Source organism: Colletes latitarsis, chromosome 4 (assembly GCF_051014445.1).
Source record: "Colletes latitarsis isolate SP2378_abdomen chromosome 4, iyColLati1, whole genome shotgun sequence".
Taxonomy (NCBI): Eukaryota; Metazoa; Arthropoda; class Insecta; order Hymenoptera; family Colletidae; genus Colletes; species Colletes latitarsis.
The window spans coordinates 24,949,100-25,237,457 of NC_135137.1; the positions used below are offsets into that span (position 1 = coordinate 24,949,100).

The window sequence follows — 288,358 nt, forward strand, 5'->3', positions numbered from 1 at the left end:
CTTTTGATGGTTACCGACATCGTGCCGATCGACTCGTCGGCATGCCATTCGGCTTTTCAAGCCATGCTATCCGAGACGATGCAAGTCTTTAGAGTGTTTGGCTTTGCCGAGAAGTACTTAGGGTGCCGATCGGCCGTGCTAGATGACAAATGCCGACACAGTGGAGACACAATTTTCGGCAGTGCCGAACGGCAAAAGCCGACTCAGTAGGGACGCGGCTCTATGTACTGCAGCGACTGACGTACCGAATGTTCCTGATTTGTTTCTATCGTATAAACAAATCGAGCTCTTTATCTCCACTCTAAGTTTATACTTTCGGCTTGGAATAGTCACTTTAAAGAGTACCTCTAGAGAGTTAAGAAGTCGAGAGAAAGAACGTTTTAATTTATAATATTAGCATTTTTATATTAGTTTTTTAGTGTTTTTAGTTATACTTAGCATACTCAACGATGGTGGAAATGTTGAAGGATAACGTACATACAAAGTTATTAATTAATTCTTGTCATTAAAATTAGTGATAAGTAGAAATTAAAAGCAATCATTTATGACGTCTGGAATAATTCATAATTTCTCATATTAATTGTAGGATTGATATCTCTACAATCTCAAGAAAAACTGATTAAAGACTGGATCGGTCCGGCGCAAGCAAATAATATAATCACACAGGATTTATTTTAACCAACAACTCACAATTCGCGTTGATCTGACTGCTTTGTGTCTCAATAATTATGGCTCTATAGCAAGGAATGATGCCATATAGTAGGTCGTTGAATTTGTCTCAACAAACGCTATCATATTATTAATAAAAAAATATATAGTTCCATTTAAAAAAATTAGCTTAATCTTAAAAACTCCCTCACCTATACAAAAATTATTTATACCACATAATTTGTCCCTTTAAATAAAACAACTTTTGTAAGAATACTTTTTTTGATACCTTCAATACCTTATCAGATATTCCACCATTCGCACTTAAACGTAACATCCTGCATTTTGAACCATTGCTTGATAGAAATAAAAGTTTAGCAAAGCAAATTCAAGAGCAAAAGCTGTATATCTGGATAAAAAAGGCTTCATCTAAGATCCAAATTCAAAAATTTCAATATTATACCACATGAGAGCAAAAGAACTTTAAATGCTTTGCTGTATAAATTATACATGTTATAAATGCTATTATAAATTATTTGCTGATAATATCGTTAACGTAAAAGTACAAATATTTTTGATCTCAGAGATAAACTTTAATGTAGATTAGTAGTTAGGTTAAGAGCAAAGTAATAGTTCATGTATTAAAAATAAGTTAATGAAATTCATTAAGCATAAGACAAGATTAAGACCTGTATTATCGCATGTAAGACAGTTAATTATGCTCTGACAATCGACGATCGCGTTCGATCGTGCTCAGATAGTAAGCACAAGTTGCATTAGTATAAATAGGAGAGTGAATGAGAATGAGTCGATGTATGTATGAGTCTATGTAAATAAGGAATGAATATGTGTATAGTAATTGGTTTAAAATTTAGTAAAGAAAATACTAATATGTAAATATGTAGTGATTTCTTTTGATGTACGTACCTTGCTCTTTACCTCCTAAACTATAATCTTTTACTTACATGGTTCACACATAGCCACCACTTTTTCGATTTTTACATCTCCTTCATATATTTGTAAATTCTTCAGATATTACCCAGTTTTGCTATTGCTGTCAGAAATAAAAGTTGTGAATCGCATACCATACTCTTCTGATCTTTGCCATGTTTGTACTGCTGCATACATTTCCATTGCATTAGATAAAGCTATATGATTTTTTTGGCAAACGTACTTGTGGCCTTCCATTCGGATCGAAAATTCCGAAAAATTTTCACCTTATCGCACTCTGTTGGTATTTGTGCATCTCTGACAATATTTAAGATGACTGCATAGTCAAGAATATGTCTAGTTCGTAAGTCAGTTACGCAAACTAATCCATATTTTGACGTATGACCTCGAGTGAGCCAAGATCCATCATAACTGACAGATATTTCAGTAGAAGTAGTAATATTCCTATACAAGCTGTTATATATTTTCTTTACTATCTGACGTATTCTTTATACATTTTCTGAACAAGTTTTGATGGAAGAATATTTTAAAGCTATGATATATTTTCGATACATTCATTGGGAAATGCATTTTACATTCATAATCGTATTAATCTTTTCTATAACTGAATATTCCTCACCAATAGAATTTACAAATGCTATATAAATATTAAAATTGATATCATAAACTGAAATGTTCATTTGTTTATTATAAACTATAAAAGAACTGAATGTAGAATTTTGCACATTTTCCAAGCCACTTTTTTCTGAAAACTTGAACTTCAAAACAATTTTGTGAACCATTCGTTACATCTTTTCCCATAATTATATTTCTAAGAACATTTGATCACATTCAGCACAATTTATACGTGAATAAGAGTGTTCAGATTTGAAATAGCAATAACTGCATATTGAACTTCTACCGAAGCACAAGAATATGTAAATATCATAGTTTGATAATGATTGCAACCTCGTATTCATGTTCGAATTTTGAGGAACAAACATTGCATCATCAAGAGGATTGTCTCGCATATCACTAGAATTTTGTGAAACGAAATTGTCATTGCTGTCCGTTTTAGTTTATTATTTCTCGCAATAATATTGCTATCATTTCATTTATCTCATACGATTTATTTCTTTATTCTTCTTTAATCTACACATTTTCAGAATCAAACAGTTTCTATAGAAATTATAGAAGTACACTTCATTCGCTAAAAGATCTCCTATAAACTGAAATTATACGCAGCCATACGCTTAATATACGTTACATTGATGTTCATATATTATGCTTATAATTACGTTGTATAGATCAAAGTCAGACAGTGGAGTCGACAAAGTATTTTCATATCTAACGTATATCACGTATTATCATATACGGTTATATTATACATAGTACAGTCAATTAATGTTTAGATTAAAATAACTCAAACGAAAATGAAGTTTTCACGTTGAAAGTTTTACTGTGATTACATTTATGAAATTGAAGTAAATTGTGTACGGATCTTTTATTCCGATGATTTTTTTAAAAAATACATAATTTTTTATTGTAAAAAAATGAAAGTTAGAAACTTAATTTCTACATCATTCGATTCAGTATAATAGGTGTTATATAAATATATATTTTCAAAATTTTATGTGGAAAATTACTAGTATTTGGTTTTCAGTTGAATGCCTGGCTCCTCCTTAAATATTATTAAACAAAAAATTATTATTATTTAGTTTTAAATGAATTCCAAAACCACGTAAGTCCAATCATTTTTGTTAATATTTATCTTTATGTATTGTTTTAGTAAATAATATAGAGAAAATGTAAGCTAAGAGGTACATAACTATTTAAGTTGGAGATTAATGATTAAGCATGAACACATTGAAAGGTATGTAAAAAATTTTCTTTTATTATAGGCGTCTATGGGAAGGCGAAGTTTGAAAAATAATGTAATAGTCCATATGACTTATTCTGGCAGTGCGATCAGGGGCATCCGTTGCATCGTATGATATTCAGGTGAGTCGGTATTCCGCCCAAATCCGCTAATTATCTCTACCTATTGTCCATTGACAATGAAACTCTGTTCTTAATTAAATTCTATTTGTAAAAGTACGTAAGGTCTCGCTACCGTTGTTCCACGCAGGCATTCAGTTAATGATCTTGCACGTTGCTTTAACGAAAGCCGTAATGATACCGGCGCCAGCGTGGTTCGGTAAAACAGCGTAATAGAGAAAACGTCGAAGGTGTAGCGAAAGAGAAAGAAGCAGTCTCGCGCCCCACCAAACAAGTCGGTGGCGTGAGCGATCCGCGCGTGCGCACTTGGCGCACGCCTTTAAAGCTTCGTACCGCCAAAACGCATTCCCATGAGTCAGTCGTGTACAGCTGGTCGCGTAGGACGGACTGTGTGAAACGGGTACATCGACTGGTCAGTAATTTAAACGTTTACTGTGCAACGAAACGTGCGTGTGACGCGTTTATTACTTTCTGTGATTCTTTAGAAGAGACTGTCACTTTGGATCGACAATTATTCGGGGTGAAAGAACAGCCGATTATTAGTGTGAAAGACTTTGATAAACTTTAGAAATGAGAAATCTTGTGGAGAAACAGCTGTCCTGGCTTGCCCTGCTTGTGACTACATTCTACTCTCGTGAGTAATTTTATTTTGGTTTAATATCCTTGTTCTCGCAAAATTCACCATTTTCCGCGTGGGTGTTAAAGAATTTGAATAGAACTTCCTCGTATATCGGTAAAACAAAATTTGAATTTCATAACACGAAGTGTATTCTAAGAGTAAGGATGCGCATTAAAAAAATTAACTCTGCACTGTTTAGTATTACATATAATTGATACTTGATGTGTTGGAAACAATTTTCTTGGAACACAGTGATTTTTAGAAGTTAAATTTCCGCTTTTAAATACATCGTTTGTAATGATAGACAAGCGTTGATTAGCGGCTTAAAGTTCTATCTTTAGCTATTTTTAGTTTATTTTTGACATGTTTTGTAGTTGTGTTTTTAATCGTTTCATGAGTGCGGATGAAATATCTCGCTATATTCCTCTAATCGTTTATATATCGTTATGATCTAAATTTCTTGTTACTACGATGTCTGTTATGCGACGGAATGAACGAAATATCTCGCGTGTCTTTCATTAGAATGCGAAGTGTCTCATTCGTAAAATATTTCGTCATAAGTGCAGGAGTGTCAGGAATGATACATAAAGGATACATTATATTTTTATAAATTAACTTTTTTATTTTTATTGTATATGAAACAATTGAAAACATGGTGTTATACATAATGTTACATTACAATTTTGACAAATGTTTGTTGTACCATTTAATTGTTTTACGTATAAATATGAATGCAAAATTTAACCTTCATAATCTGTGCCACCCATATATTTAGTGTACTCTATTGTAATACAATTGGGTTCTTTTATATATTCTTTGTCACCAAGTAGAGTGTATGCATTGTAGAAAGAATTGATATTACTAGTTTGAAACTACCATAATAAAAGTTTGATAATAGGTTGTATTTTATGAGTTTCATTAATAATTGTTTTAGTTTTGGCATCAATATTTATATCATTGAAATGTAGGAATTGTAGTGTACGGAAAAATTACTTTCTTGAAATTAGTTTTTTTATGAATTGCAAATTGTGCATAGGATTAGTGCTCTAATATAAAGATAATTACGGCAAACGAATTATACCCATATATTGAAGAATAGCGACACAAAAATATACGTATTGCTGAGTGTATAAAATTTCGGTCACGTTCATATTTATTACTTTTTGCCACAATGATATTCACAAGTTCTTGATCGAAAAAATATTGGAAAATGGAAAAAAGGCTACTGTTTACCGATAAGTCTGATTTTTCTCTGCTCTCTGCGATTGTTCTGTGTAATTTAAAATGCGTGATTCAAACGTAGTAGTTGTAGATATTTTCCACCGTTTTTCTTTGAAACATTTATTCTATATTCTAGACGATGAAACGTCATTAGCCACTTCTGTATTAGTATTAATATCACTGTTGGTGCGTTGGTTAATATCGTCAAACCGCGATTGCTATAGATACGAAATGCTGCTTCAAAATTGTTGTCAGAAATGAAATAAATCATCCGATAAGTGACATTCATTTGTAAATACTGAAGAATGAAAGCATAAACACTAACGCGGAGTGAGATATCTCGTCCAAAGTTGCGGAAGGGTTAATAACTATGGGTCTCATAAGATAACTAATCTTTGTGAATTCGTAAATCTGTTTACATTTTCTGTGGCATCTCGATGACTAGCCATGAAGTGACCTACATATCATTCGTCTTCTTTTCATTCAATGATACGTATCTTGAGCTTCAGTTTGTAATACGTAAACAATCCAGTTTAGTAGTTAAAACGTCGGACGATTATCGTATATCACGATTTCAATACATGTGTATATCAATAACGTATGTATGTATTGCGTCCGCGACAGTTTCTTCTCGATTATTTCAAAATAACAGAATTCTTAAAAATAATATAACCAACGCTAGTTTTAATCTCGCGTTTAATTCATTAGTTAATCGAATCACAAGATGCACTTGCAACGAATTGTAATCAATTCCACGCTATGTTACAAAATTAGGCGGTATTTGAATGGACTATGATTATTTTTATAATTAATCACAAAACGTAATGATGAAAATTAGGATTAAAATTAGTATGACAACGTTGTTATTTTACATATTCATCATACATGTCTGTAATTTTAAATATAGGATTTGGCAATGATTTATATAAACTGTAAATCTATAGGATTTTCAACAGGTTTCCATACAAACTTCATAATTGTAATCGTTAACGTATTTAATAGTTAAAGATAAGACGAAAACGTTATTAACTATTTACTTGCAAATATGAAATAAATTTTGATTGGGAAAAGATTTTTCGAATAAATGCTTATTAAAATAAATCTCATAAAAGAAAAATGTATATAGATTATTATATTATATATGTACATAATTATTCTGATTCATTTTGTCAGATGAATTGTTTTAAAAGCAAATTATATTTCTGTTTCTAATTCATAATTCATTAGTTTTTGTTTTATAATTGATTTATTTCTCGATTTACTTATTTAATAAATATATGTTTTTTAAGAAAATTTTGAGTACCATTATTAACTTACAATGATTTAATCATAATAAAAAATATAATCATTTTGTTATTAATGAGTTAATTATGTATAATAATTAAATTTGCGACTAAATTTGTTTGATTACTTATATTATTACTGCTAAACATTAATCAGATTGCATATTTTCTAAAACTGATGCGTTGCATTCATTTATTAGTGTTGAAGGCCCTTTGAAACATTATTAGAAACAATAGATTTCATAGTTAAACGAATTTTCGTTGCAGACAAATAATTAATTGTGTTTAGAAATTCTAGAATAGTCGTTCGAGAACAGGAACGTGCGATCAGTAGATTTTCTTGCGTCGCGATACTAAAATAGTGCGATGCTTACCACGTGGCTGAGTCTCTCCGTTACATCGTACGAGATGACGTTGCGGTCGTTGATTGGTCGACAAGATGGGCGTGCGCCTGGCCTTACCTTCCAACGTATAGCGATGGGACTGACCCGAGGCTTGAAATATTTGAACAATTCATTGTTAGGCGTATTTCACAGAACAAAACGGAGAAATACAATCACGCGTTGTTGATAGTAGGTTGTAAAAATTTTGTGAAATTTGTTATGCAAAGTATTAAACTGTAATTTGCAATACGCGGATTTAAAATATGAACTGCAATATTATTTTTTTGTCAAAACGATAAAATTTAATTTTATGATCATATAAACTTTAATTAAATTTGATAGGGTATCGTAGATCCGTCGTAAATTATAACGTAATGTATATTTCTGCAACATCAGTATCATTGGACATGTATTATCTTATCGATGTATGAATTAACATTGAATTCAAAATAATGGAATTAATCTTCATACTATAAATAAAAAGATTACTTAATATGATCTCTGATATTATAGTAACCCATTGCGATTTCATTTCAAAATTAGCTGCACACAATATTTCACAGTCGTTCTCATTTTAAGTCTATTCCGAGTAAATATTTTAAAATGTTATCAAAAAAGTATCTATATCGAAATAGAAACTAAACATAAACTAAATAATTATTATTATTTTTAAATATTATCACGTGAACGGGTGTATTTACAAATAATTTCTATTTATTAACTAAAATTGTTGATGTATACCGGGGAGAACAACAAGTTATCACGTTACCGATGATCGATTTCTAACAAAGCAAATATTTTTCCATTATTTTTTTTATAACAAATCTGTAAAAACTAGTTGTGTAAGGGATAGCATCGCCCATTGTTTCCAACACAACCATGTGCTTTGAATTGATACAGACGTTCTAATAGGAAGTAAACAAAAATATAAATTGGATTGCAAAAGGTTAACTGTAGCAATTTATTCTAATCAGACTCAGTTCCGTCGCTATTGGTTTAGACGAGCTCACGGACGAAATAGCGCGTCAAGGATTTCTTGAATTCGCAACGAAAGAGGGTTAGTAGTGCATTTAGGGGTATGGAGGGGAGCAACTGCAACTGTTTCTGCATTACAAATATTTATTTTTTACCATTAAAATTTTGTTATTTGTAACAAGATAATAACATTTTTTTTATTATATTTAACAATAATGCGTAAATCTTTTATGTTGTGTTCTGAACTTAGATATTAATCTTACTATCAATATGCATCAATTGTGGTTTTAAAGTAATAATATGGTCTATAGACAATCTGTTTACAACTATTCTACAATTTTTCATCAGAATGACTACAGCTGGACCTTTATGTTTATTAAAATTTTTCTTCCAATTTAAATCCTGTTATTAGTGGTTATCAATGATTCTATCATATAAATATTGTCAAAAGTTTAATATAAATATAATTATATAGGGTTAAATTTATTTTTATCTGCGGAAATGCACATTGTTCCACTATTCTTTTTCTTCCAAAACTGTATTTCGAGAACTGGTTGGAACCAGCAGTTTTTATCGATAATATTATAAATTTATTATAAAATGATTTAATATAGAGTGCTAAAATAATTCAAGCATACCTAAGTGTCAGAATATTTTTGTTGCCGTATTTAATATTGAAATTAAAAATTAAAGGCAAATAAGACTTGAAAATTAAAAATGTGCATACTGTGTACGTTTTATTTCATGTATCAATATTAAATGAACGTCTTCGTTTCCTATCTTCTCTAACAGTTTCATAAAGTGTTGCAAAGTGTTATGACGTATTCGTCTCCGTCAATATTTAGTTCCACATCCCTTGCTAAATTTCTGGGTGCGTTATTAAAGAGGGTTGCATTCAAGTTTCAAAAACATACACGGGTTCTTTTCCTCTGACGGCCGTTCTCTCATGAGGAGAGCCGGTTTCTTGCGGCGCATTCCACCGGGTTTAAGTTCTCCTTTCGTAACCGGCTACGTAGGTACGCGCGCAGCTAAGATAGACGGACGTCCGGTCATCATTCTCTTTCTCCTTCCGCAGGGACTCGCTATTCGTGGAATGCGAAATGGCATCACGCGATTTTCAGACTCATTTCTCTCACAGCGCTTGCTCTTCCATGATACGCGTATGTACTCCGATGACGATGTTCACAGTGTGCTGTAACCCAGTGTTTCTCAACTGCGGGCTACGCACCCCTGAGGATGCCTGAACATGTTGAATGAACGTGTTCTAAGAATAGACTAAGAAGCACATTATAAGCGGAATTAAAACACATCGCCAATGACAAAAGCATTGAAAACTAAAATTTAAAATTAAACAGCTTAAAAACTTGCAATTACTGAAATTGTTTTTCATAGTATATTCATTAAGATTATTTTTTATTTTTAATAGATTTACCACTTTTTATTCTACTTTTGTTAAAAATCAGTTAATTTTATTGTTTTTTTTTGCTTTGTTTATTATTATAATGAAGTAGACTTACTTGTAAACCAAGTAATACGCAATTCATAATATTATTCAAAGAAAGTAATTAATTCATTATTTATATCTAAATAAACTGGCATAAGAAATGTGAATCTGATGATTTGTATTTTTATTTTGGTGAATTGCTTTTATAAGTAATGTATTAATTCAAATTAAGTATAAATTAAGTAGATTACAGTAAAAAATATGAAATCCTTTAAATTAAATTACAATTTTTCAAATATAAATAAATGTTTGTAAAATCAGTTTTAAAATACAGTTAGGAGCATAACTGAATCAATAAAAGAGTTTCTATGAAAAATGGTAATTTACTTATGTATTTTGCATTAGATTTTGGAAAGACTATGATTTATATTAATTAACGTTTATTGCACTTTAATAAATGTTGAATAATTTTATTATATCCTGTTTAATTTGTTTGTAATAGAATTTTGCTTATGACTTAATTTTGCCTCACTTTTTAGTACACAAATAATGGGTTCATTTGATACTATTACAATGATTGTTTGCATTCATTGTAATAGTGATCTCGTAGAAGCGTACTAGTAAGTGTTCACTAAAGTGTCGTAGAGAACACATTTTAATTAGAGTATTCGTCACCATGACGTTAATTGTATGTATATTGTATTCGAAGGATAATTTTCTTGTTAAAAAAAGGATTTTGGGCTTGAACAATGTCTAAAAAGTGTGTAATATCTCGATTATACGTTACAAAAGATAAGAAGAAAATATCTTGACGATATTCCTGGGTTCTCTATAGCAGTTCTTAACCTGAGTTTACTTACATCTCAAGGAGATTATACGGGGTGTTAAACAAAAAGTGTTCCAAGATTTTAAGGACTTATAGTATTCAGTGCAAGGAGTAAAAAATGTCTGATTAACAGAGGTTCAAACGTCAATCCTTTCGACGAAAAACCGATTTTTAGTATCTAAGAATATTAAGAATTTGTCTTCATTGATCGACATACATACACCTGCAAGTATTTATTTTGAATCTCGTATTGTTTGACACGCATTTTTTATTCGTTCATGTAATTATTCTACATTATTTATGGGAGATGAACATTTATGGAACAATCTTGAACGTACTTCTGAATCAGTTTATTTATTTACATTTAATGCTTCGCAGAGAAAATTACTAAAGTTATCGATTATTCTTAAATGCTAACAGTCGATTTTTCGTCGAAAGGATTGACTTTTGGACCTATGTTGATTCGATATTTTCTACTCCTTTCGCTGAGTATTATAAGTCCTTAAAGTTTTGAAACACTTTTTTTTAAACACCTTGTAGAGAGATTTATGGGACCCGCTAATTTGTATAGGGAATTATTAAATATACATATAATGTTCGCGCTACTTAAATAGCGATGAACCTTTTTGTTTCGACAACCAACAATTGTTATTTGTCAATTGTATTACATAATCCGTTGCAATAAATACAACAATTTATACAGAGTGTTCGGTCACTCGTGAGAAAAATTTTAATGGGAGATTCTAAAGGCCAAAATAAGATGAAAATCAAAAATATCAATTTTTTGACTAAGGCTACATTAAAAAGTTATTAAAATATTAAATTAAAAAATTTCAAATCATTCTGAAAAAAATTATTTTTGGTTGTGGGGTTCAATTACAATTATTTTTGGGGAATACACATACCTCTGAAGTCCTACCTACTTTCAAGAAAAAAATTCGACTAGGTACTGAAATTTTTAGACGAAATTAAAAAATTTCAGATCATACCAACAAAAATTATATTTAGCTACAAAGGTCAATTACAAGCATTTTTGGTGAATAAACATACCCCGAATTTCTACGTACTTTCGAGAAAAAAATTCGAGAAGGTGTAAAATTTTTCGACAAAATTACAAAATTTCAAATCGTTCTGGAAAAATTATTTTCGGTTGCGGGGGTCGTTTTTGGTGAGTAGTCTTACCCCCGAAATCCTATCCACATTTTAGAAAAAAATTCAGTACGGACGGAACTTTAAACGTTAATAACTTTTTAACGGAGCATCCATCAACAAATTAGCATTCTTGATTTTCGTCTTATTTTGGCCTCTAGAATTTTCCATTAAAATTTTTCCCAGGAGTGGCCAAACACTCTATATAGTTAAACATAAACAATAACAATATATTTTTGTTATATACATCATAATTAAAAGTATTAATTTTAATTTTGAAGCCACTATTATGTCTCGTATCGAGGAATTACGAGCTTTCTTAGCTAAGTTGTAACCATTGTTCTATAGGGCAATCTCAGATACTGACAAAAAAAAGATAGCAACAATGGTAGCAGTATTATTAGAAAACTATGTAGTACGACCAACTCTTTAAAAAACCAGTTTTAAATCAATTGGGAAGAATAAAAATCCCATATCATCGAAACAAAAGGTTAATTTGGCTTTTACAAAAAAATATAGATATTAGAAGTGTATTATTTGATCAGATGAAACAAAAATGAATAGATTTCTATGTGGGACATAAGTGGTAATGGATTTGTAAAGAAGCTACTATTAAAAAATGGTACCTAAAAACCTGATTTTGAAGAAAGATCCATTGTAGTGGCGCGCAGAATCCGAGAGATTAGGTCGGAATTTTTCGTTGACGCTTGCGAATTCAGAATAAATTAATGATCCCGGATAACGGAGTAAAGAAGTTTAAGAGTGTTGTTGGTTTAACTTATTTATTCTACAAGTTATTAATAAAGAGTGCTAAATTGTGTTACACGAGTTGCCGCGCGAATAGTGATTTCATTCTAGTTGTACGACAACTGTCTAGGTAGGCTCTGAGGCCTTATTCTCTCTTCTAAGCAGCCCTTAGAACGATGTCTTTGGAAGGGGGTACGTATGGCATCGGAGTGGAAACGTCACTGAAGGATGTTGGAGAAAGTTACCGTTTTCGCAGGTAATATTTTGGTTCGAAATTCGAAGGTTCATGTTAGGGCTGTGTGCTGTCATGCAGCAGATGTTAGAATCTTGGTTTTCCACGCGGTCGAAGGATTTTTGCCCTACCATAAACCTTATCTAACAATGAGTCAAAGCGACAGGCTGTTACAGCGTTCAACAGGTCCCTTATGCTCCAGGGTTGTATTAAGGTGTATGATTTTTTTTATCTTATATCTTACAAAAAGGAAGGATGTATCAATACATGCATAAAGAAATTTTAAACACAAAATTGTAAAAATGTATGGAGAATATACCAATTGAATAATATAACATCATCTTTCAACAGTGTAGGGACCCCAAATACCTATATGCCAAAAGGCGTGTAAGATTGGTTGAAATCACGATCAGATTTTAATAATGAAAGATCTATGCGCAATACTAAAACCCGACATATTGCGTAACTGAAAATTTGTATAATTTACTAAACCACACCCCCTGTTTTAACATTTCAAATGTTTGTTAATCGAAAACTATAATGCAAGGGTTACAGGAAAATCATACGTACATTATACGTGGCATGATTAATAATTAAACATATGTATGTTTTTTATATTTTGCAAAAATATATTTTAATTTTAGTTTGACACATCTCTTTTTGCATCTCTTTCAAAATAATTTTGTCCGGTGTCAATCCATCCACATTTTGTTTTAATTTTAATGAATGTATTATTGTAGAATCTATGTAGTAAAAAAAGTTGTAAAAAGTCATTATTTGTAGCGACAGAAAGACCGTGGCTTCGAAGAACACAGCGGCTACAAAGGTTGCTAAAAAACTGCATACAATCGAAACCGCGCGTACTTTGAGAGACTCTTTATGAAAAAGATCTCTTCTATTCGAGTAAAATTTGTATTCCCACGATACAACTACATTATTAATACGAAACGATTAACTACATTACTAATACAATGACAAAACTTTTTAATGTATTTTTAATGAAACTTTTTTTAACATGTTCCTTATCGATAGATAGATTTATTTCAGCTTATAGTGTTAGGAGATGGACTCGATTTTACATTAAATATGTCCTATGTCTCTCAGTCATCATTCATTTCGTTAATAGAAAATATATATTATGTAATATAATGAGATATAACTATTTTATTTACATTTTTCAATTTTGTTGGTTCTTTGTTGTTGCAATTGGTTTTTATGTATTTGTACAATTTATTATCCTCTGTTCTAGCCTATTCTCTTTATATTTTTACATGTATAATCACTCCACACGCACTCACGCATGTACTCATTCATCCACACACGTATTCTTGTTTTTATTTGCATTCGTTCTTTCCTTTTTCTCGTCTTATTGCACTATCTTACACCACTGCTTTATACATTATTATTCAGTTAAGTTCTTTTCTTTTCTTTACCCATCTCACTTTCCTAATATTTGTTATCATTTTCCTGACTCCCGCATCTGACCTTTGTTTTTACTTTTTGCATCATCTTTTTGTCTTGAATCTGTAGATACATAGATAGTTGCGTATGGGGTTCTATTTCACTATCGTTGCTAGAAAACTTCTCTGATTTTCTCTTAAAATGTAGTTCAACGCTATTTTTAAAACGTTGATATTTTTAAATTGTTTACCCATTAATAAGCATGGAGATTGTTGTATACGCTCCATTTCTTATCTTTAGTTATTAAGTGGTTTAGGGAAGGTTCAGTTTTATTATATGCTAACAAAAATATTTATGCAGTCAAGTTCAAACACGGTTAAGAAAATTTGATTCTGTACACCATTGTGGATCCCATACTTTGAGCTTTGACACAATATCTATTTGTTTCAAATTTGTACGAATGTTGGTATGTTTAAAATTTCGGAAGTCCCCTAAATTGACAAATTTTGTTTGTTTTCTACGAAACAAAAAATTTTATTTTCGTCAAATTAAGAATATTGAACGGCATTTATTATGGGACGAGTAATGTAATAGATTATTTTACAATTGAGGAGAGGACGAAGTCGGATCATCAGCCACAGTGTGTGGGAATTAGAGTGTTTCATAAGGAGATCGAAAAGAAAAGAGAGAAAACAGAGAAAGAAGTAATACCTAAGGTGGAGCGAGGAAAGTATACAGACATATACTGTGATAAGCTGGAGAGAACCAAGCGTAGAATCGGGGAAGTAGTGGAAGGGAGAAGGGAATGAGGAGATAGAGAAGTGGCTAAGCTAGTAGATAAGGAAAAAAACATGCTAAAAGCAGAATAAAGCCAAATGTTATGCCAAAGATTATATGAAAACTAAAGATATGTATTAGACATTATTTAGAAGTAATTTACAGTAAGAAGATAGTAGACACGTTAGGGAATGAATGTTTGTATGACTGACAATGAATTAAGGAAAAAAGTGTAAATCAAGTTCATCGCTTGGCCGTAAGGCTGAAATTAAAATAAAATTTCGAAATAAATAATTTTTTATATATGATTTGTTCTATTCAAGGGAACTTCTAATGCCATTTATAACTCATTCTTTCAAAACTTTACTTCAACTCACAACTTTAAATATTGTGACTGCGGACTATAGCGATGTCACTGGCCTGGCCTGGGGTTTCCGGGTGTTCGCGGGCCATACTTTGAGAAACACTATTACAAACAATAGTAATACTTGTACAAATTATTATTTGTTTAGTACTCTGAATAACTTTTATAGAAATAATCAGCTAAAGAGAAAATTTATCAAACATAAAAATACACAGTTTTTATAACTAGATATTAGAAAATATATTATTTCTTACAAAGTCCCTATAAATGTTTCGGCAACATACTTTGTGCAAAAATATCGTAAGTGTACAATGGTATTTCAGTCTGATGATCAAGCCATCTCTTGATTTTGATTCGAACTCGCGATAATGAGAGAGAACAGAAGTATTGATTTTGAAAGTTGCGTTTCTGTGTGCGTAGAACACATGTTTCAGTTGCATTCGTTATGTTGGATATACTGTTTAAACTGATAACTAGTAAAGTACTTTCTTAAGGAAAGAAAAGATAGTAGCTATATACAGATTCTTTGATAGTATTCTATTATGGATTCCGTCTATTATATAGTCCTTATTTGCTCGTTGTGCGAAAATGAAACTGCAACTGCAATCAACGCGACGTGACACATAGCAAGTCTGCCGCCACCAAAACATTAGAATCTTATTTCATACAAGGACTAATCACACGTTATTTACAATAAACAAAATATTTATTCATAGAAACGCACACGCTATTGTTTAGCGATCAGTACTCGAATTTTCTCAAATTTTTGTTGCATATTTATTTGTATTTTGCAAAAAAGATATTTAACATTGTATCGTTTTAATTTGCTGCTTAAGATAACCACATCACTACACATATTAATTACCTTGCGATGATTACATTTTTGATTATAAACGGTTTGTTGTGTTTTTATTTGTGTTTCGTATATTTCATTTTCTATCTATAGTATTCCATACTAGGGGTGATCGGGTACTCGAGATTTTGGATTCGGGTCTGGTCAGGAATGTTATTTAGAATCGTGTCGGGATGTGGAAATATTCGGGTACCTGAAATCGAAAGTTATTATTCTTCCAAATTTTGAATTTTATAACATATCGCGACAAATGAAACAGACCATGCTTGGTGGAAATTTGTAAAATCTATAGAGAGACAATTAGATATAGAAATCTAGTCAGAAAGAAACATTTATTTATTTTAAATTTAAATACCGAAATATTTCAAATTTTTAAGCTCTTGATTCGGTTTCGGGTACCTGACTCGACTCGATCAATACCCGACTAAACCCGATACTCAGGTACCCGACATTTCAGGTACCGTTTATTTCTATTGGATCTACTTTCTGCGTATGTTTTTGTTCATGTTGTACTTGTTGCAGCTCAACTTCTGCATTTTCTTTTTTATCGTCATCACATTATAAGGACACTAATTGTAAGGGTTTGTCTTAAAGTAGCAATTAAATTATTTATGTAGTTAATATTTTTGGATGTTTGCTTTATTTAACTTATTGCTTTATTAATCTTAGGTACCAAGATATTAGGTTTATTGCATCGTTAACGAAGCAGTAGAATCTTTTCACGTCTTTCTTGTTTGCAATCGGAAAGATTCAGATAATGTTTTGCTTCATATATTTTTCCGGTCTTAAATTTTCATACACCGGACATTCTTTCATAATATGTTCGACTGCTTCCAACTCCTTGTTATTGCATAAGATGCATAGTTTTTCTTCGTTTATTATTTGCGTTGTGCCGTTCTTGTTTTTTACATTCCATTATTTCCTTTCTACCACTCTTAATTGAGTTATTATTTTTTTTAATTTTATAGGAAATAGTCTTCTAAGGTATTCCACGATCAGGTTCTCTTTTCCTCTTATTAAGAGTCAATAAGACATCTAACGAATAAGTTAGAACTGTAGATTGATGCTTTTATTCTTTTCATGTTCTTCTCTAATAAAGATTGTTCTATTATTTTTATGATTATTTCGCGATTCCCATCTAGGGTCATTTTTGTGGGGGTAATTGTAAGGTTTGACTTACTTTTATATAATGATATACGTTGTTTGAGTGGAGGAAGCAGTTTGGATCGTTTTCAGGACGGCTGAGAAAACTGGCCACCCGTCGAGAGAAAAGAACTGGGTATCTTCCAGGCCGTCTGAGAAACCCCGAGCAGCATCACTTGGTTTCCCCGATTCGATAAGAGAGAACGGTTGAGAAAGCCGGCCCTTTATCGGGCATGGGAAACGCGGGTTGACTGTTTCATTATTATCTTGTAATATATTCGGGAGAGTACGGTTGAAAAAAACCGGACGCCCATTAGTGATTTTAAATGTATTGTCAATGATTCGTTGCTAGCTACCGCAAGTAAGGCATAATTGAGACAAAATAAAATCTCTCTGTCCTTAAAACCATATTACCACAATATTTTTTCCTACAAAACTTCTTTTATAATTAATTTCAATATTATGCAGGATCATATGGTGCATTGCTGTAACAAGACAGTTGTGTTTAATGGAAGGCATTTTACTTCGATAACGAGGGTCGTTCACTAAATTCTTAAAAAAAGATAGAAAAACAAATTATTTTAGGTAATTTTTTTTTATTTTTCAACATAATCTCCTTTCAGCTCTATACACTTTTCCAAGCGTTTCTCCAACTTTTTTAAGCCATCTAAAAAGTAAGATTTCGGAAGGTCCTCAAAATAGGTACCTGTTTGTTTTTCGACGCGAACTGTTGTCCGCCGAGCCATTTTTTAAAATTTGGAAATAAAAAAAAGTCACTGGGGACCAAATCCGGTGAATACGGTGGATGTTGTAATAATTCGAACTTTAATTCCATGATTTTGGCCATCAAAACTGCACAGGTGTGCACCCGTGCATTGTCTTGATGGAAGAGAATCTTTTTCTTTTTCAAATGAGGACGTTTTTTTTTTTATTTCTTCGCTCAACCGGTGCAATAACGACGCATAATACTCTCAAGTTATTGTTTCTTCTTTTTCCAAGTAATCGGTGTAGATGATTCCGCGTGTATCCCAAAAAACTGTGGCCACCTTGCCGGTCGATTTTACCGTCTTCGCCTTCTTCGGAGCCCGTTCGCCTTCAAAAACTCACTGTTTTGACTGTTCCTTTGTCTCTGAAGTGTAGTGGTGTATCCACGTTTCGTCCACAGTTATTTATCAACGCAGAAACTCGTTAGGATTGTGACGAAAAAGCGCCAAACCAGCCTCAGAGTCGTCCACTCGATAGCGTTTATTCTCCACTGAGAGCAAACGCGGCACCCATCTTGCTGAGATTTTTTTCATACCCAACTTTTCGTGCAAAATTGAAAACACTATAACTCAAAACCATATCGTGAATTTTGTCAATCATTTCGGGAGTAGTCATTTCCACTGGACGTCCCGAACGACGTTCACCATTTATGGATGTACGGCCACGTTTAAACTCATTTACCCAATTGTAAATACAGTAGTGCCTACATAAATGACCAAGCTCGGGACCGGCCTTAGTCATTTATGTGGGCATGTTTAGTTCTCAGAATGCAACGGAGATAAGGAAAGAGGATAAGCGCGAGTGAGATACAGTAGCTGGCGCCCAAAACCATATACAGGGTGTTCGGCCACCCCTGGGAAAAATTTTAATGGTGGATTCTAGAGGCCAAAATAAGACGAAAATCAAGAATATCAATTTCTTGATTGAGGCTTCGTTAAAAAGTTATTAAAGAATTTCAAATCATTCTGAAAAAATTATTTTTTGTTGCAGAGGTCAATTACAATAATTTTTGGTGAATACACATACCCCCGAAATCCTACCCACTTTTGAGAAAAAAATTCGAGTAGGTATTGAAATTTTTCGGTGAAATTAAAAAATTTATAATCGTTCTGGAAAAAATATTTTCAATTGCAGAGGTTAATTATAAGCATTTTTGGTCAAAAGACATACCCCCAAAATTCTACGCAATTTCGAGAAAAAAATTCGAGTAAGTGCTGAAAGTTTTGGGTGAAAAAACAGAATTTCGAATAGTCTTGGAAAAATTATTTTTAGTTGCAGGGGTCAATTACAATCATTTTTAGTGAATAGACATACCCCAAAAATCCTGCGCACTTTCGAGAAAAAAAAATTCAGTACGGCCGGAACTTTAAACATTAATAACTTCTTAATGAAGCCTTCATCAACAAATTGGTATTCTTGATTTTCGCCTTATTTTGGCCTCTAGAATCTGTCATTAAAATTTTTCCTAGGGGTGGCCGAACACAAGTGTTTAATCACCGCTCAAAACAAACTTTTCTCCATTTTTCTCAATAAGCAAAAGTTTCTTGCTTCAATGAGCAATAAAAATGAAATCGTGCGGTGGATATAACTGAGAATTTGACAGCTGTTTAGTGAGTCATAATGCTTACTGAAAACGAAAGTTTTCGATGCTACGAGTACCAGCTCTTGGATTTTCTAAGGACTTATTGAACGACCCTCGTATCTTGACTTCTTAACGTAGGGTAGCATGCTGCGTTATTGCCCAGTAAAACAGTACGAATAGGAAGGTTTTGTTGTATTAATTATAAGTCAAAATCATCTAAAAAATCTATAATTACAAAGTTACAATTATATATATAATTTAGAAAGTTTGATTTCTCAGAGTACGAATTCTTTCAGGTAATTCAAATTTCTGGCATCCTGATTTCTGATTATCTACTATATGTCCTGTTATACTTATACGTTAATATCCTTTACATCTTTTATGAATAATATTAATTTAGTGAGTACTGTATATTTATTATACAATTGATGCATTAATTTTAATCGGTATTGATGAAATCGGTGCTTGGATAAATGGTGTCGTTAATATTGTCTGATTTGCCTTCTAAAAGTTTTAATTAGTGTTAAAAAAACATGTGGTTACATCTCATGTTCGCTAACGTGCACTGTTATCGGTCTACTAGTATTAGTAACAAGACATGATTCTATTCTTGTATGCTCTATCTGTCATCTACGATCAGAAATTGTGACATATAATTCAATGACGAATGAATAAGTTAATGACGAAAATGATGAGGAAGATCACGTTAGCTAAAAAGTTCATTAATTCTCGATACACTTTCTTGGTGTTATCGCTTAGGTGGCACTTTGATTACCAACGTATCATACGCTCTTTCATATCGTATTCAATTTTCTTTTAACCAACGAATAGGCTCGTGCATCGCGATATGCGTGCGTTTGTGACCAGTTGTTTTTATTAATATAATATGATTAAAGAATTGCTCTCTGTCTCAAATTGCCAAACAAAAATGGACATGGACTAATCATAGAGAACGAGAAACAGATCAGAGAATGTTTTGATTAACGTTTCGGCCAAAGATGTTAGGTCTTTTTAGAAGAAAATTTAAAATATTTTAAATTATTAAGTTATATTTTGTTCTGAAGAGAATAGTTTTGGTAAAACATTATGAGAAACTATTTAATGAACATTCTCTGAATCAGTTAAACTTCATAGGTACAGCTGTTTAATCATATAAAACACTATATTTCTACCTTTATCAATTTTAGGTAAAAGACAACAGTCCATTTAATCAAATTTTACGATTAATATATCGTTCTTTAATAATGCAAATTTTAAAATGTTTATCTCGAAAACTCAAATTTGTTAAGTTGTCAAGAAACGGAACTCAGTGAGTTAATTCAGTGACATTCGATAAGTTTGTTAACTTTTTGCAGCATGGTATTTTGGAGTACCTAGAAAATATTGTATCTATTCAACATCAGTGGTTAGCTTTTTTTTCGGTAGATGTGCAATTTGTTTAGGTACTTTTTGTACCATCTCGCCCAGAAGTTCCGTTTAATTTTCTGGAGATGTTGCCAGACAAACAATTTGTTAGAAGGTGTTTCTATGAAATAAAATTCAGGAGAAGTGTTTAGTGGACTACCAATTAAAAAACGATCGGTAGTCAATGTTGAGTGGTGTAAAGATTGGATTAAGAGGGCTGTGAGTTCAGAATAACCTCAGTTTCGACAATAAACGTATTAAATTGCTGGAATGGAAGTAATTTGTTCCTTATAACTCATCGCAGATGGTGTTTAGAAGATTTTATAGCAGCTTTCTCTAAGTTTCTGAAGTGTGGTGAAAATGGTGGGACGGAGCTTACTTTGATCTCTTTGGTACACACGTAGTTGTTGATCTTCTGCAGATGTTCATTTGACTTGAACAGATGATGAATTTCTTGTAGCTCGTTGTTGCATCGCACAACATTTTCCTTGTCAAGAAATGAATCGTCGTGTCACTGACGAGCTCTAAGTGTTCTGCTTTAGCTGCGTCACACATAAATAGGGCTACGTATACTTTGACTCGGTTCCTGTTGCGGTGTTTTCCTTGGTGAAGAAGGGACTGCAGTAGTCGTTGCCTACGTTTTCATTAGGTTTTCCTACCAAAGCTCTGAGGGGGCCGAAAGCTGGAACCTTTGGAGATCAACAGCAGTGACAATCCCTAACTGGATTGTTACAACCAATTTCCTCAAACTATAAGTTCCTTCGAAGGTCATAGTCTCAAAGGGGATTAACGATTGAGGAGAGGCTAGAGATTCTGGTGAGCTGCTAAGAGAGGAAATGGCTAACAGGGCTGGGATCTCAAGAGCTCCGCAGGGAATTGGAGGTGTGGGAGCACAAGCATACCTAACAATGGGAGGAGGCGGCGGGAGATATAGTTTCCGCTCCGATCTCTGTTAACTTCCGCTTCTCATTTCTCGCACCATGCCAGAAATGATGGTTGACGTTTGGGTCACTTCATTTGTAAACTCTGTTATTTTCTTTTGATGGGTTTCTTTCTCTTGAACAAGCGATGCATAAGAAGCAGCTATGGAGTCAACCGTAGTCTGGATCTTCTATAAGATTTGAGGCGCAATTTGACTGTTGCCGCGTGTGTTGTTGGCAACTGCCAGCTGCCAATTCTCGTCGTAGAATTAATGGCTGGCTAATTCACTGAACAACATGACTGTTATTTTACGTGAGTGCAATTCGATACGTTATCGAAATACACGCTTCTCTCAACGTTTTGGGAAGACATGTTCGTCTTCTCGGCGCAGAAGTTAATCGGTTGAATTATTTCTGCGTGCGTTTAAGAAAAGAACCGAAGTTGGGACCGCAATCGCGACGTCTCGAACCGAAATCGGCCGTAGCGATAACCGAAGTGTTTGCACCGAAGTAATGGAAAATTCGTTAACACCCCAAATCGCGATTGGCTAGTGGTGGAGGGAAATGCAGCCATTGAGGTTTTTTAAATGTTTAATGAAAATTGACAAAGTGTCTCGCCGGGGGTCGCGATTTATGAGCGCGTTGTTACCGCGAGTCGACGAGTGGAAATGGGCCATGTAGCCCAAAGTCTTCGATTGGACCACTCACCGACGAAGGTACAGACCGATTTATTCGGAGCGGTACAAATGCAAACTGGAAGCGCGTTCCGAGGCACCTTCTGGTTGGCAAATGTTTTCCACGTGAAGGAGAAATTTTGAGGGATACGACGGTCGATTCTGTTTCTAAAAATTAAACAATAGCCAACCACAGCGGTCGGAAAGGCAGCCACTTCGCCCCGGGTATTATATGTTCTGAAGGACCGAACACTGACTTTGAGTAATAATTACAGAATGTGATTTTCAAAAACTCGATCCTATGGAATTTCTGCTTGTTTCAGCCTTAACCAACAAGAGAGCGAGCACTTCAATGATTGAGTCCTTTGTAATATCTTCACTAAGTAGATAGTTAAAATAGTCATCGGGTGTATCGACATTTAGATTCGTGTGAGGGGAGGGGCTGTCCAAGCGGCGTCTTCCTTGTTGACGAGATGTCATCCCCTTGGGTTAATTGGAGAAGCCATTTGTTCTGGTCAGTGACCAGTACAGTAGCCCTCTTTTCCCTTAATATTAATAAAACGTTAGAGTGGACATGTAGAGGGTTGTTGAACAACTCCTATATAGTCAAGGATTTTAGAGTTTTTTAAGGGTAGATGATGTTCATCGTTCATTATCTATCAGCTCTTCTGATAAAATATTAAGTTCAAAGGAATAATAATCCACAGAGTCTAGGTAGGTGATGTCTGGAACAGAGCCACATGGCTGAGTATTGGTTAATATTCCTGTTATCGAATCGAGCTTATCGCCGACGCCTAGATGAGACATTTTGGATCTTTATCAATTGATTAATTCTGAATAACAGGAGTTATTGGATATAATCCTTCCTGCGTGTTCGTAGTGGTGTCCTTCGTCACCTGACAGCTGCTGGAGATCATGAATGGCCAGAAATGGAGCACAAGATAATCCGAAGGTGACTGTGTTGTTGAGCTCGTACGTCGTAATGTCACTGTTTGAATTTGTTGAAACAATACGCTGGAATTGTCCGCCTTCTTCGCGAACCAGGAAAATTGTTGATACATTTCCTCTATATCTCTAGTAAATTCATAGTTACGCAACCGAAGTCGTAAAATATGCGAATGGGATTTATTAAGTAAAACTCCTAAGTCGATTTTAGCCGAAAACCACACAGAGCTTGGTCGTCACTCTGGTCTCGTGATGGGGTAAAAAGAGGTCGGTGTTTTCCGTCGAGACTTTTGCTTCACGCATGTGTCCTAAATCCAGATATACCTGCATGATTGTCATGTATTGCTCCTTGACGATAGGATCTTGCTTGAACCGGCGTTATAAAGCATTGAACCGTTTCAAAGCTCTGGCACGTGAGTTGCTCTGACGCTCCTTACCTTGATTGAAAAGAAATGCCACAACGTATCTTCCAATAGCATCTCGTTTTACGTGCTGCTAGAAATATTCCTCGCAGGCTTTTTCAGTAACTATGATCAGTACATTCTTCATGGGTCCATTCCTGACTGGCGATATACTGAACCGTTTTCATCCATGCTTTCTAAACAAATTACACAAATGGTATCATTATTGTTGTTCCTCGATATTTATGTTCTGGCGTTTTTATTTATTTGTGTTTTCTTATTTTTCTTTTTCTTTTCTAATTGTAAGTTTTTCTTTCTTTTTTTAAATTTTATTTTATTTTCTTCTTCTTTGATAATTAATTTATAAGGAGCTAAAGTAAGTATTTCACTTCTTTCTGCTTTCTTTTTCCTGAATTCGTATCTCTATGTTGCAGCGTCTGATACAGGACTTAATTTAAGAATTGCAAAATCGAATTCAGCAGTAGAACTAGTAGATGGTCGGGAGTTTATTATTTCTTGAGCAGTTTCTCTCATCGTTAACATCAGTTCCTGTAACCCTAGATAACAAAGAAGTTTCGATCGTTAGATTAGTTAAATTTGCTTGACGTGTAATTTATTCTATAGGAATATTCTTCACTTCTGAGGGTAAGAAATCAAGATTCAAGATATATTTTTGTACAAAGAATAAGTCCCTGTGCATTTAAACCCGGAAACAGGTATATCCAATCCAGCAGTTTTTAAGGAAAGCATCACGAACCAGGCCTACAATATCATAGTCTGTTATTTATGCTCCTGCGTTTCATCTTATTCAAACATTACATTGCTAATGAAAAGTATCTTTAAACGGCTACGTTAATGCCCTACCCAGTGGTTACAGTTTGTGGATTATATGTATTGGTAGACTAATTAGCTGAATGTTATTATTTTTGCAAGAAGTAATAACATCTAATGTTTTATGGCTATTGTTACTAACTAGAATAAGAAGCACAGGAGATTCCTTCAATAAACAAACAAACTTTTTAAAATATTGCAACCACTGGAAGAAAAAGTTACTATTCATTCAACCCTTTAGTTGAACAGTACCTTTACTGTCTGTAGAAACATTTAACATTAACCGTTCGTTCATCTTTTGTCTAAAAAAAATGACGGTATAAGGCATCCATTAGCACTCATACAAAATAAAATGGTAATATTTCTACCTCTCTCACCCAAAATAAGTTTCCTTACTTAACGTGTGGATTTCATAAACAACACTTTTTGGTGCTTATGAACGCAACTGATCCCAGTTTTATCATAGTTGCACATATTAGAAACAGAAAAATAAGTCCTTCATGAGTCCTTCAAGATTAGTGAAGAAATGATGCACTTATTGCATGTTAAAATCTACAGTTCGCTTCAAATTTATGATTCAGCCTTTCTTAAAGATATGTTAAGTTGTTTAGCTAAGAAATAATAACAAAAATGTTTTTCACTAGTTCTTTTCTGCATGTTAATTCGATAGGTGAGTTTTAATTCTGTTGATAATTGAGTTTTATACCTTAATGTAAAAGTTTTATTCAATCTACCTAATTTAGGCTGTAATGTGATTTTTTGTACCTGTTTTACAAATTTTATTTTGTCAAATGAAGTACTTCTTGGAATTCTATATCTACGAAATGCTCCTCCCAAAATAATTTTTTGTTCACAATTTTGTTAAGTGCAGTGTTCAAAGTCTCAGGGTCTCACTAACATTTTTTCTATTACCCATGTCTTCCTTTCTATTATTCATCATTGTTTTTGAACACTAAAGCGAAATGATAAATATTAATAAAATTACAAACATAAAATAGAGAACTTAAATGAGTAACTTTCCAGAATGTATAATAATATTATTCACGTACTTCTAGCCACTGTAGTTTACTATACACAATATTTGTAACTTCACACGATTTAACGTCTTTAGCATTTAGCAGAACAATTAATCAAATCACAATTTCCTTATCTTTTATTAAGTCTACCACATTATCGAGATCAATGTATTTTGCACGTTTTTGAGTAAATCTTGTAGTTGCTAAATGTAATATGTTACCTTCTACGAAAAAATGTGTAAAATTTGCTTTATTATTAATCCACCATCCTATAGTTGTCTCGTTTATACTATAAAGTAATCTCTACATGTATATTTTTGTTTTGTAACCATTGTTTTGAAATCTTGGATACCTCTTATATTAACAATATAAAATTTGTAAGTTTACTGAAAATCTAAAGTCCCCACCACTAATTATTTACTACTAACGATGAGCTATCATCCTCACCTCACCATGTATTGGAAATGTGTAACATATGAATTTCACGTAACACAGTAATCAATAATTGAGAGTGCATTGAGCGAGCAAGTACTGTACAACAACTTCGAAGATCAAAGAAAACGGTCAATCAGTTAAAAAATAACGAATATGCAAGACTTTTTATCTCCACTTTACTTGGTAACTTGAAATTACGTTTTGAAATCTTTATATTCCGAATGTATTTCAATTTCCTTGAATTTGATTCACTCTGTAGGTCTTTACTATACCGATAGTCTGCCTGAAGGGAACTTATAAATATGAATTTTATTATAATGGCAAAAAAGAAGCAAAAACAAACTACACCCAGTACACTCTCAGACACCTTCGTCATCAGATGTCTCGCGCAACTCCCTGCTAATTTATTAACTCTTCGCGGTTGAGGATTTTTTTAACCGTATTTCTCGCTGGGTCGAATATATTTTGAAATTATATGTTGGAGAGTTAAATATAAGACATTATTTCTAAAATATTTCGTTTAATAAAATTTTAGAGTTCATTAAAGAACAGTATGAGAATACACAAATATGGTTTAGTTTTTGTATTTTTTCAGAGTGTAATATTTCTCGAAGCAATCTCCAACATTTATACCAGGTTTACGAGGGGCAAGTATCGCAGTAGAATCGAGTTTCTTTCCTTCTAACTAGTCTTTTTTCCATACTAAGCCTTTTTTAGGAAAATACGAGAATAATGTTGCGGCATACGGTTACTTGTTTCCACAAATTGTACGTATGATTAACCATTAAGTATATATACCCTTCCTTGCTGAGACAGTCATATGCTTTTCAGCATTCAAATATTATTATTGTCCCCGGAAGAATTCACTTTTTAATAACGCTTAACACTAGGTTTACGGTACGTGTCAATTTGACGCATTCAGATTCTAAACTTAACGTTATAGGACTCATAAATATTATTTGTTAGCAATTTATGTTGAATTGAATTGATGTAACGATATGGATATATACTCTAATTAAAAGAAAAAACTGCATTTCAATGCAACTGTCAACGTAGCGAATTATAATAAAAATATGCACAACGAGTATCCGTAAACCTAGTGTTAAACGGATTTGTAGTTCTATTTTTCACAGCCTGTAGAAAAACTTTTTTCGAGTTACGTTCGTACGTACCGAATACTCACTTTCCTTTTATTACGCATCCTTGATTATACTTCCGAATATCGCCTCATCAATCTCTACTATGGTGGCATGACCTCCCATTTGCGAAGAATTATCTTCGTATTATTTCACGTGTAATTACCACCAAAAATTAATGCAACATTTCTTTACAATTTCAATCTTATGTTCCTTCGACTTATTTTTGAATAACACCGGCAGTACAAGTTTTTGTTTAAAAAAATTTTGTTTTATTAAAGAATGTATGCACTTATCTTCGGTATTTATTTCTTGTAAATATCCTGCAAAAGAATTCATACTTTTCTCGTCGATATTCAAAGCACGATCGCGTTAAGAATTTCGTAAAAACTGAATACATGCAGAAAAGGTCCAGAACTAATTAAAAAGACACCACGCCAGTTTGAATAACACGTGAAACAATATTAAATTTGATCATTAGGTTCATTCGTTTTACAAACATAAAAGATGTCGACTGTTGCTACATAACGACAATGTACTGTTTTTCCACGAGAAGAAGTCACAGCGTGTTTATTCCCACTCTTTTGTAGTTCGTTGACTCTCATCATTACAGGCATGTGGTCGCTATTGGTCGAAGACGGTGACGAAGATCGATAATGATCGTATTGAGATTGAATGAAACAAAATATTCATTCATTGTTAGCAGTATTGGCAAGTATACTATCTCACTCAGTCGCAAATTGACTGCCGCCGATTTTTGTCACCATTTTCGTCCCCATTTTCGTTACCATTTTCGTCCCCATTTTCGTCACCATTTTCGTCACCATTTTCATCCACCTGTGAATAGAACTCAACATACTGAATAAATTTTTCTTATACATGTAACTCGGCTTTAGTTTCCGAGATATTTGTAAAATTCTGTCAATACTATTATGTTAAATTGTGACTATGTATACAATTGCTTCTATTGGTATTCGCAGACGGTGATTTACTATAAATTGAAAAAAAGCTTGTTTCTTAAAAATTCTTTTCATTTATTTTTACCAAATGTTGTGCTACACTGTGCTACTTCATGAAACAGTTCCTTTTAATAAATGGAAAACAAAACTACTTGCACATGTCGCGGCAGAACATGCATCAGTATGTGAAGCTGGACGTCTGTCGCTTATGTATTGTTTCTATAAACATATAAGCGGTTCGCAATTAACTTACAATTAGTTTCTGAGATATTTGTAAAATTTTATGTCGCACTCAAGAAAACTAGCTCAACCTTAACCTAATTTGTAAAAACTAATACTGTTTTGGTAGTGTTAGTTTTTATAAAATAATTTAGAGTTCAGTAACTTTTCTTCTTGATACCACGCCATCTTGGATACACATAGAAAAAAAATGATACAATCCCATGCACCTATCCACACACTCAAGTGGTAACCATACACTCAATAATCTGTTTTCGTTTGGTCCACCTAGCATACAAAGTTGATCACAACTGTTGCTAGCCGTTGCGACGTGTTTATAGAAACAATAGGTAAACGGCTGCCACTCTCGCACGCACTGCCGTGGTCATATACATATAAACCAAATACAGTGTTAAATTACCAAACGTAATTTGCAAATATCTCGGAAACTAAAGCTGAACGGGATTATGTATACAGGGTGTTCGATCACCCCTGGGAAAATTTTAATGGGAAATTCTAGAGGCCAAAATAAGACGAAAATCAAGAATACCAATTTGTTGATCGAGTTTTCGTTAAAAAGTTATTAACGTTTAAAGTTCCGACTGTAAAACAGCAATCTGGGAACAGCTGCGTGCACGAGATAGTGGTTCTCAGTCAGCATAAGAAACTCTACTTAGTGATGTATCCGACAGCCTCACAGTTTTCTGAGTGAGAACCACGATCACGCGTACGCAGTTGTTCACAGATTGCTGTTCTACAGACGGAACTTTAAACATTAATAACTTTTTAACGAAGCCTCGATCAACAAATTGGTATTCTTCATTTTCGTCATATTTTCTCCTCTAGAATCTCCTATTAAAATTTTCTCAGGGGGGAGGACCGAACACCCTGTATATACAAGAAAAATTTGTTCAAAATGTTGAGTTCTATACCGTATTTGAAAATTATCGAAATCGATGAGGTGCCCCCTAGTTCAAATAATTACCTGTATTTCGAAATTATTGAAATCGTTGAGGATGCAGGTAATCAAGAAGTAGACTAAAAATACACCCAACGATGACACAGATAATAGTATGATATCGCTTGTATGGCAACATTAGACCGCAAGGAGTTAACGTTTACACTCAACTCGGTAATACCAACTTTCACACGTCACTTCAGACTCATTACAATTAATAAAAAAGTAACTCTACAGAACTCTTTTTCTCCCGATACTTTCGTTTCTTTTAAAGTATACATTGTTTAAAAACTCGATGAATGAAAATTATAAATTAAGATTAGTCAGATGTTGCTAACAGGTGTAACCAGAATTTATTTGATCAGAGCAGTAACAGATAAAATTTTAGGATTTCAAATACATATGTCATTGATGCACAACTTTCTCACTAGAAGGTCAAATAATATAAAATAATAGTTTGTGCGTGTCACGCATCAAGTATAGATGAGTGTAGAACAGTATATTTCAATTTATTGTATATAAAGTAATATATACATATATTGTATATTCAATGATTTATTAAAGTACTCTTTCTTCTATTTGCTTCTTCAGGTTTAACAAGTACCTACATACATATACATATATTCAATAGCTGGTACTAGATTTTAGATACAGGTTGTTTAATATTTGGCTTTGTTAAAGGTGTAGTAAGTTTTGATGTCTTCCGACTGATTTCTGAGTTTGGTTTTATTTATATTTATAATGAAATAAGGTTATTTGCAAGTATACGTGGTATCGAATATATTTTTGTGAAAAAGTGCATGATCCAAAATATTTGGATAAGAGCAAAATGAATAAATTAGCGAGAACAAACATGCTATTATTTATAATAAATGTCTCGATTTTAGATTTATGAAAAATTAAGGAATGATTAGAATCGGACAGATAAAGAAATGTGGCACTGCTTTGCTGAGAGTAGGAACTCGTGAGAATCTCGTAGGAAGACAGAAAAAGAAAGAAGGAGGGGGGGGGGGGGAGACTTTTCGTCCGGGCCGCCTGCTAGTGGACTCATCAGTAAGGCTTTCTAGCAGTCCCTGCCTTAAAAGATTAGGATATTGGGAAGTCGTTCGAGGAATGTATATGTATACATATAGTAACCGAGGAGTCGATCGAGTGCTTGCGAAAGCGTGACCCCTCTGGTGGCGAGCATGGGAGGTGACGCCACAGGTTTAACAATTCATAATCGTCTCTTTTACGTTGGAGGGGGACGTCCTTGGAGGGGGGGGGGGGGGTGATATGATATCTCCTCACGTCTAGCTTTTTCATCATCTTAGCGAGCGAGTAGACACACTTCTACGATGACATGTGGGGTCACACCACACATCGACACTATCCCTAATCACTTTGCTGAGACGGTCCTGAACCCTCATCCAAACCGTCGGCGGTTCGGTGATGATTTGTCGACGTCCTTATTACGCCGATTTTATCAATTTTATCGATTTTATTTTACGATCGCCGTCCCTACACGTATCTACGCGTGTGCACGAGGGTTGGTAGATCAGAGGTAGGGTATTCCTATGTTTCGCTGGTCCCACGGCGGCATTCAAAACAGCCTGTCTCAAAACTAAGTAGTTCGAGAAGACGACGGAAGGAAGGAGGTACTCACAGCGAATGAGGGTATTCATAGAGGAAGAATTCCACATACTTCTTCATAATAAGTTTCTTTTGTTATAATAAATGCGCTCATTTATGCTTAACGCGGTAATATATATAATTAATATAGAGTTTAGAAATATAAATTACTTATTGACAATGTGTGGATCTTTGCTAATCGCATGGGAGTTCATTCGCAACTGGAACTTGTTCGCAAACTATAATTCGTCACTTATTCCTATTTGGTTACCAACCATCATTTTTCGTACTTGTATTTATTTTTTAGAATTCTATTAACACCACTGCCGGAATGTTATCATTACACACTGTGAAATATATGAATTAATCCTTTGCACTCGTATTTATAATTGAGAATTTATCTTTTATTTATTTATTTTATTTTATATGTATACACACACATTTAAGCAAGAATGAATGGCAATTGAAGGAAAAGATTCTGTATAATTTTTCGTCTGTTCCGTCCACTTAAAATCAGCGATTTAATGAAACTGTTAACATTTGTGTTATTCTACTACAAATCAATCATTTTTTGAGTACGCAATAAGTTATTACCACGTTCACAGTCTGTTTTGAAAGGATTAAAATGATATTTCTTTCCGGAAAATTCGTAAATATATATTAGTAAAAATTTATATGTTATATAATATTGAAACAACTTCATTGTAATTATGTATTTTAATTTAATCAGAATTTAATTAATCTGGTGATACACATTCACCATATTCTATTCTATTATTAAATTATTAAATAATTTAACCGTGGTAAATAGCATATTTTAAGAATATCTTTCTATGGTAAATAATCTGTGGTCTTTAAATGCCAGTTGGCGAGATCTGAAGAAAAAGCCGAGCGTGCCGACAGCTTTTCGCAAAGCATTGTCTTTCATGCTTCACTGAGCTCTAAGGGGGATTCTCCAAGTTGGGAGGGATAGAAATGTTGAATTTATGAATCACGTCTTTAGGACTCATTTTAAGAATCATTACTGTAATAAGAATGAAGATTTAAATAATACTAGTAACTATTAATTAATTGCGCAATAATACTAAAAATAATTAATAAATTGACCCTTTGATAATAATAATAACATAAATCATAAATTAAAAACCGAATTCGATTTAAGCAATTTTGGCCTATATTCCAAACCACTATTGAACGATATACATTTATTGTATTGTAGTTTTCATATCCAGATCGGTCGCAAGTAACTGTGTTTTGCAAGTAGCGCAATTATTAACAATTTTTACTATTTTATCGACATGATCGATGTTGTACATTCACATGTATAATCCGGTATTTCTAGCAGGTACCCTTGAATAGTTTCTATTTCTTCAGATGTATTACAAATGAACTCTTTAATGTATCTGTTAACTCCGTACTATATTCGCGGAGTTGAATTATGGAGTAAATCAATTATTTGATTTACAAGAACAATTTTATTCAAAACAATAACAAATAGTTACCAATAACCAAGAAATATTAATATTGCAGTTCGATTGTTAGGTGATATCAGTTGCAAGGTGATATCATTAATAATGTCCAAATTTAACAAGTAAAGTTCTATTCGCGTCTGGTGCGAAACCAAGTTCAAAATGGCCAAGTTCGTGAGAAACTGTGTTCTTACGATGAAGATGCAACGAGGTCTTATGAGAATACAACTAATTCTGATCAATGCCAAATGTCCTATCCTCGAGGAAAACTTTGCATCTCCCTCTTAGCGCCTTCTTAGAGGCGTCGATATTCGGATTGGGCCTTGTCCTATCCAATCTGAATTTTGGACAGTTTTTGGATTGTTCAACGCCGACAACCTGGTTTCAACCTGGTTAGAAAATCAAGGTGTGCAGGACGTTGCACAATCCCTGGGTTAATTTATGACCCTTTATTCAACGTGGTCCTACTGATTGTCCTAGTTCTGGTGGTCAACACGTGAAGGTTTGCGTTACGTCAATTGCTGTCGAGGGTGGTCTAATCGGGGACCGTTTCCAGAGAAATCTGAAACTGACATCTGACCAAGCTTAGTCCTTTAGAAATTACACGCAGTCCATGAAAAATTGCGACTTCCTCTAAAACGCCACTGTTCAATGTCGACTACAGCGGAAACCCTTCACGCGGCGGCAATAGTATCTAAAGCTTTTCCTGCTATAATTATTAGACCCTGTCGAATGATGAAATATGAAATGATTGGTTATTAAACTTTTAAAGGAATTTTTAAATGACACGCACGCAGGATTTATATTCCTAACCCCATGACTTGAATACAATCGAAGAAATTATCAAAAGGGTCTTCATTAAAATTTATCAGGGAAAGAAATTCAAATCCTGCGTTTCTTAAATTATCCTAAATATATTTGAATTCCTTTATTGTTATTATATTTATATTTATTCAATTTCTTACTGTTAACGGGGTTGTTTCACTTCTTCTTTTATCGCCCCCGTCCAAAACTCTTCATTGGATGAAGTTTTTGTAATGGCAGCTCGCAATGGCTTTTTCCTTGGAGGCAAGCAGCATGGATCCATTGACACTCTAGAAAAGTTTCTCGAGAAACTTCACAAAATCAGCAGTGTCTATTGCAACTGAAGGTTGTTTTTAAATCGAAAGACATATAATTGACCCGGAACAAAAATGTATAGTTGTAAAGATTATATGTGTTTGGGCCATTGCTGAGCAGCTAGGCCACAAACTACACGATAATGTATGGTAGATGACATGAAAGGCTATATGAAGTAAAAAAAAGGGAAGGAAAGGGGAGGCACACGTTTTGTCCCGAGCCTGCTAGTGGAGCCATCAGTAAGGCTTTCTACTAGACTCTGCCTTGGACGTCAGGATATTGGGAGTCAGTTGAGCGCTTTCTCGCAAGCGATCCCTCTGGTGGCGAGTAAGGGAGGTGACGCCGTAACTACATTAGCGTCATTAAGGAGCTGCCCTCAAAACTAAGGTGTGGCCTAATTTGTATGTGAGAGTGCTCTGCACTTGCAACAGATACATTGGTTTCACCCACCAGTCCTATGTCTCGCTATTTATTTACAGGAAGGTGGATGGTGTAATTTTCTTTTCCTTCCCGTGGGAGTGCTTGTAATCGTCTTGGAACCAATTTAACTTTTGCAAAATTCAAGCGAAATATTATTCTATTCTTTTTATAATACAGCCTTTAGGTCTTGCTTGTTAAAATGTTATACAACCTGCTTTTTTTCTGGTTCATGCCATACGTTTTCGACGTAGAGCTCTTATTATACGGGTATCTGGAGACTTTAAATATTCATTATAATTCAAATTCGGGTTCAAAAAGCGAGTATGAGTGCTTGAGTAACCCGATTTATTACTCATATTCATGAAATTTTCATTATTCATTTCACTTTAGATTAAAAAGACGAAATTAAGTACATTTATTAATATTTTACTTTTAATTCTGTTTTTATATAAAGAAACAAGTTAATATTTTTTACTTGTTGAAGATGCTCATAAACGTATGTAGAAACATTTTAAATAATACGAAAATTTAGTTTCTGATGAATATTATCAATTGTTTATTATTAGATTGTATTTAAATTTCAAACTATCTTTCAGATCTTGACCAAATAAGTTAATTGCAATCACGACAAACCAAATTTCCTATTATTTTCAATGAGTCAAAACGTTTCTTCTATGTACATATTTCGACATCTTCAGCAAGTGTTGAACGAGTTTTTTCTACTGCAGGAAATATTATAAATTTTAAAAGATCTTGTTTGTTATCGAAAGATGTAAACGAACTTATTTTCTTATATTAAAATAGAAAATTATTCTCTCGTTGTACATCAGTGTAAATAAAATATTAAATATGTATATTTTTTGCATTTTTCAAACTTAATCCCTTGCACAAGTTTGCTCTCTCTTTCTTTAATCTAAATCCGACTGTTATAAAATGTCTTATATTTGAATAGTAAACAAGAGATACAAATTTGAATACGGGCTTCGAAATCAAGAATAGGTGATATAATGAGTATTTCGAATGTTCGGATATCCGGTTAGTAAGAGCTCCGCGAGTATTCAAATACTCAAATTGAAAATAAATTTATTCCAATGTCGTGTACATCGCGTCGATCGTGAATGTTTCCGATTTAATAACTACCAACTGCCAATTCTCGATGTAGAATTATTGACAGACAAATCAGAGATGGGGAAGACAAACAAATTGCAATCGCCGATATTATCCTCCCTCTCTCTAGACATACATACATATATACAACAAATTATTCATTACACCGCTGTTAAGTTGTCAGTTGTAAAGAGTGCAGGTCCAATTCGTCGAAACAAATAAGTCAGCCCATTCGAACACAAACATAGAATTACATACATGCATTTTTGTTATTGGTCACATAAATAGGTGAAGTTTGCAATGTCGTGCGATAAAGACAGTGAACGAAAGTATTCGTAAAGCAATCAATTTAAATAAAAGATTGTATATTTATTTCATCAATCAATTTTCAGACGAAAAGACGATGAACATTCTTGAGTGTTTAAAGAATAGATTTTGTGTAAATAAAATTTTGTTAACATTAACATTTACAAAATTGTCAACAAAAACAGATGCACAGTATTTGTACAGTGGTACAAAAGTTAATAAACTAGAGAAATAAACTAAATATTTAAAATTTTAATATTTTGTGGGATTTCCCTTTGTCATTACGATAATTTCCAGTCTTCGTGGCTAAATTAAATGTTACAACAGCCGGTATTTTACTCTATTGGTATTTACTCTATTCTTTGGGTCTAATTTCATGATAACGAATTTTCTGCTCAAGATAATTCCATAAATGTTCTATGGGATTGATGTCTGGTGACTGTGGCGGTATCTTCATATATTTAGGGATGTTATATAAAATCCATTGTTTAGTGTTATACGCTGAATGCTTGCGATCGTTATCATGTGTAAATATGAAATCATCTTTAAGATCTATTTTGTTTGCACTAGTATGTGCTCTTTTAATATAAACTTTGTGTTCCATGATTTCGTCAATGAAATGCAACGAACCCAATATAGTTGCAATCGTGCTACCCCTCGTGGGTCACAAATTCTTCTTTCTGTACTCGGTATTTTTCTTTTCCAAACTGTAAAGTGTGTTTTAGTACCGAATACTTCGAATTTGCTTTTGAATTTTGCAAAAATTATTTTATTCCAATATTTCTCTGGAGTGTTCATATGTTCCTTGGCAAATTCTAATCTCTTCTTACGATTAGTTTTACTTACGAAATATTTTAGTTCAGCAACTCTACCGTTGTATTCAGTACTTCGTAAGTAATGCTCTGTAGCAACTTGTTCTGCATTTATACGTGAATTTTGTTTCACTTTACGTATATCGTATAATAATACTTCTTGTATAGTAACTAGTTAATCGTGCTCGTTTATTTCACGCGAATGTCCGGATTTTCTATTATTTTTAACTGTTTTTCATAATTCAACCCTGTTAATAATGTTTTGTATACTGGGTCTTGGCCTGTTTACTATGTCCGCAATTTCTCTAAAAGTTTTACATTCATTGCTTCACTCTTCTTTTGTTATTTTGGCACCCCTGCGACCCATATCAAGAATTTTTACTTGATTTCACCAGTGCTACGTATCAACTAATAGGCTTTGTTATTGTTCCTTGTAATCAGAAAATCACACATTGTGTTTAAGATATCAAAGAAATGTGCGAATACTTTCTGTGTGTCTGCTCCTATACATTTATCTGTTTTTGTTGACATTTTCGTAAATGTTACATGTAATCAAATTTTATTTATACAAAATTTATTCTCCATACGCTTGAGAATATATACGTTCATTGTCTTTTTATGTGAAAATTAATTGCTGATATAAATATACAATCTTTTATTTAAAATTGGTCGCTGTACGAATACTTTCTATACCGTCTGTAGGTAGAGCGAATAACTTACGCTCCTGACCTGCCGTCCCGATTGCCAAATTACCGGCGGTGAACAGTAGTTTATTTTCAAATATGTTTAACCTGTCAATTACAAATAAAGCTTTTAATTTATAATTATTACATATTAGATAAAAATATATTAATGTCTTTATCTTAAAATTATCTTTATTCTCAATGCATGGCAACAATGTTTTTCAAGCAAAAATCTAGTAAATATTACAATGTATGACTTTAAGTGACGCTCAATCTATACAATACCATATGTTTATGCGGCGGTATATGTGTATAACTTCCAGCATTTCTCTAATAATATTTTGGAAACTGCTTAATTTCCAAAACTAAAATTTAAGTGTCTCCCGGAAGAATATCCAATTTTCCATAGAAGTTTCCATTAAAAGTTTTTAAGTTAACCCCTGTTTTACCCACGTAATAGAGGTTAAGAGACCAATCATTACACATACAATGCAAGATCTAAATCATTGATATCGTTGAGATAGTTTTCGAGATATCGAGTTGTAAAGACTTATGTAAGCCATTCTATGGCTTACGTATATGTATTGTTAATATTTATTATTTTATGGTAGATTCATGGTTTGTAATATTAGACTTAGGCCAGTTATCATTTGAAGTGCTCAAATGAAGATAAAAGAAGTTGTTCATTCAATGGCCTATAAATTATCGGCGTTGTTAAACTACTAGTATTCGTTCCTTTCTTTATTTCTGGCGACTTTTGTTTACGTTCGAATGATTTTCGTTTCATCTATAGTTTCAATGTTATTTAATTTAACAGTATTCCTAATTTTAAACGAAGACTTATAGCATTCAGACGTATAAAAGGATAATGATTTGATTTGCACATTGAACGATAATTAATTCAATGTTCTTGTAAATTGAGATGTTCCGTCGGTTGAATTTTGAGTATGAGAGGAAGTGCATGAAATTCAATCCTTTAAAGTCAGAACTGACAAACGGGAGTTAAAATTACCCAAACTATTTTTCTAAAGCCGTCGTACCTGAATAATTATTTTTGTTGCCTACTACGAACTTTGGTACTCGATTTTCAGAGTATTTTATAACGTATCTAAATACAAATATATTAAACTTACTCTTACACTACCTACATATTTTTCTATGGAGTTTGATCTAGAATTAACCTCACATTTAACCTCATCGTCTTAATCTCATTATAATCTCAAAAAGTTTAAATATACATGCATATTTAACCCTTTGCACTCGGGGACTTTTCTTAGATCACCTACTACTAACTCAAGTACAGTTTCTTGCTAAATAGATAGTAAATACTCTAAGCAGACAGATCTTCTTTTACATTCTTTGCTTATGTATTTTGTCCTATATAATCACTGTAAAACAATAATATTGTTGAACGTCGTAGGTGAACGTTCGGTCAGTGTATTACGGATACACTGTTCGATTACACTTTGTAACCGAATCGCATTGAAACTAATGTATGAGGCAGCTAGTCGGTGGAGCGCTTTTTAGAAACTTTGGTTGGCGGTGGTTGGAACGGAACTCTCGTCGATGATTATTTTTCCTTAAAATTACAGGTCGGAGGAGTTCTGGTTGGTGTAGGAAGATTTGAGAGATGGAAAGACGTGGGAGGATACAATTTTATAATTGGATGTTGGAAAAGTCGTGGGATGGTTATTTTAGAGGAAAAAGTAGGAGGAAAGTGGAAAGACGAGCGGGACGAAGGGGTGGTTGTGGAAAAGGAAAGTCGAGGTCGTTGCAAGGGATGACAGGCCTAGGTTGTAAACTATTGCTAAATCTCAAGAGGTTTCTGGCGACCAAATGTCGCTATTGTTCGTGGCCTTGTATCGACACGTACCGGCTACAGGGGTTCCTTTGCCTTGGGTCTAAAATTATGTCGTCACGCTGCATTACGTTGCGACGCAACAGATATCGTTGTGTTTCCTTAGAAGAAACATCCAAATTTTATGCTGGATGTCCCTTCAGAGGGGACAACCGAGTGCAAAGGGTTAAAATGTACAATTCTACCACTTATTTCCTTTATCTGAGTCAAATTGTCGCGTAACAAGCATTTTTAATTTCGATTACATTAATTATTTAATATCGGAGGATGTTATTTATTGGATTTATACAATGGAATTTCGTACATTCGTTTGCATATCACATTACTATGTTTTACCACAGGTTGGATTTGACATCTAATTAAGTATTTCGATCAAACATTGATTATATAATTGACACAACATTTTGAGGCGTATAGAACTCGGGTACTTTTAAAAGAAATCACATGACCAGGAAAGTGTTGGCACTCGAAAAGCAGGATCGCGCGTTGCTGTAGGGTCACACATTTGTTTCGTTGACGGGAGCCAAGAGTGACAGGAAGATTAACTCAGAAGTCGGTCATTTTACATATAAGAGACAGTAAGTTGTACAGTTGCACCTCGATGCACGCAGTTCTCAAGTGCACGATTTTTTCGCGACCTTTGTACAACAATAATACATGCATTAAAATTAAAATGAAGTGTGGAAGAAAGATTGACACGACACAAAAATATTTTAGAAGAAATGCAAACAGAGATGTGTCAAACTAAAATTACTATGTATTTTCACAAAATGTGTAAAATGTAGTTCTGCTCAGGCAGAACTAGGATCGCTGTTGATGTCACGTTTGCTTGCCGATTGCAGTTTTTTCGTTTCGATCTGGTTTATTTTTTGCCATGCGTTGGCGTCGTACAAGGAACGAAATGTAATAGTTGCTTGTGTAATGTATGTTTAAGAGGAGGAAGAAGGGGTCCAAGAATTACGCTGATTTTTAGTGTCGCGGTACGTCGGTGTCTCGAACTCTTCCGTACTTCGAGGGGCAACTGTACTTCTTATGAAGAAAATGACTCGATGACTAGATAATAATTTCACAGATACTTAAAGACTAGGACAACAAGTGTCATTGAAGTAGAAATCTTAGATTCCATTGACTAATGTAGTTGAGTAAAATGGTTAATTTCTTGTTTATTCGGTTTTATTATTTTATGGTTAAGGATTCTGTTTTCAGAAGAATAATTTAAAGAACAATTTCGACAACAAACAAACGATTGAATTTTTTATTCGTTAAATATAAGAAATTATTTTAAAAAAGCCTATAATCAGATTAAATGCTTGCAAAAGAGTTATAATAATATAGAAATGATATTCACTACGCGGTATATTGTAAAACGTATAATACAAAACAAAAATCATCATAATTTGGTCAAAATAAATAATACATAACAATAGTATCATACCATTATTAAACATTGGTATTTTTTTCTTTTTTCTATACCGTATAAAGAATCATAATGTGACAGGATTAACTTTCGCATCATTCCACGAAATTGTTTTTTGAAAGCTTGATTTAAATACAACAGAACACCCGTTCAAAACGATCGGTCACTGGCTTTTTTATACAATTTTTCGAAAAGCGTGTGTGTAACGAGCCATTATCTTTCACGCACGGATTGCAATTTACGCGATGAAAAGATCGACTGATGTTTAGTTCCCATGTACGCGCGAGGGCGTTATCATCTTCATGATTGTACTCATTAAATGTATTCAGGCGTGTTTCGAAGTATGTATTCGGCTGACACGAGACTGACAACGCACGATGACAGCGTTATCGCCGTCGTTTTGTCTACCGTAGTGAAGATAACAGACATCGGTAGCACGCCGGACATTGTCGCTGACCCGAACGAGACTCGTGACCAACATTACACAATTAATAGGGTCATTGATTTGATTATATTTAATTATTCAATAATGCGACGATTTCTTCAGCATTTATTTATTTATTTATTTATTTATTTATTTGACAGGTGTCCATCCTTTGGTATAATTGTAAATTTAGTGTCTAGAGTGTAAGATGATACAATTTTCACATACCTAACGAAATTTTTATTTAATTTTTATTTCGTTACATTACCTAACGAATTGAACAAATTTTATACACAAATAACGAATAAAAATTTAAGATTCATTCATAAAACTACGCTTTGCCATAGATTTTAATTTTCGAATGAATTTATGAATGAAACATTGAAACTGAATTTAGTTCGAATCTAATATTTTTATTTGTTATTTAAGAATAAAATTTGTCAAATTCTTCCTTAATTACGTAATGTATTCTATCAGGAGTTCAGTTATAAGATTTACATACGATAACATTTCTTATGGGAACATGCATAATGTTGATAAAAAACAAGTAACAACTCGAATCAAAGGAAACTCCTTTCGCCGAAATTGTATTGAAACATTAAGGAAGAATAACATAATTTATTCTTGATCATTCTTCAATTTATACTGCCATTACTATCAATTGTATGTTTTCACAAATCTTATTTTAATGAACGTGTTAGTATGAATATTTATTAAATAAACGTTTGTATGAGGATTTATTACATTTTATATGAATTGCAGTCATTTGTATCGGACTATCAAAAGTATGATATGCACTGTACCATTGCCATAGTGAAAAGCTATTTCCCTCAACGTTAATAATAGTGTTGAATACATTTTTTAATTTTTGTTTCTCTAGATTGATTGTTTGAGTGTTTTACTAGCTGTTAAAATATATTAAAACCGACCGATACCAAATACAAAGTAAGTACATAAGATCTGCGATTTGATTTGTTAATAACAATTAGTTATTATAAGTAATGTTTAAAAATAATACCTCCTGAAACTCAACCGAATATTTATACGATCCAGGTGTGATAAAACGCCGGGAGAAGTAACACACTTTCTTAATGAGTTACATAACAAATTGTAGGTCACGACAAGCTGTTTAAGAGGTAACTAACGCCTTCTGGGCGTTCATTACTCTTCTTAGCGGTTAACATTCCGTTGTGTGCTTTAAACACCATTGTAGCAGTGTAGCATTTGATGGTGGCATTCGTAAAAATGTATTTTTTGAAAATAACTACAGCAAATCTTGGATAACTGCGAGAAACACGGAATCGAAGTCTCGCAGTTATAAAAACGTGGTTAATTTTCTGTTTCTAGAAAGACATACGCTAAGTTATGTATAGCACGACGTTCGGCTTAGAAAAGGACAGCGAATAAAGAATAGATAACAATAATACAATGTGAAAAATTTGTTTATTTTTAGTTAATGTTAGTGGGACTTTTATCAATATATTTGTGAGGTTTTGTTTTTATTAAAATAAGATCAGATACGATATAATTTGAATCATACTTGCGTATTTTAATCGGAAGAATCTTCGAGATTCATTGATAAAATTTCGTTTAGAAAAAAACAATAGTAAACAAACTTCATCTGTTTGCATTGCCATGTTGTTTTGTTGCAAAGTCCATGTTTATGGCATACGCGATAACCTCATGAAAGATGTTCTTTTGAGGGTGTATGAATGCGATCAGGAAAATGCTTCGATTTTTTATCTTCAAGCCTCATTTATGACACTATTCTCGGACAAACGTTTGAAAATATTGTAATTGGATACTAATTCTTTCAATATTTCTTCTGCGACATTCAAATAAAAATGGCTGATGCCTAAAATAAAATAATTTACTATATTGTAAGAAAATGAAACACAGAATGATATACAGAGTGTCTGTAGCATGTCCAATTCAGAGATATTCTATGCAAGAAAACAATAACAAAAGTTCATATAAACATGTGTCCTTGTTTGACCTTGTTTTCAAGTTATAGCGAGTTCCGTGTTGGAATAATTCTCTCTAAAGATCAAAATAGTTGAACTAATTTCACTCAACTATTTATGAACAGAGCTCAATATCTAATGCTGAATCTGTAAATGCGTCCTGTAAACGTTCCGTTAGAGTACTGGGTGTCTGATTATTAAAATACGTCGAGTATGAAAATGTGAAGTTTTAATAGGTCATTTTGAACACCTACTGTGAACTATACTTAAAGATATACTTAAAAAATTATATTTAGAAATTAATTATTGTAAAATTATTAATAGGAATTGAATACTGGCATATACAACAATTACGATAAAATATTATTATTTTCTTCTGAATCGTCAGAACTATCTAAATTTATATCTTGAAATAATAAAAGTTTACGAATATCATCTGGCATATGTTTAGTAGGTTGTTTTTGAAGTTTGATTCGACAATAAAAACAAATGATTTGTTTCCTCTTTATTATCAGATCAGTACTTGACGACTTTCATACGTCTTATTAACATTATGTGTGACAGCAGTACGCAGTATTTAATTTGAGAACATTAGTTTATTTAACATATACTATAGAGATATAACAAAGGAAACATACTGAATAATAGGTGGAAAAATAATCGTATAATATAAACAACGCGACGCTTATACGTTCCGGTATCGTCGTTCAGAATTAACTAACCTGTAATATAACTAAACTGTAGGCATTGATTCATAAAGACGCTTATGCCGATCACCCGTTAACAGTGTGGAATATTTGTTTTGGTAGATTACTATTGAGTGGACTGTATATATGATATTTTAAATTACATTTGCGACAACCATTAGGTCGACATTTAGCTATTGTATGATTTTGTCTGAGACAATTGATACAAAGTTTGTTTCTTTCTGACGTTATCTAACCTCTCCCGAGTGGATAATCGTAAAAACTGTTGACATTGCAAAATATCATGATTCTGTTTACAAAGAGTGTAAGTAACACGATTATTAGTATCAACAAGATTTTGACTCCGATTTTGGAATTTGTTCCTCGCCATTATGGTTCCTTGAAATAAAAGATTCTTCCTTCTACTCCTCACCACGGGCCACCATTGGATCGAATGTTGGTCTCTTGTTATTCTTTGTGTGTTCCCACGATCTACGAGAATTCTTATCTCATTTTTTGGCAATTATTAAAACAAAAAACTATTTCAATATTCCATTGGGTTATTTAGAACGTTTAATGCATTTACAAATATTTTTTGCAAGATATAGGTCTTTTGATGCTATTCAGACTGAATATAAAATATTTTTTGTATCGCCACATTTGGAGATAATATTTAGGTAGCCTTGTTTAAGCGAAGCACCCTGTGTAATAAAACATAATTCAATGAAAATGATAAATTTTCTGATACTTCTATACCGGTTTAACTTACTATTGATCTGCTATTATTCACTCGTATATTCTTTTTTTACTGCGACTTATTTTTAGAATTTTGTATCTATTTTTTGTATAATGACGCAATTCTGAAAATAAAAATAGAATTATGATTATGCATTATATATTTATAACAAATTTTTTATGAAGAATTATAATTATAAGAATTTTAAAAATGTTCATTATTGTTGTTCTTTATATTTACGACCATAAATTTTCAAACTCGTGTCACAGTAATTCCATTTTCTCATTATTTTATGTTCATTGACATGGCGTCAATAAAATAATTGAAAACAGTATTGTTTACACGCAGTCTTCTCTTTTCTCGATTGTTATATTTTACGTTGTTTTTCGCAATGTGTTTATTGAGTTTTGTTTTTCATTCATCTCGCAAACAATTCTCTACTTTATTGCTTCATAAGGGCTCTGTATCATTTTTCAAACAGTGTTGGTACGAAGATTGAACGCACTTTATAAAAATTTGCTCGTTTGCGATTTAAATTTTCATCAAATAAAGTAATTTCTTTGTGCAGACATATACGTTTGGTTTGTCATTAGAAACGATGCTTAAACGATCTTTTGCTGAAACAATCGCGTAAAAGGGGAAATAAACGATTTATGACGTATAACAATGTTACGTAATAAATTATACGTGACCATATTTCTATCCATTTCGTAATCAGCATTGTTTTTGTTCTTTGTTGAAAGCTCCATTCCTTTTTGTATGGGAGGATTCAGCTGATAACGTGAGATATAACAGACATTGATCGTGATATAATTTGGATGGTTATATCACGATCAACAAATATTCCAATAAAGGATATATACAGGTATGGTGCTACCAAACGGGTGGTACTAGAAGGAATAACATTTTTTCGTTCGAAACTTCGTTTACGAGAAAATCGAGTTTGAAAATTCTTTCAAGATTTTTTGCATGCGTATGATTATTTTCGTTTACACTTTCATATTCGTTGTTGTTTGTAATGTTTGCATTTTGTCTTTAGCAATACGGCTACCTTATCGTTAGGTTACCTATACGTATACGTGTATACATACGGTTACCTATAGTTTTATTGTTAGTCTGTTTGTATCAGTCGAAGTATAACAGTGTCTCGCTACAGCAATCGCGAATACGTTGACATAGTGAAAGCATTAAGAGCTTGTTACGAGTGCAACAGTAGCAGTTAAGTACTAGTGGAAACTAATCTGTTGAGACACTACCACCAAACTAAACGACGCGAGGAACAAGGTGAATCGGTTATTTGTTCCGTTCATTTTTCCCATTTCTTAGTGTCTTAGCTCTCGGATTGTATAGTAGTAGGATTTCCACATATCAGGAGATAATTTAGAGAATAAAGAGAACAGAAAATTACAAATATAGAATCTTATTACATTAATAAGAAACACTCTTGAAATGTAACGTCGCGTCGGGTACTGACTAGATTCTCCGCGCGAACTACGTTTTTAGTTCTTTTGGGGTTGTAAGGCCCAATTAACCTTCGTGGTGCACGTGTCTTCTAGCCGTCACTCGCCAAACTAATCTTGAGTGACTGGTTACAGATTTGTGACCGTTTGAGATCATCGATAACGTGAATGTATAAGTCGCAACCGAAACTATGTTGCGTTTTGGAACGATTCTAAGTATAATTTGTCGGAAGCTGGTTTTTGCAACGATACATTCGACTTAACGTTCGTACGAATTAGTGTTGGTGTTTCCGGAGTCCGTTTCTTCCTCAGTTCGGACCCCCTCTGATACGTGATTTTCGCGTTGACTTCCGGTTCGTTCGGTTGGCCGTCGACTTGGGGAAGGAGGACCTATTTTCAAGCCCCGTTTGGGTAGAAAACTCCTCCCTCACACCTAAACGTGGTAGAGGAAGAGTCCTAGGTCACTCTGGTCGAGGGTGCCCGAAGTTTTCTTCCCAAGTCGAAGGTCGTGTTAATTTGCCGAGGAAAAAACGGGACTCCAGATTAAGACGCGACGAGTTGCCGCGCGTGTTTATCAACTGTTTTATGGCTATATTGTTCCGCGAATTGACGATGGTCGTTACTGGGTGGCCGACGTTTGGCCTCGAAGACCGTACCACGCGCGGAACAATATAGTCCTTCGCTGGTCAACTCGGGTCTAGTGCTTCCATTTCCAAGCGTTCGATTATTTTACAACGAAAGCCAGATGCGGAATATTCGAGGACTTTTGCGACGAAGTAACGGCTCCGCATCTGGCAACATAAAAAAGCGGAAAACCCCGAGCTGATCGAACGGAACAATTCTCATACATTCAGAGCAATACAATTCAATTTATACTCAGCCTACGAATAAATACAAGTCAACGAAAATCATCATGTCCTTATTTTACAACTATCCCGTCATGCATTAGTTTACCAATCGGGAAGCGGACAGTCGCGGGATACTCTATTTTTATAATTCGCACGAGTGTCAACGCACCAGTCGTTGATATATAGATTGAATAGAATTGGGCCTAGGATTTGTTTGTGGGTGGATACAGTGCTGTTGTGTAATACCGTGATTTTCCTGTTGACGAGGAAACTGGATAATTTTTATGGTGTGCATTGGGGTATTGTTTTGACGGAGTTTGAGGAGTAGCCCGTTGTGCCATACCATGTCAAAAGCTTTCTGGAGGTCTAGTAATACTAGGACCATCGATTTTTTTTTGTTGATCTCGAAGGCAACGTTTTCTTGGAATCTGAGGGCTTGCTGTATGATGGAGATTAGCACCGAAGCCGAATTGTTCTTGTAAGAGAATGTTGTTGGAGTGTAAATGGTTGGCGAGTTGGATTAGGATGATGCGTTCCAGAATCTTGCCGAGAAGGCTGAGAAGACTAATGGGTTTGTAGTTGTTGGCGTTTAGCTTGGATTTCCGTGGTTTCAGAAAGGGAATGACTTTAGCCGTTGTTGAGAGCTCTGGCAAGGTGTTGCACGTCGGAGCTCTTCTTGCACGTCTGGTAATATGCAAGGCGTTGGTTGTGTAGTGGACTGTATCTTTTGGCGTGGACCCTCTCTCGTTCTTACGACGTCGCCTGATGATGTACGACGTTTTGTCCTGTTTTGTCCTGTTTTGTCCTAACTGTCGCGCCTTATATCCTAATGCAAGAAGCCAGCCGCATCCAATCAGAACCTTTTTCGTTCAGGATTGGTGCGCTGGTACTTCTTGCATTCCGCGTTCGCGAGGGTGGACTGCGCGTCCCAGGTATAGGAAAAAACCCTGGCCCAACGGTCAGGACCAGGTCGTGAGGTCGCTGGAGCGGGCCTTTTATGGCGGTAATTTAGTTTACATTGACACTAAAACCATTTAGCGTCAATGTAAACGCCGAATTATTGTTGTGAGCGGAACGGCATGTTTCGCGACGCAACAGCCGTTTTGCATTTGATTGGGAAGTATGCTATCTGGAAGGTTTTCCTGTATATGTAGTGTAGTTTGAGTATCATCTTGTGTAGGAGGATTTTTAGTCGGGCGACTGTGGACGGATTTTTTGTTTTTCAGTTATGCTATGAGTCTACGGATGCGATGGAGGTTGATGTGAGCGGTATTTTGTGGGGCCATGGTGGTAGGGGTTAATGTGTTAGCTACATGGTTTACTTCTTTGTTTGCGGGGGAATTATTGGTAATGGGTGATGGTAGGTGAATGGTGTTTGCCAGCATCTCAACCTTTTCTGCATTGATGTGTGCTATGTTATTACCGTCAATCAGCGGTGGTATTGTGATTTCATTGTTTTTGAGGAATTTGTAGGTGGCCCATAAGGAATTAGAGTTGACCTCGACTTGTCTAAATTTTTGTTGCCATGAGTGGTTTCTGAGATCTTTGACTTTGAATTGGATTTGGTTTGTGAGGGACTTTCTGATGTGTTTGTGGAGTGCGCTTGTTGTGCGTTGGTATCTGCGACTGAATCTGTTGCGGAACTTGATTAGGTTAAGAAATTCCAGGTCAGGTTTAATTGTTTTGACGTATGCGTGGGTACTGGTGATTGCTCTTTTGTGGTTGGTCTTGATGGTGTTTTGTAGTGTGTCTGCTTCGGTACAGTTGCTAGTTTGTGTTTATGATAGTGCAGTTTGTGAAGTGTGTGCTTTTGCTGTTGTGTTGGAGTATGACTGGAAGGTGGTTTGAGGGGAGATCTAATAGGGAGTGGCATTCGGAGTAGTGAGGTGTATTTGTGAGAAAAATGTTGGTATTGAAGGGTCTGGCATGCGGATGTTGGTATGTCTAAGTGTTGGCGTGTAAGATATAGTAGTTAGTTTTGGTCATGTGCGCGTAGAATGCTTTGCCGTTATTGTTGATGGTGATGTTGTTGCAGCTAGGATGTTTGGCGTTAAAGTCTCGACCGACAATAAATTTTTTGGAGTGTTGGAATGTAGGGTCTGGAGCTATTGAATTTTTCTCAGTACGCACGAGTGTACTCCAGGGATCGGATATGATTAATTTATTGAAAGGTGATGCTCTTAGTGAAAATGACCTTGTACGTGGAAAGATATGAAGTGTTCTTGTTAGCTAGGTTGGTCCAAGCTAGGTCATTTAGACCTTTGGCATGAATTTCTGCTAGGATTTGATCGGTTGGAAGTTTTGGTAGTCTCTTTAAAACGTGCACGTGTGTAGTTGGATGCAATTGTTTTTTAGGATATTTCTGACGGCATGAAAGTCTGTGCTGGAGGAAAGTGTGACCTTTACCTGTTTGGAGAGATATTTAATTTCAAATTTGTCTTTTGCCGTTGTCTCTAGAAAGTAGCACAATCCTTGGTGGTTCTTGATGGATAAATATTAGTGGAGGCTTACCTTAAGTGATAACCTGTTGTGTATTGGTCTGGGTGCTGCTATCGACGTCAAATATTACCGACAAGATGCTGTATCTGTTTGTTGTTTTGATGTCAGCTGTTGTTTGGTGCAAGGATTGTGTTGGTGTTTTGGCGGCTATAAGTGGAGTTTCCTTGTTGGTGTTCCGTGAGCGTGGGGTGATGAACCCTTCTAGGTTAGGTTCAGTGGTTTTGGTTTTGGAATCCATGGTGGTTCGTGTGTCCGTGAAAAGAGGTGTGGCTCTTTTGGAGTCGAATAGTGAAGCGGCTCTTCTTCTGGTCAGTAGAGTATAGGATTCACCATCCTGTTTAGCTGTTTGACGGTGGTGAAATTTGATTTTATCGGATCCTGCGGCCAGCGTGGGCCGCTGCCCGTCTTCTACTTATCTATTTTGGAGCAGACGGTTGAGTGCGGCTCTTTGGGGGATTGCTCTGCTGCGGTTGGCATGGCTGACTGATTGGTTTGCTTCACTTTGTGTCTATATCGAGTTTCTCCGAATGCTCTGTTTTGCTTTGAACCATCCACTTCGGTGGCTCGAATCGAACGATTTAATGTATCACTGACTTTCAAGGGCAAACGGGCCCAATTTATATCGGCCATCAGGTGGTGAGGGAAATTCACCACCGAGCGGTAGCCAATCCGGGCCATCGGGGTCTAGTATACATTGTAGAAATGTGTAATTCGGTTTAGATACCCTATAAACTGAACGTTTAAATCAAAATTGTCTAAAAAGTCTTCTATTACAAAGTTACACCGAAGAAACATTTTTTCTTCGATGACCAAACATCCGCTATTGTACAAACATATTGGACGTTCTGCAATGTATTTTTAATCTGTTCTTGTTACTGTTCGTTTATTGACGGCTTATAACATTAGATTTCCTTATTACACCAAGATTTGCTAACGTAGCTAAGAAATAAGGATCCTCCAATTATTCTAAATGGAATTATTGAATACACAAAAGAAGACATAAGATCTTTATTCAAATGAGCTTGTGTGCTAGTTGGTAGAACTGATGCGTTTGATTTTCTCAGAGAAGTTGTTGAATTTAAATTAAGAATGTTATACCTTTTGCTTGCTACATATTTTTTATGTTTTTCCATACTTTTTCGGAGTGTTTTCTTTTTGACACGATGACTGCCTGCCCCGTCATCTATAAGTGGGCGATGTTCTTGATCCAATTAAGTAGTATTTTACAAGTAATTTGTAACAAATTTATTTGTAACACAAGTATTTAATGATATAAGCACATGCGAACATAAAATATACGAAATAATAAAATAAAATAATATAAAAAAATATACATACAGTAGTGGCCACATAAGTGACCGCGATTATCCCCACTAATTCTTAAAAGCCAAGCGACTTCGAACATCGAGTGTGTTGAGCGTAACTTGACGCCGGTTGTTATCGATACATTATACAGGGTGTTCGGCTACCCCTAGGAAAAATTTCAATAGGGAGTTCTAGAGGCCAAAATAAGACGAAAATCAAGAATATCAATTTTTTGATGGCAGCTTCGTTAAAAAGTTATTAACAATTAAATTCAAAACTTCAAATCGTTCTGGAAAAATTATTTTCGGGTGTGAGGGTTAATTACAAACATTTTTGGTGAATAGACGTACCCCCAAAATCTTACGCTTTTTCGAGAAAAAAATTCGAGTAGCTGCTGAAATTTTTAGGCGGAAACAAAAGTTTTAAATAATTCTAAAAAAATTATTTTCGGTTGCGTGGGTCAATTACAATCATTTTTGGTCATTACACATATCCCCGAAATTCTACGCACTTTCGAGAAAAAAATTCTTTACCGAAAATCTAATTGGTGCCTGAATTTTTTGACGAAAAAAAAAATTTCAAATCGTTCTGAAAAAATTATTTTCGGTTGTAAGGGTCAATTACAATTATTTTTGGTGGATGGACATACCCCCGAAATCCTACCCACTTTCTAGAAAAAAATTCGAGAAGGTGTGAAATTTTTCGACGGAAAAAAAAAATTCCAAATCGTTTTGGAAAAATTATTTTTGGTTGCGGGGGTCAATTACAATCATTTTTGGTGAATAGACATACCCCTGAAATCTTGCGCATTTTCGAGAAAACAATTCAGTACGAGCGAAACTTTAAATGTTAATAACTTTTTAACGAAGCCTCCATCAACAAATTGGTATTCTTGCTTTTCGTCTTATTTTGGCCTCTAGAATCCCCCATTAAAATTTTTTCCCAGGGGTAGCCGAACACCCTGTATACATACATATATGGTTTCAGATATCAGCTATTGTAACTCACTTGCACTTATCCTCTTTCCTTATCTCCGTTGCATTCTGAGAACTAACCATGCCCACATAAGTAACCGCGGCCGGTCCTGAGCTTGGTCATTTATCTGGGCATTACTGTATATGATAATATATCAAAAATTATATTTAAGATAATGCATAACATTATATTACTTAGCATGATATTCGTTAAGACAGTCTAAACGCAATTGCAATGAGAAATTCAAAAACTAAGTTTCATTCAAAATGTTATGGGTTTGTCCTCATATCGCTATATCTGATCACATTAATATGTTTGGATCTTAAAGTTTTCAAGGGTTGTCAGTTCATAGAAAAAGTTTATTCGAAACATTAAAGTTGAAAAATTGGATTTTGGCCACACAACGCCTCTTTTCAAATCACTGTATACTGCAGTGATGCTTCGACCCCGCGGGAAATTCAACCAATCCTCGATGAGCGATGAACGTATTAAACGGGACAGGAAATTAGATGAAGTACACCTTTTAAGTGTGAGAATTTGGGTGTGACCACACGACGATGTACGGACATTTTATGAACGCGTCTTTCCGGCGCCTACTCGTACTCGTACAGGCATTAGCCTCTTTTGTTCTTGTTACTGTTTCTAACGACTGTTTATCCAACCGTATGTGTTAAATATTGTATCTCTGACGAATTGTTCTTTTTATGGCGTTTATTATATCAGGCACTTAATTAATATTCCCTTAACTGCGTTTAATAACCAATAATTCATTTGTACAATTTTTAGAAATTACTGTTAAAAATGTTCCATCCAATATTGTTAATGATTTCTCATGTTGCGATTGAACACTTAAATTTCCATTTGGATTAGATCGCTCTTCTTCAGGATTACTGATTATATCACGTTATAAGCGTAGGAGGATTCATTTTCGAGAAAATTAAATTTAAATATCAGTCGAATACACATGTACTTAATTAATAACCGACCGTTTTTGTACTTACATGAATGTCAAGACTCATTGAAATGCAATTGAAGGATATATTAAACAAAAGTTAATAAAATAACCACTGTATTTTTCAATAAATTTAGTTTATTATTTTTCGTCAAGGTATTGTTCAAATGTTGTCAGTTTTCATGTACGTAAAGTTATATTTTTTTAATTAAATTTTGTATTATGTTTGTATGCTGCGTGTTAGAAGTTTTTATTTTTTCGCATAGGGTGAGGGTAGCCGGGTGCTAAGGAAGACTTTCCATAAATAAGTCTTGGTAAACATAACAGACTATATATCAACACCTTGATTCGATTGAAGTAAAAGGACGACTGGCTGAGGACTTCTTGTCCCTGTTACTGAAAATGTTTCGCATCGACGGGGTAGAAGTTCCTCAGTACTGACGTACACAAAAGATCGCAACAGCGGTCTGTCATGATAGGTTATTAATTAAGTGCATACGTACTCGACTGATATTTAAATTCAATTTTTTTTAAAAACAAATTGCCTCTTAGACAATTTCGTTACTCTTAATTATCGTCTTATTTCGAGCCATTTTTCTTAGCTCAATTTGTACTATACGTATAATTAATATCGTGACGTAATTATTAATCTCAGATGAGAAGTTTTCGCATTTAAATATGAAATGCAGTTGGACTGTGATATGTATAGACTTATACTGACACTTTATACGTTTATCATCGTAAACAATTTATACTGAATATTATAGTTAAGATTATAATTTATTCCGCACTTTGCTCGAATTTTTGTCATTTTAATTTGCAAGTAGATATCGCATTTTCATTTATGCTTGTGAATTACCATGAAGTCACGTATAAAGAACTAATGGAGAACACGTTACAATCCCAGAGGGACCATTGCAAAGTCATTAACAGATTTCATTAACTTAATGCACTTTCGACTCCTCATCAGCGATGTTGTTTGACTTGTAATCGAGCATGCAACGTTCACCAGCAACAACGTGTGTTATTATTACACTGTTGATGCAAATTGTTCTGATCACTTTCAAATAAAGCGATACTTCATTCTATAACAAAAACAAATTTTGTTATATACAAATATCAGAATCTTAATTTCTCTATTGCGTGTTGCTTGATTTTCCAGAGTATACAGATTAATCCTCGGAGTCCGAATGCTTTGACTCATAAAGAATTATTACCTTATTAATATTCTTTATTATTTTTAAACCGTTTAGTGAACAGAAATGAAAAAATATGTATATAATGCATATCTGCATGTGTTTATGCTTTCTGTGCTTCTACACATATTGTGAATTAAATGTTTTCGCTAAACGTCTGACTTTCTTCTCTGTAAATCTACTGATTTTTAAATACTGATTCATCGAGTTTCCGTTGTCACGGTAACCGATATTGTTTTGTTTTCTTAACACTAAATCTACCGTGGCTGGTCAGATGATCATTTCAAAAATTTTAACTTTACGATTTTCCTTATAGTATACGTACAATTAATTTTGCAATATTTATTTCTTGTTGGCTCCCACAAAGTTCGTGGAGCCGATTTATTTCGCAAATAGAAAATATAATACCTATTTACCAACACAATACTTTATTAACAAATATACACGGTGTTCGGCCACCTCTGGGAAAAATTTTAAAAATACCAATTTGTTGATTGATGCTTCGTTAAAAAATTATTAACGTTTAAAGTTACGCCTATAGAACGGCAATCTGCGAACAACTGCGTGCATGTAATAGTGGTTCTCACTCAGCAGGAGAAACTTTACTTACAATTAGTGACGTAACCTATCACGCGTACGTAGCTGTTCGTAGATTGCCGCTCTACTGTCGGAACTTTAAACGTTAATAACTTTGTAACACAGTCTCGATCAACAAATTACCATTCTTGATTTTCGTCTTATTTTAGCGTCTAGAATCTCTCATTAAAATTTTTCCCAGGGTGGCCGGAACACCTTGTATAAGTATATAAAGATAAACGTGTTAACAGAAAAATGTTCAGTGCGATTCAGTTCGTAAAAGCTCTTGAAAATCTAATCCATTAAACTTGCATTCTCTTACATTCTACTGACATTCATGCATTCGGTTGCATTCTATTCATTCTCTTTGCATTCTATGTTCGTCTGGTTCGGTCCTTGGTTAAATACGAAATTGAATTGTGGGAGGCGATTTAATTTAGCAAATCAGAGTTTGCCCATTCTCGTGGGTCAGTTCTTCCTAAACTACAAGGCCCACCCACTGAGGGTTCGTACGGGGGTAGTCGGCCGCGATGCCACGGGGCAAGTAGCTGGGCCAAAATTACCCCTTGAAAACTAATTAAGAATGCAGTTAAGAGTGCAGTTAAGTAATTTAAGTAATATTTGAAAAATAAAGGACGCGTCCTAAACAACCCTACAATAAATCATGTTCGGAATTCCAAACACTTCTTTTCTTATCGTTTGTTTTTTAAGAAAAATATGTAGTTTATCTTGTCTACCACGATCGATTATCTGACCGGTTGAAGGATTTATATTTTTTTGTACAAAATCGGACAAAATTTTCTATTTAATTTTGGTTAGCTTCCGATGTAAATAGCAAATGCATAGCAAATATGAAAGGAGAAAGTCTTCAGTTCCACTAGGGGAATTTGTTACTCTAAACTTAGTTGGACGTATACAGGCCGCGAAAGAATGTAAATACGTATGTGGAAAATGTGCAATTGAGAAGCCTGTAATTTGTAACAAATGCGGCGACAAGGAATAATTATTTACTTCTAAATAAAAGAAACTATATTTTTTCCAGTATCGAATTGGCTATTATATGCATTCTATGTACATTATGGAGCATATGTTTTTTAAAAAAACTGGTCGTGGTAGAAATGGATATACATATACAATAAAGTGTCGGTAAGTTTAGTTTTAAGCAATAAGTCGCTTGTCAGCTACCAAATAAAGTGTTACAAGCTGTTTTTTCAGAATCTAATAGAGATATCGACTTCACTTTTTTCTTAAATTAAATGAACCACAAGAACCAAGTTTCTGATTTCTAATACATTTTACCAGGGACTAACCTTTTAGTTCTGAATATCTAAATGAGGAAACAAACTACATTATTAATGCCACGACAAAACCTTTTTATGTTTTATTTATTTTTAATGCAATTTTTTAAAACATATTTTTTGTATTTTTCTAATTAAAATAAGACGAAATAAAAGATAATTTGGATGATATTTAGTTATATAGTTATGCTCGATAGCATGCAGTTATCGGTCTACTAGTGTCAGTAACAAGACATAATCATTCCCTTCTTGCATGTTTTACCGCATATGATAATAAAAAATTGTGAGATATTGAATGATGATGAAGACAATGATAAAGATCGTGTCGGCTATAAAGTTTCATTAAATCGATACCCTTTATTAATATTATCTCCTGGGTCGCGGTTCAGTTCAGTTCAGTTCATTTATTTAAACAGATGCGTAGGCTGCTTTTCGTACCCTATTACACCATTAATAATATTACATTTATATTGTTATATTTAGTTTTAATATATTGTGTAATATTTTTTTATTATAACGCATCGTAGTATTTCTCTTATAAACTTACACAAACTTAATTTTTTCTTAACTAACACTTATTTTTATTTATGTTTTGTGAATTACATAATACACATACACACACAAATATTTTGTTTGTTTTATTTACTCTTCCCGTTTAGGAAGTTTTATATTCATTTCTTTCCCTTGCCTATCACAGTTTTGTACTTTGGAACATGCGCATACATTACACTCTTATTGCTTTTCTTACACCTTTATGAATTTTACAATATTATTGTATTTCCTTACTAGTTTTCTCCTTTTTGGTATTAATACTATATCTTTGGACCTTTCTGTTTTTTTTCTTAAAAATCTTTGCCTGCTTTTATACAAAGGTTTTTAATCACCTAAAAATCTTAGGTTTACGCATTGTCAAAAGTACTATGCTCTTTCTGTGATGAGTGATGGCTATTGTTTAGTCTTATACTTATTCTTATCCTATTAATTTAATTGTCTCTATAGATTCATAAAGTTTCTGATATCTCTAATGCCTCTATTTAGATTTATACAATAAAGTTTGTAAACAAAGTCTGTCAATTTCACCTTTTGAGTTCTGTTTTATCACTGAGATCGACTTATCTCTATCGCACTTAAGAGTTTTTACTAACTTTGCACTTTACTCATTGTCTTATAATTAAATATGTATATTGACTCACTATTTTCACTCTTATTTTGGTATGATCTCTTACTCACTGTTTCTTTTTCTTCGTTGCTCTCTTGATCCTGTTTCGACTCGGCCTCTGTCTCTGATGATTTAAAAGAAAACGATTCCTGTATCGATTCTTGATCCTGATCTTTATTTCTTGCATTTTATTCTCTCTATTGTTGAGATTCTTCAGGTATTTCTGTTCCTGTTTTTCCCTTCTTCCTGTTTCAGGCTTTTCCTACTTTAGTTGCTTTAGTATTTTTGTTGTTTCGTCTTGTTGCTGTTAGTTGATTCCTTAGTTATTTTTAATTTTCCTGTTAGTTATGCCTTTTATGCTTTTTATTTTCTTGATAGATATGTTCTTTAGTTTGCGTGTTCTGTTCTCTTTTTCAGTTTGGTTGGACCTTTGTATCGGTAGATTCTGCTCTTGCTCTTTATTCTACTACTTTCTGTCGAGCTTACATCTTTATTTATTACCGAGTACCTTTTTTCGTATTCCAGATTTCCTTTGTATCTGAGTATCTGTACCTTCCTTGTTGGTATCGCTTTGTATGATTTATATCTGTTTTACTATTCTTCTCGACTAGATTGGCCTTCAGTTACGTTTCTATATTTCCAGACAGAATTGTTATTATTAATTAAATTCTTTTTTTGTAATTACCTGTCATTGAGCTGCTCTGTCTGTTGTGGTTCTTCCTTCTTTCCAGCCTTTCTAATAACTTTCCTTCAACTTCATTTGCTAGTACTATGCTCATTAGTTCGCCCAGCACTTCTGCTGCTTCATCTTTTCTATTTCTTCTTCTGCATTTTTTTCATCTTGCTATTGATGGATCTCTCGCTCGCTTGTTTTTCTTTTCTCTTTTCTTCCGTCTTCCTGATGACCTGTAAGTATCGATACTCGTTTATATTCTTTTCCATTTCTTGCTTTGGCCTCCTTCAACGCCAATACTCGGAATTTGTTAATTGATTTGTAGTTACTCGTCTCGTTTATTCCTTTTGTCCACCTAAAGAGGTAAAGACCTGCCTGTTGCTGCTATTATTGTTGTATATTTTCATACTTTCCTATTTCGTTCTTCCTTTCCTGTTTCCTCCTGAGTTGTGGAAAATTTTCGTTGTCTATATTTGTCTTTTCTTCTTCCTTGAATAATTTTCTGCTCACCATACCTAATTCCTCCCTTGGCATTTGTCATGCTTCTACGAACCCTTTACTCTTGTATGCCATTATCCTAGTTATCATTTGTTCTTATTTAAACCTTCTGCATTTCCTGCTCAGCGCTTTGTACACTCTCCTACAATTTGGACACGATGAAAATAGTTCAATGACACTCGAAAGGTTTGTTAACTCTTTGTAGTACAGTAGTTTGGATGAGCACCCAAAAAATATCTATTCAACACCAGTAGTTAGCAAAGATAACCGCTATAAAAATGTGATACTGTTTGAAGGTAATGCAAATGTATTGGATAAATTGTGGAAGAAAGCGATCATTGATGCTAATCACTCGATTTGAATGGATATTTTCTATATGGTAACTCGAACTGGTCACCATAATGCATAGTGATAAGCGATATCCTCATTACGTTCAACCCACCAAATATGTTTTTTCATGTATTTTTTTTGGTGGACGTGCAATTCGTTTAGGTACTTCTGTATCATCTCGCCCAGAAGTCCCGTTTAATTTTCTGGAGATGTTGCCAGACACACAATTTGTTACAAGGTGTTTCTATGAAATAATGTTCAGAAGAAGTGTTAATCAATGTTGAGAGATTGTTAGAGTCTGTAGAGATAGGAGTAAGGGGGTTGCGAGTTCAGAATAGCCTCAATTTCGACAATAAACCTATTAAATTGCTCGAATGAAAGTAATTTGTTCCCTATAACTCATCGCAGATGGTGTTTGGAAGATTTTATAGCAGCTTTTCATAGGTCTCTGAAGTGTAGTGAAAATGGGGACCGGAACTCCATTTGTTCATGTAATTGTTGACTTTCTGCAGATGTTCACCCGAATCGAATAGATGATGAATTTCTTGCAGTTCGTTGATGGCATCGATGAAGTTTGATCCATTGTCAGAGTGGATCGCGTGATATTTTACTTGTTCAGAAATGAAGTGTTGCGGAGTAGTCGCTGACGATCTTTAAATGTACTGCCTTGACTGTGAGACTCACAAATAGGGCTACATATACTTTGACTCAGTTCCTGCTGCGGTGTCTTCCTTGATGTAGAAGGGACTGCAGTAGTCGTTGCTTACGTTTTCTTTAGGGTTTCCTACCAGAACTCTGAGGGGACCGAAAGCTGGAACCTTTGGATCAACAGCAGTGACAATCCCTAACTGGATTGTTACAACCAATTTCCTCAAACTATAAGTTCCTTCGAAGGTCATAGTCTCAAAGGGGATTAACGATTGAGGAGAGGCCAGAGATTCTGACGAACTGCTAAGAGAGGAAGTGGCTAACGGGACTGGGGTCTCGAGAGCTCCGCAGGGAATTGGAAGTGTGAGAGCACAAGTATACCTAACAATGGGAGGGGGTGGCGGGAGGTATAGTTTCCTCTCTGATCTGTGTTAACTTCCGCTTCTCAATTTCTCGCATTGTGCTAGAAATGGTGATTGACGTTTATTATTTACTACTATTAATACTATTATTTGCTTTTGATGGGCGTCGTTTTCTTGGACAAGCGATACATGTATAAGAAACAGCCGTGGAGTCTAAGATTCGAGGCGCAGTCTAACTTTCAGCTAGAGACGGATCAATTTCAATTCCCTCTATCGCTTGCTCGCAGATGATAAATTCTCAGCTTCGAGAGCAGTTGAGCGTTTTTCGACTTTCGGCACACTGAGTAATAATTACAGAATGTGATCTTCAAAACCTCTAGACTATGGGATTTCTGCTTGCTTCAGCCTTAACCATAAAGAGGGAGAGCACTTCAATGATTGAGTCCTTTGTAATATCTTCACGAAGTAGATAGTTAAAATAGTCATTGGGTACATCAACATTTAGATTCGTGGGAGGGGAAGGGCTGCTCAAGCGGCGTCTCCCTTGTTGACGAAATGTCATCCTCTTGCGTCAATTGGAGAAGCCCTTTGTTCTGGCCAGTGATCAGCACAGAAGCTCTCTTTTTCCTTAATATTGATAGAACGTTAGAGTGGAGATCCAGGTTGTTGAATAACTTCTATATGATCAAGGATTTTAGAGTTCCCTGATTTAAGGGTAAATGGTGTTCTTCGCTTATTATCTATCAGCTTTTCTGATAAAATATTAAATTCAAAGGAATAATAATCCTCAGAGTCTAGGTAAGTGATGTCTGAAATAGTACCATATGACTAAGTATTGGTTAATATTCCTGCTATCAAATCGAGCTTATCGCTGACGCCTAGATGAGACATTTTGGACCCTTATCAATTGATTAATTCTGAATAATAGGAGTTATTAGATATAGTCCGGAATGTATCGATCAAGAATATTGGTTACCTCTCACAACTTCCGTCAGTATTAGTCAGAAATTCTCTCATCTCTTATTTCATTGAAAGGTATTCAGAGAGATGCAACCGATAGAGAATTGTGGTTACAGTTGCGGATACGACTACCTGCTTTTAAGGGAAAATTTTACTTTAAAAAATCATATACTCATAATATATCATCATATATTCATGATATATAATATATTTAAACACATATATATATGTTTTGTGCAGTTGCACAGTGAAAACACGATGTTTTCCGTCGCACGCCAAATTAATATTATGCGTCTGTTTAGGGGGATACGCTTGGACGCTCCAGTAAGAATGTATCCGTCAGAAGAATTCTTTGGAGTGCTCGAGTCCGAGTCCATGGTCTGTTCTTTCTCGGTGTGGTCGGTTTTGATTTCTGACTCAATCTGTCTCTAGACCAAGGTTGCCCAAAAAAACTAATCTTGCCATGGGCGTGCCCAAGGCCATGGGAGGAAAAATCAGTCGCGGATTGGTTTTAAATTTGTAATACGCCGGCCAATTATTGCGGAGATGAAGTTGGCCGGTGGGAGCCGGCATGTAACGGTACTTTTCAATAATTTTTGCGTTGCTCAAGTCAGTGCTGGCCCAGGTCAGTGCTTGGTTCACAGATGTTTCATGCGGTACCCGAGGCGCCATAAAACATCTGGCACCGGTTTTCGATGTTATTGCAGGTAGTAAAGTCATAGAGCGGTTGGTTTTGGAGGGCCAGGCGGATATAAGTGAATTTACTAATTAAATAGCAGCCTTAAGAGCACTAGGTTGTAAGCAAAAATCTTGACTGTTTATCAATGGTATGACTCTGTATCTGCTGGCTTTATGAGCTTACTGTTACGCTGCAGCATGCCCGGCCCTTTTGAACGATCGCGTTCAAACAATACTAACGAATAAATAGGATTTGAATGAATTCACGCATTAAAATGTATAATGTCTTAGGGCTAGGATTATACTATGTTATGTAGTCGCTAACGTAAAACGTCGCTAAAGTAAAAAATTAGATAACGATTATAAGTCTGCTATAGACCTGTAATACGCCCTAATGTCCACTTTATTGGCGGCACGTTGTCTTCCTTCAGGATTACAAGATCTATAGCGGGATCTTTCCCGCGGGATGTCTTCCATTTGCCGCGTGTGTTCAGCTGATTCATATACTCCTTGTGCCATCTCGCTCAAAAATGCTGCTTGACTCTTTGTATGTGTTGCCACATTGACAACCTGTTAATGGCTATTTGCTGCAGATTTTTCTCAGGCATGCTCTTTAGTGAATCACCTATTAGGAGGTGTGCAGGAGTTAATGCGTTTATGTCGCTAAGGTCAGAAGACGTAGGAGTTAGTGAACGGGAGCTTAATATCGTCTCAATCTCAATGACATAAGTGCTTAATTGCTCATATGTGAACAATTGATCACCAACGGTTCTAATTAAATGGTGGTTGAAGGATTTCACGAGAGCCTTTCATAAGTCACCAAAATGAGATGATCTTGGAGGGAAGAAGTGCCAAATAATTCCTTGGCCTAATAGATAATTTGCTACCTTAGTATTGTGTTCTGCAGTAGTTAATACCTTTTGTATTTCAGATAACTCATTTTGTGCTCCTACGAAATTGGTTGCATTGTCGGAATAAGTGTGTCGAGATTTTCCTCGTTGAGCACAAAGCCATTTAAGCCAATGTATGAATGCTTCCGTCGTCAAGTCGGTGACTAATTCCAAATGCGCTGCTTTTGTTGCGAAGCAAACAAACACAGCTATATACGCCTTAACTTTATCAATAATCAATATCTACGGACTCGAAAGGCCTAGCTTGCACGACACGATTTTTCGGCAAATTTCCTATAATCGCGTTCACCGATGAAGAGTGCTCCCGGAAATAAGTAATGCACTTCGTATTATGTTCCGTGTAGTGTTTTTGTCGTCATTGACCCAATAGGTTTGCCTAACCGCGTTCAACGTGGTCTATATTTCACCATATGTTTTAAGATGCTGTTCTCGAATAATCAATTTCGTGATATGCTGAGCACGTGGTAACAAAATAGGATACTTATGCTGAAACTCTAGATCAGAGTTATGTAGCCGGCCACCTACACGCAAAATACCCTGCTCGTTAATAAATGGATATACATTTAAAAGTTTATTAGCTTTGCTTATGTGGTTACGCGTCTTTAACTCGTTTATCTCTTTAATAAAATATTGTTCTTGTACAATTCGTATGATTCGGTTATGAGCGCGGTTTAATTTCTCAACATCAAGAACCTCCTTTCGAATTGCATTCCGTGTGGTGTTCATATGAAAACGAAGACAGTAAGCTACGACCCGTTTCAATCGGTTTATACAGGGTGTACGGCCACTCTCGGGAAGAATTATAATGGGAGATTCTAGAGGCCAAAATAAGACGAAAATCAAGAATAGCAATTTGTTGATTGAGGCGTCGTTAAAATATTATTAACGTTTAAAGTTCCGTCTGTAGAGCGGCAATCTGCGAACAGCTGCGTAAGCATGATAGTAATTCTCGTTCACAAAACTGTAAGGCTGTCGATACGACAGGACATAATTGTACGAGTGAAATCGAATCAATAACGGAAAAAGATCGTCCTGTATCGTAGGGTCTACTAAGAGAGTTTCGTTTAATGAAAACTCTGTGCTTGATTTTGCGGATGCATTGAAAACGACTCTGAGTTTGATCGTTAAACTAGACTGTTTGGATATCGCGTAGTGAGGTAAATAATAGCCTTTGTTAATATCATCGCTTTTTGAAATATCGGTCATGTGCCCCAACAAGTGGTATTCCTGCAGGAATTTGGAATATCCATCCTTTAGAGCAGCGTCTTGTTCTAAACGTTTTTCCAAAGTGCAGAAACGTTTCTATGCCACGTTGTTTGAATTTCCTAGCTTGGCTTTACATTGATTAGAAGGCAATCGACAACGTAAATGGGCTTCGCACAACTCTTCTTCCTTTGACCGAGATTTAGTTCTGGAGCATTCTTCAATTTCCCAAAATTTGGCAAGTTGTTTGTACAACGGTACGAATAATAAGTGACATTTTGCGGATTTGAGTGCAAAACCCTTAGTACTGACCGACCCCACTAATACCCATCCTAATGCAGTTTTTTGCAACATAAGTGACGGTGATGATAATCGTATTTGGCCAATGTGCGTTAATTGATAGAATAATTCCGCACCTAATAGTGCATCGATTTTGGCAGGTTTATGATATTTGGGATCAGCTAGCGGTAAATTTTTCGATAGTTGTATGCGCGAATGACTAACTTGTTGCAATGGCAGGTAGCCAGAGATTTGCGGGGCTACGTACAACGTTATTTCGGATTTGTAAGCAGATCACTTTGAGGCAACTGTTGCCTTCACAGATGTTTGCACTCGCGTCTCTAGCTGAGTGAAGCAGGATATCGGTATATATATCTACACTGGTTCTGGATAATCGCAGATTTTTCGCTAGGTCAGCTGTAATGAAGTTTACTTGAGATGCAAATTCAAGTAAAATTCTGCACTCGTGGAAGGTACTTTCAATGTCGGATATAAAGGGGCACGCGGTCGACAATAGAACCTCGGATGGGAGACAAGCGGTCAGTGATGTTTGCGATTGCTTCGGAGGAGCCGATGTCGAAAGCGTTATCGCGTTATTGTCGTTAATTTCTTCCCGATGTAGCAAAGTCTTATGTTTTCGATGGCATTTTTTGCATGTGCTAGCATAGCACGTGGTGCAAAAATTCCCGGATTTTAAACAATTAATTGTACGAGAAATATTTAGAAGGATGCGGCAATGTAGGAAAATAATTATAGGAGAACTGATTTCACAAATAAAATGTAACTTCTGTGGTCTATAAGCGTTCCTTTATTCTTCGATTTAGACCTTGTCAACGGTTCAAGCCGTTACATATGTTAGGCAAAAATCAAAACGCCCTCTCTGTGCGGAGAGAGAGGGGCTTTGTGTACATCGTACAGTAGCGATGTACCGGGCATACGGAATACAAATTTAAAAAGACTTAAGGTTGAACGCTTACAAATGCATAATTTAGCTGCCTTTGCCGTCTTGAATCTATCGTCCACGGAAAGTTTTAGGAATTATTCGCAGGATTGTATAATATATAGTGGCCTATAGCGCAAATCGGACATTTAATTTCTGTTTCAGCGGTTACGTAGGTTTGCTGCATCGCTTTGATTCTGTAATCCTGAATTGCGAGCTTATGGTACTGTCTTACATTTAACTGGATATGTGTCGCTTCAGGCGAGTTTGCAGTGGTCATAAGTGCGTTGTCGCGTGCAAATTTTGATAGAAAATGCAATAATTCCAAAAGGGTCGGCATGGCATCATCATCTAAAGACAGATCTCTATGCCGACGTGTAATTTTGTCTAATTTCGCCGTTACTATACAGGGTGTTCGGCCACCCCTGGAAAAAATTGTAATGGGAGATTTTAGAGGCCAAAATAGGACGAAAATGAAGAACACCAATTTGTTGATGGAGGCTTCGTTAAAAAGTTACTAACGTTTAAAATTCCGCCACTACTGAATTTTTTTCTCGAAAATGGTTAGGATTTCGGGGGTATGTCTATTCACCAAAAATGATTGTAATTGCAATCGAAAATAATTTTTCCTGAACGATTCGAAATTTTTTTTTCGCGGAAAAATTTAGCCACCTTTCTACTTTTACCCTACCCCTCTGGGTCGATTTTTCTTAAACATTCGTTTTTCATTTTTAGTAATTTTGTTTGATGCTCTATAGAAAAGTTGTCTAATACTTTTTTATAGGTATCCATGAGCTCTACTTCAGAAAAAAAGTTTCATTAAAATATATTCATTATTATAGGAGTTATGGTTGTTCTGAAAATTAGACCATTTTTATGGGGTTTTTGTCACTTTACGGGGCCAAGGAACAACTTTTTCAATATTGTTAGAATTTGATTGCATTTTGAAGAATTAAAATCCTTCAATCTGTTCAGAAGTTATGACGTTTTAAAGATACGCGCGCGGAGAGACATTTCTGGCCTGAAATTATATTTTCGGTAAGGAATTTCTTTCTCGAAAATGCGTAGAATTTCGGGGGTATTTGTAATGACTAAAAATGATTGTAATCGACCCCTGCAACCGAAAATAATTTTTTTAGAATGATTGAAATTTTTTAATTTAATTTTTTAATAACTTTTTAACAAACCCTCAGTCAAGAAATTAATATTCTTGATTTTCGTCTTATTTTGGCCTTTAGAATCTCCCCTTAAAATTTTTCTCAGGAATGGCCGAACACCCTATATAAACTGAAATTTCGTTCCACGTTTCTACCGGAACTTTTATGGTTTTCAACGCGTTTACGTGTTTCTCAGTAGCTGTGATCAAAGATCGTAATGCTACTGGGCATTCCTTCCTCAAGCTAGGTAATTCAAATAACGACTTTAAACGTCATTTATAGCGGCGGAAAGATCACGATTTTGGAGAATACAATGGTCGCGAAAAAAGCGTGTACTTTGAGGAATAACTAATTTTGTAGAAGGTTTTAGTTTTTGCTACAGTCCTAGAAGTTTTATTCACGAAGGTCGAAGTTTAAAGTTGACATAACACTTCGAGACATTTTTGAAACCATTATATACTATTTTGTATTCTCATAAAAAATATTTTTTTTTTATAAAGAGTACTGATAGAGAGCAAGTATGTAATATGAGATTACACTTTGTTTGTTATGTTTACGAACAACGCACAACACATAGTTGAAAAATATATATATTTCTAAAGGATATTATGAATATTATTATTTGTTATTGTAATATCGTGGAATGTCTGAGATTTCGACTAACTTCATGTATTTCTAAACATTTTACAATTTATTCTGTTTTCATTGATTATTAATTTTTATCTCAATTAATTATAATTATCATATCAGAATGTAAATTGCTATGTTACGTTAAGAATTAGGAAACTAGAAAATGTAAATATATTATTGTGTTATCTAACAAATTGGTACTTGAAGGTAATAATTTGTCATAGTAAATAGGGGAAATTGGAACAAGTTGATACAGTCGAATTATCTGAAAACTAGATATGTAGTATAATGTATACATCAAATAGAAATGTATCTATGAAGTTTGCTACGTAGTGTATGGCTATGTCCACTGCCGTTAGTAGCTTTTACTCTACAATTTATGTTTCTAGGGATCCAAAGTAAATATTTATGTCAAATAATCGATCGGTCTGGAAATGCTATATAAAGATTTATACTTTCAATTAATTTGATTTCATCAAAATGGAATAACGTATTATAAATGATAAAAATAGTTATCAACTATTAAATAAAGATTTTGTACAGATGTATCAACATGATCTAGAGCAATATTTATTTGTCCCACATTTAGTATTGGGGTAAATTGATATGTTGCGATTTCATCACTCAATTGTTTTCAACTTTTACACACAGTATTTAAAGATGAAGACTTAAAATATGTTTAAGAATACTTTTTGTTAGATTTATGTTTTAAATAAAATTTGCGAAAATTGAAAACTGGAAAGCGTGTCAACATGCTCCGGTCTCCTCGTCTACATTGAAATGATGCAACACGGAAGACTATTTAAAACTGATTTTATTGTTTTTGAGAGTTGTTTTACAAAAACGTTGTACCTTTTTTTTTACTTAGTATTAGTTAGGGGAGACAGTGACTTTATCGTAAATACTTTTCACAAATAGCATTATTTTTTACCAAAGTTATTTTTCTCCCTTTTTCTTTTGTAGATATATGGCGTACAGTGATTAAGAGATTATATAAATATTCACATTCATTTTGACAGAAAGATGATAAAAGCATTTAAATCATAAATAAACTTTATGCAATATATACACGAAAAAGTAATGAGTAAGAGAAAGTATAAACAATGCAGTACAATACACGTACGGAATAAATTATATACAGAAACAACAATTGTATAGAAATATAGATATAAGAAAATAATATGGAGGACATATAAAAAATACAGTAAGAACAAAACGTGTAAAACAAAATACAGAGTGAGGCACCTAAAACGAACCACTTAAATAACACGCTTATTTGTAATTATAGAACAAACGTGTCAGGTAAAAGTTGTTCGATTTTGAGGGACACATAGAACGATACCAATAATTTGTTTGTAGGTGGAGGCGTAGAGCAGATATAAAGGTTGAATTTGTTTATTTAAATGGGATGATACAAGTTTTTATATATGTTTTGATAGAGCTTTCCAAGACGAATACAATGACCTATAATCTATAAATGAAGGTCGTCCAAGGTTATACAAGGTTAACCGGAATAGAAAATGTATTATTTCAAGTCACTTCTAAGTTTAAATCATGTCTTCTCGGCTTGTTTATGTCTTGTTGATATCGCTCTTGTAAGCGTTCAAGCGTATCACTGAATGTAAATGAACATTGAATCACATATAGCATTATCTATGCGTACTAATTAGTTTGAATATATCGATTGATCAAAGTACATGCTTGCGATATGTGTTACACGAAAGAGGGGAATTATGGTTATTATTTATGGCGAGTGTCGCCAAATTATGGGAGAATCCTTGGTGTTCATCCTTTGAATTCTGTTTTTTCACACATAATAAAAACTTTTCAAGGAACAGGAAACGTTGATAATAAAAAATATAATCGAGGTAAGAAAGCAACTGATGACAGAACGGCAACAAATGGAAGTAGTGTTAGTCAACGTAATATTTTACGAATACTTTATTTCTTACGAATTTCATCTCTATTACATGTCATTGCATTGAGAATTACATAAAATAATTAATCCTTATTTTATCCATGGGGAATTCATTTTAATTTTAACACAAATTTACACTATTATTAGAAGATGTTTCATTAAACATACGACAGTCAATGTGGTACTAGAAAGATGGATGCTGTACGGATTGTTACTACGCTGTTAAGTAGGATCTGTAAAGATTATTGGATCGGTTGGTCAGGGAATATATATATCATGTAGCTTCCACATTCCTCAGACTTAACACATATGGATTTTTATTTATGGGGATAGTTGAAGCAACAAATACTACGAAATACCAACAACTAGAGAAAAGTTTTAGAACATCATTAGGAGACCATCATTTTAAATACTTGTTGTAGTAGTAAATAAATAGTAAATACACCAATAAATAAATTAGTCAAATATTACTGTTGACCTTGTGTAACCATGAATGACCTTCATTTATAGGTTGTTCATTGTATTCGCCTTGAAAAGCTCTATCAAAACGTTTGTATTTACAACTTTTAATATTTATGTAATTCTATATTTTCCTTTGTTTAACTTAAAAATGGACCGTAGAAAGAAATTAGATAAATATTTAATTGTTATATATTTTTAACAAACAAACAGGAAGAAAGGTAGTGCACATTTTATTAGTTCCATTTTATACGTTTGCTATTTAGTAGCTTATACATGATTGAGTAACATAAATCGACTATTTGTACTGTCATTTTGTCCTGCTTGCAAATCACAATATTTACCTTTCCATAAATTCTGTTTAGTAAATATTTTTAGAATTCTGTTTCATAAATATTATACATAATATTCACGTGCATTACACGCACTTGTGTGCCCGAAGATGTTGATATATTAAAATATTTATTTTCTTCAGTTTATAATACCAAATACAAGAAAAGATAAGATATGCTATCTTTTTCCCGAAGTGTAATCTCTCAGTTTTGAATCTATATATTGTTTTTTAGGAGATATTGTCTTTCTATTAAGGGGTACGTACGGGTCAGACGCGAGCAATTATATTGTTATTAAATGTTTATTGATACTATTTCTGAATGATTTCTTGGTGTGACTTACGCGACTTTTTCTAATAGTTTTATGACTTGCCTCTAACGCATCCTCGGATAATTACTCGATAAGAACATCAAAATTATTAATAATGTCTGAACTGTGTACAAGTAATTTGTGGACAATGATTAGGCATGTAATACCAATTATGTAGTCTAATATACAACTCCGTAGTTTCTTGAAGCAATTCTCTGATATAATTATATTTAACTGCCTACCACAGGATATGATTTGCAACATTGTAAAAAACGTTTTAATCAATTGCTTATTCATGCCTGCTATTTCAGAGCTCACTTTAGGATTGGTAAAAAATCTTTGGGAAGTATGTATTTCTGTTGTTAGTGGAACCAAAGCCTGGCTTTGGCTTGTTCGCTATTAACCCTATTTTTTACTTGAAATCTGATTGAATATCTTCTTTGGAATCTTCAAATATTTTTCTATTATTCTCTCCTCTAACTTGTCAAGTTTTAACGTTAGCTGTAAGAAATGCGAATTAAACATTTAAAACATTTAGTCCAACAATGGGACCTGGACAACCCAATCAAAAATTGTTTTCATTTCGAGATTTTTCGTAATATCTGCTAAATTAAACAGATATTCGCAAGTAAACGATTTTGCAGCCGCATTTCTATGGGATATGTGGTAGCAGAACGTGGATTAGTTTTACGATTTGAATGCACGTCTGTAAACTCGAATCAATACCAACTGGCCAATCTAAGTCCAACAGCGATGATCTGGCCTCGTTGGATAGATGTTCGATCTCACCACATCCCAGTAGGTTACGGTTGGGTGTAAATCCTTACGGGACTAAATCTTCCGGAAGCGGTGTCCAGTCTCTATCCTGCACTACAGTCGCTTCAATTCGACAACGAGTGACCACCGGAGAGACATAGTACTCGTAAGCGTTGTGCGTCTTGTCATTAATCGGGCCAAACGACCCGGCTACTCCTTGTTCGTGTTGTGGAATATCAGTGCGAGCCAGATTCATTGAGTATGAAGAGTCGTCCGCCGTGAGGACATTTCCGATGTAAGAAATATAGTTACCAATTGGCAGCGGTAGTTCGCACTGCTTCAGTAATGGGCGGATATCCTCTTCGCGCCTCAGATCAAATTCTTTACTTTCGTTCTGAGCTACGTCTAAAATATTAGCATTAAGGGCCACGGTACAGTGTTGTAGATTATCTTCCAGTGCACACATATCTGAATATGTCCTTTCGTATAACAGAGTAAATGTCAAGTAATCATAGTTAACACCATATTGCTGATGAACCGGGGTCGCTCCTATGATCGAACCTGGGAAATATAACGTCCCGATTATTTCTCTGACATTGTGCGTACTCCTAAACTCAGCCTTTGATCGTTTCGGTTGACTTTTCAATTGATTCCTTTTCCTCCATGGCTCAGTGCAACGTTATTGGCGTTGCTGTTGCCTTTGAGTTCTCTTCCTGGAGACCGGATTCGTTGTTGCTGTCGTGAATTTGTCCAGAAAATCGTCATTTCCTTCTGTTCACAAATCCTGATATCTGTTAACAGAGTTAAATCTGAACATCCGTTCTTGATCCCTCTATCGAGGTGGTCTTTCACCATAGAATTGAGTTACTTTGCTCCTTAAGTTAGCCATTGGGCGATAATAAAATAAACAAAAATAAGTGATAAATACTTAACAACGACGAAGAAATGTGTAGGAATATAGATAAAATAATCGATGAAAACGCAAATGTGGAACGCCGTGATGTTAAGGTAGAACGTGAGATACGACTCGAGAAGTAGTGGAATTGAGAGGCAACTTGCGTCGAATGGAGGAACAGGAAAGGGATGAATTAGGGAAGTTCGAAGGCCATAAAAGGTTAAAGAAAATAGTGTACCAATAGATTATTTCGAAGCAAAACATAGTGGTAATTGACCCGAATGGGAAGAAAACTATGAGAGAGGAGCTACAATATTTTGAAAAATATTCGGTCTGGCAAATTGTTGACAAACCGAACAACATAAAAATCATTAAAAGCAAATCGATTTTGACGACAAACGATGATAAAACAAATAATAGTATCGAAGGCATGATTAGTTGCAGCAGGTTATAATCAAATAAAGCATATATACTATGACGAGTTTGTGCACCGATTGTGTTAATAGATGCGATTAGAATAGATGCAATAGATTACTAATATCGATAGCAATTAAAATGAAGCTGAAATATCGTGAAAACAGCCTACTTACATAGCGATCTTACAGAAAATATATATCTTGCGTTACCTTCGGTATTCGAATGAGATTATGAAGAAGGGAAAATTCACAAGCTTGAAAAACTTTATATGGTCTTTCACAGTCTGGATGGAATTGGTATATCAAACTTAAGGATACATTAACAGACATACATTTCAAATCGTTAGTATCTGAAAATTTAATTTTCATATATAGCAATTGATGTCGACGATTTTATGCTGATATACAATAGCAAAAATCTATGTAACAAGATGGTGATATATTCGAAGTAGTCGAGACTATAAATACCAGTATCTTTCTTAACATTAAAGTCGAGCAATTTGAAAGAGGCATTGAATTATCCCAGATAGAATATATCGAAAAATTGTTAAATAAACATAAAATGAATGATTGTAATGTTGTTACGACACCCATAATCTCAGGAGAGGACAAGTCGTTTGAAACACCGAAGGGTGAAGTAGATAATGTAGTAGACGCAGGGTGAGGAAATAAATGTGGTAGGTTTTTCTGAAGATTTTCCTTTGCAAAGGTGTTTGTTTGACTCCTACTTCTTTCGCTCGAGTAAGAGTTTTATTTTAGAAAAATAAGTAATGCCTCGCAGTAAAAAATTAAATAAAAGTGAAGTCGATCGAATAATGTTGTTGTGGTCAAAAAATTATAATGTTAGCAAAATAGTGGAATTATTAAATAGAAGACACTGTGCAGTGTATAATGTGCTGAAAAAATCGAAGGACAAGAAAAAAATTAAAAGAACTGGAAGACCATACCTGACAGTGGTAAGCAGGCAATTTTACGAGTTGCTTCTAATTTCAAAAAAACTGCAAGACAAATCGCTGAAGAAACTGGAGTGCAAACAAATTTGAGAAATGTTCGTCATATTTTGCAAAGAAGCAAATTCATAAAGCGCAAGAAATTAAAGCAAGAGCCTACTTTACACATTGGGATAAAAAGTGATGAAAAAAAATTTAATGTAGATGGACCTGATGGATGGTAGTTTTGTTTTCATGATTTACGAAAAGAAGAGTTACGTTTAAATTCACGTCAAGTGAATGGTGGCAGCGAAAGACTGAAATAAGTTTTATATCTGACCGTGTAAATAATAAAAGATATGTTACATTAATAGATGAGCAACTAAATAGATATGCAATTCATATTACAGACAGTGATTGCGTTTTTCAAGAAGATTAAATTAAAAGAACTTTTAATGGAAAAAAATTAATTTTTTGTAATGACTCGCTCGTTCTTCTGATTTAAACATTATTGAGAATATTTGGAGTGATTTGTCTAGAAATGTTTATGCAGGCGGAAAGCAATTTACAAATGCTAACGAATTAAAAGAATGTATTGTGGAAAAGTGGAAGTAGATACTATACAGGGTGTTCGGCCACCCCTGGGAAAAATTTTAATGGGAGATTCTAAAGGCTTTAAATAAGACGAAAATCAAGAACATCAATTTTTTGACTGAGGCTTAAAAAGCTATTAAAAAATTAAATTAAATAATTTCAAATCATTTTGAAAAAAATATTTTTGCTTGCGGGGTTCAATTACAATCATTTTTGGTGAATACCCATACCCTTAAAATCCTACCCACTTTCAAGAAAAAAATTGGAGTAGGTACTGAAATTTTCAGACGAAATTAAAAAATTTAAAATCATACTAAAAAAATTATATTTAGTGACAGGGGTTAATTACAATCATTTTTGGTGAATAGACGTACTCCCAAAATCCTACTCACTTACTAGAAAAAAATTCAATTACTATCATATTTGGTAAATAGACATACCTCCGAAATCGTGCGCATTTTCGAGGAAAAAATTCAGTACTAGCGGAAGTTTAAACGTTAATAACTTTTTAACGAAGCCACAGTCAAGAAATTGATATTCTTGATTTTCGTCTTGTTTTGGCCTCTAGAATCTCCCGTTAAAATTTTTCCCCGGGGTGGCCGAACACCCTGTATAGTTAAATGTCTAAATATTAAAGTAATGTTAGATTGAGTAGTTTTCTAAAAAAAATGTCAGTTTTATAATATTGCTTTATATTTTTATTGAATCCAAAGCTGCTTATGTTTACCTTTTTATCCGTAACTTCTGTGTTGCGTTACTCTTGAACTTGAAATTGTGTACATACATTCTAAAGATAGTTTGTCATATATGGATGCAAAAGAATGTACAATTTTGTTCTCCAAATACGTGAGATACAAAAGTATATTTAGAATCTTCTTTGTGTTCAGCACTGTAGAAGTTTCTTCATCTAGCACAATTGACGATTGTGTATTTGTTTTGCTAACACACATACTTATCCTACTACTATCTGAAAACGAGTTTATGAATTACATTACTGCAAATAAGGAAACTCATTTCTTTACTTTTGTCCGTGATGGATGCATTGTGGAGTTAAAATTATAAAGTAAACATAACATCAAAAAAGAACATTATAACACTTGGAAAATTGGAAAAAATTAGAATTTTGTTAATATTTACAAAAATGTGGCACGATCAATAGAATAATTCAAGTTATGATAAAGTAAAATATAATTAAATACAATAAAAGAGAGATTTATAATCAAATAAAATGTCATTATTTATAATATAATAATCAAGAATTCAGATACAGATAAAGTTAAAAAAAAACACAAAATTAATATCTGTGATATCAAATGAAATAATCAAAATATAATTGTCAAAATTAAAGACATCATACACTTACAAAGCATTTGTTTTCTTTCATAAATAGTAGACATTCATCGAATCGAGATTTAATAAAATTGAAGTTCGAGAGGGTCCTAAATGACTTTAGAAATCAAAGTCGATATTAATTATTGTAGGATTAAAGTGTTAGTGCCAAACTAGAATCAGTGCGTCCCTAAATCGTTGACACCCTTGACTCAAAGGCACTATCGTTTTTGTACTCTATGATTTTCTTGACCTTGTATATTTTTTTCCACCAAGCATGCATACGCTGACGCGAAGATACGTGTACAGGAGTGTGGAGAGGGGGGGGGGGGATGATTGTCGTGAGGGGAAAGGGAACGGATCTTATTTATAACGAGACGGGACCATCGTACGATCCCGGCACGACCAATCGCAAGGCATCTCGTGGTCTGGCCTTGCAGACTGTTTTACCGCCGTGCACATACACACTCGTGCAACGGTAATTCAGCGATGCCGCGAAAGTGTCCTGGCTTTTCTAGTCTGTCAAACGAGTGTATGTACTCGCGTATGTTGGCAGGCCTTGTCGCGTTTGCTCAGTTTTCTTCACCCTCCCTTTTTTGCGAGAGTTTAAAGAGGAGGGGATGTTTCAGGGTTTCGTAGGAACATTTGATCGTTCTGACTGGAGAGATTCTCAATGTACACTTCTAGAAGGTTGGAAGCAAAGTCCCTAGATATACAGTAAGGAGCAAAACTGAACACACATACGAGATTTTAACAAAAATAATTTTTTATTCAATATTTGCATGTAGAATACAAAAGAAACAAAATAGTTAGTATTATCTACAATCTTTTGGCTTTTCAAAACAAATGTAACATTTGTGATATCATTATTATTTCGCTTCATATAATTTTTTTTCGTGTAATCGGTTTTGCACCACAACTAATTTGTAGTAAACATTTCAGATTTTGGTACACTTAACAGTTTGTCCATAAACTTTTAACCTTGATAATTGCTTCAATATGTTTAGACGTACTTATTACTACATTTTCGTAATACTCTGGTGTAATAGAATTGCATCAATATAACGTTATGAAATCATTATCTAAAGATATAAAGAATAATATCATTTTTCAATTAAAATTGAGTTTATCAACGGAAGTAATTGCTAGAAAATTTGCTGTTAGTCAGGGAGTTGTACATAAAATACGGAGAAAATGTAATGAAGTCCCTGCATCTTTTAGAGGCCATTCAAAATTATTATCTTGTCAGAACAAGAGAAGATTGACAAGAGACATTAATTCAGAAATTGCAACGACAGCATCAGTGACGGCAAAGGTATTAGAAAGCGATGTTGGAAAGGAAATTAGTAAGTGGACAACTCGAAGAGCATTAAAAGAAGCCAATTTTACAGCAATTGAGAAGAAAAAAAACCTCCCCTATTAAAAAAGAATGTCAAAGCCCGACTGAATTTTTCAAAAAAACATTTAAGCTGGCGTATGGAGCAATGGAAAAAAATAATTATTTCCAACGAACCAAAAATCAATCGAATTTCATCGGATGGACGTTGTTGGTGTTGGAAAAAGCAAGACGAATCTCTTTTACCTTGTCATGTGAAACAAACAATGAAATTTGGTGGTGGTTCACTTACTGAGTGGGGGTGTATTACTGCGTACGGTGTAGGTTCAGCAGATCGAATAGAAGGTATGGTGAACCAGTATACGTATAAGGATATTTTAGAAAAAAATTTACTAGAAACAATTGAAAATATACCAGTATCAGAGTCGATGCTGTATTCTAACATGACAACGCTCCTAGGCATTGTGCGAATAGCGTGAAGAAATGGCTGCAAACTCAACTATTTGAAATCATGGAATGGTCTGCTTAAGGCCCAGACATAAACCCGATTAAAAATGTCTGGACATACTTAAAAATGAAGTTGGAAAATAAATATAGTGCTCCCTCAACAACGATAACTGGTTTGTGGCAAAGAGTGCAAGAACAATGGTATTCGATTACATCAGAGTATTACGAAAATGTAGCATTAAGTATGTTTAAACGTATTGAAGCAATTATCAAGATTAAAGGTTTATGAACGAAATATTATGTGTACCCAAATCCGAAATGTTTACTCAAAATTAGTTGCGGTGCAAAACTGACTACACGAAAAAAAATTGTATGAAACGAAATAATAATTAGAAGAGCCAGAAGATTGTAGATAATACTAAGTATTTTGTCTTTTTTGTATTCTAATATGCAAATATTGAATACAAAATTATTTTTCTTAAAATGTATGTGTTCAGTTTTGCTCGTTACTGTAGAAAGTACTCATACAGATTTGGCTTCAGTTTTTAGAAAAGTGCCGGTTTGGACACAAAATGACTGATAAAGTTAATAAAAAATTGTAATATGGTTGCTCCTGTCTGATTTGATTGGCCCTCAACTTACATTTAAGTAAACTTAAGTGATGTACGTACGTTCATTTCTTTATGCATTGAAATTTTCTGGCTAGTGCTCCCACAAATACAATATTACATACATTATGCATATCTATTAGTTTTTGAAACCTCAGTTTATCATTCTTACACAGTTATTTGTATTAATAATAAACCTTTTTAGTTACAAAAGCGTGGTCATATTATGACAAAAAAGGCGGAATAAATTTTCAATTGATATGTAATAGCTTTTAAATTAATGTCAAGAAGTACAAAATAACTCAGGATCAAATGATTTATCGGATAAGGAACAAAGTGAACAACTTTCTATAAAATAATTAAACATATTTCTATAAAATTAGGTGAAGTGGTCTGACAGGTGTAACGTACACGTATTTTATAATAGCATGTACTATGTAAACAATGTTTTTATATGTATCTTCTTTATATAACAGAAACCAAACCTTGTTTTAGTACGAAGATTTGTCCTGTATGATATTTTAGTTTGTAGTAATTTCAAATAATACATCTCAATAACTTGTAGAAATAAAAAAATAAAAATGATTTAATAGATTATTGATTAATAGCATTTTCAACGATAACTAAAAACAGAGAATACATACAGTTATTCACAAAAATATCCGTTCAACTTATAAATATAACATATTTTGTTTATTTAATTAATGTTATATTTAAAATTATCCATTATAATCTGTACTAGTATAAGTCTTGATTAATATATATTACATCATAATTCATTAAATTGAAACATTATGTATAATTCATAAACAAAATATTGTTAGTCGCGTACGTGACAAAAATGTACGCAAAAAACTAGCCATCCACCGTAGAATGTGAAGAGAGGACCGTCATTGTTTTCTCATGGTTTTGTTTTTCTTGATGTTCCTTGTTGTATATAATGTATTACAAATCAGTTGAACAGAACGTATTTTTTAAGACACACTTTTCATAAGAAACATGGTGAAAATGAGAGAAACTACCATTACAGAAAGAAAAATAATTATATCATTATTTAAACACGAAAAATTTTTTGTTAAAATATCACATAGTACATCGAGGGATATAATAAAAAAATATCAATGCACTAATAATGTGGCTAATAATCCTCGTAGTGGCCGCCTAAAAATTCTCGAAGAAGGACGAGAAATCAATAAAAATGTTAAAAAGATATTTGCAATCGAATATTTGCAAGAACGTTGAAAGTACTTCTAGAAAAATAATAAGTATAGAAACCGTTAGACAAACACTTAGAAAAGCTAGTTACCATAGTCGTATTGTTAAAAGAAAATCACATGTTTCTGAGAAAACTTTTGTTATCAAGTTGCTTTTAGTGACGCATGTAAATCAGAAATTTTTAATTCACCTAACAAAAAAAGAATTTGAAGACAGCTAAGATTTGAACTGAATAAAAAAAATTTGTTATTAACAGTCAAATACGATGGTGGTCTCATTATGGTTAGACAAACATTATGCAAAAGTTACAGAAGAATGGATCTTTTATAATGCACCAAAATCTTTAAGTACGACACCTCAAAACATAGACCAACTTCTAAAGAGATATTAAACAATACATATATTGACAACAGTATGGAACAAAATAGATGCAAATTTTACAAAAAAAACTAATCTAATCGACGTATAAAAGATTAGTAGATATAATAAGTATTATATGTATTGTAAATAAGTTTCCATGAAATAAATATTGATTCTGGGTGGATACTTTTGTGTATGTTCTTTTATTATTTCTCCGAAAAATAATACATTTTTATATAAACAGCGTATATTTTCCTAATTAACTGTGACTTAATTTGAAGTATAAATCAAGATTTATACTAGTATAAATTATAACAGATAATTATGAATGTAACATTAATTAAATAAGCAAAACATGTTATACTCATAAAGTGAGCGGATACTTTCGTGAGTAACTGTATATTGTCTTTAATATCATAACATTTCTTTATAAAACTACGTAAAACGTTTACTGCTTTTCTGGCCTCGTTAACTGATAACGGGGATTGCATTATGAAAGGCTTCTTGCGTCTACCTACATTTTCAACCATGTTTTCATCTATTTGATTGGTAATTTCAATAATTTTCGAGTCAGTTAACAATCCCGTAACAAGAACATCATCATTTAGAATGTTATAATGTGATGGAATTATGCTCCATTTGGCTCCCACGCTGTGATTTACATTAGACTCGACTTATTCTTTAAAATTTTCTTACATGGAAAATCCAGAAATTTTGAAATAATCCATTATTGTTTGCTGAGATACATTTCGCCACGATTTATCTGCTAGTTTCACAGCTCGCAATAATGTAATGAATGTACCTTTCCCTTCTTCTGTATCTAATATACTGTTTTTTATGATTGTCTTTTTGTATAAAATTTTGAAATTTTATATGATCCCTTGGTCCAAAGATTGTAGTTTCGATGTTGTATTCGGTGGTAAAAACTGCACTTTGAGCTATGAGTTGAACAATTATCTATAAATAAAATAATTTTTCGTTTTTCTTTCTTCATTTCTTTTTCAAGCTGAAACAACCAATTTGTAAATAATTCGACAGTCATCAACGCTTTTTTATTTGCGGCATAACCTAGGGTCAATGAGTTATAGCCCGCAAAGCATCGTAATTTCGTTGATTTTCTTATTATTAACGGTTTGAGTTTCTCTGTTCTTGACATACCAGTCGTTAGTAACATTCTTCACTATGTTTGTCTCCGTGACATTTTTCATTCTTAAATGCTGTTGTTCTGTTTGAAAGGCATTTATAGAATAATGGCGTTTCATCCGCATTAAAAATATTATGCGTATGTGGCGCTGCTTCGCTGCGGACAGGAACTCGTGAGAATCGTAGGAAGATAGAAAAGGAAGGGACGGGGTGCGTTTCGTCTGAGTCTGCTAGTGAACTCACCAGTAAGGTTTTCTAGCAGGCCTTGCCTTAAACGACTGGGATATTGGGAAGTCGTTCGAGGAATGTATACAGGGTGTTCGGGCACCCCTGGAAACAATTTTAATGGGGGATTCTAGAGGACAAAATAAGACGAAAATCAAGAATACCAATTTGTTGATGGAGGCTTTGTTAAAAAGTTAGTAACAATTAAATTCAAAAATTTCAAATCGTTTTGGAAAAATTATTTGCGGTTGCGGGGATCAATTACAATCATTTTTGGTGAATAGACATACCCTTGAAATCTTGCGCATTTTCGAGAAAAAATTTAGTACGGGCGGAACTTTAAACGTTAATAATTTTTTAACGAAGCTTCCATCAACAAATTGGTATTCTTGTTTTTCGTCTTATTTTGGCCTCTAGAATCTCCCATTCAAATTTTTCCCAGGGGTGGTCGAACACCTTGTATACGTAAAAAATCTAAATGAGAACGAAAGGTAATACCGCACAGATGTTTCATGTCTGTCATAAAGTAAGGCAGGTATAAGGCACAATTTACAGCTTTCAGCAAGGCCTTCATATTTTTTGATTCTTAGTGCTTTTACATGACAAATGCGAAAAAATGTTTTAGTTAGGAATTCTCAAATTTTATTAATTGTTTTCGAAATAAATAATTTTTCATCTAATTAGTTTAATGCAGATTTATAGTCAATAATGAACTAGATCAACTGGTTTATTAAAAAATATAGAATTTTTAGTAATAAAAAATTATTTATGCATTAGTTTCAAGATTTATTAAATCTAATAATAAGTCTACCCAAAATTATATATTATTTATTTTATAAAATTTGTTGTATCTGCCACAGTTTCCAAGAATAAACCGCGTGATTTAGTAACGCGGCCACCCTGCATTATTAAATAGGGTTGTACGATCAGTCGGGCAAAAACGGGTAGCTAATTTTTGCAAATTCTATAAGATCAAAGTATCAAATACAAGCCTGAAGAGGAATTGTACCGTGATACTGTGGAATATGCAACTTTTTGCTTACTTGTTTGCGATGTGTGCATGAAATTTTACATTCTATTTTCAGTAATGTACCGGTTTACAAACTTACTGGATAACAATTTTTGATATGTTAGTACTCAGAAATGTTCTATTTACTTCCACGAACAGCATCCATTTTGCAGAATTGAAATTGATGCCTTCTAAAAAAACTTGTGCACTTTTCACTTTACGGTATGTACTGACGCTTACGTTATCGACAAACGACTGACTAACGAAACCGAAGTTTGGATCGCAATTGCCAACCAGGTATAAAAATATGACGCATTTCATTTTCCCTCCCCTAAAGAGACATCATTAAACTAACGATTCCGACAGGTCAAACCTCCATAGTGAAAAATTATTTTTTGGAGTTTTGGCCACGATTTTGCGATTTGCGACCACTGTGCGACGGGTCGGTCGAACGCTTGTGAGAGCGCGACCCTTCTGGTGGCGAGCATGGGAGGCAACGTCACACGTATCGTAATCTTTTAACAAATCTTGCGAATTTGTTTTCCACTTGTGGTAAATTTGTTCACATCGTTCGAAACGCAATGTTATGTCTCTTTTTAGGTTTTTCTAACGAGCCCTTACTGGCCCTACTGAAGTCTAATGATTTAGCAAAAATCTCTTTCTTTTCCTGCATTAGTGGTCCTCCAGAATAAGGTATTGTAATAATCGAAAGAGTGCTTGCAGAAATCCCCAATTCGGTAGCAATATCCTTCTTCTTTTTTATTCCACTTCGTTCTGCTTCAACGATTTCTATCTTTTTAGAAAGTGTTAGTGTATTAAGATTCCGTGTATTAGAATTCGTTTTACTCAATATAAATACAAAGGCGATAATAACGCAATTAGGCAACAATGGTGATTGAAGATGCGGAAATAATTGGAATGTATTCGATTGGCGACAAGCGACTAACAATGATACATCGATATGCACATTCTTTAAGCGTTCATTTATTTTCAATTGGGTAGCCACGATAAAAGTTCGATTTCTAGAGGTTCGGTGATTCTAAATTCGAGTTATACAGGTAAAATAATGCATCTAACGTATGATAACTGAAGATAAAGTAAGTTTTGTTTCGCCTTACAGAGGTTATTGCAGCGGAGCGGAAGGGAATGAACACAATTTTCGTCTTATAGAGGTTTTCGAACCATTGAGGCTCGAATTATCGAGGTTCAATTGTATACGTTATTCGATGATACAAGTGAAATTAAATGTTTTAGAAATATAGTAGAACTTGTAGGTTTCAATGTTATTTTTTTTATTTGAGTCTAACACAGGGTATATGTTTTAGTTTCAATGGTATTTTTCTGTTATTAATTAAATCTTTGAATATGTTAATGACTATTAAAAAAGAAATTTTTATTTCGTGGTATGTAATTGAAATATCGTGTAGACACGTCCTTTACTAAATTTCTGAGATACTATCTTTTTTTCCTGTTGCTCTGTATTGCCGTATTTCGTTAACCTTTGGACTTGTATACGATATTAAAGCAAGATAATTACTATCTTAAAATTATGAAGTTCTGTTTTTAGTATTTTCTCGAGTCTTATATTATTGTATCAAATAGTATTTGTGTATATCTTAACTATGTAATATATTCATTTGTTCATAATCGAATTTTGGAGAGATTGACCTGATGTGAACGATCTTATGCGAACATTTTAAGTGCGAAAAATCATTTTACACATTTTTTTTTAACACGTTCACTGCCAGATCAAAACCATATAATATTCTATAAAAGTAAAATTTTAATTTTAGACCATTGTAAGCTACATATCTTACAATTTATTTCAGTATTTATTTTTTGTAACCTTGTTAAAATTCACAAAATTCCATCCAAATTTATTTTCCTCAACATCTTAACTCGAGAATTAATTTTTCTAGTATCACAATGGTAAATCCTGTTGCCCATATGTGGGTGATGCGGCAGTGAAAGTGTTAAAGAAGTTTAAAATTTCATAGCAAAGACAGAGTTTTAATTTATAAATTGTCGAAAAATTTGCATGGACGCAGGTATGCACTCTGAAGGTGGAATTTCTTGCCCGCGCGCAAATATCGACGATCGCGTTTTTGTGACGCAATGCGTCCTAATGAACAGTGCTTTCCATTGTTTCTATGCCAATGCGTCTGACGCAAAACGCAATCGTTAACGTCTGGACGTGTGTAGAAAATTCCACCTTGTGTTCTGAAAGATTTGTCGCTCGATGTTTTGATCGATGTGCAAATTGACTAGCACGTTGCATAATAAAAGTACATACTATAGATATGAGTATTGTTGTTGCTTAGTAATTTTAATAAACTTGCCAGCAAGCAACAAGATATTTATTTAGTCGATCTTGTAAATGTTAAAACAGCTCAAAGGAAAATACCTAAATCGAACACAGAAAGGCCCAGAACCTTCTGAAATATTTATAAAATTCGGAATGGTCAACGAAATATATGTATGTGTAATTAAACTTTCGTTTTGTTACATGGGATTTTCCGCAAACGTATAAAGCTCATAACTAAACATCTTTTCTACGATAATGCAGTGACATCAAATCAAGAACGCAGAAGAAAACTTCAATATTTAATTTACTATTAGTAATTACTTTAATATTTTAAAAATAGATACATTTGACTAAAATGTATTATACATTAGTATACATTAGTATATATATTAGTATACATTTTAGTCAAATGTATCAATAGTAAATTGTTGATTTCATAATGTATTATATTACTTTACATGTTACTTACCGCATTTGGTGGAATGATCATTTTATTCGAAAACTGAACTAAACTCATGCCCGCCTCTTTCCCACGTAGTTTTTATTTCCTCGTTTTATTTTTTTTTGTCCTTTTCAAACCATTCTTATCGCATTACATTATATATTTTAAATCATTTTTAAATGATGGAATTAAAAAAATAAAAAAAACAAGAAAATATAAAATTATATTTTACACTGCAATTATTAATTTTAGAATTTGTGCTAATTAAGCATTTTGAACTCTTTTTGATGAGAACTATAAGCCACAACAATTTCAAACTTTCTTTATAAGTAGCCGCAAACTGTCCATGAACTTTAAAGCATAATTATACAGGGTGTTGGGCCACCCCTGGGAAAAATTGTAATGGGCTACTTTAGAGGCCAAAATAGGACGAAAATCAAGAGTACCACTTTGTTGATGGAGGCTTTGTTAAAAAGTTATTAACGTTTGAAGTTCCGCTCGTACTGAATTTTTTTTCTCGAAAATGTGCAAGATTTCGGGGGTATGTCTATCCACCAAAAATGATTGTAATTGACCCCTGCAATCGAAAATAATTTTTCCAGAACGATTTGAAGTTTTTTTTTTCGTCAAAAAATTCAGGCACCTAATTAGATTTTCGGTAAGGAGTTTTTTTCTCGAAAGTGCGTAGGATTTCGGGGGTATGTGTAATGACCAAAAATGATTGTAATTAACCCATGCAACCGAAAATAATTTTTTTAAAATTATTTGAAATTTTTTTTCGCCTAAAAATTTCAGTAGCTACTCGAATTTTTTTCTCGAAAGTGCGTAGGATTTCGGGAATATGTCTATTGATGAAAAATGATTGTAATCAACCCCTGCAACTAAAAATAATTTTTTTTAGAACGATTTGAAATTTTTTAATTCTGTTGAAAAATTTCACACTTACTCGAATTTTCTTCTCGAAAGTGGGTAGGATTTCGGAGGTATGTCTATTCACCAAAAATGATTGTAATTGAGGCTCGCAAACAAAAATAATTTTTTCAGAATGATTTAAAATTTTTTAATTTAATTTTTTAATAACTGTTTAAGGAAGCCTTAGTCAAGAAATTGATATTCTTGATTTTCGTCTTATTTTGGCCTCTAGAATCTCCCATTAAAATTTTTCCTAGGGGTGGCCGAACACCCTGTATAACAATGGGCGGACAGGCGCACCTAATTCTTATAGAAATTAAAGAATATAACCTAAGTCACAAAATGATACAAGAAACTAGGTAAATCTGGTTGGATCCATTTACTTTTATTCCAAAAACTGAAATTTATGAAATAAAAAATTAGCTATACATATTTGAGTATGTCTACTTTGATACGTCATTAGTTAATTACATTTCTATATTACAAAACGATAGTATATTACTTCACAAAATCTATGAATGACAAAATGATTCATAGTTAATATCACCGTTTATAAAAGGAAGAAACTTCCGTGTGAGAATTGTTGAGAAAGTATTGGGTGAGGAAAGTCGTCAAGGACTCTAGACTTCTGTATACATATTACTATGCTTAAAAATATTTCTTTCTAGATTTATAGACATTTAGAAACTTAAATAAACTGAAAATTAAGTAATAAGAAGTTATCAAGATTATGAATTTTTGTCAGTTAGATTCGTGTTTAGCTCCACTGTGCGTCGGGGTTCGTCTGGGCCTCCTTTAGTTTTCCTGACAAAATCTAGAATCTCCGATCAAACCACCGCGCTTGATTGATTACAGAATCTCGCACGCCGCTCGTAATACCTCTAACAAACGCATCCAAGGCACAGATATAAGAATGCAAAAATGCACTTAATGACGAAGCTGCGTTGACATTTACCTTTTATCTTCTTACTAATCGGTAAACTTTGGTAGTGGAGAAATGTTAAGGTAAAATTGTATTTCTCTTGAATCATTTGATACTCTTCAAACAACTAGCAAGAGTCTTTTTGATAATTGCAGGCAGTTGGTTTCTTTATTTTTGTCCGCGTACTATGTCGAGTGTTTGATCACTGCGCGTTGTCCTTTTCAAACAACTCTTTACTCCTTTCATCCAGAAAAGAAACGATACGATGCACACTCTAAATGTGAATATAATGCCTGAGGTCTGCTGGAGAGTTTTCTTCGCAAGAATTCTTCCACACAGACATGCTGGAGCCTTCATGCTGGAAGTTGTTTTGTTACTCGTAACTGATACAAGGTCGATTTCCGCGTGTCCATTTGTAAAAACCCTTAAGTAATGAGAGCAGAATTTTCCAGTGAAATTCAAGCATAAATCAAATCGTTTGCCAAGAAATGTTTCCAAAATATTTGTTAATTACTTAACTTCAGCAATGACTTAAGGGGGGGGGGGGGGCGTTCTCACGTAACAGCGTTAAAATTTAAAGTTTACTTTTTTATTTTTTTTGTAAAGAATTAAAAGTTCTATTGTACTAGTCTTTCAGGGACATAAAGAGTGACCCTTAAACTATATGAAAGTATTTTTTTAGTCCATTTTTTATTATTTTGTATTAAATAGTAGTTAAGTCTTTTAACACTAGATTTACGGACTGAGCCAATTTGACTTATTTAGAATTGTATTGCTATATATATAAAAAACTTGAAATTATTTTTTAATAACATATGTTGGTTTTTAATTCCGTAATAAATTATGCATAAATATGAATTCCTGCTTTTTACGGTTGTGAGCCAATTTGACTCATAAAATGATTTAACAGTTAATTGCTTTGCAAATAAAATTTCTGGCTTACATAAAGAATCAAAATTCTAACACCAATTACGCGTAAACATTCATGTTCAATCTTGTCAATTTATTAGTCAGCTGAAGACAAAAAAACCTTCTTTCATAATTCCGATTTATACATCGTGCGCAAACGGAGCATTTTTAGTGAAATAATATAATTATATAAAATCAATTTTTTGTCAAATAATTTAGTCCACCAAGGTAATTTCGATATGCATTTGTAAAAGGTATTTCAATTGATATTTATTTTACATCTAATTACGTAGGGTTACCATCGTTGGAAAAAATCAGAAAAAATTTCTTTTGCTAACTGTATTTTAGAAACAGTGTATATACGTGAAAAATGTTTTCAATGAAATTTTTAATAATAAATCTTTTATTTAAATTGATTTGGAGCTATTTTTTTGCAAACAACTTGAATTTTGTTGTATGAGTCAAATTAGCTCACTTCAGTAAAAATAGGTATATAATCAACATCCATAAATCTAGTGTTAATTCTATCTGATGATGTTGGTGTACAGCGTCGCATCCATCAAATAAATCAGAACGCAACAAACGAAAAAGTTTCTTAAACCTGGATGGTTTCCATTGGTACTGAATCTATTTATAGCATTTTGAAGAAAATATAGGGTTATATAGGATAGGATTAAAAGACTTAACTGCTGTTTAAACAAAATGGACTAAAAAAATATTTTCGAATAGTTTAAGGGTCTCTTCGTGTCTCTAAAAGCTTAATACAATAGAACTTTTAATTCTCCGCGAAAAAAATAAAAGAAGAAACTCTTAATCCCCCCTTAAATAATTTATGTTACAGTTTACAAACCGAGCAAATTTATTTTAAAAACTTGAACACAGTTTAGTTGAAGTAAAATAACTAATTATTTTAAATACTTTGTTATTTTTATTTTATAAGTAACGTAAGAAAAGTAACAAGTACTCGTGTACTCGAATGCCCGAATAAAATCAATAGCACAACTTGGAATCTATCCAACGCGATTAACTACAGCGAGAAAGTACAAACGACGGTTGACTTTAATTTCTTTTCGATCGTGTCGCGTTACCCAGACGGACAAATTACAATCTTACTGTATCAATTGTAACGTCGTAATTTGAACGACTCAACGCCTCCGTAATAACTAAGAATATTTTCCTCATCGTATCTCGTTGGAAATTTCGCAGCGGATTACATAACACCGCAAACACGTTGTGAACACATTACCATTTAACGACGAACATTAGACGAGCGCTCATAATTGAGCAGGAACTACGTCCTGACGTATCTTTTAACTGGTCAAAAATTTTATCCAACTGCGATGTAGGTTTTAGCGAATGCTGGAAAATTTGTCCGGGCACATGGAATTTGACCAATTAGCGAAATTCCGGCTATTCCCGCGATGAAACGTCCGCGCCTTACCCGGATTCTGCTACTCCGGCGTTAGGGAAATATGCCAACGAAGGAAAGTTGCGCTCGTTAAGTTTGTTCGACCGTCTTTCCGGATTTGTGTGCGCACAAGAGACGAGAACACTGCCGCGAAATTATCCGTCCCGTTCTCCATTGACACGGCTCCGAATCCCGTGAAAGTACGGACTAATTATTCCGCTACGCGAAGGGAATTTTAGGGAACACGTTGTTTGAGGTTTCGTCAGTTGATTTAATGCTCGGAGAGCTGCCGTTGGGCTGCTGTTTGACCGATTTCGAACCTCCAGACGACGAGATGAATTTGCGCTACGAATTACCGTCACGCAGTAACGTTCGTTTGTTGTTCGTTTACTTTGACTTGACCAGGTTATCGTAGAAACACTAGTAAAGGTGGATCAATGTCGATAGTATATCGATTACGTTACTCAACGACAAAGTTCTCCCTCATAACAAAACTATATACTGTATACAAAATTGTATACTTTATAGGTTTTGAGGCGATGAATTATACAGGGTGTTCGGCTACCCCTGGGAAAAATTTTAATGGAAGATTCTAGAGGCTAAAATAAAACGGAAATCAAGAATACTAATTTGTTGATGGAGACTAAGTTATTAACGTTTAAATTTTTGCACGTACTGAATTTTTTTCTGGAAAGTGGGTAGGATTTTGAGGGTAGGTCTATTCACCAAAAATTATTGTAATTAACCTCTGCAACCGAAAATAATTTTTCCAGAACGGTTTGAAATTTTTTAATTTCGTCTAAAAATTTCATTACCTACTTGAATTTTGATCTCGGAAGTGGGTAGGATTTCAGAGGTATTTGTATTCACCAAAAATGATTGTAATTGACCCTCGCAACCGAAAATAATTTTTCCAGAACGATTTGAAATTTTTTAATTTTGTCGCAAAATTGCACTTTCTTGAAAGTAAGATTTCGAGGATATGTCTAATGACCAAAAATGATTGTAATTGAGGCCCGCAATCAAAAATAATTTTTTCAGAATGATTTGAAATTTTTTAATTTAATTTTTGAATAACTTTTTAATGAAGCTTCAGTCAAAAAATTGATATTCTTGATTTTCGTTTTATTCGTCTTATTCGCCGAACACCCTGTATAATATATACCAAGTCCAAAGTGAATTGATCAATCCGTCATTGTATTATTATGCCAATCAGTTCTGAAAGTGTTTTCGAGAAAAACACATTTGAAGTTTCAAGTTCTGCTAGGTGTATACATATAATGAGATTTTATCGTACTTACAACTAATCAGCTATTCCAGGGCCATATAGTTTTCCTTCCTCCTCTTCATAAAACTCCTGTAGAGCTGATTTTGCAGTCCTACGAACTGTTCTTCTTTCAACGTCAGTTGTTTCTTATCGTTGCGTGTCTTTTGCGAGTGTTATCGCGGTTGTCAACGAAAGTCTTGGTTATTGGGCCAATGACGATTTCCATCGTCTTACAAATTTTTAGGATTGAATAGAATCCGTCATTGAATACTATTATTGTTATTTCAATAGTCTTGGGTCCATAATGTAAGTGCTAAATTCACCCGTTGAAGCTTTCATTATTGTTTTTCATGTTAGTGTCTAAACATCGTACCAACAATTCATCTTGCGACAAATCTTCATAAACGCATTTAATTACTAGTTATATTTTACACGAGCAATGCTTCATGTTTGTAATGACAGTCTGTTTGATAAGAGCGTGGACGTGATAAATCAGCAAAAAATAATTTTCTTCATAAAAAATTATGTACTAATAAGCATTTCTTTAATAATGAGTCCAATCTCTTCCATTAGCTATTAACGTTTCATATCGTGTAGACACGTTTTTTACCAACTTTTGTGTATATGATGTAGGTAAAGATCTTCATATTGTTGCGCCGGGGAGGGATGTTTCTCGTAGAACTCATAATTACACACAACTAATGAACACAAACTGTGAACAAGGGAATTTATTGACAGTGACCTTTTCAAACGTTCATTACCGGTTCCTCTAGCAATCGGAAGGCACGGGTCCTCGCTTCCGTTTGTTCGAAGAGGCAGCTTCATATCGTTGCGGAATAGCCTTCATGTTGCCGCAACGATGCATCTTCAAACTGTTGCGCCGTAACAATATCTTACGAATTTGTCTACTTAATGATTTGAGTGTCAAACAGCGTTTTTCTTGAAGTTTATATTTTATTACAGAAAGACTCATTGCTAAACACGTCACGTCAAGATTCTCGTGTACCCACGCTGGTCTCTTTTTTGGCGTGCTTTGTGGGAAGCAACAAGTTTGATAATTGTGCTTCGCTATGCAACATTAATCGCTTATAAACGATGTTTGATAGTCAAAATACCAATATTTACGCCTTTTCTTGTTAGAAGAATTTACACTTTACACAAAGAAAGCGACAGATTCTTGGAAAAGAGACGGACGCTCGCTTCGTCTTGCTTTTCTGTAGTTGCCCTCTTTGATCCTCGATCAGGGAGGTTGTTGGAAATTCCAACAATTTATATTATAGGACACATTATTTAGTTCAATATTATTTGATTTGGTCATCTGGCAATGTACCTTATTTTACAAACGAAATTGACATACTCTAAAGCCATTAAGCACACCTAATTAGTTTCACCGTACTGAGGACGGCCACCCCTGTACAACCCTCAGTGGGTGGGATTTCGAGTGTCGGGAGGACTGGCCCACGAGGGATGGGCAAAATTTTGATTTGTTACTAGAATCTCCTTCTATTTTTGAAATAAGTATATAATCACATAACCTTTACAAGTGACACCCAGAACAGAACCAAGTTACAATCAGAACACTTAACAGTTACACAAGAACATTTACAAGTTACGAACAGAACTCATTGTCAGATACATAGTATACGAGAGTGTAATAGAACATAATTAGTGCGGATTAGATGTCAGAATCTACGAATCATTTATATAATTGTTAACACCTGTATATATATTTGTTAATACATTAAAAGTGTTTGTAAATAGTTATTAGACTTATCTATTTACTAAATAACTCGGCTTCACGAACCTTGTGGGAGCCAACAGTGGTTATCGATATTCTTACTGTCTAGCACTCATTTTTGGCCCTTTTGGATGACAGCACAAGAAGATCACTTCAAATTGTTTAGCATATACGACACTCCCATGAACACGATTAAAACTGAAGGACTTGAGTGAATGCGTATCAAAGGAAATTACAAATGTTTAAACTAACACAATTTCCCTCTCATTAGATATCAAATTTCGAAAATATCGCGTCCACACTTTTATCAAACAGACTGTAGATTCCATCAGCATCAACGCGACTATATGAATACCAACTCGTCGGTCCAGCAAAACACTTTGCATGTTACGGTTTATCATCCGTTGAATATTTATAGAAAAATTTGTACCATATAGTGTTTTTCACATTTTCAATTGATTTGCTATTTCGTAAGATGACCAATTCATAATACGTAGTTAAGTCGTTTATTAATTTATCAGTTAGTTTCGCAGGTCCTTTTTCTCCTATGCCTCTATGTTTCTTCTTCAGACTTGGCAATCGCGTGCCAAACCTTTTCTTCGCGTGCAGAACACAGTTTCTTCACTATCACATCGTAAAGATTTAAATTTAGTATTCCTTTAAAAGTTTGGCTATCACCATCGTCAATGTAACACGTTTACTTTACATCATGTAATTCTTCAGAGCGCCAAAACATTTCCTTTATACCTTCAACCTCCATTTTTCCTGACGATTATCTGTATGTTCTTTCTTCCATGCAGCTTCCTTATTATCAGCAAATTTTGTCTGCCGTGTCTCACAGGTCTTGTAATGTCTAAACTTTACAACCAAATCTAACATATAGTTTGTATATTTGCCTATTACACTATTGCGACACCGAACAGTGAACTGTGCCCCCTCTTCTTCCATGAACTATCTCCAGAAATGGTTAAATTTGTTTGTATATCTCTTTATCAAATGTTTCTTCCACGTCCTTTTATACAGTGTATTTAACTGATATATTATAAACCGCTTTGAAAGCAACAGAAATATTTTCCAAGCACTTGTAATACGTCATGTCACAAAATATTCTCAAATCTTCTATTCCTACGCCAAGTAAAAGCATAATGAAAACTATTCGTCGATCAATTCATAAAACGCCTTATTTATTTGTGGGCATGAGTTTGTATAAGTGACACCGCAGTCGTAGTTTACAGTAATTTTGAAACCCATCCTTACACAATTACCTCGTTGAATTTTATGTCTTTTTCACACATTTTACACTTCACTAACCACGACATTGTTGCAAAAACAGAGAAAAATTGTATAATTCGGCAACTGTGTGTTTGTTCACTTATAATCTTCCTCTTTTTCGAAGATGCCAGCTTTTTTGCTGATGTACTAGCAAAATTGTCTTCTAACTTGCAGATGTATTGGTTTCCTCAAAATCTTCTCTTCTGTCTAGATGAATGCTGCTTATCGATTTTGTCGCCTTTTTTATTCATTTTTTAACTCTCTGTTTATGTACACACCACTCGGTAGTCGACAGCATACTGAATACTTCTCTGAACATGAAGATACCCCTGCTTCAAATGTACAGGCTTTGACACGGTTCTAAAACGTTTTCCACTATCCAGATAGCCAAATACTTCCCAATACAAAGAAATAACGAGTACAGAGTACAAAGGCAAACCGAACCCTGCTACCTGTCGGAGTAAGCCGACTGCTCCGCTCAGATATCTGCGCGCGGCAGCAAAGCGTTCCGTGTGAAGGCCCGTAACATCGTCAATTTCTCTAATTCTGCTAAACCCTTTTGCCAGCATGTTTTTAGCACATCAGAATATAAGAAAATGCAAAAGACAAAAATTCGATTTCTTCAATCTGTTATAGTAGAATGACTCTTTCAAAAAAAATGTCTAACTAAAAAATTTATATTAAAAAAAGATCGTGTTAATATTCGTAAGTTTGTTATCGTTTCCATTATTCTATAAAAGTAATTAATAGACTACATTTGTAGGGTACTTAATAATGCTATAAAACATAACTTACAATATGTAACCAACGTCTTTCATATACAGTGGCGGGCATATACTTACGAACATACGAATAATTACATTTTCATTTTCTCCATTATATTATACATTTGTATAATTTAGTTCACTTTATTCCTTACATGTGAGAGATATATATATACTAGGTACTATTCCCTCAAATATTATTATACTTACATTATTTTGTTGTTGTAAGCTGTAGATATCACTTTCCCTTAACTTTTTAATATTGTTGCGAACATGTACATATTTACGAACAATATTAAAGTTTACATTTACAGCGTTTGGTTTAAATTTTTTGCCTTGCGATCGGTTATTGTTGGCTTGTATGCTCGTTTAGACAGTGTGTATACCATAATTAAAATGTTAAGTAAACGATAATGAATTTAAGTAAATATGTAACATCAAAAGTAAAGACGCTTTGTACAGCTTCTTAAAAAAACAAGAACTAACGTATTGAAATTTTTTTTTCAACAATTAGGCATATCGCTTGGAACCTGCGAAAAATATTCTCTGTAAGCCAAAAGCTCGAAAAACCGGCAATCGAACAAATCGTTTGATTCATCGTCTATCCGAAGCCGACCGCTATTGATATTCATCATGAAACATTGCCACACTTGGAGAATATATCAATTTGCAAACTGTACAACGCCGTGTTATGTGAGTTTAATCCGATAGGTAGAGTGGCACAGCACAAACCACTGATATCCGAAAAGAATTGACGCGCGATACTTCAGAACGCGAAAAACCATAACAATTGGACGGAAAAACAGTGGTAAAAAATTATATTAAATCGTCTGGGGTGTAACATTAAAATTTATCTACGACGCCACACCTACTTGCGAAGAATTTAATACAAAATATAGTAAGCCAACGGTTAAAGGTGGTGGTGAATCTGTACTCGTTTGGAGTTGCATGACCATTAACAGTCCGCCAACGAAGGTGGGTCAATTTAACCTGTATTCTGTCTTTATTGTCAGCTGATTCATGCACTAGTTAGGACATTTTTAGTCGGAACATTGAATATCGTATTTCGAGAAAGAATCAAAACACTACTTCGTTTTTTTAAAAACTGTTTGCAGTTCAGTAGTACACAGTTAAATTACAATTGTTTTACCTTAATTACAACTACTCAGCTCCGCCATTGCTCTACTACTCAAAAATCTTCAAGTTATCATAACCTGAGCCTCTTGACAAAGACAGTATATACACATAGCGAGAATAAGCGAGAAAAATATAGTAACGCAACAACTAAGACCACATACTTAAAAAAGAGTGATGCCACGATTACCTTCATAAAAGTGCTACTAATGGATTGATGAAGTTTCCCCGATAAAAATAACTTGACTCGTTCCTACCATTGACACTCTATCACTCCTAACGTTTCAGCTCACGATGACACGTGCTGACATAGTAGTAGGGTCTTCGTATTTATGTTACTTATGTTTTAAATTTCGCATATACAGTAGTGCCCGTTTAGATGACATCGTGTCGGGACCGTGCTATCATCATATACAGGGTGTTCGACCACCCTTGGGAAAAATTTAATGGGAGACTCTAGGGGACAAAATAAGACGAAAATCAAGAATACTAATTTGTTGATTGAGGCTTCGTTTAAAAGTTATTAACGTTTAAAGTTCCACCTGTAGAACGGCAATCTGCGAACAGCTGCGTGCACGCGGTAGTGGTTCTCACTCAGCATGAGAAACTCTACTTAGTGATGTATCCGACAGCCTCACAGTTTTATGAGTGAGAACCACTATTACGCGCATGCAGCTGTTTGCAGATTGCCGTTCTACAGGCGGAACTTTAAACGTTAATAACTTTTAAAAGAAGCCTCAATCAACAAATTAATATTCTTGATTTTCGTCTTATTTTGTCCCCTAGAGTCTCCCATTAAAATTTTTCCCAAGGGTGGCCGAACATCCTGTATTGGGAGAGGTGAATTTCTAGGTGATGTTATCGAGCCTTGCTCGTGTTGCCGTCGTACTGTAAGTGCAATGTGAGTGAGAGTGAGAAGCAGAAAGAGCGAGTGAGGAACACGAAAATAGATAATTTGTAGGCTTCTCTTGAGCGAGCAGTTCCAGAAAATGGTGGGGATAACTCGATGTCACACAAGCGAACAAATTTGGTGTCATAAATGCGACTACTACTGTAAATACAAGATTACTTCGTGCTACGTTTACTTACTACTGCAATAAGATAGATGTACCAATTGTGACCGGTGCACTGTTTCTGACCATCTGTGCTATTTATTCATATTTTCTTTTTTGAAGTTAGCGATTAGCAGAACATCAAATTAAGAAGTATATAGTTTCCAGTACATACGTAGAACTAATGAAGAAACCATTTTTTTTACACCAAAGAGTATTGTTTGTAAAAGGCCTGTGGAATTGTGTTTTTCTTACCGTATACGTTAAAGTTGCACGACAAGTAGAATAGCTATATTTATTAACTAAATGTGTTAAATGTATAGAATTGCGATTCGTATAACCTAAACGTAACCTCAAATTTATTTTGAGAGCGTAAAACTATAAAATTAAAACCACAAATACGAAAAATTAAAGTGGCCAAAAAGTAGTACAAGATTTTACGCAGATTCTTTATTGTTGACTATAGGGTGGCTAAAACTGATGCAATCGATAACCAGTTCTAAGTATAAATAGAACATACGAAGAGAAAAAATTGTATTATGTTTGGCCATTTCTCAACTCACAAAGAGAGACTTAACGCTGATTTTTTGATGGGGTTTCACTCATTGGTAGAACTTGAAAAACTGAAACTAATAATACCCGGTTTTGAGGGCAAACGGCTTACCGTTTTTGAAATATTTAACGTTAAAGTTATTACCGATCTTTATTTGATGAAATATGATTGTTTTTGTCGGAAATGAACATAGCAAAGTTCATACCCTGTGGTCGTAGGTTCGAGTCCTGGTTGAAAAATTTTTTACAGGATTCTTTTCTCAGTTTACTTTTTAATTTTACGCTTCAATATAATGTTGTATCTTTCATTGATCTTAAAATGCGTTTTTTCTAGTATCTGTAAAAATACAGCTTTTTTTCAATGCACGTAGTACCAAAGATTTATATACTTCTAATGCTTTTACGAAAACTACCATCCAGGTTTATGTACTTCGTATAATTAAAGTAAACACTAAATTCATTGTTTAAAAAAATATATTTTAGGGTCAATCAAAAGTGGAACGTTTTGTTGAACTACATTATATTAGAATTAAAAAGTAAGTTGAAAAATTGAAAAAAAGAGATTGAGTAGAATGGAAAAATGATTTTTCATTCTTTCATTTGCTTGCTGTCCTTTTCTGGGAACTCTACCTCCATTGGATGTAAAGAAAAACAAGAAAAATCGTTATCTTTACGGCAAATGTTCTGTGTCAAGCGATTTGCATGTATTGAGTTTTTACTGCACTTATTTTTACAATTATTATAATAAAAATACTTAGAAGGAAACCAACGTTTATTGCTACAATTGTGTCCTCTGAATGTAATTTCTAAGCACTGACTGAAAACGCATGCAAATTTTTAGATATGTATCTATTTATATGTTAAGGGTTTGCAGCACTTCGTATACAACGTATGCACAATATTCGCGACTCGTTTGAATGATTTTAAAGTTGATTCTATTGTTCATATGTATAACAGATTATTATATGCAGTCTCTGTACGTGCACTGGATTTGAAAGTACCTTATCGTTATTACGAATAGCTATGAATCCACTGAATACGTACAAACGGAATAGATATCCATTTTAATTCCTGATAGTGAGGAAGATAATTAAAGCATTACTACCTTGCTATCACTCGATACACGAGTCGTGAGGCTCATGACACGATTAACGAGAAAGAATCGACTGTTCTTTGCAATGGTTGGGCAGTACTTTCAAAGATATATAAAATAGAGTTTTAAAGTGCCATTTGAATACACACAACCACGGGCGCGAGTATCGTGCGTACATACAAAGTGCTGTAAACCCTTAGTAAATAAATAGATAAATATCTATAAATTTGGGTGTGTTTTTAGTATAGATAATGATAAATAAATTTAGTACAAAGACTATCTTTAATTGCCGCATCAGAATAAAGTCAATGATGAAGAAGTCATAATTTACTCGTATATTCAGCTCGTGTTAATGAGAAATTAGTGTATTACCCACTTGTTCTTCAACGCTCTCCTACTACCCTTAGGACCAGTAACGCCCACCCAGATCTCCTAGGCGTCCACGTTGGGAAACTATGCAGTAAATGATCGTATTCTTAATGAGAACTGAACTCGAATATTTTCCAATTTAACCGGCACGTAATTATCAAGATGTTGAATTAGAATGACTGGGGATCACAACCTTAATTAAATTTCATCTGTTTCAATTACCATGCCGAGAATTCATTTAACCAGGAAATCTATATCAGAGTAATGGCACGGATTCGTTTCATTTTATACATATATACATTCAGTGACACAAATCATTTCATACTATAATTTGAATTCTATTTGGAAATATGATTTTATGTTGAGAAAAGCATAGTTAACGCACAATTTCCTTAACAATTAAGTAGGCAAATACACTACTGCCAGTGTTATTTATATTTGATATAATTCGATTGAAATAATCCTATTATCCAGATTTGATGGTTTGAAAAAATACAAAAAATCGTAATGATGCAGTTAGAATTTGAAACGCGACCGTTATCTCTCTATACCGGGCGTATTAAATAACTTTATCATGTAAGATATTTTATTTACTTTTATTATTTCGAAAAACATATAATATGGAACATACTTATTGCGTATCAAATTGAAATACATTTTTAGGAGCAAAATTTTAAACTTAATTTTTTTTGTACTTTTGGTATAATTGGTATTTTTATATCTTATTCTGTTAGACTTGTTCATTTTTGACACTTTGTTTACAGTTGGTATCTTTAAGAACCACTTCCTGTTTTGTAAAACCGTTAAAGCATTTTAGGTTTATATTAATTATGTTTATACTTAAAAGGACCTTAATAGAGGTTAAAATAATCAATAAAATGATGTTTGATAAGACTATATGTACCTACTTCCAAACATATATTTGCTAGATAAGTTATGTGATTTTAAAGATGATGGTACAAGGAGGGGGAGAGGGGATCATAGGAGAAAAATACAGGTTGAGTTGTAAATCATGGTACAAATTGATTTGTTAGATTTTGTGCCTCGAATTAAAATAAAATTTAAGAATAATGAAATTGCGTGGCAAGCTCCATTTTCATAAACAGCTCTTACTTGCGACCGTTTTTGTACGTGGTACGGTGTTAGAGTTCGTAGCACTTGAACATAAGCAAATATAATGCAAAACTTAATTAAAAGCATACAACTTTGCATATGAGAAAACGGATCGGTGAAATCCATGATAGCTGTTATTAATTAAGAACGAGTGGACTCAACTGATATTTAAATTCAATTTTCTCGAAAACGAAGTCCTCCCACGCAGTTTAGCTATTGTTGATTTTCGTCTTATTTCGAACCATAATATCTACCTGATCCAATTTATACCATAAATTACAACTCACTCTGTATATTACTTTAAATAGAGATATTAAAGAAATGTAAACTATAGTATATTAATTCTTAAATTAATACATTAACTTTAAACCAATATTAATTCATTATGTTTGATCGAATCAACAACTCAAAATGATTTTCCGCATATATTGTGAATTTCTTACAGCTAATTTAAAATGTAATAATCAACATACAAAACTATTAAATTTTTTTAATATCATACTTTGTATTACTGCTTTATGGTATTTTATAAAACAATTGCCAAGATGATGCATCTTCGGCTTGTCGGAGGAAGTATTACAGTAATATTTTGTTTGATGCTCTTCATCGGGCTTATTTCGTTGAGAGAGAACCGTGCAATCCTTCTTAACTCCTGTTACAATAACATGCAGCTTTCCAGTCAAGCGGATTTTTTCTAAACTGGAGGTCAAAATAGAAGCTCGATCATGAGTCTAACAAATGGTTAACTAAAGTTTTTACATAGGAACCGCAGATGGCTAAGTGGTCGTTTGTTTTTATTACTGTTTAATACTATTATTATTATTATTATCGATTTATACAAAATATAACAATTAATGGAACATATCTCTAAATCTCCCAAAAATAGCGTACGCTATTTCAAAGTCATTTTTCAAAAACTTTCTTAGAAAACAGTGTCGTGGCATATTGATCCGTTCGATCAACGGTGACCATATATTTTGTATAATTTATGATAACATTGAGCTTTCTTACAATAACTTCAACACTACCTCGTAAAATCTTTTTTATGGGAACTATTCCCGCATTATTCCAAATGGTCAAATATGTGATTATCTTTCCGTCTTTTGGAATCTTTTTTTTATCTCTGATCTGGTAGTGGACTAAATTCTGTAAGGTTACTATAGTAGATCCTCTGTTGAAACAGATTTCCCATTTGGAAATTTTATAGCCAAATAAATTACATCTTTTATATCATTTTTGTTCATATAGGAATAAGTTTAATCTGATTTTCGATTAAAAACAGCAAACTCTTTTCCGAGTAAGGAACGAAAGCGATTTATTTTATAATGTACAGATGCAGGGAATGATTCGATGTTTTGCATTTTTACGTTTTCCAAACCGTAAAGTTTAGCTTTTACTGCCCCGTGCTCCGGATTAAATACAGCTTTAGCGTTAATTTAATTCCGGCGACTCGTATCTACACGACCGAACGGGGTCGCATATATTTGTGTTAATATACATATGTATGTATATCGTGAGAGGTATTAACTCGTAAATATTTACTTCGCTGACATTATTATAACCACATTGGTAGAAATTAAAACGTATCTGAGCGTTTGAATCGTAAACTTTTTTTTGAAATTTTAATCTCATAGTTAACAGTATTGTCAACGTATAATCTTATATACAGGGTGTCCGGCAACTCTTGGGAAAAATTTCAATCAAAGATTCTAGAGGTCAAAATAAGACGAAAATCAAGAATATCAATTTCTTGACTAAGGCTTCGTTAAAAAGTTATTGGAAATTAAATCAAAAACTTTCGAATCGTTCTGGAAAAATTATTTTCGGTTGCAGAGGTCGATTGTAATTATTTTTGGTCATTACACATACTCCCGAAATCCTACGCATTTTCGAGAAAAAAATTCCTTAACGAAAATCTAACGTGAGGTCTATTTCAACTGAATTGGTCCCCTGAAATTTTATGTGCATCTTTGAAACATCATAAATCCTGAATGGATTGGTCGATTTTAATGTTTCAAACGGCAAACAATGTGTATTTAGATGGAGAATATGTAGAAATCGCAAAAATATTCGAAAAGTTAATCCTTAATCCCGCAAAATGAGAAAAACCCCGTAAAAATGGTCCAATTTTCAAACAGCCATAACTCCCATAATAGTGAATATATTTGAATGAAACTTTTTACTGAGGTAGAGCTCATGAGTACCTACAAAAATGTATTAGACAACTTTTCTGTAGGGCGTCAAACAAAATTACTAAAAATCAAGAACGAGTTTTTAAGAAAAATTGACAGGGAGGTTGCTGAAATTTTTCGGCAAAATTGAAACGTTTCAAATCGTTCTGAAAAAATTATTTTCGGTTGCGGAGGTCAATTACAATCATTTTTGGTGAATAGACATACCCCCGAAATCCAGCGTATTTTCGAGGAAAAAATTCAGTACATGCGGAACATTAAACGTTAATAACTTTTTAACAAAGCCTCCATCAACAAATTGGTATTCTTGATTTTCGTCCTGTTTGGCTCCTGGAATCTCCCGTTACAATTTTTCCCAGAAGTGGCCGTACACCTTGTATATTTCATAGTGTTGCTAATTATTTTTATTATATCATGCATTATGTTATTGCCCTAGTTTTTTGTTTAATTACAATGTGAAAATTATGTGCTTTTGCTGCTGTTAGCACGTTACGTATTTGTGCACATGTAATTGACACCTGTATATTTTCTAGTGCGCGGTGTTAAATTCAGCTGCATGCAAATAAAACACTTCGTTGTTTCAAATAAATACAATTCTGTTTTTATCTTTTGAAGAGGTATTCAGAAAAGTGCGTTTATAGCTTTGAAAAAAACATGCTGAAGCTAGTTACCAATAAAGAACAGATAAGGTCAGCATTGGAGTAATATTGTAGATGTTATTAATATTTCATAACTATGTTATTGAGAGTGTAGAGAATAGACATCAGTAAATAGTAAATGAACCATAATTTGTAAAAAGTAATGTTGTAAAATTTAATTGTAAAAGAGAACATAGTTACCATTAATTCTTCTTGCTGAAAGAAAAAGTAATGAAACTATCATAAATCTAAGGAATGAATAGTGTCATAATAAACAACAATAATGCTGAATTTAATTCTTAATTGCCAATTAGCCACTAACTTTACGTATTTATTCGTTGAATTGTTCTCTCGATCATTTATTGATGTTGATACATACAAAATAGATTAATAAAACGGATCCTAACCTCATTAATATTACATTTTACATCGCAATGTTACCTTTCTGTAGCAAAATGTTTGACACATTATGAATTACCACCATACTTTTTCCTTGAAATATCTAGATAAGAAGATACGATCTTTTGCAAATTAATTAATGTCATTTGGATAGACTATTTCATTTTAAACTTGTTAATTAATAGTAGTAATATTAATAATTTAGGATTAAAATAAGATATGTAAAGTAAGAAGTTTAAAAATTTAGAATTACATGTGAAGAGGTAGGAATACAGTAATATTGGCAGAATCTAATGATAAGATAATCTATTATAAATCTATCATAAATGTCACGTAAGGAAACTGTAAAATATTATGAACTGTATGATATAAAATTATTTAAAAGAGCCTAGATATTTTAAACAAAATTTGGAAATGAAACTCACGTGTCCGCGTTTAATTGTGATCACGGTAGTTTCGTTTACGGTTGCCTTTAAAGGATGAACTATTCCATTGTCGCAAGCAATTCGTGCCAATTCGAAGTTCTGTGTGCACTGGGGGTAGAGTGTGTCGTGCGAAATTACAGTCGTTGGTTTATCCGGTTTGTCTTTGACGCGTAATACATACTAATTGTAAGAAGAACCTGAAACTGCTAGTTCGTCCATGTTTCGTCGTCTTGCATATCATCGATACAAATGTGTATGGAGTAGCGGAAATTGCATTCTCAATGAATTTGAAGACTGCTATTTGCTCGAAAATTATTTGAATGATTTGTCGACCAGAATAATCAATGGACTTTCATTCAGAATTTAACAAAAATTTTGTTCTGACGATTTCTTTCTGTAGCTTTTTTATATTTATGTGTGAATTTGTCTATTTTTAAAAATCTGAGATTCTCCTTTTAGCAATTACTTTTACATTGTTATAATTCCCTTAAATTTTTTAAATGATGGTATTTTCTGCGTTATAGGAAAGACGTTGAATTTATAGACACATTTGTATCGTTTCTGATTTGAAATTTGTGAAAGGTTAAGGTTAATTTTTGTTTCGTATTTACTCGTCGTTTTCGAAGTCATGACTGAATTCGAAGGAAACTGACAGACAAACGCATTTCCACGTGTTATGATAGAAAGGAAGTTCTCCATTCGTAATGTGTAGGTATATGATGCAAGTGATCAAAATATTAAAAAATGACTAATATACAAATGAAAGTTCTTGGACGAAGAATTTATTTTAGAATACTTAAACACATGCAAATTGTTTGAAACATCATAAACGAATTTTGAACTTGCAGACAAATACTCATTCATTGATGCAAATTCTCACAGTTAGAAAGTTCATTTGATAAGTAACAGCGTTATCAAAATGTTTTATCGAGCTGTTTAAGTGTTACTGTTGAGATTTGCATATGCACTGAGAATCATTCATACTGAGAATTCGATTGCCATTTCTCAGATTTAGGATTTATATGTTCTTTAGTTTTATATTCTTGTATTTATGTGCTTATGTGCTTATGTATACTTAAAGTATTTAATTGTCAATAGCGATTTGCCTATCGGCAACCCATTATAGTGTGTCTTTAGGTGGAGAGCACGGAATTGTAGACGAAATTAACAAACTAATAACGTGTGCAACACCCCTGCTCTGCATATCTGCATATAACATGCAGTAGGTTTAAAGAGACTGGCGACAACATCATTCTTGCGTCTTCAAGTTTATATAGAACCATACAAAAAAATATTAGAGGGAGAAATTACTTAGATCCGTTTTGCAACGAAACTTTTTGATGAAACGTTGCAATCAAACGTAATGATCGAAGGTTGTAGTCGATCGTTATAATTGAATTTCATGATCAAAAGTGACTAATGTTAATGATTGAATTGTTCTGATCCAATTTTGTGACTGATTTTGACAATCAAAGTGAAAGATTATACTTGAAAATCAAATTTGACAATAAATTTTGACGAAGACTTTGACGATTAAACTCTAGAATGGAAATATTGACGACGAAATTCGACGTTTGAACGTGATGATAGAATTTAAAAACGCTACCAGGCGGTCGAATAAGTCGAAGTTATTTTCAGTATTGTCAGAATTTGAACGTGTTCCTAAAATCAATACCAATTCTTTTAACTAGAATATAATCAATATTGTTCATTATAGATTTTATAAAACGCTTTTTCTTCATTAAAAACGTTTCTTTTCACTTCGTGACAGTAATAATTCAACTAATGCTATTTATAATGAGTCCAGAGAATACGTTTTCAGGCGTCCGAGTAACGATTTTTCGTTTCGTGTATTCCACGGATCAGTACAGAAACTTTCCATATCGAAGATGTCCCTTTTGCAACACTGGAATCCATCGTATTCACCCTACAGCAGGTGACTGAAATGGCAAGTTAACTAGAGGGTGCGAACTGCACCAGTCGCGAAATTAACTAATGCTTGGTTGCATAATGCGCTCGTAATTTTGGTCCCTTTGCGAGCACCATAACGCGTCCCAGTGTTCGCTTTAAAATACCTGCGGAGTTTATGGTGATCGTCGATGAAATGTGTCACTTATGCATATGTACACTACCGTCCATAAGTATTTCGACACTTTACGAATGCCGGCTAAAGGGTGAATATCTTTGTTTCAATTGATGTATTTCTAATTTGATTAACATAAATTTATGTTATTGATGTATAAGTAATATTAAGGTGAATTGTATGCAAAATTCTTACCGACAAATGGACGAAAATTGTTAAATATTGCCTTCGTCTATATATCCACCTCGTTGGACGATAACCGCGTTGACTATTCCTGGTAGTCTTGAAGTTAATTTTTTTAAAGTTTCTTCTTGAACCACTCTCCAAGCTTCTTGCAAGTAATCCCACAACTGCTTCTGTGACTTTGCACCCTTTTTTACAACTTTGCGGTACATTTCATCCCACAATTTCTCGATAGGATTCAAGTCAGGTGATTGTGGCGGTCATTGCATAATTTGCATTTCATTATTGTCTTCTAGGCTTTTTAAATAATTGGAACATATTTTCGCCGTATGTTTCGGGCCGTTATTTTGCATAAAGATAAAGTATTCACCGATAAAATCCTTCCCTGGTGCTACTGTATGCTGGCTCAAAATTTTCAAATACTGTTCTTTTCGGAGAATTCCATCAACTTTCACTAAACTTCCCACCTTGTTTGCACCAAAACACCCCCAAATCATAACAGAACTACCTCCATGCTTTACTGTGGGTGTAATGCAGTCTGGCAACATTTTCTCATTAGGTTTCCTTCGTACAAATGAACTTCAAATTTTGACTCATCGGTTCAGAGCACCTTTTCCCAATCTGATGTCTAATTTGCATGTTGCTTTGCCCATTGGAGCCTTTTCAATTTATTTTGAGGCTTTAAAAGTGGTTTTTTAATTGCCACACATCCTCGTAGTCCCCTTTTTAGTAAACGTCTTTTCACCGTTGTCACCCCAATAGGATTGTGTCTCCCTCTATTCACTTCTACTGTGATTTCTGGTGCTGTCATACGCCTGTTGCGTTTGCTGAGGGTTTCAATATACCGGTCTTCAGCTTCCGTAGTCTTCTTTGGTCGACCTGATCTCTTCTTGCTGCTACAAATGTTGCAATTTATGAAATTAGCAACCGTGTACTGTACTATGGAACGCGAAACAGCAAGTTTGGCTGCTATGTCCCTAATGGGATGACCTTCTTTTTTCAATATCAATATCACAGAACGTTTCTCTACTGATAATTCGCTTCCTCTTGCCATGATTCTTACCAAAAGCAATGCTAAACTGAAACTGAGACGAAGGAAACGCATCCATCGCTTTGGCTGCGTCTTTATCTCTAACAAATGAATAAAACTTCACACAATGTATACAAATACTTAAGACGTGACCCAGACTAGATGATGCAATTACCTTAAGATGCCAAACATAAACAGATGCGACTCCGAGTCACTTGAAGCCTCCATATTCAAGTGCCTTCACGAGACCAATTTTCGTCCACTTTTAGTTATTACCATTTTATTTATACTACTTGACATTAAATATCGCCTTTTTCGAATATTATTGATTCTATATGGACATGTGAATAAAAAACAATTATCGAAGTTAGATTAGACGGTTTTACCTATAGATTATTTCAGTTTTTTCCGACAAGGTAGAGGTGTCCAAATACTTATGGGCGGTAGTGTAGGTAGACATGGATGAGTAAATCTAATTCGATGAAGATATGAAAACTCGAAAGCAGAATATCGGTCGATCGGGTAGCACAATTAACGCCTGAGCGACAACAAAACGCGCGCCACGATTGTTCCCGTTTTTCACACTCCTCGTTTCGTTCTTGTCTCCATTCACGGTCGCGTTCTCTTTCGCTATCCAGTGATAAAATTCGACGTCGGAAATGGACTATTTTTGACCGGAAAGTTGAGTGGATGGCTTCCGGTTCATTTAGTTCTGACCGAATTTCAACTGGCTGGGAATACAATAGATCAGTATTCCTCAAACTTTATCTTCCTACAGATCGTTGGAATAGAATTAAATTATTACATTTTTAAAATATTTGAAAAGTATTTAAAAAAAATTGTATTTATGATTTGTCAAATTTTGTCAAAATTTTGTCTAGAAAAAAAACTGTACAGAAGGTAAATATGAACAAGAATTAGCGGACTCATATGAATCATCGTGAAGTTTATTTAAAACTTTACAAGACGCATTTTTGTTTTTCTTCTGAATAATATTACGATAAACGCGGAGCTAGTTTCATTTCGCTTTCTATTTAGGTGGTATGTAAATTCTGAAAATGCGTTTGCATATTGAAAAAGACTACGAATAGAAAATCTATTTTCACTTACATTTGCCCATTTATTCACTGTTACATAATCTTTTCTCATGTTTTCTTCCCTCAAACGTGTTATGAATATATGTATAGGGTGTTCCTGAATAACATATACAAGCAAGCGAGGGGCGATCCCCCATGAAAATGTAAGAAAAATAAAAAGAATATTTTTTTTGATTTCGTTTTTAAGATAATTAAGTTTGAAAATTCGCTTTGTGTTTCCGCACTTACGACTAAGATACAATTTCCCCATTAACGTATATTATCTATCGTGCTTGTAAACAGTATTTACATGACAATGTTTTACGATTAGGATATAATAATACCTCTCTGTAATACCGAACAGTAATGAATAAATTTCCGGAATGGACTCCCAAAGCTTGAATCGTGGTAAATTGTTGACAACTGAATGTCTACAAAGAGCTGACGATTTGAAAAGCATAAAAAAAGTCAAGAAACATTGTTTACAAACACGATAGAAACTATACGTTGCTGAACGAATCGTACCTTAAGCGATCTCCAGACGCTGATACTTGTTGCGGTACAAGTTTCGATACAAACAGTGTGTTTAAGATGTTGACAGACCATGCAGGCAGTGACACTAGTGATGGATCTAAGCGAATAACTCATTCGACGTTGAATCGTCACTGTATTTTCAAACATTATGAGAGGTGTAGACTTAAACTCATTGTTAAAACAACAGTGTATCATTTCGACTTTATCGAAAGAGTATAGCTGAATAAGCATGGCAAAAGTGTCTCCAAACAGAATTTAATTATTTCACATAAAGAGAACTTTTTCTGCCAAATATTAACCCGCTACCCATACTATTAGAGTAATTACTGGGTAATACGTAATTTACAGTTTAAGATCCATTTCTTTTGTTGTATGAAATAAAAAATTATGAAAAACATCATGGATATTCTACCTGAAAGCATACATACGTTTCTAAGTTTTACAGAATTTTTAGTTGCAAAACGAAATTTTAAACAATTAAAAAAGTTTAAGATGCCAATTTTATATTCAAGTTATCAAGTGACCACGTTTACATTTTTACAGTTTTTTGGTCTTGTTAAGGTTATTGACGTGTAACTTTCTCAGATTTTTCAAAGTGATGGAACAGTTAGAAAAATTAAAATCCTTATTTGTTTAGATTATTGTCTAAAATATTCGGTTGATCACGCTTATATTATTACAGTTTTAGCAAATATATTATGTTATAATATATAATATATTATAATTTCTTTAGATTTTCTGAAAAAATTTACCATAGTCACGAGATTAAAACACGATATATATTTCCTATCTTTCCGTACGAAAAGAAGTAGTATATTCATATGATGGAAATATTTTGTTCATTAATTATAAACAATTTTAAATACTTTCACATGTAGAAATGAGTCAATCCAAGTAATATACAGGGTGTTCGGCCACCCCTGGGAACAATTTTAATGGAAGATTCTAGAGATTAAAATAGGAAAATCAAGAATACGTATTTGTTGATGGAGGCTTTGTTAAAAAGTTATTAACGTTTAAAGTTCCGCTTGTACTGAATTTCTTTCTCGAAAATACGGAGGATTTCAGGCCTATGTCTATTTACCAAAAATGATTGTAATTGACCCTTGCAACCGAAAATAATTTTTTCAAAACGATTTGGAATTTTTTAATTTTGTTGAAAAATTTCACACCTACTCGATATTTCTTTTCGAAAGTGAGTAGGATTTCGGAAGTATGTGTATTCATACAAAAATAATTGTATTGGATGATTTTAAATTTTTTAATAACATTGTAATGAAGCCTCAGTCAAGAAATGATATTCTTGACTTTTGTCTTATTTTGCTCTCTAGAATCTCCCATTAAAATTTTTTCCAGGGGTGGCTGAACACCCTGTATAATCATTTTACCTGTGATAAGTGTGAGTGACGCGTTAGGTGATGATTAGCATCAGTAATTGGTAGTACCACGTCTGATCTACCTATGCTATTTTAATTTTTCTCAGAGAATCTCTAAATTCCTTTTACCTTTTCAAAAGAATTGAAACAATTCTGTATGTATTACTAATTATAATAATCTGCTAAAACTATAATAATATTAACATGGTTAACTAAATAATTAGAATAATAATCTAAACAAATAAGGATTTTAATTTTTTTAACTGTTTCATCACTTCGAAAAATCTGAAAAAATTACACGCCAATAACCATAACAAGACCCAAAAACTGTAAAAATATAAACGTTGTCACTTGATAACTTCAATATAAAATAGGCATTTTTAAACCTTTTTAATTGTTTCAAATTTCGTTTTGCAAGTCAAAATTCTGAAAAACTTAGAAACGTGTGTACGCTTTCAGGTAGAATGTTCGTGACTTTTTTCATAATTTTTTATTCCACAGCACAAAAGAAATGGAGCTTAAACTGTAAATTACGTTTTACCTTGTAACTATCCTAATAGAAGCGGTGGCTGATAAATATTCGTCAAAAACAATTTTTTTTGAGGAACCTATCTATTGATACGTCCAAAGCTGAATTTAGTTTGGGGGGTACTTTTACCATGCTTATTCGCTTATAACCTTTTGGGATTACAACCCGAGTATACATAACAAAATATCCGCGTATTCAAGCAAAACTATTCGGAATGTCGCATTCCAAAAACTTGCTACAAAGTGCATGAAAAACATTCCTCATGTTTTTGTTTGAACACGCACAAATTTTGATATTCCACGAGCATGCATGTAATCTATAAATATTGATGAATTTTTCCCAAAAATTGTCTTTATTCATTTTAACCAGAATAAACGTATGCTAAATTCAATGTATTACTGCGAAAGGAAGTTTGCTAATATCTTGAAACTAAAGCAAGTCGAAAATTTTGCCAGAGGAAAAAGTTATGTATTTAGAATTTTATTCTTTATAACGTATTTCAAAATCATTGATCTAACTGAGAATTTTTGAACTTACTTTAACATTTCATGTTTACTCTCATATCATTTCAGATTCCATCAGTATTAATTACGTGCTTATTTACGCGATTATCCTATAGATACGGATGCTTATACGACTGCTCTGTCATCAGTTACTCGACAGTTGACGACAACTATTGCAAATAATCACGATTGTAATTTGTGACATCTGAGTTACGCCCATATAGGTAAAATTCAATATATTGTGCGAAAAATTTTTTATTCACATTTCGGAAACTGTTAATTAAACGTAGCTAAAATTTTAGATTTCAGTCGTCTTTTGTCCCCCTTCTCGTCCCTCCAAACCTCTTAACCAACCACTTCACGACTACAACCAATAATTTTTATATTTACTGCTATACGTTTAGAATAAAAAAATCAATGGTAAAGTGTTTCAATCGAAGCTAGTTTTGTTCATATAAAGCATTCGAGTGAGAAAAAACATTGGCTCTGTCTTCTTTTCCGAAATATGATACGTTACAATTAAAGCCATCGAAATGTCCAGCGAAATTTATGGCCTGTCATCGTCTCGCTCACTCGCAGTCGGTCGCGCTTGCTGCAGCAAAAAACAGAGAAAAATTGAGGACTGTTTCGTTATAAGTTGCTCTTGTACAAGTAATAATGAGTCAATACTATATTTATAAAATATTCATATTAATTAAATTCTGCCTTTTAATAACGTTCATTTTTGTTGCTGTTAAGTATACAGGGTGAGTTTCCTAACATGACGACCTTAAATAACTCGTTTACTTTTTAACGAAGTATTTAACGAAGCCTCAATCAACAAATTAACATTCCTGATTTTCGTCTTATTTTGGCCTCTAGAATCTCTCAATCAAATTTTTGACTGTAATGGACAGCACTTCGAACACCGCTTGAAATAAAATTTGTTTAAAAAATATTTCAGTAATTATTCATTTGAAGTCCCACTTTGTGTAATACTTTTTTACGCAAAATTTCATGATTTATCCAAATTCGAAAAAAAATATTAGACATTCCATTTAAATAACTGAAGGTGACCCTAATATCTCAATAAAAAAAATCAGGTAATAAAAAACAGATTAGAGCACTGTATGTCCCCCTAAATACCATGCAACTTTTATTTGAAACATTTTTTCGTACACCGAATATCTTACGAGTTATTTGAGGTCGTCATGTTAGGAGACTCACTGTGTATATCAAATAGTCTTAAATTATATAAATAGTCTTTTGAGTTACTGTTCTTCCAGTAAAAGAAAGCATAGCATATTTACGTTCCCGCTACTGTTACGGAAGGGCTGCGAAAATTTGTAGGCTTGTAAAACAGCTGAAAATAATACATACGTATTTTTTTTAGCTGCGGTAACTCAAGTTTAAGGGGTGAAACCACCCTCCAAAGTTTCACCTCGAAAGTGCTAACTCGAAAACAGTTAGAGATAGAAAAAAATGTTTTGACAAAAATGGAACGATTTTTGATATATGAGAAGAAAATGTTTGAGTTGTCAACAAATTTTCAAAAATGTTTAAAAAAAATGCATCCTCTACGTTTATTTGAAAAGCTACAATTGTTCATAGAACAAAAGAGATAGTATATTTTATTCGAAACTCAACTACATAAATATACATGTAGTCGGCGCCATTTACAAATTGCAAGTGCAATGTATAAAGGGTGTTCGGCCACCCCTAGGAAAAATTTTAATAGAAGATTCTAGAGGCCAAAATAAGACGAAAATCAAGAATACCAATTTGATGATGGAGGCATATATTATCTTGAATTTCTTCCCGAAAATATGTTCACATATTACTCCGTTCGTAACAAATGTTGTTGTCATGATGGTTCGAAGGAAACTAATGGTACAAATAGAAATATCTATTTCATGTTTATAAACACAAATGAGAGCTGAAAGAGCAGCCTGTACTGAGAGTTATACCGAGAACGAAGCTAGCCCAATAAGTTTCTAAACAAATTAGTTATCGATATATTATTAGTATATCGACCACAATTGTATGTATTGGTAAATAGAGTTTACCAATATCTTATCGATAAACATATGGTTAAATGCATCTCCACCTTGTAGCACTTCACGATCGCCTTCAGAAATTCAAATTTCCAACGTCGACGGATGAACCCGCGTATTGTGAATAGCTGTGTCATCGAAGCTAATTATTCCTGTGTCGACTCGATGTTTCCTCGTACGGACTTCCTCTAAGGTTCGTTCTCTTTGAACAACAATCGAGAATCGATTTCGTCCCTCGACGCCGATTCTTGATTGTGTGTTGCTGTGGCGTAGATCTGCCTAAATACTGGGTGGATTAATGACGACGATAGACGGAAATTATCGTACGCCGGAGAACGAGTATATTCGAAGTTTGTGACTCGCACTTCGACAAATATCACTACGGACTTTTCTGATCCTCTTGTTCGATTTTATTTCCCGATTCTTCCATTTTCTGCGCGCTTCCGTTCTCATTTTTTCTCCTCTTCGTTTTATCGAGAACAGTCCGCCCTGGCAAACATTAATTCCGTACACCGCGAAAGATGGAGAACTACTTTTACTCAGGCATGATCATTAAAATAATGAGTGCAAGGATTCTCAAGAGAGGGCCACCCTCGAAGATGGCCGCCTTCTAGACCAAGTGGAGGTTAAGCTTGGTCTCAAAGAGAAGCTGTGGAAACTAGAAATTTGTATCGTTGAAATGGATAGTTCTGGGTGGAAGGCTAAGGAGTTATAAAAGGAAGATAGTACTGGAAAGTGGTAATAAAGGTTCAAGTAATTTGAATGGGGCAGTGATTTTTAACCATATTTCCACGAAAACAGGGCTTACATTACAGCTACGCTGTACCATGAATGTTTCGCAACAGATGTAACGAATTTATATTTTTGTTGCTTTTAAATGTATTACTGTAACACAAGCAATATATGGCCACTAATTTGGCTTTTAATTCTTATATGTACTCCACAATTGTACAATGTCGTCGACTTAACGAGGCAGTCTAGACCCAGAATATTAAAATCAACTTTTCATTAACCCTTAAACTCGCATTGCTTTGAGACACTAAAATAAAATGCGTTAAAATTTCATGATTACTTTTTGTTACCTATCTTAACCTTAGACAATAGTTGTTCCGATTATTACAAATAATTTTATTTCGCTAGGGTAGTAGTAGGAACGTTAGATACCCTTTTTATTTTTTAACCTAGAGACTCTCACAATAGTCAAAATTAAAAAATTTTGGTGAATATTAGAGAATTTCATGTGAAATACACTGCATGAATATAAATATTGTAGACCTTATAAAACCTTCGAATTCTTCGCTTTTTCTAAATTGATGCAGAATCAGACATCTAGAAAATGAAGTGGTAATATGACAGAGCATTACTTTTCTGGGAAATAAGTTCTGAAACTGCGTTAAAGAGTTTATAGAAAAGTTTCAATAATATACAAGTCTAAAATATGGCTATACAATTATAGTTTATGCAGTTTTATAATAATCGCATATACATATACAAAAGTCGTCTGAAAAGTTTTGAGCCTCGACATGAAGGTGGCGTTTCTCGTCAAAACCATTTTAGTAGTACAACGGTATATACTTTGACAAATCCCTCTGAAAATTTCAGCAATTTTGAACGCTTAGTTGTTGCTTGGCAGACGATGTCAGTATTTTTGTAAAGATAGACCAGCTCACACTTTGGCAGTTACCATGACCAAAATTCACGAATTGCGTTTCGAAATTGTTGACCACCCACCGTATTCGCCAGATCTGGCCCCCAACGATTTTTTCCACTTTTCTACGCTTAAAATGTCGCTTGGAGGACACAGATTTCAATTGAACGAGAAGTAAATGCCTACTTTGCAGGGCAATACACCAACTACTATGGAAAAGTGTATTGACTTAAGAGGAGACTATGTTGAAAAATAAAGCTATATTTAACCGGAAAAAATACTTGTTTCTATGATAGGCTCACAACTTTTCAGACGACCCTCGTACATATATTTTTAAATCTGCATAGTCGTGACATAATTAATATAACAAAAAACTTGTTGTTGCAAAATATGCAGACTGTAGCATTTGATCTTAATTGAAGCTGTATAGGTTCATTAATATCAAATGTTTCATGTTACTACCATCTCTCGATTTTACTTTTTTCTCATTATATTATAATTTAACTCACAATACCTTAAAACCGTCATTGATATTATGAAACCTCGAATGTTAATTGTTTTTCTTTAAAATCACAAAATAAATAACAGAAAATTGCACTTGAACTCCTTCACGTAAAAACTTTCTGTTGCATCAAAAACAATAAGCGTCTGTTGAACAATGAAATAGCGGTATATAACGATGGCTGGTGCTATATCTATGATGTTACTATGATCTTCATATGTCGTTTTCATTCATTGCTATATGTATATATCAATATTGCATATGGCAAAAATCTTTAGTATCTCATATTTCTACCCTATCTCATAATCGTACCTTCTTCTCTATAGCTTAATGTTTGCATTTTTTAGCATATTATGTAGCGTATATTTCTGTGATAATTGATTTTGGGTTAGGTCTTGTTTAAGTGGTATCTGTTGGTGTATATACAGTCAAATCTGTTTTTGTGCGGTAGATAGGGACCGCATTAAAGAAACCGCACAAAAAGAATATTCGGAAATTTCATAAATATTTATAACAAATAATTTTTTACAACATATTAGAGAAAACTTTTTTTATGCGGTGGAGAGGGACCGCATAATAAAAGTCACACTTAGAAAATACGTCAAAGATTTACGAAATAGTGAGAAAATGCTTTCAAACAAAATAAATAATTAAATTACACATGGAAACATTTTAAAATATTTAATTTCTCATTTTATACATGGAGAAATTTTCAAAATGCACATAATTCAGTGCTACTCGTCGTAGTCCAAAACGCGTATCTTCTTGTGATGAATTGGTTCAAAATCGTTTTCGTCACTTGAAGATATTATCATAATATAACATATATATTATATATGTTGTAGTCTTTAGTGATATATAAACGTATCTCGAAGGATTTTTTAAAATTGTAAAAATTGTTGGTTTTACAACTGTTTGAAATATAGAGGTCACTTTTTTCAATAAATAATAGCTGCTAAAGTAAGAAAGTGATAAAAATGTGCCTTTAGGTACTTGTAGTAACTTTATGGAAGTAACAAATAAAAATTATTTCAATTAAAAAAAGAATTTTTGAATATTCAAAAATCATCGAGCTCGCTCAATGGATACTATAGTATTTGAAAATGTTAAGTTTTTCTTGTAAAAACAAATGCAAATGCGCATTAATTTTTTACCCTTCCCCCAATTACATTTCTTTTCAATACTGAAATACAGCCTTTTTTTAAAAAAACTATAAAAAAATGAACAGGTTTAGTGCAAAGTCACTAAAGTAAACATTTCTTCTCTTTTATAATACAAATATAGTTCGAGCAAATCATGCTCCAAAGAAAAATGAGAGCGATTTTTCAGTTCTCTTCCTCTATAGGTGTCGTAGCTCAGCCCGGATTGGAAAACACTCTTAGACGATTCACTGTAATTGTACTATCATGTCGGTTTTAGTATTTATCTGATTATCCCGTCTATTATGAAAATCGATGTGAATGGATCGATTTAATGCCAATTTGCTTCTTCCTGTGTCGTAACATTTTCACAGAGATACTAGTGCAGCTAGCGGAGTAACAATTATCATTTAAGATAAAATCTTGGTGTATCGGGACTTGGTAAAAATGACGCACATGTTGAGTTTGAGTAACGATTATTTCTCTGCTGACAGTGCTAGTGTTTCGCGACCTTGCGACAACGTTGATGATCACTGGTGTACTATTTGTTATACAATAAAGTCTCCCTATATATGTAAACATCACAGGGCTTAACCGTTCCATATACAGAATACCTGACACGGTTTTTTATCTTCGCTGGCAGCGTCGAACATAGAGAAGGATAGTGAACGAAAAGAAAGAGAAAGGACGAGCGTTCGAGGCAGCCGACAGTGGTTAAAACAGCTTGCTGACGCTGACATTTGTTGCGATACAAGTTTCGATACAAGCAATGGGTTTGAGCTGTCGACAGACCGTGCAGGCAGTGACATTAGTAATGAATCTAAGCGAATAACGCATTCGACGTTGAAATCGTCACTCTATTTTCCAATATTATGAGAGTTATAGACTTAAACCAATTGCTAAAACAATAACATATCATTTTGAAAATATCTGCGTATTCAAGCAAAACTATTCGGAATGTCGCATTCCAAAAACTTGTCGCAAAGTGCATGAAAAGCATTCCTCGTGTTTTTGTTTGAACACGCAGAAATTTTGATATTCCATGAGCATGCGTGTAATCTATAAATATTGATGAATTTTTCCCAAGAATTGATGTCTGTATTCATTGGTACCAGAATAAACGTATGCTAAATTCAATGCATTACTGCGAAAGGAAGTTTGCTAATATCATGGAACTAAAGCAGGTCGAAAATTTTGCCAGAGGAAAAAGTTATGTATTTAGAATTTTATTCTTTATAACATATTTCAAAATCATTGATCTAAATGAGAATTTTTGACCTTACTTTAACATTTCATGTTTACTCTCATATCACTTCAGATTCCATCAGTATTAATTACGTGCTTATTTACGCGATCACCCTATAGATACGGATGCTTATACGATTGCTCTGTCATCCGGTATTCCAGAAGCATTCGTGTAATCTATAAATGTTGATGAATTCTTCCCAAAAATTTTTGTCTTGATTCATTTTAACCAAAATATACATATCGCGTATATTTTAACCACAATATTCAAAATATACATAAATATAACATCACTATTTTGAACCTTCTACTTCAGACTCTGCTGACTAACTAGGATGGTATACTGACAAGGAATTTTCGCGAACGGTCCGGCTTCGATTTTGATGAAACTTTGTACACTTATAAAACAGCCGAAAATAATCGATACGTACTTTCTTAGTTGCGGTAACTCGAGTTTAAGGGATGAAACCATCCCTTGAAGTTTTAGCTCAAAACGGCTATCTCGAAAACGGAAAGACATACGAAAAAATTGTTAATGGGCAAGGTTAATGGCTTCTTATGTACAATAACATGGTATTAAAAAATTGAACAAAATACAATTTGTTTATAACAAAAAAATGTATTAATTTAATTTTTCATTTTATTGAAATCTTCATAATGACAAAAAATGACGAGCATTTTATTCCAAATCCATTGGTATGTAACATTTTAAAATTGTCAAAATGGTACACTGATGTTTTCGTCACGGGTTTAAGTCTATAGCTCTCATAATGTTAGAAAATAGAATAACAATTCAACGTCGAATGAGTTATTCGCTTAGATCCATCACTAGTATCACTGCCTGCATGGTCTGCCGATAACTTCAACCATTGCTTGCATCGAAACTTGTATCGTAACAAGTATCAGCGTCAGTAGGTCGTTTAAAAGCGCATTGATACGATTCATTGTAGTTCAACTATAAAATTTTCTTATTATTAATATTTCAACCAGAATTTCAATATCATACCCATGCCTCGCCCCGATCAAATTAAACTTAACTAAGCTCAAGTAGTTACCCCGCACATGGGTGCGCAGGTAGAAATCTGCTTCACTGGCGTCACCCCGAACACGGGTTCGCCAAGTGCAGACTGTTAGAAAAAAGCTTATTTCTTTGTCATTTATTGGTGTTTTGTAAAACTGTTCGATAGAGATGACCTTCAGATAATGCAGAATCTGTTTTTGTCCTGATGCAATAATTTATCTCGTATTGTAACATCACAGAACCTTTTTCTTTACGTCTTGAAAATTTCGTTCGACAGTAAATGTTCCGCGGCGTACCCTCACGGAAATAATTTTGTATGTTATACCAATAGATGAGCGACACAAACATCTTTTATGACCCGTCCAATTTCGTCGGTTTTCAGTTCAGTATAATGAATCTATTCAAGGCAATACAACTTTCGGAAATTTCTTGCAGTCACGAATGACTTTATTATATTAGTACCTTTTTAAATATTACTTCGTTTTCTGTACATACTATAAAGCTATTCGAAATTTCCAAATTTTTATTCGATTAGTTAATTTCCATAAATTAGATTCAGTAGTTTTTGAGATATTACAGTTTTAGTCACACTCTATAGAAAGTAGCCTAAGTAGCCGTTTAAATTGGCGCCCGTAGGAAAGGAAAGGAGGTCCTTAAATCACCGCTTGAGGGGCTAATAAATACATTTATTAAGTAATCACAATAATATTATGTTTAGTCTTATTTTAATTATAAAAATATTACAAATATGAGAGTGAAACTCTCGCTGAAAACTAACCACAAATAATAGAAGTTTTACTATCATGTTAGAATTGCTTTACGCTGACCTCATTCTTCTTCGGTGCGTTGCATTTTGCTTACATTTTCATATAGGCTAGAGGCAGAAAATATTCGTGACCTCTACGGTCGTGTAGAAGTCAGATTTATCTACTATACCGATTGCAATCAAGTATGTATGTAACAGAAAACATATCTTGGTCTTCTATTCAAATAACAGTAAACATATTATACTGTTTTAGTTTCTTCGATATCCAACAATGAAAGCTCTTAACGGAACAAATTTATGTATGTATGTTTTTCATGTTTTTCTAATTGGAAACAATGTGATGTACAGGGTGTCCCAGCTAAAGTGTGACAGTCGCGATATTTTAATAACTATTGATGATACGAAAAAATTGTTTATATGAAAATTGCAGGATAAAATAGGATCTTTATTTTGGCGTAAACGAAAATTTTGTTTATGTTATTAATTTAAAAGATACGATGGTGAAGTTTCGTTTTTTAAATGAAACTATATATTTTTTTTTGGATCATGCGATAGTGTTTTTCAAGACGAATTCATTAACCTGCAATTTATTTACCCGATTTTTATTAATTTTCAAGATGTAACGTTTGGAAGTTTACTGATTTTCGGCGGAGATGTCGCGGCTCCCTTTAGTTGGGACACCCTGTATATTCACAGGTTGAAAAAAATGTTTTGTCCTGAAGTCATATGCACGCTTTGTATCTCCAGATCGGTGAAGATCTGTTTAAAAATGTTACCGCAAAATTGACCTTGATCGTGAAATGTAAAGTCAAAGTTTTTTACTTGTATCGTATCCTACTCATCACAAGAAACAAAAGTTTCAAAAGAACCGTATATCCATAAGCAACCATAAAGCCAAAAATTGATATTTTATTATTATCGTCTGTGATGTGAATCTTTTTCGTAGCTTCTTCGTATTCATCATATATCTTAATATTAAGGTTATCTTATTTTTGAAGTTAGTGCTATCATTTGTATGTAGAAGAATGTTCACTTCATATTTCTTGGTCTAATGCAAAGAACAGAACCAGTTTGATTCATGGTCCGTAGTAACCAGCCTTGTGTGCCAGCTTTAATATGGCCACTATTATTTTGTAGAGACACACCCACAATCTATTTTTTAAATTTTCCATAACTCTTTGATAAATGTTTGGGATATTTTGTAAGTCGTGGAAGGCTTGACTTATTCGAGTTCTTAATTCTTGAACACTGCGTATTTCTGACTCTGTATATACTCGTTACTGTGGAAGGAATGAGGTCAATTATGTGTAATCCAATGTTGTTATTTTTGATAATAATGAAATATATATTTAATATGTAGGTAACATAAATTTTCTGCCACACAACTCTCACAAGACAATGGAACCGACGCGTAGATCCCCTCGCGTGCCAGTGCTGCTAACATTAAGCTTACTTCACACTAAATTCACTCACCAGACATACAACTAATAAAAATAACCCTACAGTTACTTCATTGTTCCCCATAAGAAAAAATGCTAAGGATTTAGATCTAGGGATCTTGGAGGCCATATGTACGGAGTCAGTTTTCGATCTAACATGTTTCAAACATAAGATTCAAGAATTCTCGATCAGTGTTACTAAAATGTGCAGGTCATGCATAAAATAAATGTGTATTACGTCGTGTTTCACATGATATAATCCGAAGTAATTCATTTAGCAAGCGTGAACGTAAAAAGTGCAAATTATTTGAACCTGCTAAATGGTTGGGTGGGTAAAAAGGTCCAATTATCCTATTACCCAAAATACCCGCCCATTCGTTAACTGCACAAACCACCCTTGATTAATATGACAAATTGCGGCGTCAGGGTTTTGGCAATGCTATATCCTAGCATTTTGTCTTAAGTAGTGTGCACATTTAAAAAAACTACTCTTATCAATGAATAACACATTTTGAAAGAAAGATGGAATTTTTTGAAATTTCTGCAACATCCAAAGATGGTATTGACGGTATTGTCTTCCAGTCGCATGGTCGTTGAGGTCGTAGTGCGTAAAGTCGTTAATTTCGATAATGTTGAATGGAATTCAAAACTACGTCACCATCTCCAAGACATTTATTTAACGGTTGGAAATCTCGCCGATCTATATCTCTTTTTGGATGTTTTCCACATCGTAAAAGCTACACTTTCTATATTTCGCGAGCTACAAACTAATTTCGAATGTATGTCGAATGTTGAGATATTTTCGCATCATAATAAGTCCATACTGAATTGAAAACAGAAGCACAAAAAGCACAGCATAAAGCTTACAATTAGAGGCAAAGCTCTAGATGAGCAATACTAATACGATAATAAAACGTTTTTATTGTTAACTTTTTATTAATGAAAATGTCATTATTATATTTGTCGAATTATTAAAATGAGATTACCCATGATACAATTTGGATCATATTTACTTATTTAATAGACGATAATATGTAAAAAGTTTTAGACGCGAAAAAGGATAACTAGCGAAAGAGACACAAAATTGAGCAGAATGACGCATTTAGCAAGTAATGATACATAACTTATTATCATTCACTTATTAAATAAGTAAATATGGTTCAATTTATGTCATGTTTGGTCTTGTTTTAATCAGAAAAATTTTACAAATGCGGTGGTAAATGTGTCATAAAGAAAGAATCAAAATTTAAAAAATAATATTGCACTAATGTTATGAGCAATAAGGTGGTTTTCAAACTTCGTCGACTGCCTCGACCCTCAGTTCCTCTTTTTCTCTTCCACGTACTGTCCCTTTCTACGTTCGACGCTACCGTAAAGAGGCCGAGACTGCCTCGATCCAGAGTCAGTTTTTTTTCTTTTGTTTATACTTATTGGTGTCCTTTTCTACGTCCGGAATGACCGAAGAAAGTATCGACAAAAGGGTATTGAATTTCGTGTTTATGACTCGATAAATACGAACGGTATCGAAGGCTTCAGTTTTATCACGACGATGCTGTATTTAGCAGGACGTGACACGAAAGTCGGGAAATGGAATTAACCAGCATGAAATCGAAGGGGAAAATAATCCTATTGGACGGACCGACCTGTTTTTCAAGTTTACTCTGGCAAGGGGTAGTTGTGCGGCTTGCGAGAGTACCATTCTTCCACGAGAAGAAGGCACAGCGTGTTTACATCCCCATTCCTGTTGCAGTCCGCTGACTCACAAGTATTGGTCGAAAACGGTGACGAAGATCGGTGACAGCCAGTGGACTGCAGCAAGAGTGGGGATGTAAACACGCTGTGCCTTCTTCTCGTGGAAGGACGATATTTTCCCATGTGCGAATTGTCACTATCGCGTTGTGATGTCCACAGAGCTGCATTTAACGTTAAAAACGCGATACCACCACGGTACGCCGCAAGCGATTAAAAGAGGTCGATATTGTTTATTTTGGTTCGAATTCGTGGTCCATAAAAGCGATAGAGGGCAAGCGTAGGAACACTCTTCACAATGTATAAATGATTCGGTGAAAAATGCAAACATTTCTCAGATAACACAGTTGCTGATGGCTTTAATATTTTAATTTTTTATACATAAATTTTAAATGATTTGTTCAGTTTTCGCCGCATTGATATTGCTTGGCAGGCGGACAAAGGATGGTCTTCGTAGAATTTTTAGTAAGAAAATTATAAACGCGAGTAATTTGAAATTTGAAATTTTATATTTTGGCATTTTCGAATGTTTACAATACATACTAGAATTTGGAACTACGATTCAGTGAAATCTGAAAAAGATATGTTAAAGTGTTATACGGGGTGTTCAGCCACCTCTGGGAAAAAATTTAATGGAAAATTCTAGAGGCTAAAATAAAACGAAAATCAAGAATACCAATTTGTTGATGGTGGCTTCGTTAAAAAGTTAATAACGTTTAAAGTTCCACCCGTATTGAATTTTTTTTTTTCGAAAGTAGGTAGAATTTCGGGGATATGTATTGACGAAAGACGATTGTAATTGACCCCCACAATCGAAAATAATTTTTACAAAACGATTTAATACGTTTCAATTTCGTCGAAAAATTTAGGTACCTCCAAGTCGATTTTTCTTAAAAATTCCTTTTTGATTTTTAGTAATTTTGTTTGATACCCCATAAAAAAGTTGTCTAATACTTTTTTGTAGGTACCCATAAGCCCTAATTCAGAAAAAAGTTTCATTGAAATATATTCACTATTGTAGGAGTTATGGCTATTTGAAAATTGGACCATTTTTATGAGGTTTTTCTCACTTTCCGGAGTTAAGGAACAAGTTTTCCAATATTTTTAGAATTTCTACATATTCTTCACCAAAATACGCGTTGTTTGCCTTTCGAAATATTAAAGTCTCTCAATCCGTTCAGGAGCTATGACATTTTAAAGATTCACATGAAATTTCAGGGAAATATTTCCTACCTTAAATTAGATTTTCAGTAAAGAATTTTTTTCTCGAAAGTGCGTAGGATTTCGGAGTATGTTTATTCACCAAAAATGCTTGTAATTGACCCCCGCAACCAAAAATAATTTTTTCAGAATGATTTGAAATTTTTTAATTTAATTTTTTAATAACTTTTTAATGAATCCTCAGTCAAGAAATTGATATTCTTGATTTTCGTCTTATTTTGGCATGTAGAATCTTCCATTCAAATTTTTTCCACGGGTGGCCGAACACTGTATATTCGAGCTACGCTCAGCGACCAAACTTCTGGAGGGCATCCATTTGCAATTAGTAGTGGAGATTAAAAATTTACTCGAATAGATGAGATCTTTTTCATATGTTGAGAGATGTTAGTGTATTAGGTTGTGTATTCATATCATTACATATATTAAATTCAATATAAATTGCTAACGAATAATATTTATGGGTACTGTAACTTTGTACTTCTGAATTACGAAGTAAGTGTAAACGTTTGAATGTGAATGATAGTGATGTCAAATGTCTATAGTAAGATTTTTTGAAGTACAATTTTACTGGGTCCACACAGTACGACTCATTTTTCACGTTTGCGTCTTCATTTACCGAGAATTCTGAGAATTTACGGTGTATTTGAAGTTGGAACAATTAGAGTAACGTAGATTTTATAAATAAAATTCTGATTTTAGAAAAAAATATTTACTTTTAACCTTCATTCATGGTACACTGCATAAACATAGGACAAATGACTTTATTCTGCTGGCCGAGCTTTAAGAAAAATATTTAAATAGGTAATAGAAATTGGTATATTAATACATTAATACATTATTGTATATTGATTATTATGTTACCAAATTATGGCTGACAGAAGAAATAGTTAAGATGAGATATTCAAATAAATAAATTTTGGTTTAATTTATAAATATTAACGAGGGTTGAGAAATAAATATCATGACAAAATTTCGGTTTGTAATTTTCAGTTATTCAAAAACAAAATTTTATCCTTATAGAGACTTTCATAGGTATTGGTTTGGCAGTCAACGTGTCAATAGAAAATTGAATTCTACACTATTTGAGGTGGTTGTGCTAAGTTACGATAAAAACGTCGTGAATTCAATATACTCGTTAAAAATTCAGACGGCTAATTTTTTGAAGACAACGAGACTAATATTGCATAAGTACGTGGAAAATGTAGTCACGTTCTGTAGTGACGGTAAATACATCGATAGAATATCAATGGTCGACACTCGGTTGAAATAATTAATCGTGCAATTAACTAATTTGCTTCTTCAAGGAGAAGGCCCTCAAATGAAATGCACTTTCATTCGGCGCTTTATAAAGAACAGTTGAAAGTGCTTAAATGAAGAGAATTGAGAAACCCATTAGGGCCAATTAAGCATATTCTAGATGATACGAATAAATGAGTTTCGAATGACCGTCTTTCTGCAAACTTTTCTTAGCCGAATCTTTACTTCATTTAAGTGACTGGCGCTTGATGAACAAAATTGACGTTCTAGACAATGGAAATAACGCGAGAGGTGGTCTCAAGATCACAATCATGTCGGTAACATAAGAAAAGATAACATAACCTAAGTGTAAATCGATACTTTTATGTAAAAGATCGCATAATTATTTAAAAGATTACATTTCTTATTTCTGTACGTAGAATTTTCAAAAATTTATCTAGGTATATATTATAAAATTCAGGGAAATTGTCTTTTCCGGTTATAGAAAAAGAATTAGATTCTTCTTTTTTTATATTGAAAAACATGTATTACTTCCGTTACTAACTTCTTCTAGAAGTATACTTTCTATAATTCTAGAATATGTATGAATCGTAAGAAAGTATGTACAAATTTTTTTATCTCCGAGGTATTGAAATTATCATGGAAAATAGTATCAAATGGCTCCTGACACATGTTCTCTGACATTTTTGTTATAGAAAAGGGAATCAACTTTTTCATGCATGTGAATTGTAGATATTTAATGAAATCAAAATATTTCTGAAACGTAATTTATATTGACGTAAATATAAAATTTATATTAAATTAACAAAATTATAAATTATTAGCGACAAAAAAAGTAAATTTTTTTGTTCAATAATTTTTCATTATTTAATGTACAAAAATAAAAACTTTTTCTACAATTGTTTTTTATGACTACATCTAATGTCATTCAGCTTTTTTATTTTGTCATTTCAAAAAGAGTACATTTAGTTTGAATAAATAGAAAGTATTATAAAAGTAGTTGCTTATCAGTTCAAAAAGAATATATGTACTCTTAAAACAGTACGGTTGGCAGCCTTTTTCAATTCTAAAACTTTTTCCTTAATTCTTATACAAAAGACGTTTTAATTTCAAAACTTGCTTTCTCCAGTCGCAACATCTTTGTATTTTTCGTATAAATCGTGTAAATCATGGCAAGTATGCGTGGAAACTTCAACGTATTCGTATGTTCGGCGAAAACGATGGATTGTCAAAGCTTCCAGTTGTCTTAAAACAAATAATTATAAGAATCAACGTACATACATATGTAAATGCACAGACACGGTGTCATGAGTAAGAAAACTACGTGTTGCGACCTCGTGAGTACATGATGTATGTACTTTCAGTACCCAACTATATTCAACGACGCGTTCACTTTTTCACGGTGATATAGTGCGTTATTTGATAATAGTCAATCTCCCGGAAAATAGGGAAACTGAAATTTACATTTAAATTCAACGGCTTTTCTTTTTCGACGGAGATCGAACATTAAACCAGGTTTGCGAGCACGTACACATAGGTTACACTGCCGCTCAAAAATCTTAAGGATACTTGCAGTTTATAAGAAAACTCCAGTATGCAGCGTAGATTATGAATCACCATCTACTTTTGTTGTCTAATAACTGCAAGTACATATATGTTTAATGTTATGTAGAATGTAAATAATTCAATAATTTAATTACTTTAATTTGTTAAAAATGTATTTGAAATCTTACGATGTGTCTTGAATATTAGGAACAGGTTTTCATTTTGAATTTTTTCAATTGCATTGTAATTGTAATTGGCATTGTAAGAAGTCAGTTAATTGTGTTCTAAGAAAAATGGTATAATAATTGTAATAGTGACTATACAGAAAGTAATCAAAAGGATACCAAAATTAGCAGATGTAGCTCTAAAAAAAACGCAGTGAATAAATTAGAAACAAAAAGATTTGTATATATATTACTGTTCGATCATTTGGGAATGACGCAAACCGTACCTTGTAATCGTATCATTTCTTAATTGTATAAAATATTAAACGAGATAAAATTCTTTAACATTTTTAAACTGAAACATAACTTCTTTTAAGTTTGAGTTTAATTTAGTAACTGCGTTAATTCTTGGAGTAAGTGAAACGAAGTTTATTAGCTTTTCCTTAAAGGACCTGTGATTCGTATTGAAACAGACGTTTTAGTTAAGCTTCACGAAGCCTTTGAGACTAGGAAAGAGAGGGCCAGGATTGTATTTCGTCAATCGAGATCTGCTTCCACACACTTGTACGGGATCACTTAAAAATGATCTGTGCAAAACAGTAAATTACACTTCGGTTTCATTTTCAAAAAAATGGTGTGTCTATGTCATGACGGTGGATCACTTTCTGATCCGTGGGAATCGGTAGATAAAAAAGAAACGTGTAACTTTACTTAATATACTTATGGTCTTAAAAGTAATACTTTTTTAAATATCGAGCGTTTTTTTATTTTGCGGTTTGCAACTAGAGTTTCCAGAACGTTAACTGTATTTTCGAGATAACGCAGTGGTCGTAGAAACGATCATCTAATAAGTTTGTTTTTAATCTTATGTAAACATATACGTAATCTCCTTAATATTTGAAACAAATAGGATAGATGCACTGTTTGTGGCCATTCTTTCATTTCTTTCAATATACAGGGTGTGTTGGCCGATTTATGTAGCAAATAGATATTATAATAACTATTTACAATCACGTTTATTTATTAACAAATATATATATATATATACAAAAATAACGTGTTAATAGGAATTGCAACAATGGTTCGTAAGGGTTCTTGAAAATATAGTCTTTTGTAACTGTAACTCTTGTGGTCTATGTATCTGTAACTGTTCTGATTTTGTAACTTGCTCTCACTGTCACTGAGTTCGTCCGGTTCAGTGGTGATTATATACGGAGTTCAAAAATAGGAGGAGATTCTATTAATAAATCAGAAGTTTGCCCATCCCTCTAACTGAAATTGCAATCCCACCCACTGAGGGTTTGTACGGGGGGTGGTTGTCCGCGATCCCAAGGGGCAGGTAGATGGGCCCTAATTACCCTTTGAAACTAATTAAGTATGCTGAATGCCCTTAGGGTACGGCAATTTCTATTGTCAAAAAAGGTACAATTGTCAGATGACCAAATTAAGTAATTTAAGTAATATTGAAAATAAATGACGTGTCCTATAATATAAAATGTTTGGAATTCCAAACAGGGTGTCTTGTTTAAATGAGAACAGCAGGATATCTCGGAAGGAGTTGTTTGGTAGAAGGGGCTACATCATGTAGTACTAATTGTTTTCTTGTGGGTGGAGTGATGGGGGAGATCTGAAGGTCAATCTAATTTTCTTAAATGGAATGCTATATTTCTTTCTTGAGAAAGTAACAGCAGGCACTGAGACAAATCCAAAGAGGTGCTATACAACATTATTCCGAGTTCGATAAAGGTAAATTGTTGGCTAATGTTTACATTCTGCATCGGTCGACGACCAACAGCCAGCAGTCGCTGCTGAGCAGCGTTGGTTGCGTTCGTATTAAGTTACTGCAATTATGATATTATAAACGGAGATTGAAGATTATCGCTAAATTGATTTGTCGAACACGAAAGAATTAATGAAAGAAACACGTAGGAAATAATTTAATACGAACAAATTTGAAGCTACACAACAACGGCTGCTGGTTGTCGACCGCCGACCGATACAGAACATAAACATAAAATAACGATTTACCTTTATCGAACTCAGAATAATGTCGTATAGCACCTCATTGGATTTGGCTTAGTACCTACTTTCTGAAGAAAAAAATATAGCTTCATGATGTTTCAGGCTAGCATGATGTAGCCTCTTCTACCAAACAACTTTTGTATGGACATTATTTTAATAACTACAACTTCTTCCGAGGTATCCTGCTGTTCTCACTTAAACAAGACACTCTGTAGAGTAACTTCGCCTCAAATTCATATTATGCATTTTTATTCTTAATATATTATTTTCCAAACGTTTTGTATACTATTAAATTTGTTTAAGTTTGTGTATTTCTAGTTGAAATATTTAAAAATATGCAAAAATGTCATTTTTACCAGTAGTCAGCCACTATAAATATCATAAATACGTACGTAATTAAAATTGACTAAATTATCACAAAACAAAATAGGAATGCTTATTTCTAAGTATAGAAAAAATAGAAAAAGGACAAAACAAATTACAATTAATGAAATGAATACAAAATATTTATTTTATGCAAAACAAAACATAAAAGTTCGACTAGATCCTCAAATACTCATTCCGTTACGAACAACTTGCACTGCATTTTGCATTGCATCTTTGGAATATTTATAAATATGTAGCTCTTTTATCTGGCATAGATAGGTATTTATTATATTGCAAGGCTGTTTACAAAAATTCAACAAACAATATCTATATAAAAAGAACTACAAACAAAAAATAAAGAAATATAAAAAGAAATAAAAGAACGGAATGCTGCTAAAAGATTTGGAAACATTTTATTTTAAAAATAATTGTATTAATGTATTCAATGGTCAGTCATATTATGTTTCTAACGGCTAACTATTGCTATTATATCATTTTTGGTAGAAAATACGATTTCAAAAAAGATTTGCGTTGATTCAGAGTAATAAGAATTATACAAATTAACAATAATGATTTGTACATATTAAAAACAAGGATTACAAATGAATAATAATACAATTGTTCTTTAGAAACAATTTTATTATTTAACAAATACCTTTCTTATTATTATTTTTTTTATATCATTAAATTTGATTTTCTCTGCTTTTTCCTTATATCTTTCTTTCAGTTTTAGACCTTTAATTATTTTATTTTCCTTTATTTTTGCTTGGCTTAGCTCTCTAAACTTTTTTTCCTATTCGTAATTTACCACAACAGGAAAATCCTCAACTGCTTTTCTCTCCTGCCTTAGGATTTGCTTTCCTGGCCATGTAAGAATCTTGTTAAAAATATCAACGAGTGTTTTTTCACGTATCGTAATGTTTGTTGTGTTTTCGGTAAATTGAAGATTATTATTTTTGTTCGTGTCTTTTGCAGCCTTATTTACTGATATATCAATAATATTCTGCGAGGAGGTTGAAGCGTAAATTATAAAAAATTCTTTATTATTTAAATCATATTCAATAAGGATACCGCGATTATCTGAACAAGAATCATGAGAAATGTAGTTGTATTCAAGATTATTAGCCTTTGTTGCATCACTAGATATAAAGTAAGGAGAATGTTCATTCACTGTAATTAAAACAAATAACATAGAAATTATGTTTAAAAAAAGAACATCAAGAATGACTATTACGTTACAATTATGCTGTCTAACATATGTTGACTTTCTTCTTTTTTGCAATATTTATTGGGTAATACTTGTAGAATTTTCTACCCTAAACATGAATTCGCAAATAAAATTGCTTTATTATCTTCAATTTTTGAAAAAGTCAAATTTTTCTAACAAACGCTCGATTTTGAGGGAAATTAAGGTATTACGTAAAACCTAAAAACGTTAAGAAATTTTAATTAATTTTGAAAGATAGAAGAGAGATTTGTGAATATACAGAGTGAGTCACCTAACGTTTACATCTAAAATATCTTTGTTATTTTTAAAAATACGTTAAATGTCTCAAGGACAAAATTGAATGATACAATGAGCCTCATACGATGCCAAAAATATTTTTATTTCTATGTCATTTTTTTTTAAAGAAATCAAGGTCACTTCATTTTTTTAAATGGAATCACCCTTTTTGAAACACCTACAATGATAGTCCCTTCGATTAGGAATTCAGTGACTATAATTATTCAAGGCCATTCAAGGTCACGGTCGGAAAACATATATAAGGTTTAAAATATGAAAGCAGAATACCTGTATTTCATAAATGTTCAAAATGATGACCTCTTACATTAATACATTGCTGCAAAAGGACTTTGAAGGAATGTTGAACTTTGACAACTACATCCGAGGTGATATTCGCACATGCTGTGATAATCCGCTGATGCATATTTCCAACTGTTGTTGGAGTATTCGCGTATACGATCTCTTTTAGAAGACCCCACAAAAAGAAATCCAGTGGATTTAAATCAGGCGAATGTGCTTGCCATGAGACAGCACCACCTCGTCCAATCCATCGGTTTGGAAACCTAGAATTCAATGTTTTTCTTGCTACTCGTGCATAATGAGCCGGACAGCCATCATGTTGGTACCACATATCGTAACGGTTTTGTAGAGAGACATCTTCCAACAAAATTGGCAGATCTTCTTGTAAAAATTGAGAATATGTTTGCCCTGCCATCGTTCCGGTAATGAAGTATGGTCCGATTACTTTATCGTTCAAAATACCACACCACATGTTTACGCTTCATTGTCTATAGTGATCAACTTCTCGAAGCCAGTGCGGATTATCAACAGATCAATAATGAGCGTTCCGTAGATTAATTGAACCATGATTACCGAATGTTGCTTCATTTTGATGTAATCCCCATTGACAAAAATTAATTCGATTTTGAAAATAACATCCGTGTAATTCCTGATGTAGCGATATGTGAAACGGATGAAATTTATGTCGGGCCAGAATTCATATTTCGCTACTTTGACCTATGCCTGCTTCTCGGCCAATTTTTCTCGTACTCATATATGGATTGGCAGCTGTCGCTGCTAAAACATTGATTTCATTGTCTTCATTAGTTGTGGGATTCTTGTGTTTACGTTTACACTTCCAGTACTTTTAAACAATTTGTAGATATTAATAAAGTCTGCCTAGAAGGAGAGCTTCGCTCAGGGTACCTTTCTTCATAAAGCAATTGAGCCTGCACTGCATTTTGTGCACATTCACAGTAAATCATTAACATATCGCACCTTTCTATCATTGAATAAGATATAGCGGAATCGCGTTTGGAAACACACTGATAGTAAATAAATTGCAGCTTAATCGGCTAGAGGATGTTTGAAAACATCCAGTAATATTGAAGGACCTCAGTATGTTTATTACAAGTCTCACTTGCGACAAACGTATTCTACTTTCATATTTTAAATCTTATACATGTTCTTCGACCGTGACTTAGAATGACCTTAAATAATTATAGTCACTGAATTCATAATCAAAGGGGCTATCATAGTAGGTGTTTCAAAAAGGGTGATTCTATTTTTAAAAAAATGAAGGTGACCTTGATTTCTTTAAAAAAAATGACATAGAAACAAAAATATTTTTGGCATGGTGGGAGCTCCATTGTATCATTCTATTTTGTCCTCAAGACATTTGACGTATCTTTAAAAACAACAAAGATATTTGAGGTGCAAATATTAGATGACTCATCCTGTATAAGTGACCATAGTTATAATTTTTTGTAGTTTTGAGCGATTGTAAATAGCCATTGAAGTTTGAAAAAGTGTCGATGTACGTAGTGTCTACATACTGTTTTTGCATTTTTACGAAAAGTTCTTTACCTAACACGAATTTTGTACCCAGTACCGTATTCTATAGACATTTCAAAAGAAGAAATTATCCTGCGGACATGTCGAAGTGGTTTTTAAGTCACTCAGGTTGAGAAAATATCCGCCGGTAACACGAGTACGGTGTTTTGTCGCCATTTCGCCATTTCTCGGTAACTTCGAGTCAACACTACCGTAACTGCGCATAATTGACATTGTTAAGACCTTCTAATATGCACTTTTTGTATCTAATCACAAAAATATTCAGAATTGTTTTCATTACTTTTTGATTATGATAGAAAAAATGTAGTGCATAAAATAAAGAATTACCTGCAGTATCACTTGTGTCAGCAAACTTAAAAATGTCTACGTTTTCCTTGATGTTTGTGTGCTGTGTTTTTCTCATCGTTCATCAGTGTCCAGCAGTAGTCGGCAAGCGTTGCAGATATATCCTTTCCCCCATATTTCTTTTCCATTTTGAAAATATCTTGGTAGAAACGTTAACTGTATTCGTCGTTTATATTTCATGTATTATATTTCAAATGTACAAAATACATCTTCAACAATAAAAAAATTTTTTTTCTTGTGTTTACTGAGAAAATTCTTTATTGTTTTTATGAAAGAGAACCAAGCTGCTATTTTTAAATTATTTAATTTTTCTTTAAAAGTGTCGTATTTCATTAAATCTCGAATTTGAGGATTGACAAATATGCCTTCTTTTACTTTATTATCCAAAATAAAAGGAAATTTGACTTTTAAATATGTAAATCCTAATCCTAACTTATCCTTGTTTTCACAACTTTCTTTATAATTCCTAATTTATATACAACGATGGTATATACCCTCTTTGAGGGCCAATAAAATTATTATCTATTATATTTTTTTGTCCTGGGATTAATTTATGCCATGGTGTCAGGTTTTTTAAATGTAATACTGACTTCATGTTCTGCTGTTCCACTTAAAGAAAACGGCAATACTTTGTGTACCTAGTTCGGATACCAAGTAATATTGCCACTACTTTCAAATTCCCACAAACGTACAATTTATACTTGCTATATTCAATTTTGCATAATATTTTTTCCAATGATTCGTAAATTTTCTTCATTTCTGTTGAATAAGCAACCAGAATAGAACGCTGTACATTTCTGATATGTAATAATACTGCTTTCAAACTCTGTTTTAAAAAATCGATAAATAATCTCCATCGTTTTCGAAAGTATTGCATAAAAACTTCATATTGTTACAAACACAAAGTTCTTCGATCCGGATAAGAATTGGTCCAATGTATGTTGTCGCATTATTGTAGCCAAGATTCTCAAAGTTATGTCTGATCTTTCGATAAATGTAAATCTCGTACGAGACCGTTGAGGTTTGATTGTGTTATAAAATGTGGTTGTTTGGAGGAGGAAGGAGTTTCTGTGGCATAGTTGTCGATTTTATCACTTTCTTCTGTAGCATTCTCGTACAGTGGGTGTAAAAAGTATTCGTACAGTGACTAATTACGACTAAAATGCTGAAGAATGATGTTTATTAAACAATATTGTTTAAACAAACATGTTACATGTATATTCCAAAGTCTGTAGAACTACAATATCAAATAAACAAAAACAGTATTTAGATTGTTTATATAAATATAAAAAAAAATGAATAAAATGACAGAAATGAATGCGTAATAAGTATTTGTACAGTTCTGTTGCCATTATCAAGTGTACAAGTAATTTAAACATTTGTAATAAAAACAACAAATAGTTGTAAAATTAATATTTATAATTAGTATTTAGTAAGTAAAAGTGGACAAAAATTGGTCTCGTGAAGGCACTTGAATATGCAGGCTTAAAGTGACTCGGAGTCGCATCTGTTTATGTTTGGCATCTTAGGGTAATTGCATCATCTAGTCTGGGTCACGTTTTAAGTATTTATATACATTGTGTGAAGTTCCATTCATTTGTTAGAGATAAAGACGCAGCCAAAGCGATGAATGCATTTCCTTCGTCTTAGTTTCAGTTTAGCATTGCTTTTGGTAAGAATCATGGCAAGAGGAAGCGAATTATCAGTAGAGAAACGTTCTGTGATATTGATATTGAAAAAAGAAGGTCATCCCATTAGGGACATAGCAGCCAAACTTGCTGTTTCGCGTTCCATAATACAGTACACGGTTGCTAATTTCATAAATTGCAACATTTGTAGCAGCAAGAAGAGATCAGACCGACCAAAGAAGACTACGGAAGCTGAAGACCGGTATATTGAGACCCTCGGCAAACGCAACAGGCGTATGACAGCACCAGAAATCACAGTGGAAGTGAATAGACGAAGAGACAATCCTATTGGGGTGACAACGGTGAAAAGACGTTTACTAAAAAGGGGACTACGAGGATGTGTGGCAATTAAAAAACCATTTTTAAAGCTTCAAAATAAATTGAAAAGGCTCCAATGGGCAAAGCAACATGCAAATTGGACATCAGATTGGGAGAAGGTGCTCTGAACCGATGAGTCAAAATTTGAAGTTCATTTGTACGAAGGAAACCTAATGAGAATATGTTGCCAGACTGCATTACACCCACAGTAAAGCATGGAGGTGATTCTGATATAATTTGGGGGTGTTTTCGTGCAAACAAGGTGGGAAGTTTAGTGAAAATTGATCGAATTCTCTGAAAAGAACCGTATTCGACAATTTTGAGCCATCATGCAGTACCATGAGGGAAGGATCTTATCGGTGAAAACTTTATCTTTATGCAAAATAACGACCCGAAACATACGGCGAAAATATGTTCCAATTATTTAAAAAGCGTAGGAGACAATAATGAAATGCAAATTATGCAATGACCGCTACAATCATCCGACTTGAATCCCATTGAGAAATTGTGGGATGAAATGTACTGCAAAGTTGTAAAAAAGGGTGCAAAGTCACAGAAACAGTTGTGGGATTATTTGCAAGAAGCTTAGAGAGAAGTTCAAGAAGAAACCCTAAAAAAATTAACTTCGAGACTACCAGAAATAGTCAACGCGGTTATCGCCCAACGAGGTGAATATATAGACGAAGGCAATATTTAACAATTTTCGTCCATTTGTCGGTAAGAATTTTGCATACAATTCACCTTAGTATTACTTAAACATCAATAACATAAATTCATGTTAATCCAATTAGAAATACATCAATTAAAACAAAAATATCGACTCTTTAGCCGGCATTCGTGAAGTGTCCAAATACTTATGGACGGTAGTGTATATAACTTATATAAAAGTATATATAATATTATCTTTTGATAGTAGAGTTGATTCAAATATTCGGTGAATATAATTCGAGTAGTTGTAGCGTCTAATGAATGATGTTGCTCTGAAGAGTCCGCTAGAAAACAAGGTAATAGCAAAAGCATTTGTTATCTCACCGTACACTCCGTGTTTTATTAAAAAATCATCTACTCGCATAATATTCGAATATTTTATTTGTTTCGCATTATTATTGTACATTCTATACAAAGAGAAAGTGTACAACGGACCAAAATATAGTTGTCTATCCTACTACTAGCACCGCCAGCGGAGAAACGAAGAAATGTAACTCTTACAAACAATCTAACCTCATTTTCAGCACTGATCGTGTTTTAAATATTCGTAATACATAGATATTTAAATAGTTCGATGTGAATTGCAAATCAAATTTTATTAAGTTAACCGTTGTTTTCTTATTTTTATTTAATATTCAAAGTTTGTTCATAGCATTCGAATATTTGTAACTCATTTGATATTTAATTATTGGAATAGTCTCAATTGCGTGTCGATTTTATCAGATGAAATCTTGATTCGTATCAGCATTCTAGATCTATAGTCGTTGATTGTTTTTGTAAATTTTTCTCTAAATCGTTTGTAACTGTAGGGTGGTGGCTAAAAATTCGGTGGTTCTTAATACAAAACACAGGAAACGCATTTCCTGTTTCCTTAATGATGACGAACGAGCTCGCAGTTATCATAGCAGCGACGGGCAAAAAACCATTCGTTCAAATTAAGAAGTTGATTCGGATTTAATGGTGTTTTGTTTGGTTGATGTGAACATACGGATGCGTTCCACCCCCTTGGTTTTTCATGATTTTCCACCTATGTTCCAGTTTTTGTTTCGCGCGTTGTAACCACAACATCGAGTTTAAACGAAATTGAGTCATATTTTACACGCTGATTTTCACTTTCTATTGCCACGTGTCTTGGTTGGCAACTACTAACGGTTCATTCCCGCGTAGAATTATTGGCTGGCTATTTTACGGATTACTGCGCTGAGTGGATCGCGCGATTTTAACTACTGTTAATCTATATTAGTGGAAGCGAACGTTGGTTATCGAAATACACGCTTCCCTTGACGTTTTGGGAAAACGTGTTTGCCTTCTCGATATCGAAAACAGATGTGTAACCGTACGATGTTACTGAACTCTCAACGAAAGATTAAATGCAAATCTAAATGGCAGACCAAATATAGTTTATTAGTTAAATTAGTCTCGGATGACTAAATGAGAGTCACTATGGAAGTCGAAATAAAAGTCTCAGATAACTATAAGCAAAGAAGTAAACTAGTGTCGAGCTTTCCTTCGCTCGCCAAAAGGAAAACTCGGTAAAGAAAATTCGGTGACGCCCAAAAATCGCGATTGGTCGAATTTTCCTACAAAAGGTTGGACCTTGGTCCTCGATCACACGTAGATGGAGAAAGTGTCCTCGCCCTCTTGGCCGACGTGGTGAAGGGACATGCGACCGTTGGATTTTTTCCGAAATGTTTAAACAATCTCGACAAAGTGTCTCATCAGGGTCGCGATTTATGACTGTTCTGTTATCGCTTATACCGATTTATCCGGAGCGGAGTAACTGCAACCAGAGGCGCCTTCTGGCTGGCAAATGTTTTCCTCATACAGGAAAATTTCGAGACACGACGGTCGATTGCGTTTCTAAAAATTACCGAAAAGGCAGTCTCCTCGCCCCGGGTACGAATGTGTTCCGAAGAACGAAACACTTTCCGTTCGTTTCACTTTGATATTGTTCTTCGTTCCTATTAGATTCGTGATTTAAATCGAGTCAACGAAATTACTCTTCTTGTTTTTTTATTGCGGTTGCCTCTAGTGAAATTTTTTAATTAAATTCTCAACTAATCGCTCTCTATGTAGCCAAAAAAAAACTTTTAATGAATTTTTCCGGGCAATAGCTTTTGGCGACGTTAGCCCTTTTACAGCTGAAATACGTTCCGAAAATATTAAACAAAAGATTTTTATTATTTCCTAGTTTAATGTAGTTAAGTATTTACACGTTCCTATTTCACAAATACATTATTATAAAATAAGTGATCTAATGTCGAAATCTAACCCATTGATATTTGCAACTTATTTCATCAATAGTATTATCAGGAGTTCAGTAAAAACATTATGTTCTTTCATTTTCGTAAACTGTATACTTTAAATATATTGATATTTGCTACGTTATGAACATTATTTTAGAAGCGTTCATAATAAAAATGAAAAGTTTAGATGTAAAAGCAACATGATGCTAGTGATCGAGTTTTCGAAAAGTTGTAAACAATTTTATTGGAAACAATTCTAAAGAAATATTTAAAAAGTACTAATTACATTTTTTATTAAATTATAAAATACTTGTACATCAACATGACAATGATTGGAACACTTATGGTTAAATATTTGGATATTGGTGACTTTTCCTGAAGTTTTTCAATACAAAATAAACTATTTATATTGTAAAAAAAATATAACAAAAATGTGTATGCAAAAAGTAATAACCAGAATTTTCTACTATTGTTAAACTGGAAAATTGTCAGAAAATGTGTCAATAATTGAGACATCCACTTTAGTTATCGTCTGTACAGTATTTTTACGAAGGGATTGATAGTTACCAATATTTAGAAACAGAAACAGTTTCGCTAGCGGACAAATATGTACCCTGTGTACGAGTTACAATAGAGAAATAGACGATAAATAATTTACTATTATGAAAAACAACAAATAAACTGTGAAGACAAGAAAACGGAATTGATATTAAAACAGAAACTCAATAGCTGCATATCTGGCTGATGAAACATTCAGGTGTCCATTTACAATGTACTACGACACTTGCTTCGAACGGTGTGATAAATGATGATAGCCGAGAAGACTTCTAATCAGAGTAATTACGAGATCGTTGATCTCATGAGTATGTTACACGTATGTAAGCACTTGGACAGGTGTGGAGGAGCGGTCTGTGCAACGTTAACTAAATTCTGGTTACACTGATGGCCGTGTTGGCCATGCGTAATCCAGCTTAATCCTCGCAAAAAGACTAGCCAAGACTCAAGTGGATCAAGCCAGCATTAGTCGGACGTGCAGTAGTGCATCCATACCAATGCCGTTACTCGACCACACTAATTCCAGTCTGAAATGGATTGATCCCTGCCCCGAAGGTACTGATTCTCGAATTGACGACAGATACTACGTTATATGAGAATTGTCGACTCATCACGACATAAATAAGCGATGATTAAGAAAATAATAGACGAACATTAGATTCATTATCACTTCGAAAAATGGATTTTACATTTCATTTTCAAGGAATTTCGGTGTGTGGGATATGTACATACGTACCTGTCATCAAAAAAGATACTCTCTCTTCCTAAACGAAAATCGAAAGAACGGTGGAAAACAAAAGGTTTTATTTGTTATTTCTTTGAATTAAAAGTTTCTTTTCTAAATCTATGTAAATAAAATTATAACTTTGAAATGTAAAACTTTACGGATATTTCAACTTAGACGTTTAGTTTAGATTGTCTAAAGAGAATTGGATATTTTTAGAATTTTTGTCTGTCTCTTTGTCTGTTCGTTCCGGATTAACGCAAAATCTACTGAATCAATTTTGATTAACTTTCTTCATTCTATTCAGTATATATTAGGGAACAGTATAACTCAATTATTAGTGAACCTGTCTGTTCGTTTACCATCACGTCATATGAAAACATAGGCAAAGTAGCAGAGCCTTATACATATATATGTGCTCCGCCATTAAAACGAAAAACATTGTATTCGGATAGTGCTTAAATACTTTTTTCATTGAAGCAATATTTTTTAACTCGTACAGTGTGAAGCGATTTAACTATTTAACTATTTTTATAAATAAAATTACGACTTTGTTTGTAATTGTACAATTTTCAAATAATTTTGACGTCGAATTAGCCATTCTTGGAACTTTTATGTGTCTGAATATTTGTTTCGTCGTAACTCGAAAATGGTTTAACATATTTCAGTAAAATTGTATATAGATACAGACATCACTTCAACTTAAAAAATAGGCTATTTTTCTATTTTTTTTGTTATTTGCAATGTAGAGTAATTTTAACAGTCATTTTTAAATCGATATTTATGTGAGCGAAGTCACGGGGAAAAGCTAATTTCTATTAAAATATAAATTAATACATAATTAATTTATGTAAGCATATAAACGTTGTATTAATTACAACGATGTATTCACCAATATTTTAATCAAAGTTATTTAGGTATACGGTTTTCAGTATGCATTTCAATGACATTACATGTAGTTATAACAAGTCATTTGTTATTCCTGTTCAATATTTTCAACCATCCATTTATTTGCATAAATCGTTATTTTGTAATTTCTGACTACGTGTTCTTTGCACATAAAGAAGAACATTAACACGTTAATGAGAATACAAATCCTGGAATGTGTTCCATGAAAAATCATTGTAAATAATAAATGTTTGGTACCTTCACGGAGTATGTGCTTTTCATCTTTAGAGTAATTTATACATATATGAAGTTAGTTATTATGTACACTACGTATGAATTACGCTTATATGTTTTATACTCTAATACTTCACTATATTTTTCATAACATAAGTAATTTTAGTTTTTATTTCATATTTCAATTCCTCTAAGTAAAACTATTTTCTTATCGATAGTTGTTGTAAATAAAGAAATAAACTTCGCAAACAGCTACGAATTAAGAACATTAACGAGACAATAGATTGTTAACATCGGGTAGCTTTGAACGACAACGCATGGCTATCAGTCAACCGGAACGTTACGGCACTATACATATACTTGTATTTATCAAAAACCCGAGAAGGCTCTAGGACACTATATCATAGATTGTTTTTCTGTTTAATATATAAAGTTTCACGTAACTCGTTATTCACGACAATGGTTCCACACTATATATATTTGTTATATATAAATTATTTATACAGGGTGTTCAGCCAGCTCTGGGAAAAATTTTAATGGAGGATTCCAGAGGCCAAAATAAGACGAAAATCAAGAATACCAATTTGTTGATGGAGTCTTCGTTAAAAAGTTGTTAACGTTTAAAGTTCCACTCGTACTGAATTTTTTTCTCGAAATTGCGCAGGATTTCAAGGATATGACTAAAGACCAAAAATGATTGTAATTGATCCCCGCAACCGAAAATAATTTTTCCAGAATGATTTGAAATTTTTTTTTTCGCCGAAAAATTTAGGCACCTAATTAGATTTTCGGTAAGGAATTTTTGTCTCGAAAATGCGTAGGATTTCGAGGGTATGTGTAATGACCAAAAATGATTATAATTGACCCCCGCAATCGAAAATAATTTTTCCAGAATGATTTGAAATTTTTGAATTTAATTGTTAATAACTTTTTAACGAAACCTCCATCAACAAATTGGTATTCTTGATTTTCGTCTCATTTTGGCCTCTAGAATCTCCCATTAAAATTTTTCCCAGGGGTGGCTGAACACCATGTATATTATTGAGTTTTGAATAATGCTTGTAAAAATACAATCGCATAGATTAATCCCTTAACAGAGTAGTCCTTCGAGTTAGTAGTTGGCCTACTACGTGCAATCGTTACAAAATCCAAACGAGGAAACTCAATCGCGGATATTTAACAAATGGTTTATTACAACTAAATTTTATATGTATTACGATTTCATCACTTTTCATACGATAATTTGAAATGTTATTGAGGATTTTAGACTCTAACCCATAAGTGGGGTCTGAATCTCAACTGAATTATTTTATTTAATGTTGATTTTTACCAAATTGGTAAATGAAAATCAACTTTCCTTTAAAGCATTTAAAAAATAATGAACTAATGGAGGATTACATAAATTTTCAAATAAATACTTTAACATATATTAAACAATTATTGGGACCGCCGCAGCAGTCCGAATAATCCATTTAAGGGTTAATAAGAATCTTGCTCCAGTGTTGTAGAACCTCTTGAATAAATAACGTTTGACTCTCGTATATATTACAAATGTTTGCAAATACTTCAGGAAAAAATAAAGTATGTATTTTCGAAAGTATAATACGACAATATTCATTCTATAATTCGTAAAGATTAGAAATGAGTACACTGGTATTTAGTTTTGATATTTCTTTATGCCTATTTATTTGATTTTTTCTTATTTCAGAAAATGTTTTCATGTTATCTCAATACACAACATATCGTTCTTTTGTTTAAATTTTATACGTTGAATTAGTTTCAACTTTCGTAAGATAAGTTAAACAATTATTAAATAAATATCTGGTAATTTAAAAATATTAACTAATAATCTAAGTTTATTTTGTTCCGTCACGGAATAATTAATTCATTATTTTTATTATTAATTATGAAAAAAAATTAATTCTTCGATTGTCCACAATCTCGGTACGTAACAAGTTCAGTAGAAGACAATGCGATCGACTTGCGATGAGAACGAGGTGAAGATTGACTTTCCTATTGCGGTCTCGCCTCTCGAAGAATAATGATATCTATCAAAGGAAACGATTACAGAAAAGATTAGCTAGAAATACTTTCCTTAAGATCAAATTGAAAGCGTCAGAAGATTGTTTGTTTGCACAGTGTTTTCAACTTTTCCCTTTTGCCTTATCTTTGTTCGTTTGTTTCTTTCATGGAAAATTTAAACTGGTTTGTTATCTATATATTATTTATTATCGAGATTTATTGTATATTTGTATATTATTATGTCTAAAATATAATGTCATGTTTCGATCAATATTATTATCATTAACTTATAAATGAGAAGACAACGAAAAGCAAAGAGCTTATTACTAGAGTGAATATTTAAAAGTGCTACAATTACTCACAAAAATAATGATTAAAAAGTTATAATACAATAAACTACGTAACAAACTACGTAAACTCGCTGAATTAAATCTCATTTTAACTAATGAATTTTGTACGCGTGGCATGGCATAATTATTAAATTTTTAAACACGATCTCATTAAATGCATTTAAATGTTGCAAAAGAAAAGCTGCTGCGTTGCAAGGAAAACGTTTCTTTAGGATACGATAAACAGAAAAGCTTGTCTAGTGAAATATTTTTCTCATACCACTATAAACGTTCCCAGTACTGTTAGCATTTTGCAGCTGGTGGCTATATAGTCACCTCCAGTTACGAGAGGGTTAAGTATAGGTTAATATGGCGAATAAATGTGTCACGATTTTTCATTTGTCGTGCCCGCCCCATGAATGATAAACAAGTCGGGACATATTTAAAACAGAGACTTGTTCCATCATATTCTGAAACGAAACGGGATTATATAGACCGAGTCACGCAATATGATTAGGTCATATCTTTCTTATGATTAATAATACAAGAAGAACTTGAAATGTACTTGCAAAATGCAATTGTACATTTTTCTTTCTCAATTTAAACCATGTGTTTTTTTTGTGAAACGATTTTATACGTTATTCGAACAATATATGAGGTATTCCAAATAAATAATATAATGAAACGACTTAGCAAAATGCGTGAGTATCTTATGATCGATGTATAGAGAATTTTCTTAAACAAACGAAACACATAATCGAAAAATTATAAAAATGTATTATGAGATATTAGTATTTTACTAACTGTTTCAACTTTTTTTTTACTTTTATATACCGTTTATTTAAGAACAATTGAAGTGTCTCGAAAAGTTTTTAATTTTCGACTGTCTTACTTTCATACTTCTTAAATGCTAAACAATATGGAAAATTGATTTATGTAAATAGAAACATAATTCCATTTTAAAAGAAACAGTTACATTCTGCAGATTCATCGTTCTATTACCAAACAAATATTATAATGAGTTAAAAATTATTAAACGGTTTAACTTCTTCCTTTACCACTTTCTTCTTCTTGCCTTGCTACATAGAAAGAACATTTTCTCGTTACTTTTCCTCCTAAATAGTTTGAAGCTCGAATCTGGTAAAGTAAACGTTCTAGAACGCCATTCATTATCTTCCAAGTAATATGGAAAAGTTGATACTGATTAGCTGCATAGAAACCAACACCCAGATTGATCATGTAACTTAACCATCAAAATCTCTTTCAATGGAGATTGTTTTCTATCCCCACATTTTAATGGGAGATTCTAGAGGTAAAAATAAGATGGCAATCAAGAATATCAATTTCTTGATTTACGCTTCGTTAAAAAGTTATTCAAAAATTAAATTCGCAAATCGTTCTGAAAAAATTATTTTCGGTTGCGGGGGTCAATTACAATCATTTTTGGTGAATAGACATACTCCTGAAATCTTACCTACTTTCGAGAAAAAAATTAGAGTAGGTACTGTTAGATGAAATTAAAAAATTTCAAATCATACTAAAAAAATTCTATTTAGTTACAGGGGTCAATTATAAGCATTTTTGGTGAATAAACATACCCCGAAATTCTACGCACTTTCAGAACAAAAATTCAGTAAGGGCGAAATTTTAAACGTTAGTAACTTTTTAACGAAGCCTCCATCAATAAATTGGTATTCTTGATTTTCGTCTTATTTTGGCCTCCAGAATCTCCCATTAAAATTTTTTCCAGGGGTGGCCGAACACCCTGTATAAATCGTCAGATATTTACCCTTTCCGGTTTAGAACAGTACCGTCACCCATAGGCTCTACGTTGCGTTACGTTTATCAAAAAATTGGTTGTATTTAGTAAGATCAGGCTCAAGTTCTCTTTTCAATTATAAAGTGACCTTATAGAATCTGCGAATTTGGCATAAATTCTATTACGACAATTTTTATTACTGTTCGTGACAAAGTACATTGTAATCTTGTATACGAAAGCTTGAATAAACAATATAAAATTCTAATCATTTAATAAGCGAATAAATCACTTAATAACTCATTGTCTAATTTAGAAAATCTCGCATATCATAATCGGATACTTACCGCTCGAGTTGTATCCAATTATTAATTTAACGTTACGAGGCCAACTAACAGTCTCCTGGGGTTCTCTAATGTTGCATCACGTTCGTTCACACGTCTATAAATATCCAAATACGAATTTTTGTAGCCTAGTGGCTCCTCGATTTCGCTTGGGATTCATGTACGAACGATCCTGTGGTTCCTTAATTTCATATTAGGTTTGTCTGCATTCTACAGTGTCGTGATTTTGCATCAAGTTTGTCCATGAATTTTTCATTTTGTAACGAATTCGTCTACGCGTGTTACAACCTTCTAGCAGCTCTTCCTCTTATTTTAATAGCTCTCCGATTTTGTATCGGGTTCGTCTACGTTTCACCTTCCTGCGGTTCCCTGATTTCGTATCAGGTTCGTACACACGTGATTCCATCCTAGAAACTTCCTAATATCGCATCAAGTTCGTTCTCGCTATCAATAATCCTAACGACTCCCCGATTAAGCATTGAGTTAATTCGTGTACCTGACTAACAAACTAAAACCATATTCCTTTGGCAGTTCTTCTCTCTCTCTCTCTCTCTTGTCATTCTTATGCGTTAAGGTTCTGGCTCATAGCAGCCCAATTATAAAAGACACGATACTTTTTTATCACGATATTTTAGGTAAAGAATTTTCGTCAAGTTGAATTTAATTAATTCACAATTAAGTTGCTTTTATTGATTTCAATTGATTGCACTTTCCATTCGTTGAATATAACTAATTGTTTGTAGAAAGTGTTTGATCGAATTAAATACTTAAAAAACTCTGACACTTGTAAATAAGTGATATACAATTTGTACATAATTACGTAAATAATATATAAAATTAAAAAATGTGAGTATTTATTAAAGAAAATAAATGAAACTGTTTTGAAGACGATCCAAGAAAAACATGTTCCTGTTGTTGTCATAATCCGACGATCAGTATTTTAATAAAAAGAAATGTTTCTATAATTCATATTTTTCTATATTAAAAATGTTCTTTTACGTCTCTAAAAATTGCATCTGCAATTTTGGAAAATACTATTTATGCCGTATCGGCGTCGTGGTGCCACGACCGGTGAACGCCACGTGTGAAGCTTTATTGTGAGATTATATGTTATAATGGAAATAAATAGTTGGTTTAAGTTAGACATATAACACACCTCTGCGAATATACCACACTATTGCATATAGATTACAAATTCTATCAATCCACCAATTACAGAAACACTATTTCATTCAATCAATTCGTTGCTGTTCTACTGGCTCAACAATAAATATTATGTTTTCTTTTTCAGTGCTTGGCAGTTGTCGGAGCCAATATTGTGGACACGAGAGATTAATGGAGTGTAGTAGGCCCTTCGAAAGAACCAACGATGAATTCAATTTACCAATGAAAAAGGAGGAACTACTAAAAATGTGCTCGTAAGTTTTCCCTAATTCATATATTTATCGGACCGTTCAGCTTCATCGATGGCAATTGGGATGAATATATTTCATCTGTTATTTCAAGGTGCACACCTCGATTATAGTATTGAGAGAATTTCTAGAGTGGGTGGCCAAATGATTAGTTATACATACTAAAGAGCACATTTTGATCAATTTGAAGCTATCTTACATTATTAAAAGAGCCAATATATGAACTATCTAATGCATTTTTAGATAAAATAGGTATTATTTATAATTAAAAAAAACCTTATCTGTTAAATAACATTTATTTGAGTAAAATCAAAAATCAAATATTTTTAAAAACATGTCCTATTATTTATAAGAACCTTCCTCAACGTAAATCACATACAGTTTGAGTCCTTTTTGGCACATTTTGAAGACATTGCTTGACGTTAATTGCCTAATGTCTTCAATTCCTCAATAAAATTAGTTTTTTCTTTAGTAATAGTTTCATTAGCGATTTTATGTTTTAGAAGCTCTCGTGTACATGTTTAATGGAGAAAATTTAGTGTTTTGCCTTGACAAAGTAATTATAACTTCATTAAAAATATCTGTTCTATCAATTTTTAAATGTACTTTTAACGTTTGTAAATAATAATTTGACCATTTACTGTGGGTACATAGTAGCAACTATTTCTAACGAGATGATCTTTTTTTTATATTTTTATGCTTTAAAACGAATACTAATGGGGAGTTGTCAAAGTTTCGTGCTCAATTCTTTTAACCAAGGACAAAGGAAAATATCTGTCTCATTATTTGCTTTACTGAAGTTGTTTCGATGTTTTAACAGTTTATTTGTCGAATAAATATGCTGCTGAAAATAATTAGAGAGTCGTCTACTCGAATGAATTACTGCAGTACTATTTACATATGATAGTTCAAAAATTCGTTTAAGGTGTACAACATCTTATTAGTACTTGAATATATGTAGCTTCAAAAGCGAATTCAGCACATTAAAATAATAAATAAAATGTATTTAAACATGGGTCCTATGCGACTTTACTTTCGAGTTACAGGCTTTGTTTTGTATTTCAACCGAATAGGAGTATGTTGTCATAAATATTATTCAAAATTGTTATTATCTCAAGGGAAAGATGTTTAAATGGTTTCAAAATTGTTGTAATGACAATGATTTTAGAGCAATTTCATAAAAATGCAATTTTAGGTGATTTCGATTTTAAAAATGTATAATACATTATTAATTCATTATTAATTCCTTCAAAATTCTTCATTTTAAAACCTGCATTAGATGTAATCGTAATTAAAAATTGAAATGTTATAAAAATATAAAAGCATTCATTTTTACGCTTCAAATGAATTTGTTTTTATTGGAAATAGGTGGTGGAATAAAAAAACAATTTACTTTATATAACTTTTACTTAGCTTTTACTAAACACGTGGAAGGCACGTCTTCACGCTTTCAAAGGAACGTACAGAATGAATAGGTCAGTGACGAAAAATTCGTCCCGTACCCTCAGACCCAATCGGTCCTATACTTTGTCTGAACAAGCCAAGGAAGGGACACAGCTGCACCCTCTTGACTTGTATTTCGAAACATACGCGTCGATGGTTTTTGTCACATAAAGAAAACTTTCTCTTTTCGAAGAGAAAAACCAACAGTTTTTAATTTTCTTTAAAACAGGAGCGAACGCGTAATCACGGTGAGAGCAATTTATGACTAAATAGTACGCAGGTTCAACAATTTTACATAAACCGAAGTGAATGTGATCGTAGTGAATACGGAGCAATATGATCAATGTAATCGAAACGGGAGCGGAATTTGAGCGAATCGAGAGTGGAATTTGATCTAGACAAGAGCGGACCGATAGTCCGAATAGACCTTTTATGTGCAAACTAGTGTAAAGAAATTGATTTATAAAAAAAAAAAAAAAAAAAAAAAAACCCAAACAATAAACAAACAAACATGATTTCATTAAAAAAAGAACAATGAAATTGCACGAAAAGAGAAAATAATGTCATAGGAAAATAGATATTAATAAACAATTAAACTTTTTATTGTCAATGATAAAATTAATAATTTAACATAATCAAATTTTATGACGACGTACATATAAAAACGTCGTATGATTTCTATATGGATACATGTTGCTTTAATTGTTTCCTCGTATTTTAATTTGTTTCTTTTTCCAAAGTTTCAAGATCCTTTTCAATTTTATAAAGTCAATATTCTCATCTTTTTATATCAAAATTCGTAAGAATTTCAGTAATGACAAATATTTCCGTTTATTTCCTACTCGTTAATTATTAAGTTCAGGACAAACAAAATATAACACTTTTTTTTTTTTAAGAATTTAGTTTTCCTTCAAATTATGACATATAATGTTCAGCATTTTACTTAAATAATTAATGTGATTAATATGTACCGTTCTTTTCTCAAAGGATTCTGTTTTTTTTATCCGCCTTGCAGAAACGTAAGTTTTCCACTGTAAAATGGAAAGTTTGGGAGAGTTTTTGATCGAGCTGATGTTGAATTTCAATAGAGAGCTCGAACGTTCTTGCTTACTCAGTGTCATTAGAGTTTCGATGGTTTCAAAACTGCCCGGTTTTCCGAGTCGATTGTACTGATAATTAGATCAATCGACGAAACTTTAATGGGAAGTAAATTTTTTTGAAACGCGTACCGCTCTAGTTTTATTGACTATTCGTTCGTTTTCTTGATCGAGGAACTTGGTAAACGAGTTGAAAGGTTGAAAGAGAATTCGAATAAGCCCACTTGCTAATTTGTAGTAAGTTTAAGGAACGGTGTATTCGAGATTTCTTTAGGGTTTTAATTAGTCTTCTAGATGGTTATATTTAATTGATTATTCAAAACTATGATGATAAACTATTGACATCGATTATTCTAATTGGAAATTTGAAAATTATCCCAAGCAATTAACCCTTTGAGCTCTGAATATTCCTGGCCGAAACGGTTCGTAGGGACTATCGCGGCTATCGCTGACCATCGCTGGGGGCGGAATTCTTTTTTGCCACACTGAAGTGACAATTCAAGGCGCAAACAGTAATAAATTATAGTGATTCTTTTGCAGAAGGTTAAATAATTAAAGACTTATTTTCGAGCATTAAAATTATGTATTATAAACATTAACAATTTAAAACATTAAATATTACAATCAACTAAAAAACTTAATTTGATATTTACAACAGGAATTAATAATTTTTTTGGGAGAGTGGGACGTAAAATGGGATTTCCATTTCGGAAATTCCCGGGGATTTTTATGACCCTAATATTGCCCAACCGCTACTTAAGGAAGGCAAATTACTAACGAGTGCCCCTGTATTAATTTTACACGAAAATAACTGCATATTGATTGAAAAAATCAACAAACGCATATATGCGCCCTTAGTCCAGGCGGATGATTTAGAGAAAACACATAAATGCGGCCTTAGGCTACACGGATGACTTTCGCCAAACGCATATATGCGTCCATAGAGCTCTAAGGGTTAAAGTTAACCCATGATCTAACGTGACTTTGATTTTACATTTCCATTATCTATGTTTTTGAAGTCTGATCTAATCTTATTGTCAATACATATGTATTTATTGTAAGTTTTAAGCAGTACATACGAACAATCATTATACAACAAATATTTTACAATATCTCATACCAGGGTAGATATAGATAAAAATTTGCGTTCATTAAAATTTACTTTTCAGTTTATATCTCATTATAAGTGTTTATCAATAGTTATATCGTATAATATTTTTCAGAAACCAAACATAATTTGAGTTATAGAGGGTCAACGTTTTAACTATTTTGTTTTGATCCTCTTCAGAAACAGTACAGAAATTTAATTTAAAAAAACAATATAGTATACAGATGAATGTAATAAAATATGTTTAACATAACATTAGCACTTATGATTAATAACTTTCTATAATTTATTATATGAGTATACTGTTAACTCATAAGTCATATTTTTACTTTTTCAATCAAACACATATAAACATGCTTACTTGTTTGTACATTTTTCTTTATGTTATATCGCATTGTACTTTTAGATTAATTATCGATATTGTTTTTATAAGAGAACCCAAACAAAATGGTTGAAACGTTAATGTTTGGAATTTATTCGCCAATAATTTTACGATCAGGAATGAGAATGAATCATTTATTTAAACATTAAATTGATGTAAAATTGGATATACATACATATATTTGTGTTGAGAATGAAATTATTAACATGGCGAGACAAATTGTTACAAATATCACTTGAAAAAATGTTATCATCTTTTACAAAGCTACTTACTTTAAAAAAGATTCAATGACTTGCGAGCTATTTCAATTACTCTAGCAAAACGTCAATAACAAAAGAACGCTCGGAAATACTTTTTAAAATCAATCGATGGATGTTTAATTTTGCTATAATAACTATTTATCCGTTTGCAGAGGTGCTTTTTGGTTTATTTATACAATTTCTCCAAGTTGTTTTCAAAAAAACCAAACGCAGATCCATTCAGGGAATACGAGCTGTTTATTTTGGAACGAAGCATCCAAATGCGGTCAGTTAATAAAGTGAAATAAAAATCATAAATTTGAGAAAGTTTAATTGGACTGATAATTTAATCGATCAACGAAATCGTAGCAGGAGGTGAATTTTTACTTTATGTTGACACTTTATTAATATTTTTTATTAATATTTATAATACAGAATTAGGTCATAATTTTTAATTTCTGTCTCCTGAGGAACATTGCTGCAGTTATTCCAAACAGAGCTTCGTACATTATGACAGAAACCAATCACGTCTGAAACAACACAGGAACCACACAAAAGAAAGTTATACAACTCGTTAAAATCCAAAACAAGAAAACCCTTGGCATTGATCTGATTAATGGAAAGATCTTAAAAAACTCCCTGTTAAAGCAGTAAACATGCTTACTGTAATCTTATGAGTCCTAATACTATACTATACAGGGTGTTTGGTCACCTTTAGGAAAAATTTTAATGGGAGATTCTAGAGGCCAAAATAAGATGAAAATCAAGAATATCAATTTCTTGACTAAGGCTTCATTAAAAAGTTATTAAACAATTAAATTAAAAAATTTCAAATCATTTTGTAAAAATTATTTTTGGTTACGGGGGTCAATTACAATCATTTTTGGTGAATACGCATATTCCTGAAGTCCTATCCATTTCCGAGAAAAAAATTCGAATAGGTGTAAAATTTTTCGACAAATTTAAAAAATTTCAAATCATACTTAAAGATTATATTTAGTTACAGGGGTCAAAATCCTACGCATTTTCGAGAAAAAAATTCTTTACCGAAAATCTAATGTGAGGCCAGAAATGATTCTCAGCATGCAAATCTTTAAAATATCATAACTCCTGAACGGATTGGAGGATTTTAATTTTTCAAAATACAAACATCGCGTATTTTAGTGGAGAATATGTAGAAATTCTAACAATATTGAAAAAGTTGTTCCTTGGCACCGTAAAGTGAGAAACCCCCCATAAAAATGGTCCAATTTCCAAACGTCTATAACTCCTACAATAGTGAATATATTTTCATGAAATTTGTTTCTGAAGTAGAGCTCATGGATACCTACAAAAAAGTATTATTTAACTTTTTAGTAGAGCGCCAAACAAAATTACTAAAAATTAAAAAACGAATTTTTAAGAAAAATTGACAGTGGGTAGATAACTCTCGGCGAAAAAGAAAAGATTTTTAATAATTCTAGAAAAATTATTTTCATTTGCGGAGGTCAATTACAATAATTTTTGGTGAATAGACCTACCCCCGAAATCCTACCAACTTTCTGGAAAAAAATTCAGTCCGGGTGGAACTTTAAACGTGAATAACTTTTTAACGAAGCCTCTATCAACAAATTAGTATTCTTGATTTTTGTCTTATTTTGGCCTCTAGAATCTCCCATTAAAATTTTTCCCAGGGATGGCCAAGCACTTTGAATACTACTGGAAAGTATAATTTTAAAAGATAAAACTTAATTTCATTCCACTAGTTAAGTTTTAGAAACAAGTACACTACCATAGAACATTTCCACAGATTACTGAACAAAATCACTCTGATCTTTCAGCAACAGCAATACTACGCTGCACTTTTTCTCGATATTGAAAAAGCCTTCAACAAGGTGTGACATAAATGTCCTCTACACAAGACCAAACAAAATTTTCCCGCATCTCATTACCAGCTTCTGAAATGATACCTTGGATATAAAACATTCTCTGTTACAATGCAGAATTTCATCTTGGATGTTTATAACATTGAAGTAGGTGAAATAAACATAAAAAAATATTTTATAGTCCACCCGATCCCAGTTTGACATTTTAGGATTAAACGTGACCAGGAAACAAAGTGATTTTAATACACAATATTTTCTTAGACATCCTGGTACTAGACAGAAAATTCCAATGTACGACTTCTTTCTCTTCAGAGAAAAACGTATGTCACTTGTATTTACGTAAATTAAACTGGAGACTCCTGTTTATAAAATAACATTACTAACGACTGCTGGTTTTGTAAAATTTATAGATACTATGAATTTGATATTGTAAACAATGCAAATGACAATTTTAGTAAAGTCGTAATCGCAAAAATAATTTAATTTATAATAGTAATTACTATACAAGTATAATTTTTATATACAGATACAATATTTTGATATTTTACAATGAAAGAAAAATATATCTTATGTTTCTTGAAATTTTGTATGGCTCTTATAATTAGAAGGATCATGACTTACAGTTTAAACTAGAGGGCACTAACTTTTCAGTGACATGGGTCATATTGGGATATTAATATTAATAAAGATCATATTTGGACATTAAGGTTAATAAGGGGGTCACAGTAAAGCTAGCCAACTTTAAGTACGCGAATTAGGCACAGTGTGCAAAAACATCTGAAATGCGGACAAAACATGAAAGCGTAATTTTATTTGTGTGAAAATTAGTACATTAGGGTTCTTGAAATTGCCAGTTACGAATTTGATGTCAGATTAAATATCGAATTAACCGTACATTGATAAATAAATATTTTCGTTCATAAAATAGTAAAGTTTTGGATATACTATTGTATTACCATATTGACATTACTGAATAAAAAATTCAAAGATATTGCTTAATCAAACACAAATTATATTAAAAATTCATTTGTTTTGATTGTAATTTTATGAAATTATAAGGAATATGTAAAAGGTGTGTTTATACATGTATATAGATATAGTTTTAATTTTTGCTTACCTAGTAACAATAACAGTAGTATATATCAAAAATATATAAAAAATAGAACTAGTATAACTGTTCCTTTTACTTCTTAAGCTTATTGCATAATGTAAATAATTTAATTAGCTCAGAATCTTTTAATTAAAGGAATTTTACAATTTACATCATAATATTACTAATAAAATTTCTACGAACGTTTCAAAACAAATTTTTAATTAGTGACTGAAAAAGTATGCCGTGATAACTAATAACGTTGCAGTATTATTAGAAACATTAATAATATATTAATAATATACCATTAGTGGTATCAATTTTGAGAAAACACATTAAAATATACAGTAATCATTTAGTCAAGTCATTCTGTCTACAGATTTTATGGTGGACAAAACCGCGACCGCGAGAATACATCATTTATTCTTAAAACACAATTGTCTTTTTTTTGTACAAACACGTGCAAGACTTTTCTGTTAGATATTATCATAGGCATATTCAGAAATACATTCCATGCAAAACTGTAATAGAATTTATGCAAAATTCCCGGATTCTATAAGGTTAATTTATCATTCAAAAAGGAACTTGAGCGCGATCTCACTAAATAGAATCAACTCTTTGATGAACGTGACTCAATGGGAATCTTACAGGTAACGGTACTGTTCTAATCCTGAAAGGGTGTGTTGGTTATTTCTTTATTTTTGGATATGCGAATGGTTGGTATTAGACACAATGTATAATGATTGAAACTGTTCTGTATTTATATGTTGTCTACATATACAACGGTAAGTATATGACTAACTCATACGGGTTGTTATAACCTGCCACGGTATGTACAGTGGGGGGACTAAAGTATTCGTACACTTGGAATATAGAAGTAAAAACAACAATATTTTCTATATTATTAATTATATTCAAACATATGGTACTGTATATCATACATAACACTTATAACAATAAATGAGTAAAAAAATAAAGGCAATAACAAAGCAATTGAAATTCACATGACGGTTAGAAATCGCTGGGACAAAAGTACTCATACATTATCATTTATGTTGATAAATACGATAGTTACGATGAAATCAGGACATTCCGATTAATGTAAATATTACATTAGTAGATTTCACGTTGGTTTGGGTTAGTACTAGTCGTGACGAGTAAACGTTAATATCAGATATTTGCAATATGGGGAGAAAAGGTAGTGAAACAATGTTAGAAGAAAGAAAACTTGTTATTCGGTTATACCGAGAAGGAAAATCATATAGAAATATATCAGAAATATTAAAAAGAAGTCGATCCACCGTACAAAGTATAATAAATAAATATAAAAAAGACGGAACATTACGGAATAAAGAAAGAACTGGAAGACTCCGAAAACTAAATACTAGAGAAGAGCGTAAAATTGTTCGAATTATTAAACAAAATCCGAATACCAGTGCATCGGAAATTGTATCAAACCTTCAGCAATATATGCACAAGGAAGTACATCCGAAAACAGTACGAAGAGTGCTGCATCGGACAGGATACAACAGCAGAGTTGCGAAGAGGAAACCCCTTATTAGTAAAGTAAATAAAAAAAAGAGATTAGAATTTGCAAAAGAATATATAAACGCTAGTGCCGACTTCTGGAAGAATATAATATTTTCCGACGAGTCAAAATTTAATATTTTTGAGTCGGATGGTAATAAAAAAGTGTGGCGGAGAACTAATACGGAATTGGATCCCAAAAATATGCAACTGACGACGAAACACGAAGGTGGAAGTGTGATGGTGTGGGGATGTATTGCTACTTCTGGGGTCGGTAAATTAGTGATAATAGATAGGATAATGGATAAATATTTATATTTAAACATTTTAAAAGAAAATTTAGAAGAAAGTGCAGCTAAATTAGGTATTGGCAGAACATTTTACTTTCAGCAAGACTGTGACCCGAAACATACAGCGTATATAGTGCATCAGTGGTTGTTATATAATACTCCTCACATGTTAACAACTCTCCCACAATCGCCTGATTTAAATCCCATCGATCACGTATGGGCGAAACTTGAAAAATATGTACGAAAACATGATATAACAAGTAAAGAACACTTAAAAGATATATTAAAAAAAGAATGGAATAATATAGAACCAGACTTCGTAAAAAGTTTAGTGTTGTTAATGCCTAATAGATTACAAGAAGTAATTCGCCAGAAGGGCTATCCTACAAAATATTAATTTAGAAAATTAAATGTATGAATACTTTTGTCCCAGCGATTTCTGACCGTCGTGTGAATTTCAATTCATATTAAGTTACTAAATGATGTTATTGCCTTTATTTTTTTACTCATTTGTTGTTATAAGTGTTATGTATGATATACAGTAACATATGTTTGAATATAATTAATAATATAGAAAATATTGTTGTTTTTACTTCTATATTCCAAGTGTACGAATATGTACACTGTATACTAATTACACACGAAGGATGGCGTTGGTACTTCCTTCTTCCAACAGGGTGTAAATCCAAATGTTTTATACTCCCAAAAGGTGAGTGGAGATGTAGAGTAAATGCCATTTATTCTATAAAGAAGATTTTAACGGTTGAGTTGCGTCATGAATTTGGGCGTTGGTTTCTATCCAGTTGGTCAGTATCAACTTCCTCTTTATTACTTGGAGAATAATGGAAATAATTGTAGAACATTTTCCTTGCCAGGTTCGAGCGTGAAATTATTTAGGCGAAAAAGTAAGAAAAAAATATTCTTTCTACGTAACAATGATGACATTTGGAAAAAGGCAACTTGATTGAGAAGGTGACAGGTTGAAACTGAAAATTTGTCGCTATAGTGTGACGTGGAAAATTTTCAAAATATTGGGATTCCGATCATTGGCTTTAGTTAAATGATGCAATTTAGTGTACTCCCTTTAGGAGCTCTTTGGGGTGAAAAACCTGCCAGAGCAACTGGGTTACAAATGTTTAACTAGACTACTGAAGTGTTAACTGTGTTTATTTTCAATTACAGTAATTGCGTGAGGATGCCTTCAGCGTCAGGGATAGATAGAAGTTTGTTAGTATGTGTGGGGTTTGAAGGCTATCGCTTGAAAATGAAGGGTTTTGTTCGAATAAATCGCAGTCATGCTTCGCATCGAATGGAGACCGATACGAGAAGTATTCGAATAGCGTTCAGTGAATTTTGGAAATCCGGTGAAATCAAGCGGTGGAACGATAACTAACTCACGTGTAGATACAATATACGAACGTACGATCGCGCGTGATTTTCCAAGTCGTTCGTGGTATTTCGGAATACGATAAATTTCCGCGACCGAGGAATTTTACCATGATTTCCACTCTCTTTTTCGCGGAAACGAGCCTGGAAAATGGTATTCCCGAAACGACGGGAAATAAGCGGTACTGGAAGAAACTAACTGTATGGATACTCGAAAGTTGGATAGAGTTTTATCGAGATCGTTTCTATCCACGTGCAATTTCTGTTAGAAACTACTTCTTACCTTGATATGTAGTAAATACTGAATGTAATTGCATGTTGGAAGTACGAAATGTAAGAATCAACTGAGGGAAAGGAATATCAATGTTACTTTTAGTTCTCACACCACGTATTCGTTACTACGCCGCATTCCAACCCTCTAATACGTTCCGTGCCGCGTGGGCGTATGCGTCCAACGCTGAACTTTCCGTTCAAGCCATTGGGTATTGTCATTGTAAAATGAAGAATTTTTAAGAAATTTATTACGCAATAAATTACGGGTATTTTAATATTATTACTCCTGCGTTTATTTAATCGTGGGGTGTATACGCCCCACGCGACGTGGTAGCCATTTTTTATTTGCTGGAATTTCTTGTAACTACATATCGCTTTTCGATCAATGACTTATTCGTGTGCCATTGATGCGACAATTACTGCTTTACTAAAGCTGGGTGTTTGGAATTCCAAACATGGTATATTGTAGGACGCGTCATTTATTTTCAAAGATTACTTAAATTATTCAAATCGCCACGGAATTTCGAAACATTTACTTGAAAAAAAATTACAGCGACATAAATATATTGCTAAGGAAAGCAATGATGGATTAACAATATTAAAATGGAAGGACAAGCGTGATGTTCTTCTATTATCAACGAAGCATTCTGACGTAACTGTGGTTATGCAAAAAAGAGGGAATATTGTAATAAAACCAGAGATTATTGTACATTATAATGAAGGAAAGTCTTATGTGGATGTCTCCGATCAAATGGCTTCATATTGCAGTCCTGTGCGAAAAACAATAAAATGGTACAAAAAAATTGTATTTGAACTTTGCCTAAACACAGCTGTTGTAAATGCATGAATTATACAGGGTGTTCGACCATTCCCGGGAAAAATTTTAATGGGAAATTTTAGGCGCCAAAATAAGAGGAAAATCAAAAATACTAATTTGTTGATGGAGGCTTCGTTAAAATGTTATTAACGTTTAACATTCCGCCCGTACTGAATTTTTTTCTCGAATATGCATAGGATTTCGGGGGTATGTCTGTTGACCAAAAATGATTGTCATTGACCCCCGCGATCGAATATAATTTTTTTAGAAAGATTTGAAATTTTTTTTTCACCGAAACAATTGGGCACTTGTTACCCCCTGTCAATTTTTTTTTAAAATACGTTTTTAATTTCTAGTCGTTTTGTTTGACACCCCATAAAAAAGTTGTTTAATACTTTCTTGTAGGTACCTATGAGCTCCGCTTTAGAAAAAAGTTTCATTCAAATATATTCACTATTGTAGGAGTTATGGCCGTTTGAACATTGGACCATTTTTATGGGGTTTTTCTCACTTGACGGAGTTAAGGAACAACTTTTCGAATATTTTTGCAATTTCCACATATTCTTCACCTAAATACGCGTTGTTCGCTTTTTGAAACATTAAAATCCCTCAATCCGTTCAGGAGCTATGATATTTAATGACATTTAATGACATTTAATGACATTTTAAAGATTCATATGAAATTTCAAGGAAGCATTTCCTCTGCCTCAAATTAGATTTTCGGTAAAGAATTTTTTTCTCGAAAGTGCGTAGGATTTTGGGGTATGTCTATTCATTAAAAATGCTTGTAATTGACCGCTATAAGTAAATATAATCTTTAAGTATGATTTGAAATTTTTTAAATTTGTCGAAAAATTTCACACTTATTCGAATTTTTTTCTCGGAAGTGCGTAGGAGTGCAGGAATATGCGTATTCACCAAAAATGATTGTAATTGAGCCCCGCAACCAAAAATAATTTTTTCAGAATGATTTGAAATTTTTAAATGTAATTTTTTAATAACTTTTTAATGAAGCCTCAGTCAAGAAATTGATATTCTTGATTTTCGTCTTATTTTGGCCTCTAGAATCCCCCATTAAAATTTTTCCCAGAAGTAGCCGAACACCCTGTAAACAATCCACTTGTTATTGTTAAAATAAACGTTTTTAAAACCACACATCACAACCACATCAATTTCAATCCCGACCAAGCACATTCGAGCGCGAATATTATTCTTTATTAATAAAAAAAATGATAACTATATCATACGTCAAATCGGCCTCTCATTCAAAATCGTAAATAAAAATATTCAGTATATTTATATAGTGAAAAACAAATTTAATTTTAAATATTGATTCAGTACTTAGTTGACTAACCATTTTTATCTATAATTATTTGCTATCGTCGTGATATAGATCGAGCTAACTTTTCTAGAAAACTATGCTACCCGTATTGCTTCTTTTAATTGATCTTTATTTGATGTTTATTTACTTATAATTTTTACACACGCCAGGCATGCTTAATTATATTTAAATCAGTCGATTAAGCTCGTATGTGGGTATTGTCGCCGTAAAACATGAAGGAATCTAACAATCCTAACTTTTGTGCACTATCTTTTAAGTGAATTTTCAAGTTATTTAGATAATACTACTTGTACATATTTTCCTCGATGAAACGTACATGAAACGCAGCCCCACATCATAACGCTCCCTTGCCTGTGTTAAATGATTGGATTAAAATTTTATATTTTCCACTATTAATTCGGTTTTTGCCAAATTTTTATATTACTATCATTTCTAAATAACTTAACTTTACTTTTATCTATAAAGATGACGTTTTTCCAAAAACTATAATATTTATCGATATAACGTTTAGCGAACTCTCATCTTTGTCACCTATTCTGGATACTTATACTTTATGATATTCATGCTTTTTTAAATTTTGTCTGATAGTTTCTGACTTACAGATTTTTCTAGATATTGTTCTCAAAGTCAATCGCGATAGCCGGAGCACTTAATTTTGGATCCTTTTTTATTTTTCTAAATATTTACCTTTCGTTAGCTTCGACAGTGTCTTTTTTGGATTAATTTTTATTTTATTTCTTAAACAGTTTTCTTCTTCATAACGTTTTATTGTATAATATATGTATAGTAGAGGCATTTCTATTTAGCATTTTAGCAATATTTTTATATAATTTATTATTATTAAAATGATGAATTATATGTATATTCATGTTCCTCTAGTTTCATATTTGAATTCCTATTTAGTCAGAAGACCGCTTTCAATTGATACAATGTCATTTGACTAATTCGAAAGAATAGATAAACAAATGTAGAACAGAACATTATGTAGCATTTGTTTGAAGAAACACGATATTACTATACTGTACAATTTTGAATGTGAAGACGATTTGGTGTACGATATAGTCATTATTTTTTTGCATCAATAAAGACTAATGTTTAATTTTACATTTTTTGTGTGAACAATTACTAAGTATTAGTCTATAGAAGAATCTTTTTCTTCAGCTTTTCTTATCCTGTTATTGTATCGAGACAGCACTTTTAACGATACGACTTAAACAATTTTTATCTTGAGTGACTATATGTATCATTATTTTGTTTTCACTATACATTTATTGCTCAGTACTTCAAACTTGTTACTAATATTTATTGTAAAATTGCTAGGTTCGCCCTTGTTTAGAATTTTACTTATTATAGTCTTCTTTACCATTAACGAAGTGGTCTTCCATTTCCTATTTTTAGATATCAGATCGCTGGAAACTGCTTCGTCATCTTCTTTGGTTAGTTGCCCACGTGCCTGATATTTATGATTTTCCTCACTTTAGTGATTAGTTTTCATATTACTAACTTATCACTTTACTATTCACTATAATCTCAAGTTTAATTATTCATACGATATATCAAAAGTTATACTATTTATGTTATATACGGGGTGTTCCGTATTTTTCCCTACACACTTCATCAGTGTGTTCTACAAGTAAAACTAGGACTAAAATGTTATGTAACAAAAAATCCATAAATGCTTTGTTAAGAAGTTATAACAAAAATATGAACTATGAACTGACGAGGCTACCTTTACACGTGAAGGCGTATTTAATTTGCCTAAAGGCAATTGAGAATCCGTATGCTGTGAGAGAAAGATCGTTTCAGCATTAATTCAAATGCAATGTTTGGTTGGGCATGTGTGATGAATTCTTAATCGGACCTTATTTTCTTCCTGAGCGGTTTACGGATGAATCTTTCCTAACGTTTTTAACAAATGATCTCTTGCCATTGTTAAAAGATGTATCTTTATCATTCCGTCAAAATGGCTAGATACAATTAGATGAACGCCCAGTACATTATGACCGTTGTGTAAAAAATTGGCTTAATAGACACTATCTCCAACTGCTGCGAATTCCAACATTTTATAGGACACGTCATTTAGTTCACTATTACTTACATTACTTGATTTGGTAATCTGACAATGTACCTTATTGACATACCCTAAAGCCATTAAGCCCTACATAATTACTTTGAAACCGTACTTTGGACCCACTTACTTGGGACCGCGGATGCCCGCCCCTGTACAACCCTCAGTGGATGGGATTTTGAATGTCGGGAGGACTGGCCCACATGGGATGGGCAAAGTTTTGATTGGTTAAATAGAATCTCCGCCTAATTTGGCATAAGTATATAATCACGGGGCAGAACTTTGAACAGTTAGTTAGAATACGCATAGTCAAGATAGGACACTTCAAGTTACACAAGAACATAGAACAGAACAGTTACAGTTACACAAGACCATTGAAATGTTAACACGTGTACATATATTTGTTAATAAATTTAAAGTATTTATAATTAGGTATTGGACTTATCTATTACTAAATAACGCGGCCCCACGAATCTTGTGGGAGCCTACAGCAACAATGGATTGGTCGAGGGGATCCATTTTATTGGCCCCTTAGGTTGCCTAACATTACACCTTTAGATTTTTACTAATGAGGCACGCTGAAAGAGAAAGTTTACAATACAGAAATACGTGCAAAAGATGAATTAATTGCAAAAATTAATATCGCATTTGAAGAGATTTCACAAAATCGCAACCAACAATACATTTAATAGTACGTCGATGCCAAAAGTGTCTCAACAAAGGCGAACGTCACTTTGTAATGGAAGCATAGGTATATTCAACAGCGTTTACATAACATTTCATATTTTTGTCATAACATAACACATTCTTGTCATATATAACACTTTGGTCTTATTTTTACTTGTAGAACACACTGCTGAAGTGTGTACGAAAAGATGCGAAACACCCTGTATAACATTGTATTGTATATTTATACATCGCTCCGTTCAAACGACGCGACCCCACGCGTGATTCTGTTGTTCAGTGAGTTGATATTATCCGGCATGGCATAAGCGTTGACAGTATATTATTCTCTTTGTGTATGTATAGTACTATGAATTGATAAAATTGATTTCCTTTTAACGTTTCTTCTCCGTTGCAACGAATAACACTAATTTTAAATGCTAAGATACAATATATTATACATGTTTTAAGAAAAACGTACTCATGTTTAAAAAAAAATTTAAGTTACAAAAACAGAATCAACAGAGTAAAGAAAGAGTAAAAGTTACCACTTCTGCTATTTTAGATACTTAAAGATTGAATCAGAAAAATTGAATTGCTTTTGATTCTAAAATTTCATCTTATGATGTACCTAATTTCTAATCTCTCTCTGTAAGATGCTTTGAAGACGTAAAATGATTACATCAAGAGTGATCAAAGTAAATACGAATTCTACATTTAAAAAATAGCGAAGGAATTGTGGTCTTATCGTAAATCATGATCGTATCCAATCCATATCATAGTCACTGTACCAATACAAGCATATTTACTATACTAAACATCTCGTATTTCAAGTCAAATAGCTCACGATATATGTATTTATCTGTATGAATAAGTCTGTATCGAATGTAAATAATTAAGCATTGTATATGAATATTGTAACATAGATGGCCTAATCTTTGTGGTTGATGTTTTTGTTTTGAATCTAAAATTTCCTTCTATTCTACATACCGCATTTCTCAATAAGGATCAAGCTTTGAAATCATTTTGCATAATGTATTGCGTTGTATGTTTGTTACTGATGAATTTCTTGATGAAAATTGCTCATTTGTGAGAAAATTCTTGTGGATGAACCAATTAGTTTGTAGACGATAAGAAAAAAAGCTTCGTAATTTGCATCCTAGTGACTTGGTCACAGACGTTTGCTAATAATACATGTTGATTTCGATTCTAAAATCCATCTTTTTTGTTCGTTTGTTTGCTTGTTTCTTTTTTTTTTTTTTAATTGTTTGAAATTAACCTGAAAATTTTTGTAGAATAATTATGCAATACCTTTATTCTTCGTTTACTTCAAAATTATCTGAAGTAATTTGCAATATACATGTGACGCTGCTTCGCTGCGACGGGGGGGCTGCTCGAGTGAATTCTGTAGGACGGACGGAAAAGGAAAGGAGGGGGCGCGTTTCGTCCGGGCCTGCTATAGTGGACTCATCAGTAAGGCTTTCTAGCAGGCCCTGCCTTAGACGACGGGATATTGGGAAGTCGTTCGAGGAGTGTATATATAGGAACTGAGGGGTCGGTCGAGCGCTTGCGAGAGCGCGACCCCTCTGGTGGCGAGCATGGGAGGCGACGCCACATACAGTATCTCACACAACTGGGAAAAACTGTCTCTAAAACGGTTAGTGTAGACGGTCAGATAACATTTTTTTATATCTATAGCAGTTTTAGAGATACATATATCTCTTCCTAGTTGCGTGGGACACCCTGTATTTGAAATCTTCCATAACAATTTTCCTAAACAATTCATATTTGTCACTCTTTCCAACATCACTTTCATCAGAGTCGATACGTAATCGATTTACATTTTGATATTTTATGTAATGAAAACTAGTTTTGTTCTCTATTGCTACGTCTATGAATGTACTTATTTATTCCTTCGTTTCCGTTATGAAATATGATGTAATTTGGACAACATTTACATATTTAATACTTATCGAGTAACTCGTTTTACTCCATTATTACCCTGATTATATAAGAAAAGTAAGTTGTTATACATATGAATAATAATTGTATAATGTTTCTATACACTAAAGTAATCTTGTTATTAGATAATTGCAAAATTCATAAAGTTTTATTACAAATACCAAATGAAAATTTAAAAATGATGTATTTATGCCTCGATACAACATACATTCTTCAACCAGTGGGTTAAGGAACTATAGAAAAAACAGAGTTTCAGAACGATTTATCTCATTATGAAAAATCACATTATCCGTCGAATATAGACTTATATATTCTCACATCATCCTTCGAATATAGACTTCTTTTATTCTCACATTGTCCGTCGAATGTAGAATTGTTGATCTACAATGTTTATCGAATAACTTACCTTCTCTGATATTTTTGTAGTTAAGAATTTGTTTTTATAATATATACTTAGTTATAATTATTTATATAATAAAACAAAATAAGTTAGTCACTACGTAATATACAGGGTGTTCGGTCACCCCTGGGAAAAATTTTAATGGGAGATTCTAGAGGCCAAAATAAGATGAAAATCAAGAATACCAATTTGTTGATGGAGGTTTCGTTAAGAAGTTATTAACGTTTAAAGTTCCGTCCGTATTGAATTTTTTTCTCGAAGATGCGCAGGATTTCGGGGGTATGTCTATTCACCAAAAATTATTGTAATTGACGCCGCAACCAAAAACAATTTTTCCAAAACGATTTGAAATTTTGTTTTCGCCGAAAAATTTCACACCTTGAATTTTTTTCTCGAAAGTGGGTAGGATTTCGGGGGTATGTGTATTCACCAAAAACGATTGTAATTGATCTCCGCAACCAAAAATAATTTTTTAAAAATTGGTATTCTTAATTTTCGTCTTATTTTGAAAATTTTCCCCAGGGGTGGCCGAGCACCCTGTATACCTGATAAATAAATATGGTATTTGAAGTATATCGTGTTTGGCCTGATTTTAATCAAAAAGATCTCACTAATTGTTAACAAAATTTTCATGTAAAATAAATTAAATGTCAAAAAGTTGAACCATCGTTTTTATCCAAGCATCATTCTGTATTTGGCTGACCTGTAAATTTTGCGACAGCCTCGACTTTCGTTCTATCCGTCTGTTTTATTGCTTTTCAGCAAAGATAAGAAGGTGGCGTAAAGTTCAATGAAATGTAAGCTTTCCTATCCAAGTTGTTGACTTTCGTTTTCAAACTAAGAGACAATGTGAGAAGAATTACTGTACTTGAATTTATAACGCACAAATTCTCAATGTAAGTAACACTGAAATCTTAACAGTTGTGGTTAAATATGCGTACATTGTCGTTGCCTGATTGTAATATTCATGCGATACACTGTTGCATCATCCATAACCGATGATAGTGGTTTGATGCAATCCTGCGTCATTCATGATGAATAACAACAGTTTAACGCAACACCGCGTCATTCATTGCTAAGGCGATGACCAGAGTTTGACGAAGTTCAATCACGAATAACAAATACGAATTTTACATTTATTCGTAAATTAGTTTTTGTCTGGACGTTGGTTTAAAACTCCCGTTAATAGATTCTAATTTATGAGTGAATTTACGAATGATATATAAATAAAATTTAGTTTACAATTGAATTTAAAAATTCATAGTTCTTGAATAAAATTTGCCCAATTTGGCTGCGCTAACTATAGCCACATAGTATCTATGCCAATCGACGTATTCTGTTTTATCAAGAAGCCTGTTTTCAGCAGCAAATATCTTTTGATTGAAATAAGTTTTTCTAATAATTTTTTGCTATCTAAAAAAAAAAAACAAAATCTAATTGTGACATACTTTTCCTACAAAAAAATCATAAATTTTGTCTCCTTCTTTGATTTTTATAATGGTGTTATACAGCGCCACGTTTTGTTTGAATCAAGTCGACAGTAGTTTGCGCTGGTTGGTAAATTTCACGATGCGTACCGGTAATTTCGCAGTAACGCGAGTAAGACGAATTCGGGCGATTTCCCACTGCGCGAATTGCAATTGAAATTTGAAATTTTAATGCGAATGCCAGCGGGGCACACTTGAACCGCCTTTTCTTACTCGTGCAGCTGCTCTTAAAGTGGTTACGTAGATTCAACATGCGAAATAATGCATCACTATGATTCAGTAGCGGTGAATTGAAAGGCTGCAATATCTGAGTGTTGTGTGAGATTTACTATTATATTGCTTGTAATTAAAAGTTTTGCAATTTTATGATTTGTATACTATTACACCTTTCAGTTTCATTTGCATCTTATAATTTCAAGCACCTATGTACATAGTTATTACTGTTTAACTCGAGTATACAAGGTGTGAAAAAAACGTAAAAATAAAAAATTACGAGGTGGGAAAAGGGTCACAGTAACTGTAGCCCTAACTTAAGGATAAAATTTAAAGGGCATGTTAAAGTCAATTTGAAATTTTCAAATAGGAATCCTTATTTTTAACATTAGCGATGAATAGAATAGAAAATTCTACGTTCAATCATGTGGTTAAATAAATTTTCGAATTAAAATTTTGTACGATAGCATTTTAAGCAAAAATATTAATCAAAAATTAAACATAACTAAACAAAAAAGTAGTTCTAACAGTTTGAAAAGAAATCCCTTATTGCTTCCAGAAGTTAATTTTACTCCCAAATATAGCCACATCATTGAACATAGAATATTTCGTTCAATTTATTCCTGATTTCAGAAATAGGAGTTAATTTAAAAATTTCCAGTTGACGTTGAAATCACCCCTATATATCCATTTTTTAATTCTACATCTCCTGTTTCTCTATTTTTTTTTGTACATTTAATCTTTTTGAGATATTATGGAGTCCCGATATTTTGTCCTCGCCATGTACATATCCTTTTTTATTTTTGTATATTTTTATTTATGTCTATAACTTTTTACGTTACTTATTCGTATTCTTATCTCCCATTTTTGGGAAAGTAAAACAAATATTTGTTTAATAGTATATTAATGTATGTTAATATACATTTTGTGACTTGATTTTTCAAATTTTTTATGCATTTCATCTCTTGAAACTAATGAATATTAAGTCATTATCGATCTTAAGTACTCACATTTTCATATTTGATCATTTATGTTATGTTCTATAGGTAACCCGCCTATAACACGATAGACAGGTTCCTAGAAAATGCCATGTTGTGTGAAACCGTGTTATATGAGTCCCAGAGCTAGAACAAAAAGGGGAGTTACGTTCCGAAAATTTATTAAAAATAAATATTTTTTTTTAATCCTACATAAGCAACTTAATTTTTATGAAATATATAAATGTATGTATAACACAAAACAAAACAAAAAAACAAAAAATATTATTTTAATTTAACGCAAACTTATATAATAAATTACAATTTGTTTACATTTTTTTATTTAAAGCCACTATAGTTCATTATTCCTTCGCGTCATTATTTTAAGGTAATTTAGTTTTTAAATATGTTAAGTAAAAATCATGTTATCCAGTGCTGTAGAAGTACAATGTTGTACAAAGATTTTCGCAATTTTCTTATTGTGTTAAAAGCAAAACCGTGTTATAAGATGCCGTATTATAGGAGGGTTCTCGCAATTTATGAATCGTGTTATAGCGAAACCGTGTTATAGAATGCCGTGTTGTAGGAGGGCTACCTGTATTTGCACAATTTAATTACTCACAATTTCTAGATAATGAAAATCAATTTTTGTACACTAAAAGTTCGCACAGTTATCATTGAAACGTTTATTTAAAATGAACTGTGCTTATTCAGATTAAAGGCATTGCAATATCTTTTTATAATTCATTGTTGTACTTTTTTGCTCATAGAGTATTGCTTTGTAAATATATGAAGGTTCTCCGATTTTTAGAGTTGTAAAAGTTGATCTTTTTCAAATATAAAAACTAAAAATTTGATTGTGTATACTGTTATGTGATATTAAAAATGGTTCAATGAGCAATTGAAAAAGCAAAAATTAGAGAGAGAAGGAAGGCTAAAAGATTGTCATGGGTTGATGCGCAAATCATGAATTAGTATTTTTGTGTAAATGATGTTAAAGATTATACTATACTATGCAAAGTGATCTGCAATGACTGATACAGCTAAGAGGTGATTTTACGTGCAAATAATAATTGAAAGTGTATACAAAATTTATTTGAATGGTACTTTGTTTTTGAGAAAATTGATTTTTTAATTGCTTGAGGTACACACCCGTTTTACTAAAACTAGATTCAATGGTCCTTGGATATAGATGTATACTACATTTATACTTAAACAATGTTATGCATTTGTGAGTCTCGTTTCGACAGCCGACACGATACGACGTGTTGTATTTCTAGTTCATACCGTTGACGTGTGCCGTAAATACGTAGTGTTAGGGAGTGTTGTTTGACAACAATGGTGGTACCATAATACCACTACATTAAACCTCGACTCGTGTGTACGTATCTACATTGTACTTATCGCCATGTCGCAGGACAAGAACCAATACAGTGACAAATCTTTTGAAATTAGTAACCTCGCCCAATGGGAAATAACAATATCGCCCAAAAAACCAATATAATCATACCTGGAATCTCATACCCAAACGTTGCGAAACAAGAGTACACTTCAACCGAAGATCAAGCAATAATACTGCAATCAGTTGATGGTATTACCATCAAAGAATACGCTCGAGCAGTTGGGAACATAATAGGACCCAAAGCCATAAAATACTTGTCAAGGATTTCCAACGGAAGAATCTGCATGTATCTGGACAGAAAGAAACAGAAGTCTCACATTAAAACACAAAACTATATTAATTATCAACATAGCACCTATAATCCCAAATTCAGCAATCGAGAACATTTTCAGAAAAAACAATATTAAAGTACATTCAAAAATAACCCCTCTAAAAGCAGAAATCACAGATCCAAACCTGACACACATACTAAGTTTTAGAAGACAGATTTTGCATGAAAACACAGATGATGCAAGAAAACATATTTAGCTCCTTTTAAATCACAATAGATAACAAATTACACAAAACATTGCTATTACAGAAAATCAGACGTGTTTTAACTGTAATCAAGAGGGACACATTGCCAAACAATGCTCTAATAACGCAAATTCAAACGAAACTAGTTTACAGGCCACTTTAAATCCAATTCAAATTCCACCCCATATCGACGACCACCCCAAAGAAATAGAAATATATAACCCAAATACAATAGAATGCCCAATACCAGAAACACAAGAGGTCTCTAACACAACCGAACTAAGAGAAATAGAAACAGTAGACTCGAATGTAAAGAAAATAGGAATCAAAAGACAGTTATCCACAACATAGGAAGAAAGCAGTACGAAACCAGTTAAATTAAGCGATTTAAATTTCAAGACTCCAGATTTAAAGCCAACGAAAAAACTCTATAAATCCCCTGAACAAATCATCAAAAAGTCAAAAATTGATAATATGCTCGAACCAGCTAAAACGTATATAGAGGACCAAGAACACAACCATATACTAACCTACTTACCTCCAAATTAAAAATTTTCTAGAAAATACAATCGGAGCACCAAACCCAATACAAATCTCAAAAGAATATACGACCCATACTCCAGCCTTGGTATAAATGCTACAAAAAATTCGCCCTCCACTCAAAGAGCGAAGCATAAAAAACAGGATAAGCCGACTGCAAAATAAGTTAACTCAAGACCTACAAAGAATACAAAATACAAACTCGTTATCGGAAATAGAAAGTGATTCCTCTTAACATAAATGAAATATAGAGTACAGTGGAACATAAACGGATTTTACATACACTACGAACAATTACAGCTTTTACTAAAACTGCACAATTCAACTATCCTCTATCTATAGGAAACAAATTTTAAAAAACGTCACCACACAGAGCTTAAAGGATTCGCTACATTCAATAGGACCAGAGACTACGTAGACCACGCAAGTGGGTGAGTACTTATCGTAATATCCGAAGAATTTAATAGCACCAAAATCCCACTTTACACAAACCTGGAAGCAGTTGTGGTTACTGTATCTCTTCGAAGTAAGATTAACATATGTTATGTATACATACCAAATAACAAAATCTTAAGCTTGACTGACCTAGAAATGCTCATAAGTGAACTTCCGACACCATTTATCTTAATGGGTGATTTTAATAGTTATCACTGTCTTTGGGGTTCGTACAAAGTAGACAGTCGTCGGAAAATGATTGAGAAGCTAATAGACCACCCAGAAATCACACTGCTAAACTCAGGCAGCCCAACCCATTTCACTGTAAGCACTAATAAATTAAGTGCAATCGATCTAACGATCTGTAGTGATAAACTAGCCCAGCACTTGGAGTGGGAGTTCCTACAAAACCTCCATGACAGTGATCATTTCCCAATTAAAGTATCCTACACACATCCCTCCTCACCAATACAATAAAATCACTCTCTTCGCCCAAAATGGAACTTCGCAATAATAAACTGCCATAAGTACAAAACAACAATAATCAACAGTGTCCAAGAAACCCTAAACCGAGAAATTAACTCAAATATCATCCATCAAGAAATGAGGCTTACTGGAAACAATTATCAAAACAGCAGCACAGGAATCCTTTGAGCCAACAAAGCTAATAAGTACCAGGAAAAGAAATACACCTTGGTGGAACGAAGAGTGTCAGATGGCCATGAAAGAAAACCATAAAACTTTCAACGAAGCAAAAAGCAACCCACGACAGAAAATTTGATCAACTTTAAAAAACTTCGTGCAAAACACAAGATAATAAAAGAAAGCAAAAGACAATCCTGGAAATCATACATATCATCCATAATAAACACAACCCCAACAAACACCATATGGAATAAAATCAAAAACATCAATGGAAGAGCTTTTAATACAGAAACACACTTCTTTGACATAGGAAATGACACCTATATCACCATTCCAAAGAATATTGTCGACCTTCTCGCAGAGACATTCCAAAGGAATTCAAACAATGAAAGATACGATGAAAGACACGACTGACAATACAAGCCCAACGAACTGCAGCGACCATGCAAACAACCTCGACATAATACCCACCCTACATTCGAGCATAACTCTGGATGAACTGTGGCGACCATTGTATTGCCACTACATGCTTGCCGTTGTGTGAATGGAATGCGTGCAAGGGTAACTTTTAAGCTTTCTATTTTTCCATTTTTCCAGGATCTCGTGCGAGCCTGGTCGTCCTGTTAAACACTTGGCAACCAGAGCAGTACGAGGTGTCTATTTTTTATCAAGGTCTCGCCTGGGCCTCGGACCATTTCGAGCCGGGCTCGGCGAGCCTCTTCACTTTTATTACTTTCTTTCGCTTGCACTAAACTTTCTCCGCTAAATATTTTCCAGTTTCGTTTTTCCATTTTTCTGTCCTGTCTCTTTTTCTCTCCCTTTTCTGTTAGGATAAGGTCAAGTATATATACCTCGGAGTCGAGGTCGAAAGGACTGTCCGTCACAAACAGTCCGTTAGGCACTCCCCGTCAGAGACGAGTCTGTTGGACGCAGTATCAATACAGTTCGATTTTCAAAGCCAGTTAGACTGCGGCGGAGTCATTACATTGGTAAAACCTTTGTATGGCTAACCTCTAAATAAACATTTATAATTGAGGGTAGATCTTTGGGTTGTTATTCCACCACCAAAAATTTATAATTGTATATAGTTCAGTCAAGTTTTCCCCGACAATTAGAGGAAAGCCATAATCATACTCATACTCAAACCGGGGAAAAGAAGATACAGACCGATCGCTCTAAGTGCATGTGCAAGTTCTTAGAAAAAGTAATCAACAAAAGGCTCATATGGTTTCTCGAATCAAATAACATCCTTTCACCAAATCAATACGGATTTAGACAGTATCGCTCGACCACCGATGCCCTTATCAACATAGAGATGAGCATGTGCGAGGCGTTTTTAAAAAACGAATCTCTAGTCACAGTATGCTTGGATATCGAAAAAGCATATGACACAATACCAAAAACAAACATCATCGATGCCTTCGCTAAAATAGGTCTAAACGTCAACATGATAGCTTCCATCAAAAACTTCCTCACAAACAGGATTATACAAATAAAAACCAACGGACTATTCTCCAACCTAATTATTATTCAAAACAGAGTACCACAAGGCTCAATAATTAGTGTTATTCTATTTCTATGAGTAATAAACGATATATTAACCAGTATCAAACCTCCAGTACAAGGAATCCTGTTTGCAGACGGCTTAACCTTAACCTGCAGAAGAAAGATTATAATCACAACCATAAAACTTTTACAGAGAAGTATAAACGATCTTCTAACATGGTCTGAAAACTCAGGATTGAAATTTTCTTCCCAAAAAACAAAGTATATCATATTCTCTTGTCATCACGAACAGAACCAACACCCTCTCAAACTCTATATGAGAAACTTTGAAATTGAAAAAGTAGGCAACATCAAGATACTCGGACTTATTTTTAACCACAAATTAACGTGGGTGCCGCATATGAAGCATAAAAAAAAATGAATATTGTAAAAGCTTTAACAGACAGCAGCTGGGGAGTCGATCAGGAAATTATCATAAAAACCTATCAGCCATTAATACGATCCAAACTAGAATATTGTTCAAAAGTTTATAACTCGGCAAAACCAAGTACACTAAAAATGATAGATCCGATCCAAAACACCGCCCCAAGAGTAGCTACTGGAAGCTACAGAACCAACCTAGTAAACAGTATACTCTTTGAATCCAAGGAAACATCACACGAACAAAGAAGGAAATACTTAAGTTTAAAGTACGCTGCCAAAATGTCTTCGACTCCAGATAACCCGATGCACAACAATATATTTACAAATAGATTCCATGCACTTACTAAGGAAAAAAAGCCAAATCACCAATTTCCTTCTATGGTAGAGTAACCAAATTCAGTAGCCTAGCTCTGATCACATTGCCACCAACTATTGTACATAGTCACCAAAAAATATACACCGATGCATCCAAAACAGACCAGGGGGTTGGATTTGCCATCGTCTGCGGCAACGCGACCAAAAAATACCATCTTCCAATAGCCGCATCAATCTTTACAACAGAAGCTTACGCAGTTCTTGAAGCCCTTTAACAATAACCACCAAAAACCACAACTCCATTATTTCTATAGATTCCATGAGCGTAAACAACGGAATGGGAAATATCAACAGCACGACCAAATACGAAATCATAACAAACATTCAGCATCTATACCCAGACCTATACACAGACCTTACCAACAACGGCAAACGTATAACGATTATCTGGGTCCAATTCCACCAGGGAATCAAGGACAACGAGGAAGCTGACATTGCAGCCAAAGAAGCAACACTGCTCTCATCAGATGGAACCCTAAAACAAATGCCATATCAAAACCTTGCTGTTGCAATAAATCACGCCACAAAACAAGAATGGAACACATTATGGATGTCGTCTAAAAAAACAAAAACGCACGACATAACACAAGATTTTTATCAACCATTACCCGCCAATATTGTGAAGAGGAAACACCGAATAATCATGACAAAGCTACGAACAGGACACTGTAAACTCACACACGAATACCTAATGAAAAAAACCTAACCCAGACCAACCTGTAACCTATGCAATAAAATCATAACGATCAACCATCTACTGTATGAATATAGATGATACAACGTCGAAAGACAAAAATACAAGATAACATCACCTATTGCCTTGATGTCACAGAAACATATAGAAAATACCCTGAAATATCTAAAAGAAACCATCTATCATAAAATATAACCACACCAAAAGAAGTGAATCCAGCATCAAGTCGTCGCTAATGATCCGAAGATTGATGCGACGTAAAACATGAATAATAACAAAAAAAGAAAAAGAAAAAGAAGAAAAAAAGTTATGCATTGTTTTACCCCATATTTCATTTTCAATAATTTCAAATAGCTATGGATTCAAACCAGGATTCAACACTGACAGGCAGTGGTTGTTTATTATTTTTTTTATTAGAGGATGGTGCATTTTACTATTTGATTCTTCCATAAAATTGAATATTTTTTATTTTTTAGTAAATGAATAATTTTTGCAATTTGTTCAAACAACTAAAAATAACTGTTTGTAGACGTAAATTTATAGACTTAAAACCCCTATAGAACTTATATTTTAACTTTTTCTTGTTTGTATCTGTTACCATTTAAAAGTTGAGTATTTAGTAAAAAAAAGTTAAACCTTAATTTCTTCGAGGGATAGTTTCACTTCCTTAAAATTTTGTCTAGCACCAATAAATAGAACAAAATAGTTTCGTATTAGTATTGAATAATTTCTGATAGAGGTCAAGTTTAAAAATTTTTACAATTTCCCGAATTTGATAAACTCCATTATAAACATATGTATAAGAGAATTATTTTTGTAGATCTTCTTGTTCCTTAAACGTTAGTTGTTTTTCTTAATTTAGGTGTGTAAACAATTTCTTTCTATAAAGAGGCTAAAGAAAAATTCGCAATATCAAACAGCCTTATATGTATACATGGATTTTCTAAATAGATGAATAAAAAAGAATAGGGATTCCAGCAAATGGAATAGGAAGAGTTAAATACTGAAATCAATTTTCCCAGAAACGATAGCACTATACAAAGCAATAGAAAATTTTGGTAATGTAACAAACTGCAACTGAGCTATATTCATGTCAGACTATCTAATAACAATGGTAGACAGTATTCTAGGAGGGAACTAGTAGTACAAAACCCCTTAGATTGGGATAGTCAGAAAATGTAGAAACCTATGTATTTGTATACCTAGTTATGTAAGGACTGATAACGAACTAAAAAAAATAGAACAGGAAAAAATGAATAAAATACCTTCAAACGTTCTGAAATTCTGTGTATTTTAACCTGTTTGCAGATGCTATAAAAGAATTACTAAGAACCGATATTAAAAATATTAATATATGTGTCTTGTAATCAATATAGAACGGAAGAATAATAACTACAAAACCGATATAATATCGATCCTTTAGAACCGGAACCGAAACCGATACAAGGCAGAATCTTTCTTTGCCATAACTTACTTTCCTCATAATTATTTTAGTCAGGTATGAGAACTGGTACGAGGTATGAGAATGAAGTTTCAAGAATAACTTATTAAACAATTTTATTTTTGAAAATTAAACAAATGTGAGACTATTTTACCTTCAAACTGTATATGCGCATTCTAGCATCAGATCCATTAATCATATTTCTGGATCTCATTTAGTGTATTTGGTTTAATGTCCGCGTTACGTTGATTTGGATTTCAGAAATTGATTGAAAATGCGTTCCTTTCATAGCACTTTTTATTTGAGGAAGTACAAACAATTCCTATGACGACAAATTAAACGAATACGAGGTTTTTCAACGTTGTGATTGATTTTTCACCAGAATGACTGTATAGTCGAATCGTGAAAGAATACCCCGAATGCTCAACATGTTTAACGGATTCATACACTGCTCAAAACTGTTTTGTCCAATTAAAAATGTTTGTTAACGATTCACCACTTTTTCTTAAAAACTTTCATGAAAATCTTTTACTCCAAGTTGCATTCCATTGTTTACGTAATAAAGTACTCAACTCCATACGTGGACCAACCATTGTATGTAGATAGAGTAAACACTAAGCTAAACAGTGGCTGAATATAATTACAGTAGAATCTCGATTAACCGACTCTCAATTATTCGTGGTCTCGGTTATCCAGCTATTTACTGACAACAACGGTTTGTACAAGCGGTCGGGCAAATGGATCTAATGCTTTCCTTCAATTTCTATAAGATTTCTATTTCAGTTATTTATTCACCGCTTCAAAAGCCAGTTGTATGTATCTCCATTACATATTAAATGAATATTCAAAGTATAAATATGAGTTGTAAAAAAGAAAGGGTAGTGATATCAATGGAAAACAAAAGTGTGGCATTGCCAATAATAGATTCGGGCGATGCAATGAAATCGATTGTTTCTGATCTTGAAGTAGGTGTATCTACTGCTCAAGAATGAAAGTAAAAGCGAACACGAATAAAAGATTATTCAATTAAAGTAATTAGTTATGAAATAAGTCCAAGAATAACTACGAAAAAAGCTGCTAATAAGAACATGGAAAAAGCATTCTTTTGGTTCTCACGTTAAAGAAATTTAGGTTTACCTATTATCAGCCCTTATTTACAAGTTAAAACTTTAGAGCTGTATAATGCAATGAACCACGGTGATAAACAGATTTAAGAGCTGAACAAGTTTATAATGAAGATGAGACAGGACTTTATCTATTATGGAATTCTGCTTTCAAAAACATTAGTTTCGAGAATAGAGAAGAATGCTCCAAGCAATAAAAAGAGTAAAGATCGCGTAACCATCTTGGTGTGTGCAAATGCATCAAAAAGCCATAAACTAACTTTATTCATTATTTGAAAATTGAAAAATCCTAGGGTACTAAAGCACCTGAATAGAAATGCTCTGCCATGTAAATATACCAACAGTACAACTGCTTGGATGACTACGAATGCTTTGTGCCAGAGATAATGAAATTTTTGAAAGATAAAGGACTTCCTTCAAAGGCTATTTTGTTGATATTTACTGTTTCGTCTTTTTTCGCAGTCAAATAATAATTTTGTAGTTGCTTTGAAATTTCTTAACATTAAAAACGTTATTTACACGATTGGCTATGTATGGAACAAGATTCAAGAACAAACTATCGTATCGTCGCGATCTGTACCTTGGAAGTTTGAAGTTGTTGATTTAGTACAACGAGTTTATAGCAACAACAATGGCAAAATCTTGCAATTGATTCAAACTCCGGAAGGATGGTCTGATGCAAACGTAGAGATGACTGATGTAGATATAGTCATCACTTCTCAAAGTGCATCCGATGATTAAGGTATTAACAATGAAAGGTTTGACCATAATAAGGGTGCTTCAATTTTAAATTGTGCTCTTCAGTATTTGGAGTAACAAAAAGATATAACGACAAAAGATTTGACAATTATAAAGAAATAACGTGACAAAGCAGTTATAAATGTAAAACTAATAAAATAAAAAGAGTTTAGACAGATAACGATAATATAAAGTAACAATATACACATATATTATAAAGTAAAAAATAATAAAGAATGTGGAATTATTGTATGTATTGTAACAGAAAATAGATATTCTACGAATAAAAAGTTTAATTGTACATATACAAAAAATACGTTTTTAGCTATTTTACCCGGGTCTCGATTTATCTGGACTCTGTATCCTCCAAAACAAAAACAAGCTTATTCTTGAAACTTTATAATCACACCTGGTAGATCAAACGTTTCTAAAAATAAGAAAAGATTCTTATATCAGTTATGATAGGAGCCATAGGTATATCGTTTATCAAAACTACTCGAGAGTTTCATCCTGTTTTGAAACAGTATTTTATGTATGCAATACATTTATGCAGTTAAAATACTGTAGTACATATCATTATTATGATTCATTAGAATCCTTTAAATTTCTAACCTTTTAAAAAAGACTATCTATAAGACAATATTAATTATAAATTAATTTCTTTTCTTTTTATATAAGGAGATTTCAATATTTGTTTTCGATTACTTATTGGTAGAAGATTTATAGATTTCTAGTTGAGAATATATTAACTCTTTAAAATTTAGTTCATATTCAATAATTACACTTTGCATTCCTTTAGATGTTGATTTATAAATTTATAGAGAGCATTTAAATTGAATAATTATACAGAAGCTAAAATAAGAGTCTAAAAGAGTTACATGGGGCTTATGAGTCGCGGTTTGGTCATCGTTATTGTATATCAAAATTTTCAAACTAACGTGTTAACGTCAACACGTCGATTAGGAAAGAACCACATGGTTGCATTTTAATTTGTTTCCAGCTTACTCTAGTTTCGCAGTAATGGTGATTTAACGACAATTTTGAGTTTTGTAAACGTTAACCGTGATATATATTCGTACTATTCTTTCAAAATTTCCTCGAGATTTCCACTTAGCAAAATTGAAATTGTAATTAAAAAATGTTAATGTAATACTACTCAACGATCGCCGAAAAAGAGTGAAGGAAATAAAAGAGAAAGAGTCATGATCGCTCCAGTAAGCAACAAGATAATTGTATCGCTGACGGGGAAAGACGTTCTGGTTTCGTTGTTGGGATTCTGTTTTTATTATCCACAATACTGGTGATAATGGAATTGTCGCATTACGAAGATACTAAATTTTTACATAACGTGTGTCAAATTATTACTTCATACTTCCTTGAAAGCTTCAAAACTGATCATTTTCTCTAAAAAAATATTATTTAACCGTAAAAGGTAATTTAAAGTTTACACAGAGTATAAGGAAACAGTTGGCATATTATTTCGAGAAGAAGCAATATCGATCGTTTCAAACGTTATTAAAAACTTTCTTTAGTCTCTTGTCAGGATTTTCTCTTAATTAAAAATAAGAAAATAAATGTACTTTCTATATCTCATTAAATTTATACTTCAATACATTTGATTCGTGCAACCTCGTTTAAACTTATCAGTTAAAAAACGTTAAAGAAAAAACCTTTTGTTCTAGAAAATGTAAATATAACAATAACAGAGGTACTTTAATATACGAAGACAACATTATTGGAATAACATTTTACGTGACAGAAAATTAGTTTGTAATTACCAATAGAATTACATTTATTTTATGGATATACGTATAATAAAATAATGTTTGAAAATATGGCAAATATTAGTGATGACAACTGTAACTCATTTATTAATATTTGGAAAAGTGTTTCAAATATTTCTAATTATTTTGTAATTTTTATTGGTACTATTGCAGTAACATTTATGTTATACATTTATTTTACTTTAACATACTATTTAATATGTTTTAATTGATGCATTATTGTATATTGCAGTCTGTAAAAAGTATATAACAATATTTTCTCGAATTTTTCACTCGAGTAAAATATATTGAAGTATCAATCAGCAGTTTATTCTTTGGAAATTTTATATTGTACAGGCTGTTCGGCCACTTCTGGGAAAAAATTTTAATGGGAGATTCTAAAGGCCAAAATAAGACGAAAAACAAGAATACCAATTTGTTGATCGAGGCTTCGTTGAAAAGTTATTAACGTATCAAGTTCCGCCTGTAGAACGGTAATCTTGGAACAGCTGCGTACGCGTGACAGTGATTCTCATTCAGCATGAGAAACTCTACTTACTGACGTATCGACAGTCTTACAGTTTTGTGAATGAGAACCACTATCGCGCGTACGCAGCTGTTCCAAGATTACCGTTCTACAGGCGGAACTTGATATGTTAATAACTTTTCAACGAAGCCTCGATCAACAAATTGGTATTCTTGTTTTTCGTCTTATTTTGGCCTTTAGAATCTCCCATTAAAATTTTTTCCCAGAAGTGGCCGAACACCCTGTATATTTGTTGAATCGTGGAATGTACAATAATAGATTCATTTCATTAGTGACATTGGCGGCTTAGGCTTCTGATATTAGCAACATACCCTCTGACTTTAAATAATACAGAGAGTCGAGAATACACAGATGTTGTTAAATTAACGTTTCTCGCTTGTGTGATCCCGATTTGTCCTGCCCGAATAGTTGAGAGGTTTTTGGTCGCATGGTTCGTTACTGCAATTAGCAGTGGTCGAAACTAAAGAAGTCGGTTTGCTCGTTCACGAGATATATTTTTCTCGTAGACACGACGGAACAGCTCGAAACGTTCCCACGCCGCGTTGAACAATGTGTATCCTCGTTCCAGCTCCGGATCTCGTTGAAAACGAATTCGCTGGAATATGGCCTCCGTTACCTTAAAATCTCTGAAATTCCGTCGTTGCCGGCACTCCGGTGCGCTTCCAGATTCTAATTATCATTATACTTTCATGCTCGTAACAACGATTCTTTCTTGTTCTTGCAGATACATCGAAGATAGCATGAAGTGCATGCAGACGTATACGATCGATTGCTTGAAGGAAAAGGAAAGGGAAAGCTTTTATCAATACTTCGCCGGTGTTAACCAGGCAACTATGGAACTCTGTCACGATGGCCCTTACCAAGACGGTAAGTTCCACCAACGGTGTTAAATATCCGAGATCGAATTCCTTTTGGATTTGGTATAAGTTTACACGTGATGTGCCGATTACGAGTGAAGAACCACTCATGTCAAGAGATTAATAAGTGGCAATTAAGTTTATATTCGTTGTAGGGTTTTATGTGGTTCGACAATAAAATTGAAAACGAATTACTTTTATTAGATTTATTTTAGACGACGCACGTTAGTCACTTGTTGATATTTACAAAGTTGTAACGAGAGTGAGGATCCGCGTCGAGTCTTAAAGCGATACATACAGGGTGTTCGACCACCCCTGGAAAAATATTAATGAGAGATTCTGGAGGTCAAAATAAGACGAAAATCAAGAATGCCAATTTGTTGATCGTGACTTCGTTAAAAAGGTATTAACGTTTAAAGTTCTGCTTGTAGAACGGCAATCTGTGAACAGCTGTGTATGCGTGATAGTGGTTCTCATTCACAAAACTGTAAGACTGTCGATACGTCAGTAAATAAAGTTCTCATGCTGAATGAGAATCACTGTCTCGCGTACGCAGCTGTTCGCAGATTGCCGTTCTACAGACAGAACTTGAAACGTTAATAACTTTTTAACGAAGTCTCAATCAACAAATTGGCATTCTTGATTTTCGTCTTATTTTGACCTTTAGAATCTCCCATTAAAATTTTTCCCAGGGGTGGCCGAACACCCTGTATACAAGGATAGAAAAAACGTATGGCTCATCGTTCAGTAAAATATTCCTATACTACAATAAATGACGCGGTAATTATTTGAAATCATGGCAGCCTCGCCGATTTGGATGATATTGAAATATGTTGGGGATATCAATATGTATTCTAAACAACTTTCCCTTATACATGTTACCGCCGCTCGGCTTTAATTTTCGAGATATATGGAAAAAAATTGTTGCTACTCCATAAAATTGAATTCTAATACCACCAACATTAATTTGAACGTGAAGGGGAATAGGTCTGGGTTTGGTGTGAAGAAAGGTTTGGAGGGGGAAGTCCCCCTAATTGTAACTCAGAGCTTGTTCAAAGGCCGTGATTAATTTGATGATTAGACTCACAGTTTTATTAAAGGCGAAGGTTTAACTTATATGTATACATATATGTATAAACATGCCTTTTATATATTCCTTATAATTTCACAAAGTTACAATAAAAACAAATGGATTTTACAATTTGTGTTTGATTAGATAATATCCTCGTATTTGTTATTCAGTAATGTCAATATGGTAATAGCATATCCAAAACTTTACTATTTTATGTATGAAAACATTTACTTATTAGTGAACGTTATTAAATGTTTAATGTGTCATCAGATTCGTAACAAGCGACTTCGACAACCCTAATATACTAATTTTCATACAAATAAAATTACGCTTTCATATTTTGTCCGCGTTTTGGACGTTTTTGCACATTGTGCAATGTCCCATTAAAAATAATTATTTGATTGTTTCCTTACACCAAGTAAGACAATACTTGAAAATAATTATGTATCATAAGTCTGACTGACTTAGCGAAGCTTCAACAGATATATTCTTGTATTTGAGTCGACACTGGGTTATTTTTGGCCCATGGTAAAATTTTCGTTATACCAGTAATCCTCTTATCGGAAAAATAATGTTAACTGTTACTAGTCAGAGTAATAATATTAAACCTTGCAAATAATACTTCCTCTGTCTGCAACGTGGTATATTCAGTTTATAAAATTTACATCATGTAATGAATATACATATAAAAATTATTCGTTTATTTCTTGTATTGCTGTCAGATAATGTTAAAAATGTGCGTTTTCCGTTATTCTAATTTGAATATCAATGTGGTAAAGTTTGTTTAGACAATATGTATGGAATTTACTAAAGACTTACCTAGTTCTTTTGAAAATGTTTTTACATGTCAAATATTTTTCTTCCATTCTGAATTAATTTTTTTTTTTTAATTCTCATAATATTTGCTTTTGTTATAGTCTTCAGAATCGATGAAAAGGTGTCTTCATATGCAAATTATACTTTTGTCTTGTTCCTAAAAATTAAAAATCCAAAATCATTAAATATGATATATAAATAATACAAAACACAATAACTAAAAGTTTAAATGTTATTGGTTAAACAGTAGGTTATAATTATATTGAAGAATTAATCATGTTTTGTTTATGGAGTGCAGGGGCTCGTCTTGAGTAAAAATGAATTTACCATAAAACTTTTCGGTACAAAATTTCATTAACAAAAAAATCGATTGTCAAATTTCATCGGATGCGTATACGATTGGATTACGATTTGGCTAATGTGCCTATCTATTTGTTGCTCGTAATTTCTACTTATGTTGATGTTTGTAAAATATTGATGGTGACATGGTATTATCCGCTTTCCGTTAATCTCACTATGTATCTTCCAACTAGTTAGAATAAGGTCAAGTAGGGAATACTGTGTCATGGTCAGTATTTACAAACATCAATAACAGAAGAAAGGATGAATAATTATCAAAAATAATTTTTTTCCCGAAATCGATAGTTCATATGGAAAAATGATATTCTACATATTTAATTAATTTTTTATAAAAATCTCCATAAATTATATTATAAATTTGTTATCCTATACATACATATATGGCGTTTTAGCAGCAATTATCTAAGAATGTGATTATAAAAAGAAGTTTACTGCAATGTTTTGTTTGACAATTGTATTGTTAATCTCAAGTAGTTTTTCAATGCAAATGAAACATACCAAAATTAAATAGTTTTAAAATAATAAAATTTGAGATTATGTTAGTAAAAATTCGATGAGTATGCAATTGACATCCAACTGAATACTAAACTTTAGGATGAGTTTCCCCTAGCGTTTCAAGTATTTACATAGTTAATGATACGATCACTTACGCCGGAAGTAAACTGAATAGTATACTTCAAATGCTATTTTTCAAATTTTTAATATTCGAACGTCTAATTTAAACTGCCTTTTTACATAATGTTCTGTTGAAATGTTTTCTGATTATTTATAAACTGTTAATTATTTTCTTAGTTACGGCGCTAGAAATGTCTGTATTTTGTGAACTCCATTAAATTATATGATAATTGATTATTTTAGTGGTTGTAATCTAAAGTTTATTTTTTTTCGCATTTTTGACAAAAGATTGTATTTAATCTTTATAACGAAATATAGTTGAGGGGGGTGAAAAAATAATGCGCTTTTGCATTTTTGTTTACAAAAAAAATCTTAAATTTTAAAAAAAGTATAGTAGATAGCACACGTACAGGCGGCGTGAATGTGGTAGCGTGCATGGTAGATGCGGAATCTCATCCTCTATAACATACTCAAAAATTATCGGGGTTGCTCCACGAATTCTATAGTTTTTAAATATTTAAGTCTTTTTTATGAACAAAGATACAAAAGTACATTACTTTTTCACCGCCCCCATCTATATTTCTTTTCAATACTGAAATGCAGCATTTTTTAAAAAAAACCATAAATAAAAACATAGATTTAGGACAAAGCCACTAAAGTAAACATTTACCAATTATATACATATATGTATTTGTAATAAATTTCGAGACACGAAGGTGTCTTTAAATTGTTTAAATTGTATATTACATATTTGTTTTTATAATATGACTTGATAGTTTGTCTCAAAACAAATTTAATTATGTGGTATATTATGACCTTCAAGATCATACAAGGTGAGGAATAAAAGAAATAGTTCGAATATTTCATTCCATTAAACGGGTTATGTAAATATGTACATTGTTTATCAGTAAGAAATACTATTAAATATAGTAATACGAAATATTTGAAGTATTTAGTTGATTTCGGACTTTGTATGATCTTAAATGTCATAGTATACCACATATACATATACATAGTTATATATACTTTACATATACTGTTTACTGTTTACTATACTTTACATTACATATACTGTATAGTTAAGTTTATCTTGATATTCGCTTTCATATGATATAAAAAAATATGTACCATACAATGTAAACAATTTAAAACTTCGTTTTTCGAAAATTATTGCAAATATAAAAAATTGAGATACTCTATTATGTTGGTTATAAAAAACAACAAAACCTTCTTTCTTTCATTTTTTTAATACACAGCAATGTTTGGATTACTGAGCGAAACATGGAACCGAAGTCACGCAATTATAAAAACATGTACAAGTTAATTTTTGGTTTCCAAAAAGGAACAAACTGTGCTACGGCACTCGGTTTTGTAACGTAGAAAAAATAGCGAATGAAATAATAATCCAAGCAAAGGTAGTAATAATCCAGTGTGAATCTTTTTTATTCTTCATTCTTTGTTGGTGGGAAATTTACAAATATGTTTGTGAGAATTTTTTAATTAAAATAAGATCAAACACGATATAATTTGAACATATTTGCGTATTTAATGAGTCACAATAAACAATTAATATTAATAGGTAAATATTATTCAAATCATATCATGTTTAGTCTTATTTTAATGAGAAAAATCTCAGAAACACATTGATAAAAGTTTCATTAAGAATAAAATAAAAGTAAAGAAACTTTATCTATGCATTATGTACTATGCAGAGTAAAATCAATATATTTTTGTTATTGGTTAATCAATTTTATTATAATTTAATATAAATAAACTTTATACATGCGTTCATTTGTAATAAAAAGTTTATTGCAAAATTTTACATGCATCCCTTGATATAAATTTTTTCCTATAAGCATTGAGAGTACGAATACTTATAGGACTGACTGTACATATGTATTGTCTCATCGATATTTGAGCCCAGATCAAGTTACACTACCCGTCCGTTTGATGTTGAGCTTTGTGGAAGTGCCAAAGGGAGTCCACTCTCAGTACTGGGGACGACTACCGTTCACTTATCCAATCGAAAATGACTGGCAGTTATCCAAGCATTTCTGTATTTACCATTTACGAAAAAAATGCTGACTACTAATAGTACGAATACCCTATACATATATGGTTTTCATCAAAAGTAGTGTTTCATAGTCGAAGTAAAGTGAATTACAAAGAATCTTAAAGTGGGCTTTAATGAAGTTTATTTTAAAAGTTAGCTTGGCAGTCGGTGCGTTGAATTGTATCAGTAACAGTTTTTTTATTCAATTTTTTCCTTTTTGTATTACTTAGGAACATTATATCTATCAAATTTTCTGTTAGAATGACTAATGCATTTATCATAGTAAGAGAAATTATCGTTCGGTCTTGAGTGCTATAGGCGACTGTATTGTCGATATATCTGTAATTTCGAGAGTGCCGAATACATTATCGAGTAATGGGCAATGGATTCAATCCACGCAGACTATGCACAGTCTGTAGATTTATCGACGAAATTCGCATGATATAATCATACAGGCTGCAACTTACAGAATATTTGAACCTGACAGTGAAATCGTAACATTTTATTGTAGTCTAATTTATTCGATGTCAATTTTACTGGAATTTGTTGCACTTTATGAAATTTCGTATTTTCGTTCCAGTATGTTTCCCGATTTTCTCGTTTTAATTTCACCGTGAGTGCTTCACACCCTGGAGAACTGAATAATGCATTCTTGCGCGTGACGTTCATTTATTTGCTCAATTACACGCAGATTCAGACGAATCCTACAATATTTACGAGAATATTCATTCGTGTATTCAAGACTAATTTCTGCATTCATCTTCGTCAGGTTAATTCAAAAGATTGCGTTCTAGAATAATATCGAATCATTAAATCACAAATTGTTATTCTACATACTGTAAATACACGTGGAAAGAATTTGAAAATAAAACTTTATAAGAAGTATATGTTTGAATTTATGTGTGTTTGTATTCTTTTGTTTTCATTTCATTTTTTAATGAATACTGATCTACCAGCACACAGCCCTACCATGAGCCTTCCTGACTGCAAATCGAGAGAATGTTGACCTGCGCGTTGTCGAAAAGCGGCAACTTTCTCCAACGTCCTCGTGACACGCACCCCGTTCCAAGAGCATCGTTGTAAGGGTACTTGGAAGGGAGGAGACGGCACACAGTGGGCCAGATCAAAAATTTTAGTGACATTTTAGTATAACTTTTGAACCATTAAAGATATCAAAGTGCGGTTTATACAGAAAAATATTACAAAATTCTCCCGTTTTAATACTGTATAGAATATTTTGTAATTATTTTTACTGTGTCTAATTAATTTTATATTTATGTTTATTTAATCGGTCTCTGCAATGTTTTAAATGTAATTGTCTCACACAAATGTAGCAAAGTAAACCAGAAGTGTATTCCTTATTTCATATATATATTATTTTTTTAGACAATTTATATTGAAAAACATTTAATTTTTGGATTATATAGAAATATGTAATTCTATATTATTCCAGATAATATTATTAAACACTGTACAAAATGTCTATTATACAGGGTGTTTGGCCAACCCTGGGAAAAATTTTAATGGGAGATTCTAGAGACCAAAATAAGACGAAAATTAGGAATACTAATTTGTTGATGGAGGCTTCGTTAAAAAGTTATTAACGTTTAAAGTTCCGCCCGTACTGAATTTTTTTCTAGAAAGTGGGTACGATTTCGGGGATAGGTCTATTCATAAAAAATTATTGTAATTGATCCTCGCAACAGAAAATACTTTTTCCAGAACGATTTGAAATTTTTTAATTTTGTCAAAAAATTTCACAACTCGAATTTTTTTCTCGAAAGTGGGTAGGATTTTGAGGGTATGTCTATTCACCAAAAATGCTTGTAATTCACCCCTGTAACTAAATATGATTTTCTAAGTATGATTTGAAATTTTTTAATTTCATCTAAAAATTTCAGTACCTACTCGAATTTTTTTCTCGAAAATGGGTAGGATTTCAGGGGTATGTGTATTCACCAAAAATGAGAGTAATTGAGCCCCGAAAACAAAAATAATTTTTTTAGAATGATTTGGAATTTTTTAATAACTTTTTAATGAAGCCTCAGTCAAGAAATTGATATTCTTGATTTTCGTCTTATTTTACCCTCTAGAATCTCCCATTAAAATTTTTCCCAGGGGTGGCCGAACACCCTGAATAGGGAGGATACAATCTTACCATGTGGTTTTTGAAGTTATGGCCTGAGTTCTGCTGTCCTTATTTATGTAATTGCACAGCTTTAGGATCTAATAATTTTCTTCTGCTTTTGTATGATTTTAATCTTATTGTTGATATGAATGGATCAGATGGTAATAGTAGTCTGTGAAAGATGTTTTCATTTGTTGCTGTCCTTGAAATTTCCCTGCTCTTGTAATTCCGAAACTTTTTAAAATTTTTATGCTTTGTTTCCTGGGCTTCTTCCGACAATTGTTCAACTTTGAACATAAATAATTCAAAAAGGTGGACAAAGGTGGTTATGATTTTTATGTATTATCTAGAAGAAAGCATCCGGAAAACATTGAGATATTCCTTGTCAATTGTAAAAATATTGATAATTTTCTGTAGTACATTCAACGTTACGTTCCTAGTACATTAAATACAATAACTTCAACTGTAATTAATATTTTTTAATGGAAAATAATGCTGTTTATTATAGAAAGGAAACGAAGAAAAAAAATTAAACGAGATCGTCAAAATATCGTAAGAAAGAAAGTACATTTTTCGAGCGTCAAACGTACATTTGAAAACGTTAAACTTTAACAGTTCGATACAGCTATAATTTATAATTAATTTTATCAATTCTTTCATTTTTAAAGTCAGTAGATATTTGAAAGGTAATACCAATTGATTAAAAATCGATATGTGAAAGTTCATTTTATGGTAAAACGTCATTAAAATCTTCGATCCAGCCCACTGTGCGGCATCGGAGTTTTCTTTAATACAAGAGAACGAAGGAACCGACACTTCGTTCCCGTTCGCGACAACTTCAACATTCAGAACACAAGGTTCAATACATTCAATAAATGCAGACACACAACAATCCAGACACTTCGACAGTCAAATATGAAACATTTAATTCATTAATCCTTTTCCAACTATCTTGATAGTATTAATTTACTCTTTGGAAAGTGGGCATTTGCGAGCCATTTCAATTTCACCGATTCGCGAACGTCGATGCAACAAGATCTATAACAGTACTTGAATTCGAGGATACTCTGAGACTCATTAAACTATAATAAATTCATTAGTTGTGTTTTAAACGAATCATTAGACGATATCTTCATAGCAATTCAAAAAGAATAGTGTCAGGGGTAACAAGACGAAACTTAATTCTAAATCTCACTTGCGTCGATAAAATAGAGCAGGTAATCGATCGCCACCTGTTGGATCACTTATTGATTTTTAGATCAGTCTGTAATGTAATGTAACACGTGACGTAACGCTAATTGTTCTTCTCATTACTTGTTACAAATAAAACGTATATAATTAAAATAATACACTATGCAGTAAAAACCTCAACAAGTAGTATGTAGTAACAGTTATCAATTTGTTAATGTTTTTTGTGGATTGTAAAATCATATTCGTGTATGTTAATAACGAATATTAGCCATTCTTTCGTTTTAATGAACATTTTACAGAACAGTGTTTAATTCTAATTTGATATGATTTGAAAATTTAGAAAAACTGCATTTTCAAATGCATTATGATATTAAACTTCCATTTTTGAAACTGCTCTAAGTAATCTTTGATGTATCGCGTGCCTGCTGTGCTATCACTTTCTACAAGTACATTACAAAATTACTTTTTTATTAGGTCACGAAATCATAGAACGAAGTACATATTGATGTGCCAATAATTGCGCCCCCTGAGACATAGTATTCGGTAGAACAAATTGACGCCTACGAGAATGAAAAATAGTTGTACTGTTATTCAATAAAAAAATTAGAATAAGACGGATAACTATATTTGAAAAATTAATTTCCAAATCAAGTTTTAATGTTTGAATCAACGGTATCTTGAATATGGTACGGAGCGAGAGTGGAGAAGCAGACGTAATTGTTATTGGCACAATATGTCGAGAGTTACTGAACCGATCCATTACAAATTTCGTATGCATGTCAAGAGTATGTATGCAACAGTATAGATGTAATGTCTGTTCATTACATCTATCAAAATCAGGACAATATCTTTAAATCTTTCATTTTCGAAGCACTCTTAAAGTAACGATGATTGTGACGATATAAGAATCCTTGTTTAAAATGCTATCATATTTAAAAATTATATTGCTCACAGTACGATCACCACATTACCTATAACAGGACACTACAAAATAACGATAATATTTGGTTGCGTGTGCACACAGACACAATTAGTGCTCACATTTGTTTTTTACTTATTCGGATAAATTGAAAAATCATTAAAAAATTTGCGTTTAGGGTTCTACATCGTAAATATTTTCTTTACATATAGTCAGCCTCTACATAGATTTAATACTTACACGCATAAGTTGAATTAACTCAAATTACAAGAAATGCTCAGGATCCACATAATAACTGTTTTGCAAATGGTTTTCAATGTATACATTTTGCATTCTTTGTTCTAGTAGGAGCAACAACCATACTCATATACCTTAATAATTTGTTTATTTTATTTGTTTTCCAATCGTATCGACAGTAAAAACACCTTTACTTAGATAGCGAATCTATTAGGAATACTTAAAATATTTATTACAAACACGTTAAAAAAATTCATATAATACGTTTAGAAGTCAATAAATATGTCAAATAAAGTCTCAATTTGTATTTCTTAACGTTTACGTTTTAAAATATTCCAATAATCATTTAATTAATGGCCTCCCTAATGGTAATCCTCTTTTAAACGGTACACCAAAAGTAAGCGAAGAAAATGAATTCGAACCTCGATGCACGAATTGAATCGTGTTAAACACTTTTCCAGCTCCCGCGGGGCATGGAATGCGTTATTCAGTCGAGTGGTCATCGAACCACATTGGTTCGTGTGGCCAGTCTGATCGACCTGCATCGCTATCTCGAAATCGATTACATGATTAGCGCCTCGTTAAGAGCAATGCTGGCAATGCTAGTCGTTAATGAGCCCGATATCAATGCCCAAACGTTCGTGTTTATTCCTTCCTTGCGAGCACGACTCGCGGACGACCGTCCTCAAATCGCCCGCGCGAGTCGATGCTTCTATTTTAATCCTAATCCTATCGAGGTGTGATTTTGGGTTACATACCTTAGTCAAAATAGGTGTTAATGATTTTACGTTAGTAGGAGTTAATGATTTTATAAACTAAATCGATCAATTTTAATAACAAAGGCAGAAGTACTTGGACAACGTAAAGTATAAAATGGTTGTATGATTTTTTAGTATCGATGAATACTTGATTAGAAGTTTGTTACTACTTTGAAAACTAAAATTTTTGTAGGTAAAATAATTGGGTAAGGTTAGTCAGGAATTGGTTATTTAAAGACACTGTAGAAATGGTCACGTAAGATAGGTCAAGAAAAGAGAAATGCAAGTGAGAAATTACCAAAAAGAATAGAAAGTATCTGAGGAACAATAGGCTAGGTCATCTGGCTCAATTTATAACATGATATTTAGTAACATTTGATTTAAAAATCAACCTTCTCATGCCAATATTTGGTCAACGTTTATTCCTTCTTAAATGTCTAGGGTCCTTGAAAGTAGAAGAAGACAATAAAACATAACATAATTTACGAATAACATGAGCTTTTAATGGAAATTCTTTTCAACCGAAAAAACTGCTTGTTTTCTTCACGACGTTATCGGAAACCTGTTTAAAATTTTCGTTCTTCCATTTTTCTAAAAGAAAAATCACAATTTTGCGATAAGAATTTGTATCTTTCATTGACAGTTACTATGTGTAATCTATTTAAAAACTAATACTGAATGAAACGAAGGAAATTCTCAAAATTCTTTGTATTTGATAAGGGATATCTTTTAATTCCTAAGGGCTCCCGCTTTTTGTCTAATTGGGATGTTATTATCATATTTTTCTCTTCTTGATGGTGCAAGAATTATTTGCAATTTTGTCCACCTTTTCAAATTATTCGAATTTAAAGTAGTTCGTGTTACACCGCTCAGCGTCTTGTTTTACGTATCTCACTGTTATACTCATAATCGCGTCGAAGGTTCTTTAAATGATTGCAACTTCTTCCTCCTATAGGACGATGTAAAAATGAGACACTTGAAATGTTTATACTATGTTAGAAATAAGACATCAAACGGGCTGTCGAATTTCTGTAATGAAAACTGTATGTACAGAGTGTCCACGCTAAAGTGTGACAGTCGCGTTATATCTTGAAAACTAATAAAAATCAGATGAATACATTAAAGCTTAATGTATTCGTCTTGAAAAGCACTATCGCATGATCCAAAAAAAATATATAGTTCCATTTAGAAAACGAAACTTCACCATCGTATCCTTTAAATTAATAACATAAACAAAATTTTTGTTTACGCCAAAATAGAGATCCCATTCTATCCTGGGTGTCTATCGGGTGTCGAAACAGGCTGGAACTAAACTTATACATACTACGTGCTACTCAGGTCAAAGACATAAAAAAAGTTCATATAAACTTATGTCCGAAAATGCTTTATTGAAAAGATATAAGATTTTAAAGATATTTATGGTTTGTTGTGGCAGTTATAAGAAATGTTTGTCTGTGTTTAGAACATAAAGTTTCTTTTTCTTAATCCAACAAGATTTATATGCAGTATTAAAATAATCGAAGAAATATATGGGTGATTACTTATTTTTATATATAAGAATATGTAGTAACACATATTTTCTGAAAATTCAGAATCGTTAAAAATATATCTACAATAATCCTGCTTTAAATTAAAACAAAAGTGAGTTAAATATCATTACGCAGAAGAAAGATTTTCTACTCTATGTACACCGTGTTTACGTACATAGCGATTACTATTTTGTGACAATTATCTCACCTTTACCAAACTTAACTAACTAATAAAAATTTTACTAAATTAATTTCTAATAAAAACGCACACGCAAACAGTAGAATGTTTTTTCCATTAGTGGGCCGCATTAAATTTCTAATGGTCTGTAAAATGATACTTGCTTGAAAAAAACTCAATAATTGGAATCTGCTACAAATAGAAATTCATGTGAACCGCTTTTAATAAAGACGAAACGATATTAATTTTCATATGTAGAAATTACTTTTAAACCTATACATATAATTTCCTTTACATATATTATATGATTTAAACATAAGATGCTCATTTTAAATCTTGAGTTAAGTTTTAGGGGATTACGGCAACAAAAGATTAGAAGCCGTTGCACTAGAATATAGTATATTTTCGAAATGAAAAGACTCTTGTAGCATCTAGTTTCTGAGTGAATAAATAATTTAACACAGTATTCTAAAGCGTATTCCAACAACTTAATTATTCGCACCATCCAATTAAGGGTGTGGATTATGCATATCACTTTCGTGCAATTCTCGAGAAGTACGCATACACCACACGTAGCCCTTTCATCCTTAACGCTCTTCGATATGAACGTCAGCTATAGTCGACAGCTACCGAATACAACTCTACAGTCGAGCGTTGACTAAAAACAACAATCGCTAAAAGCATATGTTCCGTCTACGATCGTCTTATTTACCACAAAAATAAAAATTTTGAATTTTTTTATTTATTTTCAAAGTTATTTCTTTTATTTAACCAATAGCAAATTATACATGTTGGCTCCCAAAAAGTTCCTGAAGCCGATTATTTAACAAATAGAAAAACATTCATTTATCAACACAACAATTTATTAAGAAATTCTATAGTATAACTATACAAACAAATTAACAGAAATTGTCCAATGTTCAAATTGTACACAGTTTAGTTCAGTTCTATGTTAACGTACAGTTAAACTCAGTCCTTGTGCAATAATCCTTGCAATTCTCGTAGATTTGTAAATTTTACAAATCTTGTAAATTCTTGCAAAGTCCTATAAATTCTTCCAGTCACCTGTGTTTCACAACTATATCCGTCATAGAGAAATGGCAGTATTTTGTGTCATGACGACTATATCCGTCATGCGTGGACTTAGTTACCATTATTTATTTAAATTGTAATTTTAGCGAAAACTTAAATATATTTGTGGCGCTACTTCGCTGCGGGTAGGAACTCGTGAGAATCGTAGGAGGGCAGAAAAGGAAAGGAGGGGGCGCGTTTCGTCTGGGCCTGCTAGTGAACTCGTCAGTAAGGCTTTCTAGCAGGCCCTGCCTTAGACGACTGGGATATTGGGAAGTCGGTCGAGGATTGTATATAGTATAGCACCCAAGGGGTCGGTCGAACACTTGTGAGAGCGCGACCCCTCTGGTGGCGAGCATGGGAGGTGACGCCACAATCTGCAAAAAAAATATGACAACATAGTCTCATTTCTCCTCTTGATGCACAACTTTCCAAAAACATGGACAACGTAAAATTGGCCCTATGAAAATTAATTTCAGTGAACACGGCACCAGAACCTTGTATAAGCGCGGTACAAGCGACGAGACGACTATACCTGCCATTGTTTTAGAGGATATGCAATCACTGTAGGGTCCAAGATGGTTAATATTTATAATACTATTGGGAATTTAGGATCTCACTCTTTGTCGATGGCACTAATTATTGGAGATCTTTCTATACCATTATTTGATGAAGTTATTAGTCGTGAAGAAAGATCCCATTGCTATCAAAAAAAGAAAATTTAAGGGAACTTTAATCACTTCTCAAACAAGAAAATCCGTCAATAAAAATTGGATTTAATAAACTTGCTGAGCTTCGTTCTGAAGAGCACGCGTTAGCAGAATCCAGTGGAACACATTCTGTGTATACCTCACACATCAAAATGTGAAGTTAATCCTTGCTTGTGTTAAATTACAAAAGTTAATTCCTCCAAGCTCTTGTTCATTGGACCAATGATAGTTCCGAATTTCGTCTAGAATAACAAATGAAAAATCTCCGACAGCGACAAACTCATGAAGTTCTAAACTTTCTTTTGCAAATTTGAAATAACTACTTTAATTTTTTAAAGTGAAGTCATAAATTTGTAATTCCAATAATCGACTTTCTAACTTATCAAATTAGTCGTTAAATATTCTACCCATCCTAAATTGAATATATCGGTATTTGTCTATTGGCAACACGAGATAGATGTAATGGAATTGTCGTGTACATCGAATTATTGAGTCACGATGGGAAAACTATAAAAATAATAATTCTTGATTAATAAGAAAATTGTTTATTGTTCCTGCTGTAATTGCACAGAACAGATATAGTGAATTGCGGTATACCCTTTCACGGCGAGGATTTTTACAGTCATCATTTTCGTTGCTTGCAGCATACGTTTATATCTACCCTTAGTGGGTGGAGGCGTCAGAGTCGGGAAGGAGAATTGGGTGTGGTTTGATTAGTCATTAGTTAATTGGGAAAAATGTAGGCTGGGACCTAGGAAGATGAATTGGAGGTATGCATAAAACCGTTTTAGGAAAGGAAAGTCGAGTAAAAGGACACCGGGGTGGATGCAGATATTAAACATAAATATGGATGGTCGAACTTCTTACCTGACATCTGGCTTTAAGAATACCACTCGCTTAGGTGTCGAAAATAGCTAATTATGGGACTCGTAAGTGGTTTGTTTACCATGTCTCGCTTCGCAAAGACCAAAATTCTCTTAGGTTCGAATACGTGGACCTACCCTAAATCACGTATTGCGTCGCGACGGGACGCTCAAGGGTTTGCAATGTAACAAGAATGCTTTTTAAATAAACTTTTTAACACTTTACGAATCAAAACCTGGTCAATCTTTATAAATATTCAAGTTGTACGATTAGTATGACACATTACAACGTATATTTGATAGCATATTTGTTGGGAATTCCAAGAATTTATAGGATACGTCATTTGGTTCACTATTACTTAAATTACTTGATTTGGTAATCTGGCAATGTACCGTATTTCACAAAGGGAATTGGCATACCCTAAAGCCGCCAAACCGTACTTTGGGCCCATTTACCTGTCCCTTGGGACCACGGACGCTCACCCCCGTACAACCCTCAGTGGGTGGGATTTCGAGTGTCGGGAGGACTGGCCCATGAGGGATGGGTAAAATTATTGGTTAATAGAATCTCCGCCTAATTTGACATCAATATATAATCACGTTACAAGTTACAATTAGGACACTTCAAATTACACAAGAACATTTAACAGTTACAAGTTACACAAGAACCTCTACAAGTGATACCCAGAACAGAACCCTTAGGAGTATCAGAACAGTTACAGTTACACAAGAACATTGAAACGTTAATTGTTAACACTTGTATGTATATTTGTTAATAAATTTTAAGTATTTGTAAATGCGGTAGAATTAATTTTTGCAATTTGGCACCAGTAAGCATTAACTCCACATTTTGATGTGTGAGACACAAACACACAGAATGAGTTTCACTGGTTCCTGCTAACTCTTCAGGACAAAGTTGATCAAATTTACTGAGTCCAATTTTTATGGATGGATTTTGTTGTTTGAAATGTGATTAAAGTTTCCCTAAATTATTTAAAATTAAATGTTTTGAATACGCATTTTTAAACTGTCTTCTTTAATAGAAATGAAATCTTTTTTGGCGGCAATGATTCTAATAACTTTGTTAAGTGATGGCACAGAAATATTTCCAATAATTAATGCCATCGACGAAGAGTGAGATCGTAAATTCCCAATAATATTGCTGCACCGGGGAGGGGTGTTACGCATCGAACTCATTGAACACAAAAATTAACAAAGAACAATAAAATTCAGAACTTTATTTATACAGTTTTTAATAACGCGTCCGTCCTCTTTAAAGTCTTTCGTAATTCTGTTTTTCAAGTAGTTGCTGGTTCCTCTTAGCAACCGGAAAGAATGAGTCCTCGCTTCCGCTCGTTTGAAGAAGCAGCTTTACATCGTTGCGGAACAACCTTCACATTGCTGCAACGATGCATCTTCAAACCGTCGCAACAATATTATAAATATTAATCGTCTTGAACCCTGCAGTGATCGCATACCCTCTAAAACAATGACAGGTATAGCCGTTTTGTCGCTTGTACCGCACTTGTGCAGCGCCTTGGCGCCGCGTTCACTAAAATTAATTTTCACCGGATCAATTTTAAGTTGCCTATGTTTCTGAAAAGCTGCGAAAAATTACGTATCGGCAGCCTTACATTTTTGTGAGAACCACAGCTTAAACGTTTTGTCGGGCCGTGGGTCACAGGTAAAGTAGTTGAAAGACCGCGGGTTTGCTCATTATCACTATTCTATTGGGTTGTTCGAAAAGTAATTTCGTTTCTTTTTATGAATATGAAAAACGATTTTCTTATAGTGAATAAATATTTTATTGAATTATATATTGTCTATTCTGGTCCAATACCTTTTGCCATCTTTCTGGCAGTAGCATGATTCCACGCTCATAAAATTTTTGTTCTTTGCTGTCAAAAAAACTGATCCAAGTGATTCTTGACCTTCTCATTTGAAGTAAAGGTTTTACCATCTAAAAAATTTTGTAGAGACCAGAACAAGTGATAATCAGAAGGTGCCAGATCTGGAGAATATGGCGGGTGTGGCAGTACATTCCATCCAAGCTGTAAAAACTTTTGGCGAGTTACCAAACTTGTATGAGTTCTTGCATTATCTTGGTGGAACACTACACTTTTTCTATTGGTCAATTCTGGCCTGAGTTCTGTTTAAATAAATCATTCAATTTGTCCAGCTGATGACAGTACACTTTAGAATTGATCGTTGTGTTGTCTGGTAGAAGCTCAAAAAAAAAAAAAAAAAAAAACGATTCCCTTGAAATCCCACCAAACAGACAACATCATCCTTTTTTTGATTAATATCGGCTTTCGAAGTGCTTTGAGCTGGTTCATCCTGTTTACTTCATGACCTCTTGCGTTTAACATTGTTATAGATTTCAACTCATTTCTCGTCCTCAGTGATGATGCGCTTCAAAAATGGATCATTTTCTTGACGTTTGAGAAACAAATCACAGACGTCAACGCGACAGCACAAATTTCTTTCCGTAAGAACATGAGAAACTCATATGTCGAGCTTTGAGATTAAACCTAGGCGTTTCAAATGATCATGAACGGTCGAATTCGATAAATTTAATCTCTCAGCGATCTCACGAGTTGTTATTCGCTGGTTTGCATCAATTAATGCCTTTATTGTGTCTTCATCAGCTTCAACTGGCCTTTCAGAACGTGGTGCATCTTCAACATCAAAATTGTCGGATCGAAATTTTGCAAACCACTTTTGCCACTGGCGTTCTATCAATACATCTTCTCCATACACATCGGTTAATTTTTTTCTTGTTTGAACAGCATTTTTACCTTTTCGTTAGTAAAAAAGTAAAATATGCCGAAAATGCTGCTTTTCATTTTCCATATTTGAAAAGGCACCTACCAAAAACTACTGCGTAGAAACAATCGAACTTTTTCACAAGCAAGTCTTGCTATATCTACTGTCAAAATATATAATAACCATACGGCTTAAGTGTGAAGTTGGCTGTGAAAAAATACAATGAAGTCCTCTGTTGGGAAAAAACGAAATTACTTTCCGAACAACCCAATAGAATGTATTCAATCACTGTAGGGTTCAATGTGGTTAATACAATAGATGTTGGGTGCTCACCTTTCGTCGATGGCACAAATTATTGGAAGTGTGGTGACCTGTGAAAGGCCGGCGTGCCATAAAGAGGAGCGGCCATGACACGTGCCGTGTCAAATGCCGGGAGCCAGCGGGCTGCCGAACGTTTCAAGAAATCGGTGAGACGGGTACAAAATCAGAAGATGGAACGTGTTACGATCCTTCGAAAACCATCGAGAACGTTCCGCGGCACGTGTCGAAGACGTTTGCACCTGACACGAGGACAGAACTAAAGGACGATCATAACATCCTATGCAAGGCGTTACCGGGCAGGGGGTGATCCTATGTGCGAAATTAAATCGAAAAAGAGGAATAACATTTTTCCGTTTGAAGCTTCATTTACGAGAAAATAGAGTTTGAAAATTGTTTAAAGCTCGCGCGTAGCATGATCATTTTTGTTTACACTTTCATATTCATTGTCCTCTGTAATGTTTACGTTCTGTATTCAGCAGTACGGCTACCGGCTACTCTTATTGTTAGTGTTAATTTTATATTAGGGTTTTTATTATTTTAGACGACTAACAGATTACTTTATTACTGCGATAACGGCTCACACGTTACTTCGAGAGCATTCCTCGCGATCCATATTTATATACATACATACATACAAACATACATGGTAGATACATTTGTCTCAGGACAATAGATGTTACGCGTCTGTTTATTTCGTACATATTAACGTAGATCGCGTACTACCTTATCGATTTTCAGTTATTCGTAACAGTTAGTCTGTTTGTATCAGTCGAATTTTAACAATGTCTCCCTACTGCAATCGTGAATACGTTGACATGGTGAAAGGCTTAGGAGCTTGTAATAGAAGTGCAACAGTAGCAGTTAAGCACTACAGACAACGATTTCGAAATCGTCACCATCCAGACAAAAGGATGATACAGAAAACAGCAGAAATTAATTGTGTACGGTTCATTTCATGATTACCGTAAATCTCGTAAAATATCTGTAAATTTTGATACAGCAGATCTTAATATCGTTCTTAACAATCTTAAAATAATAATAAACGTACTATCTACACATTTTCAAACTTGATTTTCTTATAAACGAAGCATCAAACGGAAAAATGTTATTCCTTTTTTTCACTTTATTTTCACGTTATTCCACCCCCGGCCCGATGGTACCGTCGTCGTTTGAAGTTGCAGATAATAATAATGTTGATTTTGATGATAGTATACATATGTAAAATTGCGGTAAACTTTACCTGATTTAATAGAAAAGTATAGTCCTATAATTAAATTTATAATTAAAAATTGTAAACATGATTAATTAATCTTTACGTTTGGTTATTTATTTTACCGAACGCTTATTGATATGATAGAATATTTATCCATTAACCTAATTTTTTATTATATTCCATCCCATTTCGATGTAAGAATACTCACAATCGTAGTTTCTATTGAACGGTGCCAACTTCAATGTCTTCAGTAGTAAGTGCTATTGACAACGACTGAGTTCCCAAATTTCTATTAGTATTATAAATTAACCATATTGTACCCTGCAGTGATCGCAAACCCTCTAGATCAATACAGGTATAGCTGCCTCGTCGCTTGTACTCCGCAATAGAGCCCCAATTGTCGCAATTCAAGGGTGTTATCTCTGTCAACTAACATGCAAAGATTTGAATAAACTGGATTTAATCAGATATCAAAATACCCAAGACGAAAGAAAATGCAGGTTTAGAACATCGCCATTACGTGCGTGAATACGATTTTTTAATTGCTTATTGCATTTGTCAAACAGACACCTACTTGTCAGTAGCAAATTCAGGGTGAAACAAATAAACGAAAAGTTTCGAAAAATAAAAAATAATACATGAATGTTTAGATGGATTTGCTAGTAACCATACTGCTCGCCGATTGTTTAAAAACTATAAATCAGGAGGAATTACGGGTATAGATGGGGAAATAATTTAACATTGTTACAGTAATAATATCACGCATATACGCAATAAAAACTATTGTTTGGAAACCACAGAGAAATTCGTAAAACTATATCTGTAATACAATACGCCAACAACAGTTCATAAATTATTGTTTCATACCACGGACTTCATCGAGCACGTAACCCTACCAGTAGAACATTTTGAAGATGTAGTCTAGGATGCTTGAAACAAAGATATCTAAAAATATAGAAAACATTATTTAAGAAATTTTTACCATTTCTATTTGAATATGTGTATTAAATATGAATATAATGATTGAATTATGACATTTTGTATTAATATCCAATGGATTCGACTAGAAATGTAAAAATTTGTTATCATATTTTGAACTGTTTGTTTTAGATTTACGATAAGTATTTTTCATAAAAATATTTCATTGATAAATTTCTTTTCTTTTGAACTATTTACCTCTATGACTTTTCGAAATAGGCACTTAAAATGTTTTGTATTGAGTAAATTTTAAATGTCTGAGACGGATGAATTCAATTCACATTATTTTAGGTAGGAGAACTTAATTTAAATTTCGAACAACTGGAAAATCGAACCATCTGTCTCTTGGAACAGATTGTGTTTGAACTTCGAGAATCCACTGTATCCCGTGTAATCCAACTATTTCGTTTCAATCAATTTTCTCTAGAACATATTTAAATATAAAACTTATACCAAAATGTGTTATAGAAGAGAGAAATATTTGATGTAATAATTTGCTTATACTCATTAAATATTCTGTTTTGCAAAATAATTATTATTTTGCCAATGCACCAACTTCATTGGTTGTTTATTTTCTTTTTGCAGAATTTCTGAAACTCACGCCGTGCCTGCAATCGATAGGGCCCATGATGGATCTTTGCAGCAGGAAATACCAGAGAATAATCCAGAATTTCGAAAAGCAACTTACCATGTCGAGTATGAATAAAACCCTCAAATGCGTTTGCTGGTGAGTACATATCATTATCTCCCACAGGGATTTATTTTAACTTTTTAAACGAGTCATTTCATCGTTGAAAACACAGCCTGTATTGAGATGCAAAAATGAATCAATGGAATCGGGTATACTTTTTCTACGCGAAGTAAATACGTCTGATATCTAGATTGACTCGAAGGAAATTAAGTAACAGTATAATTAAAGACAAACACCTTTTGATAGTGTTTATACAGTGGCTCGTGAAAGTACAGTTGCTCCTCGAAGTACGTAGGGTTCAGAACTCCGACGTACCGCATAACAGAAAATCCGCGTATTTCTAAGACCCATCGACACCCCTACCCCTACACTTCTGATCTCTGTTAACCGGATACCATAATACAAGGATTACAGAAAAATCATGCGTACATTATATTATATTTTGTGTATAATATATTGGGTTGTCCGGAAAGTTCGTGCCGATATTTTAGGACAATTAAAACGCAGTTCATTTAAATATTGATATACATTTATTAAATTATATAGGCACCATTCTGCTCCACAACCTTTCTCCATCTTTCCTAGCTTGAGAATTCCGTCCTTCCAGAACTTCTCAGATTTTTCGGCAAAAAATTTGTCCAAATGGGTTTTGATCTCAACCAAAGAGTCGAAATTTTTCCCATTAAGGGAATTTTGTAACGACCGGAAAAGGTGGAAATCCGACGGCGCAATGTCTGGCGAATACGGTGGATGGGGTAAGACATCCCAACCAAACTCCAACAATTTTTGCCGAGTCCTCAAAGACACATGCGGTCGCGCATTGTCGTGATGAAATACGACGCCCTTCCGATTCGCAATTTCTGGACGTTTTTGTTCAATTGCCGTCTTCAATTTATGAAGTTGAGAACAATACTTTTCCGAATCTATCGTTTCATTATTTGGTAAAAGCTCATAATATAAGACTCCTTTCCAATCCCACCAGATACAGAGCATTACCTTCTTCGGATGAAGACCGGCTTTTGGGGTGACTAAAAGTGGTTCATCACGCTTTCCCCAGGACCTCTTACGCTGAACATTTTTATAAATTATCCACTTCTCATCACCCGTCACTAATTGCTTTAGAAATGGCGTCTCCTCGTTGCGCTTGTAAAGCAAGTCGCAAATGGAGATGCGGTCCAACAGATTTTTCTCCGTTAGATCGTGCGGAACCCATACATCAAGGCGGTTTACATAACCAAGCTTCACGGTATGATCGTGTATGGTTGATTTTGGTTGATTTAGCATTCCTGCTAATTGACGTAATGTCGAGCGTGGGTTGTTCTCGATTTCTGTTCTAATCATATCTTCGTCTGTGGTGGACGGCCTACCTGGGCGTTCTTGATCTTCCAGGTCGAAATTTCCAGCTTTAAACCGAGCAAACCACTTTCGCACAGTTCTTTCGGCTACAGCATCCTCGCCATAAACAATGCATATCTTATTTGCCGCTTGTGTGGCATTTTGGCCCTTTCGGAAAAAGAAAAGCATTAAATGCCTATAATGCACTTTATTTGCCACCATATTCTAAGGCGTATAAAACTGATAAAAATTAACGAATCGTAACCAAACTTTTTTCCAAATACGACTGAAGCTATCTCTTTTAGAATATGTACACATGTCATTTGTTTTCAATAATTGTGATATATTCAGTCAGGTCTCTCGCGCTACCTACCGAAAATCGGCACGAACTTTCCGGACAACCCAATACTTGAAGTAAATTCAATAATGTTTGTAGAATATATGATACATTTATTGCAAAGATGTACTGAAACAGGATCACAAAAGTATTCGAACAGTATTAATTATACACGCCTTATTTTATATTAATGTTGGGTTAGGCCTTCGACTTCAATTACGATTTTGAGGCTTATTGTATACTGTGAGCTAACTTTCTAGTTATTTTTCCAATTTCGATGAAATTCTATATTTGTAAAATTTTTTTTATTTTAATACATTTTTCGAAATTACGCCAAAATTGTTTAATTTCATACCGATCTTTGTCCAGAAATATTCACTGGGGTTAATGCCCGGACTATATGATGTATGCAATACATGTCAGTGTATTGTACAGAGGCAAGACAAGTTCAACCATATTCTATACTAAGGCCTTCAAGATCATACAAGGTCAGAAATGAAAGAAATATTTCAGCGAACTCCGCCACGTATTCCAGATGAATTAGAAATTTTTTAAATAACAAGTTTGGAAACAAATGGTTTGGGACATATGGACTCGTAAAATGGCCACCAAGATCTCTCGGTTTAACTTCATTAGACATTTTTTACGGAGCACCATTAAAAATATCGTTTATAATGCTCCGCCTAAGGATGTAAATGGTGTACAGAAAAAACTAACGCAGCTTATCAAGGCCTTATCTAGGTCAACATTAGCAAAAGTCACCAAAAATATAGTTCATAGAGCTGAAAAATGTATTGAAATACAAAGTATCTAGTCATATCGAACATATAATGTAATCTCATCAGTTAGAAATATGTACCAGTAAATATAAGAGTGAAAAATATTCCAAAAATTTTTTTCATTTCTGACCGTACATGTTCTTGAAAATCATAGTATAGGTGATGACTGAACTCGTTTTGATGCACGCTTTCAAATGATATAAAAAAAATACGTAGCATTCCATTAAAAAATTGAAGGTCATCTTAGTTTCTTGAAAATTAATGCAAATATAAGAAATGCGTACACACTATTATGTTGATCATAAGAAACAATAAAACTTTACACTTCTTCATTTTTTCGATACACTTACCATTTCCAAAAAAATGCTGGCTAGTATTCCTGCGAATACCCTGTATAGTAACCATTTTGTTACAATTCCTACCGTATTATTGTCTCGTTGGAAATAACAATTTTTCAATAACTCCAATATTGTGGCGCTTTCTTTTAAACTATTTCTTAAAATATTTAAATACTTTTATTTATATAAAATACTATTTATAAAAATGAGATTTTCAATACCGTTTGCACTTTTGTAGTCGTACACCTCTATGCCATCATAGAACCGTCGTCGTGTTTTACAGTAGGACGTTCAAAGTGTTTCTACATACATAACGACATTCATTCGATCTAAATACAATTTTTATTCTCATCTGAAAAGATAACTTTGTCCCAAAAAGCATACTTATTTATTTATTCTTTTGCAAATTTTAAACGCTAAAATAGTTCATAAATGAATTCTTCCTAACAATTATTTTAAAGTTGTTGGGATCCATTTGAGCGAGTTTTGTAGTCGAAGTATTTGGATGCTTTTTTATTTGCCATATAATAATGCATCAGTAGCAATTGTTGTAAGTGTTGAGTGTAGTAAATGTAGTAAGTGTAAGTAAGTGTTGTACTGTAGTAAGTGTTGATTTTTAATAAACACTATACGAAAAACATTAATGATCCTTCGAGTTTGGATTAGTCGGCACACACGTGCAAACTTAACAAAGTTCGAAAGGCGGAGGTCAATCACGAACAGAACAACATTGTTTACCCATTTAATTTCTCGGTGTTCGAATTCTTTTTGAGCTTGTTTCGGTACATCTTTACAGTGAATGTTTTATAATTTTTACAAATATTATCACATTTATTTAAAATATTGTGTATATGATCTAGATACTTGTCTTATAATAGTTACAACATTACGTTCATACTTAACTTCATTTTAACATGCATATTTTTATTGTTTAAAATTTTAGTACTGAACGTTCGAATATTTTCGAGACCCACTGTACAAAAATTAACATTTTGTAGCAGTATTACGTTTATAGAATATTATTGAATATTATATTGAGTTATAATATTAGTAAATTCAGTTATGCTTAATATTTTTATTTATTTATTAACAAACTAAAAACTTACATTCAATTAATTATGTAGGTTTCATTATTGTCTTATAGTAGTAATGAAGAGAAGAAGTTCAAGAAAGGAATATAAAGTATTATATGATAACGTCAAAGCTGTTTACTAATATACTACAGATGAATGAAAAAATCAATACAAGAGTAGGATAATAACATCATATATAGGGTGTTCCTTTGAAAACTTTACATTTAAATATTTTAAAAAACAATGCATTTTCAGGAAAAATTTAAAATACAAAACTTTTTTGGTTTCAAAGAGGAAATACTGCTATTTTATTTATTTTTTATTTTCTGAGCGTTTTCAAGGTTACTAAAAAGTCAACTATGTTCTTTAAATAGAAATCTATACTTTTAGTTATAGATTCTTATAAAATAGAAATTTTTTCAAATTCACTGCTGCTCCTAAGTAGAAAATGGATTTTTTGTGACTAAACATGAGGAAGTAAAATCATTAACAATTCATCGAAAACACCTAAATTTACTGATTTGTTGTCATTAGAATACTTAAAAGGTAACTTTAAAGGTGAGAAGTAAACTTTACAATATATTGTATTATTGCTAAGCACAAAATAATTCCTTTTGTATAGCAAATCACTGTAAACTTTGTGATCATTACGTGGTCACCAAAAACCATATGGAAATTTGGTTCTTATGACTTAATTTTCCATGCTCTGCTTTGGAAGTAACGAAATAAGAAATTTTTTATTCTCTTGTTTTTTTCAACAAAGTTTGGTAAAAAATGTTCTATACAAATGTTTTTTTATTTCCTCTATAAAATATAAATCCGTAAGTAGAAACATAGACTTTAATTAAACAAAATAAAGTTGACATTCAAATAAGCTTAAAAACTCTCAACAAATTGAAAAGTAAATAGAACAGTGGGATTTTCTCTTTGAAACTTTGTGTTCAACATTTGGGGTAGGAGGGATTTCCTCTTCTTAGCGTTTATGGAGGGGAAAAGGGGTCAGGATCACTATTCAACAAAATTCTATTTCATTTTTAATTGAATCTTTCTACAGTGACAGAAATAAAACTCTTACAAATAAAAATAAAGTAACGAAATATATTGGAGGTTGTGCGCGGTCGTGTTTATTAGACAATTCGAAATGCCATGTGCCGTTCTCTCGAAGGATCACCCAAAATATGATTGGGACAACCAATTAATGATGAAAGAGCGATACTTCTTGAACGATGAGCCCATTACTCTTATATTACGCACGAATCCGGTATTCGTGCGAAGACTATGTATCTCTAACTTATTATGCTACCCTTAATCTAAACTCCGTTGCCCCTACCAAGGTGACAGAGATGAGCATCAGTGAGAGAATTGGTCAGGCCAATTCTCAAAGTCGTCACTCTGCTGCCTAGGGTCCAGGTAGACCATGCAGGGGTGAGCGAGAACGCTGCATTTTTCGTAATAATTTTGAGAAACCCGCTAATGACTCCAACCCCCGGTGCTCCACAACTATGCGCCAACGTGGGTTTACGATACGTCGATCGCTATTGAGTCTAAGAAGAGCTTCAAGGATTCCTCCAAGTCCCGAGTGGAGTTTGGAGACTCCTTTAATGACCGTAATGCAATTTGCTAAATGTCTCGAAATTCTAATCCTCAAAAATAGCAGAGAAGTCACGTCCGCATCATAAACCCCGTGATGTTAAGATTCCTTAACAGAGGTTGAAAATAATCTACGTTGTGATCTTTTAAGTATTCTTTCGCATTTTCAAGAACTTGCAAAGAAAAAACAATTTCAAGTTCTTTGATAACTGATAGCGTTATCATAATAAAGAAATTAATTTTATTTAAAGTATAATAAATCCTGATACATTTGATGTTATTCTTAACCCCTTCAACCATGTGCAATCTAGCAACGAAGCCTGTAATAAAGTATTTCAAATATTTACTTGTATGTAACGCAATTTCATCATTATTAGTGGCTGAAGGATAAAATAATAACCTTAATAATAATAAAATATAACCTTTTCAGTTGGATAATCTTTAAAAGGGAGGGGGGTGCATTCTGACATATAACGGACAGAAAACACCGGGAAAAGAAATTTAAAAACTACATATGTACTAATACAAAATATCCATCTATTTTTTAACAACCGAATATCAAAATGTCTATTTCAATCGTCCAGAGTGCTTAATAAGTTGAAGTAGAAGGTTCGAAATAAAGGTGTTCATACTATTTTCTTTCATTTAAAAAAAAAGATTATTTATTACTTGACGAAAGTTTTTTCTGCAACGCATGCCCTATTTGTTGTATTTTTATTTTCTTCCTCCGAAGGCGAACGATCGTGATGAGACTTGCATCTTGGATACTAAGTTTCAAAACTTCACCATCCATCCACGTCTAAGCTAGAATTTTATGACGGACGAAATAAAAATTGAGATTCTATTTTTTTTATTTTTCATTCTTCTCCATGTGTACGTGGTTGCATATAATTAATATCATCTGCGACTTTTAGTAAAAGTAATGATTTTACTTAGATTTTATTTAGATTTTATTTTATATAATCTGATTTAAACTATACTTTTGTCGATACTTTCGTCAAGTATTGTAAGCTTTTTAAAGTAAAAACACATATACAACATTATTTTATTATAAAATAAAAATAGTATAATTGTTATATAGATGGGATAAAAAAGATTTCTCATTGGTATACACATGTACCAAAAAATGTAATTAAATTCTCAAAAACCGAAAAGATTGAAGTAGCTGTTTTTTAACTATGTTAGTCAAAAATAAACTTTGATTTGAAATTCAAATCTCTTATAGTTAAATTTTTTAACAGATTTAACATTCTTGCTTAAGTTAGTTAGAATATGAAAAACCGGGAAAATTAATAAACTTAAGAAACAGGATTCTTGAATTGTATAATGTTCGAACTGTATATTCTGTAAAGTTAGAGCTTTATAAGAATCAGAGTCAACGCAATTAAGTTTTATAACATTATTAGTCATACTGTGGATGCTGCATTTTTTTTTTATTATTATTTCGCTTAATCTGCAAATAATTTCCTGGAAATTATCCACGCCATAAGTGTATATCGGTGACGGTTTAGGCACTTTTAGTTCATTTATCGTAGTGTCTCTCTTTTCGTCATCATCAGTTGGAAGCGTATCAAATGTATCACTTACTATTATGTTATTATCGTTAGATCCTTTGCTTAACCTGATTTTTCTTTACTTACCTATTTTTATAACTTGCAACGAGTTGCCTTTAGTAGGGTATTATACAATCCACTTGGTATGCATTAGTAGGCATGTGCTGCAGTAGTAGCTGTTGTGGATGCTGCTGTCGTTGTTGAGTTGACAAAAGATTTTGAGAAATCTGAATCTCATTGATGTGACTCTATAATGCCAGAATGTAGTTGGTGTTTGTATATTTAGAAGCACTTGACGTTTGGAGAAGCTAAGATTGAGAAACTTGATCATTCATCATTGTGTAGCACTAAACTGGTTGAGACATTTAGACAGTAGGAAACATTTTATACATAGAAAGATTTAGAGGTAAGTTGCAGTCTGTCGATTGCTATGATACTGTGCGTAGCACACAGCTGCACACGCCCGTTACGCAACACTAGCCAACTGAAGAACAAAGAAGGCTCCGAAGGCATTGGAGAAACGTTAACACGTCTGCTCTCAACAATGGCTATAGTCGAACTGAAGAAACAACAGAAAAACGTTAAAACCCAGCGAAAATTTAATTAAAGTCATATTATCACAATATTCTCATAAGTTATTTATATATATTACCAATTACCTAGGTTTCGTGAGTTTCGAATCACAAAAATAGGACAATGTTTTGAGTTTCGAGTGTATTTTTAAGTTCTAACGGGGTTTCAAGATTTCGCGCGTACCGAGTGCTTCATCCTTAATTAGTACATATAACTTATTATTTAGACCATTCGAAAATATTTGAAAGTAATATGTATGACTAAAATATAAAATATTTTCTGAAACACCTTCGTACATTAGTTACTTTATAAAGATTCTAGATTTTTCACGGTCATACGATGAGACAGGTTTTTTTTATTGTGCACCTATTAGATGATGGAGATATACCATCATATGCAATTTGTAAGTAATATTAATTTGCATGCAGCAAATACACAGTAGAATGTAATTGTAAGCTAACCTTGCATTTTGTTAATTGTCCCGACTATATCGGCTGTTAATTTCCATGCATTGTTGCACTTCGACTTGTTCACAAAACATTCACGTTTTTTGTAGGTTTCATTACAAATTCTCTGCAGAAACATGTCAATAATTTGAGTCGTTTCTTTTATAAAAGGAAACTTCATCAATAATTGTATAGAACAGTTTCGTCACATAATTTGTTTGAGTAGTGCCTTTTCGATAATTAGCTTAATTAATTGTTTTTTTCTTCATTAACGATGTATACTTTTAATTATATTCATGAACTTTGAAGTTTCCCCTAGAGTAACAAGAGAAACATTACACAGGCAATTTTTTTTAGAAATACTTGTTAATATAACAACGTCTTTTTTATGTCGCGATTCGAAAAGTTGTGTCGACGATGCACTTTCCTTTGTCATTCGGTAACATTAGTCAATAATTACACGTGCTCAGTCAAACAGATTAAAAGTTGTGCTGGGCAGGAACGCGGTATTCCCTCGCAATTATTTCACAAAAATATCTAACTTAGAAGTTCGATTTACTTTTTCACATTTCTTCAACAAGTGAAAAAGTAGATGATTCGACGTAATTGATATTTTTTAATCCTTGTGTCTTGTGATTTCACTGAAATAAATTTAGAATTATAGAAGTATCTCTACACGTTGATGATTTACCTAAGAATTATTTAAAAAGTAAAACATTTTTACGTTAGCTCAATTCTATAAATGTTACGATAATGTTGGCATAATAAACGTTTATAAATGTTTTCAGCTATCTTTGAGCGAGTCTATTAAAACCTAGGTATTACTCGTTAAAAAGGAAAGTTGAAAAGTAAATAACAAGTTAAAATGTATTAATAATATACGCATGAGCAGCAATTTAATAACCGTTTTGTCTAGAATGTAATATGTGCTGTATAAAAAATTCCTCGATTAATTGAATAAAGTTGCATATCTAGTAATGTATTATGCATATACTCTTGGACTGAAAGATAACACACGTGTGTTATCAATAAGTACTCAAGGATAGATTAAAATGTATCAAGATTTAACGAATAGTAGATAACCATTATCTTTTAATAATATAATATTTAAGTCGTAATTTATTATGGGTTTATATATTTGCTAATAAAACGTGTAAAATAAAGTAGGTCAAATTATAGCACATTTTCAAAACTGTAACATTTATTTAATAAAAATGAAATAAATTTAAAAAGGAAGAACATCAACCCTTTATTTTGTAGTTATATATACAGGGTGTTCGGCCACCCCTGGGAAAAATTTTAATGGGGGATTCTAGAGGCCAAAATGAGACGAAAATCAAGAATATCAATGTCTTGACTGAGGCTTCGTTAAAAAGTTATTAACAATTAAATTCAAAAATTTGAAATCGTTCCGGAGAAATTATTTTCGGTTGCGAGGTTCAATTAGAATCATTTTTGATCATTAGACATACCCTCGAAATCCTACCCACTTTCTAGAAAAAAATTCGAGAATGTGTGGAATTTTTCGACAGAAAAAAAATTTGAAATCGTTTTGGAAAAATTATTTTCGGTTGCAGGGGTCAATCACAATCATTTTTGGTGAATAGACATTCCCCCGAAATCTTGCGCAATTTCGAGAAAAAAATTCAGTACGGGCGGAACTTTAAACGTTAACAACTTTTTAACAAAGCCTCCATCAACAAATTGGTATTTTTGATTTTCGTCTTATTTTGGCCTCTAGAATCCTCCATTAAAATTTTTCCTAGGGGTGGCCGAACACCCTGTATAGTATATTACTACGAGTTAATGTTTATGTACCATTAGTTGCATCTAGCGAATACTGAACCTATCCTTTAGAACTTAATGACAGCACACGTGTGCTATCTTTTCGTTCAGAAGTGTACATAGGTGTTTGATCATAGAAGTTGCAACGGCAAATGACATGTTGCGTGGCTTGTAAATTAGAAGTTCAACGATATTTAACCACGATTCTATCGCTGAACCTCCATTTATAAGCTACGCAACAAGTCACTTCACTGTTACGGTTTCTACGACCAGACACGTATTCATAGTACATCCGTAGGTATACAGGGTGTCCCGTAGCATGTGGGACCCACTTCAGGACTAGATTCTATACATGAAAATAATAAAAAAAGTTCATATAAACATACATCCTATTCGACCTAGTTTTCAAGCTATGAGGAGTTGTATGTTGGTATAATCTTTGGAACTATTTGAAATCCATTGTATACAAAGTGCCTATTAATAACTTCAGAATGCTACGCAAAAAAATTGTACAAGGGTTCCATGAAAATTGAACAATTCCTGAACAAATGGATAGGGTAAGACAAACAGTTAATCAAATACAGTGTGGTAAAAAAAGAAACTCGCCATAACTCGAAAACAAGGTCGAATAGGACGATGTTTATGTAAACCTTTTTTATTGTTTACATGTGTAGAATCTAGTCCTGAAGTGGGTCTCCATGCTACGGGACACCCTGTATAACTTAATTGTATCTTTAAAACTATAAAGTAACTATTGTTTCTATCCGACATTTGTGATAACTTCTACTTGCCAAATCTTGAGTAGATTTTTTGAATAACTGTTTTATGGATTGTTTATCGACGGAGTGAGCTGCGTCTGAATGAAGGCTTGTCAACAAAATTCTCGCTAACATCCAAAATTGTGATTCTCCCCTCTGTGACTTCGTTAGTCGGGGAAGAGTTTTCGCCCTCTTGATGAAGTGGTAGAGGAGAGTGTAACCATCTGTTTCCTAAAAATTAACCAAAAAAGCGTTTCGTCAGGGTGGTGGTTTATGGTTGTATTGTACTGCGAGTCGGCGGAGGGTAATGAATGGAGTATGCAATATACAGATTAACTTTGAGTGAAGCATTACGAAAATGGTTGTAAAACAGAGACGTGTTCCGATTACTTCTTCTGGCTAGGAAACGTTTTTCTCACTTGAAGGAAAAATTTAAGTAATAACGGTCGAGTTCGCTCTTTAAAATTTAACAATTTGTCAGTCATAATTGCCGATGAGCAGCTTCTTCGTCCTGATTCCGCTTCTGTCCCGAAGAATAGAACAACTATGGTTGATATTTTACACGTATCATTGCAAAAATAATTTCTATTATCTCATAAGAGATGGGTAAACTTACTTAGGATAAACCTTTCTGTAGCTACTTAGTTAATTATATAAATTATTTTATTCAAATAACTAATTCGCGGTATTCTTCAGTAATAGATAAAATTTTGCTTGGACATTTTTAATGGACGAATTAAATTGAATAACGTAAGTGAACGAATAAATTTATAATTTGTAATACAAATAATTATTAAAAAATTAATAATAGATGTAGAAATATTCATTCTTCCTTATTCAAATAAATAAGTATAAATAACTTTATATGAACAAAAATTAATTACTTCAATTTTCAACAAAATTAAAAATTAATTTACAGACTTATACTTAGTCCATGAATTGTTTACAAATTCGTATAAACAATTTATAAACTTCGTCAACATCAGATAACAATTTTATAGGTAGAAAATAATTTATTTATAAAAAGTAAGTAATAATTACCTTATAAAGGGTTTCGAAACTATTTTATCTGAATAAGTATCTAGGTAAAAAATTATTGAAAGTTTATTGAACGATGTTTAATTATGGCTCTTATATTAATAATAAAATGTTTAAGTTGGTTGGCATTCGATAAAATTACTCTTTTAAGAGCAATATTGAGCAAAATTCAATTTAATTAGAAAGTAACAATTACAATGAATAACACTAACAGTTTATTGCAAGTAACAATTAAATATTTAGTTTCCAAGATTATGAATTTTTCTGAAACTACTTTTTATATTTATATTTCAAAAGTAACATTATTTCACGTATATTAATTGAAAACAATTGTATATCTAAATTGGTTACTTTGAATAAAATAATACATAATTTAGACTTCAAGAAACAAGATTGTTTCTCCATATTGACGTGGCTTAAGACTAATATGGCAATGTTAAAATAACGAATAACTATAAGTGTTTATATTCAAGAAACTCAAGTTTAAGCCCTGATATGAGAGTAACAGACAATGTGACCAAGTGAAATATATTTTCCCAATCATTTCGGAAAGGTAGAACTTAAGGACTCAAACTCACAAGACACCCCCCCCCCCCCCTTCTTCTCCGAACGTTCTTCTCAGATTTTCAGTTATTTCAGGGTTACAGTTAAAATATCTCAAATTTTCTCTCTGCTCACCATTTCTCTCATCACACACTATGGTTACAGATTTCTGTCCAAAGTGTATCGGTCAGACATTTCAGTTACTTTTCAAATCTCTACTTAATAACGTTCAGAAATTTTCTCATCTCAAGGACATGTAGTCGGTCAAGAATTGCTGTCACCGTTTCTGTCACACCTCTTTGATTTTCATAAAATTTTGCTTGTGTGCAAAATTAACGTGATCTGACACTTTTGATATTTTAATGTTTAATAATATTTCTGATGGAAATGGCTAATTTTAATATTTTATATCATAAAAATATATTTTTAATTAATTTAATACATATAAATTTTTTCCAATACATAACTTTTATTCGTTTTTGAAAAAGTATTCAAAATATTTCAAACATTGACTATGTTAAATATAAAAATTTTGTTGAAATAATATAAGCTAATAATTTACTATATTGATATATGAAAAGAATCAAATATTTGGTGGGAAATAATTGATATTTATTTAAAAAAATATTATTTGGACTTGGAGACTGTATTTGTTATGCTTCAATTACGGTATGAGCATTGGAAATCCTCGAAACTAGTGAGAATTTTGCTCAAGCCATTCGAATGAATTTGTAACTCGGTGTGAGTAAACAACACGAAATACGTTAGACAACAGAGATTTAGTTAGTGCAGTTTTAACGCTTTGGTCTTTTTTAACGCATTATGAATTAAGGTTTAAAAATGTACCTGGTGGCAGCTTGAAAGCATTTTCTTTGAACGAGTTATTCCATTAAGCACATTAAACGAAATGGGATGTGCACAAAGATTTTATATAAAAAGAGGATGCACAGCGAGGAGGGTGCAATTGAATTTACGTGATAAGAGTGTTAAGGGAGCCTCCGTGTTCATGCGTGGTAGATGCGTTGAAACCTTTTTTCGTTCTCGTGTGTTCAGCCATTGCCACTCTTCCTCTACTCAGTTTCTCTTTTCTCCCCTTTCATTTTTTTTTACGCCGGCCCTTTTTCTCCCTTTTTTTATTTCTCTTTTTCTTTTACCACATTTCTCTCCACTCTTTTCACTTTTCTACCCGTCTCTGCATCCTCTTCTTGTATGATTTCTACTTTATTCTTTATTCGTCTGATTTCCTCTCTTTCATTGTTTTCCTATTTTTCTGTTTCTCTATTTCTCCTTTGGTCTCTTCATACATCCTATTTCCACTGTTTCATGCCTTTCTTTTTAAAAAATCATTTGCTTAATGTCACATCAACTTAAAAGTCATTAACGACCATTATGAGTTATTTTGTTAATATTTTATTACATAAATTTTATATAAATTTAGTTAATATATAGTCATGTATAATTGTCTACTTACTTTCAACATCTGTGTTCTCGAAATAGAGGGGTACCTTAGAATCCAAAGGGAAGTGAAAGAAAATATGGGTTAAACATTACTTCCTATTAATATAGGAAAAATATAATGATATTTAATATTGTACATTTTTCGAGATTATTGGGTTTTAATAAGTTCCATCTTTCTTTTTATTATATTTTCTTTACGTATAATTCCATGTATTGAATATTTGTCTACCATACATATTTGTTAACAATAGTTGTGATGGGGCTTGTGGTGATCGTAAGATCTTCAAGCCTTTGGTGAGCTTACACGTCAAGTGCTGACTTTACTCGAAGGATCAGCGTTGCACGTTGTGTGCTGCCAAAGTTCCAATTACTCGTACGTCTGTTGTACATCTAACCTTAGATCACAAAATGTGGCGGCTTAAATGTAACTTGAAGTGTCAGCCGCTAGCCAATTAGAAAATTTCCTTTTCTTGATTGGTGCGCTGTTACTTCTGATTTTTGCACCTAAGACGGTGGTCGGCACGTCTCAGGTACCGGCGGAAAAACCCTGACCCAACGGTGATGTCAGGCCGCACGGTCACTTTTTCATTAGTGTCGTTAATGGCTTTAGGGCTTCATTGCCTTAAGGGCTCTAACGAAATGGCTTTAGGGCCCCATTGCCGTAAGAGCACTAACGAAATGGCTTTACAATCAAAATTTGTATTCTACGCTAAACAAATTGAATGATGGTAAATCAGTCTAGCAATACCCTGTCCTTAATTGGGTGATTATGATTTGTTCTCTTTCAAACAACCTGAATTATTGAAAATGTATTTTTTTTATGTTACAAAAATTGTGTCTTGAACTGCAGCCTTAATTTCATTTTTCTAAACCTATTTTGCCAAATATTTCTGTGCATCTTCCTTTTGGAGTACCTACATTATTCAATCTTTATTTATTGGCCTTACAGTCTTTGCCAATTTATCTTTCGTTTTTTATATTCATCTACTGGATCTCTTCCTTCCAGTATTTTGTTCTTTTTGTTTGAAATTTACCTAATTTTTTGCTCCGCTGCTCTCCTCCTGTTTAACTCCGAGAAGTACTCTTCTAGGTCCTCCATCGTCTCTTTTTATTTCAATATGTATTTTTTCTCTTCACTGAACGTGTATTCTTCTAATTCTTCTTTTCTATTCACTTACTTCCTCGTCGCAGTTATCATTCTTTACCTTTTTGTTCCTTTTCCGTTCTAACCTCATCTCTACAATCTCTCTCTTTCTCCCTGTCTGATCTGTCGGTTCTTTTCCTACCGGGTGATGCACAATTTCAAAAGCTGCAACAGACCGTGGCGGAAATGAGCTAATGACATTAAGCTCTCTGTACAACCATCAGCGTGAGAAGCGTCCATGTTTATGCGAGTTTGTCTAAAAACAAACCTAATAAAAAAAGACAGTAGCTGTACGTGTTCCTGCAATGCGAGTAAACACGTATCGAACATTATTTTTCTATTGTTCATTTTCTCTTTTTTACATATTGTTCTTCAATACCATTTGTTTACCAACATTTGTTTTTCCATTGAGTTTTTAAGTCACCACCTGTAGATCATTTCTCTTTTCCATTTCTCCTTTTTTTTGTGTTATGTTTGTTATGGTTGAAACGAGAAATAAAACAGGTATCGTCGTACAGTAGATAATTTTATGAATTTATGGGAACAAAGTATAATCATTCTAGACGTTTTCATTGTTAAGGTGAATGACGCAGTGTTAGAAAAATAATAATTATTATAAATTTTACGTAGTTTACAATTGCTTAATATCAAAATTTTGGTCTCATAAAAAGTTGTACTATTTTGGTCTGGCAATCAACATATTAATTGGTTCAGCAACCAACTATTGGAAAAATACATTCTTGTTTTATTTATGTGTTTAGTAATGCGTCAACTGCATCTGGGTCACGGGTCGGCAAATTGCGGCTCGTTAGCGAATTTATTGCAGCTCTTGATCCGAGTCAAATTATTTAACTCACATTTCCATTAAATTTATCGCAGCATTAAATAAATGAGTATTTTGAATTACAAAAATACACAACTTGACATTACTACATGAATCCTTGGCTGTTTAGTTCACTGTACTCTAAATTTGACTTCTATGTATAATGATATGAATATGAATACGTATATGTATATGTATCCAAGCCTAACAGTGTTCGTACGAAAGAGAGAAAACAAATTGAAAGAAGACTAGACATGGCAGAAGTTAACTATATGGTTACAAGCAATTATAATATTTTATTACTAATCATGATCACTTCCGAGAAAAGAATTCGAGAGTAGGAACTGAAATTTTTAAACAAAATTAAAAAGTTTCACATCATGCTAAAAAAAATTATATTTAGTTACAGGGGTCAATTACAAGTATTTTTGGTGAATAAGCATACCCAAAATTCCTACGTACTTTCGAGAAAAAAATTCTTTACCGAAAATCTAATGTGAGGCAAGAGAAATGCTTCCCTGAAATTTTTTTGCGAATCTTTAAAATGTCATAACTCCTGAACGGATTGGAGAATTTTAATTTTTCAAAATACAAACAACGCGTATTTTAGTGGAGAATATGTAGAAATTCTAACAATAATGAAAAAGTTGTTCCTTGACTCCGTAAAGTTAGAAAAACCCCATAAAAATGGTCCAATTTTTAAACAGCCATAATTCTTGCAATAGTGAATATATTTCAATGAAACTTTTTTCTGAAGCAGAGCCCATGGGTATCGACAGAAAAGTATGACACAATTTTTCTGTAAAGTGTCAAACAAATTTATTAAAATTGAAAAACAAATTCTTAAGAAAAATCAACAAGGGGGGTAGGTGCCTAAATTTTTCGGCGAAAAAAAATTTCAAATTGTTCTAGAAAAATTATTTTCGGTTGCGGGGTTCAATTAGAATCGTTTTTGGTCATTAAACATACCCTCAAAATCCTACCCACTTTCGAAAAAAAAATTTGAGAATGTATGAAATTTTTCGACAAAATTAAAAAATTTCAAATTATTCTGAAAAAACTATTTTCGATTGCGGGGGTCAATTAAAATAATTTTTGGTGTATAGACCTACCCCCGAAATCCTACCCACTTTCTAGAAAAAAATTCAGTACGGGCAGGACTTTAAACGTTAATAACTTTTTAATGAAGCCTCCATCAGCAAATTAGTATTCTTGATTTTCGTCTTATTTTGGCCTCGAGAATCTCCCATTAAAATTTTTCCCAGGGGTGGTCGAACACCTTGTATACAATTGATTTGATTGACATTTATTCCAGTTTGAACGAAAGTGGCAATTTCACCACTAGTACGTTTACAATTTCGGTTTTTGTTGAAAACTTGATACACTTTTAGCTTCGGTGAATATTAGTTTTTAAAATTTTTTTTGCAAACATATAATATAATTTAAATATAATTACAGTCATTTTTCTGTAGTGCGGATATCAAGATTCTGTTTATAAGCATGAAACATATCTATGTTCCCTTGTATGCTGTACGTAGCGATAAATGAGTTGGCGGCCTGCAATGTCTAGTTTTTTTTTTCTTTTAATTCGTTCAAGTATTTACAGTCATTTACACTTACTGTTTTCACACACTGTGAAAATCTTAAAAAAAATTGTATCGTGAACAGTGCTGCCTCGAAATAAGAATAAGAAATTTATTTGAAAACAAAATATTCTACGGATTAATACTAAGTAATTGTCCATACAAAAAATAAAAAGTTAAACATTATTATTTATTGATGGAAAAAAATGATTATTATATCGTACGCTAAATCGTCTTTACATTTAAAATCGTCCAGTATAGTAATATCACGTTGTTTTAAACAAATATTACACAATATTTGCTCTTCATTTGTTTCTCTATTCTTTAGAGTCAGTCGAATTACATTGTATCAGTGGAAGACGGTCTCCCGACTAAATAATAATCCAAGTAAGAAACAGACGTCACTAGAGAAACGTGAACTTATAATTCATCATTTTAATAATAATGAATCACATAAAAAGTGCCTCTACTATACAGTATATAATAAAACGTGGACGAAAAGTGGATATTTAAAAAAATAAAAAAAAGATCAAAAATTAAATGTTCCGACCATTGCTATTGACATTAAACAATATCGAAGAAAATCGGTGAATGCAGAAAAATTTAAAAAAACATGAATATTATGGTCGTATAGCCCGATAAAAGCCGCTGATAAGTATCAAAAATGGGTGACAGATTAGAGTTCGCTAAACGTTATGTCAATAAAGATTATAGTTTCTAGAAGAACATCATTTTTGCATATAAAAGCAAAATTATCTTATTTGGGAATGACGGTAAAATATGGATTTGGCGGAAACCAAATCAATAATGGAACATACTTTAAATCCAACCGTTAAACATTGAAAATTGAGAGTTGAAAAATTCATTGAGGGAAATATGGACAAATGATATTATTTAAATATCTTAAAAACTCACTTAAAAGATAATGCACAAAAGTTAGGATTGTTAGATTCTTTTATGTTTTACAGCGGCAATGACCCAAAACATGCCTCAAGGATCGCTCAAGAATGGCTACTGTACAACTACCGCAAAATTATTCACACGTCAGCTCAGTTACCTGATTTAGCATGTTTGAAGTAAATTGAAATTACAAGTAAATAAACGTGAAACGCCAAATAAAGATTAATTAAAAGTAGGAATATGTGCAGTATGGGAAAATATTAATCCAGGTTTTCTAAAAAAAATTAGTTTGAATTATACCTTGACGATTGCAAGCAATTATAGATAAAAATGTCAACTAAGTACTGAATCAATATTTAAAATTAAATTTGTTTTTCACTTTGTAAATTTACTGAATAGATTTATCTATGATTTTGAATGTAAGGCCGATTTGACGTATGATACGGTTATCATTTTTCTTCATTAATAAAAAGTAATGTTTTTTACTTTTTGTATGAATAATTACAAAATATTAGTCTGTAAAAAAGTAATTTTTTTCAACCAAATTCATTCAATCTCATTCTGTTATTGGACCGAAGCAACACTTTTTACGATACAACCTGTACGATTTTCACTGTGGATGACTATTTAGTTGGGTCACTATTCTTGTGCAGCGATTTTTTCCCAGCGAATCATTTTGTTCCTTTTGTATTACCTATAAAGCTTTTTTATTGGTCTATGTTAAGTGGGAAATTGTTGGATGTTTTATTAGTAATGAATTCTGATATGTACATTATATTGTATATACGTATACAAATTTTTTAACTAACTTTTTCTGTTATTCTAAACCATTAAATAACTGAATCTACCCTCTTCAATCCGTTGCAGCTTGATAAATGACGAATGCTGCGCATTCGAAAACTCTGATGGGAAGTTTTATTCCAAGAGAAGGAGGAATTACGTGTGTCTCATTGTGACGTCGATTTATGGTAGCACGGACACCTGATATATTGTACTGACAGCGTGTAAATCCATCCTTGAATCAGTCTACTTTCTGTCCTTTACGCAGAAGGTTTGTTTTAGTTTTAAATTTTAATAGGGAAATTGGTCCATTAGTTGTATTCGGATTACGAGCGATCATTATGTACTGTGCTTTTACAATACTACGGTTGATAAAAAACAAATAACATTTAAATGTTATTATCTCTGGGAGATTAACATGTTTTACAACAACTTTACGCAACGTAACAATTTTACACAATTTCGTTGAAATTTCTAACAAACTCTGGCAAATACCTTTAATTAAAAGTTAGATACGTTGTCGTCGAAGCTGCATTTTTTACCATGTCTAATATTTTTCGCGAAATAATTCTGTTCATTTTAAATTAACTTTCCACATAGAGACACACTACGCTTAATACACCATTCTTTGAAGTTCATTGTTTTTTAGGAAAAATTCTAAAAAGGGAATCACGGCTAGAATGGATCGGTTTTAGAAACTTTGGAAATGTCCTAATGTCCAAACTTTTGTACATTAATTTAATATTGTCGGAAATCGGTCAATAACGGGCGAACTCCGGGCCTAAATTAAATAGGTCCGCGATTGTCGACAACGGCGCCATCTGTTTTCTCCTGGCTCTCTCACGAGTCTATGTTTTAAGTGTGCACGTGTAAGATATTAACCGTTCCGCGGAAAGAACTACTATATATGTATTTTCTTTAGATAATAAAGTATTAATTATTCTGTGGATAAAAATACGTTTCGTGAGTTCATTTGGTGGAAAACGCAACAATTATTAAGCATTTTACAGCCTTAACCACTCTGGTAGTGGACCGTCTTAGCGACCGAAGGACAGACTCGGGGTGCATTTTTACCAGAATTTACTGATTGAATTTTTGTGTTATCGTATTTGTTGTAAATCGTAAAATTCTTTATTCGTTAATTTTATAAACTCAATTAGTGTAATTTTTATTCTTATTTACTAAAACTAGAATTTCATGACTTTGAAATAAACAACAGTTTGCATGGTTTCGAATGGATTAGGAATCTACTGGACGAGGGTTAATAATTGGCCATTTTAGAAGCCTAACTAATTAATTTAACTTTTTGTCTTTGGTTGTCTATTTTAGTTTAATTTTAACTCTTAAACCCTTATTTAAATAAAAATTTCATATAATGAATAAAATAAAATTCAATCGATTGAACGTCGCGAATAAATTGCTATACGTTGATTTTATTGGGTATCTATTATTCGAATAAAATTTTACTCATTATTTCACTCATTTATTTGGCTCACGAGAAGCTCAATAGCTAGAAAAATGTGATCTTATTCTTTTATTGTTTTATTCTCAATAATTTTATCTTGTAAAAATCGTGGAAACTAAGTATTAATCTTGCTATTGTTTCCTGTGCTAAATTTAAAAGGGGAATTTCTTTTCTGGTTAAAAAAAAAATAGCCGCACACTACCTAAATTATCTACGCATCACAAAATCTAAATTATCTACGCATTAAAAGTTTCAATATTAACTATAATATAATATAAAACATGTCAGTAATTGATCAAATAAACTATTTTTTATGGTTTACCGCCAATCTTCAATTTTTTATGTAAATTATCATTGCGATATAACTGTTCGGAGGAGTTATAGGCAATGTAGAACTTATACTTTGCATAAAAAAAAAATGTTTCAAATGTGTCCAATTTTTGATCATTCAATGTGAGTGATTAGAAATGCAACCAGGGTAATAAATAAGTTAATCTTCATATTTAGAAACATTATAAATTTAATTATTAACAAAAGACATAAGTTATTACGACAAATTTGACTAAATGATCAAGAACAGTATGATGATTAATTATTAGCGAGATTATATACAGGGTGTTCGGCCACCCCTGGAAAAAATTTTAATGTGAGATTTTAGAGGCCAAAACAAGACGAAAATCAAGAATATCAATTTCTTGACTGAGGCTTCGTTAAAAAGTTATTAAAAAATTAAATTAAAAAATTTCAAATCATTCTGAAAAAATTATTTTCAGTTGCAGGGGTCAATTACAATCATTTTTGATCTGGCTTAGGCATATCCCCGATATCCTGCGCATTTTTGAGAAAAAAATTCAGTACGGACGGAACTTTAAACGTTAATAACTTTTTAACGAAGCTTCTATCAACAAATTGGTGTTCTTGATTTTCGTCCTATGTTGGCCTCTAAAATCTCCCATTACAATTTTTCTCTGGGGTGGCCGAACACCCAGTATAAGAATAGGTCTTAATTTCTGTCCAGTTTGAAACAGTTCACAAATGGTGGTTGAACTTCGTCTAATTTATTTGATTTCTATCCTATAAATTACCATCTATTAGGAGTCTGGACAACTTTTTCAAAGAAAAGCATCTGATTAACCCTTTGAGCGTGAAGGAGTGCGACATTGAACGCTCTATGTGGTCGAAACTCCGCCAGTAGTAAACAAGTGTTGGTGGCTGCCAGAAGTTCGTAGCATACAATAGCCTTCGCGAAGCACAATATATGCGCCGTAAGCCATAGCAAAAGTCTCAAGAGGGTCCACAGTGGATGTTTACTGGTGGTTAGCCTGCAGGTTTCAACGACTGTCTTCCTCGCGAAAGGATCCGAGAGAAGGACAGTCGACCATACCCAAGAGTTAATACTTCAGTGAACCGTGGTGTGTATGTTGACTGTATACAATAGTCATCGGTTGAATAAAATGATTTCTTCCCAGATGTATGGAATGAAACCATCATCCCTACTATTTAAATATTTTTAGTGTAACCTATCGATTTGTATGATCCACGATCCACATGATAATTCAAATGATCGACAACATACGTATACATAGGGGGTGGTCCACGCAACTTGTGCAGTTGTATAACTTCCAAAATATGCGTTGCTCGAAAAAATTTTGTATTCAAAAGTTGCATGTTTTAAAGAGGTACATTATGTAATGCATTTACTTTTTTTATAGGTGGAGTTTTGGAGATTTGACGGCCAACTTTGTTTTTTTAAATAGAATACTATATTTTTTATATTACAATATGGAATAATGTTGAATTCTGAGAACAAAAGTATTGACCTTTATTAGCTAAACCTAATAGCTGTCGAGTAATTTCACTTAATTTCTTGAAAATTACTCGTTGTAACGAGTGTGGACCACCCTGTATATACGTTAAATCGTACTTTATCCACCAATGAAAATTAAAATTTATAGATTTGTCATGACGTTATTACAATCCAATTTATTCTTATTATTATCAACTTTTTAGTATCCATGTATAGAAGTGAGTGTATGTGTAAAATTATATAATTTAATTATATAATCTTTCACAGTACTACGTGATATTTTAACAAAATTTAATATATCGCGTTGAGATTTTCCATCTTTAAATAATATAATTATCTTTCTTTCTGATATGATAGTTCCTTTCATTTTCACTATTTTTCTTGTAAAATGTCTATTCTAACGAACAAGTTTTATTCAACAGACTTGAAATACATTATACAAAACAAAGAAGCATTAGAAAAACAAAACTAAGCGAAAACAATAACGATCTTCTCTTCATATGGTGGACGAATACTTTTGTGCTTACATTTTTGTCACGTAACTAACAATGTAGATTATAATGCATAATTTTGAGTATAATACTAATTAAATAAGTAAAATATGTATGTTCTCTTATTTTTCCAATATTCTAATTATATTCAAATCGATGTATATCATAATGACACTTTAAATTAAATTCCTTCAAGATATCAATACATATTTTGATTACAAATGAAATATGAAACTTTAGTTTTTATATCTATCTAATTCCCATCTTAAATGAAAAATTTTATGTTCTTGTATAGATCGCTTCTTAGTAATTTTAGAATGTGATATAATTTAATTATGTATTTCTTGCAAAATAAAAGACCAATGTAAGTTATATAATGACACAAGATTTTAATATTTTAGTAAAATTAATTTCAAGGTTTGGTCCGATGATTTCTCATGTCATAAGAGACGCATGAAGTTATTCAGCATGCCATGAAATCAATCTAGAAATGTAAGAGGTTTAACAGTTTGATAATTGAACTGTTACATCGATGTAAACATTACTATTTTGAGCACCTTTTATGATGTAAGAATTATATTTTATTCGTTTAATTCAAGTAGAATGTTTTTTAATTATAAATTGTTGAAATCATCTATAGATCCGCTATTCTACTAAGAATACAAAAATATAGTGTATATTAAAAAAGAAAGAAATTTCCGAAAATTCTCCAATTATATAAAAATTATTACAATCGTATTATGGCCTTGTCCATACCATACAAGTTTTCTAAAGAAACTTTTTCCATATTTATAAAAATAAGGAGAATATTAAAAGTGATTAAAGTTAAGTAATGAATTACCTTTAAAATATATGGTCCATACAGAGTGTTTGGCCACTCCTGAGAAAAATTTTAATGGAAAATTCTAGGGGCCAAAATAAGATGAAAATCAAAAATACTAATTTGTTGATGGAGACTTCGTTAAAAAGCTATTAACGTTCAAAGTTCCGCCCGTACTGAATTTTTTTTCTCGAAAATGATTAAGATTTCGGGGGTCTGTCTATTCACCAAAAATGCTTGTAATCGACCCTTGCAACCGAAAATAATTTTTCTAGAACAATTAGAAATGTTTTAATTTTGTCGAAAAATTTCACACCTTTCCGAATTTTTTTCTATAAAGTGGGAAGGATTTCGGGGGTATGTCTATTGACCAAAAATGATTGTAATCGACCCCTGCAATGGAAAATAGTTTTCCAGAATGATTTGAAACTTTTCAATTTCGCCGATAAATTTAGGCACCTACCCCTGTCGATTTTTCTTAAAAATTCCTTTTTGATTTTTAATTACTTTGGTTGAGGCTGTACGGAGAAGTTGACTAATATTTTTTTGTAGGTATCCAAGGACTTTGCTTCAGAAGAAAATTTCAATGAGATCCATTTACTATTGTAGGAGTTATGGTCGTTTGAAAATTGGACCATGCTTATAGGATTTTCTCACTTTATGGTGCCAAGGAACAACTTTTTCAATATTATCAGAATTTCTATATATTCTCCACTACAATACGCGTTGTTTGCATTTTGAAAAATTAAAATCCTCCAATCCGTTCAGGAGGTATGACATTTTAAATATTCGCATGAAATTTCAGGGAAGCATTAATGTGAAGCATCCTGGCCTCACATTACATTTTCGGTAAAGAATTTTTTTCTCAAAAATGCGTAGGATTTCAGGGTATGCCTATTCACCAAAAATTCTTATAATTGACCCCTATAACAAAATATAATTTTTTTAGTATGATTTGAAATTTTTAAATTTCGTCTAAAAATTTCAGTACCTACTCGAATTTTTTTCTTGAAAGTGGCTAGGATTTCAGGGTTATGTGTATTCACCAAAAATGATTGTAATTGAGCCCCGCAAGCAAAAATAATTTTTTCAGAATGATTTGAAATTTTTTAATAACTTTTTAACGAAGCCTCAGTCAAGAAATTGGTATTCTTGATTTTCGCCTTGTTTTGGCCTCTAGAATCTCCCATTAAAATTTTTCCCAGGGGTGGCCGAACATCCTGTACAGTAGAGTTGGTCGACTTTTTCACGCGTATTTTCACATTCACTCTACACTCACTTTCCATCTACTCTGTAGACTCACTTCACAAACAGCCACATTCGTCTTACTACTTTTCCCTGTCGCATATTTGTGTCCGCGTGGAAGGGATGTTTTGTATGATTCCATTTCTGAAAATTTGACTTTCCTACATTGTATAATCATTTTGAAATAAATTCGGTATTTAACGAGATTAACTAAAATCAGGCTGTTAAGGTATTGTTTACTTCTTTATGATTGATGTATACGAAAGACGTCATAGAAATGCAGATTAAATTTGACATGCGATATGTTTTCTCTATATTGGAATATAATGGAGACTGTTTAATGTGTTTGTTTCAGTGGATTCAAGGAGTACTTGGAGTGCTCGCATCATACGACTCGCCGACACTGTGGCGATGATGCAGCTCGGTTTACAAAGGACTTCTTTGACAGAGTATCGAGCCCACTTCTTAGGGTAAATATTTGCCACCCCTGGTTGAGTAGAGACTGTCGTTACTGCTTTGAGATACGTTCGATCATGTAGCATCAGAACATCGGTGAAGTTGTTTAAAATATATACATATTTGGAAGTTTGAAACATGTTTTATAAGTCATAAGCGTGTAAATTACCTAACATTCATACAGTATGTTTTTACAGTAATTACAATACTACAATAATACATTTTTTATCCCTGATGTTACAATTACAGATTTTCATATTTAAAGCTTCATAGATGCTCACTGACGGATTAATGGAAGTTATTATTTTTAAAAACTGTCATACAGAAAATATACACGTATAGGCAGTAATGCATTTCTTTATGCATAATAACTAAGAATATTTTATCTTTACTTATATATAATATGTCAAATGTACGAGTGATGATTTATAACTAATAACTAATAGTGTCCTTAATTGAAACCGGAACTACGATTTTTGTACATCTTCAGATTTACAAAATAGGTTTACGAACAAGATAATTGATGAGCGAAGTATATTAACATTTACTTTGATAGTATATTAATAAAATGCTGAGTAATGTATACATCATTACATTGCTAAGTAGTACCATAAAAATAAATATTCAAAAGCGATTTTGTTAGGATAATATAATTAATAATTTAAATAATCAAAAATACTATTTTATCAGTGTCTTCTTATAAATTGCCAACTGCAAAGAAAACTCATTTTATTTCGAATCTTACGTACAAAAACAAAAATTTAATAATTTATTATATTTGTTTCACCACGAATTACATTTAATCCCATGCCAATAAATTAGGGTGACCTAAAATTTTCAACTTTTTTAATGCTTTTAGTGAAATTACAAGGTGTGAGTGAATTTTAATAAAATATTTATTAAATAATAATATTATACGTAAAAAATATGCAAAATACATGTTAATAACGTATGTTTCCTCCCTTTGTTTCGATTAATGCTTGTATTCTTTTTGGCATGTTATGAATATGTATATCGTTTAATCATATTTTTTATATTTTCGCTGTTTTGCCAAACATCTACATATAATCCTTTCTTTCAACTCGATTATTATAGTGTTAAGGGACGAATATACAAATGTTTTAAGTAAATTCCAAACATTTTCTATTGGATTCATGTCGGGTGAATTGCTTGGTGATCTGAAAAGAGGAATATTTTCGATAACAAGTTCATGGTTAATTTTGCCCTATGATACGGTGCTCCGTATTGCATATACGTACAGTGACTAACATTTAAAATCGTACACCTAGCGGTTCAGCCAATATTTTTTCAATAAAACATAATAATTGTACTAAATTATTGAATTGTTATTGTTATTGTTATTGTGTAGTGTAATTTTTCTTTGATACATAAGAACAATATAAAAAAACCTTTAGTAGTACTCAGTGAATTAAATAAAATTTAAGGTTGCGTATGAAACTTAGCTGTCAGTAAAAATCGTACAGAGAAAATAATAAGATACCGTTTTAGAATAATATATAATAAAAATTGTTTATATTAATATTTAGTTGGGTAACCAAATGCATTTTGAACACACTGCAGTCGTTGAGGAATTGATTTTACTAAATTCTCACAAAATTCAGGTGTTATTTTCGACCATTCTTCTTGCAAAGCTTTTCTAAGGCTTTCCTTGTTTATAATATTGTGTAATCTTACTTTTTTGTCCAATTCGTTCCAAATATGTTTTATGACATTGATATGAGGAGATTGTGGGGGCGTTCGAAGAACTTTAGGGCAGCTGTACAATAGCCAACTCTTGCTAGATAAGAATTGTGCTTCGGATCATTGTCGGTGTAAAATTTAAAATCGTTTGAAATTTCCATTTTTTCAGTACTTTTAAATGAATTTTTAATATACTCAAATACGATCACTTATCCATTATATTACCAATAAATACTAGATTTCCAATGTCAGATGCTGACATGCAACCCTGGATCATTTGAGACTCACTGCCAAATTTAACTGAACCGAAGATATTAAATTTCGATTCGTCAGTAAAAATTACATTTTTTCAAAAAGTAAACTGTTCCTTCTTAACAAACTCGTACCTCTTCTTCCTATTTTGCAAACTTATGAACGATTTTTTTTAAGCAACTCTACCGTGATCTTCTGTTTTCTTAATACTTTTCTAATGGTTGAGTCACTTACTTTCTTATTTAAATATTTTTCAACTTCCGACGTTAATTTTGGAGCATTAAGCTCCGGATCATTCTTAATTTTTCTAACAATTCATCGTTCATCCCTGACACTCAGTTTCTTATCAGACCTCTCTTTGAATTTATTCACTATATGGTCCTCTTCTTTGTATCGTTTTATTATACATTGAACTGTGCTTATACTTCGATTAATAATTTTACTAATTCCATTGTAACTTTTTTGTTTTTATAGTGATAAATAACTAATTCACGTTGATTTTTTGGTAGAACAACGCATATAACAATCAGAATGCTGCTAAATCAGCTAGATTCAATCGTTGCTAAGCATTGTTACATAAAAAACAATTGGGGATTCACCGGATTTCCAACGTTACCAACAGTGTACGATTTTTACTGACAGCTAAGTTTCATACGCAATCTCAAATTTTATTTAATTTACTGAGCTTTACTAAAGCTTTTTTTTATATTGTTGTTATGTGTCAAATAAAAAAACATTACACCACATACCTCTATACGAGTTTCAATAATTTTGTACAATTTTCATGTTCTGTTGAAAAAATATCGGTTGAAACGCTAGGTATACGATTTTAAGTAACAGTCACTTTATATTTGGATTTGTGTGATTCTAAGAACAAATAATATGGAAGGAACGTCTTTATTACGCCCTGATATTGTTTAACGTCCATATTCCCTTTCTCAAAATGTATTAGTTTTGACCCCTTGAGTCGTAATGCAAGACCATATTCATCACTAGACTGCAGATGTTTATGTTAATAAAATATGTCAAAATATGTACTAATAATATACCAAAATACAGGAATGTGCAAATTATATTCAAAATATCTTCAAATAATTTTATTACTTAAACATAATAATAATTAATTATAATTTAAATTACAATATGTTACGAGTATTTTTTCAATATTGTCAAGAGTTAGTTGATGACGTGTGTCGCATAACCATTAAGTAGATTATTTAATTTATTTAATCTTCCATTAATTCATTATTTTTTAAATGCTTTAAAGGAAAGTTGATTTCCATTTACCAGTTTGGTAAAAATCAACATTAAGTAAAATAATTCAGTTGAGATTGAGAATCCACTTAAGGGTTAAAGTCAATTTATAAGCTGAGAACGAATGCTCAGCATTACAAGATGTGATTGTGGCATATTTGAACTTGCTGAAATAACGTGCTTTAATTGTTTTAGTTCCTTTAGCAATCTGTTGTCATAAAATTCGTTTACTTAGAACCCATCTGTCAAGAATATTTCAGAATTACTGATTCACAAGAAGTATGAATAGGTATGTTGTCATGTCTACCATGACTGTCGTATACAAACGTTGAATTAGTAGACTTAAATAGATGTTCGGAAACCTATATAAGCATTAATTTGATGAAAAGAAATGCAATAAACATATATGACATATGCAGTATGTTTCGACATACGTTTTTATACAAAATATGCAAAACATATGCCTTATGCAAAATAAAAAATATATTTTTAAGAACCTCTAGTGATGAAATAAACTTCTATTTAGGATTTACTCTTTTATCTATTTCCAAGGACCGTATACATTTGCATAAACATCAACAGTCTATTCATCACAGATTGGGAATATTTCACTGATTGTTGTACACATTCTGAATAGTATTGCTCATTTGGCTGTCTTTTCACAAATTGAGCACTATTTGTAACTGTTTTTAACTGTATTTCGTCGCTAAATACGACTTACTGAGTTTATCAAAATTTGTAAAATTTTAGTAATTTCTCTAAGATGACAAAATCTTTGCATACATGATAAATTCATATTAGATACCATTTCCCAATCTGCTATAGTATATTTATAATGAGCCTTTGTCCATTCCAATTGTGATTTCTTTATTTTGTCTGTCAATTTGAGTCTTTTTACTGGCCGTTTACATTTAATATTTGCTTCATACAAACATCTTTTCAACACCCTTTTAGCTATTTTCAATCCATTGTTATTTGAACTTTGCACCATCATGGCAGTCATTGCATGGCGGATTCCTAATGTCATCTTAATTATTCTGCGGCCTGTCCTTCATGTAGTCACTCGTTTACCATGACAGGATGATCGCTTATTCAACTGTATAAATATATTGTTTTTATACAACATGCGATTCTTCGGGCCGTTTGACGCGAAATACTAGTATTTTTCGTGATTTCTCGCTGTAATAGAATACATTCCACCTTTTAGAAGATCAACAATGTATGTCTCTTTTTCAACTGATACGTCTGCTTGCTTTTCCCCATAAATTTTTTACTGCAAATCTCGATTTCGATTTCGTTCTCCAATAATCCATGTACGATTGATTTATTTCTTAATCCTATTGTTCTCTGGTACTTTTTACACAGCCAAAAAGAAGTTCTTGATAAGTGTAACGCATTCATTCATCACTTTGATCATTCGGTCCGCTCGGTCCGCTATTGCTCGTATCCCGGAGTAAATTCTACAATTTTACAGTATCAGATTAAAGAATGACAGTAAAATATAAACCAATTTGTAATAAAAATTTGGACAATCATAGACAACTTGCAATTTATAACACAGAATTATAGTTAAAAAAATGAATTTTTACGGATAATCCTAATTCGATGGCATGGGTTATAGGTTATGGGACTGTATAAGTTAACATGATAATTTGGTATTTTCAAACTAATTAGTATAAAATTCTTAACTTACAAGTAGTACTATTTGTTAGTAAGGGCAAATGAAATTTATCCACTCAGAGAATATTAGAAATTTTAAACATATTGATATTAACGATGCATAACAGTTTCGAAGTTCGAAGTATTGTGCCGAGATCGTAAATTGTCAAGTATCTGCAAACTATTTGACATAGAGTCAAGGGTATAAGTTGCTCACTCCGCCTAATCCTCTCTAGAAATTTCCACCTTTTGATTCTTAACAATTACACTAGTTCGATATTTCTTGTTCAAAACCGTCGTCACGCAATACATTCGTGGATGTGATCGATTTAGACAATAATGACAATCCGTGTGACTGCAGGTGGTATAACTAATTTAATTTGTCGTCAATTTACAATCTCTGTATTGTATAAGTTCCACACTAATTTAGAGAATAGAACCTTTTTGATCGTGTAGTAGTTCCCACATAATAAAAGCGTTTCAAAGAAATGAATTGTATACGGCAATTCTCAGTGAAGACGTTGCTGGATTTAGAAAGAAGAACCACTCCAACGATGTCATTAGTCACCTTACATTCTTGTAAAATTTTTCTATTTGTTGATAGGATCATCGAGATAGTTTGTATTTTGAAACACTTCACCTAGTGAAATTATGACATCTGATATATGTATGTTGTGATCAATTAAGAAAAAATAAGAAACAATAGGTGTTAATCGACTAAGATCATTGAATGGGAATAAAATGAGTTCCCATCGTGACAAAGCTAAATCACACATAGAAGAAAATGGATAAAAAAAATTATGTGAAGTTGGCTGAGAAATTACATGTTTTATTTTACAAATATTATTCCACTAATTTTTACTTACTTTGTGCATTGCAACATTTTTTTTTGTAGGTCAAATATTGTACATTTTAATGAAAAATCATAGAAATTTTATAGTAACAATATATTAAAGTTGTAAACAAGAATGAACGGAGTTATTAAGTAAGCAGATTATGACTACGTATTTTAAATGTCTAAATTTTAGTACAGAATTCAGTACGAACTTATGGGATGACGTAATACTACTATATCTATATAGATACAGTCTTCATTTTCAAGCAGAATGTGTAGATGAAGTTATTTGTATTCAATCATTATTCACGCGTCTATTCTTGTTACACGGTTTGAAATGAGGTGTTTGAAAATAGTAAAGGCGAATACTCAATAATAGCATGTTTAGGGGTAAATGCGTTTCAAAAATTATTCATAAAGACCAACTCGTCAAAAAGTTCTGGTACCTTTACAATTATATTAGAATTAATACTACGGTCAGAGACAAAAGTAAGTGGACAGGTGATGAAAATGAATATTAATGAAATTTAATCTGTGTTACATGATCAAGCTTTATTTATTATTTATCTTTAGAATATGCAGATTATTTAATTAACAATTTTAATATGTACACTTTATATAAACTCAAATTGAGTTTAAATAAGATATGAATCAATTAGAAGAGTACAAAAGCAAGTGGACACTACTAATAATCGATATTAATACTTAGTACATATTGTCATCTTTTGTCTTAAAGGGTTACACTACAATGAATGTCTTAACATCATATCAACTTTTTGCAATTTTTTCTTAGGAGATTAATATAAATTAAACATTTCATAATACGCCCATTATTATACAACTATTAGGAAATATGTACATATTTTTTCTTTTTTTCTTTATATCCGCCTCGCTGTAGCACCTTCTCAGGTAATGACCCTCTATGATGGCGCCGACGACGGTCACACTTTTTGAGCTGGAACCAAAAAGGAAAATTTTTTCAATTCCACATAAAATTTGCTAGCCATGTACGTTGGATTTTTGTAGAAATCGTACATGTTTGAAAAAGAAACGTCGAATTCTAACAAAAAATTGTGTATAAAAATACTTGTAGCAGAAAAATTTTTTAACAGATCAGAAAACTCTTACGTACTTGGCTAGATAATTTAATAGGACAAATTTTGTGGAAATTTGAAGTTAATTAGATTAAAATTCTTAAAGCTATCGGTGTCACCATTTGAAAAATGTAATTTTGAGAAGAATGAGTTTAACACTTTACCGACCGGTACCGATTGACCCTAGGTTACATATCTACTGCTTCTTGTACTTATAGGAATATTAAATAAAACTTTGCGACAGTGTTTACCATATTGTTCTCCGTCTATTATTATAGGGTAATTAAATTTAGTGATATTTTTTATTTTCATGACAACCGATTAATAAGCTACCGGACGGTAAACTGTTGAGCGGTAAAAAGCCGATTAATAGGCTATCGGTCGGTAAAGTGTTAAAATTGTAGTTCGTGATTTTTACTGTACCACACACGATTGCAATTGGCTTTAAACTCATGAAAAAATGGGAATTATACGTCTAGAACAGCGGGATATTATTTTAAGAACTACAAATTCAGCATATAAAAAGAATTCTATCCTAATTCTAAGAAAACTAACAATTCAGCAAATACATAAAAAGAAATTCGATGTTTTTTCATTTTCATCGTGGTGTAATCCCTTAATTGCAGTCTCTTATAGACGAGGTATATTGTTTATGAGACTTTCTATACAATCTTTATCAATACTTTCAAAGACTAATCTTGAATCATTAAAGAAATTCATTTTATTCTCGCTCGTTTAAAAGAACTTTGAAATCCAATATACATCACAAATTCTGTATTGGATTCAATTCAAGGCTTTGTCGTGACCATTCGACTAATTTAATATTTGAATCGCTAAAACAATTCATACTTTGTTGGCAACGTGTTTTAGATTGATTCCTGTTGAAGAATAAATTTTCCTTTAAATTCAATTTTACTATTGGCTTTTTCACATTTTCATTTATAATGTCAATGTATTCGTCTCTGCATTTGTAATACCATCATTTGATACTATAGTTTCAATCTCACTCCATGAGAACAGCCCCACATTAACAAAGAGCCGCCATCAAATTTAACTGTGAATGTAACGAATATGTAATATGTTTCATTTTTTCCTCCTCTAAACTTGTTGCTTTCTTTTTCATTGTCGCATCTCAAATTTTGATTTGTCGGACAATAATGTTTTCTCCTAGAATTATATACGCATGTCAATATACTTTTTAACAAAAGCTAGACGTTGCTATAGATTTCTTTTCTGAATATGAGGTTTACGCCCAGCCCTGCAGGATTTTAGTTCTACCTCGTGCAATTTTTGTTTTGTTGATTTTGTTAATACATCTGTCCTAGTGTACTATTTCGACATTTTTAAAAAATTCGACGATATTCTTGTATAGTAGAAGGAGTGTTTTCGTCCATAGCGTATTGAATTTACTGTAGTATTGTAAACCAAATATTCTTTATACATTTTTTCCATCGTATATTTTGATACTACGTACAATACTTCTGGTATATATGTAGTAGAACAATTTAACTTAATACGACAGTTTGATGGAAATAAATTACGAATTTGATACGGTTCTATTTGTTTTCAAATGAGCACTGGAAAATTTGTCCAATACCACTGTGTGTAAGCATGACTTACATATAATGTTTGTATGCATTTCTTGTCTCGCAATAATACGTTAACCGGGTGTTCAGTTATTTTTGTCCTCTTATAATTGGTTGCTTTTTTGTTTAAATTCAATTTGAGTTTGCATAAAGTGAAAATATTGATTTCCATTGTTAATTAAATAATCAGCATACTCTAATGATAGGTAATAAGTAAAACTTAAACATATAACGTTGATGCTATGTCGTTTTTATCACTTGTCCGTTTACTTTTTGTTGAGTTCACTTTTACCTTCTCCAAACACCCCATTTGAATCCGTGTAACAAGAATAGACGTATGAATAATTATTGAGTATCTACAAATAATTTTATCTAGACATTCTGTTCGAAAATGGAGACTGTATCTATATACAGGGTGTTTGGTAACTGATGCTACAAGCGAAAAGGGGATGATTCTACATGAAAAAATAAGTCTAAAATATACAATAAAAATTTTTCATGTGAGGCTTTATTTTCGAGAAAATCGGCTTTGAATTTTCGCCGGTTACGCGTGCACTTGATCATGTCTTGTTATAACATATCTCGCTGTAGATCATTGTCTCGATTTAAGTTTATGTTGATAAACACTTCCAGTGTCATGGAATTGTTTATTAACTTAAACTTAAACTTAAACTGCAATAGTACCCATCGAGACAATGATCTACAGCGAGATATGTTATAACAAGACATGATCAAGTGCACGCGTAATCGGCGAAAATTCAAAGCTGATTTTTTCGAAAATAAAGCCTCACATGAAAAATTTTTATTCTATATTTTAGACTTATTTTTTCATGTAGAATCATCCCCTTTTTGCTTGTACCATCAGTTATATACCATACACCCTGTATATATAGAAATATTAGGTCATTCCATAAGTTCGTACTGAATTCTGTACTAAAATTTATATATTTCAAATGCGTCATTAAATTTCATGAATAGTCGTACTCCCCGTCTTATTTAACAACACCGTTCATTCTTTTTTTTTTTTAAAATTTAATATACTGTTACTATAAAACTTATTCAATTTTTCATTAAAATGTAGTTCAATGCTGTGTTCTAATACATTGATATATTACAATATTTGTCCTACTAAAAAGTGTTGCAATACACAATGTAATAATTAGTGGAGCAATATTTGTATTATAAAATAAGCATGACAACATTTCCTAGCCAACTTCACATAATTTTTTTACGCATTTTTTCCACTTGTGATCTAGCTTTGTCACAATGAAAACTCAAAATTTCATTGATATTCATCTTCATCATCTGTCCATTTACTTTTGTCCCTGGCTAAAGATAGTAATATTATACTAAACATAACTTCATTGAGTTCATTGTTGCTCTTTCGAACGCTTGAAATGTTTAAAGATAAATGAATTTGACTGAAATTAAACAAGGTATGTGTTTGATTCCAGGTGCCGTGCTCGCATTACACCGAAGAGATGTGCGAAATCGGAAGCAGTGGCGTCAGCATCTTTAGGATGCAGACAATGATATCGGTGGTGTTGCTGCTTCTCGCGAGGTACTTCACGTAAGTGGTTAAGCACCACTCGTGGCCGGAAAAGGAGGACGATTTCCGTGCACAACGAGCGCCGTGTTGAAACCGGGGCCTTCCGTTCGTTTTCCGCTTCCGATTCGCCAAAGTATTTTTTTTTTTTCTTATTTTCGAAAAGAAACCAAGAAGAGAAAAGGGCACGCGCGCGAGCAAAGTGTCGAGTATCGAGAGGCATGGAGGAGGATAAGTGGAATGAGACAGAGAAAATTTGAGGGAGCAAGGTAAACCAAGGGAGAACGCGATCAAAGCAACGACACTGCGAGAAGAGAAGAAAGTTCCACCCACGTTCTTCTGTACGAAGTTCCCCTCTGCACTCGTGCGAGAAGTGTTTCTCTTTGACACGAAACTTGAGTCGCGTGAGGAAAACAAAAGGAAGAACGTGCTTTCAGATACCGTGACGAGCTTAATCAAGCAATCAGAAGGCACCAGCCAGAACACAAACGTGTCCGTTGAGCTTTTCGTTGGCCAGCTGCGGTTCGATACCTGCGTCGATGAAACCGATCTCGGATAATCGCTAGTTACGGAAGGATCACGTTGAATCAGCAAACGGGCAAGTGTCAAGAATATGCAAGGAGATCACGGAGATGGAACTGCGATCAACAGTTAAGACGTTCAAGACGTGTCCTGCTTTGGTTAGTTTCAGCTTTTATTTATGTACGCAGGAATGTAATAGGTAAAAAAGAAAACAACGTAATTTGGAAAAAGAGCGTCGCGTATGCGAAGCTTGCTAAAAAGAGCCGTGAATGGTAGTCAAAATAATTTAATAAAATTTTTAGTGCTTCAATATTAATCATCGTTATTAAAGAGAAAGAAGAAAATAAAGTATTCCTGACAGTTCAAAGGAACATTTTCTTCGAACTTGAATGCAGAAGGTATTCAACTTGCAAGTGATATGTGATTTATTAACGCATGTAACGAAATCGAGTCAATATCATGCATTATTTTCACACTCGAAGAAGGAAAATTAAAGATGAAATTTTTTTGTTGAGATATCGTACAAAAAAAAAAAAAGAAAAAGAAACAAGAGCGTAGAATGCATCTGTTGATAGCGAGGAAGCCTTTGACTGTTCTTAATTTCCCATTTTTGGTTTTTGATCGGAAGAACTTGGACCATTACAAAGAGCTGAGTCTATCGTTTCTTCAGAAAATGCAGAATTGCTTTATCGATTCGTAAGTTGAAATCTAAAACTTCAGCAGAAGGAAGAGTTACTTCAACTTCGGGAAGAATTGAAAGGAAAAACAAGATGGGTGTAAGAGGCGGTCTTTTTTGGAAATCGTACACAGTCGACTGAAAATGTTTAATTGGAAAATGTCATCATTGGAGATTTGGTTCCAATTTTCCACTTTGATCTTCATGATTAGCGGAAAAGAAACTTGTGCAGGAAATCAACTAAATTTTTATATTTAGAATGTCATTAGATTTTCAGTCCACTAAATTTAAAAAGCAAAAGCAACAGTATAGAAAAACAAAGAAAATATAAACAAAATGCATCTTGTTAAAATAGTTTAATTTCCTACGTAGAGAGTGAAACATTTCTCATGTCATATGTTTTGTTGGCGAGGCTGCGGTACTCAAGAACATACGAGATCGAAGAAAAAGAAATCGAAACGATGTTTTAAATATAAAATCTGTTCTGCCGCGAGTAACTTCGTTTTCAGACGATATAATACACACGTCGATAATCATGGAACTCAACACGAGTCAAACAAAATCCGCAAACCATGTTCGTATCGTTATAATGAACACTCTATTTTGTCTCGCGATAAAAGTGGAGCGAACGCTTCTTACGACGAATGTTCCGCAAAACGTCGAACAAATGTTCAAGGACAGGAAAACAGGATCAGAGGAAAGAAGTTAAAGTGACGAAACTCTCTGAAAGCGATTCAAGATGGAAAAGATGAAAAGATGCAGCGAGCTGATAGAAACACGAAGAAAAATCATTTTATGTCTTTTTGTCTCGGAATTCCTTTCAACTTGTAGATCACAAGCTCGTGGCATAAAGATAACGATGTTGTTAACAATGTTATTTGGAAGATGCTATCGTTGGGATAAGTTTTTCACCTTTTTGGCAAAGCTGGAGTCGATATTTTTCTTACAAAGAAGATACAACACGTAAAATACGAAAAGTCAGATGCAAATCCGTCTTGCGTCTTCCTGTTCCTCGATTGCTTGTGCTGTCATTGAGCGAGCATGCTCAGTGTGGGATAGTGAAGAAGTGGAAAGTGACGGTGACAAGGAACTACTAATAGTCGTTAATTGCATGCAAAAGTATGTCTGCATAGTATTTTCCGGAAATTATTTCTTTGAAGACAATGTCGTGGTGCAAAAATATAAGTTTATCGAAGACTGCTAATCTAGTATGTTGTTGCCAAAGGTATCCCATAGTTTCAAATTTACAACATTTTTGTAGATTTGTCTCTCGTTTCTTAAAGATTTCGTTGTTGCGACAACGTAGAATATACCGATACTGCCAACGTCAGTTTAAGTACTTGTTCTTCCACGATTTACAATTTTACAATTTCACGACGGTCGATCGAACAGTAGATTGCCAAAAGGAAATCGTTCAATTTAGGAACAATGAAGAGGTACTATCCATTTTTTCGATTCGAAGAAGGTATTTAATTCTTGAAGAGGAAAATGTCGAAATGAGTCTATCGTTAAGCACATCACGTTGTTTCGTATCAAGGCCACTGTTACGAAAACAGATAGTTCTTGGCGTTTGCTCCTGTCTTCGACTTTATCGTTTGTCCAGAAAGTGGCGAGAGAAACGCCAGCGTCGAAAAGAATTGTCGCTTGGTTCTCTATGCACTCCATTGAAGAGTGCATCGCAGATCGCAAGCGAACTGGAAACAAGGAAAAAGAAGCTTATGGACCTCGCTGCGGCAAGAAGAGGATGGTGTTCTTCCGTTACGTGTCTTGAGCGATCACTGTAAGCAGAGAAAGATAACAGGTCGAGTTCTTGAAGAGTCGAGTTTCGCGTTGAAAAGGAATTACTTCCAGTGTGATGGGTCAGTAAAAGTTGCATCCAGATATCCGAGGTCTCGTGAAGTGGAGTTTCGCGAACTTGTGGATACCTGCTGACTCACTGCCAAATTCTTGATAGAATATTAATCTGGTAACTGCTTGGTTTAGCTGAACGAGTTTTCGTATTAATGATTATCAAGAGCTATAGCTCGAAGATTAACGATTATTTTTGAAGAGAAAGTTACCTCATTTCCGTAGAAGTCTGTTTCATACTCCTTTGTTATTTACATAGTACCTAAAATCTTGATAGTGTCGTCAACGATTACTAAGAAGCAAAGAATCATGTTCGTTTCCTCGCTGTGTTGGGGTAAACCACTTAGAGAGCAAAGAACGCAAATAACAAAACGGATTTCATAATTGAGAGTGATTCGTCAGTCAACTGCTTTGAAAGTATTTCATAACATAATAAAACAAGGAAAAGGATATATTTAGAGATTGGAGTGACTGGTTATCTGATTAATTTATTAAAGATGGTATTATGTTGCTTGAAAAGTAGGAGATTGAGAGGAATTATAGGTCGAAGAATTTATCATCAAACCGTCTACCCACTGACAAATAAATAATTCCTTCTTCTGAAGTACGTCTCGGAGATGGCTCAATTTAATTTTGAACGATCAATTCTCAAACGCTGAGAAAGTGTTGTGAAAAAGGTGACTATGGAGGAAGCGAAAAATGTCAGGACCAATAGACGAAAGAATGGAAATTATAAGATCTAAATGAATTATCCGCTAGAGCAGGAAAGGAACGTGATCTATAATTTGAAGAGCAGATAGAATATTTTGTATCGAGGAAAACTATCGTTTCCTGAACTACTCTCGTAAATGCTGAGAGACCGATAATATTCTAAACGACGAAAGAGACAGGAACGGACATTGCAATAGGAAAGGAGAGGAAATGAATCGAGTGTCAGCTGCTTCGACGAGGGTCTGATTCTCGCGCATGTTCCGTTTCTACGTCGGTCTGAAACGCGTTCTAAATAGCAAGTAGCTTGCGAGCAGGAGAAAATCACTTTCGTCGCGCGATCGCGCGACATGTGCTACTACACTCACGGAAAAATCACAGACGGAAGAGGATTTTGCTCTTTTGGTACGTACCGTTTCTATTTTAACCGGAAACGCGGGTCTGTTTGTAACGTGAGAAATATTCTCGATCTTTCGACAACCATATATCTGCAAAGCGATATTTTGCTACATATAATTCAACACAATGTTCTCGGATTATTTGAAACAATCTGCTGCAATGACGTCAAATAGTGAACCTAAGCTTTTTGTTAACCCTAATTACTAATATACGTATGTGTACGTGTTATTTGGCGATAAGAGAAACAAGACAGTAAGAACAACTATACAGGGTGTTCGCCTACCCCTGGGAAAAATTTTAATGGGGGATTCTAGAGGCCAAAATAAGACGAAAATCAAGAATACCAATTTGTCGAGGCTTCGTTAAAAAGTTATTAACAATTAAATTCAAAAATTTCAAACCGTTCTGGAAAAATTATTTTCGGTTGCGAGGGTCAATTACAATCATTTTTGGTCATTACACATACCATCGAAATTCTATCCACTTTCGAGAAAAAAATTCGAGAAGGTGCTTAAATTTTCGACGGAAAAAAAAAATTTCAAATCGTTCTTAAAAAATTATTATCAATTGCTCGGGTCAATTACAATCATTTTTGGTCATTAGACATACCCTCGTAATCCTAATCATTTTCGAGAAAAAAATTCGAGAAGGTGTGAAATTTTTCGACGGACAAAATAATTTCAAATCGTTTTGGAAAAATTATATTCGGTTGCGGGGGTCAATTACAATCATTTTTAGTGAATAGACATATACCCGAAATCTTGCGCATTTTCGAGAAAAAAATTCGAGTAAGTGCGGAACTTTAATCGTTAATAACTTTTTAACGAAGCCTCCATCAACAAATTGGTATTCTTGATTTTCGTCTTATTTTGGCCTCTAGAATCCCCCATTAAAATTTTTCCCAGGGTTGGCCGAACACCCTGTATATTTCTTTCACATTATGGCCGCAAGCTAGCTTTTTTCAAGGTATAAACAAAAATGTTGTTGTGTTTCTAGTAATTTATGACTATATATTTATATATGCTGTTTTTATTTCTTTGTTTTGTAGTTATTTATTGTTAATAATTTTGGATGTTCAAGAACATTATTGTAAACTGATGTTATCGGATATGGTACAAATATGATCCCCAGGAAATTGAACTCTTGATGGCTATTTCCAACACAATTACATAGAAGGATTGAGTGGTATCTCCAACCTTCGAGAGATTTTGTCTTTAAAAAAACCGATAAATTATAATAAATTTTGAACGCGCTTATATGTAGATTTTTAGAGTTTTGACTTATAAAATCGGACATTAAAATACATTAAAATTTCATACAATTTTCTTACAAATGTACACATTAAATTCGTACATATATATTTCGAATGTAAATGAACTATCGGTTATGTTTAATTTGTTTAACCATACTTTATTAAAACTTTTGCTATACATTTGCTCAGTACAGTGATACGTTTGTTTAATTTTGCAATATATTGTGTAGTATTTCAATTGTCATCGTCGTTTATTCATTAAATAACATCGAGAAAGATAATGTCGAATGTCGTAATTCAGGATCTCTCATACACCTGGGAAAACCTATAACTTGAAAACGGTTGCATACACTCAATGTAATTTCATTCATTTTTATGCAATTCTACATTTAAAAATGCAACTGTGTTTTTTTAAATGGAATTGTATAATTTTTATTATACTATTCGATACAGTTTTCGATAGCTTCTATAACGAAACATTAAGATACTTATGTCTTACATCTAATAGTTCAAAAGTTATAACACGTTTTTCATATGACATTACAATTTTGTCATATGAAATTTTATTATACTCTTAATCGTTTAAGAGATACAGCTTTTTCCAGTTGTGTAGGACACCCTGAATACAAGAAATAATTACAAAGGTTAAGTTGTTTTATATGGTCTTATTAATGGAATACACACAACTTATGCAGATATATAACTAGAAAATAAGTTTCTAAAAAAACTCTTAGAAAACACTTTTACATGATTTCTTTAAAACTGCCTTATTTTTTAACTAATTTACTTTTAGTCTATGTCTTCTATGACTTACTTTCATTGTATATCATATCACTAAATAACGCGTATACGTATGGATAATTGTTATTAATTTGGAGAAAAAAAACTACAAATTCTTCACAAGTTATACTAGTTACGAATACTTACAAATAATCTATTAATTTCTTTAGTTTGCGTATGGAATTACAAAAATTGTAACCCTTTCCTCAGGCATAATGATAAACGATATTTATAACTATTTCGCTCTACGTTTTGAATAGGTATAGGAATGTAACGATAAATATTCTTCATTAAAAGAGAAATGCAAGCAAAACAACGCGTGTGAAAAGTCACAATGTTCCCGTTGTCGATATATAAACAAACAAAAATTCGTATCTTATTTCATCACGATTAAATACGTGAAATTTGTGTATATATGACAATTAAGAAAAAATTTGTTTATTCCTCTTGTACTATAAATATTATAATTTACTTTTATCGAGGAAGTATGTGTATATTTATTCACACAAAATTAGAGACATGACAAAGTTAAATCCCGACTATTTTCTTCCATTGGATTTTGCGTAACGGAATTCGACCAATTGTTTTGATTACTATCGCCTTCCTGGATGCCGTATCGAGATTCATTAATTCTTGTAACGAATCAGGGTGAGAATCACATTTCTTTTCCAATGCTTTAAGGTCGCGATTGAAGAAGAATCTTCCTACAGCTGCTAGTGTCCCTAACAGGATTTGTAGTGGTCGGAGTCCAGGGCGAGTAGGGTCTGCGGCAGCCACAGTTTCCTTATCTATTCTTACTGTAATGCCCGGATAGACATAAGTTCTGGGATCTTCTATTAACTTGACCGGAGCAACACCATTTGTAATTACTTCGGAGTCTTCGGAATCTGGAAGACACAGAGTTAGTCCTAGGGCAGCAGATGAACTTACAGGAATAGATAGAAAAGATATACATACTGGGTACAGTTTTTAATCGTACAACAGGCTCCCGCGGAGTCGGGAAGGTTTCTACCTGGACTTGTGCAAGTTAGCAGTTTCTAACCTTTTTTTTATATCTTTGACTGTCTCGGAGATGCTCTTGGGTGCAGAGTTCTTTTTTCCACTACTTTACCTACGTACTTTGCCGGACTGGTCAGGCTTTCTCCGATCTCCACCCCTCCAATGAAGGCTCCCTGAGTGGTCTTCTCAGAGCTTCAAGATCACAGATGTCAGGGCGTGGCGTTTGCGGTTTTCCCACCAGATTTAAATTAGGGTGCCTCTTCCAAAATTTGACAATTTTTTGATCTTCTTGGTCTTGGTTAAGAGACATCGTTTCCATAGCCAGACTAGGAACTTCTGTTAAGATTTCTGATCCCATGAGGTAAACGAGATACTGATTTTCCTCCTTCCTACTCAGAGTCTCAGTTGGAGAGGAAGGATGAGGATTGTCAATCCTCTCAAGAGTCGGTTTGGGTGGTTGAGATAGATTCAATGTGCGCGTGCAGTTCGGCCAACAATTACCTTCTGGTTTGGCGGCGCACGCAGGCAGTTACGAGAGGTGACTGGCAGTGTATCGTGCTTCGTTTACATCACGGTTAGGAAATTCTTCGGAATCAGATGTGGATTTAAAAGAAACTTCCACTGGAGACATTATTCCCAATTCCTTCCGTTCGAAATGATCTAGAAATTCACTGTAAGGAATGCCGGTAGGTATGGGAATTTCTTCGACTGATGAAAATCCCTCTAAAATGGAGGCCATCTTTACCTCGTCTCTACATAGCGGACTATTCGGATCAGACGAGAAGAAATCCATAACGGGAATAATATACCGAATGTGAATACAGAACACTTCACTACTACGATAAAGCACGTAAATAAAGGGGATAAATGATATAATGAAACTCGCGTGTTCGTACATATTGAGGATCACAATAAACTTCACTCGCGCAGTTACAAGTTCTTTAGAATTTAGGCGGAACCGTCGATTACTCAATTTCGAATACGAGTAAATCATTCTTTTAATTTCAGCTAACATGTAAGCTTCGTTATTTTTACGCCCTTGCTGATTGGTTAATGTGGCTCTTGGCGTTTGCCAATCAGGGTCTCTTAATTTCTCATCCCCGCCTATTCCTTACCCCCTTAGTACGCTTCCTTAGAAAGATGAGGGTGGGGAATAGAAAGTTTGGCAATGCAGTGGAATTTCCATCAGGCCCGTTACTTCATGATTTGTCAAGTGCAGACCGTTAGGCCTCGTAGAGATACCTTCCAAAAATTCGTGGTTTATGACGCTCGCACTTAACTATCGAGGCTGTCGACGAACAAGCTAACTGAACATTCTTTACTCATTTCCTCAAAATTAGTTTTCGTTGCTGAGTGAGTCATAAACTACACTGACCGTTTTCTTGCCGAATATTTCTTTTACCTGTACGACCAGCAGCTACACGGATAATCGCGTATTATTACTGTTATTCTTATTTTACTATTAAAGGTGATTATTGAGAATAATAAACACAATACTGATTTCAGTAACGTTAACATATATTATTCACGAACAGTGTAGCTCGAGGATCGATTACCTTCCCTATAATTACAGGTAACCCTCCTATAACACGGTAGATAGGTTCCTAAAAAATGCCGTGTTGTGTGGAACCGTGTTATATGAGACCCAAAGCCAATACAAAAAGCGGGGTTACGTTCCGAAAATTTATTAAAAACAAATATTTTTCTTTAATTCTACATAAGCAACTTAATTTTTATGAAAAATATAAATGTATGTATATGATAGTTTAGAATATGCACTCGGTATTTATATACGTGGATGTAGAAGGATTTCACACAGTCAAACACGTTTCTCGGTTATCAATTTATCACAACGTACTTTTTAAATATATTATACAGTTTGTAATAGTGTTGCCAAAATTAACACTCTTACAGGTGGTACCAACATTGTATTTCAATATAACAATAGTATAACACAAAACAAAAAAGAAACAAAAGATATTATTTTAATTTGACGCAACCTTAATTTAATAAATTATAATTTGTTTATATATTTTCATGTAAAGCCACTATAGTTCATTATTCCTTCGTGTCATTACTTTGAGGTAATTTAGTTTTTAAATATGTTAAGCAAAAATCATATTATCCAGTGCTGTAGAAGTACAATGTTGTACAAAGGTTTTCGCAATTTTCTTATTGTGTTAAAGCGAAACCGTGTTATAAGATGCCGAGTTGTAGGAGGGTTCTCGCAATTTATGAATCGTGTTATAGCGAAACCGTGTTATATGATGCCGTGTTGTAGGAAGGCTACCTGTACTTCCTTCTATCTGTGTATATCTATTTATGGTTGTTTTATTTTACACAGACCTTATAAACAACTTGAATTTGTTTACAGAATTTAGTGTTGAGAGTTGAAGATAGTGTTTTTGGAAAATATACCCATCCCATTGTATGATAAAGTTTATTAAAAAAAAAAAGAATATTTCCACAGTTGTAAATTAGGGGGGAAAGAGTGTATTTGATGAAATTTGGAAACAAATAGCTATTTGCTTCTTAACTCAAATGGATTTCCATCGCGAAACGAGAAATGTGTCGATATGCGAGATGTCGATTGAAACAGTAGTTTCTCTGTCACTGGCAGATTTGCTCTTTCTCGGTAGAAGCAGCATGCCTGAGAAGTAAACAGCATCCGTCGATGTTTCCCTATAGGTTTCGATTACTTATGCAACTACTTTAAGACGAATGAAAATAATGAGAAACGACAATTTCATGCATTAATAGGTTGATTTCAAGTGACTTAAGTTATTTTCGCTATTTATTGGGACCCACCAATATATTAATTAGTGTAGATAATAGTAAAGGAAAGTTGCCGAATTTGGACTACTTCATGCAATACAATCGCACATGGCAAATTAAATATTTTTAAAGAATGGTAAAAAAATAAAATAAAATGGTCGTTATCATATGTTTAAGCAATGTAATTCACCATTTCAGAAAACCGCTGGAAAAATTCGAAACTAAAGAAACATAAATAAACTAACCGAAACAACTAGTTTCTTGTATTAGCCAAATAGTATTCGAATTTGGACTATTTATTAAATGATAAAGACAATCACATTAAAAAAAAAGAAATGTTGGAAAAATTTAAATATAAACCAGATCATATAATATTATATAAAACATTTAACGTTAATTTTTCTTGAGATTCTTTAAGTTGTAATTTATATGAGCTATATGAGATAACAACTGACTGAATCTTGATAAGGGACAAAGTCATACGTCACTTGTTTGGTATATAACATATTGTTATTTCTCAAAATATAACGAAAAATTCGTAAACAATTAGTGATACTTTGGTGGAAACATGTGGCCTAATTTTAAACACTAGAATTAATAAATGGTAACATCATTATGTAGCTAAATAAATGGTGTTTTTTTTAAAAAAAACGTGACGATTTTCTGTTTGCTGCAAAATGGCAGCAAGCCTAAATTAAATGTGAATTTTTTAGTCTGTTTAAATATTTGGCTGTACAAACTAACTACGTTGACTCTTAGCTGCGAACAGCAAGTGACGAAATGAGTTTATGTAGTAGTATGTACAAGTAACTTGTATTATTAATTGAGCAAGACAAACTCGCCCTAAACGTCAAATTACAACATCGGTGCAACCTAAACGTGGGGTCTAATTAAAGCAACTCTCCTTCTCTACTTGTCCAACACATTTAATTCTTTTAATATTCGTAAATCATCTATTCGTATAAACCACCATTAAAATGATATTTTCTGTAATTTAATGTAAATAATTAAAAAAAAAAATAGTTTAGCGAAAGATAATGATAGTCTTTAAATTGACGATTTAACTTAATTTGCAATAGTGGTTGTAAATATATAATATAATACCTTGACGAAGTGAAACACTTGATTTGTCGTACCCTCTTATACCTTTAATATTTTATCATCATAATCATTTTTGTAAGAAACAATAATAATCGAAAGCTCCGTCCAATTTATCAAACAAATGAAATTAATAAATCTAATTTACCAAGGACATTTAATTGCCTTGTATATTTATTTCGCAAAAAATAAATTGATTTAATTATCAATATAGAACGTAAATCAATGGATGAATATAACAAATTGTAATCAAATTGCCTTCACCTTAGGCTACTAATTCGTCAGAAAATTATTATTATTATAAAATGAGATCACATACAAATTATCATTCCGAGTTATTAATTTCTCGAATTGATTCGACGAAATCCGGATTCAAGTTCCAATGCACGTCTCGGGGATGCTCGAGCATATTTGATGCGCGTAATTTATGCACGTTTCCATCATGCGATAAGCCTCGGGACGTATCTTGTAACACGTGACAAATAGATCGTTGCCTTTGACGCTACTATTGTTAATTCAACGACTCGATGGGAACTCACCTCTGAAGTCATCCAGTTGGATCGAGAAACGGTAGCTCGTTCATCTTGGAGTTGTTTGAAACGTGTCGGATTAACCCCAATCGTGAAACGCGAGAGAAATGCAGTTAGTCTGTTTGTGCGAAATGCTTTCCTAATATACTGTGTATTTTGTATGTACAATTGTTCAAATTGTTGATATGTGTACAATTAATCGAAAACTTATTCGTTTGTCATTGTTAAGTTCGTTTCAGTATAATTTGTTGGGGCTAGTACTAAATTTTTGAATTATTTTTTAAAGTATTTGATATGACAAATGAAAGTAATAAATCAAGTCTAGTAAAGATAAAAAACATTAATCTATAGAGATATAGAAAAAATAATGGATAAATTTGTTGTCAATTTTTGTAATTTTACAACATACGTTTTCTTTGTAATTTTAATATATTAAAAACATTTGTCTATAAGATTAACAAATTAAAATAATTCAGTTATAATTCTCGTGTTGAATAGCTGAGATTAAACCCATGCTTATAATTCTACTAAAATTTTTTGAAAAACACAAACTAAAAATTTTAAGTGGCAGTGCATAGTGTATTACACATTTAAATTTGTTGTACGTAATTGTTTACTCGAATATTTAAAATTATTTTGTTGGTCTTCACAATTATATGTTATCAATATATTCAAATTATAAAATATCGTTAACTTTCAAAGAAACACTTTGTGCAAGGAAAGTCGATATACCTTCAATCATCAGGTTCAGTCTTTCCAATAAATCATAGAATTTCATTCAAAAGGTAATTATTTTCAGAATGTCCATATTTTAGTTTCAGTAATTTATAAATAATTGGTTCAACGTCGCAGTAGGTTACATTGTAATTTACTTTCATTTATTTACTAGTGCTCGCGTCAAAATCACATAGAATTTTTAAAATAAGGGAAAAAATTGGAAAAGGAACAGTCGGAACTGGACTTTCATTGAGTCGTCCGAGTTGTAATTTAGTACCCGCATTCGTGAACAAAGCGAAGTAATTACCGTGGTGGTTAATTGACGTGAACAATGCTTGGTCTGTGCGAACAACGTCATAACATTGAAACCCAGAGGCATCGTCGATACTCATTTTTGCGGGCATCGCGTTATCCACCATTAAGCGTTTTCCATCATTTGTCTATCGGGAATCAATGAAAATTCGATACAAAGGGGTATGCGTTTGTGTTTCGCAGCAATGTAACGTTTCACGATGGGAAATGTCAAATGAAAAAAGAGATTTTTTTTATTTGACAATTTTATGCATTCGTTATATGTTGATTAAATAAGGCAAAGAATTTATTGAATGTTTATTATTTTTCTCATTGTAGAGTTAAAAATAATAAAAATATTATTTAACTATTAGTTACTCGAGTAATTTTGTTACTCGCACGGTGTATTCTATACGCTAATTCCATAAATTATTTTTTGAGAAATTATTAGCCGATAATATTTGCTTTCCGTGTTATGTATTCATTGATAAATTGTTAAGGAAAGTATTATTGGATAGGATTTTAAATAAATTATTATTTACATTAGGATAAAAGCTAAATTAACAACAAAAATAATTTATTTTGACAATATAATCAAGTATGTAACATTGAAGAATATTTATTTTCAAAAATACATTTCTCTTTTTCGAATGTCACGAAAGAATGTTACGTATGTGTACATCACAATTATACACCTTCACCATACATACACCATTGCGAGTAAATAAGAGTTATCCCTTCAACGATATTGGGTCATTTATGGTTCACAATAAGTATCCCATTTTATCGCTTATCGCGTTTTAGCTAATTTTCCTCTATATGCAGGGGTCGTTTCGTAAGTAAAGAAACAAATTACTGATGCTGAAATGTTGTTTATTTAACACTAGATTTACGGAAGCCGTCAATTTGACGGATGTCAGATTCCATATTTAAAATTGCAGAACGCGTAAATATTATTTTCTAACAATTTATGTTGAATTTGTTTGATGCAATGGTATGAATGCATATTCTAATTAAAAGAAAAATCGTATATTAAGGTAACCATCAACATGAAAGGTATCAATAAATATACGTGCGATCAATGCCCGTAAATCTAGTGTTAATAAGTGTCATAATTTTTGTACTTTTTAATATAATCCCCTGTTACACTTATGCACTTATCCCATCGTTTTACTAGCTTTTTTATGCTGGTAGTAACAAATTCTTTATCTTGCTGTCGAAGCCACTGTTGCACATTCGCACCTTGTTTCGTTATTTCGACATTTCTTGCTTTTAAATTCTTAACATGTGCGAAATCGAGTTTTGCTTATGATCGTCGATAAACTATCTTTGAACCCATCTTGCTGATGTTTTACGGAAGTTTAACTTACTGAGAATAATGAAACGAATAGTACCGATGCTTACGTTACACTTTTCAAGGATTTCTTCAACTATAATTCGCCTGTTGGTTACAATAAGTTCAATAATGTGGTTCGATAGTAATATAAAATGTAATTTATTTAGGTCTAATAAACCATACAGCGAAATTACAAAGGTAGCGAAGAAAAAATGTTTTATAAAACTGTTTCGATAATAATACACAAACACGGGGATTCCCCGCGACCGACTGGCGAGCCTTTCTTGGGGGTGCCCCTACGATCGACCAGTACTCCAACGTAAAGCACCATCGTGCGGCCATAAGCGTACCACAAATAATGCAAGCTTTTAGAGCCGAAATAGAAATCTCGATTGAACACGCTCCGGACGTTGCATTATCGATAACGTTTATTCGGTCACTTCTAAACTGATTTTTATCCATTTGTAAAAATTTACACGATTCTGTCACATTGTTTAAACAGCGTGCTGTAAATTTCAGTAACCATAACACTCTCAGACATCAAGAATCAAATCATCTTAACAATATGACCTTCCATGCTTGTACGAATAAAAAAGATTATAAACATTAAAATAATTGACAATCAATCGACGTATGATCATGGTAGTGATGACAGCTAATAATTCTATGACAATCCTCGTTTTAATATCATATGAACGAGCGTTTGTCTCTTTATTTATTGAATGATCCCTGTATTTTTGTCGCATTCAATTATTCTTCATTGTTACTGTTGGAATTAGATAGCATAATACCAAAGATATATCGAATAAAATATTATAGCTGTCAAAAATTTCCGACCAAAATATAATTTTGACATACATATCTTTTTAAATTGATACGTTATAAAGAACTCGTGATATATTGGCATTGCTTCCTGAAATTTAGTAACATCAATTTTTGTGCTCAACAATGTTCAACTCTGATAAAAATTTCTGGCCAAGCCCATAAAGTACAATATATACAAATATATACAAAATTGTTAATATAATGTATTTATATGTCAATTATATACAATTAGTACTTATAAGGAACATTAGGCAGCTCAAAGGCTCCAAAAATTCTGAAATTTTATATACATACAGTGTCAGGCATTTCTCTCACTAACAAGGAAGCACCACGAACGATCAGACTCCGATTTTGATGAAATTTTGTAAGCTTGCAAAACAACCGAAAGTAATACATACGTATTTTGTTTAGTTGCGGTACTCAAGTTCAAGGGGTGAAACCACCCTCCAAACTTTGACCTCGAAAGTTTAACTCGGAATCGGTTAGAAATAGAAAAAAAATGTTTTGACAAAAATTAAATGGTTTTTGGCATATGAGAAGAAAATGTTTGAGTTGTAAAAAAATTTTTTAAAAATGTTTAAAAAAAATGCATCCGCCGTGTTTATTTGAAAAGTTACAGCAATTGTTCATAGAACAAAAAAGATAGCATGTTTTATTCTAAACTCAACCATATACATATAGTATCCTCAACAGCTAACACAAAAATTCCATTTATTACGCCGGCACGATTTAGAAATTGCAGGTACAATGTATGTAATTACTCTATATAGTCTCTGCAATAGTGATACTCGTCAAAGAAATGTTTAAGACATAAAGATTTTTCACACCATCCGCATTTAATCGACAGAATTTTGGAACGCATTTGGTCTTCCGTCTATGTTCTCGTTTCTGTACGACGAGTACTTAATGAAGTTCTGAAACCTAGGGGATGAAAACTGATTGTAGATCAGAAATTGTAATTTTATTATATTGTTCCTGGCGTGGAGGTTAATGGTCGTGATTTAAAACGAGCATCACGTCTGAAAATCGATGAACGAAATTCTTCCAAGTGTAAAAGCCAGAATATCTCCTATTGTACGAAGTAGATGCTGTTTAAACGATTTAACGGCAGCTTCCCATAGTCCTCCAAAATGAGGAGATCTTGGAAATGAGAAATGCCAAGTAATGCCCTTGTTGGTTAAATATTTTATAGTTACATGTCGATGTTTTTCGGACCTTAATAACTCTTCCATCTCGGTTAACTTATTTCTAGCCCTTACAAAATTTGTACCATTGTCAGAATAAATGGTGCGAGTATAACCGCATCTATTAAAAAATCTTAAACTAGCAATAAACACATCGGTTGACAAATCGCTAACAACTTCGAGGTGTATTGCCTTTGTTACAAAACATATAAAAACCGCAATTCAAACCTTTAATTTTTTCGTATTGCAGAATTTCTTCTCTTTAATATGAAATGGACCGCAAAAATCGATTCCGACGATTTGAAACGGCCTCGCTGAGTTTACACGATCTTTCGGTAATTTACCCATTGAATATTGGGGTGTAATTTGCGGATTAGTTCTAAAATATTTGATACAATTTCGAATGATGTATCTTACTGTATTTTTACCATCAATGGGCCCAGTACCTTTGTCTCACAGCGTTTAAAGTTCCCAATATACCTGCGTGCATACAGCGGTGATGCTTGTTACGAATAATGAGAGATGGCACGTGATTAGTCTTAGGAAAAAAAATCGGATATTTTTGTGAATATCTAATATTTGAATTTTGTAGGCGATCACCGACGCAAATGATACCGTGTTCGATAAAAGGAGACAGTGCATACAATTTACTGGTTTCAGAAACCATGCCCTTGGTATTTAACTCCTGAAATTCTCGCGTGAAATGAGTTCTTTGGATATTTTTAATAATACTATCTTGAGCTCTTTGAACCTCGAAAATCTATAGCGGCCCCGTATTTCTTTCTAGCTTAAAGACATTTTTACAGAAACGAAAACAATATGCTGTTACTCGCTGCACGGTGGTTAACGAGGAAAAATGCTCGAAATAATTTATTTGGCTTATACGACTAACTAGCGTAACTCGAAGCTTTTGTATATCTTTGGTAGGGATTGGTATTATGGGCCACTTTAATGGCAATTCGGACAACCATACTGGACTGTTAGGCAAGCGTTGCAGACTAGCATTTTGCTATTATTAATTCGATAGCCCCGGCAAGATTTTCAAATCTTTCAATCTTGTTACCATTTCCCTTCACTATCCAATTATGTTCTTTACTATCTTTCCATATTCCTACTATAACCATTTCACTGATTGTCATAGCATCTATAGTCAAGGCTATTGCATATATCGCTATATCGACGAATCTTATGTTATGCTTACATCTGACCAAACGTTTTTTTATCATCCTTCAAACGTTTCTCGGTCAACTCCTGCATAACAGCCATTTTCTCAGCTTTAGTTTCTATATGTTTGCCAACTTCCGAGGGTATCAACGGATCACGTGTCTGATGTAATTGTCTCCGTTAGCATAATTATTCTGATGCTGCTCAACCAGCCGCCCATCCTTATCAAAAATCCTCATCGCAATTTGACCACGAGCATTAGGATTTGACATTATACCGTAGTCCTCAATCCTGCCCATGCTTTAATATGGATCTTTTTAACAAGAATATCAGAACGGTTAAACACACGAGTTCACAAACGTCCCTTAACATCCGTATAATTTTACTGATATGATTGGGTTTTCCCTCTCGTTCATGCGTAACAGATCGACTTCCATTCCAATGTATTGTAATAGGTACGTTAGCTTCCTTTGGTTATCTTGTATCTGAAAAACCGTAAAGGCTCCTTCCAATCTTTGGAGCCACGTGGACCATTTGTATCTGGTCGGATCGTAAAACTCGATTCTGGATATTCCAAGGATCACTTGCTCCGCACCGAGGGGCAACGAGTTCTCGTCTGTTCGACGTCATTGCATGTATCGTAATTGCAACTTGTGACCGTTATAACCGTAAGTACGTGCGAACTTATCATTTTGTAACTTTTCACACTCGTTGAATCCAAAGAAACAAAGAACTAATTTCCGAACTGAGATCCCATCCTCGTCACCAGTGTTGTATTGTAGGGGTAGAAAGGGGTCTCTTCGTTGCACTGAACTAATATGTGTCTTTCTTCACGTGCGAATCGCATCTTTACACTGTGCCTTCTCGGCTCGTACTCCCCACTCTCACGCATGCATCCGCGCGACACTCGCGCTCTTACAGTTTATTAAGGCTAGTCCGCAACGCTTGCCTAACACTGGACCATTTAACCAGAGATGATTTTCGAGAAATTCTGATGGTAATTGACCTCGAGATATACAATCTGCGGGACTCTCCGATGATGATACATGTTTTCAATCCTCTGCATTAGTACGGTCTTGTATTTTTGCAACGCGGTTCGCTATAAAGATTTTTAGAGTGTGTGGTGGTGAATTTAACCATCTTAATACTATTGTTGAATCGGACCAAAAATGAATCGCGCTAAAGGGCCTTTTCAATGTTTCCGCGACTGTTTGATACAGACTGCTGAGCAATTCAGCAGCACATAATTCCAATTTTGGAATTGTGATTGTTTTTAGCGCAATTTTATAGGAATCGCCTAGCTCGCCCTTTCTATGATTAAATGGCAATCGCACTATAAAGTGACCCGATGAATCGCGCTGGGTTGTATCTTGAAATGATAGTTCGCATAATTTCTCTTCTCGCAACATTAACCTTTTTTGAGGGATTTCCTCGAGTTCCCAAAACTTTTGCAATTGTTTATCTAAACGAACCGTAACAAAAAAACAATTCGTCATATTTATCGGTTTAAGAATGGATCTTACTTCATCCGAAATAACCCAACGTAATTGCGTTTCCTGCAGTACCGCGGTTTTATTGCTTAACCGAATTTGTCCGCTACGTAACAGTTTATAAAATAAATATTCGCCTAACAACGCATCAATATTCGCAGGTATATTAAAATCAGGATCGGCTAATTTAACATTACTTGGAATGTTTAAAATATTGCGTTCAACTTTTCGCGATGGTAGATGACTCATTATACTCGGTAATATTAAAAACCTTGTAAATCTTGATTTAATTCGCGATTGTACGCACAGTCTTACTTGATTTGCCTGCTGTCCTAAATCTAAGACTGGCAAATTGATTTTACGCCTTGGCAATTTTAACTTATTTGCAAATTTCTCGGTTATAAAATTTGATTGTAATCGGATCTAAAAGGACTCTACAATTGTGTTCCTCATTATTTGCGTCTAAAATTATAATTTGAGTCGTAGATAATAAAACTTCCGAAATTCCATGGGCTGTTAATGCTACTGATGTTGATATTGACGGTACGGCGTTGTCAACAGTTGCATCTTTCTTATTATTATTGTTTGAAAGTTCAAAATGTAGTAATGTGTAATGTTTAGCGCCACATTTCCGACTGCTATTCGCTCGGTATTGTGCCGTTGTATAATTAGAATGGAAACAATTTACGCAATGCTTAATGCCTTTAATTAACTTTAGTCACTCATAAGGAATTTGTCTTACAAATTGTTTGCACTGATTTATGTAGTGAACTTGTTTGCATAAAGCACAGGTTATTGAGAATTTGCACTGACAAAGGTATTGGGTTTATGTAATTTATATGGTTTATCAAACTGTTTTTTGTAATTATTATTGCGCTGTTAAGGATTGTCATGGTACTGTGAAACTAGTTTGAATGGTTCATCGTCTCGTGAATATCGATTAATGAATGCTAATAAATCTTTGAATTTTGGCATGACATTCTCTTCAATTATACGCTCCCATGAAGTGCGTGTTGTTCTATCGAGTTTTGACGTTATTATATAAATTAACATTTCGTCCCAATATACTGGTTGATTTAAAGCCTTCAATGCATTAACATGCATTTCTGCCGCTTCTGACAGAGCACGTAATGCAGAAGGTGAATATTTAAGATTTTCCGGCAATTCGAATAAAGCGCGTATATGGCTTTGTATTATTTTTCTCGGATTATTAAACCGTTTTTGTATTAATTCCCAAACGACAAAATAATTTTCCTCAGAAGCAGTTAGCGAATTGATAGCTGAAGACGCATTTCTAGTTAAATATGATTTTAAGAGGTGACACGATCGCTATGGAATCATTTTCATGCGCCAATGAACGAAATCTATCGAAAAAAGCTTGCGAATCGATAAAATTTCCATCGAATGGCTTGATGTGGATTTTCAGTAATATTGTTTGGTGCGTCATTATAGTAGGACTAGCGGCTGAAATGTTATTTACTGGAGTAGTGATTAAGGAATGATTAGATAATCTATATAATTTCCCACTTATAAGATCTCCACATTCATAATAGAGTGTTTCAAACTCTACGCGCGCTGCCGTTTGTTCATGACTATCGTCTACATTTTCTATCTCAGTTTGGACTGAACAAAGTTTTTCGAAAAGGTCTTCAAGTTTCTGCTTACGTAATTCTAATGCGTGTATTTCTAAATCTTCTGCATCCCTTACATAATTTTTTATTTGCATAATTTGTACCTTGAGCACCGTACGTTGCTTAGTAAGAGATTTTAAATCTACCGCTATAATTTATAAAGATTGAAGCAATTTTCGGAAAGGAGTAATTAAATGATATAGGAAGGTGAGTCAACCTTACTTGAGCGCTGAATGGCTTTTACCGCAACTATATTCGACTCTGTCCTCCTTCGGTTATCAATTGCTCTAACTACAAGTAGAATGGTTGAAGTTCGTAAATCGCTGGAGTCCTTTTGGTGTCCAGATGGTTCCCTTGGTTGTTAGCTGGTGGTACACGTCCACCGGTTGCAGGTACGCCGCTTCGCAAAAATTGCCCAACGATGATGCAGGTGTACCCTTTAACCTCGTTGTCCTCACCAATGATTTGACAATATAACATCGTCAATTATGATTACTCGCCAAGGAACTCATTGTCAGTTGAATGCTTACTGCATCCGGTAAATGTCCACAGTCGTTGATATGACTCAATAAATGAGCGATCAAAATTACTGCTCTTCGAGTTTTAATTTAATAAATGAACTTACTTGATTACTATAAAGTCGGTTACGTTGCACTTCACTATAGATTGTTATCAGTTTGATAATTGCTCTTAATTGAGCACAATATCATAGATCACAGCACTAATTTACTACAATCCGGCTTGAGGGACAATGTTGTGTACGTCGCGACAACGTTGGAATTGTTGGTTCACGACGAAGTATAAATTGCTGGTTGTATTAATAAAATAATTTATTAGTGAAGCGCGTTGGTCTAGTCCACGGCGAGGACCTTTACAATATTCTGGTTCGAATTTGTACCATATTCTCTCTTTTCGTTGCTTGGAGTCTACGTTATATAGCTAATTTTAGAGGGTGGAGACGCCGGAATCGGAAAGGAAAATCGGGAGTGGTTTTATCAGTCTCCATTTGAATTCGATTTGTGTAGATTGCTAAGCAGGGATATGAAGCATATAAATAATGAGTGTCTTCATTAATTTGGCCAAACCAACTAATACTATTGTCGTCTTCCGACCGATAGTGTGGTCGAAACTTTGCTCTGAATCTAATTTCACGATTATTAATTTTGTTATTTCTCAAACCATCAAGGTACATGCCCAACAGAGCGGGAATTTGATAATCGCCTGAATATATCATATCCATAAATGACACCTCTGCTGCAGTAATAGATTGTCCTGAACGTTTCAGGACCTTTAGCAACCTGGCATAGCTTAGAGTGGCTGTGTAGTAATTAAAGCTCGATTCTGTTACTCTGCGACTAAAGCCTGTATCGACAGCGCGTACACCCTTATGAATTTGGTATGATATCTGATCTAGCGCATAAAAACCTGGAACCATACCACCTCTTTTGCAATTGGTCTGGCTTTTCGTCCTGGTTCTGGAATTACGAAGACTAAATAGAGGATCATTCTTCGGGATTGAAGCGGTAGTTGACAGGTTTTAAGGCTTAGATGGTCAGGGCACCTTCTCCCCTTTCACTCTGGGAGGACGTAAGTTTACTTTAGGTCTAATTCTAGGCTTACGTTTCGGTTCTCTTCGCTGCCAAGATTGTTCTACTGCCTCGTCAAAACGAGGATCAGTTTGAGGGCGGCTATAGCTCACTCCTCTTCCGCGCCCACGGCCACGGAAATTCGTATTATAAAACTGTTTCCCCGACATTTCGCCTTCCGACTACCCCTTTTAAATTTCAATAAATTTATAACGGGTCCCATGTACTAAGGGCAACGGAAAGTAAAGTTATGACGTTTATGGGATTAACATTCACCATCTTTTCGAGTACACATGTCTATTAATTATTAACAATTGAACGGTACTGACGACCGACAACACACCTCGTACTTATATTGAGCACATTTCGGCAGCTTTTCCCTTGTCTACCTTGTCTATCAATACATGTCATTTGCAAATGACAAAAGAAGGAAAAATCCACGTTACACTTGTTATTCAAATTACGAACTATCTTTGATGCTATCTCTCAACAAGACACGTAGAGTTGTTTTTTCTTGTTCACTCAAGCTTCATCTTCCAAAGATAAAGTCTGCAGTGATCTATTTGCCATACATTACTGATATGCTAATAAATAATCTCAACAGTTGAACAAAATCGAAGATATTAATTTTGACACCCATCTCGATTATTTATAGCAATATCAATATAATTACTGTTATATCTATAGAGTATTTCGGTAGCACTATTGTCGAAACATGCATTGGACACGCAATTTGTAAACCGCGCCGGCTTTAACGCGAGTACCACGAGCGGCTGGCATAATAAATGGAATTTTTGTGTTAACTGTTGAGAATACTATATGCATATGCTATCTTTATTGTTCGATGAACAATTGCTGTAACTTTTTAAATAAACATGACAACTCAAACATTTTCTTCTCAAATGCCAGAAACCATTCAATTTTTGTCAAAACTGTTCCAAATTAGCACATTCGGGGTCAAACTTTGGAGGGTGGTATTACTTTCGACTGTTTTACAAGCCTATAAAGTTTCATCAAGAATAGAATCTGACTGTTTGCGGTGCTTCTTTGTAAGTTGGCATCACTTAACTGTCACAAAGCTGATGTTATTATGCTACCTGCCTTAACAGGCTTCACATCAACATACTTCTTAAAGTTTTCTACTAAATCTATTAATACCTTTGGAAAATGTTGCTGCCCATTTTTAATATTCCCTTTATCAGGATTAATTATTATTGTGTTGTTGTTAATTATTAAATTGTTATTTAAAGTAGTTATTTATGGGTCTAGTGCCCTGTGTCTTCTCACTGAAAGTGTACTTGCAACATATTTACGTAATTTGCCTGATTTCAATCTGACAACCAGAAATTCAGCAAATCTTCCATACTCTGTTGTCGGCTCTATGTAAACCCTATTGTCTTCCCAAAAATCTGAATCAACTTGTAGTTGCTGCAGCTTCATACCAGCATGTAATACAAAGCTACCCAAATCAGTTGTCAGTCATCCGTGACTGACATGATGGTGCTTAATGTATTAAGAAACAATCTATGCCGCTAGATGCGTTGGTCTCGATACGTGCATCACCTATTTTAAAAGGGCGTTGACGCTAACGTACATGTAGTATGAGTTCCCAATAACACAACATTATTTCCTTTTGTACTAAATTTCAGTCTAAGGGGGTGAAATCAACTCCCAAAGATTCTACATTTTTTAGTTTTTTAGGTATAACTTTATAGTGGTACGAGTTAGAGCAAAGCTTCCAATGGACAAATTCTTCAGTTTTTTATGCTTTATCAACTTAAAGCAAACAAATTTCACCGTTGTGAAATTGTGAAATTCTAATTGTATTTCAATGTTAAATATTTATGTTATATAAAAAAAACTGATTTTGAAGACAAAATGTATTTCATGTGCCTACGAAGCACTTTGCAACATGTCTGTTTACAATTAATTATTCCAATCGCTTGATTATATGGTCGATGTTATGCCGTGGATAATGAAAAGAAATTATACCAACTCTCAGAGTAGGAATAGCAAGTCTCGTCGTCCAGGTTGTCGTAACGTTTACCGAAACAAGTTCTTATGTAGGATATGCGGGAATCGAAGAACAATATTAGGAACTGACACAACTGTAGTTTGATGACTTAACGTAATGTATGTATATCTGTTAACTGAATTGCAACTGTAAACAAATGACAAACGCATAGTGGCTACATTCATATTCAGTGTTACTATTTGTGGCTGGAAATTTCTGTCTGGCTCGTGCATGTTAGAAACTGAAGAAAAGACAATTGTTGAGTACGAAAATGTTCAATATTATCAAATTTAATATATCTATTCAAAAAGATATATTAAAATTATAGTTTGACTGGAAACTTTTGGCAGCCATTGTACATATTCAGGGTTAAGATAACATCGGCGTCGCGTGCGGGATTTTACGTAGACCACAGATATACTGTACTGTAGATGTATCAACTGTTAGCTCCCACAATGTTCGTGAAGCCGATTTATTTAGTAATTAAAAAAATCTTGTTTGCAAACACAACATAATTTATTTAATAGATTCTGTAATATGAACATATACAAACAACTTAACGAGAAAATTTCCAATGTCCTAATTATCTTAAAATTAGTACAGTTCAACGATCAGTTCAAAAGCTTTTGTGGTTCAATTGTTTCTGACAAATTCTAACTCGTCTAACAACACTTTGGTTGCATGCGGGAGTAGTCGAATCAAATTTAAAAAATATAGATAATTAATATATGACTTCAGAGTCACGCTGTACAGTGAAGTATTTATATATACAAAAAAAAAAAAACAGAAAAAAGTAATTTTTTGAAAGTAACCCCATATTGACAAATTTATTCACTAATAGTTAATTGAACCTACCATTTGTTCATTTTGGACTTAACTACGTGGCTTCGAAGTGATCTATCTTCGAACCATCCAAAATTGAGATCGTCATTTGTAATTATTTTATCTTTTAAAATTAAATGATGTGAAACAGAATTTGATTACTTAATATGCACTTAAATTAATCTAAATCTTCTTATATCTCATACTTTTTCAATTATGCCTGATTATGCGTTCAATTTTCATTCCATTTTTTAATTATGAGTTCAGTGAAACTAGATGTTCACTTTAGTTACATTTTAAACAGTAAAGTATTATCCTAAAATAAAAATAAAAAATTAGCTACTACTAAAGAATTTACCTACAGAAATTGGTTTTAGTGAAAAGTAAAGAAAGGATTGAGAGCATCCTGAGAAGAAACGGTCAAATTATAATAGTTCTTCGGGATCAATTTTCGGAAAATGAATAAATGAAAAAAATTTAATTAGAAAAATATGTATAGTATGATTAAAATTGCAACTTTGTTATTCTTATAAGTTTTTGATTATATACATATATACAGGATGTTCCCAAAAGATATGTAGAAGCGGGCATCAGGTGATTCCACATGAAGAAATATGAAACAAATTCAGAATAACTTTTTTTTCCTTCGGTCTTTCTCTTTTACAACTTTCCTTTATAACTCATCGCTCTTTTTCTTGCCTTAGTTCGCATCTTTCTCCTCGTTACTTGTTCCCTCACCATATATTTCAGGGTGCACCAATCGATCCCTAACACCCATATGAGATATCTTTCCTGCAATCTCTTCGCCCCCCCCCCCCCCCTCTTCCTTCCACAGTGTACGTTGGGTTATAGAGGGTTAAAAGATCTAATAATGAATCTGCAAAAATTTTGTTACGCTTTTTTTTTAAACGGGTGATTGACGTAAATTCTGCAGACACATGATTTTTCAACGCTATCATTGATTTATTTAATAACAAAAACATGCAATTCCGATGAAATCCAATTTCATTGAAGAATAGTGAGCTTATTGGAAAAGTAATTTATATCGTGGAACATTAAACAGGAGCGTGATTTACCCCGTTCTGTGCACATATACAATGACGATCAAAAGTATTGGCACAGACAATGTTTTATAATACAATCGCGTGTAAATCAGAAACGAAGAATGATACTTGATTTAACTTAGTTTTAAAATACTGTTTCAAGTTTTTAAATTAAGTATAGAAAAAAAACAGGAAATTCGAGCAATTACATAATTAGTAAGAACAGAAAGTATACACAGTGAACCGTTTTTATTGGAACAAAAGTTTTGGCACACTTGGGAAATTTGTTATTATATTATATTATTTCTAAATATTTGCAATGTTGAATCGTCATTTCCTATCATTAGTAAATATGTTTTACACAGAAAAAAAATAGTCTTTGAGAGAAAAATTATATTAAATTTACACCAACAAGTAAAGTCGTATTCAACAATAGGTAAAATTTTAAATTTAAGTCGTTTTACTATTAAATGCGTAATTAAACAATTTTTATATGAAGAAAGTATAATGAATACTCCATGAAGTGTACGTCCTACGAAGCTTAGTAATAGAGAAAAAAGGAAAATTATTAATGTAATCAAAACAGATGCTAAAATTTCATCTTCAGAAATTCCATTGAATATTTTTAAGCTAAAATGGGATGATAAATTAAACAAACAGCACGGTTACGGTTAACAAATGAATAAAATTACAATATTATGACTAGGATAAGGCACCGAAATCTAACGAAGTGACAATTTCGTAATATTAGTTTAACTGCTAGTATATCAATACTTAAAGTCTAATGTTTCATAGAATCTTCTCACGATTAACTATAGATTTAACTAAATATAATATTATAAACGAGCTAATGGCATATACAGTAGTGCCCACATAAGTGACCAAGCTCGGGACTGGCCTTGGTCATTTATGTGGGCATAGTTAGTTCTCAGAATTCAACGGAGATAAGGAAAGAAGATAAGTACGAGTGAGATACAATAGCTGATATCCGAAACCATATATGTATACAATGTATCGATGACGACCGGCGTCAAGTTACACTCGACATGCTCGATATCCGAAGCCGCTTAACTTCCAAGAATTGGTGAGGATAACTCTGGTCACTTATGTGGGCACTACTGTATGTGTTAATGCGTAGAACCGCGAATGTAACAATTTATTATTTATATTAGTGAAACGCAGTATACAATCCTAATCAGATAAGCCTAGTCGGTACCTGTTTTCACATTCTCAAAGTCTTTGATAGGTAAAGGGGACAATTTTTTGATGCTACGTTTATGGGTTCTGTGTACCGTTCGTACTATGGCAACACGTACGATCTTTTCCTCTCCAGGATGTAGTGCGATGATTCTACCCAGCCTCCATTGCATTAATGGGATATTGTCCCCCTTTGTCACAACTAGCATGCCTTCCTTGATCTATTCGCTTCAAAATATAACTTTTTTTATACTTACAACTATTTGCTTCTAATCTGCGATTCAAACGGTTGCTGTTGCTCGATTTGGGCTTCTCTGTTAGCAGTTCGAGCTACTTTGGCACTTTCCAGGCTCTGCCGTACCTGCCTGTGTATGCGCGAAGTATCGTATTATCATTGCAGTGTTGCACAATTTTTACATGCGCGATAATTTCCACTGTTTTTGTACCGCAGTGTAAATGTTCAGGGGTAAGACGCTGTACAGTAAAGTTAAAACTCTCATTCGCATTTTGAGTATGCCCGCCTAAACACCTTTGCAACAGATCTTCTTTTGATAAATCTTCATACAGTGGTAATAAATACTTCTGAATGTCTGGATGAAGGGAAGCTGGGTGTTGGAAAATTCCTCCTGTAGCTTCTGCGACGCGCCATTTGCACCGTCTATCGACTCCCGATGGACTATATTCATGCATCGGATTACTGTTGGTGGAACACAAATGTTTATATGTTACCATGATACCCTTTCTCATTTTATCCACTGAATTAATATTTCGGCAAATCGCTAAACCGTACTAAGTTGTTCATTTTTTTATCAATCCGTCGATTAACTTCCCCTTTCCGCTAAGTTTTTGTGACTTTTTAAATTTCGGAGTCGTGATCCCATTCATTTTTCGACGTATAATGCATTCATTTTTTGTTACTAGAACATCATCGCCATATGGATTCAATTCCAATATAGCTTTGAAAGTTTTCGAGTCTCCATCGCCGATATAATTTCCGTATTTTACTCTCAACTCCGCCTCAGAACGCGCAAACATTTTAAGCATGTAATCTACCTCCATTTTTCCAGCTCAACCCTTGTGGTTGACATCGCATGTTTCTTTATGTGACTCTTGCCATTCAAAATATTCTGGTGTACCTATTTAGCGCTTGCTAGTTCGCGAAGCCGGCGGTGATCGTTGCGTCGCACGACCCGATGTTCGGCCCGAGTTTTGCTGAGTTGCGCGCGAATCTCCCTCTCGTTCGTACCATGATTTGATAAATCGTCTCCCTTGGATTGATGAGACGCGTTTCGGAGTACCTGAACATGTCGGCGATTTTTGGCATCTTCGTGTCCACGAGAGTTTGCTCCCAAGCCCGCCGAGTACCGGTACCCATCTTCGAGATCGCGATGCTTGTTATCAAGTTGCTCGCGATATCCACGATCTTCCGAGAGGAACGCGACGTGTCGCAAGACGTGAGCGCACGTGTTATCGTACATTTCGAGCAATTGATCCCCTGCGGACTTGTAATTTTCTTTGCTTATCGTGAATGATTCGATCGCGGATTCTGCTTTTCCTGACAACGGTAGACGTAAGTATTAGGTTGAGTCATAAGTAACTTCCGTTTTTTTATCAGACATTTATTTTGCTCTCATTAAATAACAAAATTATATTAATTCATTATGTATTCACCGCTATTATCTATAACCTTCTCCCATCTTCCTGGCAGTTTATCAATTCCTTCCTTGTAAAATGTGGTGGGTTTGGATTGGAAGAAGTTTTCGACAGCCTGCTTGATTTACTCTTCAGAATTGAAGATTTTTCCATTCAAAAAGTTTTGTAAGGAACAGAAAAGGTGATAGTCTGTCGGGGCAAGATCCGGGGAGTAAGGTGGATGTGGTAAAACAGACCATCCAAGCTCAAGAATTTTTTCTTGAGTCACCCTTGCTGTATGTGGTCGCGCATTGTCGTGTAAAAGAATGACGTTTTTGCGATTGACGAATGCAGGACGCTTTTCATGGAGTTTCTCTTGCACTCTTTGCAACTGCTGAACGTATCTATCCGCAGTAATCGTTAAATTTGACTTGAACAACTCGTGGTGAATTATTCCTTGACAATCCCACCATACACACAATAAAATCTTTTTGCCATGGATGTTTGCTTTCAGATCTAGTAGAGGTGGTTGATCCTTATCAAGCCACTGTCTTTTGCGGACTATATTGTCATAGGTAACCCATTTTTCATCGCCTGTTACAATCCTGTTTAAAAAAGGCTCAATTTTTACCCGTGAGAGCAGACTTGTGGCGATTGACATGCGATCTTCTTTATTCCGTTCACTGAGATTGTGAGGTACCCATACTTCTAACTTGCTGACTTTCCCTAATTTCTCCAGGTGGCGGTTAACAGTTGATTGTGATGTATTCAACCTTTCTGCTATACCTCTTGTTAATTGACGTGGATTTTGCTCCAATATTGCCTTTAAAAGGTTGTTGTCAAAGTCGGAAGGACGTCCCGCCCTCGGTTCGTCTTTTAAGGTCGTATCTCCAGAACGGAATTTTATAAACCAATTTCTAATTGCCCGATCAGTTATTAGTCCTTCACCATATACACTGCATATTTTTTCAGCTGTCGCCTTAGCACTATTGCCTTGTTTAAATTCCCAAAGCATTACATGACGAATATGTACTTTTGAACTCTCCATTTCAGAGGTTATAAAAACAGTATAACGTAACGTGTATCACACAAAACAGTTGACAAAAGATTAACTGAAGCCTCGTCTATATAGTGAAAACAAAAACTTGTCATGGTAACTCATAGTGGGTAGATACGAACAATAGATTTTACTTAGCTGCATAGGAAGTTACTTATGACTCGACCTAATAATTTAACCTTTGAATATCACTGAGTCCCAGATGCGCGTGGATCATTGTCTGAAATGCGTCCTTGAACGCGACCCATTTCTCGAGACGACCGTCGAATTTTGGAAGATCGATTTTTGGCAAATGTACCCCGATCGCGGTCGATGAGGTTGGTGATGCAGCAGAATCGTTCGAAATCCGGACTGTTGTCACGGATAAATGCTGTGTCACAGGTTGTTCCAGCTGTTCTAACAACGTTACTGCACTAGCCATTACATCGTCGTATTGGTCGGTGACGGATTCACGTTCAGCTTCCGTTTCTTCGAAATCTTCGATGAGACCTAATTCGTCTTGGATATCGTTGAACGACTCGAATTGTTTACGCGTTCTCTCAATTTTTCGCGAAGCTTAACGCGTTCCTTTGCAGAGTCCTCGAAAGTACTGAGATACTTTTCGAACGCCGTGATTTGAGCCTTGAACGTACGCCGTTTATTTTTCAGTGTACGACAGCGTTGATTAACACTGCTTTCGTTCGGTATTTTGTTTGTTACCGTGAGACGGACGAGATAGAGTGAAACGATAAAGGGAAATTGAAAGAAACTGATTGATGATTCGTGTTTGAAACGAGCCTATCTTGACCGATGTCAGTGCTGGTGGAGTTGTCGTCGGCTCGGATGACTGTCGTTGATTTCTGCCTCAGCTGCTTCCCTTCTGCTTCACCCTTGGATCCGTGGAACCGTCGTTGGGTGGATTTAGTGTGCGATGTCTTCTCATTATTTGACCAGGAATGTCCGTGTCCTTTAATGTCTTGTATAGAGTGTCCACATATCACTGATCTGGCTCGAAGGACCATAAAATTTGTCATGACCCGACTGTGATCGCGACCTCGCCACTCGTGACCGCGCGGATTTCTTCCTTACTCGGGGCCGCAAACCCGTAAGGTGAGCTTGGGATGTACGACCACGAGTAAGGAAGAAATCCGCGCGGTTACGAGTGGCGAGGTCGCGACAGTTTCTGATTTATACGTGATTGTATTATAAAACATTATCTGTGCCAATATTTTTGTTCATCACTGTAGTTGTGAAATCCAATCGTGACAACGAAGAGAAAATTATGCATCTTGCGAAATATTCTATGATTAACCATGAACCAAATTGACAATTGTGCGTCCGATTCCTCGCGAACGTGCAAGAAAAATTCGAACTCGTGACTTTTTTTGTGAAGAAATTGTCGAATAAAAAAATTCGTGCGAACGAATATCCATGGACTGGAATCTAAAGCTTTAATGATTTGTTTAAATAATACGATTCTTGGTTTTCAACTGGAAAGAGGGGACAATCCTGCGAACTGCTGGCAGTTTTATAGCTGAGAATAATTCCGTTGATCCGCGGCTGGATTGTTAAAATTATGATTAACTTATTATTGCATCTATTTATTCTTAACTTTAATACCTCTTATGTCAATCGCCATTAGATCGACAAAATTAGATAGTTCTTGATCTTTTTATTGCATATTAAAAAAATCGTCAGGGCGGTGATTATGTTTTTTTAGAGGAGTATTTTGGCAAAAGAAAAAGTGTGAGTGTAGCAAAAATTAAACTGAAAATAATTGTCAGAGAAATTTTGCCATGGTCTATGGAACTCGTGGGAAAAAATTGCACGTTCACGGAAATCACTATAATTTAAGGAAAAGAATGGTAGCCCGTGGACCTTTGTGCAATTACTTATGCTTGTCACGCACAGTACGCGAAATTCGTAATTTTCGCGTATACAGGAATTTACGAGCGGAGAATAAAATATACGATTCGTGGTACTGAAAAGCTTAAAGATTTCTGAGAAACGTTGATGATTTTAACAGAAGTGATGATTACAAAATGTAAAAGAATTAGGTATTAGGCACCATTTCAATGGCCAAAATAGTAAAAATCTTGTTACGTAGATCATTGTTTTACCTAAAGAGAACAAAAGAAATTTTGTAATTTTTGTTTGTGTAACGACTTTATTCACCATGATGAAATAAAAAAAAGTTTAAGTTCATGAAAATCTAACGCATTGCAGATGAAGTAAGGTAAAATGGCATGGTTTAGCTAAACGTAATCGTTAGAGGAGAAAAATACAGTGATAATCACCACGGTCGAAATAAAAATTAAGTGATCCTATAAATAAAAGAAGAATTAAATTCTAGTCGGAAATTGTTTTCTGTGGCAGGATAGTAGCGAACGGTTAAACGAGCAAAACAGTAAAAGGGTGGTCCTTAAACTTGGCGTTGAGAACGGTCGCAGTTATTTTAATTATTTTTGTACCGTGTACATATTCTAGGCGAAGAGTATTAATTACCCGTGACCAAGAAAAAGCTTTGGAAGCTTTTTCACGTTGCCTTTCGGTACTTTCTACTCTTCGCTATGTTTTTTAATAGAACGTTCCTTTTTATGGTTACTGGTCACCATGGGGGATGATTGGCCGGTTTAACATGGTGAAACGAATCGTCGATGCCATCATTCCCTGCGCCATTATTTAGTCCGAATGGTCGTGCACGACTTGTAATTATTAATGGATTTGTGCACACATATGTAGTAAATGCGTCGATTTACCGATAAGTCGGGCCTAACGCTGTCCCAATTAAAGGGTGTCACAAACTGAAGACGTAAGATGAGTGAAATTTCGTTCGATGTTTTGTAATTTAGCGTGAATTTTAAGTAAAATCAGTTATCGTAGATTGATGATTTTCAGAAATATCGTGCGTAAGCGAAAAATTGATTATAATTTGAGTATTAATTACGGCGCAAAATGCATGACTGAAAATGTGATTAATCTCGTTGTTAAAAATAAGTATCCATTTACGAGAGATGTATACAGTATTGTTTATATATATATACATTCGAACGACACTAACAATAAGTACAAGGGAAAAGATAGGGATTATATTTTTAGCACAAAGTATGTTCATCGATTCTTACTGTTTAACTTTACAAACGTTACAAGACTAAAAATAATGGAGTTATCTAAAGAAATTTTGCTTGAATATTTGAAAGAATTTATATTACAATTTATGCTCAGGTAAATATGTTCTGGGTAAATCACAATTAAAATTTTTAGTCTGATGTGTGTTTTAATCGGAACGTTCTAAAATGTATGACAATACGAGTTACGATTAATGCATTGACTGTTACGTCATTCATTTTAGAATGACATTCAAATTTAAATTCACAATGGAGGGTCACGTTACCTAAACTACATTTAAACTTTAATTGTCACTAACTTTTTAATTGTCAAGGTGAATCAAATTATAAAAACCTTAGGGCAATAACATTGGTTAAGCAGTCAATGAATTAACAGTGTTCGAATAATTGGTTATTTTATGCTTTTTTAAGGCGGAAATACCATAAGTCATATTTGTTTTTCGATAATAAAGATATTATCTCAAAGAATAAATATATGTATGGTTGAACTTACGCTAGAATTCATCGTCGTTCGAATAATTATGAGCTTTACTTATATACGTCTTGAGAACGGAAGTTCATGTCTTAATCCTTTGCACTCAATAATTATTCTAACATTTCATTTCATCATAAATAAAAATAAAATTATTCGTGTTTTACAATTGATTTTTTTTTTTTGTGAAAAGGATACATTAGATTATTTTTACTTATAAATCAAATTATTTATTAAATTTTATAATTTTCTATAATGTCAGTGTAACTGATATTCCGAGTTGCTGGAATGAATTTAAATGTCACCATTCTGAGTGGAAAGGGTTAAGAGATGCCTAAAGCTTAACAAAAGTCAATGTACTATCGTCACCGTTCATAAGTATTTATTCCTTGAAATTTCTTTTTCCAAATATATTATAAGTTCCTTAGAACAGTTAAAATCAGCAGCCAAATATCAATCATTTGTCGTTATTTACTATTGCAAATTTTTTGTAACTACATATTATCACTAGCCATTCGCTTAACTTCTTCAGGAATAAATTGCTTTTTTTAAAGTAAGCAGAATTTCAAATTGATATTGATAATTTATGAGATATCATTATAAATATAATTATAAATATTTATTCAGAATTCTAAGAATTACTTACATATCGCAATACTTAAAATAACTTATAAATTAAACATACAGAAACTTCTTGAGATATTTGTTTCGTTATGTGTGTGAAAAATATTTATACTTCACATATTATATGCAAAGTACATGAAAACGAGACGTGTACATTTCGTTGCAATGTCAAATTTATTAAATTTAAAAAGGGACTGAAAAAATTATTTATCATTGAACATGAGATAAAATTGAAATGTTAGTCTTTGTTTTCGTAGAAGTTAAATTGTTATTTGGTGTTGTGCATAGAAACTTTTCATAAAGATTACAATAGAATTACTAATGTTTCTTCTGCGAATGGCCAAATACTTATCAATGGTGACGTATTGGCATCGTATCAGCATTAATTGAGAAATGGAATGACGTATATGTATGCTGTAAAATGAAATAACCGTTTATGTGTTATGGTTGTGTACAATCTAAGAAAATAGAATGTATAAAGTTAAATTATAGTTGGAGTTATGTACTTGGTATATTCCAAACTATAGCAGCGAATAAGATTGTCTAACGTCTTGTAGTGCACATATGTGGGCAAGAGATGAAAGCACGAGTAATATAAAGCGAGCTGTAGGATAATGTGAATATATTCGCTGAACGCCTACGTGCCGTCGAAAGTCTGAAATTCTTGAAAAGTTAGGACGACCGAGTGCATACGTATATCCCCCGAAACTTGAATTACAATCTTCGAGCAAAGTTGAAAGTGGTTCCACCGAAGAGTTCGCCAGCTTACCAACTTATTCGCGTCTTGTCACAGACGCATAGTTAATCATTCGTAGTTCTGTATATAGTAGCGAGTTAGTGCGACTACGGAACGTCAAAAGAATCCATGTATCAAACCCATTAAGTACCAAATTATTGTTTCTTCAAAATTTATTTTCTCTGTTGTACTAAAAGGTATTTTATCAACCAAGAAAGATAAAGTATCAACGCATTCTAAAAATAGAACAGGAGCACCTAGAAATATCTAAAATATCGAGGCACTTCTAGAGCATATACAACATAAGATAACAAACAACAGTACAATAAGCTTCTACAAATTTTATTTTAAGTGAAGAATAGATCTAGTTTTATTAACCAAAATTTAGAAATATTCTACACTGAATGAATCAAGTGAATTATTACTGAATTATAATATTTATATTATGATACAGAATTAACAGAGATATTATAGTGTGCTTTATTCAGGTTACAATTTCTTGCTTTAGAAATCACATTTCAATGTGAATGAATATTGTCGAAAGAGGAAATTGATTCTTAATGGGTTAACTTTCAGAGTTCGTCTACAATGAATTTTATTTTTATTAACAATCATTGTTCCCGCCTTAAAAGTCCATGGAGTGGTGTGGATGTATTATAAACGCAAAACATTATTTATATGTACTATTAAGTTTGCATTATCGTAGTTTATAGTTAAAAAAAATTCTGTTGCGAGCGTATATCCACTGATACAAGTTTATTCGACGATAACATTATTCGACAGCGATTCTCGAATTGAGAACGAGGTGGAGGTTGCGTGGCTGTGAAATTTTCGTACAGGAAACACATCAATCGTGGCTGCCAGTGTATTCGTTGAGCGAAACGATTATCATTCACTGTCAAAATTAATAGAAAATATTACGGTAACAAAATCGAATAACGTTTCGAACGAATAATGCCACAAATGGGTCGACGTGTCAGATAATTTGGGGGTCGCTGCGAACAACTGTAGTATAAAACAAATGTACATTGAAATCGCGGATGCATAGAATTTTAATTCTCCAACGAATATAAATTATTTATCGTATGTGTTAACTATACGTGAATTATATTAATGTTCGTTGTTACAAAGTTCTTTTTGCGAGTGTGGATGCGTTTGCACGTTGAGTGTGCGTTAATGTATATATTTGTTGTGTTTATAATTAGTAGAGAGAGAAAGAATACAACGTGCGTGTACGTTGTAGAATCATTCGTATTTTTTAGCACCGAAATGTATTATCGTTCGCAAATTGGTCTGTACATTTTCATCGCGTCGTCATTTTTTCTTTTTTTATTTTTTTTTTAGTAAAAATTGTATAGAAGGACAAGACGAGAAAACGTCCGTCGGACCGTTTCCTGAACGCGACAAAGAAACAGCATTTTTTCAAAAGGAAATGAAATTAGACACGATGGAACTCGTTGAAATCCTTTTAACGCATCGGAGGAACGGCGCGACGAATACGAAAGAAAATATTTATTTGTAATATAGTCGAAAGAAGTCGTGTAAAGTATCGTTCGTAGGCTTAACAGCTCGGAACGGAATGTAAGATAACTTAATACATTCGCAATAAAAGTCGATTATTTTTCTTTAGATTAGTTTGTTTCTTTCTTTATCCTGAACTCATTTTCAATACGGTAGCTATTAATTCCCCATCCTCATTTTTCTGTATGTTTCAAAAGATATTCCAATTTTTGTTTCGTAAAAGATACTGTCTTTGATTTCCATTTCGTAAGAAAACGTTTCCATTATCTATAGTCAGTAAGTGTCAAATTAACGCAATCTAACTCTATTTTTCAAACGAATCAGTATGGCGCAATCTGACCAAAAATGTCGTCATTTTATGTTTAATTAAAACCATAGAAACATAAAAATGTATTTAAGTAAAAGCAAAATATATTCAAAATTAACTGTGAGCAGCTCTCTTTATGAGATTTATTTTAAATGTTTAAATACAGTATTTGTTTGGATACATTTCTTACAATTGCTTCCATCTTATACTGAATTTTAATTTTTGTCTTTCATCACTTCTACAATAGTATAAAACTATTATAATAGTATACAACTTCTGAGACTGAGTCATTCTGAATCCAACCTTAGAGTGTCAGACCTTACTGTTCAACACTTCAGACAACATTTATGTTTTTATAACTAAAAGCTAGCCAAATTAGAACAATATTATTCTAATATTCAATTTGTGTCAGTTACTGAATGAAGAGTTAATGAATGAAGATCACATCTGTCAAAGTGTGGTAGAAATTGAAAATATTTATAATAACGTAAAATGATATATGAATAAACATAAATATAGCACATGATCAAAGTACAAGTATCATTTTTTATTAGAAATTTTTACATTCTCAGCAGATAAATATTATTCTAACATTTATGAAATCTTTTAAAAGAATTTACAAAATATTATTATATCTGTAAATATTTGGCCTTAAACGATATTAGTTTACAAATGTCTCAGCCTTAGTCATTCGCCGTCCGTCATCCAAGGCTTAACTCTTTGCGGCACAGGATTTCAGATAATAAAATAGACCCATGTTGTATAGAAATTTTATTGCGTTTAAAATTGAACAAAATTAGTATATTTTTATTAATAAAGATATCACACAGTGTAAAAACATACAAAGATAGTAATAGTTTAATTAAATTTGTCGCAATAAACCTTCCGCTTGCAACAATTTATGAACCTGTATTGGCATGTTGAATGTTGCCAACACAAGTGAATACATTTGTAACATTTGTTGAAGATATTACCAACTGCTTTACGTAAATAAGACGAAATATAAACCTATGCGCGTGCAGCTATTGCAATATTTCGAGGTGGGACTAAAAATGTCCCACCATGCATTACGGTACATCAAAAAGGTGGGATACTTTTCATCCTAGCGTGCTCCAAAGAGTTAACCGATCTTATATTAAGGTCTATTTAGATCTTTAATAGCTGAATGACATTGATTAGCATTATTACTGTTATGGCGCGTAACAATAACTCGGGCTAACTAGAAAAGAGCAAATTGCTATAACCCGAATAAGAATTGGACACTCCAAAATCTCCCATTCATACTTATTATCAAAGAAACCCATTCCAATATGCGAACACTGCAACACAACAATTACAATGGACCACTTTATCCTTGACTGCCTAAAATACAACACTCTTCGCCATAAATACAAGCTGGAATCTCAACTTAAAGAAAACCTCACCAACAAAAAGCTACGCAACCTACTGGGATTCATCAAAGAAACAAAATTAATTGACAAAATATAAGGAAAAACCACCCGACCGACAGCGCTAATAACCTCGCAGTGGATGCGGCGTAAAAAACCACCAAATAAAAAAAAAAATAACTCGGGCTGTCATATCTACCTGAGACGACCGAGAACCTTCGTCCCAAACCGTGCGTCGTTCATCGACCATTTTATTCCTCTATCGCCGCTACTAGTTGTTTCACAGGATGCACGCATTAACTATTGGAATTTCCCTAAGCTCAACCAAATATTTTCGACTCGTCACTTCCATTTCCAAGACCTTGACCACTCCTTTTCAACATTTCTTATCCTTCCACTTTTCCTTTAAATTCCTTCCACCTTATCCAATCCAATGTATCCTGTGACCAACAAGACACTTACAGTAAGACATACCAACTTTCTTTAAAGGGGTAAATCACTGTGACGACTGAAAATAAAAGCAATTTTCAAGAATTGTTTTTAACTTTAAACTTTAAACTATATAACTTTGAAACTTTTTCTAATAAATATTTAATGTTTCCGAAAAATATATTTCTTAAACTACTTCTTATAAAAATTTCATATAAAAATATCAATTATTATAGACATAATAGGAACAGGGAGAGAGGCCTCCAAAAATTTATTAGAAACGGGCGGACGTGTAATTTATCACTGCAAGTTCTGAAACAAGAAATCATGCAATTTTCTTAAACTATAAGGCAGTAGATCCAGTTGCATGTAGGGATTTATAAAAATAATAATTTATTATAAAATGATGGAACTTTGAAAAAATGATCTCAAAAACCTGTGCAAAAATAAATATTTCTTTTAATGCCACGTAGAAACTAAATTCTTCCTAACTTCCAAAAAGAGTCACTATCCAAATTTTTAAGTGAATCGTATGAAAACTAACTTAGTTACTGCGCCGTTCAGTTTTAAAAATTTGGTTGTGAGAAAAACGCGTTTAAAGGTTCATCCACTTGATACCAACACTCTTCATTCACACCACTTATCGCTCTAGATTAAATACTCTTAGTCCACATCGTTATCTCGATCCAAACACTTCCTATTCATATAAAAACTTTACCACAGCAGAAATAATAAAACAGTTTCAAATGGATATCCCGAAGTGAAGAGCAGTTAGTTTCAAGCGTTACGCATTTACGCGTTTACGTATATTACATCTACTAAAACTTCTGCAACTTTGTCATCTTTGCGAATTTTATTTTAACATCTTAGGGGCTCATTCTTAAATCCCCAAACATTGAAAATAGATAAAAAAAAATTTTGATTTCTTCAATGCGTCACAGTGATTTCCTCCCTTAAATCAAACATTCACAAACAGTCATTTAAAGAGAAACAATCTCATACATTCACTTGTCAGAGCGATGCATTTCACGCTCAGTCTACAAATAAACACAAGTTAACGAGAATCATCGTCTCTTTTATTTTACAATTAAAATAGAAGTACATTTTTATAATTCTCGTGAGTGCCAATCCACCAATTACTATTCTCACAATCCGAACCAATCAAACCTACAAAAGACAGCAAATTTTTTATTATTGTTAAAAAGGCTGAGTGGACTAACTTATTACACAGGACAATTTACTTGGCGGTGGAGAAGGGAAAGAGTATGTTGGAGGCGGGGAAAAGAAAAGGTACGTAATTTAAATTACATTCAAGAAATATTTATTTTAAATTGATTTATCAATACTACAGAATTATACTTACAAGCTTAACATTTATTTTTATCTGTTTATGTATATTGGAAAGAGATTTACTGCTTTCTACAAATTGTCAGTTATTACGTAAAAGAAATCTAGGTGTCATTTGAATTTGCAATGTTTCAATGGACCAGATTTCAAATTCAAAGGTTCAAACGAATTAAAAAAAAATTGAAAATCAAATACGTATAAAATGTATATTTCCTAGATTTCTAGCCATGGTTTGATAGCAGATGACTAGACTGCGGATGTTTATGCAAGTGCATATGTTTCTAGGAAATCGATAAAAGAGTGAAACCTAAGTAGAAGTTTGTTTCATCACTAGAGGTGCTTAAAAATATATTTTTTATTTTGTGTATTTTGCATATGGCATGTGTTTTGCATATTTTGTATAAAAGCATATGTTATATATATTTATTGTTTTTCTTTCCATAAAATTAATGCTTATAGGGGCTTCCGAACATCTATTTCAGTCTACTAATTCAACGTTTGTATACGACAGCCATGGAAAATATGGAAAGATAGCTGAAACGTACCGTCGCGTCGGGTACTAGCCAGGTAGCCGCATGAAATTTTCCTTTAATTTCTAAGAGGTTGTAAAGCCCTTTAACACTAGGTTTACGGACACTCGTTGCGCATATTTTTATTGTAATTCGCTGTGTTGACAGTTACATTAAAATGCAATTTTTCTTTTAATTAGAGTGTATATTCATATCATTACATCAATTAAATCCAACATAAATTGCTAACAAATAATATTTATAAGTTCTGTAACGTTAGGTTTAGAATCTTAATGCGTCAAATTGACGTATTCCGTAAACCTAGTGTTAACCGTCGCGGTACGCGGGTTCCTCGGCCGTCGCTCGCGAAATTAATTTTGAGCGACTAGTTCTAATAATCGGATACTGTTTTCTAAGTTGCGATTGCTTCGAAGATCGAATGACGAGTGGTTCACGGAACGATTTGAACTTTTAGCTTCTGAATGATTATTTCAGATGTTGGAACACGAGTGTCTGAAATTTCCGGAGCCCGTTTCCTCCTCAGCGCGAACACCCTCCGAAACGCGATTTTGAGGGTTTATCAACCGATTCGCGTTGACTTTTCGAGTTTATCGATTGGCCATCGACTTGGGGGTGGAGGATCGATTTTCCTGCCCCGTTGGACAGGAAACTCCTCCCTCACCCGATCGTAGTGGAGGAAGGTCCCAGGTCACCCTGGACGAGGGTGACCGACGTTTTTCCCCCAAGTCAAAGGCCCCGTTAATTTTGCCGAGGAAAAAACGGGACTCTAAATTAAGACGCGTGCGTTGTAGCTGTTTGTTCCGTTCGGTCGGCTCGGGTTTCTCCGCTCGTTTATGGTGCCAGATGCGGAAACGTGACTTTGTCGAAAAGATCCTCGAAGATTCCGTATCTGGCAAATTTCATCGTAAATCGTTCGAACACTTGGCGATTCGAAAGCGCTAGCCCGAGTTGACCAACGAAGGGCTGTATTGTCTCGCGGGTGGCACGGTCCTCTACAACGACCGTCGCCAACTCGTGGAACAATACAGCCATAAAACAGCTACAACGCACGTGTAGCTACGTGTCTCAATCCGGAGTCCCGTTTCTTCCTTGGCGAAATTAACGGGGCCTTCGACTTGGGGAAAACCATGGTCACCCTCGTCCAGGATGACCTGGGACTTTCCTCCACCATGATCGCATGAGGGAGGAGTTTCCTGTCCAACGGGGCAGGAAAATCGATCCTCCACCCCCAAGTCGATAGCCAATCGACTAATTAGAAAAGTCAACGCGAATCGGTGCACCACCTCCAAAAATCGCGTTCGGAGGGGGTTCAAGCCAAGGAGGGAACGGGCTCCGGAAACTAAGAGTCAGTCGTTGTCGTGCAACCATCGAATACGGACAAAAATAGTTCCATTGTTCCGGGAACAGTTACGACGTGTTATCGTTTCGGGAAAAATCGTTACATCAAAACAGTCGCTCAAAATTAATTTGGCGAGCGACGGCCAAGAAACCTGCGTACCGCGACGGTTAGAGGGCCTTACAACTCCTCGAGAATTTAGAACTAATTCACGCGGTATTGTTCCACGAGTTGGCGATGGTCGTTGCAGAGGACCGTGCCACTCGCGAGGCAATACAGCCCTTCGTCAGTCAACTGGGGCCTTGCGTCTTCGGATTGGCAAAAAAATTTGCCAAATGCGGAATATTCGAAGACCGTTTCGACAAAATCAACTTTCCGCATCTGGCACCATAAACGAACGGAAAACCCCGAGCTGGCCAGACGGAACAATAGGTATTTATACATCTCGTGAATCATTAATAGTAACAGGTCATAGATGCTACAAATAGTATTAATCAGTAATTCTGAAATATTCTTGGCAGATGGGGTAAACGAATTTTACGAGGCCAGATTGTTAAAGAACCTAAAACAATTAAAGCATGCTATTTCAGCAAATTCAAATGTGCCACAGTCAAATCCTGTAATGTTGAGCGTTCGTTCTCAGCTTATAAATTAACTTTAATCCATAAGTGGATTCTCAATCTCAACTGAATTATTTTACTTAATGTTGATTTCTACCAAATTGGTACATGAAAATCAACTTTCCTTTAAAGCATTTGTTACATATCATTCATGTATGGGACTGAAACGTTTGGTGGCTTGGGTGTTGGCCCGATCATCTAGCGTACAACCCCCCGAACGAGGTTGACTCATGCCGTATGTGCACACCCGGCTCAATTTCATTGCCTTATACGATAATGCCCCGCCACTGTACCGAGTAATTTCCAGTATATAAGGGCCGCGTTTTCTTACTCGTAGAGCTCGGTTTTCCTAAAACTCTCGAGACGACGTCACTTTGATACTCGAAGCAAGATCGGGCTACAATCCTCTTCGAGCAACATCCTACCTTAGTGGTTTTAATTGTGAGTTTCAATCGTCTAAACCGAGTAGTAGCTCCCGCGAACGCGCCGCGTAAAAGCCGATTTAAACTCTCGCCGTCGTGGCAATCTAGCAATAGTACCAGTATTGTTAATATACCACTGTATTTGAGCATCGTGATAGAATATATTCAAGTAGTTATTCTGACTTGTATTATTCAATTAGTACCACGCTGAACCATATTAACAGTAAGACGAGGAGTATCTCACGAACCCAGTATACCTTTACCGCTCGAGGTGTACCATTACGACAGAGCAAGATCCTAAAACTTCCTAAAAACCTACGTGGCTCCCAGCGTATAAAGCCCCTGGTTCGTCCACTCCTTTCTAGCGGCTCCCAGGGTATAGAGCCCCTGGTTCGTTCGTGAAATCATACATTTTCCTTATAAATCTAACCCCGTGGCTCCCAGGGTATAGAGCCCCTGGTTCGTCCGGAACTCCTTTCTCTCTCCCAACCATACCTAAAACCACCGGTCGAGTACTGCCCTCGACCGAATCCAGGATCTCGCGCTCGCGCTCATAACACATTTAAAAAATAATGAACTAATAGAAGATTTTCAAATAATTACATTGACAATATATTAAATAATTATTAGTTTAAATTTGAGGAGAGCCGCAGCAGCCCCAATAATCCACTTAAAGGTTAAACGATCAACGTCATCAACTAACTCTTGACAATATTGAAAAAATACTCGTAACATATTGTAATTTAAATTATGATTGATTATTATTATGTTTAAGTAATAAAATTATTTGAACATATTTTGAATACATTTTGCGTATGCCTGTATATTTTGGCATATCATTGATACATATTTGACATATGTCGCTTACATATTTTGACATATTTTATTGACATAAATATTCGCAGTCTAGTTGTTAAACCTTTTCCATATACACTTTAGCGGAGTTTCAGAACTTATTTCCCAGAAAATTAATGCGGTTTTATATTACCACCCAATTTTCTAAATGTCCGATTTTGTATCAATTTAGAAAAAGTGAAAAATTCAGAGGTTTTGTAAAATCTACAATGTTTGCAATCATGCAGTTTATTTCACATGAAATACTCTAAATTTAATTCATCAAAACTTTTTAATTTTGACCATTCTGAGAGTCTCTAGAGAGACTAGACTTATTTTTGACCATTGTTTCTTTTCATATACACATACAGGGTGTTCGGCCACCCCTGGGAAAAATTTTCATGGGGGATTCTAGAGGCCAAAATAAGACGAAAATCAAGAATACCAATTTGTTGTTAGAGGCTTCGTTAAAAAGTTATTAACGTTTAAATTTTCGCCCGTACTGAATTTTTTTTTCGAAAATACGCAAGATTTTGGGTGTATGTCTATTCACCAAAAATGATTGTAATTGACCCCCGCAATCGAAAATAATTGTTTTAGAATGATTTGAAAAATTTCTTTTCCGTCGAAAAATTTCACACCTCGAATTTTTTTCTAGAAAGTGGGTAGGCTTTCGGGGGTATGTCTATTCATCAAAAATGATTATAATTGACCCCCACAATCGAAAATAATTTTTTCAGAACAATGTGAAATTTTTTTTTATCGTCGAAAAATTTAGCCACCTAATTAGATTTTCGGTAAGAAATTTTTTTCTCGCAAATGCGTAGAATTTCTGGGGTATGTGTAATGACCAAAACTGATTGTAATTGATCCCCGCAACCGAAAATAATTGTTTTAGAATGATTTGAAAAATTTTTTTTCGTCGAAAAATTTCATCACCTATCCGATTTTTTTTCTCGAAAATGAATAGGATTTCAGGGGTATGTGTATTCACCAAAAATGATTGTAATTGACCTCCGCAACCGAAAATAATTTTTCCAGAACGATTTGAAATTTTTGAATTTAATTGTTAATAACTTTTTAACAAAGCCTCCATCGACAAATTGGTATTCTTGATTTTCGTCTTATTTTCGCCTCTAGAATCCCCCATTAAAATTTTTGCCAGGGGTGATCGAGCACCCTGTATAAGAAACAAGTATTTCGTAATTACTATATTCCGATATGTTTTGACATCACACATTGAATAATTCTTATCTTATCAAAGTAAAGAAATCTAACATATAATTTTTTAGGATCATTTACTTAATATACTTACTTAAAGACAAGTGCACCTGTTGAACTTCGTAGGCGAGTGTTCAGTCAGTGTATCGTGGATACACTATACACTATTTTTGAATAAATATTTATTTTTAAACACTTGATGACATGGTTAATAACATTCTTGAATATCATTATTCTCTTACTTTTCCATCCATTCAAAATAAAATTGCAAAAAAACGCTTTATTTCAGGTTTTTACAATTGTCTTCGATGTCATAACACTGTTTTTAATAGTAAAATTAGATGAAATATTGCGTTAACTCATATTAATTCTAGTATTTTATTGTTTTGCTATTTGCTTTAATGACTTGCGGTACAACGTCTTTGCATAGATTGCATTAAACGAATGTGTCGATCAAGGGGAATTGAATTCCCTGAAGCTTCTATTATTTTGTATAATTCGTTAACATTTTTTGGCTTTTTATGTCTTATTTCCCTATCTACGTCGATCCAAAGCATCTCAATTCGATTTAAATCCAGACTTTGTGCCGGCCATTCCAAAACATAGATATGTTGTCATAGCATCGTAAGATGTCGTGAATAAGCATTTTCATGAAAAATACTTATAATTGACCCGTGAATCTAAAATAAATTTTTTCTAAAGTATTTGAAATTTTTCAGTTTAACTGAAAAATTTATTTAGTATTCGAAACTTTGATCTAAATAAGGATTTTAACCATCTGTACTTAATCTAGTTCAAAGTCACATGGGTCCTCTATACTTTCCACTATGCATAATTACAAAAAAATGCCAACTAAATTGCATGTTTTCCCGCAACTTTTATACATTATATGCTTAACACATTGACGCCGGGACGTTTTTATGCGGATACGGGAAGATTTTATGTGTTTTGTTTCAATCGCGGTACGTTAGGAAAAAGTTCTATAACTTCTACAATAAATAATATGTTTCAAGGAAATTTTGAGGAACTACTTTTCCTTCATTTAAAGAATTTTTATACAAATATTAGAAATAAGATTTCTACCGTTTAAACATGAAGAAGCATATCCGAGCGAGGCAAACATGTGACTGTTTGCAGACGTCACGATAGTACAAGAAGGTGTTATCTAAAAGCTCGTTTTCTGTCGAGGAACACTTATCTTATCAAATGCACGTGGATCATCTAATTATGACACAGATAGAGATATCTGTCATCTCTGATTGTATAAAGAAGAAAAGGACCAGGTGTCAAATTTCTACCGTAACGGATATACATATAAGCTGCAGTACCAATAATAAAAAGATAAAGAAATATATAGAATTAAAATAAAAAAATATATATATATATATATATTATATAAAATATATACAATTTATTTTAAGATAGACACAAGAAAATCTTAATGATGTACCTTCGCGTCATCCTGTCCCTAGTAAAAAAACGCCAATGTGTTAAACAAATACATAGGTACCAACATCTACCAGGACTTTCGAAGCCATTTGAACATACTACATATCAGACAAAATCATACAATTAGTATCACGTGATAAATTTTAATGTCTTAAAAATTTACACAAATTCTTCGAAACATTTTGTATCAAATTAACATTTTTCATATCCAAATAACAAAATTTAATATAACAATAAGTTATAAACACACAACAGTACAGTTCGTCTTAATTGAAAACTAATCTCATATTCTATTTCAACATACATATTTACCACTTTTGACGCTTGTATTTAATTTCCTACAATTTTTAAATAATTTTTTACACTAGCCAAGTAAGGTTTCATATTATATACGTTTATATTTGACTGAAATATTACAAAACCATAATCCTGTTCTATGATTTATATGATACGCACTCAAATCCCATTGTCTCAGAGTAGAATTTTATTCGTATTCTTACTGTTGGGACATAAAATGAAGATCGGTCGTTAGCAACGGATTGTTTACAGTCGCGAATCTTCGGATAAATTAAAACTCGACGAAGAGGATATTTTTGACTTCATATACAGGGTGTTCGGCCACCCCTGGGAAAAATTTTAATAGGGGATTCTAGAAGCCAAAATAAGACGAAAATCAGGAATACCAATTTGTTGATGGAAGCTTCGTTAAAAAGTTATTAACGTTTAAAGTTCCGTCCGTACTGAATTTTTTTCTCGAAAATGCGCAAGATTTCGGGGTTATATCTATTCGCCAAAAATGATTGTAATTGACCCCCGCAATCGAAAACAATTTTTCCAAAACGATTTGAAATTTTTTTTTCCGTCCAAAAATTTCACACCTCGAATTTTGTTCTAGAAAGTGGGTAGCATTTCGAGGGTATGTCTATTCACCAAAAATGATTGCAATTGACCCCCGTAACCGAAAATAATTTTTCCAGAACGATTTGAAATTTTTGAATTTAATTGTTAATAACTTTTTAACGAAACCTCCATCAACAAATTGGTATTCTTGATTTTCGTCTTATTTTGGCTTATAGAATCCCCCATTAAAATTTTCCCCAGGGGTGGCCGAACACCCTGTATACGAGGGTCGTCTGAAAAGTTTTGAGCCTAACATAGAAACAAGTATTCTTCCAGTCAAATATAGCTTTATTTTTCAACATAGTGTCCTTTTAAGTCAATACACTTTTCTCAGTGATGCTTTAACCCTTTTAACCCTTCGAAATAGTAGTTGGTGTCTTGCCCTGCAAAATAGGCGTTTATGTCTCTGTCCTCCAAGCGATATTTTAAGCTTAGGAAAGAGGAAAAGAGGATGGTTAACCAATTCGAAACGTAATCCTTGAATTTTGGCCATGGCAACCGCCGAAGTGTGAGCTGATGCGTTATCTCGATGGAACAGCGCTTTTTTCTTCTTCTCCAAATGCGGCTATTTTTTTGCAATTTCTGCCTTCAGCTTATCAAGTAATGACGCGTAATACGCTCTCCTTATTGTTTTATCTTTTTCAAGATAGTCGATGAATACAATTCCTTGTGTATCAATCATTGCAGTCCATTTTTTTGACTGTTTTTTCGTCTCAGGAGTGTAGTGGTGGATCAAAGTTTCATCTACAGTTATGAATCGGCTCAAAAAATCTGATTCGTTTCGCTTAAACCGCTCCAATAGAGCCTTGCAAATGTTCATTCGATTGCGCTTTTGGTCAAAAGTGAGCAAGCGCGGATAGCTTTTACGCATGTCCAACTCTTAAGCCAATATATGAAAAACGCGTTCTTTTGATATTCCTACAGCTTCTGTTATCTCTCTAACCTTGATTCGACGGTCGTCCAGTACCATTTTGTGAACATTTTCGATGTTATCGGTGGTGGTCGCAGTTTTTGGCCGTCCCAAATGCTCATCATCAGCCAAGCTGGTATGACCACGTTTAAATTCAGCTGTCCATCTTTTCACGGTGTCATTTAATGGGGCAGAGTCTCCGTAAACAGCGTCGATCTCGGTTTTAATTTGTGCAGGTATATTGCCTTTCAAATACAAGTATTTTATCATGGAACAAAATTCAGCAAAATTGCTGAAATTTTCACAGATACTTGTCAATGCATATACCATTGTACTACCAGAATGGTTTTGACGAAAAACGCCACCTTCGTGTCGAGACTCAAAACTTATTAGACGATCCTTGTATTTACTTATTATCACCTTCAATATACATCCCTCCTTTATCCCTACAACACTCCATGCGAATATTCCATTGTTCGAAACAGTGCTGGAAGTCTTCTTCGGTCAGTTCCTTCAGAGCGCGTGCCGCTTTTTCTTTCACAGCTTCAACATCCTGAAACGAAACGCCAATCTATGCACTGGTAAAGCCCAAATTCACCGAAAGCCAAAAAAACTCGAATGAGCAAATCAAAATTCAAAGCAATTGTAGGATAAAACTAGCGCACAAGCTTGCTCCGCATTCCCCAATCGTTCTCAACGCTCTGCCTTCCCCGGTCACTCTCTCCTAATCTCTCATACACACACACACACACACGCGCCTTAAGAGACAAAAACCTGCACGCATTCTGCATTCGTCTTCGCAACGGGGCAATCGATTAGTTTGTTTTCCCGGTTCGAACAGGTGACTCCGACTCCGGTCATAGCAATCGATTGATTTGCTTTCCCGGTTCGAACAGCTGACTCCAGTCACTCACCTCACGCATTTACAAAACAACGCACTCACATTCTTACTCCACACTCGGCCATCGTGCATGATATCTGCCCTCAGATATCCATTGTTCATTCTTCACCTGATAAGACATCACTAGCTTCATTAACCCACGGTTTCATGTGTTCCGCCGAAGTCGATGTCTGCTGCGGACCTTCGTGCTCGCCCACCTTATGTACAATGAAATCATCATTCCTTAGGATTCTCTCAACTCGATACGGACCTAAGTATTTGAATGCAAATTTCAAACTCGGGCCGCACTGGGTTCTCTTTATGGCAACCAACTCTCCCTCTTTGTATTGTCGAGCTTCCTTTCTACGTTTATCGTATCTGCGACGATTCTTACTCTGAATCTTTAAAATATTTTCTTTAGCTCGATTCCGCAGCTCTTTCCTGCTACTCTGAAACATATCGATCCATTTCCTCTCTATCAACTCACGAATATTCGGATTATCTTTCATTTTTGGGCATGCCCCAAACAGTAACTTAAATGGCGTTGTACCGATGCTCTTATGAGGTGTTGCATTTAAAAATTTCTACGTAATATCCAAATAGCGATACCACTCCTCCGGTTTTGGTGCCGATAACTTTGTTACCACTGGTATAAGTGTCCTGTTTACGCGCTTTACTTGACCATTTGCTCTCGGCATTCCCGCAGTTATTAAAATTTGTTCAATCGCTTCCGATCTACAATATTCCCGAAAATCATGTGAAGTGAAAGCTGTACTCTGATCAGAGATAATTCTCCGAGGATTTCCAAAAATTGACGATTGCTTCTTCAAACGTTCTATCACTTCGGAGGTAGCTGTAGTCTTCGTGGCATGCAGCCACACGAACTTCGAAAATGCGTCGACAACTACAAAAATATGCTTATAAGTCTTTCACGTAGATGGAAGTGGTCCGAGATGGTCAATATGATATGTGTCTAATGGCACACTACCCTTGTTAATAGAATGTAAAAATCCTTCCTGTATCCCATGTTTCCTTTCAGCAAGAATACACGGAACACAATTACGCACAACTTTTTCTACTTTTGATTTTAAGTCTGTGAACCAATAGTCTTTTCTAACTAGCGTTTCCGTTTTCGCACTCCCGATATGACCGTTTTCGTGTACACGTCGAATGATTTGTGATTGCATAATACGCGGCATTATCAATTTTACGTCACTCTCAATTTCTTCAAATAAAAGACCATTCCGCACTACAAACCCTCTTAACTGTTTTTCATTCATCGCTTTGACAATCGGTTTCAAACTTTCATCCTCACACTGCGCTTTACGTAATCTCACAATCATACTATCCTCACACTCGTCTATTAACATACACTTCGGAAGCGGATTCCGGCTTAACGCGTCCACATGTCTTAAACTATTTCCCGAACGGTGCTCTATTTTATAATTAAACTCCTCTAATAAAAGAGCCCATCTCGCAACTCGCACGCACAAATCTCTCTTACGCATCGTTAATGTAAACGCCTGACAATCTGTAACTATTTTAAACGGTATACCTAACAAATATATTCTAAATTTTTTTAGGGCTTTAACTATTGCTAAAACTTTCAGCTCATAACTAATATATCTCGATTCTGCTGGTGTTGTTTTTCCGTTTGCAAAGTATACTGGATAAAATTTATTATCATTACTATCATGCTGTAAAAGAATCGCACCATAACCATACATTGAAGCGTCCGTATGTAATTTCGTTTCCGCTTTTAATCTATATAATCTCAAAACTGGACCACTGCCCAAAATAGTTTTTAACCCCGTAAATGCTAATTTTTCTTCTTCCCCAAAATGAAAGTTAACGTTTGTTTTCAATAAATTTGTTAACGGCCGCGCAATCATGGAATAATTTCGGATAAATTTTCTAAAGTAGCCAACCAAACCCAAAAAACTTTGACTTCTGCTTGAAATTTTGTAATTGGGGAAATCTCATAACTGCTTCTGCTTTCTTTTCCGATGGACGAATGCTTCCGTCTTCAATTATGTGCCCTAAAAACTCTATTCTTGTCTGCAGAAAGCTACACTTTTTCCAGTTAATGTTCAAACCGAATTCTTCTGCAACGCGCAACACTATCTTCGTAATTCAATGAAGGAATAATTAAATCATCCATATAAATTATAACTTTTTTCTTATTAACTAAATCCTTAAAAACAGCATTTATACATTTTTGAAACACCGTTGGTGAGTTACATAAACCGAACGGAACATACAAAAATTCATATTGGCCGTTTGGAACTGTGAAAGCAGTATATTTCCTACTATCTTCATCTATAAGCACGTAGAAAAATCCATTTTTTAAATGTAAAGTACTAAAAATATGTGAACCTTGTAGAGCATCCAATTGATCTTCAATTAGCGGCAATGGATATCGATCTTCAATTATTATTTTTGTATTAAGTTTTCTATAATCTACACAGAGCCTGGTCGTATTGTCTTTTTTCTTTACAAGTACTACTGGACTGGCATAATCAGAAAGAGAAGGCTGCATAATACCGTCAGCAAGCCACTGCTTTATATGTTTGTCAACTTCTTTTTCAAGAGAGGACAATCGTCTAGCCCTCTGGTAAACTGGTTCATCATCTTTAACCATTATGGACATTTTTACCCCCGTTTCTCGTGTTTTAACCGATTCATAATTTTTTATCGAATCGCAAATGATGCCTCTATGTTTGATACTGGAAATATTCGACAAATCGATCTCATTTACTTCATCTATACAATCTATTTTGTAAATTTCGGGTATATTACTTTCTAACTGGTTTTCTTTCTAACTACAAATAGAAATCTCGCCTCTCTTAATATTCATTTCAACTGTATTTAAAAAATCGGTGCCCATTATCAAATCATGTTGCATTAACGTATCAGATATTACCCAAATATTAGTTGGATATTGATTACTATCAATTTCTATTTGCGCATTGAACTCGCCTATTGTTTTGTTACTTTGAGATCCAATTCCGCGAAATGTAATTTCTCGTCGTAATAACGGTGGTGACCCTATTTTCACAGATTGCTCTGCACGCATTACCGACAAATCGCTACCAGTATCAACTAACGCTGTTAAATTCTCTCCATTTATCCTTACTTTCTTATAATATTTTTCGCGCGTATACCGCGAAATATCACAAACGTTTTTTAAATCGTCCTTCTTTGAACAATTCACCGCTACGTGACCAAATGCTTGACATTTAAAACATTTCGCGCCGCGATTTTTCAAATGACAGTTCGCACTGTAGTGGCCTTCCATACCGCATTTAAAACAACGATTAACATTTTTGGATACTTCCCTTCTCTCGTATCCCTCGACTCTCGGTGATGTGATTCTTTCGTTTTCCCACGCTGGTCGCAATGGCCTCTCTTCCAGTCGCAGCGGTTCATACGCTCTGTCGTCAGGTCTCGGTTGACGGTACATCCTTTCTTCTATTCTCGATGGTTGAAACGCCCTCTCTTCTGCCCTCCATGGCCGAAATGTTCTCTCCTCTGTCCTCCATGGTCGAAACATATTTTCTTCCCTCCTTGCTGATGGATCCATCGTCGGCAAGGATTTCCCATAGAACGATACTTTCCCGAATGCCTCCAATAACGATGTCTTCGTGTTCAGCCTCTGAGCACAAGCAATATTCCTTAACGTGAAATCTGGAATTCCCTCAATAATGTAGTCCACAGTCTCTCTGTTACTCGAGCCAATACGATTCGCCATAATCACTTTTTCGTGCATATACTGATTAAACGCTTCCTCCTGTTTCCAAATACGCCGTTCGAATTCTTGCCGCAAATGAATCTTGCTTGGCTCGTGAAAGACATTTCTCGTAAGCCTCCCAGGAGCTCTTCGACCGTCATTACAATGCACTCGGGTTTTGAGTGGAACCACTCGAACGCCTTCCCTTTTAACCGTGACGAAATGACAAGTTTTACTATTCCATCTGTCACTTGATATGTTGCTGTTAGTAACCGCACTTGTTTTTCCCACATTTCATACGTTTCGCTGTTGCCATCAAAATAATTTAGCATGTTCGCCACCATCGGAGTAATCAAACGCGGTGTTGTCTCGTATTGCATCGGACGAGATGCATTAATCGCCTGATTATTGTCGCCAATTGTAAACTGTTGCACTGTTCCGTCCGGTCGGCTCGGGTTTTTCCGTTCGTTTATGGTGCCAGATGCGGAACCTTGACTTTGTCGAAAACGTCTTCGAATATTCCGCATCTGGCAAATTCCATCGTAAAACGTTTAAACAATTAAGAAATTCGAAAACGCAAGGCCCGAGTCGACCGACGAAGGGCTGTATTGTCCCGCGGGTGGCATGGTCCTCTACAACGACCATCGCCAACTCGTGGAACAATACAGCCATAAAACAGCTGCAACAAACGTGTAGCTACGCGTTAATCCGGAGTCCCGTTTCTTCCTCGGCAAAATTAACGGGGCCTTCGACTTGGGGAAGGAAACCTCGGTCACCCTCGTCCAGGGTGACCTGGGACTTTTCCTCCACCACAATCGGATGCGAGGGAGGAGTTTTCTGCCCAACGGGGCAGGGAAATCGATTCGCCTCCCCCAAGTCGATGGCCAATCGAAGTTCTAGAAAAGTCAACGCGAATCGGTTGACAAACCTCTAAAACCGCGTTTCGGAGGGGGTTCGCGCTGAGGAGGAAACGGGCTCCGAAATCTTCGAAGACTCGTCTGCGAACCTTAGAAGGAATCGGTCAAATCTCCAAGTGCAAACGTAAATTCAGCTTCCGATCAAAACTAGTCGTTCAATATTAATTTGGCGAGCGACGGCCAAGAACCGCGTACCACGACGGTTAAGAGGGCCTTACAACCCCTCAGAAAATAAAAGAATTTTTCACGCGGCTACTTGTCCAGTACCCGACGCGACGGTACGCTTCATGCACACTTTTCAAAAACTCAATCTCCCTGCGTACCAGGTCAAGTTCGTCCTCTTTCAATTTCTTCTCTCCTCGGCAAATTTCAATCTCCCGCCGCATACTAGCCCGTTCCTGCTCACTCATAGAAGGGATGCTTGTCGCCCCTGACTGCTCAGCTAAATCTTCTTGATGATCTGTCGATCTCATTGCATAATCTCTCGCCCAGCTACCCGATGGATCAACTTCCATTAGCCGGTTTATTAATTCCGATTTCACCCCTGACGAACTCAGTCCCAAAACTCGTAATTTTTCTTTCAATTGCACCACAGAAAATTCGCTGGCAGCTCTACTCATTGTAAAAAGAAAAATAACTTATAACACTAACCGTCACTATCTCAATCACCCTAATTAATCCTCGCAATTTCACTTCTTTGTAGACACGGACGAGCCCCCAATTTGTAGGATAAAACTAGCGCACAAGCTTGCTCCGCATTCCCCAATCGGTCTCAACGCTCTGCCTTCCCCGGTCACTCTCTCCTAATCTCTCATACACACACACACACGCGCCTTAAGACAAAAACCTGCACGCATTCTGCATTCGTCTTCGCAACCGGGCAATCGATTAGTTTGTTTTCCCGGTTCGAACAGCTGACTCCGACTCCGGTCATAGCAATCGATTGATTTGCTTTCCCGGTTCGAACAGCTGACTCCAGTCACTCACCTCATGCATTTATACAATAACGCACTCACATTCTCACTCCACACAATGATGATTGTTTTTTTCGATATTCATGGGATTGTGTACCTTCACTGGATTTCTGAAGGTCAAACTATTAATCAACGTTACTAACCTCACGTTCTTGTTGAACTCCGTGAAAGAATAAGGAAAAACGATCCGAATTGTGGAAGAACAAGTTATGGGTTCTCCACCGAGACAATGCGTCGGCTCATTCCGCATTGTCTGTCAAGAGGTTTCTAGCCAAGTACAGCATCCTAGTGTTAGATCTGTTATTAAACGTGGTTATAATGAATTTTAGGTTTTACTAAACACTCTTTGTTTGACACATGTACTTATCACTTCGACTTTATTACAAGGACTATATCACGAAACGAAATAACAGTATTTATATGTATCTACATTACATTGTAGGTATCGATTTAAAGAAAATAAGATAGTTATCTTCTACATCGATTACGATTACATTTATCCTCTTAACAAGACCATCCGCCTTATTCGTCGGATCTTGCACCATGCGACTTCTATCTGTTTCCGAAGGTAAAATCTGCATTAAAAGGAACAAGATTTGAGTCCGTTGAAGCCGTGAAAGAAAAAGCGGTACGCGTCCTGAAGGAGCTGACAGAAGGAGACTTCCAGCACTGTTTCGAACAATGGAAGATTCGCATGGAGCGTTGTAGGGAGAAAGGAAGGGTGTATATTGAAGGTGATAATAAGTAAATACAGTGGCTCACGAAAGTATTCGAACGCTTACATATGCAAACTTGAATGACCGAAATAATGCACATTAAAGTAATTTGCTGAAACAAGTAGATGTCAATAGAAAGATGGAAGTCTTAAGATTATGCCAGTAAAATTTGAAAAGGATTCAACAACGTAAACAGGAGTTATGATACATTTATTAGAAACACGCATGGTAAGCGACTCACAAAAGTATTCGAACGCTGTAATACTGTTGATAGTTTTTCATCTTTCTTTGCACCGAATGTAAACATCATTGCTAAATGAAAATATTGGTACGTTCACTTGATGTTAGGATATCGTTTCAGTAACACTAACGTAAAAGTGTGCACAATAGTATTTAAAATGAACACCAAAATGTCTGAAACCAAAAAGTGTGAAAAAGAAATAATATTACGATTGCATGAGGACGGCAAATCGTATAACGAGATTGCCGGGATTGTGAACAGAAGTAAGTCTGCAATACATTATATCATAAAAAAGTCAAGGAATGAGGGAACACTTGCAAACAAAGCTCGATAAGGTCGAACAAAGAAATTGACTGCAAGAGAGGAGAAAGTTATCATCCACGAAATAAAAAAGAATCCTACTATATCCGCTCCTCAACTCGCAAATATGGTAGCTGATATGTTTCATAAAGAAGTTTACCCGGAATTATGTCGACGAATCTTACGAAACAATGATTTTCATGGCAGAGTACCGCGAAAGAAGCCATATATTAATGCAGTAAATCTTAAAAAAAGAATGACTTTTGCGAAAACCTACACTAATAAAGATAATTCTTTTTGGGATAAAGTCATCTTTTCGGACGAGTCAAAGTTTAATATTTTTGGCTTAGATGGTCAAAATTATGTGTGGAGAAAACCAAATACAGAATTGGAAATTCGACATTTGCATCAAACAATGAAACACGGAGGTGGATCGGTCATGGTATGGGAGTGTATGGCTGCCAGTGGCACCGGAAATTTAATATTTATTGACGAAATACTTGATAAATATAAGTATTTAAATATTTTAAAGAATAATCTTAAAGAAAGTGTCAGTAAACTAGGACTATTGGAAGATTTCCACTTCAAACAAGATAATGATCCGAAGCATACTGTTAGAATTGTAAAAGAATGGATCGTCTATAACACACCACACATGTTAATTACTCCACCGCAAAGTCCAGACATAAATCCGATTGAAAATTTATGGGCTGAAATCGGAAAAAGATTAAATAAATTTCAAATAACATCAAAGCAAACACTGAAAAATAAAATTATAGAAATATGGA

At 33.5% G+C, this 288,358-nt stretch overlaps 2 protein-coding genes across 3 annotated transcripts; one reads left to right on the top strand and one right to left on the bottom strand.

Annotated features, from left to right (window-relative positions):
* The first annotated feature begins 3,944 nt into the window (after window positions 1-3,944).
* Window positions 3,945-235,191, top strand: LOC143341152 (uncharacterized). Of its 2 annotated transcripts, XR_013079564.1 has the most exons (7): window positions 3,945-4,210; window positions 142,812-142,938; window positions 176,435-176,577; window positions 196,931-197,072; window positions 222,056-222,170; window positions 231,992-232,741; window positions 232,805-235,191. XR_013079564.1 is itself a non-coding variant. In XM_076763872.1 (6 exons), exons 1-6 carry the CDS (start codon window positions 4,147-4,149, stop codon window positions 232,109-232,111), a joined length of 711 nt encoding a protein of 236 aa, XP_076619987.1. In that variant the 5' UTR covers window positions 3,945-4,146; the 3' UTR covers window positions 232,112-232,747. The 2 variants fall into 2 exon arrangements, 1 of the variants encoding a protein (XP_076619987.1); XM_076763872.1 differs by lacking the exon at window positions 232,805-235,191 and having other exon boundaries at window positions 231,992-232,747.
* Window positions 235,192-260,030: 24,839 nt separating this feature from the next.
* Window positions 260,031-262,487, bottom strand: LOC143341150 (histone-lysine N-methyltransferase SETMAR-like). Its single transcript, XM_076763870.1, has 2 exons — window positions 260,158-262,487; window positions 260,031-260,120 (listed from the first exon to the last, which is right to left on the bottom strand). The coding sequence occupies exon 1, from the start codon at window positions 261,648-261,650 to the stop codon at window positions 260,748-260,750; it is 903 nt and encodes a 300-aa protein (XP_076619985.1). The 5' UTR covers window positions 261,651-262,487; the 3' UTR covers window positions 260,031-260,120; window positions 260,158-260,747.
* Between the last annotated feature and the right edge of the window lie 25,871 nt (window positions 262,488-288,358).

Coding starts and splice junctions, on each gene's coding strand:
- LOC143341152 (XM_076763872.1), top strand. CDS start 4,147: ATGAGAAATCTTGTGGAGAAACAGCTGTCCTGGCTTGCCCTGCTTGTG. Junction 197,073..222,055: donor ACCCTCAAATGCGTTTGCTG/GTGAGTACATAT, acceptor TGTTTGTTTCAG/TGGATTCAAGGAGTACTTGG. Junction 222,171..231,991: donor TATCGAGCCCACTTCTTAGG/GTAAATATTTGC, acceptor GTTTGATTCCAG/GTGCCGTGCTCGCATTACAC.
- LOC143341150 (XM_076763870.1), bottom strand. CDS start 261,650: ATGGAGAGTTCAAAAGTACATATTCGTCATGTAATGCTTTGGGAATTT.